Source organism: Eretmochelys imbricata, chromosome 2 (assembly GCF_965152235.1).
Source record: "Eretmochelys imbricata isolate rEreImb1 chromosome 2, rEreImb1.hap1, whole genome shotgun sequence".
NCBI classification, from domain to species: Eukaryota; Metazoa; Chordata; order Testudines; family Cheloniidae; genus Eretmochelys; species Eretmochelys imbricata.
Window position 1 is genome coordinate 135,471,914 of NC_135573.1, and position 288,358 is coordinate 135,760,271.

General features: G+C 43.2%; 2 protein-coding genes and 1 long non-coding RNA gene across 6 annotated transcripts; 2 read left to right on the top strand and 1 right to left on the bottom strand.

Annotated features, from left to right (window-relative positions):
* Positions 1 to 8,455: 8,455 nt before the first annotated feature.
* Positions 8,456 to 147,694, top strand: ANKH (ANKH inorganic pyrophosphate transport regulator). The gene is made up of 13 exons (XM_077810774.1): positions 8,456 to 8,599; positions 9,032 to 9,175; positions 87,566 to 87,782; positions 96,638 to 96,756; positions 97,430 to 97,513; positions 100,377 to 100,547; positions 101,244 to 101,378; positions 104,437 to 104,529; positions 112,224 to 112,319; positions 141,992 to 142,121; positions 143,227 to 143,350; positions 144,047 to 144,146; positions 146,530 to 147,694. Exons 1-13 carry the CDS (start codon positions 8,591 to 8,593, stop codon positions 146,644 to 146,646), a joined length of 1,539 nt encoding a protein of 512 aa, XP_077666900.1. The 5' UTR covers positions 8,456 to 8,590; the 3' UTR covers positions 146,647 to 147,694.
* Positions 147,695 to 168,422: 20,728 nt separating this feature from the next.
* On the bottom strand, positions 168,423 to 219,335 carry OTULIN (OTU deubiquitinase with linear linkage specificity). 4 transcript variants are annotated; one of them, XM_077810775.1, is made up of 9 exons: positions 219,163 to 219,335; positions 209,520 to 209,750; positions 196,620 to 196,955; positions 187,118 to 187,194; positions 186,040 to 186,134; positions 183,090 to 183,233; positions 176,294 to 176,419; positions 173,801 to 174,070; positions 168,423 to 171,459 (listed from the first exon to the last, which is right to left on the bottom strand). In XM_077810775.1, the coding sequence occupies exons 1-9, from the start codon at positions 219,177 to 219,179 to the stop codon at positions 171,265 to 171,267; spliced, it is 1,491 nt and encodes a 496-aa protein (XP_077666901.1). In that variant the 5' UTR covers positions 219,180 to 219,335; the 3' UTR covers positions 168,423 to 171,264. The 4 variants fall into 4 exon arrangements, with proteins under 4 accessions (XP_077666901.1, XP_077666904.1, XP_077666905.1 ...); XM_077810778.1 differs by lacking the exons at positions 209,520 to 209,750; positions 219,163 to 219,335 and adding exons at positions 198,232 to 198,266; positions 198,765 to 199,085; XM_077810779.1 differs by lacking the exons at positions 209,520 to 209,750; positions 219,163 to 219,335 and adding an exon at positions 198,765 to 199,085 and having other exon boundaries at positions 196,620 to 196,951.
* Positions 199,238 to 238,228, top strand: LOC144261341 (uncharacterized). The gene is made up of 6 exons (XR_013345230.1): positions 199,238 to 199,444; positions 199,823 to 200,876; positions 204,020 to 204,119; positions 219,477 to 219,540; positions 222,210 to 222,273; positions 236,386 to 238,228. It is a non-coding gene; the product is annotated as an uncharacterized LOC144261341 (long non-coding RNA).
* The last annotated feature ends 50,130 nt before the right edge of the window (positions 238,229 to 288,358 follow it).

Genomic DNA, 288,358 nt, shown 5'->3' on the forward strand with positions numbered 1-288,358 from the left:
CCCATCAGCATCTTCCATTGGCTATTTTAGGTAGCTCCATGCCTAGTATACTGGCTTAATCCACTTCAATGAACCCTTACCTCAGATCCTTGAGTCAGAGCAACTAAACTTGTGGTCAGAAAGACTAGGTCTCTAAAGCCCAGATCTGTGGCCTGTAGGCTTCTCATCTCTTCTCCTTTTCCTGTTTGGATAGCCAAGTCCGAAGGACAGATGCAGGGTGCCACTTAATTGCACTGGTTTGGCTGTGAGCTCCAGATTACCACTTAAAGGGGTAGTATACCCCACCACAAACAAATTCTGCATGAGCTTCTATGCCTTGAGTAGTGTACACAAGCTAGAAGAGGAGTAGAAACAACTCCATATATCCAACAAGCAGAAGAAATTAATGAGGTGAAGAAAAGGAGAAACAAATGTGGACAGAAGAACTTAATTGTTTATTTCATTATTTTATTATAGGAGGCACAGATAGCATTGCCCGTTAAAGTTGCCCAACACTTTACAATATGGGGCATTAATTAAATATTCGGAAATAAATTACAGCTGTAGGGATCCAAAGTCCACTCAAGTCAATAAATACGATCTGCTGAATGACTTTAAAGCCCTGATACTGCAAATGCTTACACATGTGAGCAGTTCTATTATGCTTAATAAAACTACTCGTAAGTTTTTGCAGGATTGAGCGTAACTGTTAGAGCTGGTAGAAGTAATTACTGCACCTCCAGATAACTAACACTAGGAGCTATGATACTAAGTTTTTAAATGCTATAACTTTGGGGTCTTTATTTTTGTGTGCAGGGTATGGGGTATTTGTTTTTCATAGGCAATGAAAGGGCATAATCCTCAAATATTAGTCAACCCAAAAATGTCAAACTGTAAATTTCAACCATGAATTACATATGAAAGGAAATGTAAAAAGGTACACCTTTTCTTACCTTTCTGCAACTCAAAAACAGCACAAAGATTTTTCCTAACATTTAAAAAATTCCCTCCAGACTGAAACCAAGCAAAGACAGTTTTACCTGGAAAGGAGATTTTTTTCTCTCCAGAAATAAATGCATATGTAAAAATAGGGACTTGTAATCAAAATCCTTATGTAACCTTACTTATACTGTAGGTTTTGCTTTCAGGATCATAAGCCTGTGGAAATACTTCACCTACTGTGGAAATGCAGACATTTCTGGGGTGAAACATGACTCCAATTAATAACACATAGCATAGCAATGAAACTCCAAAAACAATTTGATATGAGAGAATTAAGTAATGGGTGGTCTCTTTCAGGTAAATTCAGCCTTCTCCTCAAAGGCTGTGAAGCTTCCCTTGGAGGGAGAGGCAGGAGTGAGCAAGGAAAGAGACCTGTTATGTGGATCTTCCGATGATATATATCTATATTAGGGCTGTCAAGCGATTACAAAAATTAATTGTGATTAATTGCATGATTAAAAATATTAATCGCAATTAAATTCAATTTTTATATATTAATTTCAATTACCACACAGAATACAAAAGTGTACAGTGCTCACCTTATATTTATTTTTATTACAAATATTTGCACTGTAAAAAACAAAAAATTGTATTTTTCGATTCACCTCATACAAGTACTATAGTGCAGTCTCTTTATCATGAAAGTTGAACTTACAAATGTAGAATTATGTACAAAAAAAACTTCATTCAAAAATAAAACTATATAAAACTTTACGGCCTACAAGTCCACTCAGTCCTACTTCTTGGTCAGCCAATCGCTCAGACAAACAAGGTTGGTTACAATTTGTAGGCGATAATGCTGCCTGCTTCTCGTTTACAATGTTACCTGAAAGTGAGAACAGGCATTCAAATGGCACTGTTGTAGCTGGCATTGCAAGATATTTACGTGCCAGATGTGCTAAAGACTCATATGTCCCTTCATTCTTCAACCACCATTCCAGAGGACATGCTGCCATGCTGATGATTGGTTCTGCTTGATAACGATCCAAAGCAGTGCAGATTGATGCATGTTTATTTTCATCATCTGAGTCTGATGCCACTAGCAGAAGGTTGATTTTCTGTTTTGGTGGTTTAGGTTCTGTAGTTTCTGCATCAGCGTGTTGCTCTTTTAAGACTTCTAAAAGCATGCTCTACACCTCGTCCCTCTCAGATTTTGGATGGCACTTCAGATCCTTAAACCTTGGGTCGAGTGTTGTAGCTATTTTTAGAAATCTCACTTCGGTACCTTTGCGTTTTGTCAAAACTGCTGTGAAAGTGTTCTTAAAACGAACACGTGCTGGATCATCATCCAAGACTGCTATAACATGAAATATATGGCATAATGTGGGTAAAACAGAGCAGGAGACGTACAATTCTCCCCCCAAGGAGGACAGTCACAAATTTAATTGACCATCATCAGCATGGAAGCATGTCCTCTAGAATAGTGGCCGAAGCATGGAAGGGGCATAAGAATGTTTAGCATATCTGGCCTGTAAATACCTTGCAACGCCAGCTAGAAAAGTGCCATGCGAACGCCTGTTCTCACTTTCAGTTGACATTGGAAATAAGAAGCAAGCAGCAGTATCTCCCGTCAATGTAAACAAACTTGTTTGTCTTAGTGATTGGCAGAAGAAGAAGTAGGCCTGAGTGGACTTGTAGGCTTTAAAGTTTTACACTGTTTTGTTTTGAGTGCAGTTATGTAACCAAAAAAATCTGCATTTTTAAGTTACACTTTCACAATAAAGAGATTGCACTTCAGTACTTGTTTGAGGTGAATTGAAAAATACTATTTCTTTTGTTTATCATTTTTACGGTGCATATATTTGTAAACAAAAATAATAATATAAAGTGAGCACTGTTAACTTTGTATTCTGTGGTGTAATTGAAATCAATATTGAAAATGTAGAAAAATATCCAAAAATATTTAACAAATTCCAATTGGTATTCTATTGTTATAAGTGTGATTAATTTTTTTAATTGCAATTAATTTTTTGAGTTAATCGCATGAGTTAACTGCAATTAATTGACAGGCCTACTCGAAATACCTATATCTATATCTATCTATACATACACACGCACATATACCCTTCTTTAGAGGACCTGCACAATGACCCACAGAGGCCACTACAATATTTGGGCAGGATTTGTCTCCACATCTTCACTCAATCCACAGCCTGGGGAGAAGGAAAAGGTTTCCCCTCTCTGTACATCTTCCCAGTGGAATTTGCCTTGTGGTTAGCACCTCAGTCAGAATAGTACCATTTTCATTACTTGGCACTATATAGGTGTCAGAATGTGGTGGTGTAAATTCAAGGGCATATTTATGTCTCTACCCCAGCTCCTGCTTTTGTACTTGTTTCTTCTCATCCTCTCTTGCTTCAGACCTCAATGCTGTGAAGGCCAAGACTATAACAGGGTTAAAAAAAGAGCTAGATAAATTCATGGAGGATAGATCCATCAATGGCTATTAGCCAGGATGTGCAGGGGTGGTGTCCCTAGCCTCTATTTGCCAGAAGCTGTGAATGGGTGACAGGGAATGGAGCACTTGATGATTACCTGTTCTGTTCATTCCCTCTGGGGCACCTGGCATTGGCCACTGCCGGAAGACAGGATACTGGGCTAAGATGGAGCTTTGGTCTGACTCAGTATGGCCGTTCTTATGTTCTCTCCTGCTTTACCCCCATTACTTCAGCTCCCCCCTACCATACTGTGACATTGGAACCTGCCTGCAGGGGATGCAGTACCTTTATGGTTTTCCCACACGTCTTCCACCTCTAAGTCCTTGCCCACTGCCCCACCCCTGAATCCATCTTCCATTTGAATCCCTCTTCTTTCATTTCCTTTTAACCATCAACTCCTTTCTACATTTCCTCAGCTTGATCACACATCTTAATTTCCGTTGCTGCTTGACACTGAGAGCTGTCAGCATTTCTACAGGAAGTGGTATGGGAGAACCCCAAAGTAAGAGGATTCACACAATCTCTAAAAGTTTTTGAAAGTTCTTGTGAGTAGCAAAACATTTTAAAAGGTTTTGCTACATTCCTCCCTCCATCCCTCCCAAAAGAACAAAATCTTAGTTTTACAAGGATCTGGATTCTGAAAATCACAAGAGGTTCTAAACGCTATTAGATGATGAGGGTACATCTTCACTGCGAAGAAAATCCCACGGCACAAAGTCTGACAGCCTGGGTCAATTCACTTGGCCTTGTGGGGCTCGGACTGTGGGGCTAAAAGAAATGGTTACTTGCTGTAACTGTGGTTCTTCAAGATGTGATGGAGACGTGTATCCACTTAGGTGTGTGTGCACCTAGCATGCCAGAGAATTTTGCCTAGTAGTACCCATAGAGGAGTGGTGCTCATGCCTCATGGCCCTAGCCCCTCCCCTGGCTATAGGAAGTGGCGCCTCATATATCCCCCAGCCCTCAGGTCCTTCACACCGAACGCTAAGAGATGAAACTGCAATGTAGAAAGGATGAAGGGTGGCTGGTGGAATACATGTCTTTTTCACATCTCGAAGAACCACAGTACAATGAGTAACTGTTTCTTCTCTGAGTAGATGCAGCTGTGTATTCAACTTAGGTGACTCACAAGCAGTGTGGCTTAGGAAAGAATACAGGTAAGTATACCATCTGGTTCAAATGAAACTGAGAAACCACTTTAGACAAAAATGTGGGGTGTGGTAATAAAGTCACCTTGTTTTTGGAGAATTGTGTATAAGGAGGCCCTGCCATCAGAGCCTGCAACTCACACTCTCCTTGTGGACGTTATCACTACCAGAAACGCAGTTTTCTGACACAAGAGTAGAAAGGTGCTCAAACGGAGATCCCATCAGTGCTGCTAGGACCATGCTAAGGTTCCACAGAGGAACTGGCTCTCAGACCAGAGGATGTAGACAAAGAAACCCTTTTAAGAATCTTGCTACCGTGGGTTTGGAGAAGACTGACCTTCTCTGAATAGGGAGATGAAATGCCGATATCGCTGCCAGATGTACTTTCAGTGAACTAAGAACAACTCCCAACAACTAAGGTTGCAGCAGGTATTCCAAGATGTCCTGGATGGAAGCCAGCATTGGCTGAATTCCACAAGCCAGTGACCACATGGGTTGCTTTAGAGACCTTGAAGTAGTGCAGAGTCTCATCTGTTTTATCCTGAAACGGCACCTGGCCATCACAGGGCAGATCCTCAATGGACTACTGGATATCAGGAGCAATGCCTGAATTCTGCAGCCAGGAGGACCTCCTCATGGTCACTGTGGAGGCCATCACTCTGGCTGAAGTATCCAAGATATCCAGCGGGGACTGTAAAGAAGTTTTAGCCACCAAGCAGCAAATGTCTGAAATTCCTCTCTCGAGGTAACAGCAGCTAGTCTGTGAATTTAGACATAGACGTCCAGTTGACAAAGTCATACTTGGACAGCAGTGTCTGCTCATTAGTAATTTGTTTTTGCTAGGAAGAAGAAGTGTAAATCTTCCTACCCATCAGGTACATTCACTTAGAGTCCTTCGCCTTGGGACTGGACTTACACCTGCCCTGTAGGGCTCTATCATTCACCACAGTTACTGCCAAGGAATTTGAAGACAGATGGGAACAAAACCCCTCAAATCCCTGCATGGGAACAAAGCAGCACTTTTCTATGCGCTTAGCTGCAGGTGCTATCAAAGGCGGTATGCTCCAGAGGACCTTAGCAGGCTCAAAGTGTGCATCATTAATAGGGAGGGCGACTCTCACAGGGGCTGATGGTTAAGAGTATCCACTAACCTGTGTGTGTTCTCCTGCAGAAACTCTGCTTGAATACCCAGCGAAGCAGCCAGGCACCACAACAGGTCCTGGTATGGCTTGAAATCCTCCGATACCAAAGGAAAGGAAGAGCCCGACACTGCGGAATCATCTGGGGACAAGGATGAGGCAGTTAACTGTGCCAGAGCCAGATGCTGCTTGAGGCCCCTGGGGGCCAGAACCGGAGTCAACTCTATAGGTCTCTGACCTGTCTGGATGGTGCTGGGAAGAGGTTGGTGGGACCTGCTTCATCCCACATACCTGCATTCAACCCGTGCTGACTCATGCTCCTTTTGGAAAAGGAAGACAAGTCCCCATGGGACCTGGAGCAGTCTCGGTTAGTTTTACATGACCTTTTCCTAGGCACACTCAACAGGAAATTACTCCTCTGTGGAGAGGCAACACAGCAGGCTAGCCCCGGGGTTGGGGGAGGCCCTCCAAGTTGCTGCTTGGCTTGTACTGAGTGTGCTCAATAACATCTGCTGAAGCCACTGCCTTCCTCTGCCCCCCATTATTGGCAGGTACGGGGTGTCTTTGCCTCCGTCTCTTCAAAGAGGCACCAGCTCCAGCACGTGAAGCGGCAGCACGCTTAGAACCAGAGGATGATCTGCCATCTGACGAGGGCCTCAGTGCTGAAGCAGGCAGCATGGCCTGTTCAAGCAGGTGCTGTTTCAGATGAAGACCCCTCACCACCTGAGTCCATTCCATGAATGATCTGCACCTCAAACACTGCTCCATGATGGCGGCTTCACCTAGAGCAGCAAGCACAGCACATGGGGATCGTTATTGGTGATTCCCCCCGTCCACGACAGACAATGTTTAAACCCTGGTGAGGGAACACAAGCTGCAACTAACACTAAATCCTACTAACTCTGTACTAGTGGTACTAATAAACTATACACAACTCAAAAAAAGTCACTGAATAAAGGATTATGAGGTGGAAAACTACACAGAGCTGCAACTCCAGTCATGGGAGGTAAGAAGGAACTGAGGGAGGTCAGGGTCGAGCTGCTTCATTAGCCAAGGGAGGGGCTACAGCCATGAGGTGGGAGCACCGCCCCTCCATGGGTACTGCTAGGCAAAATTCTGCAATTCCAGAGCATGCACACATGTACTTGAAGAAGATATAGCAATGTATACATTCTCAGAGGCTGGAGCTCACACTCTGAGATCCTTCCCCAGTCACTGGCTTTCAGAACCTGGGCTCCAGCCCAAGACCAAATATTTACACTGCTATTTTTAGCTCTACAGTCTGCTCCATGAGCCCGATGCAACTGACCTGGGCTCTGAGATGTGGTGCCATGGGTTTTTACTTTGTAGTGTAGACATACCCTGGTTCTTCCACCTCTAGGGTAACACCCTCAATAGAAATTGGAAAGTCCAAGTGTCTTACATATATCAATTAAAAATTGAGAATTAAGTCCTGCTTTTCTCAGTGGTTAACTGCATTAGTCTTTATCTTCTAGAAACGAGCCAGGGTCCAACAGTGCTTCCAGTGAACAGATATTCCATTGCTTTCCATGTGAGCAGGCTTGGTCCTTCAGACTACAAGCAAATGGCACATTTTATTGTTCAGAAATTAAACTGACTTTGAAATATTAACACATCTTGGTCTCCATTTATTTATTATTTTATGTGGTTTATCAGAACAAAAACTCTGGGTCAGGCATTTCCTGACCCGTAATGACTAGCGAGATTAAGGACCGCCCCATTCACTACTTTGCCTCAGTTCTGTAAATCCTCCAGCCAGTCATTAACAGACAGGACGTGCCTTCTCCATCAGGCACTGCTTACATTCTACAGTATTCTACAACAATGGTCAAACGCACACGGTGAAGGCCTTATTAACATGCAATGCAAGTTTGGGATCCCACTTTTGAGAGGGGCCTGTGTAGACACGCAGCTTGCAGGCCAGCTCACTCTTTGACAGTTTTACAGTGGAACAAGAGAGGGAGGCGAGTGGGCAACTCACAGATGAAGTCCTGCTCCAAGCACTGTAAAGCTCCGCTTTTGCCTGAGACGTCACAAATCCTAAAACTAGGCCGGGGGTGGGGGAAAAGTTTACAGACTAGTGTTGGTACAATGCATGGAGGAACAGAATACTGTACACTTCTGCTGACTGTAACTCCATTATGTGGCAGTGCCCTGGAGCACGGCAGAGGGCTTTAACAGATGCCTGCTAGATGCAGACATGTATGTACACACAGAGATGCAGATATTGTACATGCACAATCACCATGGTTACATACCCATGAATGTGCACACCCCCAAAACCACAGCTACTGTACACAAACCGACACCTGCCCTGTACATACCATGTGCTCTGTGCTGTGAGCCTGTGTGTGGAAAGTATGTTTTGTGTATGTGTATCATGCCTATGTCCAGTGTGTATGTGCATACGTACAGCGTATGGAGGAGACTGCACACTTACACACACACACAGTCACTTGTACAGCCACACTCGCTGTGCACCTACGTGCGCACGCTTGTTCCCAGTCCCGCTGGGCAGGCACCGGCGGCCTCTCTCCCTCTCCCTCTCCTGGGCGGGCTGCAGCAGCTAGAGGTGCTGCTGTGCCCGGCGGACGGCGTTAGGAGGAGCAGCGAGATGCCGCCCTCTCCCCTCCTCTCCTGAAATGAGGCCGGGTGTGTGTCAAAACCCACGTGTTTGGCGAGGCAGACGCCGAGAGAGGAGACGTAGCTGGGCCGGGGCGCAGCGTCTCCCGCCTCAGCCCGCTTTCTGCACCACCGAGGCGGCCGCCAAGGAGCCCCAGCCGCCCTCCTGCGTCCCTCTCCTCCCACAGCCTGGGGAAGGAGACGGCGGCGGCGGCGAGACAGCCCGGCTCATCCTGCCCCCATGCCGGTGGTTGGTTTGTTTTTGTTCCCACCCCCGCTCCCATCCCCCTGCTGCCGGCTAGGCTAAGCCAGGGTACCTACCTCATTTTTGTGTGGGTGCCCTAGCTCCCATAATGGAAAACCCGCCCGCAGAAATTTCGGGTGGTGGTGGTGGTGGTGTCCCTCCTCTTTTCCCCCCCGGCAGCAGCGGCGGCGGCAGCAGCAGCAGGTCGTTGTTGTGTGGGAGGAGGGCAGCAGGGATGGACTTGATCTTTTGGATTTCTTGCTAAGACAGCGACGCACCGCGCAGAGCGAGCGGCGGAGGAGGAGAGAAGAGACCGCTTTGCTGCTGCTGCTCGCCCTACGTGCAGCGCCTCCCCCAGCCAAGCCAGAAGCTTGATTTTTAGGGGGCCTTTCTTTTCTCTCTCCTTTTCCTTCTTTCCCCATTCCTCCCCCCTTGCAGTGTCCCTGCTACGGCAGATGTGTTTGGGGTCCTCGCGCAGCTGGGACTATGGTGAAATTTCCAGCGCTCGCCAACTACTGGCCCCTGATCCGATTCTTGGTCCCTTTGGGCATCACCAATATAGCCATCGACTTCGGGGAGCAGGTAACTCGCCGGACGCCTTTTACCTTTTCTAGACATAGCCAAATGCAGCCATCCATCGCTGGGGCTAAGGGATAAATTACTGTGCAAGCTGCTGCTTTGCAAATGTGCCTTGTTAGGATCCCTATTGCTGACTGTTGACAAAACACCCTCTGTATTTATTAGTCTCTTCCCTGGGAGCCTAGGGTCACTGATGGCAATGTACAGATAGGCTGTATTTGATTGGCAAATGTGGACTTTTCTCTGCCAGAACATCCATAGGAGACTAAAATAGGCTGCACTGTGATCTATAGGTATCCCGAGAGGAATTTGCAGATAGCCGTTTGCAGAAAACAAACAACATTGCAGCTGCTTTGCCCAGTGCATCACAAAATTTTGCCTGAGTGCAGAATATCGATTGTCTCATTTATTTGGGGGTGTGGACTCTCTCTGTTTCTTTTTCATCTCATGGTTGCTTTTGGGTTTGAAGCCTCCCTGCTGTGGTTGTGTTTTGGAAAGATCTGTTTACTGCTTGTTTATTATTCATCAGACTTTTTTCTGCTTTCCACCATTAATGTTAAAACATGATCTGTTTTGAACTCTAGTTTGATGCATGTAGAAGGACATCTTTTTAGTGCACTCAAGGATTATGTAATTTGGGATTACATAAAGCATTTGTCTATATTTTAATTTAAAACTACTTTTCCAAAAACCCCACTGTACAGTATTTTTGCTTAATTTGTGGGAGAAAAGGGACTTTTAAAAATCCCCTATTGCAAAACATGTAGCAGGTTGGGCTGATGATTGAGAATATTTAAACAGACATTGATCATGGTTATAGAAATATACTAGAGAGATACTGCTAATTCCTGCTTGTTTGGGGCTTTGCTGGGGTGCAGTTATAACTATTGATTTTGTGGTGGTGTGAAGGGGCCTAATTCCCTCCCCCTCATACAGCCTGCTTTATCTTGTTCTTTTACCTCTCTCCATGTGGCGTCATTGAAAAGCTGGTGCTACTGCAACCTCTTAAGCACCCAGTGAACCATTTGTAAGCAGTAGTCCCTGCCACCTTATCAGTGAAGCACTGTGTTTAGGAAACTCTTACAAGATGCTGTGTAATGATATTGACAAAGGATGGATTAAATCAGTGGGGGAAAAAACAAACAAAAAATAGGGTAGCATTCTCTGCGTTAGTATAGACCGCAAGAGAGAATCTCTGAAATGTGAAGTGCTAAGCATTAATTGATAACAGTTTACTGAGCTGACTTTCTAACTCTATTTACCTTGAATACTCTTTGTACTGCTTTCTTTGTCATTTTTAATTCACAAATTCAGATGCCATGGTATGAGAACCTGAGAAGAGTAGCATAGAGAGCACTAGAATCTATTGCTAACGAACTTTGAAATGAATTAAGTCAATTGTGAACAAGTGTGCCCACTTCATCCTAATTAAAGTTCCTCAGTATTGTTGATTTAAAGCTCTTCTTTGCCTTGGACACCATCTAAAATAAGGCTCACTGTATTTCCTCATTTTTTATCACAGCCTATTTACTTGGCACAGTTTGCTGTGCCAGAAACATAACCACAAGTGTGCGGAAGCCCCATGCAACAAGTGCACTAGCTGAATGCCCCCTAACAACTTCCATCCTTGTGATAAGTTACTATTCTGTCAACAGACAATCTGGTTCCTTTTAGGCAATTCTTATACATAAAATCAGCATATGCACCTACTCCTGCATTCCTTACTCAGGCAAAGATATATTATATTCAATATATTAGTGAATTTGCCTGTGTAAAAAGTGCAAGATTGGGCACAATTCTATTACAGTGGAAAATAGATATAAGAATTAACTATTTGCCAAGCGGCAAAGAGTCCTGTAGCACCTTACATCCATCGGACGTATTGATTGGAGCATAAGCTTTCGTAGGTGAATACCCACTTCACCCATGAAAGCTTATGCTCCAATACGTCTGTTAGTCTATAAGGTGCCACAGGACTCTTTGCTGCTTTTACAGATACAGACTAACATGGCTACCCCTCTGATATTTGCCAAGATATTTCATTCTTACTCTTGTTTGTTTTTCTTCTACTTTTAAAAAAAAACTTTATTCTAAATATAAGCAATAAAAGATATTCAAAATATTTTGATATATACAATTTGTTCTTGTCTCACACAAGGGCAACTTACTCTACCAATCAGTTTTTCCATAAATCCCACTCTCTGCCTCCTGACATAAAAGAGAAAACCGGATAGAAGAAAATGAAGAAAAATGTGATTCAGAGGTACAAATACACAATTTGGCTTATACAAGTAGGGCGTGATTCATAGTCCATGCCAATCAGAAGAAAGCCTTGCATTGATTTCAGCGCTCTTTAGATCAGATCAGAACTTTCAACATTAACAAGTAAATCACAGAAGAGCTCCTTGAATGTTGAGTGTTCAGTACACTCTTGCCACCAACATCCCAAACCCCACTTACGCTGGGAAAATGAGTATTTGGAAAATGCACGTTAAAAATTATTTATGCAGCTTTTTTAAATGGTGCTGAAAATGGTGGTCTCACTGCCGTGGACAGGGTCGATCAAGTTCAACTCCCTTTGCAGCTAGATACCTGGTAGAATGTGCTTTTGGACACCATCACAGCATGGGATGCCCTTCCAGGGAGTTGGGCTAATCAGCTGCTTCCCAGCTGGTGGGACAGAAGGCCAACAAGCTGCTCACTTAAAGGGGGATTGCTGCAGGGAGCAGAGAGGTTCCTGCAGGAGAGTGTGAATCAGGAAAAGGATGAGGAAAGGGTGGAAGACTTGGCTGGGGATACCTCCTGAGTGATGTCTTCAGTGATGATTAACTGCATTTTAACAATAAGTGCATCCCTGATGAAAAAGGAATGAAATACTGACACTTGTGGGAGCTTCATTAATATACTGGCTGGTGAGTTGGTTTATCCCCTCACATGAGAGTGGGGAAACCGAGGCAAAAATGATGATTTTATTCTTTTGTTAGTAATTCTTATGCCCGAGCTTGTCCTATTTTTGATATGTCGTGTCTGCATTTTTGCCCCAATGGATGCTACGTGATTATCAGGCTAGTATTGTTGAGCAAAAATAGGCTTTCCAGAAGATAAAGATTTGATGAGCCAGTCGTCTGATCACTCCCTGCTGTGGTAATAATTTTAATAATAGGGCAAAATAAGAATAATTGCATACATAATAAAGGGTGTGCCAAGGGACAGCTCAGAAAAAGCTACAGTGCTTCCCCTTCTGCACTTATGCTTAAGAGAAGACTGCTAATATAAATCAGTCAAATTAGCATGAAGGGAAGTTATTCCCTATGGCTAATAATCTCTAAAAGAGGCACAGAAGAATTTGTAGGTCAGATATAAGATTACTGTATAAAAATTAGCCTAGTAATATACATTGGCTGAACAGATTGAGCAGTCATTGAAAGAATACTGTAGATCATAAGACTTTTGATACAGCTTCTCTATCTGTTGTTTCCATGAGTAGAAATATTATTTGGGAACACAGCTTTCAAAGCAGAGCCCTTTCAATAAAATGTAATGCCAGTTTTGTGAAATGTGAGGCAAGTGACTAGTTCTAAACTCTCTTTTTTGCTTAACAGAATTTTGTGGGATTTGAGATATTTTTATCATGTGGCTAAGTACAGGGAGGATTATACAGCTAAGAAGCTGCCACATCTTTTGTTTGTCCTCTGCTGTCACTAGATAATTATTTGGCAGGTGATTTAGGAGGGGACTAAAGAACTTTGTGAGAATTGTACATTGTGGAAAATTAACAATAAGGGGTATTAAGTATTTTCATAAGACTCAATGATTATGGGTGTACTATATGAACAGTATATTTTTAATTATAATTCTGTATTGTGTTTAGGATGTAAAAACATGTTACAGTAATATCAGAAGAGGAGTACTTGTGGCACCTTAGAGACTAACCAATTTATTTGAGCATGAGCTTTCGTGAGCTACAGCTCACTTCATCAGAGAGAACTAATCAACTCACCCCTTATAGTCTGTTCCAGAACCCATTAACCCCTATGAAGATATTTTCATTGACCTTAAGGACCTCATCCAGCATTCTTTAGATTTCAATCACAGTCTTGTCCCAAAAAGCAATCAGCTAATCTCATCTCAGTTTTGCCTACATCTGAGAAAAGTTTACATCTGAATTTTGTTTATACTAAACTGTAATATTGCAGTATGAATACAGAATGACTGAGAAGTGGAGAGAGGGGGAAATCACAATAATAGCTCTAACCCCTTTATTCCTATTTGCTCTGTTTTTATGCTGATTTAAATGTACTTAAAGAAAGCATAACATAAATGTTTCATTATGTTGAATAAGGTTTTGGGGGGCTTTTAAGAATGGATCCCAACAAATTTTGAACTCCCTCATTTTCTGCATCATGTATTATACCACTACATTTTGATGTAATAACACCATTATTATCACTTTTCATCCAGGGAGCTTCAAAGCACATCACATAGATAAGCATCATTATACTCATTTTACAAATGGAAGTGTTGCTAACTCATGATTTTTATCATGAGTATCACGATATTTGGTGTTTTATTTAAGGGCCCGGGTACTGGAGATCAGTGATTACCTGAAAATACCAGCGTCTGTTTGCTTTTTAAGTTTGTATTTCTTGTGGTTGCAGGAAAAAACCTTCAAAGGACACAAAAAACAGAAGGCAATCTCCCCCCCCCCCCAAAAAAAAAAAAAAAAAAAAAAGTATCATGATTTGTAAGCCACTTTTTTGGGACCTGACTGATTTCTTTGAAGATTTCAGGGTTGGCAATACTGGGGAAAATGAAGTACAGATGGGGTAATGTATTTGCTCAGGAATGCTCAGTAAGCCATTGGCAGAGCTAGGAATAGAATGTGGGTCTGACTTGTTGGTCAGCACTTTGCGCACTAAACCGCTTCTGAGGCGGCATTGATTATAGCAGTATTTTGGAAGAGTGTTCCCTGGTTGCCAACACCAGTTATCAATGTTGGGATTCCCTACTGTTGTCACGTTAGCACTGGTGTTAACTAACTTTGAGTCATAGAGTGCAAGGCTGGAAAGGACCATTAGATCATCTTGTAGTCTGACCTGCTGTGTATCACAGGCCTCCAATATCGCTCAGCGCCTGCACATTAAAGCCAACAACCAAAAGGAGACTAGACCAGTGGTTCTCAAAGCCGGCCCGCCGCTTGTCTAGGGAAAGCACCTGGCGGGCCGGACCAGTTTGTTTACCTGCCGCGTCCGCAGGTTTGGCCGATCACAGTTCCAACTGGCCGCGGTTCGCCGCTGCAGACCAATGGGGGCTGGGGGAAGGGCGGCCAGCACTTTCCTTGGCCTGCGCTGTTTCCTGCAGCCCCCATTGGCCTGGAGCAGCGAACCGCGGCCAGTGGGAGCCGTGATTGGCCAAACCTGCGGACGCGGCAGGTAAACAAACCGGTCTGGCCTGCCAGGGGCTTTCCCTGAACAAGCGGTGAACCGGCTTTGAGAACCACTGGTCTAGACTGTGATGTGCCACAGGCAGAGAATAAAACGAACCAAGGTGCACCAGTACTCAAGGCCCCTGCAGTGGCCTTATTTGCTACAAGTAAGGGTGTACGACACTGTTTTGAAAATGGTATCAGCAGCCAGTGCTACAGTAGGTCTCCCAATAATCAGCTGAAGCAATGTTATCAACCGTGTTTGTTTTATTTTCAACTGTCCATAGGATAAACATGGCCTGTGAGATCCATTACCAGCAATTCATTGGCAGTACACATATACACACGTGCGCACACATGCATGTGTTATGTTCAGTGGCATCTAGGCATTAGGCAAATTGAAACGAGGCAATGAAGGAGTCGAACTACTACTCTCTCATTGACTCTTTATTGTGCTTCAGTACTTCAGGGCTCTTGGGATAACCTCGTAATTTTATATATTACTTGGGGTACAAACAAGCGAGTTTCCATAAGAGCAATGAAGCATCAACATCCCTTGTTCTAAATTTGTTGGCTGCTGCTGTTTTAAGAGGCCTAATTTTATTTTAACAAGCTTCTCCTTGTAGTTAAAACCATTTTCTTTTCTTAAATGGTGACCAGAAAAACAGAACAAGTTGTGCATAAAATATTAAAGAGAATTACTGAGACTGGAGAGTTTATATTTCCAACTGCCACTATGGCATCTTTGCCAGGTTACATAATCTTTCTATGCCACAGTTCACTCATTTTTAAAAGAGTGCATAACACTTACCTATATCACAGGGCAGGCAGGAGAGCTAATAAATTTCAAAAATACTCGAGATGAAAGGTGTCATAAGAACAAAGTATTATGATTGACGTCAGAGGTCAAAGACTAACCTAGATTAGGTAGGCCTTTAATACCACATTAACACAAATGTGACACAAGCTCCCATTGTAATCAGTGTAGGCTATAACTATATACAATAACCACGATTCCATTATTAGTATTGTATCCTAGTGGAAATACCATTAGGTTTTTGAAAATATTGCATTGCTATGACAGTATTTAATGACAGATTTCCCCCCGTCACGTGTGTGCATAATTCCTGAACTAAAGGGACACTTTCAGGTAAATTTTAAGTCCAAACTTAGTTCAAGAAAACAAGTTTTTACAAAAGATTAAACAGAAATGTTTGATTTGTTTTTTATTAAGTTTCAGTGGAAACATTTTGACGGAATTACATTCCCCTGCAGGGTTTGTAACTCAAATATTACAACATTGCGTAAGTACAGGAGAAGCAAAATGTGAAGCTGACTAGAAACAATAGGGCAGTTTACTAGCCTAGATTGTCCAAGATGAGAAATCCAAGAAGTAAGAGCTAACCTGTAGCCACTAGGTGGAATGAGCAATGGGACAGCTTCCAGAACCCAGCCAGTCTCAAGATCTCCGCTTCAGCACTGACTCTGGGGCCTTTCTGCTGCCTGGCAGCATGGCTGCAATTTTTTCCCTCACCTTTTATATAAATTGTGGAATTCTCCTTCTGAGTCCCCATTAAGGCCAATGCCCTTTCAGCAGCAGTCTGTGGCTCAAATATTCAAATCTCAGTTTCTATTGGGAATATTGCCTAGCTCCCAATTTTGGATATGAGAATAAAGGTATTCAGGATCTTAGGGAAATAAGTTAGTGGTGTCAATTTAAAATGGCAACTCTTACCCTTCTTTTTCTTACCTGTATTCCCAATTCCCAGCAGCTTCTCTTGTCCTCTTGCCAATGTATCTTACTTAAGAAATTGAATTGGGATCCCCAGGCAGGCTATTTATTAGTCACCCCTCTGCTCTGTAGGCACAGCACAGATACTGTAGCACTGCTAAGCACTGAAGGAGAAGCAATGGTTTCATTTTAAAGTGACTGGAGCAGTTAGCAGCAGTGTTTCAAAGGCAAACCACCATCCCCTTTCCCAGCAAGGCTACAGTTTTCAGCTACAGGAGTGGTTGGCTGTGCTTAATGGCCTGAAGAGTAAACTGGTTTAGGGCTCTCAGCTCAACTTTTTTATTTAAAAATTAAGTTAGCAAGAGGCCATCCCCAACAGGTGAGGTTGCTGGATATTGTGGGAGTGGAAATGAAGGAAAGAGCCAGTTAACTATCACAGAACTAAAAGTGGGGAAAAAGAGAGGCGGCTAGAGGACAAAGGGTGTATATAGTTTTAGTTGCTGTTTCTTCCCTCTGCTTTTTTTTTTCTCTCCCCCCCCCCCCCATTACAGGTAATAGACGTGTGTGTGTGTGTGAGGGGGAGGGAGAGAGATGAGGTCTCACTCCTGCACTGTAGGGTACTTGGACATCACCAAAAAAGCCCAAAACAATTAGACAATCAGGGACACCAACCAGAATTCAATAGGAATTGATTGAGGTCTACAGTGTCTTCACATGGAGAGAGACCTTAAAACCAAAAAAAACCTCCAACAACAATGGAATTCAGTGTTGTATGGTGTAGGCACTTAGTCAGACCATATGTGCAGAAGGTGGTGTGTGCTTTTACAGTACTGCTGCTTAAGTAGAGTTGAAGGTTCTGCTTTCTTCTTGAGTTTAGTTACAGATAGATGCAACATAAGGCCACATTACAGACATTATCTCCTCTGCAGGAAGGCTAAAGAAGCAAGCTTTTTATTTTCGTAATTAGGTCAAGCCTAGTTGTAGGATTTTCATATTGAAGCTAGTGCCCTTTCACATAGCAAGTCTCTGAGTGCTACCTCCCCCCTTATAAATTAAAAACACTTTTTTATATATTTTACACCATTATAAATGCTGGAGGCAAAGCGGGATTTGGGGTGGAGGCTGACTGCTCGCGCCCCCCCCCCCCCATGTAATAACTTCGCGACTCCCTGCGGGGTCCTGACCCCCCAGTTTGAGAACCCCTGATCTACAGACATCACCACCAAGCGACTGAAGCCCTGATCAAAGGGGAGAGCCTGGCGGAAGGGCAACTAGCCAGCCTGTGTGAGAAGTATCTAAGTTCGTAAGGACACTGAAAGTTGTTAAGATCAGCTTAGAATGCTTTTTGCTTTTATTTTATTTGATCAAATCCGACTTGTTATGATTTGACTTATAATCACTTCAAATCTATCTTTCATAGTTAATAAATTTGTTTGTTTATTCTACCTGAAGCAGTGCGTTTGGTTAGAGACGCTACAGGAGAGATCTTACAGCAGTGCAACTGCATCAGTACAGCTGTGCCGCTGTAAGCTCACTAGTGTAGACATATCCTTTTAGAGTGTCACACTAATTTCAAGGTCTTACAGTTTAGTAGAAGTAGTTAACGCACATTCTAAAGGATCATTCAAGGTGAAGTTGTCCGTTAAGACCCCTGTAATCATGGGACAAAAAGGGGGGGAGGGGTTAGTGGGTTAGGGATTGTTGTAATAAGCCATAAGTCCAGTGTCTTTAGTAAGACCATGATTTTTAGTGATTTCTAGCAAAATTATGAATTTAAGCTCCCAGGCTTGTCTTTTGAAAAAAGTGTTCTACAGGTGTCCTCTGAGGTGAGGACTGATAGGTCAGATACAGAGTGATCGCTTTATGAAAAGTGTTCATCCACAGGTGATAAGGTGTTTTTGTCTCTTACCATTTTTCTTGTGTGTGTTCATTTGAGAGCATAGTGATTGTCTGGTTTCACCACATAGTTGTTGTTGGGACATTTAGTACACTGGATGAGGTATACCACATGTTGTGATACGCATGTGTAGGCTCAATAGATCATGAAACATGGTGTGTGTGTGTGTGTGTGTGTGGTGGGAGGGGGTGTTGATCATGGTAGCAGTGGAGATATGTCTGCAAGTTTTGCATCCGTTGTTCTAGCAGGATCTGGTGCCACTTTGAGTTGGCGTGTCCTGGTCTGTGGGGAGTTTGCTGCTGCTGAGCTTGACGAGATTGGGGGATTGTTTGAAGGCCAGAAGAGGGGGTTCAGGAAAGATTTCTTTCAGGATGAGGTCCCCATTGAGTGTAGGTTTTAGTTGTTTGATGATACCCCGTATGAGTTCTAGTGTGGGGTGGTAGGTGACAACTAGCAGTGTGCGGTCAGAGGGATTTTAGTTCTGTATTGAGGCAGATTCTCTCAGGGTATTTAAGTGGCCATTTCCATGATGAAGTCTACTTCTCTGGTGGAGTGTCTTGTTTGGTGAAGGCAGTTTTGAGTGTGTTAATGTGTATATCCCAGACTTGCTCCCCGGAGAACGTTCTGTGGTATTTCGGTGCATGGTGAAAGATAACAGATTTCTTGGAGTGTTTGGGGTGGTTACTGGGTCTGTGAAAGAAGGTCTAGTGATCCATGGGTTTCTTGTATATTGCCTGTAAGCTTCCATTGTTGAAGCTGATCATGGTGTCCAGGAAGTTGATGTTAGTGTGGGTGTGTTCCAGAGAGAGAGAGAGTATAATGGACAGGTGGTGGTTTGTTGAAGTTGTGGTGGAGAGAGTTTAAGTAGTCATCATTGATGTGTCACTGGCATATCATTGGTTACGTGGTACATTTGTCGAGAGAGTCGTCTTCACGGTGGCTGAAGCCCTGAGCCGCCCTCCCTGACTGGGCAGAAGCCCCTACCCCACCACCCCACTGCAAGACAGAGATCCCGCACTCTTCCCCCCGGCCCAAGTCTCGTGGGGAGAATGGGGGGGCGTGGGAGGCTCCGCAAGCCACACTTTCTAACTGTAAAAGAGTTGCATGCAGCTCGCAAGCCACAGTTTGGCCACCCGTTTCGTTTTGTTTTTGTTTGTTTGTAACCCACTAACCCCCCTTTATCCTATCCTATTGGGGTGTTAAAGGGCCACTTCACCTTGAATGGTCCCTTAGAATATGTGCTAACTACCTGTGCTAAACTATCTGTTCAACCTTTAGCTGTGACAGTCTAAGGGCACGTCCTCACTGGCAACGTTAAAGCGCTGCAGCGACCGTGCTTTCACGTGGCTTTTGTGGTCACGGCACCAGCACTGGGAGAGAGCTCTCCCAGCCCTCTAAAACCCCCACCCCCACCAGGGGAATAGCTCCCAGCGCTGGTGCACTGTCCACACTGGCACTTTACAGCGCTGCAAGTTTCAGCGCTGTAAAGTGCCAGTGTAGACGAGCTCTTAGTATCTTTCCAAGCCCTGAGAAAAAGCTGTGTAGCTTGAAAGCTTATCTCTCTAACCAATAGAAGTTGGTCCAATAGAAGATAGTACCCCACCCACCTTGTCACACTTCAAGAAGAAGATGGACAAATCAGAGAGAGTCTAAAGAAGATAAATAGAAATAATAAAATATTTAAATACCTGACCTATGAGACAAGGTTAAAAAGCTGGGCATGTTTAGTCTTGGGGGGGAAAAAGAAGACTGAGGGGGGACATGATAAATAGTTTTTATATATGTAAAATGTTTTTATAACGAGTATGGTGATCAGTGATTCTCCATGTTCACTGAATGTAGGACAAGAAGTAATGCGTTTAATTTGCAGCAAGGGAGATTTAGGTTGGATATTAGAAAAAGCTTTCTAACTACAAGGATAGTTAAGGCCTAGAATAGGCTTTCAAGGGAGGTTGTGGAATCTGTCACTGGTGGTTTTTAAGAGCAGGTTAGACAAACACCTGTCAGGGATGGTCTAGGTTTACTTGGTCCTGCTTCAGTATGGCAGGGCGAGGGGCTGGAAGGGACCTCATCTAGGATTCTAGTAGTAGGTAGGAGGTGGAATAATAAAAATGTAGAAAAGGTTAGGAGATAAAACACAGTATTATGAAACAAGCTTTAACCATCCTTATTCTTTGCAAATTTTAAGTCTGCCTTTTTTTCAAAAACATTTCTTGTGCTGATCTCTTTGGGGCTTATGATTGCAATAAGTCCATTTGCTTGGAAACATGCTTCAGAATGCATACTGGTCACACTGTTGTGTGATTGAGTTGACCAGTCATCACCCAAGATTGTTAAGACCTTATGTAATGTAGCATGTATGAAATGTGTGGTGTTCCATATTATGCTGGTGTCTCCGACAATATTTCTTGAAGAAAAGTGAGATAAAATGATGAGTCGGAGTCTGACAGACATGCACTTTCTCTGCTTTTGGATGTCTAAGTCTGATCATTTATTTAAGGGTTTTTAAAAAAAAATTATATAGATATGAGGGACTGTCATATCCCTGTATTTTTTACTTCTGCATTAGCGATTTTAATATCTGTCCTCCAATCAGTGCTTCAGAGATCCATAGGGCACAGGAGTAATTAGGAATGCATGTCTGCATTAACTATAACAGGAGTTAGGAGTCAGATGCTCAATTCACTACTTTGACAGAGCATTTCCTGGAATTTTACCTCATGTGACCAGCACTGAGACTTGGTAAAATCAAAGGTCTCTTATATATATTGTCCTGTTAGCAGAGATACAAATATCAGCCATGTATCAAGTAAGTCAGTGACATGCAGCAGCTATACTGCTATGTATGTATGTACCTTTATTGAACATACGGTATAGAACAGATAGCAGGTAACTATGAGTTACGGGGCTATAATCCCAAAGAAGGGTTCTGCTGCCAATATAAACCACAAGAGTGAAGCTTGAATGGTTTCAGTTGTCACTAGAAACTCTCTTGATGGAATTATATCCACATCACTCAAAACTTTTCAGATTTTGTATTATAATATATATAGATCTAAGCCACAGAAGTATGCTCTGTTCCCTCGCTCTGTTAGCACCCTCCCTTTCTTCCACTCTCCTCTGCCTTCTTTCTAACTACTCTGCTTTTCTCCACACTGCTGCTGCCTCCACTTTAATTATTTCTTCTCTCTTCTCAATCTTACATCAGTAGGACCTTCTCTCACTCCAGTAACCTGAAATCTGATCAGACAGACTTTATAATCCATCACACCTGTTAATTACATTGTTAGATGGACTGCAGTGTGTTTAACACAGCAAATCCTGTGACTGTGTGAAACAGGGATAGTCTTGTTTTAAGGAACAGAACTTGGAGTCAGATGTGAGTTCTAACTGGCTCTGTCCACTGACTTCCTGTGTGGCAAGTCATTTAGGCCCAGATCCTCAGAGGTATTTAGATATCTCATTACTATTGAAATCAGTAGGAATTAGATACCTGAATACACTTGAGAATCTGGATCTTGATCTCTGTTTATCTCAACCTTCTCATCTATAAAATAGTAATATGTCCCCACAGGCATGTTGTGAAACTTATTCACTGGTGTTTGTAAAACATGTTGTAATTTTGGATGGAAGGTGTTATATAGATGGAAAGTATTAAGAAGTATGAACCTAGAAGACATGTATTATACAAGAATTATTTCCTCAGTATCATAAATCCTTCTTTTTGTGTTTTCCTGATTGGGTCTCAAACAGAATTTTTTGGGAGCTAGTAACTTCAGGAAAATCTTATTTGCTCTATAAGAAAGCATTATTGCTAGGTGAAGCTGGAGTGTAGTGCCATTTCGAAATGTGCATTTACTCAACATATCACTTCTGCATCAGTTTCTCTCAATCTGTATTGAGCTCAGATTATTCTAAACCACTAATCAGAGTAGTTGCTAGCAATTGTGATTCTTGCAGAATTGGTTACAAGTACGATCGCTGGAAGAAAACCACTTTGCATTTTAGCATTCTTGCCTGTGATGTCATTAACATCAGGAAAAGGTTAGCTCTGTAATCACTTGCAACAGTGCACTGAACTTTGCTGTTTCTCTGTAATGTCCTCTCAGGTGTTGTTGGTAACTTCTTATGTTACAGTTCAAAGTGTGGGTGGTGGTGTTTTTTTTGTTTTGGTTTGGTGTTTGGTTTGGTTTGTTTTTTTTTTTGTTTTTTTTTGGTGTCAGTGTGCAACTAGGTCACCAGATTAGGTTTCCTTCTGCTTGTCTGATCCTCTACTGAGGTGAGATTCCCACAGGTGTGGTATTACATTTTGTTGCCATGTTTATGTTCTGCTGCCATGTTTTCAGATAACAAGAAAAAGCCTATAGAGACCTCAGGTAAAAAAGGAATTGCTTGGGGCTATACAGAGCAAAAAACCAAAGTCTCTCATGAACGCTAGTGTCTAACAGAGCAGTGTTTACCATTTCCTCAATCCTAGTGGTCTAATCCATGGAATTAATTTGGTTAGAATATTTCCATACATCTTTGTATCATCCTAGCTCAGTGCTTGTATGCTCATGGAAATATTGCTGACTAATTTGGGAGACACTTACTCCAGAATGAGTCAGGAACAATTCTGTATATAGACAAGCCCTCAGTTACAAAGACAGCTAAGTGTTTCATTGTATGTTATTGATGTCCACACCTTTTTAATTGAACAAATGAAGGGGACAAAGAAAATGTACTGGAGATGTAGAGTGGTTATTAAAAAAATACCTCTGTTCGCTGCATTGCGAAACCTAACGTAAATCATGTTTCTTTTTCTGTTTCTTTGTTTAGGGAAATAGTTCAGTGTTTCACATTTGGTGACAATGCAAATATTGGTGTATGTTGTGATCACTCTAGCCAAGAACTATGATTTATTTTTATTGTGAGATCACCTAAGGAGTCATTTCTAAGCACAATAAGTGGTTCAGCAACACTTGTCAAGTCTTGGGCTTTTAACTGGTGTACTTTGCAAATGTCTTCAGGTCAGGTGTTGGCTATTAAGAGGTGGGTTAATTTCTTGAATGAACTTATTAGGCATGTGTTTGGTCTCATTTATACCAGCCCTAGTCTGATATAAAGCATTACCTGCAGTAGAGTTACTCCTGACTTGCTTGGGCCTAAATAAGAGGAGGTTCACGCTTCAGGGGCCTGAGTTTATTTTTGGTTATACCGCTGCAATGGTGCAGTCAGGTTGTATTTGCAGAACTGAGGACAAAATTCAGCTGTAAATGGGAGTTCTGTCTCATTCTTACTACAACACATGTGAATTGCTCACTTCCCTGAAAATGTGGAATTTGTATTTCGGATTTATCAAACTCCCTTGCCAGTTTGTCTCCTGACCCCATCCAATTTACCCCACTTTCCTTCCTCTTCCTTATCTCCAGCTGCTGGATAGCATCTTCTTTTTGTAATCTAACCATCAGGGAGAAGCAGCCACTTTGTTTCTGTAATCCAAGCAAGCTGAGCTTGTTCTTGTGGGGATAGCCCTTATTCACTTTCCTTTTCATCCTGAAGATTTTTATCTCTGTAGCATATTGCTATGTTCCAAAAGTTTTGGAGACTTTTGATCTATAGTCTTTCAGCTGCAGAACTACAGGTTTTATTGCAGCTTGCCCCCTTGCCTATTTCCTCTAAGCGTCTACCAATTAAAAATGTTTAGCATGTTTGAAAGGAAAACTAACAGTAAGCAGATTTCAGGGCTTGAAATACATTTTTCAGTTCTCTTAAAACAGAGTATTTCCAGTTACTTAAAAGGAGAGATTATAAAAAATAAGAATAAATAGCTTGGATAAAAAGGGAACATGGTAACAGGCTGTAGGGATTTGAAGTTGTAATCATCGAGGAAAGGAAGAGGAGTGAGTTAGCATATCCTCCTGTACAATATCAACCTAGTTGTAAAGAGGTAGAATTTAAGAAGATAGAAAACTTTAGGCTAAAAAAAAATCAGAATAAATGTCCTAGCTCTGAGATGTACTGAATTATGATTAAGTCTCCCAAAGGAAAATGTGAGTAGTTCTATCTCTTGCATTACTTAAATCTAAAGTACACTCGTTGAAGAATCTTACATTACCAGGCATTAGATTATATGATCTAAACTGGTTACATTTTACCTAGCTGTAACTTCTGTGATTCAGTGAATCTAGGCATAATGTTAACTATGTACAGTACTGTATTTACTGCAAAGGAAATCAACAAGGTAGATCACAGAAGGACTAAGGGCTTGTACACGCGAACGTTTAGTTTGTGCCAAGCTGAGGTGTGAATCTACTCCACACTACCCTGCTGCACATTAAATGGCTGTGTGGACCCTGCTGATGCACACTAACGAAAGTTTGTTAGTGTGCTTTGATATACCCTGCTTTGAAATAGGAGTAGATTAAAACATTAATTGTGTCCATGATCATATGCATTGCGGACAGTCTTTAATTCAGTGATCACATCCTGTTTTTTCCACCAGACCCCTGCCTCACTCAGTGCACAAGATGGACCTCTGGGCATGATTCAAGATTGTGTGCTGAAGGAGGCTATTTTCTGTGAGTTCTCTGCCTCATTTGTTGCAGAAGATGGAAGGTATGTAGTGAATGAAGCAGGGGAGGACTTCAGGAAGAGAGGATGGTTTTATGGCTAAGCCAATCGGTTACTGCTAGAGTTACTTTGTGATACTGGTCAAGGCACTTAAACCAAACTTTTCACAGGTGTCTGGCCACTAACCTCAGGTTCCCATTCTGTTGGTCAGATCAACACTAATTTTCAGACATGGAAAAAAATAGCAAGTGACCATGTAATTAAAGACTTATTGTATATACATTCCTTGAAGACTTGGCTTTGCAACCTTAATTAAAAGAATATTAAGTCTTTTGTAGGTAATTACCTGTGGTTTAACCCCCCCCACCCCCCCGCCCCAAAAACCATAAATTTCATTGAAACATTGTTACTCACATAGCTTGCCAGCAGGTTACAACCTTTACAGTCGATCACACAGATGTCTGCCAATTGAGTTAGCGGAGTAACTGATAGCAGTAGTATGTTGTCATTCTCTGTAGACCAGCCACAAGAGTGGGATGAGACAGTTTGCCAACAGGTCTCTCATATGTTTTCTGATGGCAGAAGAACGTTGAGACTTAGGAATCTTGGATTCTATTTTAGATTCTGGAGGGGAGCGTTTTTCTAGTGGACAAAGATCCTTCTGCCACTGTCCCTTCCAGTCCAGTATCCCAGTTCCAATCTCCCCACAAGGATCCCTGCCCAGTTTTTCCCCCTCCACCAAAACTGGCTCCCCTCATTTATCCTGTCTGTCTGTTTCTCTCTCTCTCTCATATCCACCCACTCAGCCATACATTCAGTTCCTCATACACAAGCATCTTGTAAATTTGTTGAGTCCCAGAGGCACATAAGGGGAATGCCAGTCATACAGGATCAATGTACAGGTGAGGAGCCAAGTCCCTGCCATGCCCCTGTGCTGGATAGATTTGAACAGTTCATCCCTGCCCACACCATTTGGCTTGTTAAAAGGAAGGGCGTTCTGTTTACCATTTTCTAATGCAGATCCTCTTGGTTGCCTCAAGGGTGATTTTGTGGAAGAGATCCCCATTCACGGATCTGCCCTTCCCCAAGCCTCTTTGTGGGTCATCCTCCCCAGTAAAAATAATTTCAGTGACTCCCCTAGTTTCCAAGCTGCATTAGAGTGAACTTGATTCACATAATTGCTACAGTCACGAGGAAGACTCTGGTCCCTTTGTGTGTTGCAACAAATGCAGAAACACTGGAGATATGTGCCTGCAGATTTAGGGAGACCACGCCCTCATCTCGTGCTGTGTGTCTTTGGAAAGGGTTGTTTCACAACCCTAAACATAAGAAACTTTTTTCTCTTAACTGAAGACTTGGATCCTTTAGACACAGAAGTTACTCATCCAGGAAAAGCTTCCTAGTTGCCACAGATGAGTGCATTTTTAAAATACAGTTGCTAAAAATAATGTAAAATGTAAATATGTACAATATTTGGGAGTTGGAGGAAGAGAATGCCCTTATAGCATTGTTCCAAATTGGACAGTACTAGATGTTGCCGTTAGCAATCACACATTAGTTTACATTGGGATAGATACTAAGTGCGAAATTGTTAAGGGAAGAGGCCCAAAAGCTGTGTGTGAAACTTCTTAAACAATTGCAGGTACAGTTACAGCACATGTGCACATAAATGGCTAGTTAGGTATCCAACCCGTATCTGTGTGCAGACATGTCAGTTCCATGTGCAAATGTAGGCATCCTGCTACACACACACTTTTTTTGTGCATGGACCTCGGGCCTTCTCCTTTTGAAAATATGGCCTAAGGTCCATGCACAAAAATGTATGGATGAATTATGGTTGCACAGTTCTTTACATACTTGCTAGCAGTCATTTAACTTTAAACCTTTTATTTTAAGGCATGAAAGCATGACGACCTTTCATCATTCACAGTCTGAACCTTCTGAGGTACAGTCAATGGTATACGTGTTAGAACATGTTCCAGCATTGTAATAGGCTTAGAAAAAGACTACTTAGGAAAGGCTCTCTGGAACTAAAGAATAAATAGCATGGCTTTTCTATAAACTCTATAGAGATCAAGTGTTCCCTCATTAATAGGAATTGTATGAGAGATCACTACAAACAATCCACCTAATATTTTTTCATTGTATTCTTGAAGTCCACTAGAGCAGAGGAATTACATTAAGCAAGCTCGCTCTTTAGGTACAATTAAACACCTGCAGCTGGCCCAGGTCAGCTGACTTGGGCTCCTAGGGCTGTGGCTTGCTCCCAGGGCTGTAAGACTGCAGTGTAGACATTTGGGCTCGGGTTGGAGCCTGAGCTCTGGGACCCCACAAGGGGATGGGGGCTAGGGGGATGTGTGTGTGGCGGGTCAGCCCCAATGTCTGCACAACAGTTTTTTTGGCCCCACAAGCCCAAGTCATACCCAGAGTCTGACCCTGGCTGCTTGTCTGTTTGCAAAGCACCTAATATGTTGTGGGTGTGACTGTAAATATAAATGAATAATTAGCAAGGGAGGAGAACAATCTCTGCCTCGGGGTTCAGAGCTGTGAAATTGAGCTTGAGGGCAGGGAGTGTATTTGTGAAAGAGACCCAATAATTCAACAATCCTTATTTTAATTGGCACATGGTGGGGGTGGTCTGTTACTATCTGTGTATTAATAGAGGAAAGGAGTTGGGGGATTTTTGAGGAAGAAGGTGAGATTGAAAAGATGGAGACTCTAAGGAAAAATCTTGCTGAAGGCCAGTAAATTGTCTCTCTCAAATTTGTTAGCACAGAGCAACCTGAGCTTTCTACTGTAGTACAAAGAGTGGGATTAGCCCAAACAAGAGAGCTGCATACCCATCAATTTATCATCAATATATTTCTAAATAACTGACCAGAGTCTCCTCTCACTTTTGGTGGTGTAAATCAGAAGTAAGCAATGGAGTGATGACAGTGTAAAATCAGTTGAAGTGAGCAGGAAATCCAGCTCAATGTGACCAGTACCAAAAGGAATATTAAAGTCATACTAATCCAACATGCAATAAGAAATAATTTGTGTTGAACTGTAGAAGTGGGAGGGAATGGGAGAAGGCATAATTCACTAATCTGTGACCTTTTTCAAGTGCAGATAATGTTAACAGCTGCAGTTCAAAGGAAATTTTTATGTATTATATATAACATAAACATTTCCCGAAGAAATCTGCATTCATAGAATATCAGGGTTGGAAGAGACCTCAGGAGGTCATCTAGTCCAACCCCGTGCTCAAAGCAGGTCCAATCCCCAATTTTTGCCCCAGATCCCTAAGTGGCCCCCTCAAGGATTGAACTCACAACGCTGGGTTTAGCAGGCCAGTGCTCAAACCACCGAGCTATTCCTTCCCCACTTTGCCCCCCTTTCAGTAATTCGGAGTAGTGTGTGCTGCAGTAAGACATTTAAAAAATGAAGAGAAATTATTTAAAGGAGCAATAGTGATTGCAGAGAGAGTGGGGAATGGTTGGATTTCTGCTCCAGTAAGCCTACAGAATTTGGGACCATAAACACTGGTTGACAGAATTCTGGGGTGAGGGGAGAGGGATTGGTATGGTTTCTAGCAGAGATTAGTAACTGTTTTGCATTGAGCTGCTCTATTGCAGGCCTATGGGAGTTTGTTTCAAGAACCTTTCTCTCACCATCAGTAACTCATTTGTTCTCGATAAAGAACAATGTGTCTATCCTGTAACATTAATCTTCACTGAATGTCTTTATTTTTTGCTAGATAATGAGATTAAATAATCATTTACTCTTCTGTTAGAAATCACAAAACAAAGAGAAACTTTGTGGATGAAATAAATCCTACCATTGCGGAAGAGAGAAACCGGATATAAAAATAGGAAACGCCACACAATTCAAACTTTTTCTTGTATAAAATCCCTGGCTGGGAGTAGGTTGATACAGCACAACAATAATCAGGAGCGTGGCTTCCACTACAGGCTGCCAAATTGAACCCATATGGTTAAATCTTAATATAGCTAATCTTGTACTGTTTGTTTTGTTTTTTTTTTTTTGTTTTTGTTTTTTGTTTTGATACTTAAAATTGACAGTGTTGCATCTCTTAGTTTTGTCTTGGCTATGGAGCTTTGATTATGTTATGCTATCTAATATGAAGTCTGTTTTTGTACTGCTGTAGCTTTTTCTGGCACTGGACCGCTCCTAGGCATTTTAGCATAGACTGTCCTTCACTTCCTCTACCTTCCCTCATGATACAACAACTACCTGCACTTTTCTCCTATGTATTCTTTAACCTTAATTTTCCCCCTATTTTTCCCCAAAGGCATCTGCCATCACATGTTTCTTTCACGAGTGTTTGTGGGCAAACTGCATCCATCAAGCAATAAATAATTAATGGCTCCAACATTAAGGATGCACTGAGGTTATGTCTCCACTGCAGCTGGGAGCACGTTCCCCAGCGTGAGTAGACAGACATACATTAGCTCTGGTCAAGTTAGCACACTAACAAATAGCAGTGTAGCCATGGGTAGCACGGATGTCAACTTGGGCTAGCTGCCCAAGTACGTACCAAGGGGCTTCGGGCAGGTTCCTATGCAGCGACTAGCCCACGCTGCCACCCATGCTACCCCGGCGACATTGCTATTTTTAGTGCTAGCTTAACTAAATTTGCTGCATGTCGGTGTACTTGTGCTGGGAAGCATGCTTCCAGCTGCAGTATTGCTGTACCCTTTGCAAGGAATGGCCCTATTTAGGAGGTTCTAAATCCCTGATTCAGCAAAGCCTTTAAACACGCAGAATCAGAGACATGCAGGGCTGGAAGGGATCTTGAGAGGTCATCTAGTCAAAGCCCCTTGTACTGAAGGAGGGCCAAGTAAACCTAGACCATCCCTGACAGGTCTTTGTCCAACCGGTTGCTACAGGTTCTATAGCCTCCCTTAGAAGCCTTTTCCAGAGCTTAGCTACCGTTATAGTTAGGAAGTTTTTCCTATAATGTAACCTAAATATCTCTTGCTGCAGATTAAGCCCATTACTTCTTGACCTACCTTCAGTGGACATGGAGAACAATTGATCACTGTAACTCTTTACCATAGCCCTCAGCATATCAACCCCAGCCCCTGCCTGTCTTCTTTTCTCAAAACTAAACCTGCAGTTTAGTTTTGTTTTTTTAATCATTCCTGAAACTTGTTATCATTTTTGTTGGTCTCTGGACTATCTCTAGTTTGTCCACTTCTTTTCCTAAAGCATAGTGCCCAGAATTGGTACTCCATCTGAGGTCTCACCAATGCCAAGTAGAGTGGGATAATTATCTCCTGTGTCTGACACATGATACTCCTGTTAATACACCCCAGAATGATATTTACCCTTTTTTTGGCAACAAAATCATATTGTTGACTCTCATTCAATTTGTGGTCCACTATAGCCCCTGATCCTTTTCTGAAGTAAAAGCATCTAGCCAGTTATTCCCCATTTTGTATTTGTGCGTTTGATTTTTTTCCTTCCTAAGTGAAATATTTTCCACTTATCTTTTATTGAATTTCATCTTGTTGATTTCAGAGCAATTCTCCAATTTGTCAAGGTCATTTTGAATTCTAATCCTGCTCTCCAAAGTGCTTGCAACCCCTCCTAGGTTGGTGTCATCTACAGATGTTATAAGCATACTCTCCAGTCCTTATCTATGTCATTAATGAAAATATTGAATAGTATCGCACCCAAGACAGACCTCTGCAGGACCACACTAGATATAGCCTCCCAGTTTGACAGCAAGACATTGATAACTACTCTGAATACAGTCTTCCAGAAAGTTGTGCTCTCACCTTATAGTAATTTGATTTTAGACCACATTTCCCTAGTTTTATTATGAAACTTTCATGTGGGACTGTGTCAAAAGTCTTATTAAAATCAAAATATATTACATATACAGCTTCCTGGATATTTAATTTTAAATTCTGTTTGCAGTCAGTGGGTTTTAAGCACATGCTTGAGTTAAGTATTGAGACCGAGGACACAGTAGCCCCTCTTCCTCCTCCAGCTGAGGAAGCACTCACGCTTCCAGGAAACTAGCAGTGCCAACATCTTTCTTCTCCTTTCATATCTGATGGTTATGGACCATTCAGTTCAGATATGTCATGTTTTTACTAGCAGACATTGGCGGAGAGTTGGCAAAACATCAACACAAAGTACTGCGTCCCTGCCAGTAACCTATGGCTGTCTCAGATCTCCACCCTAGTTGCTTGTCTGGATTCTCATTCACCCAGATTCTGGGTAATGGAAGCAATTAAGGGTTTCTTCCACAGCTCTGCTGCCTGATGGCACATGGTAGGTGCCTGCTGTCTTGATTTGTTTTTCTGAGATATTGCAAATGAAGGTCAGAGTCATTACTCTCTCACTAAGTCTGAAAGCCAGTTCCTGGATCGAGATGGGAACAACATACCCTATATTCCTCACAATGCCTGATCATTTTACTATTTCTCTCTCCCATCCCAATAGCTGACCAAGGCTGTTTTTCTACTTGTAAGGTATGAGATAAAGATGTTGAAGCAAGGTGCCAAGTATCTAACCTGAATGAAATCTTTCTGATGTAAAGCTGTTCTGTTGTAGTGTATTCTTCTACAGTTTCAAAAGTTATCTAGTTAAGAGAGGTGGGGAAGGCAGATCAAAGTCATTTGTAGTTGTCCATAAAGTGAAAAGTGCTTCAGAGTCAATGAAGTAAATGTTGAATGTAGGATTCATTTCAGAAGTTTATCCCAGGGGGTCTAGTAAGCACAGTGAGTTAGTATGTCAGACTTTTACCTCTCGCAGCTTTAGTGCACATCTTGGAAATGTTTACATTTCCAAATGAGTTTGCTGGTCTCATCCTTGTCAATCTCAAAAATACCACATAATTTAGCTCAATTGAAATGATGTACTCAAGGGAGTAACTGCACTAGTAGGCATGTTTCAGGGCAAAGGTGAACTGCATTAGTAAAATTACACACACAGTGCCTGCCCAAATTAAACATGGATCTAGCCAGTGTTTGTCTATCACTTAATAACATCCAGGGGACAGTGTACTAACAACGAAAAAGGGTGGTCAAAGCCTTTGATTAGTTTAGGATTTTGGTCTGGGCCTCACACCCTTGAGTTGTGGGGCTGATATCCAAGGTATGATTAGGCCCAGAACTTACCACCCCACAATTAGAATAGCTAATTGTGAATAAAAAATATAAATTATGAATATAAGACTAAATCAAACCTAGGGTATTTATGATTTCAGAGTAGTGTGTGCTAGTGAATCACTGAACTCAGAAAATCATGACGTTTCTTGCCATTTGTAGCCATCCACCTGAAAATGTTGCTGGTGGCTGGGCACAGTGTTAAATATGCTAAGGGAAACACAGCCCAGTGAAATATTCAGCGTATGTCAGGTGTCACGCAGTCAGTCAGTGTGAGACCACATAACTCCCAAAACACCATCTCCTGCGCTAACCTCTCCCACGTTAGCAAATAAGGTCCACAAAAAAAAAAAGTAACTAGTATAAGGAAAAGATGTTTGGAACATTCAGCTATGAGGAAGTGTTAAAATTAAATCAGTTGAGCTAAGTGTGATAACGGCTTGTGAAGTGGGTAAGTTGGGTAGTGGTCGCAGAGTTCAGGTCCCAAGTTCCTGGGACAACCAAGGCTGGTGCATCTCCAGAGCAATTCCAATAGGGTTGTACTTTTGAGTGAGAAAATACCTTGTATGCTATGCCTGCCCCTTCCCCTTCACCCAAGCGGCTCAAGCTGACTGAAGAATTAGCTAAGGGAACCACATCCAGTCCCCCTTTCCAGGGCGGAGGTTACAATATGTGAGCTTTGAGGGAATAGAGAGAAAATGAAAATCCTGGAGTATGCTGGGGAAAGGGCGGAGGGGAGAGAGAGAGTGCATGAGCACAAGGCTTGGTATGGAAAGTTATTAGTGAAATGAAACTCCTTAGCTATATTACAGTTGGAAGTTGAGCATTTGTGCACAGATATAAGGAAAGTTAAAGCTCTCCTCCAGCATTTGCTGGCTCAGTTTAATCTTAAGAGACACTGTCAAATGGTGTAGGCACAAAGTTTGAAAAGCTGCTGTACACTGGTAGGGAATTTGAGTTTTGAAAACACTTTTTTAAAATATCATTGTCACCTGTATGTTTATTTTTAAATAGCACTTGCTTATGTGGGAACTACAGAAAAGCAACATTTGTGCTTGTAGAAAAGCAGCAGTTAACTAAGCCCGATTCCCAGAAACATGAGTTGTCCTGTCAGCCAGAGTTGTGGAGGCAAGCTCATTGCTTGTGCTGTGCTGACATTACTGCTGATGCTGGAGCTGGTAAACAAATAAAGCTCTGTTCATTTTATACTCAAACAGAGAGCGTGGGGGGCATGTGACAGAAGGGGGTTTGAGGATGGCAGCTATGGGGGTTGTTGAACAAAATAAGGACAAATTTAATTTAATCAGGAAATACAACTTGCTTGCAGGTTTCTAAGGCAGTGTTACCAACAATACAGTGTAAAAGAAAATACTGAAAGTGGATTTGACCATGCCCTTTTATCACTGTTCCTACAGTAGCTTATCTGTTCAGTTTTTGCTCTTTGTGCTAATGGTATATCAAAACCAGGTGTCAGCATTTGCTTTAGAGTTGCCACTGATCCTGGTTTGAGGACTGTCTTGGGAGGATATTTCATGTTCATTTTCTCTCTCCACTTTTCTGTTCTCGCTCTATCTGTAAAGCTTGGTATCTTCTTAATGGTTTGAAAATCCCTGTCACAGTATGTGTGGAAGTAAAACATTACAGCATCAAAGGAACTAAGAGACCTAGGCACCCAAATCCTATTTAAAATCAGTGGGAGGCAGACGCCCAGTTTGCCAGTGCTATGTTGAAAAATCTCAGTCCATATGTCTTATCACCTTTGTACTTCCTAGTCATGCTATCAGGCACCTCTGAACAGTCAGGTACCGATAATTCAGTACTGTTTGTTTTTAAAAAAACAAAACACCCCATCTTGTCAAAACACCTTCCCCCCACCCCCCCCAGTGCCCTTAGCTATGCCATGGGAAAAATGTCAGACTCCAGCTGCAATCAGCTCATGCCCCCGTGAAGCATGAGGATTGTTGACCTTTGTAATGTTTTATCAAAGCCGATTCTGTTCTTTTAAAAATAAAATGTCAGATCTGTTTGTTTCAAGTTCATATCTTCAATCCAATGCGTTCTGGAACCTTTCTGCGGGGTGGAAGTCTCCCTTTAAGATCTGCTTGTTGCTTTCCATTATTGGATAATACAACACTACTGCAGCCAACGTGGAGAAATGGTTGCAGATTTGTGGGGGTTATACTGAATGCTGTTCTTCCTTCAAGGGTGGTGATTTACTTTCTGGGGTAGATAATGATTTGTGTGTGACGTGATTCTAGTATGTGGAGATGTGGGCTTTTCTTTAAAAACTATATCACGTTATAGAATTTTACATTCATTGTCGGTTAGGCAGCACCTGTTAAGGGTTTGCAGTATCCCTATTAGCTAACCAGACTAAAGATTACCTTCTATAAAAGGTGTATGTTGCCTGTCATAATGCCTGTTATAATGGAAGAGGTTTCAACCCTTGCCCAAATGTAAGTGTATATTAGTATGAAATTACTGACTAGTCAGAAATTATTTTTATCAGGAAGCTGAAAGTAGTTTGTAAATGAAGGTCTCAGAAGTGAAAATAGAGACCCACGTCCACTTTCAAATATAATGGGAAGCAGGAGTACGTCACATATGTAGCACAGATTGTAGCTGCCTTCCACTTTGGCTCTCCTGCTGATCTAAACTTTCAACTATCTTTAATATCTGAGACCAACAAAAAACAAAAGCCCCAAAACAGAAAGAAGTGCACCTAAATCACGACCACATACAGTAGTTTAGTGCACTGACAGGAAACCACCTCTCCATAAACACAGAACTCACTTAACAACTGTACCACTGAAAAGAGCAAGAGCAGGAGATGTAGAAAAGGATAACTATCTTGTTACTGGAATCCAAGGAATGAGTCACTCCGGAGAAACCCAATAGCATTAATAGGAAAGTTGCAGATAACATTGTGAAAGATAAATGGAAGGCCTTTAAGAAAGAGGGCATGTATTTTCATCCCAACTCCTTTATCTACTGCTACATAGAAAGTCTGAGGTAAAAATCTCAAAATTGGAAAGGAGACATCGAGTCTTATGGTGCAAAGATTTGGCCCACCGTTTGGAACAAAAGGTGTGTATATATAGTCCATAGCATTTCTGTGCTTTCAGAACAAATACATAAATTATGTAAAAATCGAAATAAAACTAAAGTGCTTTGAATATGCCAATAAGCAAATCTCCATATACACCGACAATAAAAGAAAGGGGAAAAAAAAAAAGATTGAGAGGAACAAACGCAGGGCTATACTAGCCTTTGGACAGCAGTCTACTAGCCAGTCAGGCCAACATGAATTTAAGATACAGGACCAACATTTTTCAGCCACAGCTCTGACATGGTCTGCATTACAACATCTTAGTAATGTCAAATGCACTTCCTCGAGGAACCCTGCAGAACCTCATTAACTTCAATGGGAGCAGCAGAACCTGGTACTGTCCTTAATGGATACTGTTTTAATAGCCTCAAAAAGAAAAGGAGTACTTGTGGCACTTTAGACTAACCAGTTTATTTGAGCATAAGCTTTCGTGCGCTACAGCTCACTTCATCGGATACGTACAGTGGAAATAATAGCCTGATTTTTAAGTTGTAATTCATATGTATGTGGAGAAATCATTAATTAATTATTTTCAGTATAGTAACACCTAAAGGTTGTAATCATGGTCAGGGTACCATTGTGCTAGCCCCTATTGAGAATTCTTATCCAGAAGAAGTTGTCACTATAGACACTGTAGGAAGAAGACACTCTTATGTACAAACGGACTCCAATGAGAGGAGTGAGGAAGAACAAGTTTAAAAACGGATGAGGTCATATCTTTTACTTCACTCACCTTGTCTCTCTCATATCATGGGAGCAACATGGCTACAGTAACACTGCAAAACAACATGTTTAGAAATGGAGAGCCACATAGGAAGAATCTTCAAGGAAGGACCAAGAGCCTTTCTTTACTATATAAAAGAATCCCTTCCTTCCTGAGAGAGGAACGCAGACATTCAGGGAGAACAGATGGGCTCACTCCTGTGGAGCCTGCTGTGAACTGGGGGCAAAGATGCTGTCATGCAAGTAATTTTCAACCTGTGTAACTAGGCCCAGTCACGGGGTTAGGCTTCTAAATACGGTTATGACAACAAAATTTTGTATTCGTAACAGTTTGAGAATTAAGTCTAAGGGTTAACTAAACTTTTTCTTTGAGAGATTTTTGTCTTTGCTTCTGGCTCATTTTTCAATATACATGATATACCCTAAAATCTTCTGCATACCTACACATATATAATAAAGAGCAACAAATATACATCATCTTCAAAACCACCAGTCAAGCGAAGGGAGTAAAGTGTATTAGAACAGTTCCATAAGCTGTTTCAAAACTATAAAAATTGCAGTATGTTTCTGCATTTTTTGCTGGGGATGTGGGAAGTTTTAATGCAGTCCAAAAACAGATTACATAATTTCAAAAATGGTTATAACAATAGGTTGTATAATGGCTGTAGAGAAAAAATTGGACCAAGGACAGCATTATGTTTAGGAAAAAAGATTCAGATAACTAGAAAAAAAGTTTTGACAAGAAACATCCCTATGTGTATATACACAAATGTGCGGTACCACTCAAAGCAAAACAGTTCAGTTCCAATATATTCACTTGACTCATCCAAGACTGCATGCAGTTGATCGGAACTGATACTTATTCAGGACACAGAAAAGCTGTTTTCTTATATGGTCTCCAAGAAGCAAAGATATTCAGGGTACAGATTAAATAGTTTAGCAAATAGATCAACAAAATTAATACTTCCCCCAGCCTAAGAACACTTTTACCAGCTTTTTCATGCTTTACTTTAATATTCCACTATAAGCCTATATGTTGTTGTTCTTCACTACTAATAGCTGATTAAAATGTGGTAGTAAAGTTATGGAAGTTCATGGAAATACAGAGGTAAAGAACTGAATGTCATGGGAGAGATTCAGAGAGACAAGGTGGGTGAGGTAATATCTTTTATTAGACCAACTTCTGTTGGTGAGAAAAACAAGCTTTTGAGCCACACAGAGTTATTAAGCTTATCCTGGGACTGACAGAGCTACAACTACACTACATACAACAGTGGGAGAAGTTCGTAATGGAGGAATTTTCTAAATGCTGTAGACAAGTCCTGTTGGCTGTATTGAGGCTTGTAATCAGCAGCCATGCAAAGGAAATTAAAACCAATAGTAAAAGTTCTATAGCAAAATAAATAAGGAAAGAAGTGGAACTGCTAAAGTCTGAGGATGGGGTGGAGATTCAAGATAATCTAGGCATGGCCCAACACCTAAACATATTTTTTCCTCTGTTTTTTAAGAAGGGTAATGAGGATGTTGGGATAGTGGCAGGGTGGCTAATGGAACTGAGGATAGGGAAGTAAAAATTACCACATATGTGATGGAAGTCAAACTCAAACAGCTTAATGGGACCGGATCAGGGGTCCTGGGTAATCTCCATCCAAAAAGATAAAGGAACTGGCACATGGAATTGCAAGCCCAATAGCAAGGATTTTTAATGAATCTGTGAACTCAGGGGGTCATACCCTATGACTAGACAATTGTTAATATAGTACCTATTTTTAAGAAGGGGGGGGGGTCAGGGGGAGCATGATCCAGGAAACTACAGGCCTGTTAGTTTGACCTCCTTTATATGCAAGGTCTTGAGACAAATTTTGAAATAAAAGGTAGTCAAGGACAGAGGTAAAGGGTAATTGGAATAAAATACAAAATGGGTTTTACAAAAGGTAGATCTATTTCTTTGAGAAAATTACTGGGCTTTTTTGATAAAGGAAATGCAGTAGATGTAATCTACCTGGATTTTGGTAAGGCATTTGATACAGTTCCACATGAGAAATTATTAGTTAAATTGGAGAAAATGGGGATTACTATGAGAATTGAAAGGTGGATAAGGAACTGGTTTAAAGGGGAGACTGCAATGGAACATCCTGAAAGGTAAACTGTCAAGCTGGAGGGAGATTTTAGTGGAGTTCCTGAGGAATCAGTCTTGGGACCAGTTTTATTTAACATTTTTTTTATTCATGACCTTGACAGAAGAAGTGGAGGTGTGCTAATAAAGTGTGAGGATGACACAAAGTTGGGAGGTATTGCCAATATGGAGCAGGACCAGAATATCATACAAGAAGATATGGATGACCTTGAAAACTGGAGTAATAGAAATGGGATGAAATTTAATAGCGCAAACTGCAAGGACTTGTGCTTAAGGACTAACAACAAGAATTTTTGCTATAAGCTGGGGATTTATCAGTTGGAAGCGACAGAAGAAGAGGAAGACCTGGACTTATTGGTTGATCACAGGATGGCCATGAAAAAGGCTAATGCAATGCTAAGGTGTATCAGGTGATGTATTTCCCCTAGAGATAGGCAAGTTTTATTACAATTTATATAAGGCACTGGTGAGACCTCATCCGGAATACTGTATGCAATTCTGGCTCCCATGTTTAAGAAAGATGGATTGAAGCTGGAACAGGTGCAGAGAAGGGCTACTAGGATGATCAGAGGAAGGGAAAATCACCACCTTACAAGAGGAGACTCAAGGAGCTTAAAAAAAAAGCTGAGGGGAGATATGACTGCTCTCTATAAATACATCAGATGGATAAATACTAGGGAGGGAGAGGGGTTATTGAAGTTAAGCACCAATGTTGACACAAGAACAAATGGATATAAACTGGCCATCAACAAGTTTAGACTTTAAATCAGTGGTGGGCAGCCTGTGTGCCACGGGCCGCATGCGGCCCGTCAGGGTAAGCTGCTGGCGGGCCACCAGACTGTTTACATTTGCATGGCTGCCCACAGCTCCCAGTGGCCGCAGTTCGCTGCTCCCAGCCAATGGGAGCTGCAGGTTTCTAACAGAGGAATGAAGTTCTGGAACAGCTTTCCAAGGGAAGAGGTGGGGACAAAAAAACCTAACTGGCTTCAAGACTGAGCTTGATAAGTTTATGCTGGGGATGGTATGACGAGACTGCCTATAATGGCATGTAGCTGATCTGTGACTGCTAACAGCAAATATCCCCAGTGGCCTGTGATGGGATACTAGGTGGCGAGGGCTTCTTTCCCAGGTATCTGGCTGTTGGTTCTTGCCAAAATGCTCAGGGTCCAAGCGACTGCCATATTCGGGGTCAGGAAAGAATTTTTCCCTGGGTCAGATTGTTGGAGACCTTGGTGGGGTTTTTTGCCTTTCTCTGCAGAATGGGGCCTGGGTTATTTGCAGGTTTAAACTAGAGTAAATGGTGAATTCTCTGTAACTTAGTCTTTTAAATCATGATTTAAGGACTTCAGTAACTCAGCCAGAGGTTGGGGTCTGTTACAGGAGTGGGTGAGCATGGTTCTTTGACCTGCCATGTGCAGGAAGTCAGACTAAGTAACCATGTCCCTTCTGACCTTGGAGTCTGAGTCTGTGTTTGAAAGGGCTGAAGTGGGACGTAGAGCTGTACAGTACAAACAGCCGTGAAGACATGCATTCTGTTTCCTACAGAGATAAGAGTGCTGGTGAGAATGAGATTAGAAATGGTCAGCATACCTATCTGTAATGCAGCATGCGTTCCCCCAGCACCAACCTCCAGCTAGCAAGTGTGCATGAGATGGGGCCATGGCTCTACAATCTTGCTACTTGGCCAAACCCAGTTTGAAGTGCATATTACAACATGTTGACATGGCCTGATGCTTATTGCACTGTCCATCACCTATTCCTTGCTTCCTCTATTAGAGTACCACTGATCCTACTGAGCAGATCTGCTGCTGCAGTTTCATATTAATTGTCAATACTTCAATAACTAATGGCCATGTGTTCAGTGTCCTTAAGGATACAAAATGAATAAAGTTTCTGCCCTGAGGCATTTACAATATAAAAAACAGACAGAGAAGTCACAGCACATTGGGAAGGAATCTGTTGATTGTTTTTTTCTTTTAAAGTAGTAACTTGATATTCCAATAGCCTTTCATTGTTGTCCTCTAAGTCATGTGACATTTGTTCTGTAACATAATATGATGTCACATCAATCCCGACAACATCTGAAAAATTCACTTGCACCATGCCTGAAAGCCCTGCCAAATTTAATTGGGGACAGGTAACATGCTGAGGAATTTGAGAACAAGGGCATAGCCCTGAAGCTCCTTCCTTATGGAAATAGGTCCATTGGGATCAACAAGAATATTTGCCTAAAAAGCTGAACGATTGGGCCCTATGGCAGACATAGGTAGGATATAGATCGCTATATCTGAAAAAATTTGAGTACTGCAAACAAAAATGAACACATTCAATGCACTGTAGAATTTTATAGCAATTAAAATGAATTTAGCATTTTTAGTGTTTTCTTATGTCCATTTTAACTCCTCCATCTAATTTGCAGCTTTGTATTTTATGATGCAATCACTTGCCATTTTTCATGTTCTGTTTTGCTTTTTCACTGGGAAATAAATGTAAATACAGGAACTCAGACTACAGATTGTTATCTAGGGAGCGGATTCAGCAATAAAATTAATTTAATGCATTGATTTTTCCTGCCTTGACCTTTGGGTCACTTCAAGTTTAATCTGCAGATAGCATAATAAAGTCTTGCAAAACTTTAATAAGTGAACTCTAAAAGGCATATTGAAAATAAGAGATTTATAATTGTTAGTTGCATTGTAAATGTAAATATAATAATGTCTAGAAGCTTAATTACTTTTTTGGTAAAGAAATTTCACCTTGTGGTTCATTCAGCTCAGGGGGGTCATTTTTAAGCATCTAGTGAGATGGGTACTGCCCATTAGGACAGGATGGGTGCCAAATTCAGGTCAGTGTCTCTTTTTTTCTTTTTTTAAAAGCCACCCTTAAAAGTTTATTACTATTATTTGGCAGTAGTATTACCATATTGTTTCAGAGCCCTAGTCCTGGACCAGGACCCCATGGTGCTAGGTGCTGTACAAACACAGAATAAAAAGATGTGCCCCTGACCCAAAGAGCTTACAGTCTAAGTAACTTTCATTGGATACTACATATAAATAATGCACACATGGTATTGTAATTAGTAGTAGTAGTACAGTACCCTACAGGAGCCTCAGTCAGGACTGGAGATCCCATTTGTTCTGTGCAAAGAGCAAGTCAGACAGTGCCTCCCTCAAATTTGGAATAGCTCAAAGGAACATGAGGCCGAGAGCAATTATTGCTATTATAAACTAGCTCATTCAAACTAAAGAAAAAAATACAAAATAATGTAATTTTTATTCTTCTGAACACCAACCCAAGAAGTATCTACACCACCTAACCTTATTTAATTGTGTGCAATGTTTAATGCTGTACCTTTCAAAAGATCAAAATTTGAGCACCTATCTTGGATATGGGCTGCTTTTCTTTAGCCCTTTACCCACTGAAGGTATGATCAAATTGCATTTGAGTTAAAACAGTAGTCCTCAGGAATTAACAAACCAATGATTAGTGGTGTATTTTGTGTGGGTTACTATTACCGTCACATAATCATCAATTCAAATTTCATGAGTGGGAGGAAGGGAGAGTTTGTTTCAGGAGTAAGCGGCACAGTAATTCTGTCTTGTCTTGCTTCCTCTCCCCTCATATAACACTTGGCTGATAGTTAGAAAAACCTGATTTGTTTTTGTTTCTTTGGATTACCTCAATACCAGTTACCAGAGCAGGGTTATAAAATTTTACCGTATTATCTAGGTGCTTTGCAGGATTAACCTAATGATTTAAGCCCCAAGATTGGGTAATAACATGGATGTATTCTCATTTCATTTGTGATCTTTCCTAGACCCAATCTCAAAGGCACCACTAAATTTGAGGATAATGGTCATCTGTCTTGAAGGGGGGGGGGGACAGCACTCGAAATAGCAGTGCAAGAGGTATTACAATATTCAGATGGAACCCCAAGAATTGGAAACCTAGGCCTCGCTGTTTAAACACTGAATGGTTCCTCCCCTTTTGTCACCCACTTGGAAAGTCCATCGTTACCGCACATTGCCACCTTAGTCCAGGCCCGAATGGCTCTGCCCCTCTCTTGGTCAGTCCCAAGTGACCTTGCCTCTCTCCTCACCTTCCCCTATTCTTAAATGCCTTGTGGTTCTGTCCCTCTCCTCAGAGAGCCTTCATGCATTTGATAGTTTTCCCCAACTTGTAACCCCTTTGTCTTCCCTCTGGCACTGGCTGCTGATTTTAATCATTCATACTGACTGGAAAGAGGCTGCTTCTACAGTGCTCCCAGCTTTGAAGTTCTAGATGAGGACTGGAAGTGTGGTGCTTGCTCACTCCATGCCTGGCTCTAGCCAGTTGCTCTTAGTCTCTTTCATGGGCACTAAATTCCCCTCACAGACAATTGAAAAGAAAACATGAGAAGGAAGTGAAGGGTTAGCAGGTTTGGCATTTTGGAGGTAGGCATTGTAAAGAAGTGAGTTCCAAGTCCTGACAGATTTTCCATACATCTTTAGTGATTTGAGTAAACAGTGGATTAGACAAACATGCTGAGTTGCATAATACAGAGAGAGAACGAGCAAGAGAGAGATCGATCAATCCATTGCCTGTAAGATTGCCAGCTTGATTGTGAACTGAACTAAAGATATAGACTTTGTCATTTCAAAGTACAGCCCTTCTATAACTAACCTCTCCTTTCTCATCACCGAGCTCAGAAGGCCCTCATTAAATAGTTTTTTCTGATAGCACTGCTGTATTCTAAGTGGGGGGAGAAGATTTGTAAGGTGCAGAGCCTTGGAATAGGGAAATAGATGTTGTATGCAATGTTGTAATTAATTAAAGATCACGGGGCCTGATTCTTCTCTCCTCTTCACTGGGTAATTCCACTTACATCAACATTGTGACACTGTGTGAGGTGTGAGGAGACTGAAGCCCATTAGTAACTTTCCCAAATAATCTAATAACCATAAATATTACAAGTAGTTTAAATTAGACATAAACTAGATTAAACATGTAGGTCCAGATTTACCACCTTTACTCATGCAGAGTAGTACCTTACTCTGCAAATAGCCCTTTAATTTCTGTGGGAATACTCACAGGGTCAAGCCCCAACCCTGCGCTTGAATCCATGTGGCAGTCCCCTGTGGAGCTCCAGTGACTTTAGTGAGACTTCATGCAGGCGCAGAGATTCACCCATGCATCGTTTCAGGATCAGACCCAAAGATTCAACTCGGTGTGAGGTAAGAGTGGCAGAATCTGGTCTTTATATATATATGTATGTATGTCTACTAGAACTGTTTTTGCTCAGTTTAAAATTTCTCTAACATACTGAACAAGAAATATGTTAAACAACCAATATACACGATTCCATAGCTGTAGAGAAACCACACTGCCACATGAAGTGTACTCCTGTCCCACCATCTTCCCCTGCCATTCTCCTTCTCTTCCTCTTTTCTGCTTTCTCTTATGTTTGTGGTGTTTTTGTTGAACCTGGAATTGAATCATCCAGTAAGGGGGATCTCTCATTTACCCGTATGGCACCATGCACAGCTATGGTAAGCTTACCTATTGCCCTAAACTTCCTGGTTATTTATACCAATGCAAAGTGGGTGCAAACTATTATCAGTTCTGTAGTAGCATTTTACACCCTCTTTATAGTATTGCAAATAACTTTGCAGGGCAATGGGTAAGTTGAATCCTACATAGATAATACTGCGACTGACTCTTGAGATTCTTTACTTGAGGGGGGGAATTACAGCCTGTTAGTAATCTGTATTAATTTGTTCAATGCAGCATTTACAAGTAGATCCAAACTGTTACGACACCTTTATTGCCAAGTCCCCGGACAACTCAATTTCCATTCTAGACCACGTGAGTTTAACCTATGCTTCAACTGTAGTCAGGTCAAAACTTGGTTTAAAAAAAAAAAAAAACCTGCATGTTTGTTAACATTTAATTCCCCCCTCCCATGCCAGTACAGTTACAAAATCATTCTTACATTTTGGTTTAGAACTGCTGATATATCCAAGCCAAAATATTTCACAAATAAAAAAGACGTATACAAGTTAGTACTGGGAACAGCTTATTCAGGTAAAGATGAGATATAGCTATAAAATAGCCAGATTAGAAAAGGGTTATCAATATAGACTATGATAAAAAGGGCTAACTGAGTACTAACTGTGGCATTTTTAATTTGACCATTTAAATGGATTAGCCCTTTTCTGTCACTGATGTAGTTATATAGCCAGCAGAGGCCAAATTCAGCCCTTGTGTAGCTATTGACCTCAGTGGAGTTGCACCCACACAGAAAAGCTGGATTTGGCTTAACTTCTTGATATCACTGGTCCAAAATGTTTTTCTTACTTTGCTTTTATTTCCTAATACGTGAAATGTCTTGGATTAGAATTAAATATGCTACCCGCAACCTTAGTGACATTTCTTCTCAAGCCACTTCCTTTCCTTTCCGGTGTACATTTGGTTTGTTTTATTTGGCCTTTGTTTCCACAGGGCAGAGAGGGTTCTCAAAGTTAGCTTCTCTCTCTCAGCTCCTGTTGATCACTACAAAGAAGTTCTCAAGGAAAACCGGTTTCTGTGGCTCTACTTACAGTCTTTCAGGATATAGAAGCTGGGAATATTTGTTATAATTTTTGTGCCTGAATTAGGCTTTAATAAGATCTGCTTTTCAAGTGCAGGCAACATCACTGAATGCAGAATAGAGCTATGTGAATAACTGATATTTTTGATTCAGTGGCCGAACCGCCCCCCTCCCCCAATTTTTTCACTTTGTTTAGTTTTGGGGGGGGGGGGGGTTTAATTGAACTAAAATTTGAAATTAGAAAATTGAAAAATCAAAAAGTTTTTGTTTAGTAAATGTCAAAAGGTTTTGATTTCTTCAGATTCATTTTATTTTTTTTTATTTTTTGGGACCAAAATAATTCAGCAAATTCAACACAAGTTCACAAAATGTTTTAGTCAACCCCAGTCTGCATGTTTGGTCAAGAGGCTTAGCTCATACACACGCAGAACAGAACAGAGTCCCTGTTCCAAAGACCTAACCACAAGAACAGCTTGCCCCAAGTACAGAATATACTGTCAGTTTTCCCCATCTCCCATAACCACCAATAATCTAATCTCTCCATAGTCACTGCTCAGTTTGAGCGTCATCCTCCCACTTTTCCTCCTAGGGAACACTCAGCCTCCTGCTGGGAGACACCAAAAGGAGCTCTCAAGAGGATCTGAAGGTGGCTCTTGGGCATGTCTTTTCCTCGCACAGGGGAGGGAGAGTCCTATGCTTGTCTTAAAAGCAGGGGATCGGCAATCCACATGGCTCAAGCCTGCATCAGCCACCAAGATGTGCCAGCTTCAGCAATGGCACACAGCAGCTTCCCTATTTATCTCTTTAAATATAAAATGAAATTGAAATGATCCAGCTACATTGGAGATCCTGGCAATGGAGTTGGAACAGGAGGGACAAAAGAAAACTCACGCAATATCTGGCCAAAGGCGGTCTGCCAGGAGCTGTAAACATTAAAGTCTTACTAGAAGGGTGCACCTTTAAACATTAACAGAAAGCAGCATATCACAAGGAATGCATTAAGTAGGTTTAACCTATCTCATGCAGCAAACAGTGAGAAGTTAAGGATCGGTCATACATGTCACATCATTATGGATTCCGGAACTGACAGGTTTTGTGCTGTTCCCTTTTGGTTAAATTACAAAATGCAGTTGAAGCAATGTGCCAGTTGGCTAGGAGAGATCAGAAACACCCCCACTCCACCCCCATAAACCAGTATTGCTGTCTGCCTCAAATAAACAACTTGAGGCAACTTGTTTTAGCAGAATGGAATTGCCTAGGTAGCGCACCTCACCCAATACCATGTAGGGGAGGATGCTTGGAAGTGTCAAAGGAATTTAGGTTGCCAGCTGCTATTGAAAGTGAATGATAGTTGGATGGCTAAATTTCTAAGGCATTTTTGAAAATCTCATCCTTAGTTTAATTGGGGAAACACTGATTGGTTTAGAAACTTGAATATAGAACATCTTATTTGCCTTAGTAGTACAGTTTATGTATTTTATCAAGGTCTTTCAGTTTCCCTATCTATATAATAGGAATAATAACTGATATTCATGTCAGAAAAAATTTGGAGATCTACAGATAAATAGCACTGCATTAAAACTTACTAGGGAACATTTATTACACACCAGCAGGGTTCAGACAGACCAATTAATGTCCAGCACATTAGTGTGCTTTAGAAACACAGCCCTGTAGAGACACTTTATTCCACCATGTAGACAAGCCCTTATTTTATAAGGTTAGCTTTACAAAATATATAGGTTTTCAAATTATTGTAAAACTATGATTTTTAAATGAACCAACATTTGAACAGTAGGTTTACTTGTTTTTGTTTAATATTGTGCTGAAGATGGTTAGGCTACTTTTCAGAAATTTAGGATAATAGTTTGCACTTATTGATGCTCTCTCAAAGTACTTTGCAAACATCTTCAGTTTACAAGTGGGTTGAGTCCTGAAACAGAATATGATAACATTGAAACTGCCATACCGGATAACACCGGTGATCTGTCTAGTCTACTAGCCCGTTTTGACAGTAGCCAGTATCTGATACTTCAGAGGTGTATAATAGCATCTCTAGAGTGATAGTTATGGAATAGCTTGTGCATGGGAGAAGGCTCTTCCTAGCCCTTATCTTAGAGATTAGCCTCTACACTGAGGTTGAAGGTTTATATCCCTTATAGTTTTTATCGTATCTCACAACTGGGGGTGATGTTATTTGTGTAAATGTCTAATCCTTTTCTGAAACCCACGAAGCACCTGGCCTCAGTACAATTTTGTGGCAATGAGTACCTCATGTTATGTGTCTGGCTGAGAGAAAATTTGTTGCATTCCAATTTCATTTACTTTCCCCTTGTTCCTATGTTAAAACAGGCAGGAGCACCCAGCTTTCCCACCATCCCTTGGTTACTCTGTGTCCTTTCTAAACTAAGAAATCCCACTACTCTTTAATTCCTCCTCATATTGAGGAAACGTCAAGCCTCTAATCATTCTCAGGGCCTATTTCTTTTAAGTTGGGTGACCAAATTTGAACAGTGTTTCATCTGAGGCTCTTCTATCTATTTATACAATAGCAGTTTTTCAGTATTAACTTTCCATTATATGGTTTATTCATCCTCAAACTCTCAATCCACAAAGCGAACAAAATGTTAAGGAGTTGCACAAGTTTGTGGCTGACTTAAGAAAAAGATCCAAATCTTTCTACATCAGCTCATGTACATCACCTGCTAGCCCATGTTTTCTCCCATTAGACGACTCCATCCTTCAGCAAAACAACTACAGACATTTGAGTTACCTGTTGAGCTTTTCTTTTAACGTAGTGTGCTTCTCTCCACCCCCACTGAAAGTGTGTATGTGCACGCCTGTGTGTCTGTGCATATGATATGTCTTTGTGTACAATAGCTGTACGTCAGTTAGCCTGAATTTATGGGTGTATGTTTACCAGCTGTAAATCCACTCTTTGCTGCAACTTTTAATAGAATTGAGGGTGTTTTACAAGGGAAATGAAAAGTACAAGGAAAGAAAAGTATATATTTGAAGAAAAAGAAATTGTCCTATTTGTGACATGGGAGAATACACAATAGGTGCTACATTATATTTTGTGTACAGCCAATGTCCTTTAGGGGGACTTTTCTAAAGCACAAGTCCCATTGACTCCTCTACCCTCCAGGTCTTGCCCACATAAGAAAATTCCATGAGTTTAACTCAAGCTGCAATTTTAAATCACTTTAGTTACATGACCGCAAAAGCCTGTGTGGACACTTTTATTATGGTTTGTAGCCAGGGTTTATTTCCATTTAGCTTAAGTGGATTAAGAATCCGTTTACAATAAACCAGAATAACTCACTCTTAATCCAAAATAACAGTGTCCACACAGGGGTTTGCACTGCTTTACTCATCTGATTTGAATTAAACTGGTGCTATTTTCTAGAAGACACAAGACCTTGGCCATTCATTGGAGTACAGATCTCCTTGTTTCTTGCATAAGGTGCATCCTTTAATACATTTAATGTGCGTCTTGCTTTATCCAACAGCATTCGGTATTTGTATCAATAATGTAGGAGTACTCGGCCTCCGTTCTCATTAGTTCGGTTCTGCTATTCACAATTAACAGGCTTCTTTGGGCCATTGTTGTAATGCATGCAAAGTGCTTTAAAATGCTTGGATGTACGTGCAAGTATTATTAGAATGAATTCATAGTATACTGACTAGACATGCTAAGGGCTCAGGCACAATTAAGGACCCAAGTGTGCGGAGTTGCACTGAATGGGGTTAGTAGGCCAGCAGTGTGTTATATGGCTGGATGTACTATGCCTAGTGTAGGAGCGGGTATAATGTCTCTAGGAATGCTGCTGGCAACACAGCCTCCAGTGACTCTTGCTGCTACTTAGGAAAAGCCATAGCTTGCACTCGCTCACACCAGAGCCCTCCAGCATCAAATGTGTGCAATGAAGGCAGGACTGTGGCCACACCCTTATCTCACCCAGGGGTCAGTTAGTGGATGCCCTTAGTGTAGCCTGTGTTAAGCCCTGTGCGCTGAAACATTAAGGGCAACCAATGTGGGAAACAAGAATAGGTTCCCTCTGCACCTCCTCCCTCGCTCCCCACCGCATACTAAAATTTAGCCTCACAGAAATGCTGGACTTATGAAAAATTAATGATATGCCAGACTGACCTCAGGTGTTCAGTTTTAGTCAAGTGTCCTTCACAAAATAACCAGAACTAGTTATTTCCTGATGATCCATCTTTAGGTCTAAGCTTTTGTACAGTCTGAGCAGTTTATGTGGGAGGAGCAGTTGTTTTTTCATGATAAATTGTATTTCTCTTCCTGTGTAGGCTAAGCAGTTTTCTTCCTTTGCGTGTGTGGGGTGTTTTTGTTTTGTTTTGTTTTTTGCTGTGTCATGGCCCTCAGCTAGAGTTATGTTCAGGCACAATGCCAAATTCATGTTGTACTCTGCCCTGAGAGGAAAGTGGTGAAAACTACAATGGGGAGGATAACACACAGCACAACCGTGTGAATGGTAGCAACGAAGAATGGAACTATTTTCCCCCAAAATCCATAGTCTCCTTCCCATTGTATTTTCCCACAAGCCGCATTAGAAAGCGAAGCTTAGCAGCAGATCACTCTCTGCCTGTGCAGTTTCCCCTTTGACCTCTCACATCAGTAGCATGTTTCAGTGACTGATCTTTTAAAACTACCTTTCTTTTAAGTTTTGTGGCCACCCTTCCCCACTCAGTTGCTGTAACTGCAATAGGAGTCCAACCAAGAGAAGACACAAGCATAACATATGCAACTGTTGTTGTTAATTATTTGTATTACTGTAGCACCTAGGGGCCCTAGTCATGGGCCAGGACCCCCTGTTTGCTAGACACTCTTCTCTCCATTCGTTGAATAGAGGGGAGCCATAAATGTAAGGACTAGCCAGTAAGGCTTCAATTTTATGTCACGTTCCCACTCGTGCCCTGACATCCCCGCTGAAATTCCTCCAAGGCAGCTCCACTGGGTCAGGCCTACTTTGAAATTTAAGTGGGATCTAAGGCAGGAATGGAAAGAATCAGAGAATAGCTGCTTTCCCTTTTTATTCTATTGATATCACATTGGAAGTGCAACTGGGTAATAACACCTGCAGACCTCCCTGTTCTTCGGTTGCTACTGAAAAGCGGCACAGGGACAATAAGCATATGGCAGCACCACTTCATCAGAACTGGAACAGAAATGCCAATTAAAAAGATGTCTAAAATTTGTGCTATACAGCCAGTGTTGTTAAGCACAGGCATGTACTATGCAAGCATTCATTTGAGTATCATATGAACAAGTGGTGCAGATGGTCATATTGCTAAAGAGCTCAATACCACATCTGAAAGTGAGAGGAATGGATTTGATTGTAATAAGAGGCAGGTATTGTATATATGGACAATCAGTTCATGTTACTGCTTCTGGGCTCATTGCAACATAGCATGTTAATCATTAGTCAGTAATTTACAGTTTGTGTATGAAGAGATTGCTTTTTATAATGGTAACTTTGTTTTCAATATTATTTGGGTAATATTTTAGTTGTTCAGTATTCCATTCTCAAATCCCATCCCCTAGCTGCATTTCTCCAGAATTCTGCCTTCATGCCTCAGAGCAGTCAGGCAGTTTCTGAGCTTCTGCTACCTTGGGCCTCTTGCCCCTTATTGTCCAATTTCACTGAATGTTTGTGTTTCCAGGAGGTAACACTCCTTCCTTTTTCTTCAAACTATTAGGTGACTTTAACTGCTTGAGCTACTTATTGACCTGCTACAGTGGAGCATGCTCTTCCCTAGAAAGTAGGCAAGTAGAGGTCCAATGAGCTGAAGAATAGAACAACCAAAAAAGAGATGTACTAGCTTATGCCAGGGTCAGCCCTGAGTTGAGAGACTCAGCCGCTTTTTTGCCAGCAGACTACTTCAGTTCCTCCTCAAAGCACCAACCCTGACAGTACCACTTAACTTGGGGGGGGGCAGAATTCCCCCCTCCTTGAACTTCCCTCTCTAAGCAACTTTCCTACCTCAGTCTTGAGTGTTGCACATTATGGGAGGGCATTATTTCTACATCTGGAAAGGAAGACCTGGCAGGGATTTAGGGCCAGTGCTTTCATAAGAGCAGTCTGCTCTGACCCCAAACGTCCTGACCTTGAGTGCACCTCAGTTAAAAAGGTCTAACTGCTTTAGAAAATTAAGATCCGTAATACCAGCTCCTTGTATCTTGCTCTTTTCCTGTAAGAGAGATGAGGAGCTGGTAGTCAGAGCAACCATTGAGCAATCCAATCACTTAAAAAGCCAAAGCAGCAGGTTAACTACCCTGCCCTCCCTGAAAACAACACCCTCCTACCCCTTCCAGCTCTGAGGAAGGCCATTGATCCATGTTAGGGTCTATTAAATCTGACAAGAACACTCTGGGTAGGTTTTTCCATACAGAATTCTTTGAACCTATTCTGAGGAAGTTAATCAACAATCGAGGGCTCCAGAGCAAGCAGTCTGTGTTGCCCAAGGATAGGAGAATGTATTGTCCCTGAGCCTTCATTGGAGTCAATACATCTCTGAACACAGTGAAGCTTTTCTCGGAGTCACTAGCAACCAGTGCAACAGCTTAAGTTGCCAATTACGGTTTGTCCTTGGAAGAGAGACTCCTTGATTAAACCTAGTTGAGGGTTATGCAAAAGGCCCACAAGATCAAACTAGCTTTGATTTTCTTTTGTACCCAGCAGCATTGGAAAGTGGCAGTAAGACCCCTTATCCACCCCTTCACCAGAACTACTCCCCAAGGACTCATTATTTCCAGTCATTGGTGATCTCTGATTAACAGAGTGTGGCGTCTAGACAGATGTCCTCTCACAAGGCGGTTACTCAGACAAGGTACTGTTCGCACTTCAGGCCTCCAGAAGGGACTCCACAAGCCTAATCTACAAGAGCATTTGGACACAATTCAGACACTTTGTTCTGAGTGCCTATGTAGATCTGAACAAAACCAGAATAAAGAATATACTGAATTCCTTAAGAACATAAGAATGCTATACTGGGTCAGACAGTGGTCCATCTAGCCCCGAATCCTGTCTTCCAACAGCAGCCAATGCCGGATGCTTCAGAGGGAATGAACAAAATAGGGCAATTTCAAGCGATCCATCCCCTGTCCTCCAGTCTCAGCTTCTGGCAGTTGGAAGTTTAGAGACCCCCAGAGCATGATGATGTGTCCCTGGCCATCTTGGCTAATAGCCATTGATGGACCTATCATTCATGAACTTATCTAATAGGGATTTGAACCCACTCTGCCTTGTGTGAGAATGTACTTCCTTTTGTTTGTTTTAAACCTGTTGCTTATTCATTTCATTGGGTGACCCCTGGCTCTTGTGTTATGAGAAGGAGTAAACAACACTTCCTTATTCACTTTCTCCACACCGGTCATGATTTTATAGGCCTCTGCCATAGCCCCCCTTAGTCACCTCTTTTCTAGGCTGAACAGTCCCTGTCTTCCCCCCCCCCCTTCATATGGAAGGTGTTCCTTACCCCTAATCATTTGTGTTGTCACTCTGTCCTATTTCCAATTCTAATGCATCTTTTTCAAGATGGGGTGACCAAAACTGCACACAATATTCAAGGTGTGGGCATACCATGGAGTTAGGTAGTGACATTATGATATTTTCTGTTTTATTATCTATCCCTTTCCTAATGGTTCCTAACATTGTGTTAGATTTTTTTGACTGCCACTGCACATTGATCAGGTGTTTTCAGAGAACGATCCATGATGACTTCAAGATCTTTCTTGAGTGGTAACTGATAATTAAATCCCATTATTTTGTATGTATAGTTGGGATTATTTTTTCCAATGTGCATTTGTCAGGGTTCCTTCCCCACTCTGAACTCTAGGGTACAGATGTGGGGACCCACATGAAAGACCCCCAAAGCTTATTCTTACCGGCTTAGGTTAAAAACTTCCCCAAGGTACAAACTTTGCCTTGTCCTTGAACAGTATGCTGCCACCACCAAGTGTTTTAAACAAAGAACAGGGAAAGTGACGACTTGGAAACATCTTCTCCCCCCGCCACCCCAAAATATCCCCCCAAGCCCTACACACACCCTTTCCTGGGGAGGCTTGAGAATAATATCCTAACCAATTGGTTACGAAATCATCAAAGACCCAAACCCCTGGATCTTGGAACAATGGAAAAATCAGTCGGATTCTTAAAAGAAGGATTTTATTAAAAAAAAAAAAAGGTAAAAATCATCTTTGTAAAATCAGGATGGAAAATACTTTACAGGGTATTCAAATTCAAAACATAGAGGATCCCCCTCTGGGCAAAACCTTAAAGTTACAGAAAACAGGAATAAACCTCCCTCAACACAGAGAAAATTCACATAAAACAAAAGATAAACTAATCCGCCTTGCCTGGCTTACCTATACTGGTTGCAATATTGAAGACTTGGATTAGGATGGGTTGGAGAAGGTGGATTTCTGTCTGGCCTCTCTGTCCCAAGAGAGAACAACCCCGTAAGCAAAGAGCACAAAACAAAAGCCTTTTCCCCCCCACCCCCAAGATTTGAAAGTATCTTGTCCCCTTATTGGTCCTTTGGGTCAGGTGCCAGCCAGGTTAGCTGAGCTTCTTAACCCTTTACAGGTAACAGGATGTTGCCTCTGGCCAGGAGGGATTTTATAGCACTGTATACAGAAAGGTGGTTACCCTTCCCTTTATATTTATGACAGCATTACTTTGCACTCATCAACACGGAATTTCATCTTCCATTTTGTCACCCAGTCACCCAATTAAGTGACCCACATTGGTAAATAGGTTGAGAGCCAGGGTCTGGACAGTCATATTTTTAAGAACAACTCTCTTCTGTTTGGCTTAATTTGGATTGTCAATGGAAGGGGAGTTTTGTTCTTGAGACAACTTTTCTAATGTGAGCAATGGCTCCCCAGTCCCTAGTTGAGGAGCCATTGCCTTAAAGGCTTAAACAACCAGAAGGCAAATAAGAGCCATCACAGTATAAAAGTATTCATGATTTTTAAGTCAGTCTCCTGATCTTTTGAGGCCTACTCACGATTTTTAAATGCTTGAAGTTGACAATACTGTATCTTCACTGCAGTGCTCTCAAACTAACATGCTTTTCAGATTTCAGGGTTATAAAGCCACAAGTTTGAGTTCTTGTGTAATCCTGCTTCACTGATTTTCACTTTCTTTGAAAGAGAAAGTGAAAGAAAACTATTGCAAAACTATTTCATGCACTGTGAGCTTGTCTCTTAAGGGCTATATTTCCCCTCTCCCTTCCTCCAGCTTTCCTGTTACTATAGTTGCACAAAGAGCATAGGAAAACAGCAGCAAAGATCACGGTTTCAGCAGCATGTCCATCTGACATCAGGGACAGAAGTGTTTATAATTAAAGGTTAAAAGAATAAAATAATAGTTACCTGACATGCAAGGGCAGTTTCAATTGTTTTCAGTTCTGTTTCTTAAGCTTTGTAGCAAGTGCTTGTGCTGCATTTTCACACAGCCTCTTGTCAGTGCAATCCAACGAGTGCTGGCAAAAGGAGAAACTTGACTTAATTGTGACACTGTTGCCAGAAGGAAGTATAGGATTATCTGCTATGATTCACTGAGGGATGCTGCTGTCAAATTATAAATTGACATTTCCAAAGAGCACACAGAGATACTTGCAGAAGCTACATTGGTAAACAAATTTGAGAAGCTATTATCAATGTGTTGCTTGTTCCCATTTCAAGGTGAGTGAAATACAGTAACTCCTCGCTTAACGTTGTAGTTATGTTCCTGAAAAATGCTACTTTAAGTGAAACGATGTTAAACAAATCCCATTTCCCCATAAGAATTAATGTAAATAGGGGGGTTCCAGGGAAATTGTAAATAGGTTCCAGGGAACAAACACAAACATACCCACCCAGAGGGCAGGAGCAGCACATGGCAGTGGGCCGGGCAATAGATAGCCTGCTGGGCTGCTGCCACACAGGGAACGTAGGGTGGCTGCCCGTCTACCCTGGTTCCAAGCCCCCACCAGCTAGCTGCAATGGGCTGCTCTTCCTGCAAACAGTGAACAAGCAGGCGCCTGCCAAACAATGTTATAAGGGAGCATTGCACAACTTTGAACGAGCATGTTCCCTAATTGATCAGCAGCGTAACAATGAAACAACGTTAACGGGGACATCTTTAAGTGAGGAGTTACAGTAATAACTTGAGAAAACCATGTTATCCCCTGAACCTGCAGATATTTACGCACATCAGTCGAAGAAGCTGCTTATGTATGTAAAGCTTCTCAAATGTAGTAGTGTTTGCAGCCTGAACTCTCATCCAACGCATGCCCATAATGTAAATAAAAATCAAAAGTGCAATCAGTGTGCACCTTATGGAATCTCTAGCTTGTTTTATTACCCCTTGGCACCATCAGAAAAAAGATTGTGAATGCTTTAAAAATGAATACTCATATTTTATTAAACAATAGTTTGTATTGTCCCAATCAGCGACTGGAATTTGGTTGTCTTGGGAGTTGTCTAATCCCCAGTCCTTGCCCATGGCCTTCAGGTGTAATATCAGATTTTCTAGTCAGGTGCTGAGACTATTTAACAATAAGGAAATACATTGCCAAACAGTGTCATAGTATGCCTTTTTTGTCTTTGCACTGTAGCAACGATCTCTTTGAACTATTAATGTGCTGATGAATGCCTCAGTGATGAAAACTGTTGAATGAAGTTCATGATTCCCCAAATCATTATTCATCAGTTCATCCCATTTCTGCAAGGGATTTAAAAGATAGAAAGGCCATATTCAGTTTTTAATTGCTCTCAGAATATCACAGGCTTCTGTTCCATTCTGTAGACATGTACAAAATTTCAACCAGAGTCTCAGCAGTGAGACAGTCAGACACATACACACGTAATGCTGCCAGAAAGCACCACAAGACGCAAAACAAAAACCAGTAGACTTTGATTCATATTTTCTTCCCAGTAAAGGCTAATCAAAGACCATTAAAACTATGTATCCTTTCTGTCTGGGTCTGCTTGGCAAAAAAACAGAAAAATATAAGTGCCCCCATTTGCAGAAGCATAAGCATTTTGCCCAGTAAATTTTTAAATTTAGAAAATGTATTAACATACCACAGAGCCCTCAAAACAGATTTCAATTTACTCGTCCTAGATTTTGGTGGCAAAACATCCTGGCCACACAAACCAAGAGAGCATTCTGTGTGGAAAAGCTGGCTTCAGTAATTATTACTCACAAGTCTAAACAAAGTGATGGATTTTGTTTTCCATTTCAGTTCTCCTCTCCCTTCTAACCCCAAGAGGAAAGATTTCTTTTTTTTTCCCCCCCTTCTTCTAAAGTCAATTCCATGGTGGACGGATCCTGGCACTTATAGCAGTCCGTTGATGGAACACTGAGAAATATACTTGCAACTCACTTCTTCCAAACCAGCTGTTTCTCGGAAATGTTTAGGCCTGTGTGATTTCCTGAAGGAGGAAGATGAGGGAAAATGCGTTTAAAACAGTTTTTAGCATTATTTATAATTATTATTACCAGGAGCTCCTGTGTACTCATAGAAGTTAGTATTTTGGAGGTAACATTTTCAGAGACCCAGGGCAACAGGATCAGAGTCTGTCAGTGTTGCTTTGACACTCAGAAGCTTTTCTTACACGCTTAGCCCAGGGCTAGTGCATGGGCCATGCCAAAAGATGCATTTGTACCTGTTACTTTATCTGCAATATTTTTCTTCAGATTAGTCCATCCTCTAAATACTTAACTCAATTGTATGTAGCTTTTAAGTAATAAGTGCTGAGACAACTGATTATTTCAGTAATCAGTCATTTCGTTTTCCTTTTACTCCCACCACCTGCCTGCGTGTAGCCACCTATTGTCTCATCAGCCTTACAGTCTGTACTTTGGGCCAGGTACAGGGTGTTGGGGTGTGTTTGTATGTGTGGGTGTGTACCTTGCATAGCACAATGGTGCTCTAATCCCTGACTGGGGCTTCTGGGCACTACCAGAAATATGTAATAATAGTGGATGTTTTATTCTATGCCAGTTGCATGATGTGAGACGCTGGTGTTGAGAAAGGTCCTTTCATAGAAGACTCAGATGGCTCTGGACATATTCTTTGGAGTAACAAAGGAATTACCATGCTGCTTCAGTTCAGTGGGCCAGCCAGTTCAGAATCCTGTCTCTAGCACTGGCTGGTCCTACACATTTTCACTGAATTTTTGACACAGGAAATGCAACCATTTTCTAACAGCTTAGTATTGAAAAAGATGGATGCACATTCTAGGAAGTGTAGTTGACTAGTCTTCTTACCATCTCCATATTCAGAAGCATTCATGGTTTCATTCCCCACTGCCTTGCACCTACAGCTGTGCAATATAGGTGTAAAACACTAGCATTCTGATATGGTAGCATTTTACCTTCATTTTACAAGCTACAAGTGACTGTACAAGGTGCAAGTAAGTGGAGAATTAGGACCTGAAACTTCATAGTGCTGGTGACTGTAAAATCTCTTGTGTACCTCTCCAGTCTCCTCCCAGATAGGCATCAGCTGATTTGATTCCATGTGCTCTGACATGGTTTCTGTAAACTTTTCCTTTTTCTGAAGTCACACAGACCATTTGTACCTAAACCACTTGATGATGGCCCTTGATGATGGCCCTTTCATTAAGGCTGTTATGCCAATTCTTGGTCATGATGCCTCATCAGAAGTTGACCTACCACAATTGTGATAAGTGTTGGGCTTCTCATATCTTTAAACTATCTGCCACTTCACAGTTCTGCAGAAATGTTTCTCTAAGACAAGGGGTGACAATAGCCCTCTATTTTATATAATATTTTCATTTTGCTAGATTTGTGCATGTTAGGTACTTGGAAAGCCAACATAAAGAATATAGAATACGCATAGAAAAATCTATATCCCAAAGTACTATTTTATAAAAACAGAAAGTGTTGTATTCAGCATTCTGTAAGACAGGGCTGCCATTTTAAATGCAGATCCTTAGGAGATCTCACTTTTAAAAAGTATAACATCAGAGACTGAATACAGCTAAGTAAACGTCCAGGAGTTCCAATGACATCACAGATTTCTTGAATTTGTTGTGTAGTTACTTTGTCTTCAGTATTCCTTTGTGTGCACATGTAGTTCTTACAACCCTCAGCTACCTGTGTTGTATCCTTTCTCTACATATTCATACACATAAAGAATGGTAGCTGTGAGAAAACATTAATTTAACTGATGTTAAGGGAGATAGTTTGTAGAATCATTATAAGCCATAAAAAGCAAAACAGGCATAATGGAGGAGCAGAAATACCTTTAATTATATAGAAGACCACATTACTGCCAAGAGGGTATAATATGCAAGCATGTATAACATATGCAGAGAGGAGAAGTAGGGGAGAGACATATTTTTGTAGCTAGAGGGTAGACAGGTCACTAATCTAGTAGTGGAGGAAGAAACTATGTAATTGAGACCCTCCCACCTGTCTCTTAATGGGCTTCTTCTGAAAGGCTGTAATATTGCCCAGCCACTTGCTGTGTAGGCGTCAAGACCTCAAAAAAACAAAAAAGAGGAAGGTCTAACCACAGTGTGGAGAAAGACAGGCAGATCAACAACAGCTATAAAAAGAAAACCTGAAAAACAGAGTTGTAAAAATGTCTAGGTCCCAACAATGCTGAAACATGTTTGCACTGGCTGACCCAGCTGTTTTGTGGCAGTAGCTCAATGCTCAAGAGAGAAAGATAAACAATACCTTGGTTTATTGACAATCAGTTACTATGGAAGAAAACATGTGCGATTTGAAGGGCTTTGTCTTTCAGACTGGAATAGGGCTGAAGGGGGCAAGAAAATAACTGGCTTTAGTGTCTGTAAAAATGATGTCAGTGGAGAGACGATGGATAATGAACAGGGTATGGAACTTGCTTGATAATAGGAGAATGTTCTACTGAAATGGCAGTTTGGTGCAATTTTATGTTTTATGTTAGTCTGAAATTACAACTTCAGAATTTCTCTGACCTTATTTTTCTTGCTGCTGTTATAATGCACAGGTTTGATTGTTTACTTGTATATTGGTAAAGTATGTAACATCAGATTGCATTAAAATATTCATTCTAGATCTATACGCACAGTATTGTTCAAAGAGATCTAGAGTATCCTGGCATTTTCCTTAGCTGAAACTGGCAATCCTACTGACTTGGTGGCATTCCATGCTGCAATGTAAAATTGACTAGAAAATGAAAATTTCATGGAGGCTGAATAGAATACTCACAGTAGTTCACAGGGCTTTACTACCCCTTTGTTTGCCTTCCTAGTTACCACCACCATCATCACTGTTACCCAAGAAGGCATTCTGCTAGGATACTGGGACAGGAGAAGTTAGGAGCTGCTCAAAGCCATAACAAGCCATCCTTTTTCAGTCTGAGGTTCTCTATTATCTAATTTTCCAAACCTGCCCTATCTTGGGTTTTTTTGCTATCCACAAGACTCCCCCACCCTGTAGTATGTATACATTTTATTACCCTCCCCTGTAACAAGTCCTTCAACTACGTGAGTGTTGGTTTTTTTTAGGTACAGGTGAGAAAACAGAGAGGAGCTGAACATGCTTAATTGGTAGTGTTGACCAGCTTGAAGGACTGACTCATTTGTTATCAAATCCAATAAAATGTTAAGGCAGCAAAATTTTGTTCAGGTTGATGAGGCAAAAGTACTTACGAGACTGTGTGGATAGCATCAGCTAGATCATCATCTGTACTTGCACTAACTGGATTTGTCTTTCCCTTTTCACACTCCATTTATTTGCACCCACTTGTCCTCAAGGGAAACCATAATCCTTTTTCTGTGATCTATTATGTTGCCATGGAAATAACAGTAATAAACCTGGAATTTCTTAATTCTTTTTATGATCAGGTACTCCGGAAGCAGGAGAAAAGAAAAGGTTCCTTATTAAAGACACACTGTTAAGATGTCCACTAGCACCGTAGTAGTTGCACTTCCAGTGCAGACCTTATTTTGGGGTTCATGACTCAGGCTTGGTCAAGTCTTAAAAGTTAAATTGACATAGCCACATCAGTCATCATGGGTGATAGAAAAAAACACTCTAAAAAACCAACCTAACCCCCAGGGTAGATTCAGCTATGTCAATGGAAGAATGCTTCTGTCAAAATAGCTACTATTGTTCATGGAAGTGGTGTTCCTACACCGATGGGGAAAAATAATCCTTCCCATCAGGTAGACTGTATCTACACTACCAGCATAACTATGGCACCAGAGTTATACCACTATAGTTTCCCTAGTGAAGATACACCCTCAGCATCATAAATTTGCTCTTGGATGACAATTGGCATAGAAGCTCTCAGTCTGGGAGGAACAGGAGCCAATACAACTTGGTAAAGAAGTTCAAAATTGAAGTTCAAAATGGCACATTCCCGTTCTACTGTGTGTTTCAGTCATGCAAAGCTGTTTGAACCCTGTATCATTTTACACAGCATGCTGTAATGCAGAACAGATTTAACTGATTAATCACCCATGGGTGTTCCAAATCTGAGACAGAAAAATGTAATTCTGAACTTGAACCAAGTTTGCAGGTAATATAAATTACTACCATCTTTTGTCACAGTACTATAGAAATGTGAAATACATTACACACAAGAATCACTTTGAAATGCAGCCACCTCTGGGATGGAATATGGCCATTGTTGAACAGCCCCAAACTCTTAATTAAAACTTTGGGAAAAATTAAGGTAGGCAACCCAAATGGAAATATGTTCAGGATTCAGGGACTTGCCAAAAGCATCAAGGGATTTTGTCAGGACCATAAATGGTTATGACCTTGGTTTGATGTCTCCTTTGAAAGACAACTCTAGCAGTCACAGTGCCTTTTAAATGCCAGTACAGTTTCAAAGCCAAGCACACTATTTCTTGTAGCACCTTGACCTACTACTGATTGGACTTCACCTGTTTTTTTATGAGATGAGACAAGATCACACATCAAGATCTTACAGCTCTGGACATATTAGTGGCCTTTGGATCGAGATTCATGAAGTCAATGGAGTCTTCATTTGACTTCTGAGACCTTTGGATCATGCCTGAAGGTTGCACAAAACATCAATTAAAAAAACCCAACACTTTTGATTGTTGAAAAGGGTGCTTAAAAACAAAACAAAACTGGGGATTTAAAAAGTTTCGTGCGCTATTTTGTACATTTATGCCATCATCCACACAATACAGTACGTTTCTAATTTAACTACAGACATTGTTCTAGTTGCAGGATGAATTATGTAGTCCAAACAAGCTCAGTTTTAATGCTATACTAATTGCAAAAGTCTACTGGAGACTAAACTTTTGTTCTTTGGTATACCAAAGAACATTTGGAGCTTAACTAACTGGAATTATATCAAGAAACTCAAATTACAAGATTTTTCAGAAGATTTTGCCTTCCAACATATGATGATGAAATAAACTTTACAAAGTTCCTTACAAATGAAAGAATCACCTTGCTTTTCAAGCTCTTACCGTTTTGCTGTCCCTTGTAATCTCATCTCACAACACCAATTATGTAGCAAAAAGCATTGCGATTTATAATTTTAAAGCGTATTTAAATGTGCCTCTTTGTTTCATCTTACAGCAACTAGTTCTTTTCCAGAGGTGCTTCTGTCAGCATGATTGCATACTTAATGTTGCTTCAGTATCCCTTCATAGCATTTTCTACTAGTGCAGCATCTGCCTTTAGGTTGGAACGGCAGACGAGTGGTTTCCCAGTGCAAATGACAGTGGTGCCCTTGCTTGCACCAGACAGCTGAGAGCTAGTGACCTTCCTGTAATCCATTAGGGGGAAATCTATCCCCATTCATTTAGAGTTGACAGGCAGGTGTTGTCAGTGCTCCCTGAACTCCAGATTGTCTGGATCAGATGTGCTCGCTTCACCACCTAGTCTGTTAGGGCCCAGTCCTGCTCCCGTTGACTTCAGTTGTGTAGGATCAGGCTTTTATATAGTGTGTCGTATTTTAAAATTGTAATGTATGAAAAGAGTGAGGCAGACAGCACAACCAATCACCTGGGATTTAGGAGTCAGCTCAGGGTTTTAATGGCTCTTCCAGCATGTTCAATAATGGTGCAGATCTTTGTTCTCACACACACACACAAGCTCAGAGAGGGAAGGGAAGGCAGCTGTGCTGTGCTAGCCCAGGTGTGATGTGAGGTCAGATAAATACCACATTTGAAAGTGGGGGAAAATATTGACATGTCCTGTGTTGTTCATGTAACTAAGTTAATCATGCAACAGTGCTTCAGAATAGAGTTTGCATTTAATTTCATATGTCTGATTCTAGTTAACAGCTCTTTTCAGCTGTTAATCCTCAAGTTTCAGGAGAAGAGGTTTAACCTGCTCTGTGAAAGGCATCTGCTTTCTCAAAGATATCTTTACAGAAAGGAATAACGATTGGGTCCTGTGGGAAAAACATAATTAACACTGATTAATAAAAGGGATGCCTTTATTTTTCTTAAAGCTCTTTGATCAATAGCAGCAGCTTTGTAATTGACTGGAAAGAAGAATTTCTAATTTGAAAATAATTTAACGGGGTCTTTGTCATTTGCACAGTGTATCATTATACTTAATGGTGTGTTGGCATTCCAATCCTAAAGCTTGTTTGTGTTGGTAACATTTCTAAGGAATAATGGAATAACAGTACTTGCTCCAGTAAGGTTGCAGCGGGTTAACCATTATAAACCTAACTCTAAGCACCTAATCTAAAGTTCACAAATAAGTGGCCTCAACCCCGGTAGCATAGATCTGGGGCTAAAGTACCATTTTTCTTCCTAATTTGTAATCAGTCAAGCAGTTCCCCCAGTTATGACACCCAAAAAGTGAGATGTTGCAACACTAAATCCAATGTCCAAAGGGAACCCCAGACATTGGTGATTTACAGTGAGGTCTGAAGGTTAACAAAGGCTGAGTTTTCGTTCCATAGGAATCTAACTGGGTGCTCAAATAGGGGTGTGAAGCTGGTTGTTCTACTCCCACTTCTTACTACAAGTGGCTGAAAAATGAGTCAAGAAGTTGAAGAGTGTTTTGAGAATGTCCCTCTGTGGTAACTCCCCTTACTGACCCCCCCCAAAAGCCCAAACTAATGGTGCTTGGGTAGCCCCCAAAGAAACAGAAACCCTTGGGATTTGCATGTAATCTACTAGCACCAGTCTTTCCTGCAGGGGGGCTTCTGGAGCCTGACAAGCTTGAGGATTGACACTGTCAGGATCTTGTGAATAGTTTTCACAAGACTCAGTTTCCATAGCCGATTTCCATAACCCCCAAAATAGGCTCCTTTGGATTTGAGTCCAGACTGAAACCAAACACCAAAGAGGTTAGTTCAAATCCAGGGATTCCTATCTAAATACTTCTCACTCCTCTGAAATTTGGGATGATTTGGTAAGTTTTGTCCAAAATGTCTCAGGTAAATTCTCCCCTCAAAGGTTACACTGATCTCCCACTGACATCAGTGAGAACCCTGTCTCTGTATCCAAAAGCAATGAGCAAGTGCCCAATCATGCAAACCTTTTTTTCATTTGAATACAAGTTTGCAGAACTGGGTCCTTAAGGACCAGTCCTTACTTTATTTAAATCAATGGTGACTCTGGTTATATACTTCTAAGGGAGCAGGATCAGGCTGTAACTTGCTTCAGGGACAAAGACTTGCAGTCCTGCACCCCCCCCTCCCACCCCCACCACTTAGTCACGCCGCCCCAGAAGGAGCTACAGGAAACTGCTTCTCTGGGAAGAGCCTGTTCTTCAGTTAGGCATGTGAGTGGGGGCTTGCATGCAGCACCACCCTTTGGAGGTAGAGATAGGAGAGAGGCCATGCTTCTGCTTTGTATCCACCCATTTTGAGTGGTTAGGAGGGCTGGCAGGAAAACAAGAATTATTCCATATTGTGAAAGATTGGCCCTTAGTTCTCTGGAGTACCGACTGTCATGTTTGCACAGTGGCTATTGCAACGGGGCCCTGTCTTGTTGTGGCCTTTTTGTGCTACTGCTATGAATAATATTTCATATGTTTATATTGTGGTGTGGGCACGCCCCATTCCACTATTCTATAACGTCGTTTCAAACAACAGATTTTACATTTCCAAAAAACAAATACAAATTTTGATGATAGAAAAGGAGCACATGACCATATTGCTCTTATGAAGAGACAAAAGCATGAGGAAAATTAACAGATCTGTCCAGTCATGGGAACAGGATTTTAGTGACAACCTGACGATATCTCTGCAAATCCATGTTGTTGCAATGTCAAGACAGTGATGAAATTATGTCAAGGCTAGATTGTGGAGGCCAAAATATGATGATTGCAAGAGCTGAAACAGTGTAAGTGTGTGTTCTTGATACTGGGCCGCATTCTGTTCTCCGTTACAACAGCCACAATCAGTGGGCCAACTACAGTTTTATAACGGCGTAATTCAGGGGAAGAATTGGCCCACGTTGTTGGCAGAACAATGCAAAAATTAGATGAGATGCATGCAAAATAGTGTTACAAAAGAAAAAAAACCCCAAACATTTCTATTCAAGTAATGTTAAGTTTGAACTATGAACTGTGAAAAAGAAAATTCAGAGTCAAGGCTGCCACAGGATGACTCAAACCCATTGTGAATAGCTTCAGTGGTATAACTTGTCTTCTAAAGTTTCTGGATAATACTGCATGAAATGCTGAAGTAAACATAATAATTTGACCTTTAACGGGTGTGACTAGTTCTGTTTTGAGCACCCCCAGGACTGCACTTATTAGAGCCGAATTATTTTTTCAGGTGTTAGATCTCTGCTTTGATATTCTGTCTTTCTACACGTATATCTCTCCAACAGCAGTGGGATACCTGGTTATGTAATCAAAGTAGTATTTCACAGATGAGACCCATTGCATTGATTTTAATGGAAAGTTTAAACCTTGTAGTGTAGTGGTGAAGAGCTATGGTTTATGTAATATTGCCCAGTTTTCTAAATACCTGTGATAGAGAAGAATGCTGTTATGTATCAGCATGAGTTGTCCCTTTGACTTCTCTCTTAGGTGCCTGTCAAGCTCTCAGGGTGGAATCCCATAAGTCACCTCCACTTTTAGACTGGGTCACCCAGGTTACAGTACCCCTGTTTACTGGCCATGTTCTCATTCGGCCCAATTGGGCTTTGGTCCCTGCTATAGGCTTCCCTTTGGGACCTAAACCCAGTATGAAAGTGCAGTAACAGGACAGCTTGTTCAAAGCAAAAGTATTTATTTATCCATGGGAACGTAACCAGAGAAGAAAAGTGTTAAAATAACAAAATGGCCTGAATGCATATCCTCTTATGTCCTTCCTTGCATATCTTCAGCCCTTCCTTGCAACTTTATGTAGGTTCCCCTTGCTCAGGCATCCCTTAGATTGGGCTGGGTGAGATACGTTGCACCCCTGCAGCCTCTGCCTCTCTGCCTGACCCTCAGACAGTGTCTCTCCTGAGTTCAGACTGGTTTTGACACGTTTCTAAGACCTTTGTTTGTCCTGAGACACATGAACTTGGTCAATCCGCTGGGTCAGATGCAGACTTTTAACAGTGGATTCACTGTATTGTCCATTTGAGCATAACTAAATGAATTGCAGTTATTGCCTTTTTCTCTGGGTACATGTGGAGAGCTCCAGATGAAATTAACTCTTAATTGGGGCGGCTTTAGCATGGGTTCAGTTGCACCTACAGAAATCATGAAATCAAGGGTGAAAAGGACAGGCAAAACACACTTTTCCTGACTCATTGTGGAGGGGTGGCCCCAGATAGGTGGCGGTGAGGAGTAAGCCCTCCTTGCACTCACCCTGCAGCAGCAGCTTCTGTCCCATGGTTCTGGGCCCTGCTCCTCACTCCAGGCATGCAACCTGGTGTATGGGGTTTCAAGGCTAGCTACATCACAATGCCAGGAGCAGGGTCCAGCCCCGCAGGACAGGAGCCACCAGGACAGGGATGAATGCAGGGTGGACTTGCTCTTCAGCCCTCACGCCTCCCACTAGGATTAGGGTTGTGGTCATATGCTCAGGGTTTAGCTGATCGCCATATTTGGGGTCGGGAAGGAATTTTCCTCCAGGGCAGATTGGAAGAGGCCCTGGAGGTTTTTCGCGTTCCTCTGTAGCATAGGGCATGGGTCACTTGCTGGAGGATTCTCTGCTCCTTGAAGTCTTTAAACCACGATTTGAGGACTTCAATAGCTCAGACATAGGTGAGAGGTTTTTCGCAGGAGTGGCTGGGTGATATTCTGCAGCCTAGATGGTCATAATGATCCCTTCTGGCCTTAGTATCTATGAAACTGTGGTGCTAGCGGTGGAGGGGTAGGAGAAGGGAATGCCGCCACAGCAGTTTAGTATAGTGCACCCATTAAATAGGAAAGCTAATAGAAAGGCCCCTGCCCTTTCCACACTACTATATTAAACAAATCATATTCAAACTTTATCCACTGGATTAAGACACAGGAACAAGAAATTGGTTAGTCTCTAAGGTGTCACAAGTACTCCTTTTTGCGAATACAGACTAACACGGCTGCTTCTCCAAAATAAGTGTCCACAGATGAAGTAAATCAGGAATAATTTCATGTGTAGACAAGCCCTAAAAATAAAAATAAAAAAAGTATACAAAGACAAACATATTTGTTTACAGGGTGTTTAAAATTCAGAAATGCAAACTCTCTTCTATGTACTGGTATCTGTTCTGTCACCTTGATAACCCTTCCCTGCTGCAGCACAAACAGAATGGTTTGTGTTTCATTCACTTTAATCATAAAATAAGTGAAATCCATCTGGTTTATTGACTGATGTTTTATTCAAAGTTTAAAGTAATGTAGACCCTTTCATAAACATTCTGATTTGTAGTGCCCGCTGAAGGGCACTCCTTCCATGTTACCTGCTCTCACAGATTAAAGACTCCAATAAAGTAAATAACCCTTTATAAATTAGATACATCAGGCCAGATTGATTCCTGGATGGAGCTACATCAATTTAACATAGATGAATATGGCCTGTTTTCTCTGTCTTTTTGTGCCTCTCTGTTCAAATTTTTACCCAAAAACCAATTTCCAATCTATTAAATGAAGGAATAAATGTTGATTATAAAGAATGTATTGAGTAGGTTGTGCTCAAAGAAGATATGATTTGTGAAGAAATGGGGCTGTATTGATGTTAGGGTGGGGTGGGGGAAGAGGCAGAAAAGGACAAGATTTAGAAGAAGCCTAGTGATGTTAATTAGCTCAATCCTAAAGGAGAAAGTTGTACCTGTATCACTGATCAGTTATAATTCATGTATTTTTGTACGAGAAGTTACTGCTTGAATGTGTTGTACTAACATGGCTCTGTGGAGCTCTGAATGGTGATATTGATTTGTTTGGTGGTAACCAATTACTGATGGAGGTTGGTTTGGACAGTCAACAGTTGAGTAATTTAATAAGAAAGTTAATACAGTATTATTATGTATTGTAAGCCTGACACGTTTCTGCAATGTTTGTATTTAAGGGTGATGCAAGTCCAGCATGAGAGTCTAATTTATATATATTTATTCTAAGTTGATAAACCTGTAGCATTCCAAGCCGATTCCCTTCATTTTGGCTATTAACGTAATTTTAATAGACATTTCTCTGGCACTCACCACCCTCTTAGCCAAGTGCTCACGAACATTAATGGATTAAGCCTGACATCCTCCCAGAGATGTAAGAAAGTATTATTTTACTAGTGGTGAAACAGGGTCAGAGTAGTTAAGAGGCATGCCTACAGTCACAGAAGATGACAATAATAAAAAAAAATCTAGGACTTTTCATCCACAGATCGCAAAGCATTTTACAAGGAGATCAATATTCTGTTTCTCATTTTACATATAGGGAAATGGAGGCGCAGGGGTGATGAAATGACTTGCCCACAGTCACCCAGCAGGCCAGTGGCAGAGATGGGAATAGAATCCAGAAGCCCTGAGCTCAGTCCCCCCTGCACTAGCTGGTAGACAAGTTTCTAACTATAACAGACAAATCCAGGTATAAGAACTACTGAGTGCACTGTGCACGTATATACTACTAGTCTTGCAGCTGAGTCCTTACTAAGGCAAAACTCCATTAACCTATCATTAAGGACTCAGGGTGAGGCCTTTTGGAGTGCCTCTGCTTCTACCTTCTTCAGGGATGACAAAGACTGCTTTGGCTGTTTGTATCCCAGATTTCAAACATCACGACTTAATATAAACTGAAGCTTGTTCCCTGCAGGTTGCTTTGTTGTTAAGAGCCATCACAGGCTGTCAACGAAGTCAGGTGGAAGCATGCAGTTTGTGGTAGATTATTATGTTCACACTGCTTCAGAGAAATATGCGCATTTGTTCTATTAAGATGACACACAGCCAGTTACTAATACATCTGCTTACCCATCGTTAAAAATCTCTCCCTCTCATTATCTGTGTGCTCAGAGTTAGAATTGCCATCAACTCTTAACAACAGGCTCCGCAACTGATTCTTTCAGGGTTTTTTTAGATTTTCAGCCTCGTACCTTATGTTTGCTTGAGGATTTGCTTACTTTGTCCAGCAAAAGATACATTTTAATCTATTGATCATGTAGACAGAGCAATTTAATGAAGAGTTTACTAGGCAAAACTGCACAAAGCAGAACAGCCCAGTTTTTAAATCCTTGCAACTCTGATAGCATGACACTCATCTTGAATCTCTCCCTCTTAGTAAGGCTCTTGGCCTGAAGCCCAGAAGGAACTATTTAAGCGTTTGCGTATTAAAGCAGTCCTGAGATACACTTTAGTGACACGGAATTAGTATTCAAAGTCCAGTGCACTCCCCTGCATATGTGGGGGAGGGAGATCTATGGAGACGATAGAAGAGACAGCTTTAATTTCCTGCTCACTTTATGGAAATAGGTTGCTAAAAAATTCATTGAGCAGAGTGTAAAAATGGTTTGGGACCAGGGAAACAAATGACTGTAGGCTGATTCGCTGCACAATAAGGGCTTTCTATTTAATGAGCATACCTACCATTCTTTCACATGTATGTATGTTCTCTTCATGGATTTTATTATTACTTGAAATCCAAGATTCACTGAGACCAGGCATTTTGAGAGAGGAGCAGAGATAGGAGATAAGGAGATTTAATATGCTGTATTTAAAGTCAGTGACTCAGACACTGAATTATACTAGATAATGTTATCAGATTTGCTAGAGTGCTTAAATAATAGCTTTATTGCAGCTGCTCAGAATTCAGGCAGTGTTTTCCACTTATTTTAGCACTCTTGTGCTTAGATATAACAAAACAAAATGAGTTAATAAGATTTAACTATTCTATTTAGCAGCTGGGGGGTTTTAATAGGGGAACCATATAAATTTCACTGACGTTAAGTGTACATCACCACTTTTCAAAGGAGGGATCATTTTGGTTAATACAGTTATCTTTGCAGGAGAGCACAGAGAAAGCCAGGTTAAGAAAAGATGTAGTTATATACCAGTTACACACGTTGATTTAAACTCGGTGTATGCACAAGGCTGCAGGAGCACTGGGCTTAACAGATAACAGGTGGTGCTCTGTGGCTGAAGCTACTTGGGCAAATAGTATTGGAGAACATAACCTGTTTAGGAATTATTAGGTCAGCGCTTACAGCAGTCGGGTTAGTGGGGCAACCAGTCATCTGCAAATGTCTGTTTCTCCCTGGGGTTGGAATGGCTTAAACAATAGTAGCTTTTCAGTGCAGGTTTTGTGACCATGGAGAGAGATACATCTCAGATAAGATCATCAATAGTTTCACTGTCAATTACACTATGTTCTTCATCATAACCAAGAAAGGGTACGAAGTCACCAATGACTAGCAACCAGGCTCAGATTTGCCCCTCCTAGCACAGAGAAATGCATGTCGCAAGGCTTGCTACATCTCCAGCCGTGGGTGTTTTCACCCCTGCTGACACTTGAAGAGTCTACCTGTGGCTGATTTCGTTGACAGCCTGTGAAAGGTTTTTGTATGTGTGGGGGAAGGTTTTTGGGTGGAGGACATATACACCCCCCCCCACACACACACACACACACACTCTCCGTAGCCTGGTGGGTAGGGTACTGGCCTGGAATGTGAGAGACCCTGCTTTGGAGTGATCTGAATGAGAAAAGCACTGTTCTGAATCGGGCAGAGCAAGAACTTGAGCCTGGATCTCCCAGACCCTAGGCCAGTACACAAACCACCAGGCGAGCATGTGACTGAGATTCACAACCTTCTGGTTTTGCAAAAACACTTGAAAGGTTTTGTTTTTGTTCTGGTAAAGAATGCAAGCACTTTCTGAAACCTCAGAAGTTGCTGTGAAATGGGAATGTCCTCTGCTTAGCTCTAGCTCTGTCCCGGGAAAGCAGATTTAGGTTTGGGGAGGCTTCATATCTCTCCTGATAGCAAAGACGTTTGTGAGGATGCAATGTATCAGTTAGTGCCTGGCATTTTTGGGCCTTCCTTTCTCTCTCCCTCCTCCCCGTTCTAGAGCAGAGTGCAGATGGCCTGTTATCTTTAGCAAGGACTGCTTTGTTCCTGTATCTGTATAACGCACATTGAGAGCTAATGAAGAATCTTGCCTAACTTGAGTGTTAACACGTTTCTCCAATTTCCCTCTACTGTACCAGGATTGATTAGGATAGATCGTATAGTGTAAGTCTGCACCACAGAACAAGATGAGATTGAAGCGTGAGTAGGCACACCTTTGCTAGCTTTAATTTAGCTACCATAGTAAAAAGAGCAGTGAAGACGCAGCGGCATAGACCCCAGTGCGGGACAGCAAATCAGGAACATACCCAGGGTTCCCAGCAGGCTTGTATTGGGCAACTAGCCTGTGCTGAAGTTCACATCGCTCACTGCTACTGTTACCCACACTAGCTTGATTAAAACTAGCACAGGGATGCCTACCCACGCTGCAAGCGCCCCTTCATTTGCAGTGTAGACATACCCAGCCTCCTTACATTCCAAAATCACTTAGTATTTTAGCTACCTTTCCAACCACAATGAAAACCATTTGTTATAGTGGGGTCGTCAGATTCCCAATTGATGTTAGATGATCACACAGCAGCAGTAACCAGGTCAGCTAACCTCCCCACCCAGCATCAAATAAGGAGGTTTCTACCCTCTCTTGGATGTTCATGTGGCTACCATCATCCACCTCTTAGTCACCTGAAGATTAGACTTCTGCAGTTGTCCCTATGTAGTGCTATACTTGAAAAATCACCCCAGAAACTGAGGTTAGTATAAACAATGACAGATTGCTTGCTAAGTGATATATCTCACTGTGAGCATACTGTGTGGAGGATAAAATATTATTTTTGATTCACAAAGCCATATATGGCCTGGGACCTGTCCCTCAAAAATTGCCTCTTTCCCTTGCAGTACTGCCAGATGAGATCAGCAGAGGTATGTTTGAGTTGGAGCTCCCATGCTAAAGGAGAGGAAACTACTGGCAGAGTGTTGGGAAGGCCCTTAACATTGAAATCTGCCATTTCTTCTTCCCCTGCCCCACAACCCATTTGGTCCAAAATAGCCCAAATTTTTCAGATTTTGTAGCAAGGCCTTGAGCAATCATTTTAAGAGGGCAGAGGTTTGAGTGTACAGAGAGGGGAGGGAATTTTTGTTTCTATTTTATTGTTGGGATTAGAGATTTACAGCATTTAAGGGGGGAAATCCATTTTATTTGGCACTCTGCATTCATGCAGAGAGATGGTTGGTGGTGTCCTACTTAGCTTGATCGTATTTTTAGTCATCTAGTAAGGTGCCTACAGCCTGAAAAAGGTGTTTTTATGTTTATACATTGAAATTATACAATCTTGATCCATGCATTATCATAACTCAACAAGTGTAGCAGAAGCCCGGGGAGGCGGCCAGCACTGCCTGTTTTCATTGTGGTGAGAACAGTGCTAGAATGGATCATTACAGCAGCAGAAGATGACTTTCTGAAAATCAAACTGTGTTCATGACACATGCAATTTATTGCTGTTGATATCCTGGAAGCCTGGGGTTGTGGTGATTTGGCTTTAGGATTGTAGGGAGTGGGTTTATAGCAGAAAGGAAAGATTAAGAATCACAGTGTTTGGACTGACAAGGTTGTGCCTGGGGTTCTAGAATGGGGGAGTGGGTGTGTAAAATCCTAGTGTGGCTTCTTTAGTGAGTAAGCCTTCCGAAGGCAATCATTTTTGCAGGGATTGCTGTGACTTTGAGAAACTTTTCAGTAGCTTAACTATATACCAAGTGAAAAAACATTTTCTTGTGCATTAAGAGAATCTTATTTCTGGACTTCGTGCAATTGGATACTCAGGGAAAAGCTTAGCAAGGTTTTAAATAGAGACTAGGCAATTATATGAATAAGAATAGCACCTGCATTAACAGAGAGAAAAGTCAGAAAGAGTCTCAATCCTTATGGTTCAGGGCATAAAGAGATCAGAGTCTTGTGTCAGGAAGAAACTCCCTCGGAGAAACCATATAGGTTCAATTTGCTTGTTTTTGCTCCTTCCATTTAAACATGTGCATTAGGCCCAAATGAGAGGGAGGATAATAGATTAGCTAGACCATTGATATCTTCTGTTACAACAGTGTCTACAGTGCTTCAGTTTGTGCATCACAGATGGAAGTGCTTCCAGTGGAGTTTTGCATCAGGGTTATCAAAAGTCCCAGCAAGAAAGGCAATCACTCCTACAATCCAGAATTACCCTCAAATTTGATTCAGTCACTTAAGATGATACGAAGGATAAAAAATGGAAAGAGAAACAAGTACAAATGAAAGGATTTTCTTATTAATGTGCATTTTGGTTTGGTTGAAGTTTCCAGAGCTGGAAACACCAATTCTGTGTTTGTACGGGGAACATGGGTGACCTCTATTTCTTGTTTCAGAGCAGTTAAGACATGAGCTAATCTGGCAGCTCGACAGTTGCAGTCACAGTCACTCACACCTAACAAACTGCGCTTTGTGTGTCCGGTGGCATGCTGGAGGGAACAGCTGCTTACATGACCGATCTTAGCCACCACCCCCAACACCCCACAGAACAGCAGATAAAAATCAAAGACCTCAAAAACATTTACTCAACTCAAATTGGGCAAAACAGTGGAACATTTGCAGTGAGTCACAGCTGAGCCAGAGAAAGAAATCCTTTAAGAGCAGGTTAATGATAGCATAAAACTGAGTAATACTACTGCACAAGCTTAAAAGGAATTGCCCAGCTGTTATCCTGCATGTTCAGGGACATACAGGCGTGCTACAGATACTATAGAGTCCAGAGAGAATGAACATAGAAGTCTTAATGCATGGAGTTATTCTTGTTCAGTTCACTGTTCTTTTGGCATACAGTTATAGGTTTTAGTGTTGTAGCCTGTTCCCATTTGTTCCCCTTTTGGCAGAGAGTAGTACTGAGAAGAACAGAAGACCAGATTGCTTTGATCTTTTCTTTCTTGGCACGATGCAGCTTTATGATAAGTCAGGAATTTTGTATATTCACTCAGGGCGCTCATTATAGCTTATTTATACAGTGACAATTTCTTGCTATTGAATAATAGTAGAATAAATTAATATTTAAAAGCATTTTTTAAATGTTCTTCGGCCTTCATCATGAACATGTACATTACATAGATATAGACTCATTCTCTCTACATATTTTGTCTATCACGTACCCACAAAAACTGCTCAGTCAAGTGACTAATGAAACGCCATTTATCATGAATACACTGCAATTTACCAATTACAGCTTTAGCATGAACTTCAACCTGTGAGTTTGTTTGAATCGAAAAACTAATTCTGGCATTTCCCAACTCTTGAGTGATTTATTTTGAACGTTAACATTCTTTTAAGGTAGTTTTAGGAATATAAAACTTTAATACTTTTAAAGCAAACTGCCTTCCCCCCACAAATTCCATCATCTGAAGCCATATCCCACCACATAAGTCCGAGGGGTTGGGACCCCCGGGACCTTTAAAAACAGGTCAAATTATCAGCACGGTTTTCTACCATTTGAGCTAAGGGAGTAACTGGTAGCAGTAGTAGGCTGCTATCCTCCATGGAGTAATCATTAAATAGCCATATGACATATGTTTTGCCAGTAGCTTATATAGTTATTTGCTAGATGGCAGAGCTATGTGGGCAATCAGAAATTCTATTCCTGGCTGAGGAAGGGAGTTTGGGCAGTGGTCAGACAGCACAGATTCAACACATTGCTACACGGACTTTCAGAATATAAATGGTTAAGTCCCAGTGATTTCTACACTTCATTAGTTCATGTACCGTCTTCTTAAACACTTACGATGAAGCGAATGGATCAAACATCAAGCTCATATACCACAGTTGGGAACCCTGGGTTAAGAACTGATCTGCCATTTTAGAGACCTGAAGGCAGATTCTAGACCCCCACTACAGCTCCAGCAGCACAAAGTGAGTGGGAGCGCTACCATTCCAGTGATACCTCCCTAAGGGCTCCTCTCACTGCACAGCCTTGTCCTTATTTCTGTGTTAATGGGTGTGCGATAGCTCTGTCATCATGTGAATCGTGACATGCACAACTTCAGAGTGGGAAAGGAACTAAATCGTCTGGCTCACCATCCGGCCACCACGCTGTTGTCCCCTACAGTAAATATCCTAACACTTCCTCCAATCTAGCCTTACATACTTCAAATGAAGTATGGTTTGACCTTAGTGGGTCTATACCTTGGGTTCTTTCAGTCCCCCAGGATGCATGCCGCTGATTGCTTTGGGAGCCAGATTCCCAACTCAGCTGTACAGCTCTACATCTCTCCCTTGCTCCTGATCAGGAATGCAGATTTAGGTTTGTGTGATGCATGCTGAATATCTGAGGGTAGAATGTGACAGCCTCTCTTGACCTTTCATTCTTTGTTGCAGTGGCAAGGATGCTCCATCTTCATTGAATTCAATGCCAGCACTGCTGGCCTAATTATCCATAAGTCTCCTGGCTGCTACTGTCATCAGGATCAGCACATTTGCTTTTGAAGACTGGTTTTTGTGCAATTCTCCCAGGTTCCCCAGGGTCTGGTGGAATCTGTAAACTCTCTGGAATCATCTGCTATGTTGGATTTAGCCTCTTTCTTTAAACCTCCTACAGCACAAATCTGTCATAAGATTTGGAGGGTGGAAATGAATGGACTACACTGACAGCTAAAGAGAAGTCCTGCTCCTGGTCACAGACTAGCAGGCATTCCAAGTAAGGGGATGAGAGGAATCATGCAAGAGGGTTCATTCTTGCTTTTTATTTGCACTAGTTATGGTGAAGAGGAGAAATTATAAATTATTGATGGTATTCTATTCTTTTGGGCAGTCCCACAGGGCATACTAACCTTTTCCTCAGAGTCATATTTTGTTTATAGAATCATAGCATAGTAGGGCTGGAAGGGACTTCAAGAGGTCATCTAGTCCATCCCCCTGTGCTTCAGCAAGATAAAGTATAGCAGACCATCCCTAACCTGTTTTTAACAACCTCCAACAACAGGGATTCCACGACGTCCTTAGGTAAACTTTATGTAAGCAGCCCGTATAGACTGGTCAGATAAGTTAGCATACCCAAGTTTTTACTAGTGGCTTCACAAAATCTGACCTGGGGCTCAAATTTTTGTGCTAGAAAGAAGCAAGAGGGAGAAGTACTTCAGCTGTCACTTCAGAGATATTAGTAACTCTTCTTTCTGTCAGCCTATGATAATCTGAAGGGTACATGATTTCCACTATATTTTTATTTATTTCTCTCTTGACTGATGAAGTTTGTGGGGAAAAATATCATTTTATATAAAGATACAGGTATCCAAATTACACTCTTTGGCACTTCTTGATATTTTCATATAGTTCATAACAGTAGTGGGAAGCCTGCGGGCTGCATGCGGCCCATCAGGGTAATCCACTGGTGGGCCACTAGACAGTTTGTTTACATTTGCACGGCCGCCCACAGCTCTCAGTGTCCGCAGTTCACAGTTCCTGGCCAATGGGAGCTGCGGGAAGCGGCATGGGTTGCCCACCACTGCTTTATAACCTATATTCTTGTCTGTAAGACTAAGTACTTCTTATTTTTTAATATATATCTATATCTATATATCTATAAGTACTACCTCCATTACTTCAGTTATGAGGGTAGAGCAGTAGCTTTGTCTGCCATCTGCTTTGCTTCAGCTCTTTTAGATCATGTTCCTACCTGCCATTCTAAAAAAGTGTCCTTTTCATTCACATCTGGCTCAATAGTGACCAAGAGCTGATGCCTTCTGATGGCTATTACTTGATCTTAGTACAGTAGTTCACAGGGAACCCTACCACAGTTAAAAAGGTAGAGAATTAAATAGCCTCTCTCCCTAAAGGTGGCCATAGTTGGCCCGGGTTTAGGCAACAAGAGGAAGCTTGTGCTGCTCTTGCTCATGTTGAGCTTGGTCCTCCTCCTGCTAAAGTCAACAGGAAGGTTTTCTTTTGACTTGGACAGCCTGGTACTGAAGTCTAACACTTATACACAAAGGACCTGATCCAAATTCTGTTCATTTGGTACGGACCATTAGCAACTCTCATACTCCCAAGAAAAAAAAATACAATGTAATGCCACAAGAAGAATCACATGACTGAAACGTTGTCAAAATGTAGACAGTTGTGTTTATGTAATCAGAGTGAGTGTTACTGCTTTTTAAATCAATCCCCTATGCTTTTTGTGTGTTGCTGTGTATATTTTATATATCGCTGAGAGTAAAGGGTATGTTCTGTAGTCTTCTATAAGAAATCTGAAGGCCAACATTTAATTCAGTGTGTTTTTTCAAAGATCTGATCTTTGGGGCAGAGATTGTCATGTGTGTTCATATTGCACCTGGCACAATGAGCCATGATCCTGATTGGGATCTGACTGCTACTATAATATAATATAAATATAACTAACAATTAATGTTTCATTATGATTCTTATAAGTAAACAATCAGGCTACCTAAGGAAAGAACACCAGGAAATTTCCACTGGTGCATAACACAAACATCCCCTGTGGTTAACATATTTTACTGGATGCTGCAGAGTTGGTTTTAAATTAAGACTGATGTTCTTGTTACAAACAAATGCTTTTGAAATGCAAGTAATTTTCAGTCCCGTTTTCAGCAACAGAACAGGTGATGACAGAATAGGAGGGATTCCTGCTTTGCTGAGCTGATGATCTCTCTTCTTACCATATGATCTAGCTATATAGGTATTTATCTAACATGTTCATGGTTAGGATACAATACTAGTGGAGATGTAGCTGTACTAGTATCAGAGATTAAGAGTAAAGCAGATCAGTGATACGGCAGTAAATCTGGTCTTATTTTAATAAAAATCAGAGGGCCAGATTTCCTGAAAAACTACCTGCTGTGTGGTGTTCTGGCAATGTAGAGTGTGTCATGGCAGCAGCACAAAGCAAAGCAGCTAGAATGTACTAGTGAATCTGGTACAGAATGTACATGGTGACAAGACTTAGAGTGAAAACTCGGAACAATTATTGGAGAGGGAGAAGGGAGTGGAGGGTAGGGAGAGACCGTCCACTCTTTGTTTCCCCAGTTCTTCAACGAAGACTTCTGTTTCCCTCTCATGATTGAGGCTGGAGATGGGGGTGAGGGAGGGCTGTTGTCCTTGAGACATACACATGCTTAGCCAACCCACTCAGTTTCAGGCTTAGCTTTTGAGGTTTCCTTCAGGTGGCTAAACTGGCAAGACTGATCCAAAAAAACCCAGACACAATTCCAGTTTTCAAAGACTTGAATAAACCTATCAAATATAAGACATAAACAAAAGTAAATAAAACTGGTAACTGTTTTCACTGTTCTCATAACTCCCTGATCATCTTCATCCTGGAGGGCAGAATATGATATAGAGAAGATTGGAATTTGTTGAACAGCCATAGATTCAATTCTGACACAATCGTGAGTATTTGAGGTTAACCACACAGTAAATACATCTGAAGGAATACACTTAAGTTAGACCCAAGTTATTGAAATGTTATGCTTTAATGCTCAGGTGTTCGGCAATTTTTCTAAATATCCTTAAGACTGAGTGCAGAACATGTTCATCCTGATCATATGATTGTAGGTGAACTCCAGTATAAGATGTATTGCCTAGTTCTGGTAGCTGCTGGGTTCTCTCTGCTCCCCAAGACGCTTCTCCCCAAAGCTCCTTATTGGTTTCTAGGGCACTGTCTTTTTGCATGAAAGACTCTTGTGTTAGTACATTTTGCTGCAGGTGCCACTACACATGCACTGGAGATTTGATGAAGGTTACACCCAAGTTTCTTGGCAAGCTGAGGAAGCCAGTTAAAATGACCAGGGTTTTTTTACGTTTGTAAGGAGACTGAGCCCTACTAGTTGCTCTTTGGCACTGGAGACTTCTGAATGACACTATAAAAACCAAGACCTTGCTGGTTCTGTGTGTATATTAAAGACAGCATGGCACTTTTCATAAGAGAAGATGGGGGGTTGTGTTTGCATGTCCTTGGCCAAAGTTTCACCTCCTCAGCTAATGTCATACTGTGCAAGGGCTTGCTGATTCGCTCCACAGTGGACGTAACAGTATTTCAGTCGTGCTCTGGCTGAAAGATGCTGTGTGTGTAAATTAGGGTTAATATAGACCCAAACAAAATATCTCTCTCTTTCTCACTCACTCACACACGGGTTGCACTACAGCCTTGCACTATATTTGTGACATGATATTTTGTATAATGAGCATAGCGTGAAGAGGAGGATCAGTGAGGAGGGGATTTTCTTACTACTCATAATAAAAGTTTTTAAGGAAAAAAAACTGGAAACAAAGCATGTATTACCACTTGTGGAGAGGGAGAGTGACTGACTATCATTTTAAAAAAAATAACGAGGAGTCCTTGTGGCATCTTAGAGACTAACAGATTTATTTGGGTATAAGCTTTCGTGGGTTAGAACCCACTTCATCAGATGCATGGAGTAAAAATACAGGAGCAGGGAAATACATGAAAGGATGGGTGGGGGTTGCTTTACCAAGTGTGAGGTCAGTCTAACGAGATAAATCAATTATGCATCTGACGAAGTAGGCTCTAACCACAAAAGCTTATGCCCAAATAAATTTGTTAGTCTCTAAGGTGCCACAAGGACTCCTTGTTATTTTTGCTGATACAGACTAACATGGCTATCATTCATTACCTCCCAATTGCTAAGAATGAAATGGCATAGGAGGAACAGTTATAACTTGCATGTTTTAAAACACTTGCCAAAAGAGGGTCACTCACTTATTTCAACCAAATACATCTTATACCTACACTGTGTGCATTGTCTGGAAAGTAATATCCTCTAGATCAGGGATCAGCAATGTTTGGCACGCGGCCCGCCATTAAGCCCCCTGGTGGGCTGGGCCGGTTTGTTTACCTGCCGCGTCCGCAGGTTCAGCCGATCGTGGCTCGCACTGGCCGCGGTTCATTGCTCCAGGCCAATGGGGGCTGCGGGAAGCGGCAGACAGCACGTCCCTCGACCCACACAGCCCCCATTGGCCTGGAGCGGCAAACCGCGGCCAGGGGAGTCACGATCAGCCAAACCTCCGGATGCGGCAAGTAAACTAACTGACCCGGCCTGCCAGGGGGCTGACTCTGGTGGGCTGCGTGCCAAACGTTGCCAATCCTGCTCTAGATTGTATGAACCAGACCCTTAGCTGGTTCAAGGCAGTATAGCACTACTGATGTCAAAGGACCAACACTGATTTGTGCCAGCTGAGGGTCTGGCCCTAATTCGCTATTTGTAAAAGAAACCAAAATGCTAATGTCACCCCCACAGTACATCTAATCTTTTAGAAAGGTGATAAAATATTGGGACAGTATTCCTCCATGTGGCCCTCTGTCTGCACAACATGAAATCCAGGTAGTGCACACTGAGTGATATGCAAATCCAAGGAGAAGTAGAAGGGAGAGGGGGAAAATGCAGCTTTAATAAGCAAACTGCGAATGCAGAATGACACTAATAGTTGCCCACATGTTTCCTCTACATTTATGTTATCAGGTGTCCTAGTAGGAACCAAAAAATAGAGGAAGTTTTCCTTATAATTTTGCCGTTCATGTTTCTATAACTAAATCACTATTTCAGAGTAACAGCCGTGTTAGTCTGTATTCGCAAAAAGAAAAGGAGTACTTGTGGCACCTTAAAGACTAACCAATTTATTTGAGCATGAGCTTTTGTGAGCTACAGCTCACTTCATCGGATGCATACCGTGGAAACTGCAGCAGACTTTATATACACACAGAGATCATGAAACAATACCTCCTCCCACCCCACTGTCCTGCTGGTAATAGCTTATCTAAAGTGATCATCAAGTTGGGCCATTTCCAGCACAAATCCAGGTTTTCTCACCCTCCACCCCCCCACACACAAACTCACTCTCCTGCTGGTAATAGCCCATCCAAAGTGACAACTCTCTACACAATGTGCATGATAATCAAGGTGGGCCATTTCCTGCACAAATCCAGGTTCTCTCACCCCCTCACCCCCCTCCAAAAAACACACACACACAAACTCACTATCCTGCTGGTAATAGCTCATCCAAAGTGACCACTCTCCTTAAAATGTGCATGATAATCAAGGTGGGCCATTTCCAGCACAAATCCAGGTTTTCTCACCCCCCCCACCCCCATACACACACAAACTCACTATCCTGGTGGTAATAGCTCATCCAAAGTGACCACTCTCCCTACAATGTGCATGGTAATCAAGGTGGGCCATGTCCAGCACAAATCCAGGCTTTCTCACCCCCCCCCCCTTTTTTTTTTTCTTCCCCGGGGACACACACACAAACTCACTCTCCTGCTGGCAATAGCTCATCCAAACTGACCACTCTCCAAGTTTAAATCCAAGTTTAACCAGAACATCTGGGGGGGGGGGGAGGTAGGAGTTAAAAACAAGGGGAAATAGGCTACCTTGCATAATGACTTAGCCACTCCCAGTCTCTATTTAAGCCTAAATTAATAGTATCCAATTTGCAAATGAATTCCAATTCAGCAGTTTCTCGCTGGAGTCTGGATTTGAAGTTTTTTTGTTTTAAGATAGCGACCTTCATGTCTGTGATTGCGTGACCAGAGAGATTGAAGTGTTCTCCGACTGGTTTATGAATGTTATAATTCTTGACATCTGATTTGTGTCCATTTATTCGTTTACGTAGAGACTGTCCAGTTTGACCAATGTAAATGGCAGAGGGGCATTGCTGGCACATGATGGCATATATCACAGTGGTGGATGTGCAGGTGAACGAGCCTCTGATAGTGTGGCTGATGTTATTAGGCCCTGTGATGGTGTCCCCGAATAGATATGTGGGCACAGTTGGCAACGGGCTTTGTTGCAAGGATAAGTTCCTGGGTTAGTGGTTCTGTTGTGTGGTATGTGGTTGTTGGTGAGTATTTGCTTCAGGTTGCGGGGCTGTCTGTAGGCAAGGACTGGCCTGTCTCCCAAGATTTGTGAGAGTGTTGGGTCATCCTTCAGGATAGGTTGTAGATCCTTAATAATGCGTTGGAGGGGTTTTAGTTGGGGGCTGAAGGTGACAGCTAGTGGCGTTCTGTTATTTTCTTTGTTAGGCCTGTGGGGGTGGAGGGTGAGAAAACCTGGATTTGTGCTGGAAATGGCCCAACTTGATGATCACTTTAGATAAGCTATTACCAGCAGGACAGTGGGGTGGGAGGAGGTTTTGTTTCATGATCTCTGTGTGTGTGTATATAAAGTCTGCTGCAGTTTCCACGGTATGCGTCCGATGAAGTGAGCTGTAGCTCACGAAAGCTCATGCTCAAATAAATTGGTTAGTCTCTAAGGTGCCACAAGTACTCCTTTTCTTTTAAACCACTATTGTGGTTTAATGTTGTTTAACATATCTGACTGACAAAAGTGAATGAATTGTTTTAAATCAATATCTCAGTTCTTTCACACCAGTATCTGTCCTGTGTAACTTCACTGATTTCACATACATTTTTTTTACATAACATGGATTTTTAAGGCTGGATCAGTGTTGGACATGAATTGGTCGATAGCCTTAATCTCAACCATGTCAACAAAACTCAAGATTGTATAGACAGACCAACATCCATCAATGCTGCCTGGGATTTAACTTACTTTGGGGGGCCAAAGTTAGTTCACTCTGTTTATAATGAGATTAATGCAAAGTTACAATCTCATCAATATAAGCAACTGTTCTGTAAGCAAGGAGTAAAGTGAGTTATCAGCCAAGCCATGGACTAGTTCCAGAGTTATCAGTGTGCAATATATTTTACAGGCCTGAGAATTACATTTATTTTATAAGTAGAAATTTAATACACAACCCATTCAACAAGGATTGACTGTTCCCTGCAGACTGTTTACTGATACATTCAGTTCATCAGCCGTTGGTATGATTAGGCTATTGTCTGTCAAAAATCACGTAAATATGAAAAATATAATAGGCCAAGTTCATAGCTCGTATACCTCCATTTAAATGAGTGTTACAAGGGTTAATTCTGCCCCGTCTGTCTATTGCTCGCTTGAGGGACATGGTACTGTCATTTTCGCAATTAATAGACATTTGACAAAGATGTGTCAGACAGGTAATGTGAAATTATGACATTCTTCTGCTATCATATGCTATGTGCCATGTATCAGGTACAGATTCATTTTTGGTAAGAGTTATAATAAATAATGGTGTGCCCTTCTATAGCTCCTTCCCTCTGAGCAACTGAAAGTGCTTGACAAATGTTAAGTATGTAAGCTTCAGAATATCCCTGTGAGGTACAAGAATCACTTCACCCAACAAAATACAGCAGCTATTTGAACAGTTCCAACTAACATTAGGCACCCTTTTAGGAAGAACATATCCAATTGATGCTTCACGGAAAAAAATCAAGTGTAGAGTTTAATTAGTCAAGTTGAAATTTAGCTTGTACCTCAGGGTCAACAACTCTGCAGCTAAAAGGAGTGCCATGGGATCTTAAATTACAAGCGTGAGAGGAACTTGGTTTTATCATTTTTCCAGAAGACAGCAACCCCAACATCACAGTAGCTCCCAATATTTTACTGGGGCAAAGGTTCAGTAATGATGCAGGAGAGAAGAATGTCATCTGCTGAATTACCAGCACATCCACCAATGTGATATATGCCATCATTTGCCAGCAATGCCTCTCTGCCATGTACATTGGTCAAACTGGACAGTCTCTACGTAAAAGAATAAGTGGACACAAATCAGATGTCAAGAATTATAACATTCATAAACTAGTCGGAGAACACTTCAATCTCTCTGGTCACGCGATTACAGACATGAAGTTGCTATATTACAACAAAAAAACTTCAAATCCAGACTCCAGCGAGAAACTGTTGAATTGGAATTCATTTGCAAATTGGATACAATTAACTTAGGCTTGAGTAGAGACTGGGAGTGGCTAAGTCATTATGCAAGGTAACCTATTTCCCCTTGTTTTTTCCTACCCCCGACGTTCTTGTTAAACCCTGGATTTGTGCTGGAAATGGCCCACCTTGATTATCATACACATTGTAAGGAGAGTGGTCACTTTTAGATAAGCTATTACCAGCAGGAGAGTGGGGTGGGAGGAGGTATTTTTTCATGCTTTGTGTGCATATAAAAAGATCTTCTACACTTTCCACAGTATGCATCCGATGAAGTGAGCTGTAGTTCATGAAAGCTTATGCTCAAATAAATTGGTTAGGCTCTAAGGTGCCACAAGTACTCCTTTTCTTTTTGCGAATACAGACTAACACGGCTGTTACTCTGAAACCTGAATTACCAGCACCACTCCCTGAAGCATCTCTGTTTTCCTTGGAGGTGTTCCATCCAAATCTGGCAAGAAGAGATTTAAAAAATATACTAATTGACCAGTCATAAGCTAATGGAACAGTAACTGAATGATGCATGATTTGTCAACCCTACAATAAGGGCCTTTGGCCCAGATTTTAGAAGCATTTAGGCACTGCTCCATTCAGGGTGCAACTCCTAACTGACTTTGGAGCCAAATTCTCATTTTTCAAAAATGAGAAGTGCCTAAGTCAGTTTTGAAAATGAGATGTAGGCTTCCAAGTCAGTTAAGCATTACAATGCTGAGCAGAGCAAAGCCTAAATATCTTTGAAAAACTTATGTTTCATCTGACAAATAATGCTGATCTTTTTGGACACAGATTGTAACTTGGTTGGAACAAATATGGAACACAGATGCTGTTTGTTCAGTTTTGTCCAATGGTTTTGTGCGCACAAAGCATGTACACAAACTGCAGTCAGTGATACAACAAGAAGTGGAGAGTGTTCCTTGGTTTATGACTTTTTGAAAAGGTAATGTAATTGCAGGAAATTAAATTGGAAGATTACCAAGTGCTTCCAGTGTTTGGCACGTCATGGAACCCAGCAAACATTTTTATCTTTCAAATGATGCACAGAATAAGCTCTCCAAGTTTCTGGGTTTTCACATTGATTTAAGGATATCAAATATGACATGCAATCCACAGGGTTTGAAAGGGGTCATTGAATAGTTTGTCCATCCATCTCTGTAATGTGAAAATGGAAAAAGAAATTGCTGAGGCACATCAGTCAAAATGAGTGGTTTGTCTGGAGGAAGTTACTGAAACTAAGCAGCTAGTAGACAGTTACATTTATTGTAAGTTTTCTAAAGCGGTCTTCCACAGCAAAAACTTTTTCCAGTGCCTTGTTTATGGACATGACTGTTTCATGTCTAACCTTAGAGGGATTTCATCGTGTCAGCAAGCTGTTCCTCAGTAGGACAACTTAATGGCAACATTCCTCTAATAAAGTAGGGCTCCTTTACGCTACCTGGTGCACAGCGTGTGTAGTGGGGGGAATCCCATAGCAATTCAGGTGTGTTTCCTTAGTTGTAGTTTTGTTTCCACAGAAAATGTCTGAGCTCAGTCTTATATGATGGGGGAGCAGAGTCCCACTGTAGAGTCACTCACTCTTGTCCATTCCTAGTTATGTGGTAAATGGACACACAAAGTGATTATGGGCCAAATTCACTCCAAATTCAGTTGACTTCAGAGCTTCATCCAGGGTGAATTTTTGTACCCTATGTGTAATGAGCATTTTTCTGGGTCTGCTAGTTTCTTAGGCCATAGTTTTCTCGGAGATCATATTCTCGTTGGCATTTTATGGACCCATTTGGCTCAGATTGGATGGCTTTTTCCATCTAGGTAACCAGTGACAGGCATGGGTCTCAACTGAATGCACAGACTCTCAGATAAACTGCTACCCTGTCGGTGATAGATTCATTACCCTCCTGCATAGGCCTTGACAACAAGTAGTAGTCCTAACAGGATGGATGTGCCTGCTACCGTGAATTATGCCTAAAAATATATGCAGCTTTGTTTTCAAGTGACAGGATTCATTTAGGTTGCAGAGTGCCCTGAATGCTTTAGCTATTACTCTGAAAATTAGAACCACCAGACATAGTTTATTGCAAACAAAAGACAATGGGAGGGAAGAGAAGAATAAAAGTCAAATAATGCCCTTCAAAGAATGCAGTAGGCACCCTCTGTTGATTTCTATCTAAAAGTTGGAAATTTACCCTGTTACTAGCAGTGCTGGCAGAGGCATGGAAGGATCTGATTCTTGTTGAAGCGAAAGAAATTACTACCTTTGATAACCAGAACAATATACTTCACAAACATCATTTAAGCCTCCCACCAGCTCTGAAGGAGTATGTGGAAGAAGAGTATACTCACCACAGCTGTGCCTTCTTGTCATGAGCATGAGAGGAAAGACTTCATAAGTGAAAGCTTCAAATTTTGCAGAAGTTATTTACTCTCCATGCTCACCAGGGAAGGCTTGTCCCTAGCAGGTAGGATTATTTCAGGTCATGCCCCAAGTCAGAAAAATTGCACTATAGGTGTGTTGTCAGTAGGCTACCCATATGACCAATAAGTCCTGAACTGCATTAATCACATCCCATAGGTATCCTCAGTCCATTAAGGAGACCCTACCAGCACCAATGTCTGCTGTTGCCCTGATGGAGTTCAGTGATTAAGGTGCTTGCAAGAGATCTGCTTCATTCTGAGATTGGTTCCAACTGCACAGCACCATGCCCAGACTCTGTCTGGGAAGCTCAGCCCTTAAAGGCATAGCCCCTAATACCACTGTCCCATGTATAAGTGGCCAAGGTACAAGCTTAAAGCTCTGAAACAGTTTTAACATCCTTCCTTTTTTTATGCAGCTATTAGAGGGAATCATACAGGCTAAGGGCTTGACCCTTGTCATGGTGGATGGCTGCCACCAGTTTTTTCTACAGCATTCCTAAGTAGTAAGCAAATTATGTGCACAATGTTATGTACTCCTCCATGCCCAGGATGCCATCTTTTGGGGTTTTATTTACTCTGCAAGATTAGATATAACTTGCACCCATGTCAAGTGCAGCACTTGCATTATGCAGACCCAAGAAGAAGTTATGTGTAACAGTAGGAGGGAAGATCTTATGCATCTTACGCATGATGGGATAAGGTCATTGTCTGGGAGAAGAAGGACAAAGTAGAGCAAGAAGGCTGAAAAATATGGAACTTCATTTATCCTGTTTAGTGCATAGTGTAGTGCAAGAGACCGTTTTGATGGGCATCAGGTATGGAGAACTTGCGGCAGTTTTATGTCATACTGGAGACACCGATTTAGTCTTAACATCAGCAAGTGGCAGTGAAGCATCTTACAGAGATGGAAAAGGAAAAAAATATTAGAGGCTAAATGCTGCCCTCCAACATACAGAAACAACTGCTGTTGAAGCCAATGGGAGTTGCCTGCTTGTAGGTGCTTCACACAGAACTCTGATGTTGAAATGCTAAGACTGAACTTAGTTACATTACGATATTCAAATTTAGATATTTTACCTTCAAACAAAGCTCAGTGCCAGGGGTGGTACATAAGTGGTAGACACTACAGTTTTGGAGTCAGGGGAGACTTAAAAGATGTTCCTGATTGGTCAGTTCTTTGTGGACCTCTCAGTATGTCTCATCTGTGACCCATAAGAACTAAATTCATAAATTCTTATGAAATCAAGTCATCATTGCATCCTTTGTGCTTTTTGAGTCTAATCATATTTTCACAATTTACTGAGTACCTCAGGTGATTGATGGTATGGCAGTGAAGACAAAAACTGTGTCCTATTTAATCAACACATTTGAAATGTGCTTGCTCTGAGCTTTTCCTGAGTTCTGAGGAAAATGTTATGGCATTTTTCTCTTGGTTCAATTTAGATATGAAGATAATCTGTTAAATTATTTGGAGATTTGAGCAGGAGGACACTTTTTTTTTTTTTCCCCCTCAGTATCTGCAAGGTATTTGCTAGACTATTCAACATAAGAACAACTTGAAATATAGATATTTTGTGTTTCATTTTTATTTTTAATAAGCTGTGAGAATTTTGCTTAATCAAGGGGTGCAGGGTCTCAATCTTATTTTGAAACATGAAATTACATGGGAGGAAGACCAACATATTTGGCCACATGTACATTTGGCTATGTTTAATGAAAAACAACAGCATTGTGTAGAATCAGGTACCTACTCATAGTCAACATGACTATAGCACAACTCCTTTTACAGTGAAATGGACTTTAAGCCCCAAGTAATTTCAATGCATTATAATGGACCAGCTGCAGTTCCAGTTTTGTATCTTTGGATATGGGTAAAAATTTCACTCTCCCATACAAAAGGCAAACCTGGACTACATGTTTCTAAAGTCACACCTAAGTCCTCACATGGGACTTTTTGGTCTTCTGCACAGCGGTCAATTTCATATAGTAAAGTTGTTTAAAGTACTGCACTTCAGTATAAGGGGATTCCATTTGATAACTTTAGAAACAAATTACTAATGTTTTATTTCATGAAACACTTTATGTATTTAAATCCTCTGCAGTTTCTTACTGGCCATTGTAAATTGGAACACTTGGTATCTGTCTCACCGTGCATATGTACAATAGAGCTGTGCAACACAGTAAATTGAAGCCGTAGAGAGTGGGAAAAGTTTTCGTATGCACTTTGCCAGTATTTATTTTGATGTTTCAGTCACTTTATATTTCTGCATGCAGGATCCAAAGAATGTCAAGTCAATACAGATCAAAAGAGGTTATGACTTAACTTTTGGTAAACTGTTGGTTTCTATGGAAACAAACTGCATCATATTTTTTTTCCCAGACACTGTCTACATTTTGAAGTATTCTTTATGTATTTCAACAGGCCTTGAACAGGGGCATAGCAGCTGTTAAGGAAGATGCTGTGGAAATGCTGGCCAGCTACGGGCTGGCCTATTCCCTCATGAAGTTCTTCACAGGTCCAATGAGTGACTTCAAGAATGTGGGTCTGGTGTTTGTGAACAGCAAACGAGACAGGACCAAAGCAGTTTTGTGCATGGTTGTGGCTGGTGCGGTGGCTGCTGTATTTCATACCTTGATAGGTAAGCCTTTCTCACTGTTTACTTACTGGTTGAAATTGCTTCCCCATCCCATCCCATCCCCCAGAGCTGCTTAACCTGCAGCTCTCCTCACACCTAGAAATGAAAACCTAGGAGGAACTATGAGATTGTCTTGTGGCTGGAGTTCTGCTTAGACTACAAAATTTTACTGTTTTAGAATGGTAGATTCCATCTGTAGTTCTTGCTCGTGCACACCACTACTACCAGTGTGTGATTGCTCAACTTACTGCTGGCCTATTTCAACCGTGTTTGGCAGTAGCACAGTTGTCAGGCTGGACCCACATCATAGCACTGTCATACTGCTGTGCAGATGGGATTTGTCTGTGTAAATGGGTTTCACGGTTCTTTTCTGTAGCAGGCCATTCCAATGTGTTATAAGAAATGCTTTTTTTTTTTTTTTTCTTTCTTCAATTAGGACTTCTTAGGACCTTTGATAGATACTTACTTTGCCACCCACATCACAGTAGGAGCACCTTAGTATCTGTTCCCCCATGCCAGCCATTTCATAATGATAAACTGTGTAGTAAAAAGGATCAGACAGGCTGATTTAAAAATAACCGGCATTACCTTCTGTTAGCTGTAGTCAAAGCTTCATTGTCCATTTTTGGTGGATAGCTAAGCTCTTGCACCAGCTACTACAGACATCATGTCTTGCAAAACCCAGGAGCCACTGGCAAGCAAGACCAGGACCCTGACTGCACTATTGATCAGGGAGAATATACAAATAAACCTGGAGTTGGCTAGGAAGAAGTTAACAGTATTTGCAGATTTCTGCAAGACCCACCAAATGTGATACTGAACTGAGTATCAACCAGTATGATGGAATATTCAAGGCCGTGAAGGGTTAGTATCAGAGAACATTAGACCACAACCAAGAGCCTAGCAGAAATTGGACCTCATGTACCTTTAAGAGCTGTACCAGGCCTGGTGCCCCCAGACAACCTCCAACCCACTTCACAGAATGCAGACTGATGTAGCCCTTGTAACAAGGAAAATGATGAGGAGGAGACTGACCAGGAGGAAGAAAGTAAAGTCCCTGTAACAAGTATAGTGTTTGGTATTCCTTATATCTCTGTGCTGTCTGAGGGGAGTGATGGGGAAGGAATGCAGGGAGTGTGAATGGACTTGGGCACCCATGTGGGAGACTGCTGCTCTCTGGGAACTAGGCAGGTATTTGGTGGCAATATCTATCGCTGGATGTGGAGCTACAGAGGGTGGCCTGCACATGGGACCCATTGTTCATTGTCAGGCTGTCAGTTTCTCAACCACCACACACCCTGCAAGTCATCACACAGGCCCTGCCCTTGTACTTACTGTACTTGCATAAGAGCCTTATGGAAGAACAGATGTCCACTGATGTTATCTCCTGGCTTGGTGCCACCTTTTAATCATTCTTAGCAGCCCTATAACCCTTTAAACACACAGAAACAGGCACCCAGTGTTAAAGCACCTCGTGTTAAGACCATAGCCCCACATGTTAATTAAAAGGCTAATTTTACCCTTTGTTGTTGTTATGACAGTATGTAGGCAATGTGCTCATTGTCTGCAGTAGCCCTTTGCCAAGATCAGCCTGTCACTAGTTTAACAAGTTAAACCATCAATGAAATTAATTCATTGATCTCCCTGACATCCACAAGCCACCTCAATGTATGCGGGTGGCTCAGGATTTTGTACTGAAGGTTATAAGCAGTCAGTGTAGTAAATCCGTATTCATTTGCAAGATCTGCCATAAGGTTTCTTGGTTTGGATCTTTCCCCAGCCTTGACATGGTCTTTCAGTTGCCCACCTTGTCCAGTTTGTGTACCAGGTTGAACAGAGGGCAGTTTTACCAGCCGGGAAGAGTTCATTTTTCTGATCCATCTCATTTTGGTTTTAAGCCATATGGGTTCCTGCTGACTCACAGTATATGAGCCAGATTTCCAAGCTGAAGGCTATAGATTGATTGATTGCTTCTTAGGTATGTGTCGGGCTTTTGGTCAGAGATGGCTGTGGGTAGTCATTCCTGAACATGCTGGTTGAGTTACCCTAGGTTTGTTGAACTACAGAGCACTGCTGTGGTCTGAACCTCTTACGCCCAATGTTTCCATTTTATGAAGAGAAAAAAAAGTCTGTCTGTATGTCAGACCTTAAAGTCCTGAGTGAAGGGGCTTCACTCAATCTTCCAACTGTTCATGGTGGCAAAATGTAAAATATTTTAACAGGCATATGCCTGAAAATATGTGAGGACCACCACTGAGAGTGAACATGTTTTAAAACCTGCTTATCCCTTTGTGACCCACAGATGTACAACCTCCGGAGGGGGGGGGGGGGAGAACAGGAGGAGAAGGAGGAACCAAGTGACAGTCTGGCAGCTGGTCTTCAGCAGCTGTGAGATTGTCACATACCTCTTCCAGGAAGCAAAAGGCCCAGGATATTGATGCTCAAGAAATTAAAAAAAAATCTCTAGACTGCAGTGAGATTCTCTGATGTAGTCTGTAGGTGAAGAACAAGGGAGGATGACATGTTTGTCCTTCATGGAGTGTGAGACTCAACTATGGAAGAGCAAAATACCCAAGGGAACAAGAGAAGAGTCTTGTTCTTGGCTGAGAAGAGTCAGAGGGAAGAAGACAACAAGTGACTGTGGAGGAGGAAATGCCCAGTGGCAGCTATGATTGAGTCTACCAGCAACACTCAGGCAGAACTGATGAAGAGCAACACCCACTCCTTTACAATGCCAAACCAGACTGCTTCAACCCCATGACTCATACTTGCTTCTCCACCAGGATCTCCTTTCTAGCCCTTCACATTAGCCACAGGAATCCTCTATGTGGGTGTCTAACAGAGCCAAACAATCCAGACTCATGTCTGCAAGCTGTGTGTATCTTGTATTTACACCTCCCACACCCCCAATCACCATAGTATGAGAGCCTCACCAACAATTTTCATAACACACCCTGGGCAAGTAATATGAGGAATTGAGAAAGTCAGTGACTTGGCCAGGATCACCCAGGAAAATGATGTCAGAGGTGGGAATTGAAACCACATTTCCTTCCCACTTAAAGTCCCAGTCTAGTGCCTTAGCCACAAAACCATCCTTCCACTGGCCATTTCAGTTTAGAGCTAGACATTGAAATGTGTGCTTTGTTCCTTATCCTGTAATGTTTTGGGGTCAGCTTCCACCACTAGTTAATTGAAGTATAACTTTGTGGGAAGTCTGTTACATCTCCGGGCATAAACAAGCTGTGACTTACTTCTGAGTATTTTGTAGTAGCAGCATTGGGAAGGAACAGTGTGCTGTGAGGGAAGGAATATAATATAGCAGAGATCTCATTTATTGCATGCATACAAAAATTTGCTACATCTTACCAATATTAAACTTGTCAGAGAAAGGGATTCATTTATATTACAATTCTCCATTTTATCGGATGTTTGGCAGCTGTTCTGTACTAACTGGGACCTGTTTAATACTAGCCCCAGGATCAGTCATTCTGCATCTTTCTCTTTGCTGTAGACACAATAGCACAATTCATCACTTATCAGTAGAGCTCTGCAAATCTGCGGATATCTGTGTTTGCGGATCGGATGCCGATACAAATTTTGTATCCATGCAGGGCTCTACGTATCAGGGTTTCCTGTTTTGGTCCTGGCTGCCATTTAATTCACCCTTTCTCAGCAGGAGTTTCAAGATGCTGGAATAACACTCTGACCATTTCTTTTCAATTGAATATATATGTTACATTCGCCATTGCTGAAGTTCTAGGAATGACGGAAACCAGCAGTAGCTTTGGAGGTGCAGCTAAAGTCATAGTCCCTGTGACTAAGTAAACACTTCTGCATCCCCTTCCTCTTGAAAATGTACACTACCACCATTTTGCTCCTGGTGAGGCAGTAGATGAAGTGTCACTTGTCAGCTCCAACACAAAGCAGTTGGAACTTCAGCAGCCAGGCTGAATCCAGTAGACGCTCATAGCAATGCTATTCGTTTTCCACTGTGATTGCAGACACAGGCCCCTATCCTGCAAGCACCTGCACAGGTGAGTGGCTTTACATTTGTTAATAGTTCCCCTGGTCTCCATGGGACTAATCACATGCATAGTGACTCATGCATGAAGGATCAAGGGCCTGGTTTCCAGCTAACACGGTCAATGGTTGTTCGTGCCAAAAAATATAGTGTGTGAATGAAGGTTAACTGCGCCATTTTTGTGGTCAGTCAAGTTCTAAACATGCCCACCTGACTAGGTGATACCAAATGTTCTGCCATCTGTAGTGCAGAGGAGAGGGGGACACTGACCTGACCATGAGTCAGGTTATCCAGGTTCTTCTGACCTTAGTTTTCGTAGACATCTGGTGGGATTCTTGTTCTAATCACTATCATTAAAGTCATCATCATCTGTGCCTACTTTGCAGGGGGTGATAAGACAGAACTCCTTAAAAAGGGTATAATGCATTGACATCCTGAGGTGGATGTTGCTGTAGCAGTAGCTAACATTAACAATTTACATTTCTGCTAATTAACTTAGTCATTTTCTCCTCAGCAACATAGTCACAGAGCAGAGAAGGAATGGAGTGAGCCCAGACTCAAATTTGGTGTATTTTTTGGCCAGTTAAAACTAATCTTACTTTAAGATTGGAACAGCTATATTTGGAGTGTTATGAGGCATTAAGCTGTCTGAGAAATTATCATAAACATACAGGTAAGGGTAGCATAAAATCCCTCCTTTACCTGTAAGGTGTTAAGACGCTCAAATAACCTGGTTGGCGCCTGACCAAAAGGACCAATAAGAAAAGAAGATACTTTCAAATCTGGGTGGGGGGGGGGAGGTTTTGTTGTGCTCTCTCGAGACAGAGAGAGGGACCAGGCAGGAAAAAAACATCTCCTAAAACCTACCTGAAATAAGCATCTAAGATTACAAAAATTGTAAGTAAAGCAAGGAAATGCGTTAAATTATCTTTTGTTTTAGCTTGTGAATTTTCCCTATGCTAAGAGGAAGGTTTATTCCTGTTTTTGGAACTTTGAAGTTGAGCCTAGAGGGGAATCTTCTGTGTTTTAAATCTTTTTATTACCCTGTAAAATTACCTTCCATCCTGATTTTACAGAGGTGCTTCTTTTACTGTTTTTTTTATAATAAAGTTCTTCTTTTAAGAACGTGATTGATTTTAGTGTGCTAAAGATAAAGGGTCTGGTCTGTACTTTTATTAAAGCCAAATGGTTAGTATATTATTCTCAAGCCTCTCCAGGAAAGGGTGTGAAGGGGCTTGGAGGAATATTTTGCAGAAATAGAGACTCCAAGTGGCCCTTTTCCCTGGATGTTTGTCCAAGTCACTTGGTGGTGGCAGCAATACCGTCCAAGGACAAAGAAAGGATTTGTGCCTTGGGGAAGTTTTAACCTAAGCTGGTAGAAATAAGCTTAGGGGGTCTTTCATGCAGGTCCCCACATCTGTATCACCGAGTTCAGAGTTGGGAGGGAACGCTGACAGAAATCCTCAGGCATTTCCAGATTTTGAAGAGTTCAAGTAATACAGTGTTCCAACTTTGTTGCACATCTACCTGATGACAAGAAGCACAGTTTTTCATTTCACAAGTCTACAAGAACAGTTTATTTTTAAAATTGACATCGAAGTAGGAAGATGGACTATATCCAGAGAATTCATCATTTAATCCAAAGTCACCTGTGATATTTTTCCAATAGAGCTAATATTTACATGTGTGGCTTTGTCTGAACATCAACGCAAGCACCTCCTGGAAGGGTTCTTTTTGTTTCCTTCATGACACAAGAGCATCATGCAGGATAGTGGATGACCCCAGAACGACTAACAGTGGTGCCATTTATTTAAGACTCTGCTGTCATTAATACAGTTTATGCATGGGTCAGCCAAGCTCCAAGAGCGTATTCAGTTGTGCATTTGTTTCAGGGATGTCAAGTGTGTGGGCTACTGGTTGGAGTTTTATAGAAGCAACCATAGGGAAGATGTTCCATTTATATGCATGATATTCCACTAGTCAGATAAATCCAATAGTGGAAAATGCCTATCCTTATGACTCTGAACAGACTCATATAAGAAAGAGCCAAGCTAGAGTTTTTACTTAAATGCAAGCAGCAAGACCAAACTGTAAACATATGAAAGTGAATCTTGAGAAATTGTATGAGTTATCACAGGAGAACAAAACAGGCTGCTGTATTATTAATTTTTATATCGTTCTTCATAAGTACAGCTGACTTGCCAAGGTTACATTCTAATTCATCAGAGATTGCTTTATTCACATTTGAGAGAGACATGCCTGAATACTTACAAGTAAGTCTTACCCGAGAGCAGCCTGCTTATCCTCTAAGGATGAAAACCGCTTTTTAGCAACATCACCAAAAGAGTGTGTCACCTTTCACTTACATGTGGAAATCAGGTTAACTGTTTTAAAGCTAATGTTAAGCTTAGCTGTTATGATTTCAACAACGTCAAAAATTCAGTAGGTTTTTGTCTAACATCAAGGGATTTCAGTGCTTGTAAAACATGCCAGATTGAGAGCCCTGGAGAGTGAAGCGCTGTGTCCAGGGAATAGGTCCTTTTTGGGCAGAAGCTGTACAAGCCTCTCCATAGTGCCCTGCCAATGTGCTCCAACCATGTGTTGGAGGGAACATTTCCAGGAGTCAGGCTGGTTCCGTCTCAATGCTCATCCAGTCCTTGGCCTCTAATCGAGGTTTCTGTGACAGTGTGCTTTTTTTTTTTAATCCCTATATCTTTCAGAGCCAAAAAGGTTGCTCTACTGCCTGCTTTTATGGAGGTGGGGGGGGGGGAGGGGAGAGGGCTGAGAAAACGGAGAGCATCTCTGATGAATGCGCTCTCCATTCTCAGTTGCTCATGGAAGCCCCTCTACAAGAAGTGGGTTCACAGGACACAAAGGGTGCAAAGGGCAGGAAGGGACAGGGTCAAGAGGATATTTGTCCCTGTAAGGAACTTAACACCCTGTAGCTCCTGCGAGAGTGTTAGCTGTCTTACTACATGGTTTTAGTCCACAGAGTTGAGGCACAGGTGTGGATGGAACCTAACACAGACCTCACAGAATCTGAGCGTAATGAAATATGTTCTTCACGTCTCTTCCAAAGTTGCACGAGCTCATTCAAGTCCGTTTTTATTTTAGGGAACAGTCATGAGGTGCTGCTCTGCAATGAAAGCAACAGTGTTCAAAGAAATTGTAAAAATGTGTAGGTAGCACACACTGTTTACAAAGTATTGCGTGAAAAGTTAGGTGGACACACAAATATTTGTTTTTTTAAAATAGCCACAGCTGGTATCAGTTGATATGTGAAAATTATTGCAAAATGAATATTTTAAGAAAAGGAACTGAGGCGACCGCCAGGACTCAGGAAGTAAGGTTAGAGTTCCATTTTACAGTATGGTTCCCTGATACTATTCAAAAGGCAATTAAGCTGATTGTTTGGGAGTGACACTAAGTACAGCTTGGAGATTACTTGGGTGATCTGACAGTCTGCAAGCCTGGCCATAATATAGATAGCAGAAATTTAGTAAGGACTAGAAAACCAGTATAAAATGGAGGTTTTTATTTGTTTATCTTGCTTTGTGTTTTCCCAGCCTTCTGGTAGAAATATGTTGCCCCCCATTCCTGTTTCTATCATTAGATCTAGTTGTCATTACTTGCCCATCGTTTTAGAAGAGTGTTATAATGAGTAATAAACCTTTCTTTGAATCTCCTAACCTTGTGACTGTGTTATCACTCAGTAATTGCAAAACAATGCTGGACTCAGTTCCTCTGACTGGCCTCAAACATTGTTCTATATTACATATAACACTAGTGCCTTAAGCCCTTCAGCAAAACTGAGGTTTTGTGGCAGTGTAAGCAAATTCCCTACCTTCTTGAGTAACCTGCCAGTTCCATTAGGATAGCTGGTTTTAGGCTAGAACAAAGCTGGATGGGACCACCAGTATTAACACACATGGATCGGATAATATAAGCAAATGTATAAAGTATGTGACATGCTGCTAAGTATCTATGTATATCTTTTGTAATATAGTGAAGTGTGTCCAAACAAAATTGCAATAATAGCATGACTTGTCAACTTTAACGTTCTTTTAACAGTTTTTTAAAAATGAAAGGTTATACATCTTTATAGTGGTTTTTAATAGTTATTGGGATTTATTTTTCTTTTCACAACCTGTAATGTCAGGATCTAGTACTGAGGGTCCAGCTATATTGGCCTTATATGAAAAGGAAGTTGTCACATTCCTCTAAAATTGTGAAATTCAAAGCTACTTTAACTAACTTCTTAAAAATAGCTTTTACCTAAGGATGAACCAGGACTAGAAACAAGTGCATTGCCCACTGAAAAGCAGGAATTGCACAGTTTCCAGTAGCACAGATAATCTATTTCTAGCCTTGTGATATATTAGCCCTTAAACCATGGAAGGAAAGTGGCAGCCACCTGAGGCTGCCCCAGAGGTTTTGCAATGTTAAAACAAGTGTCGGTAGAAACGATTAGCAGACAAGGTAAACGGGAAGCCATCACATGGCCATAAATGCAGTTTGTTGCATGTCTTTATAAGTTATCGTGTGATTTCACTGTTTTGTACATGTTTTACAGGTAATATTATCGGTGTTATGATACTATGTGTTTTATAAACTTTTAAGAATACTTATAAGCTTATTCTCTAATATGTACCTGCAAAATACATTGAAAGGCTGTATTCGTAAGACACTACAAAAATCCCTGATTAGGAAGAGAAGGTGGGATTTTCAGAAGTGCCTAGAGCTTAGATGCTTAACACACACAGGTGCTTTTGAACATCCCAGCCAGAATCTGTCAGTTTAACCAAATTATTTTTTTGCTATTCTTTTATTTCTGCAGCATATAGCGATTTGGGGTATTATATTATTAACAAGCTGCACCATGTGGATGAATCAGTGGGAAGTAAAACTAGAAGGGCCTTCCTTTATCTTGCTGCCTTCCCTTTTATGGATGCCATGGTGAGTGTCTGGCTCAGAACTGAATTTTAATTGTCACTTCTCTCTGATGTTCCCACCTTATAAAACCCAACTATTTGACACGTATTTGGAGGTGCATTAACGGAGAGCTTGCCCACGCAAATAATTCCTCTGCTCTGTTAAAGATTTTGCAGATGATGCTACTAATGTATACCTGCACCCCAGTCACTTTCTCCAAATAACTAAGTATGAAAAGAAGTGGCATCAGTGAGTTACTTTTTAAAGGCAGGATTTTGTTGCAATATTCAGTATACCCATTGGCCAGTGAGATCAGAGCTACATTTTGTACACAGTGAAAGCTGGTGAATAAAAAGAAAACCTATTACTTGGATTTGTTAGAACTCTAACTCCACCCCTACACCAGGAATAAAGACTGCTTCTCATTACTGTATTCCCTTCTCAGCAGCTACTGTACAGTCATTTAAACCGATCCTTGCTCTCAGCCCTGGCAAAGAGTTAAAAGCTACAGTTTGTTCTCTGGGTTATTGGCCTAGATTTGTTCAGATTCACATGGGAGGCTGACTCAGATGTAGGAGAGTTTTTCATAAATGGTTTGTGTAAAGTTTAGCTGTAAGAAAGTAGCCAGGGTCTAAACCTGAACCTAATAGATGTATCCATGTTAGTCATTTTCTAAACAAAGTTCTGTCCTTTACAGGCTTGGACCCATGCTGGCATTCTGTTGAAACACAAACACAGTTTCCTTGTGGGATGTGCCTCCATCTCAGATGTCATAGCTCAGGTAATGACTCATCTCAACAACAGTTGTGCCTGCTGCACTATGGGCCAGATCATGGCCCACGATATGGAGCTCTATAGCTGTTCTAAACAAGCATTTGAGGTTTCCCCCGGCATGTCAAAACTTCTCACTGGCTTACAACCTGCTTTACACCTTCCTCCCAGCATGCTGGCAGAGGTGGGGTTGTACCTGGAGCGTGCTGTACTTTGGCAGTCCACACTGCATAGAGGCCCCTTGGTGGCAGTTGTAGCTGAGGCTGCTTTCGCTTCCACACAAGTCAGGTATCTCCAGGAATGGGGAACCAGGATAGCTTGGTTTAATGCAATGTCCCACTGCAGCTATGCCCTTCCTGAAAGGACAGGAGTTCAGTGAAACACAATGGCTACCACATGTTCCAGGATTAAGTACCTTTATACAAATTTAAGTAAAGATTTTAAGCTCTTTGGGGGAGGGACTGTCTTTTACCATATTTTGTAAAGCACCTAGCATAATAGGGCTGAAATCCTGAGTGGGGCCTCGAGACTATATGACAATAGAAATACATATTTGATTCCTCAGTTCTCCCTTCATCCCTCAGCTATGCACTTGTTGATTAACTTGGTGAAATTCCAGCCATACTGCAATAACATATGCTGTCTCCCAAGCGTGAGGACAGCTCAGCAAGCAATATTCTTGTTAAAGGCCCTGAATGTTTCATGTTGAAAACTGCAGTCAGAACTTAGCTGAACCACTTTCGTGCTGCAGTGCATTATTAGGAAGGGTCCTGCATTGTTTCAACTTCCATTACCTGAGTGATGTGTTAAACGTATGTCCCCTTCATTCTGCACTTTACTAGACATCCATTGTGGAAAGTCATTTAAATTCATGTTTGATATCAAGTACCAATATTGCAGTTCTCATTTTTAAAGCGCTTAAACTTTTACACAAATTTAGCTTCACAGCACCGGGTACCTAGGCCAGTCCTTGTCATCCTCATTTAGTGGTGAGGGAGGTGAAGGCAGAGACGGAGCATGTGACTCGTGCAAGGTCAGAGGGAATCAGAATTCAAGAGCTCTGGGCTCCGAATCCTTCATTCAGTTCTCTAGGTCACCTTCCCTCTATTAAGTAAAAACAATTGTATGTTGAAGGGTTAAACCTTGTGGTCTGTTACCCTATGATAGATACTCATTTTTGCACTGTATACCACGTAGAGCAAAATCTCTGCAATTAATATAAGTTAGAAGTAATTATAACAAGCTAACTTAATACCAAAGAAATCCACTTAATGGGTCTGACTCTCATCTCACTCTAGAGTGACCCTGAAAGTCAGTGGTATAAAATGGTGGTATGAAAACAGAATATAGCCTGCTAGGCCTCATTCTCCATGGTTTTGCATCTTGTCTAGTCATTCAGACCTGAACAAAGAGATTATAACACCACCATCTTAATCTGGCAGTGTTTTAGATACATACACTTTGCGCAAGGGCAAGTTGTCTAAACAAGGTGTAAGGCTATTGAAAATGAAGTCCACAATATCTCCTCTTTCCATAGCAGAATACGTATGGGACAAGAGCATTTCCAGAAGGGCAAAATCTCTGACCACTGGACTTCCCTGCATCAGTTGACACTAGCAAAGTGAACATAAGCAGTAGTAACACCTGTTTAATAAGAATTTTGTTACCCGTAGTCCTGAAGATGTGATTGATGGTTTTGGTCCTGAGCGTTTAATTCTTTCCTCTCTTGAGCACTTTCTGGATGAGCAACTTTATTGAAAAAATTTCCTATGTAGCATCCTAAATCAATTGTTTTGCAATCCTCCTATAAACAGCATTACCAGCCTTGTAAATACAGGTATTTTTTTTTTTTAAAGCAAGACATACATTAGGTGTAATCACTGTCTGCACACAATATAAAACCAGTGAGAGAAGGATGTATTTAGTACTACAGAACTATGTATTTAGTAAGCAAACCCAACACCATGTGTTCGTTCAGAACTCACTGTAGTCCCAGCCCCTGCCAATAGAGTCATTTTCAGTTCTTTCATTCACAGAACCCCACGTTAAGCAGGCTTCCCAATTTTCCCCATTGGAAACATCTGGAATTTAACTGGGATGCTTAGGCTCTGTGATAAATGTGAAAGAGTTAAAGTTATTATCGTAAATGCTAAAATCCAGGAAGTGTAATGGGGTTGATTCTCACCATAATCGGCTGTATTCCTGGGATTTGGTATTCAGTATTAAAGTTTACCAGTTAGAATTATGCCAAGACTGAGCCCTGGTAGTCCAAGAGAAAGCCCAGCTATCTTGCTTGAAGCCAGTGCAAAGTTAGAATTGAAATGGGATTTCCTTCTAACCATTGAGTTTTAAATACTGAAAAATCATATTTGACTTTCTTAAAGAGTCAAAGAAGTCAGTGTTGTTCTTTTTAATCTGACTTTCAAAAAAGAGACACTTAGAAATTGATATTGTAAGCATACCCACTATCAAAATGGGTCAACACCATGTGGAATTGGTTAGGCTGCTGGCCCCCTGGAACTTACTACCAACACCAAGAGTAAATACATGCAAACATACTCATCCTTGTGGTTGCCTGTCCTGCACCTGACCCCGTTACCAGTACTTTGTCCACCTATAGCCTGGTGTCAAATCTTGAATGTGAATTCTCTGGGACAAGGACTGTCTTTGTTCTACTCGTTTGTACAGCGCCTCCTGCAGTGGGGAGCTAATCCCTGACTAGGGCCTCTGGGCACTTCCACAATGTAGTCTGCATCAGTGTGGCAGTGTCAGAGATCGATTTGGTCTTGGGTACAACAGGAAATACTGGGCCCTTTATTTAAAATGGAAAACCCCTAACATGTCTACTTTTTTTTTCTTCTTTTCTCTTTTAGGTTGTTTTTGTAGCCATTCTGCTTCACAGTCACTTGGAATGCAAAGAGCCTCTCCTTATCCCAATCTTATCCTTGTACATGGGGGCACTGGTCCGATGTACCACCTTATGCCTGGGCTACTACAGGAATATACACGACATTATTCCTGACAGCAGTGGGCCTGAGATGGGGGTATGTCTTGATGCCTGGTAGGACTTACTGTGCAATCAGGTTAGCTAGTATTGATGAGGATTGTAAGCTCTCTGTCCCTCAGGAAAAAAAGCACATAACACTTAGTTTCAAACGTACCCTTGTGCATACCAATTCAATGACCATGTACATGGCAGCTAACCGACAGTCTCCTGTGTGAGAGCGGTACAGCGTATCCTTATGTCAGTACCTCTGTGGCTGTGCTAAGCATATTCCCGCAAATGTTATATTAGTATTTAGGATCATCAGCACAGCAAATGCTACAAGGATGACATTGGAAACTGACATTCTGAGAGATTCCTCCCTGTGCCAGGAAGCTGTGTGTCAGAACACCTCTTTTTCTTTTTTTTCCCTTGAATGTCTTGCAGTAATTCACAAATCCCTCAGTGCAGATCAATGCCTTTATAACCGGTTGCCAGGACAAATTATGCAAATACCTTGTACATCAATTATTCAGATCTAGTAGGGCTGTTAAGAATGCACAGCTACCTTTAATTCTGTATTGCTAATGTGGGAGATTGCATTTTCATGTGGCATTCCTCTCTTAGGCTCTGGCATGCTTTTGAATTTGGTGAGTCAGCTGATGGGTGGGAAAAGTGAGAAAAATCCTTTGGTTGTGCTTTTGGTTCTGCCCTGCCTATTTGTTTCAAAAGGGACTTTGTTTCTCTTACGCTTCAGGGAGATGCTACAATTAGGAAGATGCTGAGTTTTTGGTGGCCTTTGGCATTAATTTTGGCAACTCAGCGAATCAGTAGACCCATTGTCAACCTTTTTGTGTCCCGGGACCTGGGCGGCAGCTCTGCAGCCACAGAGGTATGTGAATCCCTGGGAAGCTGGGTGCCATTCTGTACTGAAATGTTTCATCGTTGTACTGCATTCCACACACAAAAGAAGTCTTCCTTGCTTACATTCGCTAAGGAAGCAGGGTGTTCGTTCCCATCCATATAAAGCACCTCCTGGTGTGTTTTCCCCTCATCTGTAGGAACAGGGGAAAGTGGTCTCAAATGCAAATGCTAAGTGTTCATTTTCCCCAGGATGCTAAAAGCAAGCAGAAGACATTGCCTAATTTCTGCCTCTTAACATGAAGCCTCTTGTCCTTTGGTCAGCCCTCTTGTCCCACTTACATCCCACTCTAAACAATGTCTTATCAAATGCATCATGGGACCACAGATTCCATTCAAGTATCCTGGGGTTTCAAGATTTGCATAGTGATGGGCAATGCAAACCCCAGAGCCTGGTGAATGCAGGATAGTTGTCTGGGGTCTCATTCCCCATTGTGTTGCCTCTTGCGTATTTATTTACAGCTGTGCAAAGCGATGTGATGCATTACCATCAGGACTTGTTAACTTTTTTGCAAGGTTGTAAGTGACTGTATGAGAGATAAGGCATGGAAGAATCAGGCCCCTAGCTGGGATGTGAGTGCGTGGGTTGTTTCACATACGCATACGTACATACCTGCCTACCTCTTGGGCACGTTCTAAACTGGTTACAGTAGGGTCCCAAAGGCGAGTTCTTGGGTCCGTTGTCCCAAAGATGTGTCCTGCTTAACATCTTGAAGGTACCAGTCCTTTTGTCTCTGTTAAGTGCTCACTTTCTGAAATACTCATCAGAGGTGCAATTCAAGCAGTCCACAGAGGCACTGGTTTCTTGTAACTACAACACAAAATCCTGTGCTTACAGAAACTGTGCATCTTTATATGGTCCTTCCCCCATTTAAATCACTGGGATTTTTGCCATTGATTTCAATGGGAGGAGGATTAGGGTTTTTTGTGATTTCCTTTCCTTTTTTTCAATAAGGGGGGAAAAAAACCTAGGAAACTAAATGCAGACTCCTACCTTTCTGAAATGTGAAGGATTTACAGAAAGTCCTAATGTTAAGGTTTTCACAGACATAGTAACATGGCCCTGTTGGACATATATATTGGTGGGATAAATCCCATGACTGGAATATTGGTATAGAGGGGTATAGGAAGGACGGCACGGGGGAGGGGGGTGGGAGGGAAAGGAATGAGGTATCGCTGTATACATCAAGAATATATATACGTTTTCTGAGATCCAGAAGGAGGTGAGAGGAAGACCATTGAAAGTTTCTGGGTGAAGATGAAAGGGGAAAAGAAACATGGATGATGTCATGGTAGGGGTCTACTATAGATGAAAATCGGAAGGAGAGGTGGATGTTATAAGGACAAGGAGGTGGATGTAATAAGGACAAGAAACAGATTCTATGTTCCTTGTGCACCCAGTGGGTTTTCCATGAAATCAAGTCATGCAGGATTAGCCCCATAAGCCTTTTCTGATTCCTCTTTTAGGAGACCAAAACACTGAGGATATGTCTACGCAGCAAAGGAAAACCTGCAGCTGGCCCATGTCAGCTGACTCAGGCTTGCGGGACTCGGGCTGCGGGGCTGTTTTCACTGCAGCGTAGGCTTCTGAGCTTGGACTGAAGCCTGAGCTCTGGGAACCTCCCACCTCACAGGGTCCTACAGCCTGAGCCCAGAAGTCTACACAGCGGTGAAACAGCCTCGCAGCCTGAACCCCATGAGCCCGAGTCAGCTGGCCCAGGCCATCTGCGGGTGTCTAATTGCTGTGAAGACAAACCCTGAGATAGCAGTAGTACAGACCAAAGAAGTATTTCTCTTCCACTAATGATCCATCCCCAACGGAGTCTAAATTTAGTTGAATCATAACAAGACAAGAAAGGCCTGATCCTGCAGACCCCATACAGTCAAACTCTTGGAGTGTGAATAGTGAAGTTATCAAGTTCTCAGGTGATTCACAGCACTGACACATATATTGGCTCTGTGGAAGAGGAAAGTTACAGAGACAGTTTGCTAGTTTCAAGTCAGCATTAGAAGGACCCTAAAGAGAATCTCCCTAAACTATCTTCCCATGTGAACCAAGATACATCAGTTGAGAAGGGTAGGACTGAAATGATGGACATGTTTACTGCCCCATCTTATCTGGGCCAGCAGTGGCCACATCAGTGTTTGGAAAATCTCACCAGCCTCCATGGGGGGGTGGGGAGGGGAAGGCAGTTTCAGTGTTTGAAAATGTTTCCTTGATGTATAATTTGACTTTTTCGTCAGGAAAGAAGAAAAAGTAAACAGCAGCAGCACAAAGCAATCTTAAAATCGGTTGAGATGTTAGGTTTTTTTGTATCGCATTTATGTAAATGGTACTTGCAAAAGTACTAGAGGACTTAGTTTTCTTAGATTTCAGGTAATGAGCTGAAACAATGATCTAGGATTATTTTTGTCTGATCTCAATTGGTTAGTACAGAAGTAGGCAGAGTTTTCTTCGTCTCTAGGGTCCCTCTAGCCCAAAACAGTCAATCTGGCATCCAAAGTGAGTCAGTCTGCAGGCTTTCAAATTACATTGCTGTAGTTCTTTTTAATTAAATAATTTTATGTTTCCACTGTTTTACTTATGAATTTATTAAAACAAAATTGTATGAAAAAGTTAAGATCATGGAATACAATTAATAGAAAAAGCAGTGTACTCTAGTGCAGGGTATTTAAGCCTCACTAGATCAAATAATCAACACGGCAGAAGGAATAAAGGGAAAAATCAACTGATTGACGAGCAAATAAACAGTTTAAAAATCTAAAATATAATCAGAGAGTACAATTGTGATGGTAAAACCTCACTGTTAAGTCATATAGCTTCATCCATGTTGAATTTTCCCTGAGTCTGAAATGCATCATAGAATAACTGTTTCTATGATTGTTTTCCTGATGTAATGATTGCCCTTTGGTTGCCTTTCTCTTGTTGCACTGAGGTCAATAGTAACTGAAAATGGATAAAAAAGTTAGTTTATTTATGCTGTCTGAAGATTTGAAGTGTAAGTATGTTCTCTTTTCTCCTGTTGTAGGCTGTGGCAATTCTGACAGCTACATACCCTGTGGGACACATGCCGTACGGCTGGTTGACAGAAATTAGAGCCGTGTATCCTGCTTTTGACAAGGTGAGTATTTGTGTTGTATGATGATACTAAATACTTTGTAGTCCTGTTTCACACTCATGGTAGTTCTAGACCCAATTTCCTTTGATATACACCACTATAAATTAAGGATAGTTAGCAGAAGGCAGAAGAGTTACACCAGTGTAAAAGGTGCGTAAGGGAAGAAGACTCATACACTAATCTCCTTATTTTCCATTCCTCCTTAACTGCGTGTGTGTGTGTGTATATGTATGTATATAAAACACGTAAGAATGACCATACTGAGTCACATCAATGGTCTGTCTAGCCCAGTATCATGTCTTCCAACAGCAGCCAGTGCTAGATGCTTCTAGCATTTCGAGGTTTAAGCACACCCAAATCATGGGATTGGATCCCTGACGGTCTTAATTTTTTTTAACCCAGTAATACTTTTGGCCTTCACAACATTGTGTGGCAATAACTTCCACAGGTTGACTGTGCGTTGTTTGATGTAAACCTGATGCCTATTAATTTCATTGGGTGTCCCCTGGTTCTTGTGTTATGTGAATGGATAAATAACACTTCCTTATTCACTTTCTTCATGCCATTCATGATTTTTAGACCTCTATCGTATCCCTCCTTTAGTCGTCTCTTTTCTAAAATGAACAGCCCCAGTCTTTTTAATCTCTCCTCATATGGAAGCCGTTCCATCCCCCTAATCATTTTTGTTGCCCTTCTCTGCCCCTTTTCCAATTCTAATACATCTTTTTTGAGATGGAGTGACCAGAACTGCATTCAGTATTCAAGGTGTGGGAGGTCCCATGGATTTATATAGTGGCATTGTGATATTTTCTGTTTTTTATAATCTCTCTATCTCTTAATGGTTCCTAACATTGTTAGCTTTTTTGACTGCTGCTGCATACTGAGTGGATGTGTTCAGAGAACTATCCATGATGACTCCAGATCTTTCTTGAATGGCAACAGCTAATTATAGCAGGGATTATTTTTTCCAATGTGTATTCCCGCAACCTGAAGCAAATACTCACCAACAACCACATACCACACAACAGAACCACTAACCCAGGAACTTATCCTTGCAACAAAGCCCGTTGCCAATTGTGCCCACATATCTATTCAGGGGACACCATCACAGGGCCTAATAACATCAGCCACACTATCAGAGGCTCGTTCACCTGCACATCCACCAATGTGATTTATGCCATCATGTGCCAGCAATGCCCCTCTGCCATGTACATTGGTCAAACTGGACAGTCTCTACGTAAAAGAATAAATGGACACAAATCAGATGTCAAGAATTATAACATTCATAAACCAGTCGGAGAACACTTCAATCTCTCTGGTCACGCAATCACAGACATGAAGGTCGCTATCTTAAAACAAAAAAACTTCAAATCCAGACTCCAGCGAGAAACTGCTGAATTGGAATTCATTTGCAAATTGGATACTATTAATTTAGGCTTAAATAGAGACTGGGAGTGGCTAAGTCATTATGCAAGGTAGCCTATTTCCTCTTGTTTTTTCCTACCCCCCCCCCCCCCCGATGTTCTGGTTTAACTTGGATTTAAACTTGGAGAGTGGCCAGTTTGGATGAGCTATTACCAGCAGGAGAGTGAGTTTGTGTGTGTATGGGGGTGGGTTTTTGGAGGGGGGTGAGGGAGTGAGAGAACCTGGATTTGTGCAGGAAATGGCCTAACTTCATTATCATGCACATTGTGTAAAGAGTTGTCACTTTGGATGGGCTATCACCAGCAGGAGAGTGAATTTGTGTGGGGGGGTGGAGGGTGAGAAAACCTGGATTTGTGCTGGAAATGGCTTTTAGATAAGCTATTACCAGCAGGACAGTGGGGTGGGAGGAGGTATTGTTTCATATTCTCTGTGTATATATAGAGTCTGCTGCAGTTTCCACGGTATGCATCTGATGAAGTGAGCTGTAGCTCACGAAAGCTCATGCTCAAATAAATTCGTTAGTCTCTAAGGTGCCACAAGTACTCCTTTTCTTTCTGCGAATACAGACTAACACGGCTGTTACTCTGAAACTTATCAACACTGAATTTCATCTGCCTTTTTTTTTCATCCAGTCACCCAATTTTGTGAGACTCCTTTGTAACTCTTCACAATCATCTTTGAACTTAACTACCTTGAGTAATTTTGTTTCATCTGCAAATTTTGCCACCTCAAGAGTGCACCCCCTATTCCACGTGTGTGTATTTATATTAGAGAGAAAGAGTGAGCGCGCACCGGGATGGCTCAGGCCATGTTGAATTAGTTGATTGATGTATTTTTGGTCCTCTATTTTTATTTTTTGTCTCTATAATGTATTTTTTAACATTTTGGACGATCCTAAACTCTGAATTAGCATTAGTTTTGCCTTTTTGTAATTTCAAGTATTTGTCTTATCTCTAGTTTTAATTTACCTCTCAATTTCCTGGGTTTGAGGTTCTGGGTGTTTTTTGTTTGTTTTGAATATAGATAACTGCCGTATTTGTAAAGTTTTTAAAAACTTCAGTGGTAGCTCCAGTTTAATTTAGCTATTTCCCTGATGAAGAACATCTTCATGAAATATCCAGCAGCTAAGGAACTCAAGTCTCATCTTCAAAGTTAGGCTGTTCTCTGGACACTACATTGTTTCCGCAGACTGGATTAGCTTAATTTGCTCATATTAAATGTCAAACAAAGGTTACTTCACAGGCTAAAACAAGCAGACATTCCATATATTATTTCTATACTATGGACTTAACCGATAAAGGTGAATGAGAATTTTCATGGGAGCTCAGCAAGTTACATAAGGACTCCAGGACTGCTCCTGGAATAGATTTGAGGAAACAGAACAAAAAAGCCCCTTGGTATTTTAGTCTGAATTACATTTTGCTCTGACTTGGCACTAGTAACAGCCTACATACCGACACCAACACTTAATTTACATGATGACAGGTAACCGCTATGATGATCAAAATCAGATACCCAACCCCTCCATTCCCCAACTGCTTATACACTCCTGAATTCCTTTGGTCCCAATCCTGGGTGAATAAACACTTTTGTGTGTGGAGGCATGTATGCACTTACACAGATGTAAGTAATCAAGCCCTATTTGGTTTTGTCCACCACACTTCCATCCAATTTTTAAAATAAGCAGTCAGTCACAATTGTTAACTTTGTTTATATGAGGACAAGACTCTCATGCCAACTAAAGTTCAATATGTAGACTTATGCAGGGACATCCTGCTGAATATAGACTAGAATATGAAAATAGGATAGCATCTTTGTTAGAGACACCTAATGGTACTCTGGATCAGCAACAACAAAATAAACAAACTGCAGACCAGAGTGGATTAGAACAAGGGTTGTGTAACTTGTTAACACTCAGTGCAGATATGGTGAAACTCATTGTTTCAGTGTACTGCGTGTGCAAATTACAATAATGAGAATATATGGAGTCTCCCCATACAAGGCCAAATCCTGGTTCCACTAAACTTGATAAGAGGCTTGCTATTGACTACAGTGGGACCAGGATTTGGGCAATAGTGAGCTTTCATTTTCTAAAAAAAAAACTTCACCATTCAATAATTTCATTAATGATTTGAACAGTCATAGGTGGAGTGGAAAATAGGCTTCTAAAATCTACAGAGGACACCAAGCTGGGAGGAGTTGTAAGTACTTTGGAGGACAGGATTAGTGTCCAAAAGGACCTTGACAAATTGGAGAATTGCTCTGAAATCAACAAGATGAAATTCAGGAAAAACCAATGCAAAGTATTACACTTAGGAAGGAAAAAATCAAATGCACAACTACAGAATGGGAAATAACTGCAAGAAAGAATCTGGGGTTTATAGTGTATCAAAACTGAATATGAGTCAATGTGATACAGTTGCAAAAAAGCCAAAAATACAATTCTTGGCTGCATTAACATGAGTGTTGAATGTCGGGTAAGGGAGGTAATTCTTTCTTTGTACGCAGAACTGGTGAGGCCTCAGCTGGAGTACAGTGACCAGTTTTGAGCACCACAACTTTAAGAAAGATGTGGACAAATTGGTGAGAATCCAGAGGAGAGCAACAAAAATAATAAAAAGTTTAGAAAGCTCAACCTATGGGAAAGGTTAAAAAAAATTCGGCATGTTTAATTTTGAGAAGAAAAGACTGAGTGGGGCTTGAGAACAGTCTTAAAATATGTTAAGGGATGTTGTTGAGAGAAGAATGATCAGTTGTTCTCCATGTCTACCTAGGGTAGGACAAGAAGTAATGGGCTTAATCTGCAGCAAAGGAGATTTAGGTTACAAATTAGGAAAAACTTTCTAACTATAAAGGTAGTCAAGTTCTGGAATAGGTTACCAAGGGAGATTGTGGAATCCCCATCTCATAAAAACAGCCCTACTGGGTCAGACCAAAGGTCCATCTAGTCCAGTATCGTGTTTTCCAACAGTGGCCAATGCCAGGTGCCCCAGAGGGAATGAACAGAACAGGCAATCATCAAGTGATCCATTCCCTGTCGCCCATTCCCAGCTTCTGGCAAACAGAGGTTAGGGACACCATCCCTTTCCCTCCTGGCTAATAGCCAATGAGGGATTTATTCTCCGTGAATTTAGCAAGGTCTTTTTTGAATCCTGTTATAGTCTTGGCCTTCACAACATCCTCTGGCAAAGAGTTCCACAGGTTGACTGGGTCACTGGAGGTTTTAAGAAGAGGTTAGACAAACACCTGTCGGAGATGGTCTAAATTCTCTTGGTCCTGTCTCAGTATGGGGTGCTGGATTAGATTACCTCTCAAGATATCTTCCAGCCCTACATTTTTATGATTCTATAACATTACTTTTATTTGATAACATCGAGAGTCAACAGTTCAAGTAGAAGCTAGTATGATTTGTCACAGCCAGCAGGTGGTATCATGTGGGGAAGGAGTTAGGATAGGAATCAAACAGGTATGATCTAATTGCAAAGTAAATCTAGGGTTGAGATTTACACTGTTGAAGAGCAAGGTGGCATGACAGAGGCTGGGTATAGAGGAGCCATTATGAAAAAAAAAACAAAAAAAAAACCCGTTCTCTGGCTGCGAATGCTTCAGCTATTGTTCTTGTTTGTTTTTTGGCTGTTATCACACACACATACACACACACACACACTCACTCTCTCTCTCTCTCTCTCTCTGTCTCTCTGTCTCTCTTCGGAAGGTCAAGAAAAATAATTGTTTTATTCCTGTTCATATTCATGCACCTGTTGGAAGCTATTGTTTCTTAAGATAAAGCTTTCTCCAATGAATCCAACCAGAACCTCTTATCATTCAGAATCCTTCTAAAAGCTCACCTGTAATTTTCAGACCTTTCAAATGGGTTGCAGCTGCTCTGTGTGTGAAGTGGACTATGTCACAAGGAAAGTGACTGACTCCAGTCTTGCAAGGAAAGGGACGCTATCCCTCCTGATGTCCCTCTTTGCAAGATTTCATGGAGCAGCTCTGGTTCAGCTTTTCTCCCTGGATCCCATTTATAAAAGAGACAACACTGAAATTGGAGATCAGATTCTGATCTATAGAAGAACTTGGTATTAGCTAAAATATGGAGCATCTAAGGTCTTGTCTACACAGAGCAGCAATATGCACTATGGGATATGATTTCTAAAGTCCACTAAATTAAGCTGTGCATTAAGTAGTCTGTGTACACACTGCTAGTGCCCATTAATGTTCTCTAGTGTACTTTAATGTAGTTCTGCCCTACTTGTAGAAGTGTAGACTTAAGAAAACCATGTTCAGAGATCCATCAGTGCTCAAACAGGACAGCTTATACTGTACAAAGCAACTTCAGATTTTTTTTTTTACTGGCATCTTCCATACGCACAAATTCAGAGTCATAGAATTTAATTCCAGAAGAGACCATCCAGTTCATCCAGCCTGACATCCTGTATAGCACAGGTGACCAGCACCTGCACACTAACCCAACAACAAAAATTAGACCAAAGTATTACAGCCCTTAGGAGCCTAGACTATTTTGTGTCACAGGCAGAGAATAGAAGGAACCAAGGTGCACCAATGCCTGAGGCCCTTGTAATGGCAGGGAAATTATTAGATGAAAGATACACAGATAGTCCTGGCAAGTGACTGACACCTTCATGGTACAGAGGAAGGTGGGAAAAGGGCACTGTCAGTCTGACCTGAGGGAAAATCCCTTCCTGGCCCGACATGTGGTGATCAGTTAGATCCTGAGCATGTGAGCAAGAACCAGCCACCCAAGCACTTGTGAGAGAGAGAATGCTCGGTGCCACCTCAGAGTCCTCGCCCTCCCTGTCCAATTCCCATCTCCAGCTGTGGCCATCTCCGACGCCTCAGAGGAAGCATACATTGGGGATGGGGAAGAAGGAATCCCTTCCTGATCCTTCCAGGTGGCCAGCTGAAATCCCAAAGCATGAGCTTTTAGGAACATGAGATATAAACTGGAAGTGAGCCCCATCACTGCTGCACTCTGCCCCCTACCATCAAAAGCAAACCCATCGTACAGTTGCACTCATTTTCATTTGCCCAGCTCTTCCTCAGGAGTTATGGGGGCAAACAACTATTGGGAGGCTGTTCCAGAGCATTACCCTTCTGATGCTTCGAAGTGGTTTTGTACAAATTGCCAATTTGTATCTGGGCACCAAAGTTGAGCATTCCAATACAGAATGGGGTTCCGTAAGTTATGTAATCACTTGTGAAAGTTCTGAGTTTGAGTTTTGTACAAAAGCTCGTGAAATAGTCAGTGTGCTTTTAATCTATCCCATATTCCTGTCTGACACTCCCCCGGATGGGTTTGCACAAATTCCGACTTCTCAGATTAGGTTTAGCAAGCTGTCCATACCAGGTGACTGCCAGTTTGATATTCTTCTGCTTGAACTACATCAAGGCTGAGTAAATATCGCACTGCATCAGAGTTCTTATCACTTCTGGTGCCTACCCATGTATCTTAAACAGCCAAGTAGTCACTCCAATAGATGACTCTGCAGCCACTGTTCTAGGCCCTGCTTCTGGGTTTCTGTGCTCCCCTGTCATGGCTCATTTAGGTAGTTTATCATAAGGATGTGTTCCCAGTCAGTAGTATGAAATCTTTAGCTTCATTTGTTGGTGTTAGGTGCTTTGGGGAACGAATGGGGGTTGTTTTTTTTAAGCACACCTGCCACTGCAATGTGAGTCCTTTTCAGAATGGACGATCTAGTTGTCTAATTACGTACAGTTCATCAAACTTAATTAGCAGCGCCAGGTGTTCCTAGATCTTCGTTTATATTAGTCACTCTCTGGCTAATTGGATCTGTATTGAGACGGGGTAGTTGCACTGCTGTGTATATGCTGTGCCACTTTGTGTTGATGTGGGGGCTGGGGATGAAGGGAAGATAACATTTTTCCTAGCTATGATCGCATCCTTACAAGCTTTAAGCAAAGACAGCCAACACCACACCAGTATCCTTTAGAAAGAATCGTTAAAATTTTTGAGCATTACTCAGGCATTACTGCTTGGCAGACTGAAGCAATTAGTAAACTCTGTGAGAGACCAGTTGAACAATGATTGTCAGTTCACATGGAAAAGTATTCTGTGGCTTGTGCAAGTGTCCTGTTTGGAAGCTAACTAAATTTAAAAAAAAAAAAAAAAAAAAGTAAGAACTGTGCACACGGAGAGTGAGATTCCCCCTATGACCCTGGTGCTGTCCGCTCCATAGCAGTCTGGAGCCATGTTAATGCTTGTTATCTTTCTCTCTCTCTCACCCTAGAATAACCCCAGCAATAAACTGGTGAACACCAGCAACACAGTCACAGCAACGCATATCAAGAAGTTCACTTTTGTCTGCATGGCTCTGTCGTTAACGGTAAGGAATCACTCGTCAACTCTTTTTAGTTTCAATCTAAAGCAAAAAATTACTGCACACGTGTGAAGCTGCAAACACCAAATTCAGATTACCAGAATCTTATCAACATACTTTTGGCATTATTCGCTTTGCCTATGAAGCTTATGGTAGTTTCATCTTCTAAAATAGCCTGTGTGGAAGTAACAGTGGGGCAGAGGGGTTCTGCTTCTTTTTGCTACTCTTCTCATATTTGTTTTGAGTAAATCAAGTGGGTAACTTACATGCCTTATATATTGCAACAAAAAGGTTTTGTTTTATTTCTTCATGTTTTATTGGCACAGCTATAGCACTCACCAATTTTTGTTTTGAAATAAGTCTGCAGAGATAGGGAAAGGACAAAGGTTCTGCATTTCTTCCAGAGAACAATCATTAGATTCTCATTCACCCAAGCTGGAATGTGAAACAGCTGATCCCCTGCACCCATAGTTTTAGCTTGAATAAGACTGAGGACCAAATTCTGGAATCTCTGATAGCCGTATTGATGAGATGTGAGCTCACCATGGCAAAGTAACTCAGTTTCACTAATTAATATACTTAGTTACTCTATCTTCGATGTACAATAAAAGATGAGCTCCCCTGGTTCAACATTTACTACTCAAACCCTGCATATTGGAAAAGATTTTTGTGGGGTATGAGGGCTCAGTGTTTTTCATTGTTGCACTTTTCCCTTATTGATCTGCATTTCCATTCAAGTTCTGCTTTAAGCTTTCTGTTACTTGTTGTCTTACTTAACAGTGGGCACTTTTTAAAAACGCAACAACTTGCAGTTTTTACATACAATATCATGGGATTTTTTTTTTTTTATCTGATTTGTGGATGCAAGTGATTTGTGCCCAAAGGTAATCAAGTTGTTTCATTGTCAGAATCCTACTATTGAAGGCTGCTGGTTGTTGTGCACACTAAGAACTGTACAACTGCAGCTGCAAAACTACAAATAGACTGTTTCTCAAAATTTAGCTCTTAAGGTGCATGGACAGTGATAAAATAGTAATAAAAATGGCACCAGTCAGCTGTGTCTCTATCTGCATATTCATGTGTGCTCCTATGAGTTTGTGGTTTGTGAATGTAGCAGAATGCTGAATCACTGAAGATATGCTGATAGCACTCTTTGGAGTCAGCAGCTGTTGCCTGGGTGACCCCTGTTTATTTACTGCTCACTGTTGAATTTTAAAGTGGAAAAATAATCACATGAGAGAGAGAGAGGATTTGAATTCAGGGTTTTGGTTTGTGTTACATCATGCCTTTCCACGGAGTAAATACTGATAGTAACATCACAGGCCTGTAACTTGACCCCCACCCCTCCTCCTTCCCCCTCCCAAACCCAAGCTAACTCAACTAGAAATGTCTCCAAATCTTGTCTTGGGGTTGGGCTTTGGCAGCTGAGCCTGTTCCAGACAAAGCTTTGCTTGATGAGTCTCTTAGCTTGTCTTCTGTAGAAGGGGAACTATTTTCTGAACCCACATCATCCCAGAAATGACCAGCATACCAGTGTGTAAAACATATCTTTTGTAAAACCATTCTTTCTGCACTTTTTCCTTCATCATATTTCGAGGACAATTCTCTTTCCTTATTTTGAAGAGGAAAATGGACTCCCAGCCAAGAGAGTAACACAACCTTCGACGCAGACTTCAGTATCAAAGCAAGTGGTGAAGAGGATGGTCATGGTAAATGCAACTACTGTATTGGCATATGATGAAGGAAGTGTTTACACTAATGCTCAGCGTACTCTTGGGCTTGTGCAACCATGCATGGGCATGATTGTTACTAGCAGGTTTGAAATACAAGCACACTCTCCCCGATGGGCACAGAAAGCCATGTTGTGCAACGTGCACGCTAGCTCAACAGTGTTACAGAAAACCTACAGGATTTCTCACAGAAAATCTTTGCCTACATGGAAAGGGATCTGCTACAGCTGTTTTTGGATGTTGCTGATGCTGGCTTGGCTTCAGCTGTGATGCAGGGAGTACCTAAAACTATACACACACTATACTCAGGTTTTACTGGCACCTTAGGTACCCTTTCTGTTCTTTGGAGGAATCAGCTTCTTTTGAACTCTCCTTTCAAAATGTCTGGGCATTCCAATTTGCAGTTAATTAACAGTGGATGCTACAATTTGTTCTGACTAAGAGGTCTTGGGCCAGTTGCTGGTTACACTCCTTGTTGTCTTTTGCCATCACAAGTTTCTAGGCTCCACCCTCTTGGCTGAAGCACACGTGACTTGACAATATGGGAAATAGTTTTATATAGAGCCAAGTCTTCCCTAGAGCCAATCGTTCCAGCACACTAACTTTTACTAATGGTTATTGTCACAGCATTTCTGTGAAGTAGGTAAGGTATTCTTTGCTTCATTTCACAGATGGCAAAACTGTGACCGAGAAGTGAAATGGCTCACTGAGTCAGTGGCCAAACTGGAATCAAAGCTCAGCAGTTTGTCTCCCAGATCTGTGCCCAGGCCACACTTCGGTCTCTCTCACAATTTAGGTGCAATGCTATTAAGAGTCTCTAAGTTATTACTCCAAACAGCTTGTTAGTGATGACAGGCTTTTGGCTTTGTTTGATTGGCCTCAGGTTGGCTGCTTCTCGGATCTCTTGTGTTGTGTCCCCTTTATTGCTCAGGGCTTTCTCTGGATATTCTTGCTCTAACTTCTCCCAAGTCCAAGGTGACACACTGTCCTGCAGCAAAGGCCCAGCAGGGAGCTAGACCCTCCTGCAGCGCTCTCTCTGACTCAGTGGAGTCACTTCTCAGGAATCCTTTCCTCTTCCCAGATTGCAGCACTTGTGTTTCAGCACTCAAGGCTTCATGTAAACTGATTATTTTCTTAACCGTCTTAAGCATTTTTCAGCTTACAAAGGTTCTGGTAAATCCTGAGCTTCTCGCATTACCAGCACCACCCTGCACAGAGCTATTTTTAATCTTCTGATTAGGCTTTTCTTTTATAGCTTTCCAGACTATTTTTACATGCTTGAACCTATCTCCCTCTACTCAGTTGGCACCATTTTTTCATAAGCTCATGTTAGGAAACCCATTTGTCTAGAAGTACCCAGAACAGTCCATTTCCATAGCTTTTCTTGACTGTTTTCATTTGTGCAGCATTGCCTAGGATCATTCACAAATAAACCCAACCAAAAAGTAGAACCATTAGTAGAGTGCATTTCCTAGTTAGTCCCTCTTGTCTGCCATACTATTTGCTGGGAAAGTCTGTCTATCCAGGGCTAAACTATAGAAAGCCAGCTTACAGGCCTGATTCAATTCAGGGGTTCGATCCTGCAAACTTGCACATAGGACTTTAGTAGGACTTAATGTGAAGAAAGTTATTTATATAGTTTTTAAGTATATTTGTATGTATTTAAGTAGTTGTAGGGTTGAACTCCAAATTTGCATCTGGTGCAGCCAATTCAAAGAGCTACAGTAGCTGTTCCTTTATCTGAGGAAGAGCTGTTTCCATCACCATTAGTAACTGCTCTGTTCTCCTGGACCATCCCTACTGCAATATATTGAGTCTAATGGGATCACTGTCCTTGGGGGCTCAGCATGTTAGCAGGTCTCCTTAGTGTCCAAACATGGAGGAAGAGGGGATATACCGTATATACTCGATCATAAGATGGTTCGTTTATAAGCCAACCCCCCTCTTCCCCCCCCCCCAAGATGGACAAGTAAAAATGGAAAATTTTTATGACCCATTCATAAGCTGACCCTATCATTCAGGGGTCAGCAAACTTTGGCTCCCGGGCCATCAGCATAAGCTGCTGGCGGGCTGAGCTGGTTTGTTTACCTCGAGCGTCCGCAGGCACAGAGGTAACCTAAGTAAACAAAGTGTCCTGGCGCACCAGCTGCTTACCCTGACGGGCCGGGACAGCAACTGGTGGGGAAATTTTGGGGGGGGGAGAAGCTGGGGGTCAGGGGAGTAACCCCTGTGACCACCCCCCACATGACCCCACCCCTAGCCCGGGATCCCCCCCCCCCCCCACTCCATCCCATCCCTTCCCATCTTATCTGGGGAGGGCCAGGGGAGGATGTCTCTGGCCTGGCTGGAGCTGCTCCGGCAGGCTGGGCAGTGCAGCTACATCGTGCTCCGGGGGGCCACACCGGGCGGCGCGGCTGCAGCATGTTCCAGCAGCCTGGGCTGGGTCGCATGGCCCCAGCGTGCTCCGGTGGGCGGGGCCGAGTGGTGCAGCTGCAGCCTGCCAGCCCTGGAGCTGCAGCTGCTTCGGAGGCTGGGGGGAGAGCAGGATGGCCAGAAGCGGAGAGACTCTTGCCCCTCCTCTTCCCTTCTGGCTCTGCTGGCTGTGCTGCCTCTCCTTGCCCCCTCTGTTGGGGGGAGGGGCTGTGTCCCACCTCTCCCTCTCTCTACCCATTCATAAACCGAACCCCTTCTCTGATGCTTCCCTTTTTTACTAAAAAAACATTTGGCTTATGAACAAGTATGTACGGTAGTTCTTCCCAGGCTGGCTGAACACAGATCAGTCAAGAAGGATATTTGACCATGCCACCTGAATGGGTCTTTCTCTGGTAGATTTGGAAAGGAACCCATCAGACAGGGAGATGGAGTGGTAATCCAGTAAGAAAGGAGGTTCCAAAGAGAATGCCCTGGGGGATCCCACGCTCCAGTGGTGGGGACCATGTGTCCAGTCACCGTGGTAGAGGGGAAATGGCAGGATTTCCCTAGATAGATCAGTATAATTAAGCCACTCCTCTGGTTATGTCAACACTGTTTGACTCCCTGAGGCAGAGCATCTTGCTGGAGATTTGCTGCATGGATTTGTTAAAGCTACTTGTGTAGTGAAACTGCAATTAATAATATTGTTTGGTGGAAGATGTCTGGGCATTTACATGTGTTTCACTAGAAGGTTTCCTTTGAGAAGCAGTTTCATTTAAAGGCTGTGGAGAACAGAAATAGATAAGAAACAGCTGTTGGATTTACCATAAATAAGAGAGCTTTTCTGATTAACCAGATTAATGAGACCTCTGATTAATGAGCCAGCTGCAGCTCCCTCCCAACAGTCCTATTTTTAGAGCTTGTGTGTATGAGAGGCCATTGAAACTCAGATATTTAAATGTCATGGGGGGGGCAGGGAGGGAGGGAAACAATTAGTTGAAGGATTTTTTTTAGTGCAGCTAAGCAATTGAGGGGCATTCTGATGTTAAGAAATTTTAACTAATTCAAGCTCCATTTTGAGAATGTGCTTTTATGTCCCATTTTCCTTTTTTTACTATTAGTCATAAGGCACTATGGGGACAAATGTTTTAAGCCGCTCTTGCACAGAGTATGGCTATTGTTCCTCATACAACTTCTGTTGATGGCATTGGGTACTCCTTGGTCTGCAGCTTCCCTGTTTCAGTCCTAGGCCAATTGTGAGGGGAGTGTAGGGCTAGACCACGATACTCATTTTCCACTTATAACCTAAGCACAAGTTGAACTCCCAAAAGTGAGGCCTGGTGCTTTCGTTCCACAAAGCCCTTATTTTAGGAAAGATCTGTTTCAGAATCAGGTATGTGCAGTACACGAGTTATAACCAAGCATTTTTTGAAGTACTAAAATGTTGTATTTCTTCTTTGTAAAGCTTCACCCTCCTCCCTTTTAGGGTGGCATACAAGATCTCTGTCCCTCATCCTTATTCTGTGCTTGGAAAGCTTGGCACTGCCCTTGTAATGAGCCAGTTATTAAAATGGCATAAGTAGACTGATATTAAACGAGCGCTTTTCTCAGAACAGCAGCGGCTTCAGTAGGGTCTGACACGCTCACTAGGGATTCAGCTTTCTCAGAAGTAGCCCGAAATGCAATAACAGGGCCAAATCCCTTGTTCTGCTTTTTTTGCATCATATCCCCATTTCCTAAGGGAGCTCATTTCTAACTAACATAGGCTTTTATTGTGGTGGTGTTACAAAGAAAGGAACAGAACCTGCAGTCTAAGTTAGTAAGTATGGTCTGTTTCAGAGTAGCAGCTGTGTTAGTCTGTATTCGCAAAAAGAAAAGGAGTACTTGTGGCACCTTAGAGACTAACCAGTTTATTTGAGCATAAGCTTTTGTGAGCTACAGCTCACTTCATTGGATGCATAAAGTGGAAAGTACAGTGAGGAGATTTTATATACACACAGACCATGAAAGAATATACATTGTAAGGAGAGTGATCAGTTAAGATGAGCTATTACCAGCAGGAGAGTGGGGTGGGGGGAGAGAAAACCTTTTGAAGTGATAATCAAGGTGGGCCATTTCCAGGAGTTAACAAGAATGTCTGAGGGACAGTGGGGCGGGGGGGGGGAAGGAGGAAGGAAGGAATAAACAAGGGGAAATAATTTCACTTAGTATAATGACTCAGCCACTCCCAGTCTCTCTTCAAGCCTAAGTTAATTGTTTCCAATCTGCAAATTAATTCCAGTTCAGCAGTCTCTTGTTGCAGTCTGTTTTCGAAGTTTTTTGTTGAAGGATAGTCACTCTGAGGTCAGAAATCGAGTGACCAGAGAGATTGAAGTGTTCTCCGACTGGTTTATGAATGTTATAATTCTTGACATCTGATTTGTGTCCATTTATTCTTTTACGTAGAGACTGTCCAGTTTGACCAATGTACATGGCAGAGGGGCATTGCTGGCACATGATGGCATATATCACATTGGTAGATGTGCAGGTGAATGAGCCTCTGATAGTGTGGCTGATGTTATTAGGCCCTATGATGGTGTCCCCTGAATAGATATGCGGGCACAGTTGGTAACGGGCTTTGTTGCAAGGATAGGTTCCTGGGTTAGTGGTTCTGTTGTGTGGTGTGTGGTTACTGGTGAGTATTTGCTTCAGGTTGGGGGGCTGTCTGTAGGCAAGGACTGGCCTGTCTCCCAAGATATGCGAGAGCGATGGGTCGTCCTTCAGGATAGGTTGTAGATCCTTGATAATGCGTTGGAGGGGTTTTAGTTGGGGGCTGAAGGTGACGGCTAGTGGAGTTCAGTTATTTTCTTTGTGGGGCCTGTCCTGTAGTAGGTGACTTCTGGGTACTCTTCTGGCTCTATCAATCTGTTTCTTCACTTCAGCAGGTGGGTATTGTAGTTGTAAGAATGCTTGATAGAGATCTTATAGGTGTTTCTCTCTGTCTGAGGGGTTGGAGCAAATGCGGTTGTATCGTAGAGCTTGGCTGTAGATAATGGATCATGTGGTGTGGTCTGGGTGAAAGCTGGAGGCATGTAGGTAGGAATAGCGGTCAGTAGTAATAAAATCTCCTCACTGTACTTTCCACTTTATGCATCCGATGAAGTGAGCTGTAGCTCACGAAAGCTTATGCTCAAATAAATTGGTTAGTCTCTAAGGTGCCACAAGTACTCCTTTTCTTTTTAAGTATGATCTGTTGGCATCTGAGGTCCGTGACTAACAGTGTTTAGTCATCTGCGGCTTAGCCCTCAGGCGTTCCAATTTGGTGATAGTTTCTTTTGGTGCATCGCTATTTGAATGAAATGGCCAGAGGGTTTGTTTTAGAAGGCAGAAGCTAATTGACTGCATCTGTTGCTGTCCTTCACGTAACATCTTTGGGGCCCCCAACTCTGCCCACAGGTACATATGTTCCAGTGCTATGCAAGTCAGTGAGTTTGCGTGCTGTGACTGACAGCAGAACTGGACCCTCTGTGCTTACTTTAGAAGGAGTGGGGAATAGCAGAAAAGTCTATAATTGGGCCAGTCCAATGGTCTGGTGGCAGCACAACATGCTACTACATGCAGGATCCAGGTTGAAAGGTGAGCTTTTTCCCTTCCTCAGCAAGGATCTGTCATTCAAGAGACCTGCCTCAGGCCTAGAGCCAAGTCCAGCCTTACTTGGCCAGAGAACAGTTGCTGCCACCGGAGCACAGAGGATGGTGCTGAGGGAGTAATAAAAGGAATCTCAAACTCTTTCATTAAAACTATCCCTGTTTCCTTCCTAGGTGGGCTGCCAACACTGTAAACAGCAGCAGTTACTGAATAGTTTGATTCAGGTCAGATACTCCTGCAAACTTAGTAACGTCCGCTCGGGTGGACAGGGTGCATTTAAGGATCCGGTTCCAAACTGTGAAGTGGGATGCTTGACTCCCATTAAAGCAGATTTGAGCAAGTCACACAACCTGAACACTAACCCTTAAGAAGAGATCCTGATTTCAGGTTCTCCGTCACACCATGTGTCACCACAGTTCACTTCCACTTACAGTGTTGGAAGCTTATTTTACAACACCTCAGGGTGTTGCTCTGTCTGAGAGAGAACGGATGCCAGGAGCACTGTGCAATCCCCATGGCTTTAAACTCTGTTTTGTTAGAAACAGCTTAAGCTGCAGAAAAGACCAGTGTTGTCATAGAAGTTAATTCAGTCTTGCTTTGCATTTTCTTCCTCTCCAGTGGGCACATTCCATGGCTGTGGACTCCAGGAAAAACAGGGGTTCTGTTGATAAGTGAGCTGGGTGTGTAAGAGGATAATTTAGCTGCAAACAGTCTCTATATTATAATTAATTGGCCATTCTTTTTAAGAAACAAAACTCATGTGTTCAGGATTGCCCCTTGATTTTCATTCCTTTCTGTACCTTGGCAAGATTTAAGGGCTGGACAGAGAAGATGGGCAATTCAAGCTGTGCACTAATTTGAGAGTATGTTTCACTTGGAGCTATTTCAGGTTTGCTCTTACATGCCAGAGGCATATCCATAAAAACCTTAAATGGGTTTTTCTTTGCGGTAAAACTGCCCCCAACTGTAAGATGAACTAAAAGGTTAACGTGTGACAAATAGAATCAGCCACCATTTTACAGTCCAGCTTGTTCATCTTATCTGCTGAAGATATTGCTGTCTGGCACAAAAGACTATAATGAAAGTTCTAAAATGACTCTGGAAAATTTTTTTGTTAATTATTATTCATTGTTGGTTATAGTAACTTTAAGCACATGATAAAAGAGAGCCCCCTAACATTTCCAGCCAGCTACCCCTCTACATTAATAAATAGATGCAGTCAATTAACTCTACATAATAAGGTTTTTTTTTGTCAATGAATTTCTTTGTTTTATTTAATGTTTTTATAAGAGTTAGCATTTTGGAGTTAGGCAGTGTTAGTTATCACATAAGCATGGAGTTGCACCACTACTGTGGCTAGTTAAAGCGGAAGGATGTTACTGGATTCCTGAGTAGTCTTCCCCACTCCTATTACTTTGGAGAATGGAATTGTAGCAGGGCAATTGTATATAAAGCAGTGGTAACATTCTCTGGCTAGTAACTTCTGTCTGGACAGTATCACTGTGAGACCTTTTCACAAACTTTGCTATTTACGGGTGACAGTCAGTTCTAGTATTAAAGCCTTGTCTTTGTTACCAAAAAAAAAAGTGTTAACTCAAGTTAGCTGACTCATGGTTAAATCCTAGTGAAGATAAGGCAGTTTGTCACTAGGATTTTATCTTGAGTCAGCTAACTTGAGTTAAGAACACCTTTTTTTTTTGTAGCGAAGACAAGACTTTACCAGATACTCAAGGATTGTCTACATGACCAGGTAGTTCAGACTACAGGGGTGATTAATTGCAGCATTCACTGTTTGAAGAGGACTAAATTAATACGAACCAGGGTACCTTTTCGAAGACTGGATTACTGAAGAAAATTTCTCACAGAATGAGAGGAACTGTGGCTTTTGTGCTCAGTAGTGCCTTTCTGTAGAGCACCCCCAAGCACTTTGAAGACCTTTATTTACCTTCATAGCACCTAGTAAGCCAGGCAAATATTGTATGTCTTGTGCATATGTGGCTCAGTTTATCCCGAGAGTGTAAATGATTGGCTCTGGGTCACACAAGTTACTGGCAGATATGGGTCTCTCTCACTCCCGTGACTGGAAATAGAAGACTTTTATTACAGAAATAAACAAACATTTTTTATTTCAATGGTGCCTTTGAGCTAGGAATTGCAGAGTGCATTACAGACATTAACTGATTAATTTCTCCATTAACTCCCTAAGTAGTAAGGGATATCGCTAGGGAGGACTTTACCAGCTCTTGAAATGCACCCACAGGCAAAGGGAACTCAATAGCCATTGTGCATATCTGCAGGTATTATGGACCAGATTCTGATTTTGTTTATACTGGTATAAATCCAAGACCAGAACTGGGACACATCCATACCAAAATCATATAGGGTGTCATTTCAAAGTATGTTTCTTTTGAAATATTTCAATGTAGCTCCAATAGCTATAGCTGGAGGACAGCTTTACAGCCCAACATCTCGCTACGGTAGATGAGCCTCTGCTTCATATCAACTCAAGCTCCCACTTAAATAGCATTACTTCATCAGCTGTTCAACTTATTGTGGGTTCCCTGACACTGCAGTAGTCCTGCTCCAGTGTTCTCTTTGCTCAGTCCAAAGCTATCACTTGCTTACTCACTCCAGAGACATTTAATTTACAGCTGATCTGAGCAAATTTGCTGTCAAGTCACCAATCCTGTAACATTCACCTGCCTATTATTGGGCACTAAAGGCTGCTCAATTCCCATATACCCATCTTTTGTCCAATTTGTGGTCAGGAGTTTAGGAAACATACCATGATATCGCTCATACCAGCCGACCTGTTAGCCTACTTGCTCAGATTTCTATGAATAAGATAGTCAGTGGAGCTATAGGTTCATGTCTGATATTTCCAGATGTTTAGACAAACCTATATCTTCCATCAGATCTGGCAAGGGTAGAGGGAGTTCTTTAAAACTCTATAGTAAGATATTTTGCTGTCTTGCTATGCATGTTTTACCCCCCCCCACTTACCATTAATTGAGATTCTATTTATTGTGTAGTGAAGAACCCTGAGGCACCCTTCAATTCATTCACAAAATACTTATCAGATGTAAGAGAGCAAAAGAGGTCCCATAGAGTGGAAGATCATAAGAGCAGTCTAAGAGAGTGGCTAGTTTCTCGTGGCTGCTCCGAAGCTGGTCTCCTGCACAGCTGTCTCTAGTGTCAGCCCCAGCATTTAAATTAGTTTTGCTGTTTCTCAGTTGGATTGTATCCAAGAACAGATTCACACAGAGACTGCGGTTTAGCATTAATGTGCATCTATATTTTGAACTAAAACATCTAACTTTCCAAAGCACTATGCAGCTTATAAGGTATATGCCTGTGGAAACCATACATCAAGGCATCATATTTCAAGCCTGAAGGACAGCAGATTCCAGTCAGAACCTGACAGCAAACCAAATTATGCCCTTAGCTACCCCTGAGCAACTCTGCTGAAGCCACTGGGGAAGCACAGGGGTAACTAAGGCTAGAATTTGACCCATAGTTAGGATAATTGTTCTTTGATTAAAAATATCATATAATCATTTTCCCCCTAAAGAGGATAAGCACAGCTCCCACCATCCTGTGTCCTGAAGTCAGCATTAGTATATGTCAGCTGTCAAAGAAATCCAAAAATAGAAATAACAATAGCTCCTACTTCCAACACATTCCAGTGAGGAGAGTGAATTGATTTCTGGGCATGTAGCTGATCAGGTTGTGGACATACTGACCCAAACTGAAGGTAGAGAGTGACTTGCAGGTCCTGACAGACCCAACAGAGTCAGAGGAACAAGAGCTCCATGGGGAGTCCTGACCCTCAGCCTATTTCACTTCCCCACTGGCTGGAACAAGCTTCTGCCTTCTCCCTAGCAGTTCCAATGCATCTGGGTACCACCAGGGCGGAAACTTAGAGAGCTAGAGTTTCCCTTCCCTTAATACAAACACCACCTCTTCCCCTGGAGTCCAGAAGTGGTCACTTAATCGCTGCAGCTATGCTGGGTTTGAGAGAGGGGGACAATGCCCACTTCAGTTGAAGCAAGAACAAGCCTAGGGTTAAATTGGTAGAGAGGCTTAAAAAAATTAAGGACAGCATTTTCAGAAGTGGCTGATGAGTTGATGCCTCAATTTTTTGGCACCTTACTTAGAGACTTGATTTACATTGGGTGCTGAACACCCACCCTCTAAAATTACAGCCCTTTTAAAGGTGACTCAAGTTGGCCACCCAGAAATCACTAGTCACTTTCAGGTGAAGATTTGTACTCCTGTGGGCAGCAGAGGGAAAAATTAATGTAGTAGATACTGAAGGGATAGCGAGGAGCAGAGGGAGGGTTACACAAAAGTTCTTTGAGCCACAGTGACAAATTCCTAAGCAAAGCAACTAAAGACAAAGATAAACAAGGAAGAAAGGAGAGCAGCAGAATACAGACCCTGGACTTCAGAAAAGCAGACTTTGACTCCCTCAGGGAACTGATGGGCAAGATCCCCTGGGAGAATAACATGAGGGGGAAAGGAGTCCAGGAGAGCTGGCTGTATTTTAAAGAATCCTTATTGAGGTTACAGGGACAAACCATCCCGATGTGTAGAAAGAATAGTAAATATGGCAGGCGACCAGCTTGGCTTAACAGTGAAATCCTTGCTGCTCTTAAATACAAAAAAGAAGCTTACAAGAAGTGAAAGATTGGACAAATAACCAGGGATGAGTATAAAAATATTGCTCGGGCTTGCAAGAGTGAAATCAAGAAGGCCAAATCATACCTGGAGTTGCAGCTAGCAAGAGATGTTAAGAGTAACAAGAAGGGTTTCTTCAGGTATGTTAGCAACAAGAAGAAAGTCAAGGAAAGTGTGGGCCCCTTACTGAATGAGGGAGGCAACCTAGTGACAGAGAATGTGGAAAAAGCTAATGTACTCAGTGCTTTTTTTGCCTGTGTCTTCACGAACAAGGTCAGCTCCCAGACTACTGCACTGGGCAGCACAGCATGGGGAGAAGGTGACCAGCCCTCTGTGGAGAAAGAAGTGGTTCGGGACTATTTAGAAAAGCTGGACGAGCACAAGTCCATGGGGCCAGATGTGTTGCATCCGAGAGTGCTAAAGGAGTTGGCGGATGTGATTGCAGAGCCATTGGCCATTATCTTTGAAAACTCATGGCGATCGGGGGAGGTCCCAGATGACTGGAAAAAGGCTAATGTAGTGCCCATCTTTAAAAAAGGGAAGGAGGAGGATCCTGGGAACTACAGGCCAGTCAGCCTCACCTCAGTCCCTGGAAAAATCATGGAGCAGGTCCTCAAGGAATCAATTCTGAAGCACTTAAAGGAGAGGAAAGTGATCAGGAACAGTCAGCATGGATTCACCAAGGGCAAGTCATGCCTGACTAATCTAATTGCCTTCTATGACGAGATAACTGGCTCTGTGGATGAAGGGAAAGCAGTGGACGTGTTGTTCCTTGACTTTAGCAAAGCTTTTGACACGGTCTCCCACAGTGTTGTTGCCAGCGAGTTAAAGAAGTATGGGCTGGATGAATGGACTATAAGGTGGATAGAAAGCTGGCTAGATTGTCGGGCTCAACGGGTAGTGATCAATGGCTCCATGTCTAGTTGGCAGCCGGTATCAAGTGGAGTGCCCCAGGGGTCGGTCCTGGGGCCGGTTTTGTTCAATATCTTCATAAATGATCTGGAGGATGGTGTGGATTGCACCCTCAGCAAGTTTGCAGATGACACTAAACTGGGAGGAGTGGTAGATACGCTGGAGGGTAGGATAGGATACAGAGGGACCTAGACAAATTGGAGGATTGGGCCAAAAGAAATCTGATGAGGTTCAACAAGGATAAGTGCAGGGTCCTGCACTTAGGACGGAAGAATCCAATGCACCGCTACAGACTAGGGACTGAATGGCTTGGCAGCAGTTCTGCAGAAAAGGACCTAGGGGTGACAGTGGACGAGAAGTTGGATATGAGTCAACAGTGTGCCCTTGTTGCCAAGAAGGCCAATGGCATTTTGGGATGTATAAGTAGGGGCATTGCCAGCAGATTGAGGGACGTGATCTTCCCCTCTATTCGACATTGGTGAAGCCTCATCTGGAGTACTGTGTCCAGTTTTGGGCCCCACACCACAAGAAGGATGTGGAAAAATTGGAAAGAGTCCAGCAGAGGGCAACAAAAATTATTAGGGGACTGGAACACATGACTTATGAGGAGAGGCTGAGGGAACTGGGGATGTTTAGTCTTCAGAAGAGAAGAATGAGGGGGGATTTGATAGCTGCTTTCAACTACCTGAAAGGGGGTTCCAAAGAGGATGGCTCTAGACTGTTCTCAGTGGTAGCAGATGACAGAACAAGGAGTAATGGTCTCCAGTTGCAGTGGGGGAGATTTAGGTTGGATATTAGGAAAAACTTTTTCACTAGGAGGGTGGTGAAACACTGGAATGCGTTACCTAGGGAGGTGGTGGAATCTCCTTCCCTAGAAGTTTTTAAGGTCAGGCTTGACAAAGCCCTGGCTTGGATGATTTAGTCGGGGATCGGTCCTGCTTTGAGCAGGGGGTTGGACTAGGTGACCTCGTGAGGTCCCTTCCAACCCTGATATTCTATGATTCTATGATAAACAAGTATTAAGATAGAAGTTTTTACACCAAGGATGGTGATGTTCTGGAATACCGTGTGAAGAGCAGTGATTGTGTGCGTTGGCTTCGTGGGGACAGCCTCCTTCCAAGTCATGAGGTGCCTTACTTTTTAATACCTCAACATTTTCATGCCATGTGACTTTTTGGGAATACGTGCAATGATGATTTCACTAACCACACGCGTCTAGGAGACAGGTCATCAAGTGTGGCGTCTAATAGATCTTTGCCATCTCTACAGTCTGATTCTATATAAGCAGCATTTAGTTTTTATAATTCATGTATCAGATGACATGACTCATTGGGTACAGAACATTAAGCAAATATGGTTTGGTATTTTAACATCACCTGCTGGCATTCCAGGTACTTTGTATTCTTTATACAAGAAGGGCTGGAATGCATTGTGCAGTCTGATTTAACGTTCATTAAAGTAGGATAAATAGGTTAACACTAGTATAAAAATTAGCAGGAAAAATTACAGCGTACTTTGTGCAGGAATATTACTTCATAATAGTTAGATTATCCATTTCTGTGTTTCTGCTAATGCTTAATATTCTCAGATATACAGAATGGATAAATCTTGAAAAATCAAATTCTAAATACAGAAGCAGAGAGGTAAAGAGATTTTTTTAAATGGCAACACTATCACTGACATACTGAGATGTTTGTTGAATAAAAGTGACCTGGGAGATGAGCCAGATTTGCAACATTATGGTTCCAGCCTGTTATTTTCACTGATGAAGGATTATTTGAAAGTCAGTTCCTTTAAATGGATTACACTCCTGCAATTAAAGCAAGCTTTTATATGATTTTTATTTATTTTATTGTTTAAGAAAAAAGCCTGGAGTTTGACTCAAAGGAGTGTGATTTCTGGTGTATGTTTAGAAATGCCTGCATAGTTGTTTTGAGTATGCACTGTTCAGAGTAGAGAAATAATTGAAATGCCCTTCTTCAGAAGGTCACAGAACATAACAAGGGTTTTTGTTTTGTTTTTTTAAATATTACTTTCCAGCCCCATTATCACTTCTACACCAATGTTCTACCACAGCATGGTTCCTTTTCTTTATAATCTGTTTTCCAGTGCTTCATCCAGTCTAGCTTTATTCGTTTCAAGCAATGTTTCTTCCTCAGCTAACTGTGGGACGCTCCTGTAAGTTTCACCTTTACAAAGTTAGCCATGATATTCAGTATGTTTTCCTTTCTTCGTATTTGAAAAGAATTACACCACCTTGTACCACCTTAAACAGTTTCCCTCTCCCCAGGAAGTGCTGAAGATCTTCAAAATTGGAATAGCCACATGTGTTTCAGTCAGGAGTAGGCAATACTTGCTTCCTGTGTCTACTTTGTCTGCTCCTAGTATCAAGTAGGTGAAGTCTGGCTGAGTTAGAAACTGGGTGAGAAGAACAATGCAATACTGTTAATTCCTAAGGATCCAAATACTCTGTTTAGTCTCTGTACCACTGCTATCCAGTTGGGTTGCATTGCAGAAATATTTTCCCACACGTTTAAAGAAGCGAAATGAAGGGAGGTGTGCATGGGATAAGCTGTGTTGCCAATACCTATAACGTCCAATGAGAGACATAGAGCAGTCAAAAGGTCAAACCTCAACTGCATACATGGTGAACTGATACATTTCACTTTGTGAAGATATTTTACACATTCCCTTTACCTTTCATTTTTTTCCTTTAATGAATCATTCTCAATTATTTAGTCCATCATAGGCAATAACTAGGGATTTATCCAAATCATGGCTCTATAGCTAAAAATGTACAGATGGATTACAATGCAATTGATTATGGGCAAGAGGTCAAAATTAATAGGGAAGGCACAGATACGGAATATTTACTTCAGCCAACTCATCACTTCTCACCGAACACCCAAACCAATCTGCTCAGCTTGCCTATAACCTGACTCTACCTCCTGACAAACCCAACCACTCTCTCTAACAAGCAACATTACAAAGGCAGAGAAATGAACTTAAAAATAATATGGGTCAACTCTGTTTTTTTGGCATCTTACTTCAGGCAGGGCCTTAGTCAGAACCTCGTTATGCCAAGGAGATGCTAAGTTATACATTATAACTGGAACTTGCATCTTCCTGGCATAATTCATTTGTTTCACGACCAGGCCTTGACTGCCAGGGCAAGCTCTGTGATCTCACTGACCTACTTTTTGAAACATTCTGTCAACTCCAGGAAGGGTCCAGTTCTAGAACGGTACAACACCCCTGCAGAGGCTCAGCTTGTTTTCCCCATGTTATTTTCCTCTCCTGTGCTGAACAGAATAGCAGTTTTGAAAATGATGTGTTGCTAAACTTATTCAGTCAAACAAGGCTTCTCCCTTCACCACCCCTTCTTGGTTTTGTTTTTAGTTCTTACTGTAGTTAAATATTAACTGCTATCAGGTTTCCAAATGCCATCTCAAACACAGATCTCCTGCCTGGTCAATAAGAGGTTTGACCAACAATGGTGGACTTGCCAAAATCCTAATATCAGAGAGCTGATGGTTTTGTGCCATCCATGACACTCTACTGACCCTTTGTCTGTGAACAAGGAGATTCTGTTTTGTCCAGAGAGGTGAAGATTGAGGTCTCATTGTCTGATTCTGCACAAAAAGGATCCATTATGTGTGAGTGAGTACAACAAGAGGGAAATGGAGGATCAGACATTTTCATTGTAGCATATATCTGCTCAAACACCTTAATTGTGAAGGGTGACACTGGAGTAAATCCCAAATGTTACTGCTGGGCTGATTTGAAGGTTGTAGTTAGAATACTTAGAACACTTCAGGAGCACTGTGAGCTACAGTTTCAGTGACTAAATTCTGAAATTGAGAGCTTTCAAAGAGATCTCATGTCCACCACCTTCAGCTTATTCAAGCTTTTATAAGAAGAGCCTGGATAAGCTTCACCTTTTTTAAAAAAAACTAAACAAAAAAAACCCAACCCACACACAGCATTCATGCGTGTCTCCAACACATTAGTGAACCAGCCCAGGAGTAATCACAAGGCTTAAGTATATTCAGTAGTAATTGCATGGGAAGAACATGCAGTAGCATCATTTTTGACCATGCTAATGCTAACAGAAATAAAGTTACTGTACAGCGGCTGGACCCAGCTTTAGTTTTGCCAGTGATCTTCCTCTTATGTAGCAGTGCGATATGAGCAAAGTCAGAGAAGAAGAAGAAGCTATGAACATGAAAACCACTACTTTGGAAGGAAAAAGTGATGCCACATAGAGCATTCCTGCATTGTTTGGTTTCCCCCTACTGCTTGAAAACTTTTGTATTTGACAGTTATTTTTTTTCTTAACCCATCACTTAGTGAAGAGAGATTCTAAGACTGCTCAGATATATGGGCAAACTTTTTGCAGGGCAGGGAAATTATCCATTGATACAAAATATTGACTTCATGACTGTTCACGATATTGTACATGGACATAGACACACTAGCATCTTATTCTGGTCTTTCTGTTGTAAACATGCATGTTTCTTGACTTATTCTACATATTTCTTATATGGCCTAAGGTACCAATATTCTGCCCCATCTCAAATGGGGTAATACATATAAGGCATATTTCAAAACATAACACGAGATTGGGGGGAACCATTTTCCCTTCTGTTGTCCATAGAAATGACTGACCCATAAAGTAGTGGACTGCCTTAAAAAAAAAAAAAAAAACTCTTCTAAATATGTAAAAGCCCTTAATGTAGGGCTTTGGTTTGAGATCTTCTTGAACCTCTTCCTGATGGGTATTTCTGCTGGGATACCACCACCACATTTCATGTCAGCAGCCCTTGATGTGATAGCTCCTAGAGTTCAGAAAGTATTGGCCCGTGGCAATATACAAAATCATTTTTCAGTTTTGCTAAATTAGTGCTACTGTTATCTTCATATTTAGAGTCCTTTCCCTTACAAGAAGTCATGCATGACAATTGCTTATAAAATGGTGGTTATTAACCTATTTATTAGCGGTGATTGCACAGTACCATGAACACTTTAGCAGGCAGTAGGGAATATTTTTTACTATTGGTGTAACTGTAGAGCTATGCTTAAGGTTCCATCAGTGTTCCTAATTACAGGATGAAAATGGAATCAGAGTATCTGGCTTAATGACAGCAAATATGAGTAATGTTGCAGTATTAAAGGTGCATTATTGCTCACCATTGTTTGACTTAGATTGAAACTGCAAGTAAAAACTACTTATTTCTTTCCACTTTAAGATAGGCATTTATAAGATATACACCATATTACCACCACATTGGCATCTGAAAGAGGCTTAAAGTTTCAAAGGTCATTGAAGCTGGCTGCTTCACACTGGCTATTATAGCTGACAAAAATATAGAGAGATTCTCTAAGATTACAGTGCTCTCCAGACATCTTGCATAGATGGATATCAGACAAAGGGTCAAATTCAGATCTTCATACTTATGCAACTTAGAGCAAGACACACATTTGAGTGACTGACAGACTCTGCAACTAGAACAACCTTTTTTAAAAAAAGTCACACCTACTCTCTACTTCAGCCTCTCTTTCATGTGTGATGTCAACTTCTCGAAAGGGGATGGAGTGACTTGCAATTTATTTTATGTGAAAGAGAGACCACTTAGTTATCCAGCCAATAGGAAACTGGCTGAATATTATTTTACATCACTTATGGCTAAGTCAGTAATCCAAACAAAATATAAAACTAAAGGACATCTTGTGGATTTGTTGCATTCCTTAGATGACTTTGGGTCCTTAACCTATTTTTAGTTATATGTGATTGGATTATTCTATACAAGTGTAGAGAGAGACTGTACAAGAGAATACCTATACTTGACAGCTTCATCTTGAGATCACTCCAGACTTTCCCCAAATGTATCAAGTACAATTCGCCTCCACTGTTATTAGAAGGCTACGCCCATTAAACAACTACGTTTCTGGGTCATGACAGATATTATCCTCTTTGTCAGGCCCTAATTTTTAAAATGAGCATCAGAATCTGAACTGTAGCCTAAATAAACAATAGGCTAAATTTGCCAGACACGAAACTCTGGTAATCTAAGTCGCCTTTTGATGGCTCTTTCCTAATGAAATAATAAGACATTAGGCTCCATTGATGCACTGGAAAGACCATAACAATGATGTGCTAAGTGATGGAGTGCACGTACCGTCTTTTGTTGTTTTGGCTTGTGCTCTGAGTTGGAAAACATGAATGACATTGGGTCATGCCAGTGTTTGAGAAATGATGAGTCATGTTGCAGCTTTGTCAGCTGGTTGGGGGGTTTTCTGATTGGAGATTACATTATAGCCCAATCTACTTGTCCTTTGCCATTTCCTGGAAAAGTCTTGTGTTTATCCATAGATGTACAAAAGCTACCTATACACATGGCAGTTATCTTGGTTAACTTTTCACTATAATTTATTACTTAATGGGTCTCTCAGGACAAATAACACCTACTGGCGCACACTAAGTACATTAGAATAGTTTCAAGGTGTGGTATCTAGAAAATGAAATGTTCTGTGTGCTAGAAATTGTTGAAAACCAGTGAGTTCACTCATCCAAGTTCTCAAATGAAATCTCAGCAACATTTTTGTACTGGAGTTGTTTAATACATTGGTGGTTAAATTCAAGGTCAAATGCATTTACTGTATCTGAGAGAAGGGATTGAGTAGTTTGAGTGAGCACTTGTATTTTGAGACTTTCTCTGCTGTAAGGAGGGGTGGGGTGGGAGTGGGGGAGAGACCAGCTGCTGCAAGCTCAGTGGCAGCAGAGAGGTAGGCTTCTTCAGGGTGAGAGGCTGCTCTACTCCCTACAGGGGAAATAACCAAAATGGAGTGCCTGCTTAGGGGAAGGACTGACACACAACCCCCTCCCCCCCACACACACACGCATCCAGCGAGGGGGCAGGGAAAGGGTATTCCCCTTTGTTTTGTGTTTGTAAATTTGTTTCTTTTTGTTTTGTGGAAGAGGACTCCTTGGGCCTGATAAATAAACAGTGGGGAAGACAAACACTGTCCAGAGTGTGGCTGACTTACCTCAGGTCCTGCAGCCACTAGAGAGGGAAGTGCTAAGTCTGGAGGGACAGAGGAGGTGCCTTGCCACACTTGATGTCAGGAATGGGTTTGTTGGCACAGTGAACCATCTTGGGGCAAGGTATATCACCCTCAAAGTGGATTACATAGTGAGGGCACTGGTGGAAGCCACGGCAGCACAACAAGACGCTACCTGGGTACAGATGGCCACCCAACGGGAGTTGGTACAGCTACGGCAGGAAATGAATCAACTGCTGATGAGCCAGGCAGCCCAGGATCAAGCAACCCTGCAGGAGGTCTTGAACCAACTGAAGGCCTCTGACACATGGCCATGATGGGACACGATTTCTAAGGGGCCACAGTTACCTACAAAAGATAACTATGGAAGGTGACATGGAGGCATACCTTCTCACCTTTGAAAGAATGGCCCTATGTAAAGCCTGGCCCCGAGACCAGTGGGCCAGCATCTTCACTTCTTTCCTGTGTGGAGAGGCCCAGAAGGCCTACTACGACATGGCAATGGAAGCTGCTACAGATTACTCCCAGTTGAAGGCTGAAATCCTGGCAAGGTCCAGGATGACGACAACTATAAGGGCCCAGGGGTTCCATGTGTAAAGGTACCGGGATGGCAAAGCACTGAGGTCACAACTCTTTGACTTGATGCATCTATTGCGGAAGTGAGTGTGCCCCGAGATCCACTGAACAGAGAGGATTATAGAAGTCTTAGTGTTGGACAGGTTCATGAGAGGACTACCACCAGACCTATGAGGATGGGTAAGCCAATGTGACCCCTCCTCTTATGATTTAGTTGCCCTCGTAGACAGGCAGTTGGTGGTCCAAGAAAGTTTCTTGGCCATTAAGTCCTCCCCATCCCCCAATTTCCCAAAGGCCCAGACTTCTGAAAGGTTGGGCAGAACTATATTGCAGAGGAAGGACGCTGAAGAGCAACCTGAGGCTGCGAAGGGGCTTGGGGAACTGGGGAGAGGGTCATGGGGTAAGACTCAATAGCCAAAAAATAGTGGAATGCCCTGAGCGGGATATAGGTGTTATGTCTGTCGGGAACTAGGGCATATAGCAGCCCAATGTCCTAACGTTGAGGAGCCCGTGCAGTGCAACCTGGGTTATCATGAAGATCCATGTGGCTTGATCAACCTTGTGGGAGTCATGATGAACTCACATAGATATACGCAGCCAGTTAGGATGAATGGCATAGAGACCATTCCATTAGTGGACTCTGGAAACTAGTGGGGTGGAACCAGCTTTCTCAGGCCAAATGCACAGGAATAACCTGTGTACATGTGGCTGTCAATTACTGTCCGACCATCTCTGTACGAATTGAGGTTCAGGGGAACACTATCAGGGTGATGGCAGGGGTGATCCCTAAGCACCCATATCTGGTCCTCGTAGGATGAGATTTCACAAGGTTTGAAAACCTGCTCCTGGTGGATGAGTCAGAGGAGCGTAGTGATTCCGGGATTGATAATCAGGCCCCAGTAGATAGCCCTCTCCCAGTTTCTCTGAATTAGCCCAGGACTTTTCTCTGCAACTGGGAAGCCCTGGAAAGCTAGGTGAGAAAGGAGGAAGGACAAAAGATTGGGGATCAGGATCTTGGCCCAGAACCAAAGGGCCGCGCTCATAGGTAAGCAGTCTTGTCCAACAAGTGAAGGAGGAGTGACTCAGATAGTTGACGAGCCAGAAGCTAGACCCCATTCCGCTGAGACCAATCCTGGAAGTGCAACAGAAATAGGTCCCCTTGAACTTGAATATATTGGGCTATCATTTAAGAATTTTGGGCAGAACCAAGCCAATGATCCACTACACCACAATATTAGAAAGAAATAGTTGTGGTGAATGGGGTCCCAGTGGAGGGGAAAACAAAAAGCCCAGGGTCATACTTCATGATAAAAAGGGACCTATTATATAGAGTAGTCCAAATACAAGACCAAGAAGTGGAGCAGCTCCTGGTACCTCGAAGACACCAGAGGGCACTGTTGGACCTAGCCCATTGTCATTTGTTCAGAGGACATCTAGGGGTAGATAATACCCTCGATCAAATCCTACAGAAGTTCTTTTGGCCAGGAGTTTATATGGAGATCTGACAATATTGTACCTGCTGCCCAGAATGCCAATTACATGGCTCACAACCGCTCTTGAGGGCCCCTTTAGTACCTCTACCAATTATCTGAGCATAAGCTTTCGTGAGCTACAGCTCACTTCATCGGATGCATTCTGTGGAAAATACAGAAGATGTTTTTATACACACAAACACAAAAAAATGGGTGTTTATCACTACAAAAGGTTTTCTCTCCCCCCCCCCCCCCCACCCACTCTCCTGGATTTGTGCTGGAAATGGCCCACCTTGATTATCATACACATTGTAAGGAGAGTGATCACTTTAGATAAGCTATTACCAGCAGGAGAGTAGGGTGGGGGGGTAGAGGGAGAGAAAACCTTTTGTAGTGATAAACTCCCATTTTTTTCATGGTTTGTGTGTATAAAAACATCTTTTGTATTTTCTACAGTATGCATCCGATGAAGTGAGTTGTAGCTCACGAAAGCTTATGCTCAAATAAATTGGTTAGTCTGTAACCTGTCACAAGAACTCCTTTTCTTTTTGCGAATACAGACTAACGTGGCTGTTACTCTGAAATCTACCAATTATTGAAGTTGTGTTCAAGAGGGTAGCCGTAGACCTGATAGACCCACTGGAGAAGGTGGCCTGGGGCCATCAGAGTGTGCTGCTTGTTCTGGACTATGCCACCCAATACTCAGAACCCATACCCCTACGAAACTCAATGTCCAAGATGATAGTGAAGGAGTTGATTCAAATTTTCTCTAGGGTTGGGGTACCCAAAGAGATCTTGATGGAGCAAGAAACCCCCTTTTTGTCAGAATTGATGAAAGACGTGCAGTGCTCCACATACGGGCCCTATGAACCTCAGTCTACCATCCACAGACTGACCGCCTCGTCGAACACTTTAATAGGACGCTGAAGAACATGATATGGAAATTGGTGAGCCAGAATGGAAAAATTGGAATACCTTACTGTCTTACCTGATGTTTGCTATAAGGGAGGTTCTCCAAACTTCTACTGGGTTTTCCCCCTTTGATCTGCTGTATGGTCACCAGCCCCGTGGTCTACTGGACATGGCCAAGGAAGCCTAGAAAGAACAGCCAAACCAGGGAGGAACATGTGATGCAGATGCAGAACTGAATAGCCCAAGTCACCTCCACAGAGCGAGAAAACCTGGAAATAGCACAAGAGACCTATTATAATTGCTGAGCAAAGGTTCAGAAATTTCAGATGGAAGATCGGGTTGTGGTGGTAGTGTCCACAGCTGAAAGCAAGCTCCTGGCCATATGAAGTAGTAGAAGCCATCGGGTAAGTTGACTATAAAATTCAACAGCCCAAACACCAGAAACAGGAGCAGATCTACCGTGTCTACCTATTGAAGCTCTGGCAAGACAGAGAAGCCAACAACAGGACAACGCCCCGCAGCAAGGGGGCAAGGAAAGGTATTCCCCTTTGTTTTGAGTTTCTAACTCTGTCTTTTTGTTTGGAGGAGGAGTACTCCTTGGGTTGCCTCCCTTGGCAATATTGGTAAATAGAGGGTGGAACACAAGCACTGTCCAGAGTGGGGCTGATTTTACTCCAGCCCACCACTGCCAGAGGGTGAAGTGCTAAGTCTGGCAAGACGAGGAGCTACCTTGCCACAATACCTATGATAAGGTAACAAAACTCAAGCTGGTGCTTAAATTCCACAAACAAAGGCCTTACTCCAATACCACTAAGCTCTCAGCCTCAGCAAGTTTCACCCTGTGCTTAGTGATTCACAGCATCCCCTACTGAATACACATATTACACTGAATGGCAGTCACCACACACATTTATAAGGATCTCTGCCTAATAAAGACATGGTCAGATAAAGACACGTACCACAGTTGTTGTAATAGAAACGTTACACATACACACTTTCCCCAATGGCCTACAATGATGCAAGTTTCCAGTTGTTGTTTAAAATGTAAAGCTCCACAGGGAAGGGACTATTTTCCTCTGTGTTCTGCATGTCGTTTGGCATGCTGTGGGCATGTAGCAAATATAATAAACATTAGCTTTGTTTTTGCAAAGCTAAAAATCCAGGAAGCCAGCCTGCGTGGTAGGGCATAATTATTAGAGAAGTTTAAGTTCTTTAGATCTTTACTGCTTTCGACCCTCATCCTGCAAACACTTAAGACGATGCTTAAATATACTACTCTGAATAGTCGATTTTAACTTTTCCTCCATGAATTGATTTAAATTGAACTTCTTACAGTAGTTATGTAAGCATGCCCCTAAGTGTATGCAGCATAGGGCTTCTAGTCCTGATCCTCATTATAGTCAACAGCAAAACTTTCATTAACTTCAATGGGAGCAAAACTGGACCCTGAGCACAGTAGTTTTGACTAATCTACAGTAATTCTGGAACTAAAGAAAAAAAAAAAAAGATTTTCTCCTCTTAGCCATATTAGGCTACCATTTGAAACACTTTCAGAGAAAGAACGAGATGTTCTTTAATGTATAGTAGCATATACTTTGTCCTGGTAATATGCCAGTGTTGCTGTTCAGTACAGCGTAGGGAATGATGTACCACTCTTGCAGGAATGGCATTATGCTGTGCAGTCCAGTAGCTGACACTGATGTGCAATACAAGAATGATCAAATTCTTTCTTTATAATTTGCTAAATCTGTGAAAGTAGTTTTCCTTTGATGTCTTAGATGTGTTTCTGAGCTCTTGAACCAGGACACCGCATTGAAATTACAGTCAGGATGTCACTTTTGAATACAAAGATGACAGATTTCCCAAATGATTAAAAAATGTATGACAGAAAAATCCCTGTTTCATTTAGAAAGTGGAAATTGCTCTTTATATCTTTGGGGAATTACACTGTTATAAATTTTTGAAGGTGTCAGGTTTACCCTACAGCGTTTGCTTAATTTTTCACAGAATACTGCAGTTTTAGCTAGAAGTTACACTGCTATTAAAATTACAGCTTTTGTCATTCTCAAAACGTAGGTGGTTTTAAAATATGTTCTCTTTAACCATGAAAGTAGATAAATTGCTTGCCATGAGTAGTGTTTCTGATTAAAAGAGAACTTTTACTGGAAAAAATGGATTGAATTTATTTCAGTCTCTTATCACTTCATACTTTATTTGTTTATTACACATAATAAAATTACTGTAATTTTGAAAGGAACATTAAAGAAAAAGTTAGAATTTTGACTTCCATTATCTATGTATGTTCTCTGTAGTTCAGTCCCTGGTTTTCTAATAGCAAGGTCATCTTCAAGGTGACCAGCTATCTGTGCAGAAAAGTGCATTGAAGTTAGTGCAATTAAAACTTCACTGTTCAAACTTTGACTTTTCAAAGATAAATAACAATTCACTTTACGGCTATTTCACTTCAGTGTGGGTGTCTGAGCACGGGCAATAAAATGAAAGGTTTGATTTGTGCTTGTGTTTGCCCTAAGTTATTTTCTCCATTAGGCTTTATAGGTAAGTCAATCAGAAAGCTCTCCTGCATAGCAACTTTATGCTGTTTCTCAAAAACTGTACAGTATGCCCATCACAGCACTTTCGCTAATAATGACGACCACAGTGCAGGAATTCATACGGTCACTATGCAGCTATTAGTATCTGTACTGTGCAGTGCAAACCAGCTTAGGCATTGGGACACTGAGCAACACAATGCCCAACTTTTAGGCACCTAGAAAATCACAGAAACACTGCGATCCTCAAAGCCTGAGTTACGCACTTAAGCTCCCTTTACAGTGAATGGGGAGAGAGGTGCATTAGAATGCCATCCACAAAAGCCAGAATGCTAGGTGGGGAGTTGCTTAAGTTAGCCAGAGGGAGATGCTGATGAGAGGGATTTGTCCTACCCCACCAATTCACAGAGTTTAATGCCTAAGTCCAGGCTGCAGGAAGGCAGAGCTGGAAACCCTCTCCTGGAGTCAGGTGACTTAAGCACCTAAGTTGTTTTTTGTGAGAATGAAACACCTGCCTCACTCCACACAAAACAGCCTGAAGATCGGTGGTGATGCCTATCTTATAACTCTTAGCCCAGTAGTTAAGAGTATTCACCTGGGAGGTAAGACACATAGGTTCAATTTCTCCCTCTGCCTGAGGAGAAAAGGATATCAGAATATCCCATAGGTCAGTGGTTAGAGCACTCTCTTGCCAGAGTGGAGTCCCCTGTTCAAATCCTTTCTTCCCCTCAGGCAGAGGTGGGTAATTGAACCTGCATCCCAGGTGAGTGCTCTAACCACTGGTCTAAAAGTTATAAGGCTACTACCCCACTCCAAGATTGTGAATGGGCCCCAATCCAGTAGGCAGCCGCTAAGCATGCCTACTGGATCAGGTCCCACAGGTGAGATAAGTGTTTGCCTGCCTATCTTCCTCTGGTTAGTGGATTACTCTGGGAGGGAGACAAGCCTCTGGACTATTAGAGTGAGGCAGCAATGCACATGCTCAGAGGCAGAAACTTAGGCACCTAGGAAATTTTTACTCTGAAAATTTAGGCTCAGAGTTTAGGTGCTTACAGTGTTTGGCAGGAGTTTTGTGAATCACAGTAGAGCCTAAAACTTGAATTTAGCTGCCTAAATCCCAAATTTAGGCACCGAAGTCTGAGGTTTAGGCTGCTTAAATTAATCCCACCCTGAGTTCCTGTCCATGAGAAGAAGAAATAAAGCTAACTCAGCAGACTGAAGTAAGTGGTTTTGTTCACGCCTTTAAGCTGTCAGGAAGATGCCTCTGCATGTAGCACAGGGTCAAGTGACTTATTTGTAGAGCCCTGCGTGGGTACAAAATTCATATCCTATCTGTGGAAGTAAATTTTGTATCTGTGCAGGGCTCTATTTACTTGGTGTTGTCAATAAAAGAGTGTCTGTTTGCATGTTAATTAGAAAAGACAATCACTGGTACGCAACTAGAGAACAAGGGTGAAATACTGGCCCCATAAAAGTCAACGGGAGTTTGACGGTTGACTTCAATGACGCAAGAGTTTCACTGCAAATATATGGAAGAACATGTGGGTCATATAACTGGAGAACTGCTAAGGGCCATAAAATCGCACCATAGATTAAAAAAGAGTCAATTAGACACTGAGGGCATCATCAGATTCTGATTTATTGAAAAGTAAATTCAGTTCTGTTGTCTTGCAGTCTGACAGACTGGCATGCTTTAAGGCTTCTAGTTATGGTTTGTTTTATTTATGATCACTCTTTCTCAGCATCCCTTTTCTTGCGGAAGATGAAAAATAACTAACTTTATTTTTAACAACAAAAACAAATTAAATTACAAGGTGTGAGGAACATGCCAGAGTTAAACAATGGTGTGAACATCAGGGCTGCTGTCCCTACGTCTGGAGAAAGTGCCCTGAGATCTTTAAAATGTCACCAGTAAGGACTTTCGTTTTGTATCTCATCCCAAAGATGGAACAGCTAACTGCACAGAGTTCCCACCACTGCGCTGGGGCAATGGTTTAATGCTTGCTGAGAGGGAAGAGCATTATGTATTGAGCCACCACACCACTTCTTAAAACATGGTGCATTTTCTTTAACATTTTCCGTTCAAATCCGGACTAACCATAAAAGTTCTTAAATGATAATATCTGACAAGTTCACCGTACGAGGCATTATGGCTGCCAGGCTACCATGGCTTTCCAACATGCATTGATGCTTTGTACAGGATAAAAGCAGACACATTTCTATACCTTTTAAAGTACTGGTATCAGCAGCAGTAAAGTTAAATCTTTCTTGGAGGCAATTTCAAATCTAAGCTATTCAAATCTGTGTTTATGTGCTTCTGAACATTGGCACTCTGTCTACTGTAGACTCAAGTTCTTAAATCATGCTTGATCATCCTAATGTATGTAACAAGCTGCAGACAGACACTATAGGAATGCTATGTGCTGGGGGTTCTTGAGCTGTCTTAGGGGTTACTACCATTATACTGATGGCAGCGTCTCTGTGTATACAACTGTTCGGCTACTCCTAAGTGACTGTTGTGAGTGCCTGTACATCTGTATGTGTTTGTGGGCAAACTCAGAAGACATGCACTATTTTTATACTCTTTACTGCTGTATTTGGAATGGAGGAAGGAGATAGGTGCAGTACAATAATATTTGGCATTTCTACAGCTTTTAAAGTTCTGTAGCATCCAGGGATCTCACAACAGGTTATAAACATTAATGAATTAAGCCCCACCCACCCCCAACTCCTGTAGTTAAAGGAGGAGGTAGCTAGGAATTTACTGCATTCAGATACTTAAGAGCCACTTGACATCGTATCCATCAGGAGGGTTATATGAATGCAGTCCTCAAAACAAAAGAACATAATTCCTCAGTGTCTTCAGGAAGAACTTGTGATAGTGTTTTCTTTTCCGAGGCTGCTGTTTTGATTTATTTCAGGGAAGGTCAGAAAGTTTTCAAGATCTGAATCTATTTTCTTTTTGTTACTCTGCTTTATGCTTTGTGGTAAAAGCATTTGGGTGTTCAGAGCCATTAAGCACCCACAACTTGGTTTGAAGTCAGTGGGAGCTGTAAATGTTCAGCACTTCACCAAGTACAGGGATTGTTCTGACTCGTGGTAAGGGGAAAGATTCCTTGGATGACCTCTCACAACCTTTTCTCCCCGATTTCTACTTAGTTTAGCATCTGGCTAGCCCTTTACATGTGAAGAAGCCAGGAATTCTAGAATCCAAATATTGTAAAGTTACATTGTATTAAATTTTCCTGTGCATCCATGATTAATTTATGACTGATTCATAACCTGCTGGATCTTGGTATTTGCCTGGTGTACTATTTCTTTCTTTGGCTTATATGTGAAGAGGCAGTAATGTAGGCTAGTAGTTAAAGGAGGTAGCTAGGAGTCAGAACTGGCAAGTTCTGGGTTATCAATTCTTCATGTGATCTTGAGCAGATTACTTAACCTTCCTGTATCTCAGTTTACCCATCTGTACCAATAATATATGCCAGTCTTACAGGGATGAGGCTTAATTCATTAATGTTTATAACCTGCTCTGAGATCCGTGGATACTACAGATCTTTGAATGCTGTAGAAATGCCAAATATTATTGTACTGCACCTATCACTTTCCTCCATTTAATACAGGAAATACTTGCATGATCAGTTAAGCCTGTAGATTAGTAGCTGGACTCCTGTCTCTCTCCTTCTCCTTCCTTGCTTTGCTATGCAAACTCTTCCTAATTTTGTTTATGTGGTTCTCTTTTCCAGCTCTGTTTTTTGATGTTTTGGACTCCGAATGCATCAGAGAAGATTTTAGTTGACATAATTGGAGTCGATTTTGCCTTTGCAGAACTGTGTGTCATTCCTTTGCGCATCTTCTCCTTTTTCCCAGTTCCAGGTAAAAATACAGACCAGTTGACACTAGGGCTGAATGTGGCTCAAGGTATAAATGTCGTATAAATTGAAAACAACCAAAGTAAAACTTAGCACAGCTTTTCAAGAGTCAGCTTGAGTCAGCTGTTGGTAGATGGAGACAAATTTAGCATACATACATTTCTTAAATGGACTCAGTGGGAAAACTAAAAGCTGACCTGTATCTGTTATAGGTGCCTGAGAATGTGCACTGTGTGTTTCTGCCCAACTGTAATTAACTGTGTGTTTGTACAACATCTTGGACAACTACACAATATCAACACATCTTGATACTGAACAGGGCCTACAAGTCCTACTGCTATGCAAACAATAAAACGGAATGCTCTCCTTCATATTATATGGATGTTTATTACACTACTAGCCAAAATATTTCCCTCAAATATTAAAATGCTGATGTAAATATTATAACCTACATGTGTTACTGCTACATTGTATAGAGTCTTAGATATTCTTTGTATGGATCAATATATATCTAAGAGCACAGCTCTGTAAGGATTATAGTCTCCAAACATGAAGTTCTGTTTCAGGAAGTCTGTTCCCCACTTGACACATCTAGGTATCCTTTCTTCCTGACCTTAAAAGGGGTTATGCATTTTTAATGAGGAGAATGCACCTACCATATGGAAGAGGTGTTTAAGATGTATTTGTATTATTGTCACACACACATTTTTATTTTGTTTTTTATTTTAATGGAGTCAAACTATCTTCTTGTGAAATGTTTTTGGCAGGCCAGTTTCACACAGAGGGAAGTTTGCTGTACCTCAGACTGCTTTTTGCACAATTAAAAGCACTAAAACAATTCTGGACTTCCAGTCTAGTTTGCAGTTAAGGCAGTTTCACTGTAGGCAAAGCAACTGTAAACAAGGCCATGGTGTTCGTATTTTTTTATGCTAAACTCTAAATAAATAGTATTTATAATAATACCTCGCTCTTCAATAGCGCTTTTCACCAGTAGCTCGAAAAGCACTTTACAAAGGAGGTCTGTATCATTATTAACATGAAAAAATTCTCTCTCTTCCTTCATTTTCTACTACATATTTTGATTGTTTTTTCTTCCTTTTTTCTGACAGTCACAGTTAGAGCACACTTGACTGGCTGGCTCATGACACTGAAGAAGACATTTGTATTGGCACCCAGCTCAGTGCTGCGCATCATCGTCCTCATCACTAGTCTCATTGTGCTGCCTTACTTAGGGTAAGTTACTCCACTCACCACGACTCTAATGGAGTCACTCTCCTTTCACTTAATAGCTGCCCTTATTTAACTCTTTGTGTCTCCACCAAAGGCAGAGACTAAAATAAAACCAAAATAGTTTCAAACTCCTGTAAATGATCACTTCCAAAGTTCCAGCCACCTCCTGTCTCTAGCTAGGCATGTAACTATTAGCCCTTGTTGAAAATTCTACAGCTGTTAAGAGAGATGAAACCAATACCCACGGGATGCTATGAAAACTTATCAGAATTACACAGAAATTACTTACTTTTCTGAAAAATCTATGCAATAGGTATATAGGGAATGGTATCTTTTTTCTGTAGACTTCTTTTTTTAAAAAAACTGTTATTGTCTACAGCAGAGCTATCATTCTCAATTAAATTCTATATTTAGCTTGTCTTGGGGCAGAATTTGATTCATAATGGGTTTCCTCTTGTTTTCAGGCAATAACAGATTATAGTAAAAAATGAAACTATTTAGGAAGCAAATGTTACGGTAATATATCAGTTATTCTCTCTACCAGTGTCTGGATTTTTTCTCCCAGAAAATATTAAATACCTGCCCCATTAGGCCTTGTGTAGAAATTGTTCATTAAAATACATTAGTTCAATATTTTACTGAAAGTGTAATTTTATATATTTTTTTTAAATCCTACCTTTTCTTTTTTGTTATTCTCAGAGTCCATGGAGCCACCCTAGGAGTAGGATCACTTCTAGCTGGTTTTGTAGGAGAATCTACCATGGTTGCAATAGCGGCTTGCTACGTCTGTCGGAAACAGGTAGGAAACTGGTTGTGTAGAATCCAGTGACCAGGACAAACATGGATAACTACTTCTGTAAGGTGACAAGTTGTGTAGAAAACACAATTTTTGAGTAAAGGCCATGTGGAAGGTGGGCAAAAAAGTGCTGGCTTTATTTTTTATCCTGAATAAAATATTCACTTAACTGGATGGAGATGGGTTTTCTCCTCCACCGACACAAACACACACACGTTCAAAGTACAGGCTTGAATTTGCAAAAGTTTTAAGCAAGTGAGAAACTTTACTCATGTGGAGAATTCATGCATCTCTCAGTGGCCTCAGTCCTACATACCCTTATGCTTAACTTAACTCACATGGCTAGTTCCATTGATTTCAGTGAGGACTCAAATGAAAAAAGTTATGCATAGGTAGGAGGAGTGTTTGCAGGATCAGGGCCAAAGGGAATCCCCATGTGAGTATGGTTTCTCACGTGCATAAGTGAGTCTGCAGGATTGAACCCTTACAGATACGTTTTCAGGGTATGCACAAGGTATTTGATACATAACTCCTGTTAGAAGTAGTACAGCATCAATCATCTAATTAGCTAAACACAGTTGTGGTCGGAGAGTGTAGAGAAAAGAATCCTTGCTGCTTTTTCTTTTTTTTTAATTTAGAATTTTCCATTACAGGCAAAAAATCAAAAAGCCCTGCACGTTTTTACCACTTTTGCTTTTATCAACAATTATGAAATCAGAACCTATCTAAAAGCTTTTGAACTACAAGCTCATTGATAGAAGTTAAGAACAGGTTGAGGCACATCAGCAGAGCAGAGAAATTCACACTTCCTTAGCCCATGCTGTACTCTACACATGCGTAAATAGAGAACTTTGTCTCTCTGTTGTAATTAATCTTTTCTTTGCTCACTAAAAATAGTAAGAAAAATCTTCTATCCCAAGCTATTCTTGGCTTGTAGTTTCACAACAAATTTCTGTTTACACTAATATTTGTATGATGTGCATGGTATAATTGTCACATCTCCTCCAGTATTTTTGACCTCCACAATTTTCAGATGAAGTACTTTATTTTTGTAGTATAATGAAGTGGTAACAACTGGATGATCACATTTGCCTGACAGGTATAACTATTACAAGTCCAATGAATCTGAAATGATCTCTTCACCGGCCAATGTGGTAATGGCACAACCAACAGTAGTTTTGCGTGTCAGTTTATTTTCAGCTAAAAGATTAAATCTAGGTAAAATGTTTGAAAGCCACAAACCAGTTTTCTGTATACACCGCCCTCGTAATCTTGCTCTATTAATATGCCTGATTCAGCTGAATCAGTGATATCAGTGGGTTTTGGAGGGGAGTTTTACAACTGTTTTCAATAAGGACTGGGCAGCCTGCTGAGAAACAGATAATAAGGAACAGATGCTTCAACTTGTTTTGTATTGGGGCTGAGGGCATCTTAGGTTTTACTCATCCAAAACATCCTGCATGAATCATATGACTGTCTTGAAAAGACAAGTATCAGAGGGGTAGCCGTGTTAGTCTGTATCCACAAAAACAACGAGGAGTCCGGTAGCACCTTAAAGACTAACAGATTTTTTTGGACATAAGCTTTTGTGGGTAAAAAACCCACGTCTTCAGATGCAACAGACAGACATTAAGCCACATGTGCTCAACAGCAGAATGTTGGGAACACAAGTGGCCTGCCTCATACTGACAGTGGCTTCTCCTATCAGTAGTGAGCAGAGAGCTTGGGTCAACAGGTAAACACACTACACGGGAATTGGTCTTTGCTTTTGTCACTTTCTCATAGACAATACTAACTAAGTGTTCTGAACTAGGACACAGGAATTCTAGGTTCTGTTCCCAGCTGTGCCTTTGATTTTGTGAGCTTGGGCCAAGTGACTTAACTTCCTAGTGCCTTAGTTTTCCTCTATGTAAATATATGTGTGGTGGAGCCTTGGTCAAATGCCCCTTCCCCCTCTTCTCGAAAAGGAATATCACCTTCTGTCTTTGAGAAGAATGTTACTGTACTAGTGAACATCACTATTTTTACCTCTTGTGCTCCTGACTTGTGACATTTTGGAATTTAGAACCGCACCTTTCACTTTCTGTACATAGTGTTTTCCCTCCAGTTACCCTGAAGCACTTGCCTCACGACACCCCTCTGAGACAGAGGCAACAATAATACCTGTGTTTCAGAGGACAAAATGGACCCATGGGGATGTTAAAGGAAGTTTTTAAATTAACATGACAAATCAGTAGCATACCACGAGTGGAAGCCAGGAATGTTGCATTCTAAATATTAGACCACATTCCTTCTGATAAGGCCTGCCATTTGTAGGAGTGAGCTGATGCACAATGAACAATATAGATGGTCATGTGCTTATGAATACAACCTCTTTTCGACCTAGAAAAAGAAGCGGAACGAAAATGAGACTGCTACGGAAGGCGAAGACTCAGTAATGACTGACATGCCACAGATAGAAGAAATGACAGACATCGTAGAAATGAGAGAAGAGAATGAATAATAAACAGGACATGATTGTTCTCTACAGGGACACATAGAATGACACTTCAGCATCTTTTCTTCTCTCATCCTTTTTTTTTTGGTTTTATTTTTGTAATAAAGAGGCCTTGATTTAAAAGGCTTCAGATAAATTCTCTAGCATACTGAGTATGCTCACACTAATGAGGGACCTAAACGAAGGTCTTTGCTTTTGCTTGTTTTTGTTTTCTCGCTCCATGCAAACACAAAAGATATGGCTGCATCACACAAAAGGGCATTTTCCTCAATATGCATCCGTCTTCTTTGGGCAATCTGCATTTGTCAACCAAAGCCCTGCTGTGTGTCTCTGTGCCCTTGACTCTGCTGCCGTCCTTTCTTCCCTCTTTCTTTTTTTTCCTTTTTGTTGTTGAGAATTTTAAAAAAACAACCTTTGAAAATGCAGCTTTATTTTACTCGCTTGACAATGATTTCGCTATCTAAACAAATGTACCACGGTGGGCCATTATGTTTGTTTTCACTTGTCATTTGCTGTTATGCTGTATATTGTTACAAAACAAGGTAGGAAGGCATGAGCCCCAGTGAGCAAATGGTACATAAAAATAATAAAAGGGATGCGAGAAATACAGGACAAGAATGCTATTTAGCCTTTATTAAGAAGTTATCTGAGATGCAAGATTTTTCAAAAATTGTACGCATTTAAGAAAGAAGTTTTATAGAACATTGGTGCCAAGTCCTACACATAGTTTCCTTGTGACCAGTTTCCGTTCTCCTTTCCTGAAGAGGGTACAGCAGTTGGTAGAGTGGTGCAGTTGCATCTAAGGGTATGTTTACACTGCAATAAAACACCCAGGGTTGGTCTGTGTTAGGCTCCTGGGGTTCGGACTGTGGGGCTATAAAATTTTAGTGTAGATGTTGGGGCTGGAGCCCAGACTCTGGAACCCAAGCTGGAATGTCTAGATTGCAATTTTGTAGCCCCTCAGCCCAAGCCCTGCAAGCCCAGTCACCTGACACAGCCAGTTGTGGGTGATTTATTGCAACGTAGACATACCCAAGATTCTTTTCTAAGGGAAGAAAAGCTTTACCAAAGTTCTGGTCCACTGGTCTGACATAAGTTCTATGTATAATTAGTTTTTACACTACAGTTTGCTATACAATTATTTCTACAATCTTTGTTCAAAAACACACATATAACTTAAAGTACACCATGGCATAGTCCTTTAATACATATAGCCCTATTAAATATATAGGGATATTGCTTTAACCTGTTTCCCTATAAAAGTAAATCAAAATCAGTATGGGAGAAGTTTGAGTGCCTGCCAGGACGCTGAAGTCCTATGTTAGGGATCCAATTCTACAATTCTTGCTCACACTGAGTAGCCCTTGTGAGAATCGTTCCATGGGAATGAACTGCTCACCACATGAGTAAGTGTTGTACAGTGTGAACAAGATAGGCACTGTTAGGTTTAAGTGCGGCTTAAATAGCACAGAGGGCCTTCACATGAGTGATGTGTATTACAATGAATTTCATCCTATATGATGCATCCTTAAATTATGAATTTTAAATCTTATTTAGTAAAGTATATTTTTGTAAGTTTTAGAAGTGAATTATTATTTAATTATGGACAAATTCAGTTTCTAGATTACTTACCAGGTAGTCCTTACACTTCAAAGAACTGATCAACTCTAAAAACTTATTTTAAACGTTCTATCAATATGTGTATATATACATACATGTGTATAAATATATATATTGTATATTGTGTAATTTATTTTAGGCTACAGTACACTTCCTATTTTTCCAAGTTCCTTAAAAATGTCTCTGATACAATATGTTTGCTCATGTATTGGTTATACCAGTAGTGAAACGTATTGTATCAGTGACCATTGCATCTTATTTCCAAAGTTTGTACTGTTTATTATATGTACAAATGTATTAAGATAAAAAATGAAATTTTGAATGAGTTGCAAAAATCAGTCCATTGCTATTGAAAACAGTGCCACAGGAGGGTGAAATGAAATCCATATGGTTTCAGTGCTATCTGGAGGTTTTTCCCACTATTCCTTACAGTAAAAGAAATAAACTCGGACAAATCAACTTTGTGCAGGATGAATACTGTGCACACATAAAAATTCATGAGTACAGACTCACACGGCCAGGTGTATATACCCTGTATATAGATTGATGTAGACCATAGTGACCAGTTCAAGGTCTTCTCTATTGCCATAATTTTGCTTTCTCTAGTACAGCTGTGTTCAAATTCTCAACATGCAGTTTTTCTGGCAAAAGCAGAGCTAAACTGAGAAAATATTTTATTGTAATGTTTCTTCTGGTACATAACTAGAAATTTAAGCAGCAGTGTTTTTGAATATTTGTGGGCGTTAAATATTTATGTAGTTTAAAATTCTACAAAAACAAGAAAGTAAAAATTAAAAAAAATCTAATATTTAAATGCTGAAGCTTTCTGTTTAGCTAGAAGTTTTAGCATATGGCAAATGCCAAATTCTTGGTGACACAATTGGAAGTGTTAAGCTAGTGTAGCAACTCAGATGAAATTTCAATTTGTGGAGAATAAATGTTTAATACTCCTTGTATATTGAATCTATAAAAATAATCCATGATCAAGGAACAGCAGGGTTTGAGCAAGATTTCAGATGTTCTCTTATAGCCCTAGCTGTGGCTAGTGGAACAGATTCTGTTTAATCCCATTTCCAGTGTGTTGTGCATTTCCTTAAATTGCGTTTTTGCAGTAACAGACATGTTTCGACACTAGATGGTTTAAGTTAGAACTTCATGAGACAATGGGATACCTAGTCTGTACTGCAGTGAACATGTATTAGTTGTACGTGCACCTACATGAGGTTTATGAAAAACACACACTTCTGCCACACTTTTTGGCATTAATGGGTAAAATTTTCAAAAGTCCGTTAGGCACCAAAGTCTCATTGAAAGTCAGTAGTGCTTTAAATCATTTAGGCACCTTTGAAAGTTTTACCCAATACCTTTTCCTTTGTAAAAGGACTTTTCTGAATTCCCCTATGCATGGTTATCTCATTATTAGTACGCTATCACTGTGGCAAACATTAAGTTATCCCCTTGAAGGTTTCACTGTAAAGAACCAGGGTACAATATTTTCATGAGTGAACCTGCAGGGGGATACTAATATTTGTTGGAAATTACTAAATTATGGAAATTAAACTATTATACAAGAGGAACAAAATTGATTTGTATTCTGCAGCTCATGTGTAAGACCAAGTGTGAACATGCATTACATGACTGAAAACGAGACGAGTGCTGATGACCGATGATTTTTAGAGATGTGTGGATATTAAATATATACACAGGGTTATGCTACTTCGTTTGAGCCCTTCCTTTACAGACTCTCTGATACTGAAGGAACATTTGTTACTGCCTGAAGCAGCTTTCTCAGTCTTACCGAACAATGGGCTTGATGGAGAAGGCTCTAGGTTTCCTGGCAAGTGCGGGACCGGGCACCATGTGGTCCCCAGTAGACAGCTCAGCTTCCTCTTTTCTTGCACAGATGTGCATGGAAAGATCAATAAGCTGTCTGCTTGATAGCTAGAGCTCCACACACAGGGTCATAGGACTGGGGGAATAACAGAGGATTATGGGTTTTCTTTTCAGCTTGAGTTCATTTATTTTGCTGTCTTATATTTTCCTTTGAGGAACAGATCTTGCTGTCTGCCTCAGTATTATTTTCTGCTTAGTCATGGCAGCATCTTACTGACACAAAAGGGGTCTAAAATAGGCAGCTGGTTGATGAAGCTAGGCGTGCATAGCAAGCCATGATGCATGAAAAGAAATGTTTGTGTTTAAGGTTATTCATTAAAATTCAACATTTTTAAGGGTGGTTTCTGTTATTTAAACAGTGTAGTGAGATTGCTTTGATTTCTGCTTTGTTAGAGACTTGTGATCCAGTACTTAGAAATGTCCTGTCATTGGCAATAGGAGGCAATTTAAGCTGGCTAGCACTGTTTAGGCCAGAATGTACTATTGGATCATTGGCTGGCCTTGCCCTTGATTTGGTCGACAAGAATCAGTCACCTATTCTCTCTGCTATCAGTAGGCTACAAAATTCTCTATTCATTTAAAGGCAGTTTGCAGAGATTTGGGAATTATAAAATGAAAGGGTCAGTTCTGTGTCCAGTTACAGGTTTTGTGACAGATTAAACACAGCTGTGGATAATCAGTGGGGTTACCAGATAGCAACTGAAAAAACAGGACGGGGGGCAAGGGGTAATAGGCACCTATATAAGAAAAAAGTCCCAAAAAATGGGACTGTCCCTTTAAAAACTGGACAACTGGTCAATCTAATTATCAGCGTTTAATTTACAGTTTAATCAGCAATGGGCAGAAACTCAAAAACCTCTTTATATTATTTACATTTGTTACCAGGGTGAAGTTAGTGTGTGTGTGTGTGTGTGTGATATATATATATAAAACTCCATGAACACCATAGTATTAATATTAGATGGACTTTCAGGCAGTTTTTAAGAAGTGTTCTAAATAAGTATATTGAATGACCTTCTGCTGGAGAAACCAGTCCTGTAGACGGAGCCTGCCAGGTTACTAGGCTGAAGGGGAATGAAAAATCGTTCTATGGGAATCCAGTCAGAGGCTGAGGGAGAGCGAGAACTACATGAGGTGGACAGCCAATCAAAGGTTCAAAGGGGGCCCAAGCTGTTTTCTGAGGGTTGCCATTTTTGCTCTGCGAGCAGTAGAGAGGTGCTCGAGGAGGGAAGCTTCAGTGAAAGAAAACCTTGGCCAGGACCATTACTTCTTCAGTATTCAGAGTGACTACAGAACTACTGGCTGGTGCTGGGAACTGGGAATATTTATTGGAATTTTTGTTTTAATAGCAGGGAGAAAATATTCTTTAAAAAGGGGATTGAGCCATAGCGTTTGGTGAGAACAGGGCTGAAGCACTGCAAAGTGCTACTCAGGCAGAATCATGCTAGTACAGCAGTTGCCATTAAAGCCTTTACAGTTTGCAAGTAAAGAGTGTTACATAATTATCCCTTTGCAAGGAGTTAGCTTTACATGGGTTAGGGAATGCCATGTTAATGTTCATTAAGAAAAAGGCAAAAAACTGTAATGATTTTAAGTGATTATTCTACTGCAATGGATCATGGGCATTTCCCACATCCCAAAATTAGCCTAGCATCACATCTCACACTACGCTAGTGGTATTTATCTTTACCATTTTCCACAAATGTTACTTTGTTTTTAAAATCATGCTGTTACCACCACAACGACAGATCAATAAATAATGTCACACCTCTGCAAATCCCCATTGACAAGAGTTTCCACTACCCATCACTGTACATGTGGTACAATACCAATATTTTTGGGTCTTACTCTTCTCCTGTCCATATGGAATAGAGGCTCATACGTGTCTTTTGGGAGCTGTGACATGATTCAGTTATACATGAAGATGGTCATCACAATTGTGACACAGTTATTGTCACTCACAGGGAAAACACAAATATGCTAGGTGACAACACTATTGTTCTTTCTGTCTAAACTACAACTGAACTGTAGGGAAGAGGGAGGGAACGGATGGCTCAGTGATTGAATGTAGCTTTCTGATAGTTTGTGGGTGAGCCGTGTAAAAATGAGTTTGGAGCGCTGAGTCCAGTTTTCTCAGTAACTAGGCGCCCATGTCACTATAACCATCATCCCAGTTGGCAGTAATTAGTACCCTCTCAGTAAAGAGGCCAGAGACTCAGTGGGCCATGACTGCCGAGTGCTCTCATTCTACAGTGGTGATCAGAGTAGAGGTATGTTGGCAGAGTAGTACAGAGTGAACTGAAGTTTTGCTGGCTGTTGTCTCTCTTCTGTAGTTAAAGCATGATCTTCAGTCTCCACTGTGATCAAGCTCAACATTTCATAATCACCAAGAAATGCATGGGCAAAATGTAAGACGCATACTAGTGCTTTCTATATGCTTTTACAGTCTTTGAAACCCTTCAGGGAAAATACTCCTCTTTAGCAATACAAGACCTTGTCAGAGTAAGTTATCGGCTTAACTCAGTCTTTTATGTTTATTAGTAGTGTCTCACCAATTTCTCTGTTTCTTGTTTGTCATCTTCAGTTTCTTCCCTTCCCTAGTTTGAAGGCTCCTGTTAAGGAAAGCCATCAAACAAAGAGAGCCTAAGCCAAGAAAGAAAATATAGTCCTTGTGGTGACTAATGTCTAGTAGTGCAATGATTAAAAAGTTTAAACTAAAAATTGATCCAGAAAAGAACTTACTTTAATGTGCTGTGTTGGGAAAGAGGACAAAGAAATAAGTGCAGGGAGAGAGAGATTTGAAAAGTGAATATTCATCTTCGAAGTATTAGTCCAGATTCATTACTTTCGTCTGACGGTGTTTTGCTGTTCTAATGATGCAAAGCAGCGCTAAACCTGGTTTACCCCGCAAGTTTAAACTTTACATCACCAGAGTACTTTTAAAAGCACATTTCTGAAAACGTTCCCTTGTGACACAGGGCATAACAGCACACTTAGGCCTTGTCTACAGTTTTTTTTGGGGGGGAGGGCGGGGAGGAGAATAATGTAGCTGAAGTTGATGTACTTAAATCTAGTCACTGCAGTGAGTCAACTGCTGACACTCCACCGTCGACTCCAGTACTCCACCAGCATGAGAGATGCAGGCAGAGTCGACGGGAGAGCAGTCTGGAGTTGATTTATTGCATCTAGACTAGACGGGATAAATTGACCCCCCCCCTGCTGGATCAATCACTGTCTGGCGGATAGTATAGGAAGACCTATAGAAAATCTGGGGGGAAACCTTGTTTTCACAAGCATGCTTGTCATTTTCTTTTCCCTTTTCAATTTTCCCCTGCCACAATATAGATGCCACTACTTGTGGGAGGGTGGGGGAAATAGATCAGGTACCAAAGACAACTAAAAATATTAGGAGGCGCCTTATTTTATAGTTGGAATAATAACCACTTTACCCACAACTCAGCAAGCACAAGAAAGAAAAGCTTGGCAGTTCTTTTGGAAATACTATCACTTCAAACTAGAATGATCCTGGGGGGTGGGGGTTAGAGGTGTGTATGTGTGCGTATGGGAGAGAGATTGATACCATATCACTATCACTGAACTAAAGTGCTAATGTAATTATGGTGGAGCCTCTGAGTAAGGCTAAAGAATTGAGGGGGTTTTCCTAAGCCATAGTGAAATGATGGAGAGGCTACTGTTGATAATTTTAATATTTTCTTAGCCGTTACCCATTTGTTCCTCATTTGCAGGTAGATCAAAAAGGTGATCATACATATGCCTTTTTATAGGTGGCATCTGATTACATATTAGTGTAGATCAACAAGCTTTTATATATACAATTAGTCACTGTTTTTAAGTAATATAGTCAAAAGTGCACTTTGCTTAAACTCAGACTTGACCTAAGCTTGCTGCAATATATTGTATATTACTGTATTGCAAACGCACAAGATGACTAGGACCTCAGCCTCTATTTTTAAACTGGGAAGAGTAAAGAAATCATAGAAGGTGGGTGGTGTTTTATTTCCCCACTGCTACATTAGTAAAGTTTTGATCTGTCAGTTTCCTTGTTGGTGTTTAATTTGAGATCAAATCTAGGAATTTGCAACCTAAGGTATTTCCTGCTTGATAACTGGGGCCTATGGATGCTCCGCTGATGACCGGTGTCTGTGTGGTTTGGGCTGGTGTACTCCCCAGAATCTGTCCTCTGAAAAGGTTAGGAACTCCTCTCAAGCAGGACTTGGGGCAGGAAGTCACTGTAGAACAATGCTTAAGAGCTGTAACTTCTCCCCTGCCTGCTTCAGGCCTTACCTTCCCCTTGCAATCTGATAAGAGGTCCTCAATGGAGGATGTAGGGAAAATCTTGCCTCTTTTAAACAGGGATCTCAGTCTAGCAATTGGGCTTGTGCCTATCCAGCCCCTCATATTGCTCCTGTTTCTGGCAGAGCATCAGAGGAGCATGCACAGCCCCAGTATCTAGAATCCCAACGTCAGGCTAAAATTAAACTCTAAATTCTGTGGGGTTTTTTTACAGCTTCCTAAGCTCTTAGAGTATTCTTGCTGTCTCAGTCTTAGGCAGGATGTTTCTAGGAGCTCCTAAGGCATGAAGGAGCTATGCTACCCTTTGAAAGTGTACAGAATATATGTGCCCATACTCCCCAGGCCAGTGCAGAAGGACCCTCCCTTATTGTTCCCTTTCAGGGTGTCTAATTTCACTGTGGGCACTAGACAGACAACCACAAGCTGTATGGGCCCAGAACACAAGGCAGAAGTTACAGCTGCCTCTTTGGCTCTGGACAAGAAAGAAGGAAGCACATTCCACCCTGTGTCCTCTCTCCATTCCTTATGCACTAGCCCCTACTTAGCCCTAACATTGAAATTTAAAAGAAGTGGGGCAGGGAGGGCTGAGACCTAAAGGTGGACATGGAGGGAGAGTGGCACTCTAATTTCACAACAGGGAACAAGTATTGACAGGGTCTGTCAAGATTGGTTCCACAAAAGTGTCCTGTGGAAAATGACTCACAATAAATATCAGTTTCAGTGAAGAGCTTAAGGCAGGTTTGGCCAAATTTTGTGATGTCAAGGGCTGCTGCTGTCTAAAATAGTAATGGAGATACAGCACCCCTCTGAGGCAGGGGAATCTGAGGCGAGATTCGTGAGTGGTACTTGCATATTACACCACCAACATTCTTGTGTTCTAATTGTGCCTTTGAATTCTCAAAAATTGACTTTTTAGCTTAATGGCAGCTTCATCACAGTAAATATTTTAAAAACAGTAGTGGCCCCCCCAAGGGTGTTACGATGAACTTCTCCCTGAAGCATGATGCGGAACATGCCTGCTCACAGAAGAGGAGTAGGGACACTTGTACAGTTTCTGTGCTTGGAGCACCTTTGCAAAGCAGGGGTTTTGCCAACAGAGTGACAAAATGGGAAAAGGCAAGGCTGGCAGCTGGCCATACTTTAGGGGATGCAACACTATGAATGTGACCCAGTTCAATTCACTTAACATATCTCTAGGGAAAGAGCTCAATTTTTACAATTCTGCAGCAGGATAGAAAGAAGGCTAAAGCTGACAAAACCAGATACCACTAGAAGTCTTTCAGGGCCAGGTACTTGGCTTGCCACGTACAAAGTGGTATTATTAGAGAATGACCACCCATCACTACTTAAACAAGTCAATTTTCCAAAGACTTCAAGTCAGAGCACCATTTGGAAACATGGTACAGGGATCCTAAAATTTGAAAAACTTACCTCATGCATCATTTTTGTCACATTTGTAGAAATCCAGGTGATTTCTCTTAAAACAAAAAACATTGGATTCTATAATCTGTACATATGCTGTAGCTGTCAGTTTGGTTTTTTAGTAAACACACTATTTGTTTTGCTTTGACTCTGGTGGTTAAAGAAAACCATCAAGGTAAAAATAAGTTTGTACAGCCTTTGATTATTAAGTGACTGTTAAAGTCAGCATAAAGTATATATTGTATTAAAATTGAGTGCTGTTTATGTATTTAACATAGATGTATGTTTTTGCATTGTTAAAGAAATGATCTATGCTTTCCTCTTTTTTGGATTTATGCTCCAAGATTGTCAAATAGCTTTCATACTCTAATTTTACTTTGAGTAAAGTTCAAACAATTTGCTTATGATTCCGCTTCTTTTTAAATTTCTTCATCTGTTACTTCCTCTGATGTCAGGGTCAAGCAAGTAAAATATCCTCTCTATTGGAGATGTTAACTCAGAGACACTTACAATTGCTTTCTAGGTAGGTGTGATCCTGCCAGATGCAAATACCTAATTTGAAGTCAATGAGCACCTAAAGCACTGCACAGACCTCAGAAAAGCTTTCAAGATCAGCTGTGTACCCTCACAAAGCCCTGCAAAGTTACAAACGTGAAACCATATGGGACAACTTAATTATTTTGTTCACCCCAAAGATAAAATCTCCTTCCTTAGAAGTTTTTAAGGTCAGACTTGACAAAGCCCTGGCTGGGATGATTTATTTGGGGATTGGTCCTGCTTTGAGCAGGGGGTTGGACTAGATGACCTCCTGAGGTCCCTTCCAACCCTGATATTCTATGAAAACCATTTTTCCTCCTGTTAAAAAGTCAACTTATAAAAAATAGCCCACCCTCCTTCTTCCCTTCCTATCAGGGCCAGCTCAATGGCTTTGAAGAGATGCTGTGGCTGTTGACCGCACCCATCTGACAAACCACCAGAAGAATTCTTCCAAAGCGGTGAAAACATACTTTAACTAGCAATGTTTTGCTAATAATTTCCAATAGCATCTCACTTAAGTTCAATTATTGTGGAGTTTCAAGTCACCATAAATACAAAGTGTGAACCACCCACTAAGCCAACAGGGAGGCTCAGTAGAGAGTCATCCTCTGAGTTAGATGTCAAGTCTCCAGCGAAGTATCCCACCCACATTACTCAAAGCACATAAGTTACCATTTTTCTGCACAATACTTCTACCAAGCCTCCATGTGGCACAGTAGAGGACAATGATTTAGAAGGTGAAAGGGCCTTATAAGGTCCTCCTTTGGAGACTGTTCGCTGGAACACTCTCCTCTCACAGAAGGCATCTGTCAGTGCCTGCAGATTCCAGGCCACACTTTGCACAGCTTTTTGCACTTCTGACGCTAACACTCTCCATGCCCAGAATGTGAGAATCACTCTTGGATGGTGGGTTTTGTTCCTTTTTAGAATAGTTTTGCCTGAAGTCCTATGGGCCTCCAATTCGCAGCATCACATCCATGTTGCAATGGAGGATTATTATATTTTCTTACACATTTATGCTAAGGAACAATGCTGAAGTGCTTTAAATTGCAGAGTGTAGCTTAGGTTATTTTGGAGGCTTTTGAACTTCTACAGCACACAACATTTCATGTGCATGTTCCAGGCGAGAACAAAATGAAAACAGTACTATTTCTTGAGATTTGTAAAAAGATATGTTGACTTTGGGTATAAAAGTTGGTACTGCAAGTACTACACAAGCCAGTTTCAACTGAGTCCTTCTACAGGTCCTTCTAGATTAGAGGTTCAAACAGTGCCAAGGTGAAGACAGGCAGAATCAGGTTAATCTCCATGATATCCTATTTTCTCAGGTGAAATCTTGAGTTTGACTGACCTCTGGAATCGGATTATGTGATGCTCAGAATAAGGAAGTGATTATATATTGAGGATACTACTTAGGGCTGAGAGTTACATCAAGAAGGCTGAAGTGTTTAAATGCTTGTTTTGCTTCAGTCTTCACTAAACATGTTAATGGTAACCAGATACACAACACAATATTAACAACAAAAGGAGGGAGGGAGGGAGGGAGGGAGGGAAAGGAATGCAAGCCAAAAATAGGGAAAGTACATGTGAAAGTATAGTTAGATATGTTAAATGTATTCAAGTCAGCAGGGCCTGATGAAATTCACCTTCGGATATTTAAGGAACTAGCTGAAGCAATCTCAGTACCATTAGCAATTATCTTTGAGAACTCATGGAGGATGGATGACCTCCCAGAGGACTGGAGAAGGGCAAACATAGTACCTATCTTTGAAAGGGGGAACAAAGAAGACCTGGGGAATTCCAGTCTGCCTAACTTCAATACCTGGAAAGATAATGGAACTAATTATTAAACAATGTTAGCACTTAGAGGATAATAGGTTTATAAGGAATAGCCAGCATGTATTTGTCAAGAACAAACCAAACTAATTTCCTTCTTTGACAGAGTGTTACTGGCCTAGTGGATAGTGGGAAAGCAGTAGACATGATTATTTTGATTTTAGTATGGCTTTTGAGATAGTCCCACGTGATATTCTCATAAGCAAACTAGGAAAATGCCATCTAGATGAAATTACTATAAGGTGGGTGCACAACTGATTCAAAGACTATACTCCAAGATGAGTAATCAATGGTTCACTATCAAACAGAGGACATAGCTAATGGAGCCCCACAAGGGTCAGTCCTGGGTCCAGTACTATTCAATATTTTCATTAATGACTTGGATAAATGAGTGGAGAGTGTGCTTATTAAATTTTCAGACGACGCAAAGTTGAGTGGGGTTGCAAGCACTTTGGAGGATGGGATTAGAAATCAAAAGGACCTTGACAGATTTGGTCTGAATTCAAGAAGATGAAATTCAGTCAAGGTAAGTGTAGAGTACTTCACATAGAAAGGAAAAATCAAATGCACAACTACAAAGTGGGGAATAACTGGCTAGGTGGTAGCACTGCGGACAAGGCTCTGGGGGTAATTGGGATCACAAATTGAATGAGTCAACTAAGTGAGACAGTTGCAAAAAAGGCTATCATCATTCTGGGGTGTATTAACAGGAATGTTGTATATAAGACATGGGAGATAATTGTCCCCCTCCACTCAGTACTGTTCTGGCTTCAGCTGGAGGAGTGTGTGCAATTCTGCATGCCAGACCAGGAAAGATGTGGACAAATTGGAGAGAGTACAGAGTAGAGCAACAAAAACAATAAAAGGTTTAGAAAACCAGATCTATGGAGAAAGGTTAGAAAGACTGGGCAGGTTTAGTTTTGAGAAAACAGGACACAGGGTGGATATATGGGGGTAGGGTGGAGGAGACACCAGATAGTCTCTAAATATGTTGATGGCTTTTATAAAGAGGATGGTGGGCACTGACAGTAGGACAAGTAGTAACGGGCTTAATCTGTAGCAAAGGAGATTTCAATTTGATATTAGGAACCTGCTAACCACAGTAAAAGCTGTTTTATCTGGCATGTTGGGTAAATGGGGGGGTGCCAGTAAGTGAAAAATGCCAGTTAACTAAGAGAGTTTGGGGGGGTGCAAGGGCCCAGACTCTGGGAGGGAGTTTGGGTGTGGGAGGGGGCTCAGGACAGTGGCTTGGGGCACAGGAGGGTGAGCGGGGTGCCAACTCAGGGGGCCACTCACCTCAGGAGGCTCTCTGCAAGCAGCCACTTGTCCCACTACTCCTAAGCGGAGGTGCAGCAGCCAGCTCTGCACATTGACTCTGCCCACAGGCGCACCCCCACCCCCTCAGCTCCCATTGGCCATGGTTCCCAGCCAATGGGAGCTGCATTGCTAGCGCTCAGGGTGGAGCAGGACAGGGGCAGCACGCAGAGCCGCCTGCCATGCCATCGCCTAGGAGCGGCCGGGACAGGTCACCGCTTGTGGGGAGCTGCCCGAGATGAGCAGCCCCCCAAGCCAGCACCCCGTGCCCCAAGCTGCTTCTGCCCCACACCAACCGGACTATAAACTGGAATTTCAATGAACATCAGAAATGCTGGTTTATACAGCTTTCTGGATGGTGAAGTTCCAGATAAAACAGCTTTTACTGTATACAGGTAATTAAACTCTGGAACATCCTACCAAGAGAGGTTGTGGAATCCCCATAATTGGAGGTCTCAAAGAATACCTGTCAGGGATGGTCTAGGTTTACTCAGTCCTGCCTCACCGCAGGGGGCTGGACTTGACCTCTTTAAGTCCCTGCCAGCCCTACATTTCTATGATCTTCCAGAAACTGAATCCTGTATTAAATTGAAGACCATCCTGGAGGAATTAGAGCATGGCTGGTGTTCCTGTTTCCCATGTCCCTGTTTCTTGCAATAAATCATTTGCTCTTACACATTGTTGTGCTGTAGAATCATTTCTGGAAGACACTGATGATCTAGTGACTTGAATGACTGGATTCTGCTAGGATTTACCTCAAGTTTCTACACTGATAGATTTGAGAAGTCAAGACTGGGGTGTAACATGACAGAATAAGTCCAGTCTCAGGTTTGGGTATGGCAATCTCTGCTGTGTCAGGGAAACCAGGGGAAGGGGGATTAAATTCTCTGAAGAATAATGTTACTTTATCTCACTCATGTGTGTTTTTGCTTTGGTTTTTAAACTCATGAATTCAAGGCATTGAAAGATGTTAAGAACCATGGTGTGTGTAACAAGTTCTTACCTCTCAGGACTCTGCTGCTTCAGTTTCCCTACGGCTTTGCATCTGTCTAGGCCTTTCTCCCAGGCTGCTAGGCCATTGTAGGGGTCTTCAGTGAGTCACAGCACTGAGGTGGAAATTCACCCTTTCCCGAATGTAAAATAATGGAAATTCAAACAAACAGTCTTTCACCTCATACTCTCTTCAGAGCACAGCTCTGCCTCTATGGGTCTGTTCTCTTCAATGGAGGCTTTAGCCCTTCTGTTGGCCTGGACCCTCCTGGGCTCCAAACACCAACAAGATAACCACACCATCTCCTGAGGCAGTAGCATAGGGGGACCTATGCCTACCCTCTGTTATAGGTAGATTGCCCCACCTTAACTTCCCACTTTGCCCTGACTTTGTTTCCCTGGGCCATTTCCTATGCCACCTTTACATACCTTCCTCAGTCTATAAATACCTCCTCAATCTTCACCTGTATCCCAAGCCAAGACTCCTCAGTGGCCCTTTCTCAGCTGTTTTCTAAGTGGACAGCTGATTCCCAGTACTCCTTTCCCTAGCACACTAATGTTGAACAACTCCTCACACCTTCCTTCTCTCTGGAGTCACTCCCTTCTCTTAACTGAGCTACTGGCTTCCCTTATATAATCCTACTAGCTACATGACTCTTCTTGCTCACCTGATCCCTGCTGGGGCTACATTTCCCAACATGCTCCTGCTGAAACAGATAAGCCCAGTAATATCTGGGTAGCAGCAGCAACTCTCTTAAAGGAGCTGTCACCTGTGTGGTTGAGCAGGCTGAATACCAACAGTACTGACAACCTCTTATCCCATGGGGAAATAGTCTGCACATCTTGCTTAATTGGTTTCACATACTCTGAAAACTCCCTAGCCACACCCATCAGAAGGGGAAGACACACTGTTTTCCTGCTCCTTTTTTGCTCACCTCATATGGGTTGACTTCTCTTTTGTCTGAGGCAGCTTCCATTTGCATCAGCACTGCCCATTGGACCTTCAGGAGTGTAGGTGGGGAACGGCTTCATGCTCTGCCTTAGCAGATACAAACTAAATTCAACTGAGCCTTTTAAAAAATCATTCCCATCCTCCTCACTGGGGGGAGCAGAGTTAGTTACTAGCCTCCTCCACAGGGAGTCAAGGATCCATTTTAGAATAGGCCTGGGGAAGCTGCCACCCCTCTTCTGTTTGGGGAGATGTGCTCTGGCTAGGAGGGGTGACATGCTTGAGGAACAGAGGAGGGTATTTTGAATGCTTAGCTTCAGTTAGATTCAGACCCTTCCTTCCCTGCGTCTTCCATGACAACAAAAATATCAGGCTGTGGTAAAGCAGAAGACAACAACTGTGCCTCTTTACCTCCGAGAGCCTTCTCCTGGCCTAGCAAGGGTTTGTGGGAACATGTCGAAGGCACTTGCAGAAAAATTAAGGATTATCCTTTAATGTACCACCCCTCTTTTCAACACCACGAGCTAACCCACGCCAGGATTGTTCTCTTACAAGCTGTTTCGCTGCCGGCTCTCCTGCTCACACCGATGTCAACAGCTGGACAGAAGCAGTTGTTCTATCAAGTCCTGCTTGGCTATACACCATGAAAAGGAGAGTATGCTCCTTTGGTCCAGTCATACCCACTTCTGACCCAGTCGCCTAACGTCAGAGACAGGAAGCAGAGGAGCTTCCAGAGCTAACACAAAGCCAGCAAGGAGGAATTTCTCACTCTCAGAGTCCCCTTCAACTCAACCACCTCATTCACTGGAGCAAACACTCAAATTTAGCACTTCAGAATCAGGGCCTAAATGCTATGCCAATGCTGGGAAGTGGAGTCCGCTGCAGAAGAGAAATCCCAGAAAAGGCTAAAGGCGGGGGGGGGGGGGGGGGGGGGAGGGGACAAAATTCAGGCTCTCACATGGCCCTCAACCTTGACTGTATTATCAAAATAGCAGACACTTGCTGCAGATTTTTTTTTTTTTTTTTTTTTTTTTTAAAACGACTGCTCTTTGCCTTCTACACTAAACCATGTTTTATAGCAAAAAGGAAAATGTTCAGAAACAGAGGAAGGGCTGAGTTCTGCAGTTCTTACTCAGGCAAACCCTCTTCCCCCCCCGAGCTACAGTGGGCAGAATTGTGTCAAATAAAGGCTCTGGCACTGGACCTAAAGCAGGCGTTATTTACATTTAATTTTAACGTGTTCTTTTAAAGAACAGCAGATTTACATCGTAACAATTGGAAAAGCAGCATACCAGGAGGGACCACTGTGATCATCCAGTGACACCTCATGTATAACACAGGCCATAGCACTTCCCCAGCATAATTGCTCGAACACATCTTTTAGAAAAACACCCAATCTTAACTGAAAAATGGTCAGTGATGGAGAATCCACCACGACCCTAGGTAATTTGATCCAATAGTTAATTACCCTGTTAAAACTTTATGCCTTATTTCCAGTGTCAATTTGTCTAGCTTCAACTTCCAGCCATAGAAGCGCGTTACACCTTCCTCCCCTAGACTGACGAGGCCATTAATTATATATTTGTTCCCCATGTAGCTACATATCGACTGCAATCCAGCTCAATACATCAAGCTCCTGGAGTCTATCACTCTAAGACATGTTTTCTAATTCTTTCATCATTCTTGTGGCTCTTCTCTGAACCCTCTGCAATTTATCAAGAGCCTTCTTGAATTGTGGGCACCAGAACTGGACAGCACATTCCAGCCGCAGTCGCACCAGTGCCAAACAGAGAAGTAAAACATCCTCGCTACTGAAGATTCCCAACCCAGGATCACATCAGCTCTTTTGGCCACAGCATCACAATGGAATCTATGAACAAACAGGGCAAAATAAAGCTCTAAAACTTTCCATACTCTCTCTTGCCTACAGCGACATCTGCTGGCAATCAGTAAAAGCTAACTTTCTGACGAGCTTGTACCTACTCCCTCATTCCGTCTCCTTTGCAAAGCCAAAGTTAATGGTTTTTGTGCAGCTCTCCATAGACTGAGGGTGGGAGGTAGAGGGGAACAATCTTTTTTCCTCCCCCAATGCCCCACTTGCAGGGTAGAGTATAAGTGACAGTGTCCTTATGCAGTAGCTGCTGCAGTCTATCCTATTGTTCAGTGCAGTATGGGGGTTTGGGCAGTGCTTGGTGTCTGTGAGGGAGGGGGTGAGCCTCAAGATGCAGCAACCCACCACCCCCAAAAATAAACCATTTAAAAATTGAGCCAGGTCACTTTAAACAGTGTTACCAAGCTACTGCTGGCAGATTCTGAGAGAACCCCAACCCCAATTTTCAGAGTACTTGAAGCACTTTGTTTCAGACAGAGGACCTGCACAGTCCTACATGCCCTGTATCCCCTCAGGCTTCCATACGTAGCAGAACTACAAGAGTTGCTCTGCACTTCAGACCTTCCTTATCTGCCCAGGGTGCAGGGAGCAAGACGGTCTTAATCACTGATAACTGAAATCTTGACCTAAATCACTCACCGACGTAAAATATGAGTGAAAAAGTCCTAGACCACAAGGAACCTTAATTGGCCAGTTTTAGTCCCCTTTCTTCCCCTCAAAGCAATATATTTGAATCAAAGCAAACAAAAACAGACTGGAAATCCTGGAGTTACGCTATTTGAATGTTTAAGTAGTAGTAAAGGTCATTCATAAGTGAGCATTTTCAGTGGAAATGAAGCACAAAAAGGAAGCTGTTCTGAACATTGAGTTCAGGCATTTAGGCAACCTTTGACTCCATACCATTATTCCTTAATAATACACTCTGAGCAAATGTAGCGGAGCATCACTTATCTTAATAATTTTAACTGTTTTACTAATACACACACTGAGTCAGAGTGTAACAGATTGTTTTAGCTAATTCACTAAACTAATGTCAGATCCGAACTCACGCTGAACAAGTCTTAGGTTTTTGGGTCAGGAATGGTTTTTTCAGACTAATATTTTCCATCTAATCTGGGAAAGAGACGTAGACAAGGCAAAAATATACTGCCAGTGGTTTTTGCAATCTTGCAAGTATGTCCATCTCACGCAAGAACATAGTTAAAAACTGAGTGACAAGAAACTGTCCATAATACTAACAAGTTTATATTTATGGGCATTCAGAATTAGGTAAAACAGGCACTTCGTGCCCATCCTACTGAACACCGCCACCTAGAAAAGGTTAATCTCACATTTCACATGAATAAGATTGGTGGTTCACTCATGATATTAAAAGAAAAATCATATATCCCATCTTCATGCTCTGAATCTTGTTAAGGTTGGATGGGGTCTTGAGAAATGTAGGTACTGTTCTCAACTGACACATTAACGAAGTATCTCAGACAAGTCACCCTCTTTGTAAGGGGAAAACACACTTACATGCCTCATGGATGTGTGCGGTTAACTTCATTAACATTTGCATGATGCTCAAGTTCTATGACGAATGCCACAGGGGGGAAAAAACAAACCAAATCCTCCTCCCCCCCCAAAAAACCTATAAATTATCATTTTTGTGCCCTTCATCACTCCAATATGGTATAATTTGTACCATACTTGCACAGGACAAGATGTCCCAAGCCATATATGTGATTGGGCCTCTGACAGACAGGTGAGCTTGCTCAGGATTAGGCCCAGATTGGAAACTAGGCGGTTGTCTCATACTCTACTGTGGGCCAAGCAGTAGAGAGTGTGCACAGAAAGACTGAATACCCCCTACACACCATGGGGGCCTCTGTGAGAAGCAGAGGAAAGAGGGCATGGCAGGGGGTTAGCTAATGGAGTCACACACACAAATATACAAGGGCCAAACTGTCTGTCTGGTGGAGCAGAACACCATAACCACTGTTCCCCTCCCCGATAACCCACAAGCCCTGGAGCACATCAGCTCCATTACGCTTTTCCTTTTACTCAAGATTTTTCATTTTAGACTTTGGCCAACAGTGATAAAACCCAATGAAAGAAAACAAACAAGGAGTAAGACACAAAATGAAGCACTCAGGAGTGACGGGTGTTGAATTATAACGTGACCACGTTCCCATTAAACTGTATCCCTCACAGCTAGCAGTTCAATGGCCCATAATGTACACAGGTTTTCTTGCCATCCTACCAGCTTACTTTACCTTACTGGATCATGAGCAACAAAGCACTGGTCACCGGGGCCATTGCTTCTCCTCAGCTCCAAAGCATATGCTGCCACGCCCAGTCTCAGTCAGGGTTTATTTCACAACAGATGTTAACAACAAACAGAACAGAATCCTTGGCCCCAGGCTTCAGTGCCATCCCTCCCAGGAGTCTCTAGCACTCCAGCATCCGGCAGTCAGCCAGCTGTTCCCCTTCCTGGAGCAGCAATCACAGGGCTGCTTCACTGAGCCCCCAGCTCCTTGCTCTAGGGACCCACCACAGGGGCTAGCTCTATTCCACTGTAGCTTTCCCTCCGCAGCCTGTCTCAGTCTTTCCTCTCTCCAGATACCTATGAACCGCCCTTCATAGGCCCAGATGTAGCCCAGCCCTCTTCAATTAGCCGGATTGGGCTCACCTGCTCCAGTCCAGGAGCACTAGGTCTATCCACAGGGACCAGATACCTTATGACAACTAGTAACTCATGAGCAAGCTGGCAGGTATGAGCCCCTTTGACATCTGTCATGTGGGGAGGGAACCTGACAAGTCTCTCTCTAGCTTTTTAGAGGTCTAATAGCGAAAGCTTTTCCACCTTAGCTTTTGGGGGGGGGGGGGGAGGTCAGGAAAATCCCCTTATTTATTTCCCAAGTTACGTCTCTTCTGTCTCTGAGAAGCCATGTTTAATGGAAACCTGCTTAAAGCTGGTTAGATTTAGAGGACAATCAAACATTTCTTCATTCAATGACAAGCTCCTAGATTATACTCAACCTAAACCTATGGTATCACAAGAAATGGGCACACTCATACAACAGATCTAAAATGGGGTTTAGCCTCCTTAATATAACAAAAGGATGAAAATGAAATAATTCATTCGCTGCACACAAAAGTGCCAGTTATGCTCTCGAGATACCATGCCGTGACGCCGTCACAGCTGGTACCCATTGTAGAGTGCTGGGATGGTCGGACAATCAATAGTGTTCCAAAATTTAAACATCACCCACCTACATTTTCTCTCTTTTATTAAACACTTTATGCACTGCAGAGCTGATCTGTTACCTTTGTGCTCTATTGACAAATATATATTTCAGTGTTTTCAGAAGCACCTAGAAATAAATATTCAAATCAATGCATATTTTCACTGACTAAAATGGGAGCAGAATCAGGCCAATATATATTTTTATTCAGCACCCAGAAGTGGGCTAGCTGCTTCAAGTAAAAGACAGACATGGTCCCACCAGTGAAAAGTTTATAATTTTTCAGGTTTCAGAGTGGTAGCCGTGTTAGTCTGTATTGGGGGAAAAAAATAAATAAATAAAAAAGGGAGTACTTGTGGCACCTTAGAGACTAACAAATTTTTTTAGGCATAAGCTTTCGTGAGCTACAGCTCACTTCATCGGATTCATACAGTGGAAAATACAGTAGGAAGATTGTATATATTATACACACACACACACACAGAATATGAAAAAATGGGTGTTGCCATACCAACTGTAACAAGACCAGCAACCACACAACAAAAACACTAACCCAGGAACCTATCCTTGCAACAAGGCCCGTTGCCAACTCTGTCCACATATCTATTCAGGGGACACCGTCATAGGGCCTAATCACATCAACCACACTATCAAAGGCTCATTCACCTGCACATCTAACAATGTGATATATGCCATGTGCCAGCAATGCCCCTCTGCCATGTACATGGGGCAAACTGGACAGTCTCTACGTAAAAGAATAAATGGACATAAATCAGACGTCAAGAATTATAACATTCATAAACCAGTTGAAGAACACTTCGATCTCTCTGGTCACTCAATTTCACTAAAAGTCGCAATTCTCCAACAAAAAAAACTTCAGAAACAAACAGACTCCAATGAGAAACTGCAGAACTGGAATTAATTTGCAAACTGGACACCATTAAATTAGGCTTGAATAAAGACTGGGAGCGGATGGGTCATTACACAAAGTAAAAACTATTTCCCCATGCTAATTTTTCCCCTACTGTTACTCACACCTCCTTGTGAGCTGTTTGAAATGGGACATTTTGATTATCGCTACAAAAGTTTTTTTTCTCCTGCTGATAATAGCCCACCTTAATTGATTGGTCTCATTACAGTTGGTATGGCAACACCCATTTTTTCATGTTCTCTGTGTACATAAAATCTTCCTACTGTATTTTCCACTGCATGCATCCAATGAAGTGGGTTTTAGCCCACGAAAGCTTATGCCCAAATAAATTTGCTAGTCTCTAAGGTGCTATAATTTTTCAGTTACACATAACACAAGACAGGCAACAAGTAGTTAGAGGGGAGAAATGCACAGACTATGTGGGAACAACAAAAATCAGACACCTGACTGCAAAGTTCTCATCTCTACCACCTAGGTGGTCCAATACTACAGTAATGGGAGTCATGTAAGTACCTAGCTAGGTAACTGGATAACGAGCTAAGGTATCTGCTATATCTTCCAACTCATTCCAGTTTCAGTGTTTTGACTGTTGCCACCTATGGGCCCAACCCTGCAATCTTCACTCAGAGCAGCTGTTGCTGTCATAGGTAAGCGCTCACTGAAGAATACTCAAGGGCACAAGAGTAACTGGATCACACCACCACTCTCCTTCTCCATCCACTATCTCAGTTTCTTCATTTGTTGTCTCCATTGAGGTGGCATCCACCACACTTGTTCAGCTAAGTATAGGAGAAAATATAAGGGTCTGAAAGCAAATTGTCCACTCTGGAGCACCAGATAAAGGAAACACTGCAGTCAATATTAAAATTTAATATATTTGAAATAGATGTTTAGTTGAACATATGTATACAATGTAGCTGAAAACAGAGTTTTTTGCATTAAAATATTTTCATGAGTGTAACATGCAAGGCCGTTTCTATTCTCTGAATATCCTGAAGTGTCCTGTTCCCACTGATGTCAGTCGTAGTTTTGCCACTGACCTCTACAGAAGCAAATTCCAAGTTTTTAGCAGTATTCAGGCTTCCACCATATTCTATGGATAACAATTATGCAAGTCTTTTGGGCTTGATGCCACAACCCTCACTTGCACATGTTGCCCTACAAGCACCAGGACTGCTCACATAAGTAAGGACTGCAAGTCTGCACCCTAAATATACCTGCACATTGCACAACTCAAAAAAACCCATGGATTTTTTAAAGTGTTTTGTTTAGGCTCATACATTTTAGTCTCAAGTACAATAACCCTTCTTAAAAGCAAAAAGACACCAACGTTCAAGATAGAAAATTAATCAGAAAAAACTGCTTATGTACTATTTTTCCATTAAAGTCCAGGTGAAGTGAAACAACTAATGTAAACTTTTAATTTGTAAGTGTCTTCTCCTTTTCCTTTGCTATCGGTAACATCTCTGGCAATTTCTTGGTTATTCACATGCCACTAGTAAGTTGACAGAAACTGCAACGAGCCTTAAACCCTGCATTTGATCTCAACATATTCTTTATCACAACGTTTGTTATGCTCTGCCCTTGCAGCTTCCAGGAACCTTTAACACAAAACATCATGCTAATAATTTTCCATAGGGTAGATATAACAAAAAGATAGAGCCATTACTTATTGTTAGGGTGTGAGATCTAAGTGTGGTCAATACATACTGTATGCTCTAGTAAGCACACTACACTCAGAATATCCAGAAGCCTGCAAATACTACATGGAAAAAACACAGTAACTACTTCAGACACTAGTTAAGAACTAGGGGTCAAATTCTGCCTCCCTTTATGCAGGTGAAAAATCAGGAATAACTGACAGCAGAAGTTGGCCCTCACCATTTAAAATGAAAAAACTTAAATCCCATGTAAATTGAGGAATTATCATCAGGCTGTTTTCAAAAAGCAGTTGTTATGGACTAAATATGCAAGAGAAGTTTAGAAGATAGTTCAAACGGAACAGCACAATCCAATTTTCCATATTGCTGTGTTTTTTAGTATACCTTTAAATAAAATGACCCTAACAGGTCCAATCCTATTGGACAAAAAGTGCGTCGTAGAAGAGGACAGACACTCAACTACCACTGTCTGGTTTGCATGCCATTTAAAGTCATTTTTACTCCTATTCTGATTATTTGCATGCCACATTTCAGATTTAAACCAATTCATATGGCTACGATAGAAAATCCTGAAACTATGACCACATTGCAGAGCACTGCTGCATTACTATTCCAATTTATTTTTTCAGAACACTTGTGAAAGGTGCCAGATTGAAAGCCCTGAAGAATTGCTGGCCCACAGGAAAACCAGAGGCAGCAGTAGGGCTAGATTCACATTGCATGCTCATTTGGCTCAACCCCAGCCAGGTTTCTAGTGCAATCTCCAGATCCATTCAAATCCTTAGCCTCTCCACTGAGACTTCCCATAAATATGCCAATTATGAGAACAGCTTTTGTGATATGGGCATGTGTTCACTAGGAACTGGATTGACACTAGTTTATTTCACATACTCTCCCAAAATGCCATCACATGTTAATGGCTTTCAGACAATACACAGCTGAGGAGGATCTAAACTGCTGACCTCCAGGCAAACTACTCTGTAACCCAAATCAAGTCTCTTTGCCATGCCCTTTCAGGGGAAAATTATTATTTTTTTCCATCATACCTACTCCCTAGTTTACACATTTTATATTCTATTATACATAATCCATTTAAGAGATTTGTTCCAGAGAGTACCATGAAAATTCATTTACACCAAGCAACAGAGACCAACTTTATTTTCTAGTCAGGTATTCTTTAAAGGGAGGTTGTGTGTGGGGTTTACAGACCCCACACAAAGGCTAAGGGAGTGAAGGAGAGGTACAGGGCCCATCGGGCCCCGCCTCTCAGCAGCTTCAGAACATGCTCCAAAAGGAGGGCCTGCTTAAAAGGGGACTCTGACAGTCAAGCAGGAGAAGAGTGAAGGAGAGGCGGTCTGCATGGAGGGAGCCAGTTTGCAGCTTCTGGGACAGAGCAAACCACAGGAGAAGGGTTTCGACTGTGGGTAAGACCTAACTGGGAGGCTGGGGGCTTGACCCTTTTCCCTCCCCTGCTCCCTGACAAGGGAGAATATCTGGACACTGAGAAGTGAGCTACCCGTTTGCTATCTGAACTGCTGAGACTTATGGGGAAACTCTCTGCTGGGAGGGGGCAGAGTGCTGCAATCATCCTCCAAAATAAAGAGAGAGAACGGGGATGTAGGAAGTGGCTCAGAGGAAACTGGTCTGGGTTTTATCAGCAAGAGACGCTCCTCTCCCCTTTCCCTTGGGTTGGGATCTGGTGGAGAGGGAGGACCCAGGTCTCTCTACCTTCTCCCCACCAGGGAATGACAGACCCTAACTCAGCCACCATGCCCATGGACCATCCAAGCAAGGCCATCTCAGGACTTTGGGGACTGCTGAGTCATGGCATGCCCACTAGGCCTGCTAGCCCCAAGTCAGCCCACTACAAAGATCCTATTTGGAATTTCAGTTCAATCCTTTGAAACTCGAGATCCAAAGTACTGTAGGTTTCACCGTGTAAATCTCATCATGACTTTATTTCAAAATAGTGTTGGAAATTTAACATCCAGGTGAGACTTGGATATCAAATTTATAAATCTGCCAAAATCTCTTGTTTACAAACTAGTCTCTTCACACATTCTGACTGGAATATTATAATGTCTGTCATCTTCAGTTATAAGAGTCACCACAGGCCAGTCCTCCTCTGGGTCATTGGGATAAAGTGTGATGAATTCATCAGTGCTGTATTTATACAATCGATAAACTCTGATGGTGTACTGCAGAGCATATGCAAGAAGAAACATTTCCACCTAGGTTGAAAGAAAAAAAATCAATTAGAATGTAATGCATAATACTAATGTGTATTTTTCCAGGCACGTTATTCTGTACAAGAGGACCCTTAAAATGGAGAATGAAGCTCAGATACTGAGATTCCCTTGCATGAGGAAATTCGCTGAAATCCCATCCTCAGGGTGCAAATACACAACCATTTCACACTGTGTACTCATTACACAGTATAGCCCAAATTTTTAATCTCAAGTGCTTAAGGCAGTGAAGTAGTTTGTTCAAATGTTTGAAAATCAAGACACTTCATTTCAAAATGAAAGCTATGTGCTCAAGGCTTTTGAAAGAAATAATGCCACTTATTTCAGTGCTTAAGGTACTTAGCTTTAAGCATTCCTGATAGAAAATTGTGGACCTATACCTGTATCATTTCCTGAACAGAGGCTACCAACCACTGAATGCTCCTTTACTCCACTGAGACAGACAGGAGTCAGTCCAAGTGCACTAGATGTTCAGAATTCAGTCTAAGACACGTAACTACAATGGGGTCAGATAGATTTGACTCCCCTTGGACAAAGCCTGAAGACTTACATTTAAAAAACAAACTGTTCAAAGCACTTTGATATACATTTGCTTTAGTATAACTAAAGCAGCACTTAATACCTGCTATAATTTTTTAAACTTACACGTAAGAACTGTAAGACAGTGAGGGGGAACCTCTGCTTGATGCTGCTCGTGCTGTAGAAGTTGGATTATTTCAGGACTTTAGTTTCTAGTGCTACACATGTTAAAAGCAGTAACACTCTCTTTATAAAAGAAACAGAATTTTAAAAAATGAGAATGCATATGCACTCAGAATCCATGTCCCTACTCGTCTTTAGATAGTTTAATGTCCCTCAAAGGAGGGAAACGAGGACACGACTGCAGAAATAGCTGGAATAGAGTTGAATTGTGCCTTTAAGGCACAGCGGTAAAAGCTAAGGCATGGTACTTCCCCAGGAAGAACATGAGCGTTGCACCACCACCACACTTGAAGGTACGGCGGGCATCCACTCACATCTGCACCCAGCCAATTCTTCCAGTTGAAGCAAGGCTGATGGTAATGTGTGTATGCATGCAGGTTAGGACCATTGCCCCCGCCCCATTTCGTAGAGACTAGCACTGTCAGCAGCATTAGCCTCTGTAGTCCTTGTGCTCAGCAAGTACAAGAACCTTATTAGGCCTGTTGCCTGCATGGATGTGAGGTAGCAAGGAAGGGTTTCCCCCAGTCCTTCCCACCTGTCTTGTGAACTCATACAGGGCCAGGCATAACCTGTTCTAGTCATAACTTATCAGAACAGTCTCATTGATCTCAATAGGATGAGTCATTGAGTAAAGTTCAACTCCATGTGAGTAAGGGTGACGAAGCTGGACCCCAAGAAAAGCCAACAAGTTAAAGGCAGGTGATAACCGACTTTACTTGAAAAAGGTAGAACTAAGCACCTAGTCAATGAGAGTTTAGTACAAAAACTTAAATGGGAACAGGATCCGGCCCTTAGCTATTCTTGATTAACAAATGCACAGTTGAGCACTGCACTTAGGATTTTTATCCTGCAACTACACTTCTGAGGGTAGTTACACTGATTTAAGGAATCTGGTCTTTTGAGATCAGGCTCCCTGATGGTTTTTTAAATATTTGTACTACCTTTCACACCAATATCTTCATTAACCAGTTTGTGCTCTATACATTAAGTCATGGTTCACTTAGGTAGCTGCAATTCCTCAAGGATGAATTATGCCGTTTTTCAGGTAATCAAGACCAGTAAAAATGTTTATCAGTCAGACAATGGATTTATTATGCAGTTCTTGTTTCATATATGTTTGCCTTATGTAATTAATTCAGTACTGCTAGCTTTTCATATATTACGATTATATTTTATGTATTTTATATATACACTCACACACCCCTTTATTTTGACATTTAAATAACATTTTAAATAATTAAGAGTAGTGGCCTTTTCTGAATAATCGTTCAAGACATTAATCTAATTCTTCATTTACTTTACTAAAAAACCTATATGTAAAAAAAATGAGCAAAATTTCTTCTCCAGGAGTTATATGCTCCAGAAAACAGGGGTTTACAATTACAAGCACAGACCCTTAACTAGACCACCATTAACGAGTATGGCTATTATTCCATTTACTGAGCAGCTACCCTTTTACAAGCATCAAACCACATCAAACTTAAAGCTGCTACAGCTCTGCTGATTTCCCAAAGCATTTCAGAAAGTGTTTTCGTGCTGATTAGTTCTGCTTCTACCACAACATGAAAGTCCTAGACACTAGAAAACTGCCCGTATACTAGAATGCATAAATAGCTCTCCTTACTTGCTCAAGGCCTCCAGTGTGACCTATTTGATTCAAGTGATTATTCATTAGCTGACTAGGGTTGCTGGATGTATCCCGGGCAAACAGTAGCCATGAGAACACTGGTACTTTCTTTCCTTTTTTATCATCGTCATATAATTCGATAGCTGTGTTCAGCATCAAAAATTTCACAGCTTCATAGAGACTGTACTCCTCCTCTTCATTTGTAAACAATTCGTCACAAGCTGTTTGTCTCTCTGTGGGACTTTTCATTTCACTCATACTCTCCCACTATAAAAGAAAACAGGATCATCAAGGTAAGTGACAGCATATCATTCATAATTGCAAAAGGAAAGAAGGACTTTTTCAAGTGTAGATTGCCACATTTTCAGCACAGCTACTTTGAATTAAATGTATAAAGGGCTCTCATACACTTTTTTTTTTTTACTTAAAAAAAATAAAATCCATTTATTTTAAATCCTCCCATAGCTGTAGCTGCTGCCTTTTTCCTGTAGCAACAAGTATCTGATGAGGCCGAGATCAACAGAAAGAAAAGGAAAGGGGAAAAAGTAATGGGGTGGAGAGACAGATTCTGACAGAAGAGAGGCAGTAACCTTTTCATTGGCTGTAACAGTACCTATAATTTTCATATTCTCCCTGCATCTCAAATACCTACAGTGCTTTAGCTATTTAGCTCCTACTGCATATAACCAAACATTAGAATTTGACGTAGTAAATCTGTGCCTATTTAAAATGTTTAAAATAAAATTGTAAACATATGCACACAAAAGACATGAATAATGGAACCAATAAAACAAACATTCTACTAAGCCAGGGGTTCTCAAATTGTGGGTCGGGACCCTAAAGTGGGTTGCTACCCCATTTTAATGGGGTCGCCAGGGCTGGCTTAGATTTGCTGGGGCTTGGTGACGAAGATGAAGCCTGAGCCCTGCCGTCTGGTGACAAAGGTGAAGCCCAAGGGCTTCAGCCCTGGGCAGTAGGACTCAGGTTACATGCCCCTTGCCTGGAGTGGAAGCCCCTGGGCTTCGGTCCCCCAACCCAGGACAGTGGCACTTGGGCTTTGGGCCCCCCAACCCGGGGCAGCAAACTCAGGCTTCAGTCCCCACTCCTAGGGTCATGTAGTAATTTTTGTTGTCAGAAGGGTGTCACGGTGCAATGAAGTTTGGCTACCGTTGATTCCATGCTGTAATAAGAAAACAAATCAAATGCTAATCTATAAAGAGTACAACATTTGGGAAATGTTAGATAACAAATGATAAATGCTGTAACAGCTATATGTACATACATAAACATACACAAACGATAAGGGGAGTAAAGGATCATTTTGCTGTGTAAAGATTCAGTCATTCTATCACTGCTTGCAGCCATCCACCACCCCACTAAGAGCATTTGTCCAATAGGGAACACACCTCTGCTCTCACTAAGGATGTATGGTAAACATGAACCAAAATAGTGAGAGTGAACCTAGAACTATGTATTTCTAGTAATAAAATTTTATGTTGACAACAGACTAGTCTATGGATCAGCTAATTCAAGAAGGGAAAAGAAAGTTCCCACAAATTAGGAAACATAAGAAGATTCATTAAAATGTCACACTGTAGTGGTGAAGTATAGTTCCTCACACCCTTCTGGTATCTTATATTTATATAGCACCTTTCATCCCTAAGGCTTCTAAAAACACTTTACATGGCACTACATAAATGCAGGAAATCCCTTCACCCCTGGGACTGGGAACAGCAGCTAGGTGGCATGCCAGTAGATCGCCCAACAGCAATAGTGAGGGGGTAGATGGAGGTCTGTCCTAGCACTCTGGTCCAATATTTTCCAACTCCTTAGAAACAAGGGATTTTTCATGCCCATGAAGACTAGAAATGTCCTCCGTTTGTAAGGTCTCATCCAGAAAGCACACAGCTCTTCCCCAGATGAGCACTCTTCCTTGGAACGCAATTATCTACCTAAGTAGGGTGAAAGGCTGAATCACCCTCACAGGAGTGTTACACTACCAAGTAGTGCCATATAATATGAATTGTGGCACTAGGTCAGTGCAACACTTACTGTGTTGCAGTCATCCAACCCACAGTCTCAAGCTGCTTCCTTCATTATGTGTGTGTTATGTTAATCATAACATGAAGGTTTTATCAGTTCCATAACTGTATGGCAGGAATATCCTGGCAAAACTGCTCCGGGAATAGGTTAAAGGCTTCCCACTTTTCTTGTGCCTTTAGGCAAAGAAATACTATCCCTTAACATGGAAGTGGTGAAATCTAAGATTTAAATATTAACTTAATACTAAAGAATTCTAAATTCCATTTTCTATTCTTAGAAGTTTTCTGTGGCCTTTAATTAGTGTCATAAATTCTAGATATGTTAAGTAATTAGTTACCCTTCCTAGAATAATAATTTTATTCTGTTAGGATTTAGGTTGAATTGGTGGAGAGCTAAACATACTTATTTGTAACTCACTAAGGAAAGTGAACATATAATTTATCCAACCTTCTTCCTTAGAAGTATTAAGTAGTCTTTAATTTCGTCACTTAGTTCTCCCATCTTCCTGCCCAGTTTCTGTCTTAGCTGCCACTGTTTGATCCAATCGTATCTGCTCAGCAGCTTTTCTGGAAGCTACAAAGTTGAGAAAGAAAAACGAGCAACTTATTAAGTCAAATCTTGGAAGTAAAATTGTCAAATTGTGGTATTTTCCTGAAGATATTGCTACATATTGCTGCTTACAATGGTACCCTCTTATATTCTTCAAAAAAGCGGTCGTGTACAAAAAGTATACGCCACCATTTTTTGCCCCTTTTTTAAAAAAGAACGAGCTTGTTGCATCTCTTGTTGGACAATAGATGGAATTAAATCAGCAGCTGGGAGATTAGCCCGTTATCAGGCCACGAGCCAGCCACAGATCCTTTCCAATGGCACAAATTTAATTAAAGCTCAGGTGAATGGTAACAGTCACCAACTGCTGGTGGTTTGAGGGACTGTGTGAAATTAATATTGGTTCAGTTCCACATTAAAAATATATATATACACACACACACCCCCCCCCAGACCAGCCAAGGACTGAATGGCGGATGAGGACTCTGCTAGTGGCGTAACACCCACCACTAAAAACAGACCACTTAGGCCACCTAAATAAAGCTAAGGTAAGGCCAAGGGTTCCCCCCCATATTATGAATACTTTGTAGTCTTCAATATTCTTGAAGGAAGGCAAAAAGTTTTAGAAAATTGCAATACTGTAATTAACTCTTGCCTTCTATTTACCCTTTTATTTTGGCCTACATGCCCAACCTGCACTTAAGGGGTTTCTTAAAACCTTATAATCAGCTTATAATCAGCACAGCTTATGCTCACGCTGAAGGACAGTCAAAGATCTGCACCAATCGTGAACTGTCAAATACTAATGAGCTGAAATAATATAGTATTCAAAATTTGGTCCTAAATCAGTTTTAAAGTGGCTTGAGAAAATAGTCTGAAGAAATACATATTCAACCCAAAGTGTCTAGTGTAACTGAACTCTAGAAGCAGTTAACATATGATCAAAGAAAGGCAGACTTGGTTTAAGATTTTCCTTGAAAGAAAAGAAAGGGATAACTTAGGAGATGCTAGCATCCACATCTGCATAGATCCTGATTTCTTAAAAATGTAAATTTTACCGTAACAGCATAGAAGGATGATCTACTCACCTTGTAGTTACTTGAGTTCTTCAATATGTGCATGGACACCAGGGAGCTCCCATAGGGTCAAAAGAAGAACCCAAGGGGCTGTGCAGATCCAGAGGGACAGCTGGTGCACAGACAATCCAGGAAGTTTTTGGAGAGTGTTGGGGACAACTTCCTGGTGCTAGTGCTGGAGGAACCAAGTAGGGGCCGTGCTCCTCTTGTTCTGCTGCTCACAAACAAGGAAGAATTGCTAGGGGAAGTAGAAGTGGCTGGCAACCTGGGTAGCAGTGACCATGAGATGGTTTGAGTTCAAGATCCTGACAAAAGGAAGGAAGGAGAGCACCACAATACAGACCCTGGACTTCAGAAAATCAGACTGACTCCCTCAGGGAACTCATGGGCAGGATCCCCCGAGAGGCTAACATGAGCAGAAAAGGAGTCCAGGAGAGCTGGCTGTATTTTAAAGAAGCCTTGTTGAAGGCGCAGGAACAAACCATCCAGATGTGCAGAAATAGCAGCAAATATGGCAGGCGACCACCTTGGCTTAACAGAGAAATCTTTGGTGAGCTTAAACAAAAAGGAAGCTTACAAGAAGTGGAAACTTGGACAGATGACTAGGGAGGAGTATAAGAATATTGCTAGAGCATGCAGGGGTGTAATCAGGAAGGCCAAGGCACGACTGGAGTTGCAGCTAGTAAGGGATGTGAAGGGTAACAAGAAGGGTTTCTACAGGTATGTTAGCAACAGAAGGTGGTCAGGGAAAGTGTGAGACCCTCACTGAATGGGGGAGGCAACCTAGTGACAGATGTGGAAAAAGCTGAAGTAATCAATGCTTTTTTTGCCTCTGTCTTCACAGAGGAGGTCAGCTCCCAGACTGTTGCACTGGGCAGCCCAGTATGGCAAGGCGGTGAGCAGCCCTCAGTGGTGAAAGAACAGGTTAAGGACTATTTAGAGAAATTGGACATGCACAATTCCATGGGGCCGGATGCAATGCATCCGAAAGTGCAGATGGAGTTGGTTGATGTGATTGCAAACCATTGGCCATTATCTCTGAAAGTTCTTGGCAATCAGGGGAGGTCAGGGACAACTGGAAAAATACAAATAGTGCCCATCTTTAAAAAAAAGGGAAGAAGGAGAATACAGAGAACAGACCGGTCAGTCTTAACTCAGTTCCTGGAAAAATCATGGAGCAGGTCCTCAAGGAATCCATTTTGAAGCACTTGGAGGAGAGGAAGGAGATCAGGAACAGTCAACATGGATTCACCAAGGGCAAGTCATGCCTGACCAACCCGATTGCCTTCTATGATGAGATAACTGGCTCTGTGGATATAGGAAAAGCGGTGGACTCCTATTCTGATCATTTGCATGCCACATTTCAGATTTAAACAGACATGATAAATCGTATCTAAAGCTTTGCTAAAGTCAAGGTCTCCCACAGTATTCTTGCCAGCAAGTTAAAGTATGGATTGGATGAATGGACCTGTTCAACAGATCAACGGCTCAATGTCTAGTTGGCAGCCGGTATCAAGCGGAGTGCCCCAGGGGTCTGTCCTGGAGCTGGTTTTATTCAACATCTTTATTAATGATCTGGATGATGGGATGGATTGCACCCTCGGCAAGTTCGTGGAAGACACTAAGCTGGAGGATAGGGATAGGGTCCAGAGCAGGGGTGGGCAAACTACGGCCCAGATCCAGCCTGCAAGCTGTTTTAAGCTGGCCCACGAGCTCCAGCACCACGTGGCTCCCGAAAGCTGTGGCATGGTCCCACTCTGGGATGCAGGGTCAGAAGCTGCAGTATGTGGCTCCCGGAAGCAGCTGCATGGCCCCGGGGTGCAGGGTCAGGAGCTGCTCCATGCGTAGGATCCGGAGAAGGGACATGCCCCTGCTTCCGGGAGCTGCTTGATGTAAGTGCCATTTGAAGCCTGCCCCTGAGTTTCTCCCCACGCCCCAACCCCTTGCCCTGTTTCCCCTCCCACTCTCCAAACCCCTCGATCCCAGCACGGAGCACCCTCCTATACCCCAAACTCCTCATCCCCAGGCCCGCACCAACTAGAGCCCTCACCCCAACCCCAATTTTGTGAGCATTCATGGCCTGCCATACAATTTCTATTCCCCGATGTGGCCCTCAGGCCACAAAGTTTGCCTGCCCCAGTCCAGAGTGACCTAGACAAACTGGAGGATTGGGCTAAAAGAACTCTGATGAGGTTCAACAAGGACAAGTGCAGAGTCCTGCAGAAAAGGACCTGGGGATTACAGTGGACGAGAAGCTGGACAGGAGTCAACAGTGTGCCCTTGCTGCCAAGAAGGCTAATGGCACATTGAGCTGCATTAGTAGGAGCATTGCCAGCAGCTCAAGGGAAGTGACTATTCCCCGCTATTCGGTTCTGGTGAGGCCACATCTGGAGTATTGCGTCCCCGTTCTCCCCCCGCACACACACACACACACACACACACACACACTACAGAAGGGATGTGGACAAATTTGAGAGAGTCCAGCAGAGGGCAATGAAAATGATGGCACACATGACTTATGAGGAGAGGCTTAGGGAACTGGGCTTATTTAGTCTGCAGAAGAGAAGAGTGAGGGGGAATTTGATAGCAGCCTTCAACTACCTGAAGCGGGGTTCCAAAGAGGATGGAGCTAATTGTTCTCAGTGGTGGCTGATGACAGAACAAGGAGTAATGGTCTCAAGTTGCAGTGCGAGAGGTCTAGGTTGGATATTAGGAAAAAAACTTTCACAAGGAGGATGGTGAAGCACGGGAATGGGTTACTTCGGGAGGTGGTGGAATCTCCATCCTTAGAGGTTTTTAAGGCCCAGCTTGACAAAGCCCTGGCTGGGATGATTTAGTTGGAGTTGGTCCTGCTTTGAGCAGGACGTTGGACTAGATGATCTCCTGAGATCTCTTCCAGTCCTAATCTTCTATGGATTCTAGAAGATCCTGTCAAAATGCCGGTTTCAAGGATAGCAGTGGCTGGGAAGGGAAAAACGACTGACCCTGTCTACCCTTTGTGTGTCCTCTGATGCTTGCATGGCAGTTTGTACGGTCACTGATGATAAAAGGCAGGGCTAGTCATCTGAACTGCAGCTTATTGGTTTCCTCTTGACTCCAGATGCATAAATACCAAGCAATCGCAGTGGACTCAGGATTCTTTCAACAGTTAGAGAGTGTTATCCATCGTAGCATTGAAGAAAATGATGGTCTCAAATAGAGGGTCCTCCACTGTCAGTTCAGACTCAAGAATTTCGAAAGAGAGCCACGGTAAGTTTCATTATTACAGCAGTCACCAGGGATCTCACTGCCACATCCACTACATCTTGGGCAGTCTGACGTGACAATCTCATTACTAGATTTCCTTTGTCAAACAGGATCCAGATCCAGGGCCCGAAACTGGTCTTTAGTGTCCTAAGGCACCTTATCAGTGAACCCAGACAGCAGGTCATAGATTGCAAAAATCATACTTTACCATCAGAGCTTGTCAATTTGAGACTCAGAATTTCAGAGGCCAAGAAATATACCTTTATCCCAAACAGACCAGGCTTCTCTCTCACATGGGCAGTGGGTTACCCCTAGAAACTATTTTTAAGAAGTCCCTTGTATTGTACTGTTGCTGCAGATGTATATCGGTAGCAGTATTGCTGTCAGAAGTTACAAAACAGCTTTTCAGCAGAAGTACACAGACAGTTATCACATTTGGGAAGTTTTAAAACTGGATTTAAGCAAAGGGATTAAAGCTTTGTCGTCTCAAAAGTAGTAGAGAATTAGGGCACTGAGCCTTTCCATACCAAAACAGTTCTGCGATTAAAATATACGAACTATGACTGTACAATAAAGGAAACAAAATATCCATTTACTACTTACAAGTGCATTTGGCATTACAATAAAAACTCAAGGTAAAGTATAAGTAACATTCAGAACATGTAAGAGTTCCTCAATTGCCCTTTTTAAGGGTACTTTCAACTTGTCTTATTAATGAAGTACCTGAAGCAATCAGAATGTTTCACGATAGCATTGTAATAAGAGCACTGTTCAACTGCCAAATACTTTGGCTTGGCTTGATTTAGAGCATATGATAATTTTGACCAAACTCCGTAGACAATGAAAAACATATCTGTCATGGGTTCTGAACCTTGTGTATTAGACAGAATCTGCACAGCTACTAATAGCAAACCCTTCTTTTTTGAAAAGCGAAATTTACTGCTGGTGAAGCAACAGAATGCAAGTACCAAAAGCTGAAACAGCCTAGTTATCCAGAAAAGTAGTACAGGAACGTTTTTGACATAAGCTTCATCATACTACCAATGCACCTCCAACTTGATGCAGGGAAGAGAACAGAGCTATAGGTGTATGAAGGAGTTACTGAACTCAATATCTTTCCCTTAATACCAAAAGATTAAATTTATTGTTCCTCTTAGAAACCTTAATCTCAAGGTATTTATTCACAAACTGTTGAAGTTGCACTGAAGACTAATTCAATAGAAATCTCAAATATTTAATTGAAATTAAGGCATATTAATTCTTTTGAATATTGTCAAACACAATAAATTCCATATAGTGACTTTTATGTTATATAAAATAAAGGAACCAAGAATAGTAGTTGAGGATGGATGGCCCTGTGGTCAAATAACTGGGCTGTGACTAAGGAGACTTGGGTTCAGTGCCCAGCTCTAAGATCCCTTTATATCTCTCTCTGCTTCAATTTCCCACCCCCATCTTTAAAACTGGATTAATAGTTGTGACAGATATTGCAACTCCATGCAGTATCTGCAGGGACCACTGTATTAAATTGATGAATGGTTTATATGTGAATATGCTACTCTATGGGAGAGGGTTACCACAGCTCCTCTAGGAACTAAAAACAGTGTGCATGTGCGGTGGAAGTGTGATTAAGGCACATCACTGAGACTACAACTCTAGAGATGTACGACTCCCTGGGGAGACTGGTTCAAACTGAGTTTTCCAGAGCCTCAAACAAAGTGACTTTGGTATAAAAAGCTGAGTTTTGAACTGACAGAGTGCCTTCCTTACGATCCAGCAAATGAATCTGAGCTTTTGTCCAAGGGGTCTGCTATCCTGATGAAGGGTTGGAAGGACGTTGTCCTACTAGGCCCATAAGACAGAGGGGCTATTTCTGGTATGTTTATTGATAAGCATGTAGGAACTTTTGTAGGTATTCTGTGACCCAAGAATAAATCTGCCTGCTGAGAAAGAGCTGTGTGGTAACTTGTAAATGCTGGCAGGTCACTGTTCATAGCCCTTGGAGAGAAAGAAAAGCCATGTTGCTGGCCTAGAGGAAGGCTGGCTTGCTGGGGATATCACACATACAGCAGGCAGCTCTGTAGCCTTAAAAAAAACACTATCAGAAGGAAGTAGGACAAGGGTCCCTACCCAGAGACATGTGATGGCTGGAGACCTGAGCCCTGCCTGATCACGCCTGGAATCAATGACAGAAAAGGAATAGAGGTGCAGTTATCTCTGAATAGTACACCTTGATTTCACCAGAATGTTGTGATGATAGCTTCATCAGTGTTTTGCGTTGCTCATGCAATACAGTAATGAGGCCACAACATTGCGCAACAGAGAAAAAGTGTTAGTTCTTACTTATCAGGAGATATAAGTTTGAAGCATACCAACGTTAAGTCCTCATTCTGAAGCCAGTCAGGAAGTTCAGAAGTTTGGCTCAGTGCCTGGAACAACGTTGCTCTGAGAGCACAATAGTTATCACCTCGCACTCTCCTTATAGAGGTAAACTTCTGAGAAACTGCTTCATATCCCTGTATAAGAATACAAAATAAACTGCAATAACCCTATGCATAAAATACATCAAACCCTCATTAGTCCTGACATAATTGCTCAAATTACATGCTCAAATTACAGATCTAGTTAACAGTCAACAGCATTTGGCCCAATATTCCACACAGAAAGCTCAAATGCCTTTATTTGATAAATCTAATAGGAATAGAAGCTATAAAAAAAAAATGCAACGACCCACAGTAGCTGAAGTGAGAAACCAAACCAATCATTAAAAGGAGGAGTTTATTAGAAGGTTCAGGGAATTGCCAAAGTGACTTAAGGAGCACAATTCACAGACTTTCAAGGAGATCTGTGCTCCTGAGTCTCTCAGGCACTTTTGAAAATTCTGCCTATTGTACGTTTTGGACCAAAGGACATTACTAAAGATGCTGGCTGGACCATGTGAAATATCAGCATCAGAACTGGCCCGTTAATTAAAACGTGTAGAATGTTCCTGAATGAGCCGCTTACAACCTGCAGGTGTTCTCCTCACTGCAGAGTTGGGGCTCTCTGGCAGGTAAGTGTGGAGATACGTGCATGGACACGGCTTGAGGCACATTTCTATGTAAATATAGAGGACTCCAGTTTTATAACAGCATTACATTAACAAAATTGTTAATTTTACATGTTGAAAAATTAGATTCTTCAACAATCATACAAAAATTGAGAGCTAATGAACGATAGCAAGCAAATAAAAGATCTTCATTTTCCCCCTCATTTTTTTTTAATCATACTCTTTGTTCAGCTAGCCTCACTCCACCCAAAACCCCCTTTGTTAGCTGCCTCCGCCGCCTCCTCCTCCCCCCCATCCACCAAAGTATAAACTTTTATTGGGGAGGGGTGGATGGGAGGACTGCAAAAGAGAGACTGTATATCTAGTAATGTTCTTGCCAAGACAAAACACACTACATAAGCCAAAAATATGATGCAGGAAGGTTGTCCCACTGGCACAAGACACCCTGCATAACAGTGCTGAGAACTATGGCAATGGGTGCTTTAGAACTATACGCACACTGATTGAAAAGAAAAAACCTTGAATGGCCCTAAGCAGACTTTTTATTTGTTGAAATTGGCAGATACATACAAAAATCATACAATCCTCTGGTAAATGCAGCAGACAGTGTTTTGACACCCAGTTGCACAAGTATGACAAAAAACAGCCTTGCTTTAGTTCAGCTGTTACTAAGCAAAATTGCCATAGAGGTGTGTCTTGTTTACACCGTACCTCACCACACACTTGTTTATTTAATGCCTGCTTCTATTATTGTATATTTATTTAATACTGCGTGGATTTCTGCTCCAGTACCAGAGTTTGTTTTAGGATATGCTTAAGAGAGATCATTTTAATGATAAAAAACATGTTCTTAGAGTTTTTTCGATGAGTACTGCCAGTCACTCTGTTGCAGTGCACGCTACCAATGCACTCACCAGCAGAACAAGGGAAGTTACCCTGAGGCATGATACTTTACAATCAATTCTGCCCTCATTTTCTGTTTTCTTGGTCAGGCCTGAACTGAAGCCCAGCAACACTACACACTTCATTCAAAGGGTCAAATTCTGCTCTCATATCTTGCAGCAAGTTGCAAGAATAGAATCTGGCCTAATGACACTTAAAGCCCACTGCAAAGTAATAAGTACTCATGGTCAATAAAAAGGCTTTTAAAAGTTATTTTAAAAACAGCAAAAACTGCTTAGGACTCCAAACAAACAGAACATTTAGATTTAAGATTTTAAAAATAAATCAAATTTAAAACAAAAGCGCTCTGTTCTTTAAGTTCTTATTCTATTCTCAACTCCACCGACTGAGCATCTTTCAGCAGTTCATTAAGCAACAAGACCAATATTTGTCACGTGTGGTTCATTCTCTTTTATTCTCCCTCCAGCAAAGAAGTGTGTGCATTTGAAGTGTTCTGGTAAGTTTCTCCCCATCTAAAAGACATACATTACTTGTTCATATTGAGAAAGCAAGGCCAAAGAACTAAGACTAAGCTGAAGATCAGTTCCTCCTTTGCTTATGTAAGAGGACCGTAAGTCTAGATTCTGTATTTTCTGTACTACAGTCAATGGCATTTACAGCTAAAGCAAAGTTTTGCCTTTATTTCTCTCATCAGCTCTCAGAGAGGAGATTTATCTTTGAACTTAAGTAAAAAGTCTCTCTCATTTAAAGGGAAAAAATTGTATTTTATAAATCTCCTTGTGTATTCTGTTAATGATTTTGCAAACTATTTAGCAATCAAAACAGATATTCCAAGAACTAGTTAGTTAAAAAAAAAATCAGAAAAAATTATGATTTTTAAATTTTCCCATTCTAGATCTACCTGAAAATAAATAAATAAATAAAAACCCAGCAGTTTTTCAAGAGAATTAAAGGCTCAGGTTAAAGTCTCAAACTTTTCTTTTTCGAAGTTATCATTTCTGGTCATCCACCCAGCCACAGTTGCTTTCAAACTGCAAAGAAAGTGTTGGCAGCCATTTGTTATAGCAGATAGAGGGTTTAAAATTGGTGGGAAGGAGTCATCTCAATGACCTGGTACCACTAACATCTTCATGACAGAGGGTATCAAAGTGCCTTTGTAGAAATAAAACCTTAATAAACGAAGCCTCTCAAAACTCTGTCACCACCCTCACCAGGTAAAGAAATTTAATAATTAAACTATTGTGAACAGCACATAGTTCATACTTGTAAGCCAAATCAACATAAAAGAATCATGCACTGAGTAAGTGTTTCCACAATATGGGCCTATGTTAGCAAAAAGTTACAAAAAACCTTCGGGGGCGGGGTCATACCTTTTTCATACGTTTTGCCACCGCTGTATTGCCTCTCCATTCTTTCTGGCAGTACTCTATGATATCCATTTCAGGTGCAACACTGAGTTTATTTTCTGCCAAGATTGATCACACATAATATACATTAAATTAAGGAGAAGTAAAAAACAGAGCTACACAATGAAGTGGTTGTACTTTATTCATCAATACAAACAAAAATAAAACCAGTGCTAATCAAAGAAATTGGTGTAGCACAGCTCATAGCTAATGATAAAAAAATAGTATCCTCTGTTAGTATCAGAAAAAAAAATGCTCAGGAAAGCTGAGAGAAAGCAAAAATTATGGTGTGATCCAGCAAGGAAGAGACCCCAGCAACTCCCCCTTCTCCTCCCCGCCCCTAGGAAGGGGAAGGGGAAAAAAAAAAAAAAAGCGTGAGAAGAAAAGGGGAGACCAGTAAACTCTCTCCATCCCACAGCAGCCAGACAGAATGAAAGGAGAGCTTCCCTCCCTCCCCTCAAAAAGTAAAGAGACAGAGGTGCAAGAACCCCACCCACATTTATCAAACACTTACTAGCCAAGTATGGTAGGAGAAGTTTATTTCTCCAGGGAGGGCTGAGAAACACAGCCGTTCCTGGAAATCCCACAAACTTCCATTCCAAGTAGTTGGTAGTGGTGTGCTAGCAGTGAAGAACACAGGCCACAGCTCCCAGCTGGGGGAACTTTCATATTGCCTATTAGCTAGTAGCGTTTGATAAATTTTTCAAGCCCTGTTACACATGTACAAGCACAACACACAATAGTCATCCATCATCAACTCTTTCAATTGGGTGTGAGGAAATTTTGAGAGTGAAAGAGAAAAATTACAGGTCCGATCGTAAAAGTCCGATCGTAGCCAAAGTGATTTTCTATTACATAGTTTTCACTGGATGAAAATGTGCCTTGTGTTCAACTGTGAGCAGTAACCGCCATCACATTTACACACAGATACAGTTGAGCACAAGCTCTTTGCGGATGAAGGCAACAAAGCTAGAAGTGTCATTATAACAATAAGCTATTCTACTGTATGTGTGTAATGCCATATACTAAAGTTCAAATGTACCTGAGGAGCCTGTCTCACAAACAGGTAATACTTTTTCTCTCTCTATTTCTTCTGCATCACGGTACATGTCCTCCTCACTGAAATAACATTGATACACACTTCATGTAACACCACAGATCTTGTTGGCATTGACATTTACTCCATTTACCACTGGATGTAGTACTTTAAATCATTCTCAAAAATATTACTAGAAAATTCAACGTTTTAAGATTATCTACATTTATTATGCATTTTTAAAGGAAATAAATTCTTAATTATGTGGTGAATGCTTCTGCTTTCCCCCCGCCCCCAAAAAGAGAGAGATAGATCATTCTCAGTTCCAGGACATCCATGCCAGTAATAGATTACTGCCTCCTGCCCTAACATGTGCTCTGCTGGTGATGTGAACCCCACTGGAGACAGCACAGAATGGTAAAATAAGTCCCCTTTTTATTTTGTAATTATTTTTACAATATTGGCCAACTCTAGCTATGTTTAAAAGGCCTTACTGTTATTTATCGTGTGATACACAAGTACTGTAAAAGATATATAAATTAAAAATACAATACTTACCGTAACCCTATGCATAGGCTCTAACTGGGATTGAATGGCAGTAAAAAGCATGCTAAGGTGTCATACTGAGTAGGAGCCAGTAATCCATGATTGATTTGGATGTCATGAACTTGAAAGACAAAAGCATGTCTTAAATACTGATGTATTGCATATTCCTCTAGCCCTGATTCTGCCAGGCATTCAGCATATAATTACATAATAATCTGACCGTAACACAATCTCAGCCTTACAAAATTTCATGAATATTTACCATCAAGCATGTTATCGACTCATTTGCTCTTTACTAGAACGGAAAAAAATACTTTTACTCACACTTCAAAATCTTAGCACTCCCTCCCTCCCCCCCCGCTTTCCAGGAGGAAGAAAAAAATTTTACAAAACTGCTATGTATTAGTCTCTACTAGCAATTATTCTAGTCTATGCTTCTACGTACTATTAATTAGCATCCAGTACAGTGCCCACAATATGCTTGGTGTTGTTCAAACAGAAACAAAAGTAGTGTCCTGCCCCAAAGAGCTTACACCCTGAAGACAAGACAGACAGCTGAAGGGTAGAGGGAAAAGATAAACAAATGGATTGATGTGGTCAGGTGGTAACTGGATATGTTCTGTTAAAGTTTTAAGAATATGGATGTGTTATTTACAGCCTTAATAACATGGTTATTTATAGCTCTTGATTTCTTTTATTCAAGTCTATGCCCACTTATCTTACAAAAAACTAACTACAATTTCTGAAATTATTTGCAGAAATACCTTCATGGCTTAACTCATTAGTCCTCTCCACACCAGTCTGAACATGCTAACCACAACTGTGCTTAAAAGATCAGGGTTTTAGGACAGTTTCCATGATTATTGTGGGGAGGAATCTTTTTCATCTGAAAACAGTAAAGCTATAAACAGCCTGTTGCATAATTATAAGCTTTGTTTTCAGAAAAACACTGCTCTCCACTAGTCAGAAAAAAAAGTTAGACACAGCTGTGGCCAAACATAGTTGAGGCTAGCAAACTCATCTACAGAGCAGAAGACCTACAACAGTTTCAATTTAGACTTTACTAAGGCTTAAAACTGAATGACTGGAAGTCTGCATAGCTAAATATAATTTCATTTCCAAGTTGACACATCTGTGTTTATGAATTTTATCTGTATTACGTATAAAGAAGGACTCAACCAAGATTCTTCAAGGAGGCTCAAACAACCTTGGAAGACACCAAATGGTTAGCATCACAACATTATCTCAATATTAACTGCTTTTACATAGTCTTATTTAACTATTTATACTCAGAGCCATAAGTCTCCTTCCTGAAGATTCAAGCAATAGCATAAATAGATTATAAATAGACAGAATTGTTCCTCTGTGACAAATCTTGATAAGACTGAGTTGTCTTAAGGGGAAAAGCTGTTAATGACATAAAATAGATCCTCATTAAAGATTATATATTTGAGAGTACACTCTCCACCAGCTGAAATTTAGGAACCTGAAAAACAGATTTCTGTACATGCCAAGATATTATGAAACATTTCTAACAAATATCATAGACAGGCTCCTTTTTTCAGTATACTAGCTCAAAGGTGGTCAGACAGCCTTACTAATTCCACAAGAGTAATCCACAGTTAACAGGCACAATGGCTTTAAATAGTATTTCATCAAACATCTGTAACTAGACATATTAAAGTTTCACAGCACCTTTTGATCTTAGGTGATGACAGCAAAGCTCGAACACATTTTCTGTAAAGTTCTCTTTGGAAACACACTCTATTATAGGGAAGCCTAATATTGACCTATATATGTCGGTTACCAAACTCTTTCCATTATAAGAGAGATACTTGCAAGTTCCCACTCCCCCTCACCACAAGTCTGCCCCAAGGAGAAAACTGAGGCCAGATAAGTCCCATTTCTTCGACCTTGAAAATTCTGTTCATTTCTGTTCAGTGTGGCTGACATATAAACTTTGAGTCACCGTTTTCCTTTTGGAAGGAAGGTATGTTATCATTGAACATAATACATTTTTTTTTAAAACCTTTTTTGTTTAAAAAAAATCTAGTAAATTACATGTAAGAAAACTACACTAAAAGAAGGCTATTTAGGATGCAAAGTTGACCACTTGAAATTCTGACATTTCATAGACTGGCAGAACTGGAAGAGACCTTGAGAGGTCATTTAGTCCAGTCCCCTGCACTCATGGCAGGATTAATTATCTAGACCAGAGGTGGGCAAACTACAGCCTACGGACCACATCCAGCCCACGGGAATGTCCTGCCTGGCCCCTGAGCCCCCGGCCCCTCCCCCATTATTCCCCCTCCCATGCTGCTATGCCACCGTGGGGGCAGCGCAGCTGCGAGCTATTGCTGCTCTGAGTGGCATGGTAAGGGGGTGGCACGCAGACACAGCGGTGACAAGGTTAGGTAGCGGGTCCTGGGGGGCAGTCAGGGGACAGGGAGCGGTTGGATGGGGCGGAGGTTCTGGGGCAGTCAGGGAACAGGGGGTTGGATAGGGCATGGGAGTCCCGGGGGGCCTGTCAGGGGGGCGGGGGTGTGGATAGGTCAGGGCAGTCAGGGTACAGGGAGCAGAGGGGGTTGGATAGGGGGTGGAATCCCAGGGGAGGGGGCAGTCAGGAGACGGGAGGGGACAAAGCCTTCCCTACCCAGCCCTCCATACAGTTTCACACCCCGATGTGGCCCTTGGGCCAAAAAGTTTGCCCACCCCGATCTAGACCATTCTTGACAGGTGCTTGTCTAACCAGTTCTTAAAAATCTCCCATGATGGAGATTCCACAACCTCCCTAGACAATTTATTCCAGTGCTTAACCACACTGACAGTTAGGAAGTTTTTCCTAATGTCCAACCTAAACCTCCCTTGCTGCAATTTAAGCCCATTGCTTCTTGTCCTATCCTCAGAGATTAAAAAAACTATTTTTCTGCCTCTTCCTTTTAAGAACCTTTTACATACTTGAAAACTGTTATGTCCCCTCTCAGTCTTCTCTTTTCCAGACTAAACAAACCCAATTTTTTCAAATCTTTCCTCTTAGGTCATGTTTTCTAGACCTTTAGTCATTTCTGTTGCTCTTCTCTGGACTCTCTCCGATTTGTCAATAGCCTTCCTGAAATGTGGTGCCTAGAACTGGACACGATACTCCAGGTGAGGCCTAATCAGAGCAGAGTAGAGCAGAAGAATTATTTCTTACAACACTTCTTCTAATACATCCCAGAATGATGTTCACCTTTTTTGCAACAGCATTACACTGTTGACTCATTTAGCTTGTGGTCCACTATGACCCCCAGCTCCCTTTCCACAGTACTCCTTCCAAGGCAATCATTTCCCATTTTTTATGTGTGCAGCTGATTGCTCCTTCCTAAGTCGAGTACTTTGCATTTGTCCTTATTGAATTTCATCCCATTTACTTAACACCATTTCTCCAATTTGTCCAGATCATTTTGAATTTTAATCCTATCCTCTAAAGCACTTGGAACCCCTCCCAGCTTGGTACCGTCCGCAAACTTTATAAGTGTACTCTGTATGCGATTATTTAAATCACTGATGAAGATATTGAACAGAACCGGACCCAGAACTGATCCCTGTAGGACCCCACTCGTTATGCCCTTGCAGCATGACTGTAAACCACTGATAACTACGCTCCAAGAATGATTTTCCGACCAGTTTTGCACCCACCTTATAGTAGCTCCATTTAGGTGGGATTTCCCTAGTTTATTGATGACAAGGTCATGTGAGAGTATTAAAAACTTTAGTAAAGTCAAGATATACCACATCTAACGCTTCCCCCCTACACACAAAGCTTGCTACCCTGTCAAAGAAAGCAATCAGGTTGGTTTGACACGATTTGTTTTTGACAAAGCCATGCTGACTGTTACTTATCACCTTATTATCTTCTAGATGTTTGCAAACTGATTGCTTAATTATCTGCACCCGGAAAGAAGTTAAGTTGACTGGTCTGTAATTCCCTGGGTTGTCCTTATTTCCCTTTTTATAGATGGGCACTATATTTGCCCTTTTTCAGTCTTCTGGAATCTCTCCCCTCTTCCATGACTTCTCAAAGATAATTGTTAGTGGCTCAGATATCTCCTTAGTCAGCTCCTTGAGTATTTCATCAGGCCCTGGTGACTTGAAAACATCTAATTTGTCCAAGTAATTTTTAACTTATTCTTTCCCTATTTTAGCCTCTTCTGATCCTACCTCATTTTCACTGGCATTCACTATGCAAGACGTCCAATCACCACCAACCTTCTTGGTGAAAACTGAAACAAGAAAATAATGAAGCACTTCTGCCATTTCCAACCTTTCAATTGCTATGCAACCTTAATTCCGCTTTCCTGTGCGTATACATTAGGATAACTCCTTAGTTACATGATCACATGCTATTTTTTCAATTTAGTGCACAGGATGAATGGAACTCAGGGTTACATGGTGAATGAGATTGTAAGTTCTCTGCCTCATCTGTTGCAGAAGCTCGGAGGTGCGTAGTGAATGAGATAGTGGACTGAAGGAAGAAAAAGGATAGTTTTATGGTTAAGTCCGATGAACACCAGAACTCGTTTGTATCCCTGCTTCCATCAGAGTTTCTATGTGATGCTGAGCAAGTCACTTAAACCGAAGTGTTTCCAGGTAATCGCGCGTTCCAAAATTTCCCAGGTGCCCAATTTTAATCATCCGGGGCCTGATTTGCAGGAGTGCTAAGCACTCACAAACAACCGCAGATGAAGTAAATGGGAGCTGCAGATGTTTAGCATCTCTGTCAGTAAGGCAGTGTGGTCTGGAAAAATGAACAGCGTTTAAGGCCAGAAGAAACCAATGGATCATCTGCCTCCTGCATATCACAAGACACCGACATCACCCTGCATCCATCCACACATTAACTGAAATTAGCCCAAAGTATTACACTCTCAGGAGACTACACTATTGTGCACCACGGGCAAAGAACAGGAGGGACTGAGGTGCACCATAGACCTAAGCACCCCACAAGAGCAGGGAAATGATTAAGTGAAATATACCTAGATGATCTTGGCAGGTGATGGCACCTACACGCTGCAGGAGAAGGTGAAACACCCCCGCCCCCTTTAGGTTTCCCCAATCTGACATAGGGGAAAATTCCATCCCGATTCCACATATGACAATCGGATCCCGAGCATGTGAGCAAGAACTAGCCAGACAGAGAGAATGCTTGGTGCCACCTCAAAGCACTGGTCCACCCCACCCAGTGTCCCATTTCTCCAGCTGTGGCCATCTTTTATCCTTCAAAAGGACCAAAAAAAAAAAAAAAAAAGCCACCCACCCACCCACCATAATACATTGTGGGGTGAGCGGGAGGATCCCTTCCTGACCCCTGCTGGTGGACAGCTGAAACCCTGAAGCATGAGCTTTTAGGAACATGAGACATAAACCAGAAGCGAGCCTCAGGGCTGCTGAGCTCTGTCCCCTACCATTACAACCAACCTTGTCACACAATCGCACTCATAAATTTGTCCTGCTGTCTCAAGTTGTTTTTCCCCACAACTCCTATTGGTGAGAAGTCCCGAGTACTTATCCTGGTTCTGCCACTCATTCATTGTGTGGCCTCAGGCAAATCTCTCAGTGTTTCCATCAGCAAAATGGTGATAACGCTCTGACCTCTCAGTGGAGATCAATTCATTAATGTTTGTGACATACTCTGATATTATGGGAATGAGTGCCCTACAAAAGACCAGGAGGAAATGAATAACTCTGTATTCGCAGCAGACTTTGGATGGTGTTCAGTAAATAGATATGGGATCACTAAGAGTTATAAGAATAAAAATATTGGACAGCTACCTCATTCTCTTACCACTATCCAATCTGTGCACTGAATGAAGCAGAGGGTCCTATGGAAAAAAAATGCACTGGAACACAAGATTTAATGAACTGCCTGTATACAAAAGAACAAGGAAGGTGAACTGAAGTTAAACGAGCAACCTAACTTCTGACACTTCTAAGTTTCCAGTGTTCGACTTAGTCTAAATAACGTTGTTTTTTCCAATAGTTCATTGATTCCAGGGCAAGATAATATCCAGTTCTTTTAGGATATTGCCCCACTTTCTGCTTGCAGGGTGTCAGCAAAATGGCTGTGAGCAGCACTTGCTTTAAAATTTTGAGTGAAAAACACTCTCAAGTTGAGTGTACAAAAAAAGGTTGCACTCACTGCAATTTCTGTGTGTATCTGGGTCAAAGGAAGAGACAGAAATTTCTTCTCAAAACAGGTGCCATTAGAAAACTTGAGAATACAATGGGCATAAAGGAAGATGACCTGAATAGAACAAGAAACCTTAACAGGTTGTAAGTAAAACTTCTACTTTAAATTCAAACAAACATTAATAGTAATTCTTAAATAGTAGCACTTTCATGAAGCAGATTTTGTTCTTTTGGATACCATCTTTCTTCCTGACTTTTTTACAAGATCTTTAAAAGGGGGAGAAAGAGCTGCATGTTGTACACCCAAGGATACATATATCTGGGGTTATTTTTAGGAATCTTAATAGATGAAATAACAGAAGTGCAAAGAGGAGAAATGGTAAGGATGAGACTACCATGAACTAGGGCAGACCAAGAATTTTCAGTGCGACCAGAGAAAGAAAAAATGAACAAAAAAAACAACCAAACCCTCCAAAGGAGGGAGGAACAATGGCCCAATTCTGCTAACAATTATTAATATGACTAGTCTCCATTTACTTCAAACAGGACTACTACACAAAGAAACATTACCAGGACTGAGACCACAGGATTCAAAATACTGTATGAAGCGTCAGGGGGGTGGGTGGAGCTCCTGTTTTATTGCATTTTTACTACAGTTAATTACCATTTTCATTTTACTTTTTTAAAATGAGATCTTATTAAGGGAGGATTATGTAAATCCTTTTTAATGCTGGTGATGATTAAATGTATTATTCATAATACTGATAAGTCCAGATACTCAACTGCATAAATTATATGGAAGCACAAAAGCCTTTATTACACAGCAACAGCTAATTTCAAAAATTAAAATAAATGAAAAAATAGACTTCATGAAGTCTATGAAATCTATCTATGAGAAAACAGAAAATCTATTTATGTGGTGGAAGTTTCAAATACACAAAATTGGAATACTTGTTTAAGGGGATTAATTACTTAAATGGCAAGTTTGTGAAAACATGAAATAAGTAACATTTTCAAGCCCATGGTCATATTTATTCACTTTTCTCAACTAAAATTAAAAGTAACGCTTTTTGATGAGTACCTTAGAAAACACCATGAGGAAATGAATAATTTTGTACTCACTGTTCACATTGGATGGTGTTTAGTAAATAAGGCATGGGTCATAGAATAATGAGGATAAAGCACTTCCTTGCTCTACCATTTTATCAATCTATACTAAGGAAAAGGAGCAGCCACATTTATTTTCTTTTCACTTTCCACTGTTTATAATACCCATTTCAAACATGAACAGGTTCATTTCCCTAAAGATTCCCACAGCCCTCCCCCTTTGAGGACACCTGTTTCTCTTTATGGACCCTTTGCAGCAAATCCTCACTCAGACAAGTAGTCCCCAACTTAATCTTACTTCTCACGCAAGTAAGAGATCACAGATTTGGGCCTGACACACATTATTTATACACATACATACATGAGGGAGAGGGAGATTATATATGGATATATATTAGATATATATATAAAAGAGAGAGTTGAGATTATTTCTGATCCTGCTCTCGCTTCAGTAAGGGCTTGTCTACACTTAAAACGCCAGAGCAGCACAGCTACACTGCTGCAGTTATGCCCCTGCTGCACTTCAGTGTAGACACTACCCATGCCAACAGGAGGGATTCGCCCACTGGTGTAGGTAATCCACCTCCCGAGAGGCCGTAGCAAGGTCTAACAGATCTAATAGTGTCAATGCAAGGACTCAGGTTGGCTCAACTACACCACGCAGGGGTGTGGATTTTATCTTATGCCAACCTAATTTGCTAGTGTACACCGGGCCTTACAGTTTTGCCTTTGTTGAGGAAAGCAAAATGTGCGTTCTTCACATACCAGCATTCCTCTATATCAGTGGTTCCCAAACTTGTTCCGCCGCTTCCAGCGGCTCCCATTAGCTTGGAGCAGCAAACCGCGGCCACTGGGAGCCGCGATCGGCTGAACCTGTGGCCGTAGCAGGTAAACAAACCGGCCCAGTCCGCCAGGGGCTTTCCCCGCCCAAGCAGCAGAACAAGTTTGGGAACCACGGCTCTATATTTAAGTAAAACCTTTCTTTAAAAGGTCAGGGTCAACAGATCAAAACTCTAGAAATACACAGGGTTGGAAAAGTTCTGGGAATAAAACTAGTTAGTTAAACTAATCCTGAAGATACAGCAGAGGGTGCTCACAAAATGATCAGCTAGTTCCCGTCCCGCCATCTGTCCACCTCCCTATTTTTTCTTAATTTGTCTTTTTAAAGATTGCAGACGATGTTTAAACACATCTACTCTTGTAGTCCTTGCAGACAGAACTTCCACAGAGTTCAAAATATCAGAGCACACAACATTCTTTCAAAGCAGATGCTAAGAATTTTAAGATAATAAAATATATTCCTATCCCCAGTAGTTAGCCATGCCCTTAGAAGTAAGTGTTTATAAAATTGGCCCCTTGACTTACAGTACCACCTTGTATTCCTACAATTCTCAAGGCCCTGTATCCAGCCTAAAGGTCTACAAAGCTCATCAGTACCTCTTCTAGACTGGCCAAAGGGGACTGCTATGGAGTACCAAGAGATCCATCTACCCACAGGTTACTGAGATGCAGCCAAATCCCTTCAACTCAGGAAGTGAAAGATTCAAGCTAAGTGTCATGCAGCAACACTTATTACCTACATGCAACTACTAATTTCTTTGGCATTTATGCCTATTTTACTTACATTAATATTACAAACAGAAATTAAAGTACCTGATTTTACAGAAAAGTTTCGATAAAAACTCACTCGTCTACAGATGACTCCTTTGCTGAAGAACTACTTGACACCGACAGCTTTACTTCACAGTTTTTATGAGAATCGTGGCTGGTCAGGGATGCCTTCAGGTCATGTGCCTGAGCAGCTTTTCCATGTCCTGAATGAGCATGTTCTTTTTTGGTTTCTAACGCAGGTTTCTCTTTCTGGTCACCAGCTGCACTTGCTGAAGAAGGTTCATCACTGGGAATATATTTTTCCTTTTCATGTCTAGTCAAATTTATCATTGCAGTATCTTTCTTCTGTGTTTCTTCTGCACTAGCCGAAGGGCCAGTGGACTTGCTTGTCTTTCGCTGAAACATACCCTGGCTTTGAAATACATAAATATGTAAGGTACATTCATGAGGATGAAGGAGTATATTTTTGCCAAAGGTACAATATTTTGACACAAAATATCTCCTGGTTGTTCTCAGTGTAAGATTAATGGATCATGTTTTCAGCATACAAAGCTGAAACAGTTTATCAGAAAATTTGGATATGAAGATGTATTTGATCATCTAGCCAGCGCAGGATTCTTAGCTACAGTGTCTATTTTCTAACATGGTAGTTCTCAAACTTTTTCATTCTACAGACTACTGCTCAAGCTAAGACTTGAGAGTAGACTCTAAAACTACTGCTCTCTCAAACACCTGCCCTTTCAAATACGAAGTATTCCCTAAAAGGCCACTGGGATTAACCAATAGTCATGCACAAGTATAAGAATCACTATTTGATTGCTTTATCCATTCCAGTTTTAAGTTACTCCAGACAAGGGACTTCTATAGATAGCAGAGAAAAATGTATATGTATCAGAAATAAAAAACAAACCCAGAAATCATTTCTACTATTGTAAAGTATATTTACAATAAATACACATGAACTGCACCTCTTTTCTGACATTCTATCCTTATATCCTGCTACACTTCTCCCTGCTTTATACATTGTACCTATTGTTCCCTTTATCTTTTGCTTTTATCACTCCTACCATTTGGCAATCTCTCAAATTATTGAGTCCTGAGTCCAACTCCTGCAAGGCATTTCTGAAAATCTACATATTCTGCTAAACCTGATAAACAGACACCATTTTATTCTAATGTTTCAATATTCTAAGTATTTTACCTCTCCATACCTTTAGATTGTGAACTCTTTGCGGGAATGGATAATAACTATTGAAGTGCCATTTACATTTTTGGTTCTACATAAAAGAACACTGTGAAATCTGATCAGCTTAAAAAATGTAATTAAAAGTTTCAGATACCAGATTTTCCCTGGACTCCACTGTCAATTTTTTGGTCTCCCAATCTGTAAAAAATGTTTCTCTCTCTCTAATGTTATTTGAAGACCACAAATAGGGCAAACTGAATATAGAGCAACAGTGAAATTGACTACGTACAAACTATACCAGATAGAAAAATATCTGTATCCACTTTATTATTTCAGTTATGGTAATCTTCAGCATCACTTACATCTTTTAATAGCAGCAGGTAAAATACGTACAGACACGTTTTAAGTTTGTCTCCATTAAAAAAAAAAAGAAGTTTTTTACTTCTTTGATATCCTTAAAACATCCTTCTCCTGTTTTCATTTTTACCCTTCAGACACTTACCCATGGGTAGGACGCTCTGCTCCTATTAGTTGACTCTTAATAAGGGAACAAAAAGGTAGACTGGCTAAATCACATGACTTCAATTATTAAACTAAGATTAAGCAACTAAAATGGGTGTGGTGAGGATTAATTGATGTTTGTAACCTACCTGAAAATGTTAAAGGCCAAGATTTATAATTATACGAAAATACCCAAATACAATATTCTAGTTGATTTATACTCTAAATCTACTTCCAGTAGAACAGAACCTTTATACAATTTCTAAAGCTTTCCAACAAGGTTAATGCACAACGTTACACCTTTTAAATCACCCAATTCTATGTACTGTATCCGTTCAAACCTAGTATTTATTTATAGAATAATCAATCCTGACATAGAAAAGGAGTAGACAGATGCCAAAGAACACCCAATAAATGAAACAGTCTCAGCTAATAGCCTTCCCGTGTGACTTTAAATATAGGCACAAAACCCAGAAAGTGTTTTCAGAAACCGCCCGCCCTGGCCTGACACCGCGCAGCTCGGGCGGGACTCACCGTGCTGGGAGCCCGCCGCGCTCTTCGTTACTCAGCCTGGATCTCTTGGTGCTGCCTGGGAAGCCGAAGTCACGCCGGGCTCACGGCAAGGTGGCCGCTAAGCACGGGCCTCTTCTCCGCGCGGCTGTTCGGATCCTCATGCAGCCACCGCGCCGGCTCCAGCAGCAGCTGCTGGCTCCGGCTCCCCCGCCCGCGCGGAGCCGCTCCCCTGCCGAGAAGCAGCCCGGGGCGCCTGCTTGTTGAAAGTTGCTCTAAATGTCACAAAGTTGGGCGTCTGGGGGGCTAGGACGCCAGCTCCCGCTGCTTTATTTTGGGCTGGGAGTGAGCTTCCGCCGGAAGTGTTTGCTTCTTATTCTGCCCCATGCAGGTTCCGGGGCGGCCGCGGAGGCGGTATGTGCTACTCAGCTTCCCGGGTTCACCAGTCGCCTCCCTTGGACTCCAGGGCGACGACTGGTGAACCCGGGAAGCTGAGTAGCACATACCGCCTCCAGCCGCCCCGGAACCTGCAGGCTGCATAGAACAAGCTCAGCATTTGCACTCCCTAGCTGTGTGGGGGGCTCTGAAGTCTGAACTTCAAGCTGCAGTCACCCAAAACAGCTGGTGTAGCTGTTCCCCGGGCAGTCTGTGACTGGGAGGAGCAGGAGGGAGTGGAGGCACGGAGGGGTGCAGTCCCAGGCCAAGTAAGTATGGGGGGAGGTGGTGAAACCCGGCTGGCTAAGGGGAGCCACAGCCCCACCCCCCCCGAGTGGGATGTTACAGCCCGGAAAAGGTGCACAGGAAGCCCACTGAGCTTGCAGGGTGGATGCTGCATTGCAAGTCCCACTCCTCTACCCCTTTATTATTTCTACCACTAGTTTTGCTGCATACAACATTGTTACACATTACACTTACTAAAATAATACATGTGTGCGTGTTTACATTACTAAAAAAATTATGGAATTTGTATAAATATCCCCACTTCCCTCCCTCTGAAATGGGTTGGGCTTGTTTTGAAAGGCAGAGCCATTTTTATTTTTTTTGAGACTTGTCAAGAAATACTCCTCTGCTCATTTCCACAGGTGTCTGATCTGAGCTTGCATGTCAGAGAGCTCTGCAACACGTAAAGAGTTACCGAAACAGGAACATTAGTGTCGATCGTTAAACCTCGAAGGATTTTTATCAGTAAACTTGAGTCAATGCTGATTTCACCGTACATGCACAGACCAACAGAAAAACATTTCCAGCAATAATAATCAAAATGTACAGCTAGGCAATGTAAGAAAAACACTGCTTGAGAACTGCTCAGAGTTGATCACTAAATAATTATTGCCTCACATGCATACACAATTTCCTGCAAGTGTGAAAACAACAAGAAACAACAGTGCTTTAAAAAGACCATGGCTATTATCTGCCAAGCTCACAGACGAGTAAGCTATTGCAAGTCCCACTCCTCTACCATTCCGGCCCAGAGAGCAGCAGTGGCAGGTGAACAGCCCTGGTGCCAGCCAGGCCCAGAGGGGCTTTGCCTCCACTGGGGTGGTGGAACCGGCTCAGCTACATTCACCATCACACAGTGACCTGCTCAGACCAGCCCAGGCCGGGGACAGAGTGGGGGAGCTCCCTCAACACAGGGCCTACCCTCATCCGTTTCCTCAGCCCCCTGCCTCACGTCAGCAGACAGGGGAGAGGGGGGGTCTTGATGTCAGGCCTGTGGTCCTCATGCTACAACAGCGCCCTGTTACCAGTTGCCATGACAGCCCCACGACACACACGGACCTCTGCAGCCAGGGGTGCTCCCAGCTCAGACCGGCCGCCCCATGCGACAGCCATGGCACGAGGCGGACAAAGAACAGAGCCAGCAGCCGAGGGGTTAAACTGCAGCGCTCCCTCATCCAGTGCAAACACATTGCACGTGACGTCCCTCCCCCCTTTTGTTCTTACACGGCTTCCAAAGCTTTTTGGCAAGAACTCTGACTGCCCATGTGACATCACAATCCACAGCTTTGCTGATACGGAGCATGCTCAGTAACACGCACTGAAGCCACCCAGTGCCCTCACATGGGCAGAGTTAGGCCGCACTCCCTGCTGTGCGGCCAGGGTGGAGGACAGGGCCAGGGTGGACTGACTGTACAGGTGGGTCAGGGGGCAGCATCAGGAACTCATTAGCATTGGTTTGGCAGGGGACACAGTGCTGACCTAACCTAGTCTGCCTTTTTGTGAAACTATCGTGCCTTATCTCCACTATGTTTTTACAGAGGGAAAGCTAATGCATGTTCATTACTCCACAGTAAAAACATTTTCTTAGCAGTGAGGAGACACACTATGCTGACTCAGAGGTGTTTAATGCACCAGTATTGTTCATGGCTTGACAACTCTGACACTGATTGTGGGGAGAACATACTCAAAAGTATTTGCACCTGAATGTCTGCAGTGTGTGTGTGCGCACGTGCATTTCCCCCCCTCAATTTCCCTTATTCCCTTCCCTTTACTTACTAAAGGCTCATCTACATAGACATGCTAAAGCTGTGAAGTTAATACCCAAGCAGGCCTGTCATAAATATAAAGGGAAGGGTAAACACCTTTAAAATCCCTCCTGGCCAGAGGAAAAACCCTTTCACCTGTAAAAGGTTAAGAAGCTGGGATAACCTCACTGGCACCTGACCAAAAATGACCAATGAGGAGACAAGATACTTTCAAAGCGGGGGGAGAAACAGAAAAGGAATGGAGTCTTAGAACTTAGTAAGTAATCTAGCTAGATATGCGTTAGATTCGGTTTGTTTAAATGGCTGATAAAATAAGCTATGCAGAATGGAATGTATATTCCTGTTTTTGTGTCTTTTTGTAACTTAAAGTTTTGCCTAGAGGGATTCTCTGTTTTGCATCTAATTACCCTGTAAGGTATTTACCATCCTGATTTTACAGAGGTGATTCTTTTTACTTTTTCTTCAATTAAAATTCTTCTTTGAAGAACCTGATTGCTTCTTCATTGTTCTTAAGAGCCAAGGGTTTGGGTCTGTGTTCACCTATGCAAATTGGTGAGGATTTTTATCAAGCCTTCCCCAGGAAAGGGGGTGTAGGGTTTGGGGAGGATTTGGGGGGGAAAGACGTTTCCAGGCGGGCTCTTTCCCTGTTATATATTTGTTAGACGCTTGGTGGCGGCAGCAATAAAGTCCAAGGGCAAAAGGTAAAATAGTTTGTACCTTGGGGAAGTTTTAACCTAAGCTAGTAAAAATAAGCTTAGGGAGTTTTTCATGCAGGTCCCCACATCTGTACCCTAGAGTTCAGAGTGGGGAAGGAACCTTGACAAGGCCAGAGCCCTGGCCCGCCTGCCACAGCTGCCCCGAGCTCTGGGCCACCGCCTGGCCCGAACAGGCCCTGGCCTGCCCACCACAGCCGCTCCGGGCTGCTGGCTGGCCCAAGCTGACCTGAGCCACAGCCTGCTGGCCAGCCTGAGCTGACCTGAGCACTGGCCCGCCAGATGACCCCAGCCTCCCCAAGTCCTGGGCAAGCCCTGAGCTCTCGCACACTTCGCGGGGGGGAGGTGGAGCAAGGTCGGGAAGAGCAGCACGGGCAGGGCCACGGGGGAAGAACAGAAAGTGGGAGCGGGGCCTTGGGGCGGGCCTTATTCTAGGCATCCAGACGCCTATCTCCCACCAAATCCCCAGAGCGACTCACCAATCAGGGCAGATAGGCCGGCAAATGCCTATTTTGTGGGTTAGGCCCAATCTGGTAGGAGTGCTCAGGGGCTGCCTACGAGATGGGGTTTCATTCAAAGCCTGGCCAGAGAAGGAGATGGGGTGGTTGTGCCATTGCTCACCTTATAACCTTTAGCATAGCGATTAGAGCACCCACCTGGATGTGGGAGACTCCAAGTGCAACTCCCTCCTTGGCAGAGGGAGAGAGAGGATTTGAACAGTGGTCTCCCACATCTCAGGTGAGTTCTCCAACCACTGGGCTAAAACTTACAAGGAAGGCACTACCACCAGCACCTCCTCCAGCTGCTTAGCACCTGCCTAGCTCATTCTGACACAAAACAGCTTAGCGCCTAAGACGCCTGAGTCCAGGAGAGTGGTACCCAGCTGCGGATAGCTCGCATGGATAGGTGCCTCCTTGCAGTCCCAACTTCTGTGAGAGGGGCAAGGCTTGGGACACGTGCCGCTCACTGGCATCTCCCATTGGCTACATTGGGGAAATACAGCTAGTGAGCTGCCTTTTGTGAATCACGTTCTTAGAAGACAATTTGTCCCCATTCATTATATAGGGAGCACAGGCACCTAACTCAGCTTTTGTGAATTGCAGTGTTGTTCCTGTGATTTTTTAGCTAGACACTTAAAAATTAGGTGTTGTGATGCTCAGCATCACAATGCCTAAGTCCCGGTATGAATCTAGCCCTTATGCCCTTTCCTCACTGCTAAAAAGGGTGATTTTTTTTTTAACCTCAAAGTAACTAAGGTACGTGAGCTATTCTGAGGTAAAAACACAGTGAGGTCAAGGCACTTCAGTTTTAGCAGCGAGGAAAAGGCCTGAGACAATATCTCTGAAATAAGATCAGAGGGAAGTGTGCTTATGTGTGCAGAACTGCAAATTTTATGTTGAAAACTAGTTGTTCAATATGTGTAACAGTGAGAAAGGGGGAAGTCTGTATAAGGAACAAAGGTAATTTTTCTGCCTAATAGCTTGTGTTTAAAAAGTATACATAGTATTCCAAATACTGTTTACAATGTGTTATGCTGTTTTCAATGTTTTGTGTCTGTTAAGTGTTTGTTTAATATAGAAATTGTTTGGCCTAATCTATACAGGAAAGACACTAATAAAGAATATCATCTCCATTCAGGGTTTTATATATAATAGTCCTGAGGTTTAGCTCTGTAGAATGCATTTCCAAACTGCAAAAATACCTTTCTTTATTTGTGTCTAAATTTAAAATAGAGATTTCACAATGGTAGCAATTTGTGCCTGGAGTGCCCCCATCCTTGTGTCTCTAACCTCTGTTTGCCAGAAGCTGGGAGTGGACAAGGGCTGGATCACTCCATGATTGCCTGTTCGTTCCCTCTGAAGCATCTGGCATTGGCCATTGTCAGAAGACAGGATACTGGGCTAGATGGACCATTGGTCTGACCCAGCATGACCGTTCTTATATTGTTAGCCAGACTACAAATTATGACAGGGCGGCAAAAACCAGTACCTAGAGATCAGTAACTACTATCTGGAGCAAATTGTGCTGGGAGCAGTTTGAAAACAATACACCAACATCACCCCTTGCCTGTTATCTACAGTGTCCCTGCATCAGACGTGCAACTTCAGAAGCAACCCCAACATCAAAGAAAGTGATTGCAGAAGATGCACATTATCTCACTCCTGAACCACAAGTATACAGTAAGCCTCTTCTTCTATCATGCTCAGCTGTTGATGCATGCGTGAAAAATGTCTCTTTTCCCTTCCTCCACTTCTCCTATAGCAAATGTGCAGAATGCCTAGTGTTAAATTAATATCGCCTTAGCTCACTCCCATGTCCTGCCTTCAGCACATGCATGCTGACAATGGCCATTTCCTCCTCCTCCCCGCCCACTCCAGTGATATCATCAGCCCTGCTAAGATGCTGCTAGGCAGCCCAGAAGGAGCTGGGCCATACCAATTTCACAGGTGGGTAGTGAAGAAAGAGATAGGACTTGCGGGCATTATAGAAGTCAGGAGGGAGCAGGTAGGTGGGATATAGAAGCTTGGGCAGGGATGGAGGCAGTGGGGTGCCATATGCAGCTTCCCATGGGCTCAGGGTACGCAGAAGAAGGGGAAACCATGTTGAGTCACTCACACACTTGTCACACATGCACACAGGCAAACAGAGTTACTCCTGGGGGAATTCTGCGCCAAAAAATTAAAAATTCTGCACACAATATTTTAAAATTCTTCACATTTTATTTGTCAAAATAACACTACATAATCACACCAGTTTCAATTATTTTGGCAATTTATTTCAAAATATCTGTCAGCAAGTATGTCTGTAACAATACAGACACACCCAAAAATTCCCCCAGGAATAGAGTGTTAAAGAAACCCCTATGACAGCCCAGTTCCTGTTTCTCTGCCACACTCCAGAGCCCAGCAAGGGGGCCAGATGCCCACAACCCCCCCACCCCCTGAGCCCAGTAGGGGGGCCAGACACCCACAAGCCCTCCACCCCCAGAGCCCAGCCAGGGTTCCCCCCCAGCCAACACACCCAAACCTCCTCTCCCCCAGAGACCAGTCATGGGGGCCCCCTGCTCAGATACCTGAACCCCCTTCCCCCAGAGATCCAGAGGGAGAAACAGCCTGATGCTTGGTCCCAGGCTTGCATGGAGTTTCCTGCGCGCTGCCATCTCCTTCCGTCGGAGTGCTGGGAACTGCAGCTGCCAGGAACCCTCTAGCTCCCTCCCCCTCCCCCGGCCTTGTCTTCTATGTGTGAGCTGGGCTCTGCTGGGTCCAGCAGCCTCTAGTGGCGGCCAGCAGCACTGCAGCCCATTTCTGTGGGGGGGAATGAAATTCTGTGTGCACGTTAATTTCTGCAAAATTCTGCATTGCGCAATGGCGCAGAATTCCCCCAGGAGTGCAGAGCGCAGGGGTAGGAGAAAACAAGAGTGCTCTGAATAAAGGAAAATGAGAAAGGACTAGAATGAGAGCCTGTCTGGGTAACACAGAGCCTGATATGTCTGGGAGAAACAATTCAAGCCAGACCTGGGATGCAGCAGGGGGTAGGGAGGCAGATGAACACTTGTAGTGCTATGCAAATGCAAGCCTGGGCTGCAGTACATAACGGCAGAATGGCATAACAAAGGAACTGCCCCTCTCCACTGCGCAGTGCACATGTTCAGTTTTAGGCAATTTCTGAGGAAGATACACAGAAATGGAAAGGGACTACAGAAGCAGTCCAAATTAACAAGAATTTATCGGAGACATGAAAAAAAGAGTGAAATAGCTAAATGTACATATCTTTTATCATTGGGAGACATGAATAGTTAGCAGGTATTTGAATGGGGTGTGCCTGAAAAGGAAAGAGAAATTAAATCTAAGATAAAAGCAGAGGAAGCAACTCGATATAATAAGAGGAAATTATGAAAAGCCTATATAGGTTGAAAAAAATTAGTGATAGTAATTCCTTTGACACCTATGACTGAAAGAAGATAAATTGAAATAACTAATACTCTGAAAAGATTATAGAAAGCCCATGCTATTATTTCCATAAGAAATTGCTATAGTAATGTCCATAGTAATATAGTAATGGAGGTTACGTAGAAAAAAAATCAGCCTTTACCGGAAAGTGAAATGTTAAGGAAATCACTTTTTCAGTGACATCACCAGTGATTTCTAATAGTCTAAAACAGTGTTTCTCAAATGCGGCCACCAGCGGCTTTTCTTGCAGCCACAGTCTCCTGGGCAGTGATGAAAGGGAGGGGGAAGAGGGCAAAGTAGCACCCCCTCCTCCTCCCCAGTGCTCCTGGATGCATCGCCTTGGTGTTGGTTGCTGGAGCCAACAGCAGGGGTTGGGCCCTGCTCTCTTCTGGAGTCACCTGGGGCACACTGCTGTAGGAGCAGGCAGCCTGTGAGTTCCCTACTGGCTCAGGGGCAGTAGAGCTCAGGCTTTCAGCTTCACCCCAGGCATGATGGGGTGGCAGGCTCTGGCCGCAGGGCTTTGGGCTCCAGCCCTGGGCTCTGACTGCGCAGAGGCAGGCCCCAGGCTCTGGCCCACGGGTCTCAAACATGTGGGCCGCATGCAGCCCACAGAGTTATTTGCTGCGGCCCGCCCAGCTCCCCGTCCCCCCTCGCGCCCCCAGTGTGCCGCATCCCCGCTCCTCTGCCAACCTCCAGGCGCTTTCCACCACCAAACAGCTGTTTGGCAGCGCTTAACGCTTTCCAGGAGGGAGGAGGCAGGGCAGGGGTGGGGATTTGGGGAAGGGGTTGGAATAGCGGTAGAGAGGGGGCGGAGTTGGGGTGGGGACTTTGGGGAAAGGGTGGGAAGAGGCGGGGCAGGGGTGGGGCCTCATGGAAGGGGTGGAATGGGGGCGGGGGGCTTTTGTATCTTTATATGAAAAGTTGTCAGTAATGCAGCCCTCGGGCCAATGTATTAGTCCTCACGTGGCCCTCATGGTGATTTGAGTTTGTGATCCCTGCTCTGGCCGCAGGGCTTCAGTCTCCAGCCCCCCCATTGCCTATCCTCTGCCCCGATCTCCTCTGGCCCCCACTGCCTTCCATGACCCTCCATCCAGGGCTTAATTTGAACCCAGGCTTGCCAGGGCTGAGTAAATCTGCTGTGAAGTGATACTTGTATGTTTGTTAATATCACTTTTCACAACAGACTTACTAGCTCGCAATAAGTAAGTTACAATGATTTGGTTTTCCTAAAGCTAATTAAGTATTTTAGGAAAAAGTGTGAGAGCGACCACCAGCAAGAGTTGATGGCCGCACTCTGACGCCACCAAAACATTTGTCCTGAGAACCCTGAAAGGAGTTAATGCCTATGTACAGTCCAATACTCTTTTCTATAGCAATGTAGAATTAATCTGGGCAAAAACATGCTGAAGAAATCTAGGGGAAATAAACACTAAAATATAGGGAGAAAATAATCAGAGGAGGAAAAGGATTAAACTAAATAACGTTTTCACTTTAGAGCAAATTGTTTCAAATGTTTTGAGATGAGCTATCCATTCATAAGTATAGTACTTCAAGAATTTCTTCTGCTAAGACAATGAGAACATTGCACAAGGACTGTATAATATAAAACCGAAAACACTAATGACCACACGAAAGCTCATGCTCAAATAAATTGGTTAGTCTCTAAGGTGCCACAAGTACTCCTTTTCTTTTTGCGAATACAGACTAACACGGCTGTTACTCTGAAACCACTCATAACATTACAAACAAAAGACACACGAACGAAGGTCATAAATAGAAAAAAAAAGACTAATAAAATAAATACTTTTTGGAACTACAAATACAAGTCAGGATTATGCTCAAAATTTTTTTGAATACAGTCAGGGTCTACACTGTTAAATAGAGAAGAAAAATTATGACAAAATTAAGACATCAGTGTGAATAGACAAAAAGTGAGAAATGTAAGTTTTGAGAGAAAAACTAAAAAAACCCCACCATTTTGATCAGATTTGCCATGGGATATGAAACCTTTCATTTATAGATCCCCAGTTCAAACGCAGCCAACCTTTGTAGTGACCGAAACCTGATGGCTACTCTGTGTCCTATATAAAGTGAAAAAAGAAAAGGAGTACTTGTGGCACCTTAGAGACTAACCAATTTATTTGAGCATGAGCTTTCGTGAGCTACAGCTCACTTCATCAGATACATACCGTGGAAACTGCAGCAGACTTTATATATACACAGAGAATATGAAACAATACCTCCTCCCACCCCACTGTCCTGCTGGTAATAGCTTATCTAAAGTAATCGTCAGGTTAGGCCATTTCCAGCACAAATCCAGGTTTTCTCACCCTCCACCCCCCCACACAAATTCACTCTCCTGCTGGTGATAGCCCATCCAAAGTGACAACTCTTTACACAGTGTGCATGATAATGAAGTTAGGCCATTTCCTGCACAAATCCAGGTTCTCTCACTCCCTCACCCCCCTCCAAAAACCCACCCCCATACACACACAGACTCACTCTCCTGCTGGTAATAGCTCGTCCAAACTGGCCACTCTCGGGTGGGAGGAGGTATTGTTTCATATTCTCTGTGTATATATAAAGTCTGCTGCAGTTTCCACGGTATGTATCTGATGAAGTGAGCTGTAGCTCACGAAAGCTCATGCTCAAATAAATTGGTTAGTCTCTAAGGTGCCACAAGTACTCCTTTTCTTTTTGCGAATACAGACTAACACGGCTGTTACTCTGAAACCTATATAAAGTGAGTTAATGGACTTAGTCTAGTTCCTAATGAACTGGTGCTTGCATCATAAAAACTATCACAATTAGGATCCTCATTGGCAATTTAAGATGAGAGGCCAAGAATCAAAGGGTCAGATAGAGCATTATTCTCAGTACTAGAGCTGGACCACTTAGTTCACTAGGATTGAAGTGTGTAGCAGGGATGCTGAAGCAATTTTTATAGTGGGGTGCTGAGAGCCATTGAACCAAACTGTAAACCCTGGATATAATGGGTTATATCCATTATTATTATCCAGCAACACCCCTAACATCCCTACTTCCAACACCTATGGTGGGGGCAACACTGGTAAATCTACATTTGCACAGCCATTGTTCCGGCTATATGAGTTCTATGTACAGATCTATTTTAAATCCTATTCCTTTCACAAGCATCAAATTCACAAGCACTCACAAAGTTGAAAACTGGTGGTAGAAAGGAATAAAGACTTTTGCCTTCATGCAGTATCTTTTTCCCTCAAAGGGATACAATTTTTCTAGATAATATAGGTGAGAAGAAAAAGAGGAGTAAATACTTATACAATAGTTTGAAAATGTTCTCATATAGAAAAAGAGAAAAGAACTTCAATAACTAGAGAATGGGTATACATCTAGCACACAGTAGCATTTAACACATATGTAGCTCACAATTTTTAAAGAGGAGGACACTTGTATAAGGATATCTGAAGTCAAAGTGATCTGGGATGGCACTATCCTCTGTAAAATAGTAATGTGCTTATCTGTCTAGACAAATACAGGGTGCTGGGTTATTTTTTAATATTCATTTTTAAAAATGCTTTGAATATACTGAGACATTCAAACAGAAGGCAATGCCATCAGAAACATATAAAATAAAACCCAAAACATTACCTTAATTTGTCAGAGTCTTCAGAAATGTTACCATCTTGCTTTTCCTGGATTAAATCTCTGTTTGCTTCCCCTTTGCATGATTGTAGATTGCTCTCCTGTGGAACTTCTTGGTTTGAACAACTGTTTGACCTAGTCCTCTGTTTTAACGTGGGTTTCTGTTCACCATTCGCTACTTCTGGGTTACTCTTTCTCTGGCAGCCATCCCAACTTCGCCAAGTGTTTCCCATGTTTCTATAAATAACATTTATATTTCAATGCCATTAGAATTATCGAAGTCAACATCTTCTAAGATTTTAATTATTTTCTTAAGACGTAGTCTTTATTGCCATTCTATTACCAGCATTTTAACAGTAACACACATGTAGGAGTACAGGCTAAGTTGTTGACAGCTGTCCAAATGTAATATTGAGTATCTCATTAATAAGTAGGGTTTTAAAATCTGCAGGATGATGCAAGCTAGGTAATTCTTCTTACTTGTAAAAGAGAAGAATATACTTTTTTTTTTTTACACTAGTAATATATTGCTATATTGTCACTGATAGAATCTACTATATTGAGACCTGGTTACCATGAAAGATTGTATCTGCAAATTTTTTGCTCATTCTTTATGGAATTATCCCCACATGACACCCAGGCCTACACAAGGCACTGACTGTGTTTAATTGACTCAAGTTATTCCTTCACAAATTCTGAAATGTAAGTCAATCTAATGCTGTTAGTGGTTGCATTGATTAGACTGCCATACACTACTGTTGTGAACATGCCACATATACAATTAGGGTTGCCAACCCTCCAGGATTGGCTGGGAGTCTCCCGGAAGTGGCATCAATCTCCTGGTGACTACTGAAAGCAATCCAGGAGTTTTTAATAGGATATTTTAAGAAAATGACATTATGTCATGTTGGGGGGAAAAAAAGCTCCTGAAATAGCTTCAGTCAGAGTTGGCAACCCTATACACAATGTGTGCGGTAATCTTTTTCACTTGCTAGTTATCTCATTAACTAGCACACCAAAGATCTGAACAATCGCCATTTGGCAATTCGGTGTTTATTACTGGTCACAGAACACTATTAGAACAGATATTTATGATAGCACTATTCTTGTACAAATTCATCATGTCTGCAATAACTGAATAATAAACCAAATATACTATTTCATTTACCCTTAAAGTGGAATGAATAAATGCAAAAAACACTCCTAAAAAAACCATGCAGAACAAATAAAAAAGGAAAGAATAAAATCGTTTAAAACTAAATGTATGGAAATGTAATTCCACATTTGGAGTTGTCATCTCATAGATAATTAAGCACAGTATCCATTCATTTTGTTAAGCAACTTTCATGAAAGTTTGGATCCTGGTTCCTGGGAAGCCAGCCAGCTCTGCAACAGACTGAAATCTACTTTATTAGATAGAAAAGGAACTTTTAAAGAGTAGGCCCTAGTTCGTGTTTTATGATTTTGTTTTGTATTATAATCATTTGTTTCCATCATTCTCTGTTGTTCCTAGTAGAATCTCTATTCGTTCTTAAATAAACCTTCTTTCACTGAATTAGAAGGGCTGTGTAGTTTAAATGAACGGTGGTTAAAGGTAAAACTAGAGAACACTGCTCTTTTGGGTGCAGAGGATCTCTGGGATTTCTGAGAGTGGCCAATTTCAGGGAAAAATCAAATGCACAACTACAAAATGGAGAATAACTGGCTAGGTGGTAACACTGCTGAAAAGGATTTCAGATTTACAGTGGATAACAAATTGAATATGAGTCAACAATGTGATGCAAGCTGCGAAAAAAGTCTAATATTGTGGGGTGTATTAACAAGAGTGCCACACGTAAGATGTGGGAGGTAATTGTTCTGCTCCATTCAGCACTGGTGAGGCCTTAACTGGAGTATTGGGTCCAGTTCTGGGCACCACACTTTAGAAAACATGGAAAACTGGAGAGAGTCCAGAGGGTAGCAACAAAAATGATAAAAGCTTTAGAAAACCTGACCAAAGAGGAAAGATTTAAAAAACTGGGCATGTTTATTCTTGAGAAAAGAAGACTGACAGGGGGACTTGATAACAGTCTCCACATATGTTAAGGGATGCTGTAAAAACAATGAGAATCAATTATTCTCTGTGTCCATTGAAGGTAGGACAAGAAGCAATGGGCTTTATCTGCAGCAAGGGAGATTTAGGTTACATATTAGGAAAACTTTCTAATGATAAGGGTAACGAAGCTCTGTAATAGACTTCCAAGAGAGGTTGTGGAATCCTCATCATTGGAGGTTTTTAAGAACAGGTTAGACAAACGTCTGTCAGGGATGATCTAGGTTTATTTGGTTCTGCCTCAGCCTAGAGGATTGGGCTTGATGACCTCTGGAGGTCCCTTTCAGCCCTACGTTTTTTCTAGGATTCCACCATTTACAGCTGAATGGGAGTCTGCCCCCCCACCCCCCATACTGGCGGATGATTTGGCCTTGGTAATAATATATGCCTTTGTTACCTCCCAACTGGACTACAGCACCATAGCCTATTTTGGCATAAAACAGTAGCCCAGCTGTAGCTCACGAAAGCTCATGCTCAAATAAATTGGTTAGTCTCTAAGGTGCCACAAGGACTCCTTTTCTTTTTGCGAATACAGACTAACACGGCTGTTACTCTGAAACTAATACTGTGTGCAAACTTCAAAGATATCTTCAAATCACTACATTGGCTAGCCAAATAATATCCTATCTAGTTGAAGATTTCAGCACTTACCTTCAAAATGCTTAAGGATTTGGGTCTACAATGCCTAAAAAAATCATCTAAAACACCAGGAGGAGGACCATTATAACCTTGCTCCTCTGATGCAATGCAACTGTGTACTGGAAAAATAATTATTTTATGCAGGATACACCTTTCTTGGAGGCTAATCCAAGACTGGAATGAATACTGGCAGAATCTATGAACTATTTTAAGCTTCACCATCTTCCATTCCAAGTGCAAGGCACACTTGTTCGACCTTGTCGTCACTAATAAAAGTACATACCACAGCATACATTAAAAAAAGAAAATCCACACACAATTAGGAAGAGGAAGAGAGAAAGAAGAAATCAGTGATATGAGAACTGAAATAAATACTGTGGTAATACATTTTTGCCCAAGTGCTCGCAGCTGCTTAAATCTTGGTTTTCTAGCTAACTGGTACAGCTGTAGGGAAGCACGATACTTTATCTCAGAGATCTTGACTGTCTCAACTCAAGCTTTATATACATACAGTGCCACTGACATGCAGACAGCTGATGGGTGAAAGGCAGCAGCCAACACTAGACATTTTTGTGGGGAGAGCTCAGTTTTGGTCAATGACCTACAGACAAGCCATTTCTCTTGTGAACATTTCCATGGAAGCTTGAATATCTATGCAGAATAGACAGAATGAATTGGGTGTTAGTTGCAATGTCTCATTTGATTTTAGTAAAAGTTAAGGAAGAGGGATTGGCTCACACACTCATCGAATGGCTTTAGCACCATTTTGAAGTTTAAGAAATTTACACATGCAATGCTACACAATGTAAAATTCAACAGAATACTGTGGCTAATTTTGTAGCTCTGATGCTCTCTCATAAACAAAATAAAACCACAATAGCTTCAGTGAGTCAGCATCCTGTACTTGTCAGTTTCTGCTTAGTGGACACACAGGCCTGAGCTTTCATTTAAAATGACACCCAGCAAAGAAACTAGTAGATCGGATTATTTAATTTTACCTTATTTAATCCATCTCACGGCTTGTCAGATTTTTTTCTTCCTCATTGAACTGGCTCCTGTACACTACTTAAAAGTTGCTTTAAAGTCTTGTGGAGCACAGTTTGAAGCTCCAGGAGTGACTAATTCTGCTTATGACTTCTGGGGAATGCCCTTGAGAGAAAATAGATGGGAAATACCCACCAACGGATACAAAGTGTACAATACAAGATACATTATATGTTTTTGTGATTTATACAAACTTTTTTTCCCTTTTTATTTTTCAGTTTGACAGAATTTGCAGATCTGTTTCCAGAAAGATTTGCCTTCCACTTTTTGTGCTAAAGATATATAGTACTTTCTACCCACACTGACAATTTGCTATTTAATATTCTGAACTTCCTTGGTGGAAATTATGGATGGGCAATGGAATGTGAAAGAGTGGACATTTCTCACCATGGAATAGTTTAAACAATTACAATAATCTATCTTTATGGGCGACAGGGGATGGATAACTTGATGATTACCTGTTCTGCTCATTCCCTCTGGGGCACCTGGCCTTGGCCACTGTTGGAAGACAGGATACTGAGCTAGATGGACCTTTGGTCTGACCCAACATGGCTGTTCTTATGTTCTTGTAGGAGGAATTTGATAATGCAGTTCTAGGAGCTCTAAGTAATCTAACCCTAAGTTCTCCACCCTGCCTGCTTGGTATTAGCATCTAACCTAGCAGGCTGTACATCTTCAGGATTTCACTTAACATGGTTCAGACTGTGCCCATCAGTAGTTCGCCAGACTTCTCTGATCCTCCATTTTTTGCCTCTCTCAGTGCAGTGAGGTTACTTCTGCTGCTCCTGCCGTCAAAAAAGCCTTCCTGTGTCTCTCTCCTTCATCATCTTGCAATCATTTCACACCTTAGCTACAAGTATCTGTTTTCCCTTGCTATATACTATGCAAATTCTTTCCCCCGCTATTATTTATTATTCTAAAGTGGGATCATTTATGAAAATTCTATAAAGTGCTTTGTGATCAAATTTGTATGGCAGATGTTCTACCAATTATAAATGTGTAATTACTTATTTTATATATGGTAGAGTTTACCTAATTCCTTCTCTAAAGAGATGAAATTAGTCTTCTCTGCCCCCACATAAACTAAACCTCCCCAAAAAATTTCATTTTGGCTTCAAAGTCCAAATCAGTGGGTGGCCACAGACTGTGTTTTCCCTGGTTGGGTCCTTCTTGTCATATCTATGGTCCCCAAACCATGGCTAGTGCAACCGCAATGACCTAGTGTGTGTGTGTGTGTGTGTGTGTGTTATATTGCAGCTGGATTGCATATTTCGGCAAATTTGATAGCTATGCTTTTTGGGCGGCTCTGGCATCCTTCAGGCTTATTGGCAGCTGCATGCTGAGAGATGAGTTACAGCCTGTGTTAGAGGAGTGGGTGGAATAAATGTCTCTTTCTCCCTACGGCCTCTTCACATATTATTCCCACAGAAGACCATACCTGGCCAGGATTCTCATGCTCTGAAAGAAGAGGGTAAGAACTGGACAGATAAAGAGAGCATGTTGACTACTGTTATAATCTAAACAAAATGAAAATCTGAAAAACTGATCACTTCTGCTCATGGGAAGTATTCTCAAAAATACAACATGCTATCCAGTGATCCTGGACACTACCACCTCCCTCTCTTCAGGAACTTTCAGTTCAAGCCCTCTTCACCCCTGTGTTAAATATAACACGTTTCAAGCTTCCCCCAGAGGACCGCAAAAAATTTCCATTTAACACAAAACCAGGAGGAGAAGCAAACATAGAAATGAAGAAATAATAAATAGAAGATTGGTTGGTATTAAATGTGAAATTGCTACAATGAGGGAGAGGAAATAAAAATAGATAGAAACAGAGAACATAACCAAGCAGATGCCCCGTTCATGTCATTGAAGTAAGGATGGTTTGTTTTTAACCTGCTGTAATGTTACTTTTCATGCTCCCTACAGGGAGGGTTTAGAATTGAGGTTAGGAAGAGAATTAATCCATGAGAAAATCACTGTCTTAAGTAGCAGTCCACAATAGGCAAATGTGCACTCAATGTGCAAATGAGATGCCTGATCATGTTCCTGAGTTAGGCCTGAGGATTTCACATTTTGCCCAGGAGAAATGTCAGCTACCCCTGTACCACTTGTTAATTTTAGTTCCAGTCTTAGAATAAAAAGTCTTCTACCACCGAACACATACATAGGCAGAGCACTCCTCCACCATTGTGCTGTAACCTGGAGGGAAGCCCCTCAAGGGACAAGGTAATTCAGTCTTCTTTACCATTAAATCACTGGCCTCTGCTGAGACTGGTAACTGTGAGGGTAGTTTTTGGTGATAGGGATACTGGTCTTCTAGAATTGTAACAACGCCAAACTTAATTTACACAAGAAACATCAAATAGCTGTCAATCTGGGCTGAATCTGCAGCAATCGAGGCCTCAGTAAAACTCCTTACCATCCATCCCTCTCTCTCATAAAGCTTTCAAAGTATCAAAGATCAAATACAAGACAAGTTTTCATTTAGTGACGGATGAGACCGTTTTCTCTGTTGCTCCCTTGCATAGTGTGTGGAAAGTTACCTAATGCCATTAAATAACAAATAAATACTACCAGTACACAATTGATTATCTGACACTTTGTGATCCTAGGAACACTTAAATTAAGCTTTCTTTAATCAATTTTTTTATTAATGTAAATGTTTATTTTCTGTAACTTAAAAAAATTATGAAGTTTAAAATAGCATTACAAAGCCCCATCTCAAACAATAACAAGGGCTCCCTCAATCAGATTCTCAGGTAACAGTGTGAGGAGGAGTGTTAAGAAAAAGTGACTGAATTTTTTAAAAAGATGTTAATTACCTATGCAAAAGTCTATAACCATAATTACATTTCAAGTGTCAGTTCAATACAGGAATAGCTATCAAGGTGGAGATTCAACTTCTGTAAATGTCTAGATTACATAATATATAGGGACAGACTTTTAAAAAACTGCTTAATAAAGTCAGAACATAAAATACAGAAACAACGTAATGCCAAATTCAAACCAAGTCTCTAATCAACAACATGATAAGGTTCATTTTCAATGGACCAAAGCTTAGTCTATCAAGATCATGCAAGAAGTCTTAAAAAAAGCAAACAACAAAGAGCATCACTAATAATGAAGCAAGCCAGTTGATATTTTCTGCTCTTCAACATGGATATCTTCACTTTATCCAAGATAATAGTCACAAGATATGTTACACTGTGTTTCCAAGCCAATATGGAACACTAAAAAGAAATACAACGCCTGCAGTCACTGTGGATACAGGGCACAGAAAAACCTCTCCCTTCCAGTTGGCAAGTTAGTCAGTTCAGTTGCCACCATCTGTGTGCATCTATTGCAAAAAAAGAAGTGTCAACCTTCTTCTGGGACAAATATTTTTAAAAAGCCATAGGATTTAAACATCCCTGCACCCAATGATATTCAGCGACCCACATGTTAGATTGTCCACTGGATCAGCATGCATCATGGGGGGAAAGGGAGAGACGGGACAGAGAAATCCAGAGATCCAACTAAAAAGGAAATAAACCACATGGTCACTAGCCCCTGGCATTACTACTGATTAAGGAAACATGCACTTTGGTCATCACTTTCTATCTTGTCAAACTCAGATAGAACATGTCTCACAGTATACCAAGCAGACAGTAAAATCAGGTTAGGTTTAGAAAACATACCCTTCATGTCCACCCATGTTAACCCTTGCTCTCATCAAGCAAACAGCTAATGGCATCTTGAGTTCAGGACCCAGATGGTCCATGAGGTCATCATCCCCATTGGTCCCAGACCCACAGTCACTACGTCTCAGGAACATTAAGGAAGGTAGCTGCAAAGTGACTAACGGGGGGGGGGGGGGAGGCTGTGAGGACTGGAAGGATGATAGTGGCTGCTGGGAAATCCCCACACCCACAGCCCTCAGCAGCCTGCTCAGAATGTGCTAGGTTTGCTCATAGAACACTGTGCTCCCCAACTCCAGAGACTAAAATGATCACTTTGCAGCACCTTCAAAGCATAGGGTTCCCTCTGCTGTTAGCATTTGTATTCACTGTGGGACTTCATTCAGATGACTCACAGATGTGCCCAGAGCCTTTCATAGATGCCACCTCAGTCCCAGGTGCATTCTTCCTAGTGGCTGCTTGGTTCTTCTCAGAAGGCTGCTTGATGACACGTCAGGCTCCCACTTAGAAGCAAGCCAAAGCCTCAGCCACAGACAAAATATCGTCAATCACTAATTCTATACTTAAGGGAACTTTTCAAAGATTTAGAGGCAGTATTTGATAACCTCTCTATGAAAGAACAGGACCTGCTGAGCTGCTGGGACTTTATATATTAGAAGGGATTCTTCTAATGGGACTAGTGACCTAACCATATATTGTAAAATCTCTGGTCAGCAGCTCAATTCCCTATGAAAGGGAGCACGTGAGAAATGGCAATGCTAACAGCTAACACAGAGGGAGGCAGAACAAGGACACACAGTTATCCATCACACAGCAACCAGATTAACAAGGCTCAGTGTGCTAACAAACAGCTTTGCTCATGCAAGAGGCATACATTATATTCTTACAAGTGACCTGCTTTCCCCTCGCCAGGGCACACTCCTTCATGGAAGCAGATTTTTGAAGGTGAGCTCTGCCAATCATCACCATAGATCAAGAACCTTACCACCTGTGAGAATGGGTGGTGTCTGCACCCCACGGCTGGGGAGTCAAAGGAGTGCCAGCAAGGCTGGCCTGCAAGGCCAAAACTCCCCAAAACTACACCCACAACCAACACCAATCCGAAACAAAACAAAAAAACCCAAACCTTACATCAAACAAAGAGAAAGCAGCAACAGCTGCACCACTCAGTTCCAGCCTCACTCCCGAACAGACCCACAATCACTTGCAGGAGAGAGAGTGAAACTAGAAATAGCCCGATAAAAAGCCATGGTTAGCATTAATTGATACTAAAACAGAAGAAGAGCTCTCAGCACTGTTCCCTCTAAGCTGTGCGCATGTGCGCCCGCACACAGATCCTAAACCCCGTGCACACGGCGAAACACCAAGCGCATAAAAATTTGCACAGAAATTTTTTGCGCACACGGCCAGTCAAAAATTAGAGGGAACACTGACCCTCAGAGGGAAATACAGACCCCCCCCCCACCACCACCACCACCAAAAAAGAAAAGATGCACAGGTCTCTTCAATAATTACTTCTCATCTACTTCCCTTGATCTCTCTTTAAATCCACTGTTTCCTTCAAAAAACTGGCAGATAAGAGTCTTTAGTAAAATATTTCGTAGACAGTCTTGGCTCCTTATCCTGAGGGTATAGTAAATTTGGAATTAAAAATAAAACCACCTTGGCATCATAATAAATATTTGCTTGGTTTAATCCCTCCCAAAATGTCTTCATTTGCACAGACAAGGGACTGCAGCTCCAAACACAGACCCTCATTATTAGGCTATCCAATCTATTTCTTAATAGTTGAGACTAAAATTGTTTGCTTTTTAGAAGTATAAAATTCTCCCTTATACTTAAATCAAACTGCTGCAGAGAGTTAGCTGCTAGCTGACTCCGATTTATTTATCTCTCTGCTCCCATCCTGGGTAATTTTGTCACACTTCCTTCTTCCTGACTCCAACCTGATTCTCAGACCAAAACGGTTGCAGATCATAGAATAGAACAGCAGGGACCTCAAGGTCATCTAGTCCAACCCCCTGCTCAAAGCAGGACCAATCCCCAATTTTTGCCCCAGATCCCTAAATGGCCCCCTCAAGGATTGAACTCACAACCCTCCGTTTAGCAGACCAATGCTCAAATCACTGAGCTATCCTTCCCCCCTTTTTGAGCTCTTCCCTTCTAGAGAATTAAAACAGAGGCCGTTTTGTACCTTATTTGGTTTTCCATCGGCCTTCCTTGCTGTTCAGGCTTGCGATTACCTCCATTTTTCAACCTAGATCACCATGTCAGTTATAAACAGGAACATATCTTTCTTCACGCTTTGTCTTGTCTGGGTGCTTCAGATTCCTACCAGTTTCGATACAGTCGCTTTCACTTTCGCTTTTTCATCGCCTGCGAGGGGACATACTTCAACGCCTGCCCATGTAATTATCTTTGACGTGACGTGGGGGGTTGTTGTTGTGAACGCCTCTCATCAGTACAATACATGCCAAAAATAACTAGTTAAACCTTTGCTTATTACAGCCACGCACAGATCACACACCCGCCGCCACCACGTGTTGCAGACACCCTGCTTCCCACTGACAAGGTACGCTTCAAGGGGATAAGTAAATCCCCATCTACCGCACTTCACTAGCCTTACCAAACGCGCACGGGTATTTTAGAAAAGGCTGATAAGGTATACCAACTTAGTCACTCTATTTAATTTAATTGACTGATGGTAAAAATACTGAAAAGACAAGCTCAAGTCGACTATTGTAATCTTCCAGACAGGAATCCATTTGGCCCAAAGTGTTTGTGGTGTGCTTGTTTATACTTTAGGTTATGTATTTCTCCTAGAATTTGCTCTACATTAAACATTTAAAAATACATGCTTGTTATATGTCTAGTTTTTAATTGGTTTAGTAGTTGAACCTTTATTTTGTTATGTAAAACACATCTTGTCACTCATCAAATCTAAGGTATTACTAGGTAGGTTTAATGCAAAGATATTTTCTCTGTCTGTATGAACTAATTTACAAATCAAACTGATTTTCTTACACAACGTGTACTTTTGGCAGAGAGACTTTCCTGCCTCTGTCCCACAACCATTCGTGCCTTCCCCCAAAACCTTGCTAAGCACCATAGCCTTTCAGCTGGAATTTCAAAAGGGGATAATTTTTAAACACTTCCTGTGCCAAAGTTAAATGTTTCACTGAGAGATTATAGAAAATGCAATTGCCCAAGGAAGAGTGAGTGTGTTAAACTGCAAGACTAGATTAAAACACTGAAGTGTGAAATAGAAGTCATCTTGACTATGTTTTTACATATACTAGCGCTCATGCAAGGAAGTTATTACCCATGCATGACTCACATAACCTCTAGTCTGAAGGCTTTGAAGTAGGGTGACCATATTTTCTAAAGTAAAAACGGGTCAGCCGGGGCTCGCCTGAGCCACCACACACGCCCACAGGACTCGCAAGAGCCACCATCCCCCCACCGCCCAGGGCTGGGGCTGAGCTCCCCCCCGAGCTCTGCGCCCCATGCCGCCTGTGGCCAGGTTGACACACCCCTCCCGGAGCTCCACGCTGCCTGCAAAGAGAAATTTGTATAGTGGGGATGCTGAGAGCGCCAATGAAAACTGTAAACAATGGAAACCACTTAAAGCCAGGGGGCACCTATGCCCCACACCCCTAGTTCCAGCACCTATACCCTCCCAAGCTCTGCGCTGCCTCGGGCTGAGCCTCCCCCTCCTCCCCCCCGAGCTGTGTGCCCCATGCCACCCACAGCTGGGGCTTGGGCTGAGCACCGGAGCCCTGTGCTGCCTGCGGCTGGGGTGACCCCCCCCCGAGCTCCATGCCCCACACTGCCCGCTGCAGTGGCTGGAGCTGGGACTGATACCCTCCCCTCAAGTTCCACGCCGCGTGAGGTTGGGGCTGATCCCCCCCCAAACTCTATGCCGACCGCGGCTGGGGCTGACCCCCGCGAGGACTGGGGCTGAGCCCCATGCTACCTGGGGCTGCGACTGACCCCCAAGCCCTGCTGCCCAGCACCTCTCATCACCACCTCCTAATGTTCCTCCATGCCCCCCCTGGTGGAGGCGCCCCCTACTTTTTTGGTAAACTGGGCATTTTTTGTTGTTGTTTTTGCCAACTGATCAGTTTTGACAAATGCCCTTTTTTGTAAAAAAAAAAAAAGAGGAAGAAAAGAAAAGTCGCGAGGGCAGGGACAGAGCTTAAAAAGGGGACTGTCCCGGCCAGAACAGGACGTACAGTCATCCTACTTTGAAAGGAGTTGGGAAGGAATTTTCCCAGCTAGGATGTGGCCTGGCTGAGGAAAGGAGGAAGGAGCGGGAACTTGGCTTAGCTCTGAGAGGCGGGGAGCAGTGGTCACAGCCAGAAGTTGGGGACAAGAGTAGTTCTAGACAAAGGCTAGTGTGTGGAGATTTGCTGCTCACTAACTTTGCCCATCCAACCCTAATGGCAGTTGCCACAGAATATTTAATGTTATGCCCCATCCCTGAGCACTGGTAGGGGCGGGGGAGTGGTGGTAGTGGCAATCACAAGCTGGAGAAGAGCCAGAGAAAGCCTCTCTGCCCTGTGGAGATTGGGGACATCATAGAGTAACAAAGCCTGGAGGCTTCCTGAGCAGCAGAGGAAAGGGATGAGCACTTTGGGGAGCGATACTTCAGTGGTTTGAGCATTGGCCTGCTAAACCCAGGGTTGAGAGTTCAATCCTTGAGGAGGCCATTTAGGGATCTGGGGCAAAAATTGGGATTGGTCCTGCTTTGAGCAGGGGGTTGGACTAGATGACCTCCTGAGGTCCCTTCCAACCCTGATATTCTATGATTTCAGCCTCTGAAGGAAGGCAGCCTATTTCACAGAGAGAGGGGTGAATCCCTATGGTCTGAGGCCTCATTGGACCCAGGGTTTCCCCACACTTGCTAGTTAGTTCAGCAGAGTGCTGAGGGTACTGCCCTGTCTTGCTTCCTGCCCAAACTTTTAGGCTGTTAAGGAGATTTGGGCAGGTGGTGCTTTGTCCCCTATATTGCCCCTTACTTCACGAGCATGATCCTTTGTACATTAAGGAGGATGATCACCTGGCAGTTTCTTGCAGTTGCCAGGTGCAGCTGTCCCAGCATCCTCTGGGATTCACTGTGGTTTCTGTGGGAGTCAGATATGCTGAGTCCTTCAACAAGCAGCCCACCGGATGAGAAGACTGAGGGTGTCCCAGTCCTAAAAGGGGTTTTCGAGTCATAGGCCTTTCTTTTCTCTCCAGTCTCTAGGTCAGCCAACAAAAGTATGGGATCTCCACCTTCTGGAGACAGCAGCGCTGGAGCTATGTAAGCTGGCAAGCCTATTAAATACAGGGTGGGGGATTACATAGCTGAAAGTGTTTTGTCCATTGTCTTCATCTGCTGGCAGGGAGGATCTATCCCCAAGTATCTGGACTGGCACAGAGGATTCAAAGAGAAATAAATAGTAAGCTTTAAGCTTTGAAATCTGCCCACAAGCTGAACTGCTGCATAGGATATGACTGTCAGGCTACTGCCAATGTGGACCACAGCATAACTGTTACACCAAAAAAGAATCTCTAATCTGGAAGATGTGGGTAGTGATTGTGATTGCAACAAGATAGGGAAAAATGAAAGAATCCAATATCCTTTATCAGCCCTTGCCAGGCCCACTCTGAGCACCATCACTACACGCTCTGTTCACTGTGAAATTCAACACACAAGTCAATGCAGTTTGGTTCTTCCCGAAGATATCCTATTAAGCCCGCATAAACAGTTTCTGTGCTCCTAAGTACTTCCTCATTTCCTTAGTGACTCTAGTGAAGCAGAACAGGTACATTACTCTGCCTCAAACTGGAAACCAAAGGATGTGACCAGGGGGCACCACACAACAGGCAAAATTCAAATGTCAAATAAGGGCTTCTAATTGACTAATGTTCTTAGCCCAGAGTGCACCCAAAAATTAATTTTTGCAGATTTTCCACTTTAGTGACCCCCTAGACACAAAGTTGCCACAGGGACCCTTCGTGTAACTGATTTCTGCATAGGTGGGGCCCATCACTTGTAAATTCCAAGAAACAAATGATACCTACAACAGGTGCAAAACCATGATAAAACTCAATATGCAGTTTGCTTTTTAAAGGAGGAGGCACTTTATTTAAGAAAAGCATGGGGAGAATGAAAAATTAGGATAAATATGTTACAGATGACAAATGGAACCAGTAATGACAAACAAACACACCAGAACCACCACTCAGGAAGTATAGTTAATATGCCCAGATCCCTGCACTACTTGGTTGTGTGGGTGCGGGCACAATGCACCTCCTCTACCCAGATTTCCTTTCATCAGCTTCTCTCCCCATCTTCCAACACTTACCGTTGTTTAAAATGGAGACAAAGGAGTAGCCTCATGTCCTTCTTGACCCACCCATGGACTGTGGAGCCAAGAGAGGAAAGGGGTGGAGGGCAGCAAACCAGGGTCATGGCCTGACCACTTTTAAGCAGGTACATGGAAAACAGAGTTGTCACCCCAGCTGGTTTCTGACTGGCCTGGCCAGTTTTTCTACTCTCTTGTCAGCTACCTGTCAAGAGATGTAATCTCATGGGGAGGGGATTTGGCTGCAGGTGAGAGCGGAAGAGGAAGGTCAGGTGGGAAAGGGGCAAATCTATGGCCTCCTCCACTTTAAATGGCACTCTGAAGCCCCTGGACCCACCCACCCTTTCCATGGGTCCTCTAGCAAAGAGAGACGGCTTATACAAGTCTCTACTCCAGCATCATTTAGAGCAGATGTTCCCAAACTGTTTGGGATTGCATTATCAGCAGATGGGGTCACAGTGATCCTTAGCGTGCGGAGGATGCCATTTTGCTCTACACAGCATGACCTCGCACATATGGTGCATCCTCCGCACAGTGTGACTTAGTACGTATGAGGTCACACTGTGTGGAGGATGCCATTTCGTGCTACAAAATGGTATCCTTCGTGCAGCGTGATCTCACACTTATGGCGCATGTGAGATCACGCTGTGCATAGGATGCCATTTTGCTCTTCAAAATGGCAGCCTCCACGCTGTCTCGGATTCTGGCAGCAAATGATTAAAATGGGGTTGTGCCAGCAAAAAGTTTGGGAACTCCGATTTAGAGCCAGGGATGAGGTGACTAGAAATCTGGGTTATACCACCTTCTCCCTAGGAAGCTGGGAAAGATCACACTAGGTGTCCATATGAATGCCCAGCTATGGCAACTTGGATATTGGAGGTTCCATATTTCCCCTGTAACTTAACCATTAGCACCTTCTAAAATCCCACATATTCCTGAGCTGGCCCGACCTGCAAACAAAATAATTATCCAAATACCATGCAGCATGATGTAACCCTTTTTTCCAAATTAAGGCCCATTCCATAAAGTTATGAATTTCATAAAGACAGCACAGGAAACCAAACAGGCTTAATTCCCTTACTAAGCTTCCTACATGAAAGACTGATAATGTGTATTTCACCTTTACTGAATTTGGTCCGATCTCTTGCTTCCTGAACCAGCACCTAAACCCTTGGCCATCTTTTGGAATACAGTCTATTGGTTGACTTATTTCTTCATATAAGGAGTGTGTTAATTTCTGTGAGGTATCCTCTTCTGCTCACTACCTTTGTCAAACTCCAGGTATCAAGTCTGGATCCAGATATAGCACTGGGCTTTGAAAGTGAGTATCAGGACACGTAGGTGAATGAAGACAGACACGGATAGATTTAAGTGGCAGCAGCCTCCAGCTTTATTGAAGTAACACTGGGGAAGGGTGCTAAAAGATCATAGATTTTCAAAATGAGGTTTTCACAGTTAGCTATGCGCTACACAAACTAAGTATACTGTGGATAATATACACAGGGCCATTAACTTTAACTATATGCTCATTTTCTGCTTTCAAGCACTGTTAAGCAGACTGTAAATTGTGGAAAGAACTATTCATTCTGACTGCTGAATATACAGAAATACTGCTTCATTTCGGTGATGAAATAGTAATGAATTGTTGCCAGTATCTGGAATGCTCTGCTACAATTCATAGCACTCCTTTACAAAATTGAGTAACTTATCAATATGGTGAAGTTCAAAGGTTAAAGGATGTAATGCAGAAAGAAACAATTTAAGAACATAAGAATGGCCATACTGGGTCAGACCAAAGGTCCATCCAGCCCCGTATCCTGTCTACTGACAGTGGCCAATGCCAAGTGCCCCAGAAAGAGTGAATCTAACAGGTAATGATCAAGTGATCTCTTTCCTGCCATCCGTCTCCAACCTCTGACAAACAGAGGCTAGGGACACCATTCCTTACCCATCCTGGCTAATAGCCATTAATGGACTTAACCTCCATGAATTTATCCAGTTCTCTTTTAAACCCGCTTACAGTCCTAGCCTTCACAATCTCCTCAGGCAAGGAGTTCCACAGGTTGACTGTGCGGTGAGTGAAGAAGAACTTCCTTTTATTTGTTTTAAACCTGCTATCCATTAATTTCATTTGGTGGCCCCTAGTTCTTATATTATGGGAACAAGTAAATAACTTTTCCTTATTCACTTTCTCTACACCACTCATGATTTTATATACCTCTATCGTATCCCCCTTAGTCTCCTCTTTTCCAAGCTGAAAAGTCCTAGCCTCTTTAATCTCTCCTCATATGGGACCCGTTCCAAACCCCTAATCATTTTAGTTGCCCTTTTCTGAACCTTTTCTAATGCCAGTATATCTTTTTTAAGATGAGGGGACCACATATGTACGCAGTATTCAAGATGTGGGTGTACCATGGATTTATATAAGGGCAATAAGATATTCGCCATCTTATTCTCTATCCCTTTTTTTAATGATTCCTAACATCCCTTTTGCTTTTTTGACTGCCACTGCACACTGCGTGGACGTCTACAGAGAACTATCCATGATGAGTCCCAAGATCTTTCTCCTGATTAGTTGTAGCTAAATTAGCCCCCATCATATTGTATGTATAGCTGGAGTTATTTTTCCAATGCGCATTACTTTACATTTATCCACATTAAACTTCTTTTTGAAGTTCTTCACAGTCTGCTTTGGTCTTAACTATCTTGAGCAGTTTAGTATCATCTTCAAACTTTGCCACCTCACTGTTTACCTCTTTCTCCAGATCATTTATGAATAAGTTGAATAGGATTGGCCCTAGGACTGATCCTTGGGGAACACCACTAGTTACCCCTCTCCATTCTGAAAATTTACCATTTATTCCTACCCTTTGTTCCCTGTCTTTTAACCAGTTCTCAATCCATGAAAGGATCTTTCCTCTTATCCCATGACAACTTAATTTACATAAGAGCCTTTGGTGAGGGACCTTGTCAAAGGCTTTCTGGAAATCTAAGTACACTATGTCCACTGGATCCCCCTTGTCCACATGTTTGTTGACCCCCTCAAAAAACTCTAACAGATTAGTAAGACATGATTTTCCTTTATAGAAACCATGTTGACTTTTGCGCAACAATTTATGTTCTTCTATGTGTCTGACAATTTTATTCTTTACTATTGTTTCAACTAATTTACCCGGTACTGACATTAGACATACCGGTCTGTAATTGCCAGGATCACCTCTAGAGCTCTTCTTAAATATTGGTGTTACATTAGCTATCTTCCAGTCATTGGGTACAGTAGCTGATTTAAAGGACAGGTTACAAACCATAGTTAATAGTTCCACAATTTCACATTTCAGAACTCTTGGGTGAATGCCATCTGGTCCCAGTGACTTGTTACTGTTAAGTTTCTCAATTCATTCCAAAACCTCCTCTAGTGACACTTCGATCTGTGACAATTCCTCAGATTTGTAACCTACAAAAGACAGCTCAGGTTTGGTAATCTCCTTAACATCCTCAGCTGTGAAGACTGAAGCAAAGACTTCATTTAGTTTCTCTGCAATGACTTCATCATCTTTAAGTGCTCCTTTTGTATCTCGATCGTTCAGGGGCCCCACTGGTTGTTTAGCAGGCTTCCTACTTCTGATGTACTTTAAAAACATTTTATTACCACCTTTTGAGTTTTTGGCTAGCTGTTCTTCAAACTCCTTTTTGGCTTTTCTTATTACACTTTTACATTTAATTTGGCAGTGTTTATGCTCCTTTCTATTTACCTCATGAGGATCTGACTTCCACTTTTAAAAAGATGCCTTTTTATCTCTCACTGCTTCTTTTACATGGTTGTTAAGCCACGGTGGCTCTTTTTTAGTTCTTTTACTGTGTTTTTTAATTTGGGGTATACATTTAAGTTGAGCCTCTATTATGGTGTCTTTGAAAAGTGTCCATGCAGCTTGCAGGGATTTCACTCTAGTCACTGTACCTTTTAATTTCTGTTTAACTAACCTCCTCATTTTTGCATAGTTCCCCTTTCTGAAATTAAATGCCACAGTGTTGGGCTGTTGAGGTGTTCTTCCCACCACAGGAATGTTAAATGTTATTATATTATGGTCACTATTTCCAAGCGGTCCTGTTATAGTTACCTCTTGCACCAGATCCTGAGCTCCACTCAGGACTAGATCAAGAGTTGCCTCTCCCCTTGTGGGTTCCTGTACCAGCTGCTCCAAGAAGCAGTCATTTAAAGTATCGAGAAATTTTGTTTCTGCATTTCGACCTGAGGTGACATGTACCCAGTCAATATGGGGATAATTGAAATCCCCCACTAATATTGAGTTTTTTTATTTTGATAGCCTCTCTAATCTCCATTAGCATTTCGTCGTCACTATCACTGTCCTGGTCAGGTGGTCGATAATAGATCCCTACTGTTATATTCTTATTAGAGCATGGAATTACTATCCATAGAGATTCTATGGAACATGTGGATTCATTTAAGATTTTTATTTCATTTGATTCTACATTTTCTTTCACATATAGTGCCATTCCACCCCCCTACCCCCCACCATGACCTGTTTTGTCCTTCCGATATATTTTGTACCCCGGAATGATTGTGTCCCATTGATTGTCCTCAGTCCACCAGGTTTCTGTGATGCCTATTATATCCATATCCTCCTTTAACATGAGGCACTCTAGTTCACCCATCTTATTATTTAGACTTCTAGCATTTGTGTACAAGCACTTTAAAAACTTGCCACTGTTTACGTGGTAAATTAACTTGTTACTTTTTGGATGTGTCAGATTCTTTATGTGAATGTTTCTCGTCTCATCTGGCCCATACTTTATCCTCTTCCATCCTCTCCTCCTGACTAAAACCTAGAGAATCTCTATCAATAGACTCTCCTCTAAGAGAAGTCTCTGTCTGATCCATGTGCTCCTCTGCAGCAATCGGCTTTCCCCCATCTCTTAGTTTAAAAACTGCTCTGCAACCTTTTTAATGTTAAGTGCCAGCAGCCTGGATCCACTTTGGTTTAAGTAGAGCCCATCCTTCCTGTATAGGCTCCCCCTATCCCAAAAGTTTCCCCAGTTCCTAATAAATCCAAAACGTCGTCTCATCCACGCATTGAGACTCTGAAGCTCTGCCTGCCTACCTGGCCCTGCACGTGCAACTGGAAGCATTTCTGAGAATGCCACCATAGAGGTCCTGGATTTCAGTCTCTTTCCTATTGCCCTTGTTTAATGCATCTGTTGAAATAAAGCAGAAAATGGTATAATCTCTGGACAGATATTGAATAATCCTCTGTATGGATTTTGGTGCCAAACCATGTTTATCCAGTGACTTTGCTTTTGTTTCTGCACTGTACATGTTTCGAGTGGTTGGAAAACCATTCCACAGTTGGGATGAGAGCTTGTTCCACAATCAAAGGAATTATTGCTCAAATGATGCCTCACTGCATGGTACACAGCAGTCATTTCTGCTGCTGTTATGGCTGCCTCTTCCTTTCAAGCTCAAGAAAATATTCGCTTTTTTCTTTTTTAAAAAACCTGCCAATTTGTTTTTCTTATATGCAGCCCCAGAATCACAGGTTTTGACATCTTTGCCACTGTGAATACTGGAGAATTCCTGTAGAACCTTCTGGACAGGAGGCCTTCAGGCGATTATTTTGGGCTTGCGTAATCTACAGATATTTTCCCTCCCTAACTCTTCTATATCTACACATTCCCGTCACTTTATTCCTCTAACTATTGTGAAACTGCTATTGGTGTCTGGCATTTCTGACTGAGTTACACAAAGCTTGTAATTGATGGATTTAAAAAACACAAAACTATATACTTTCTTATCTCATACCATATTCTGGCATTCTGTTTGTGAAACCACTGCCTCAGGCCCTTTGGAAGCAATTCACCACAGTGCATGCCCTCTGACCCTGGGCCCCCTCTAGATCCCCTACATTTTCTCTGCAGGTCCTTCTCCTGTTACTCTTGACTCAGAGCATTAGGCCCAAACTCTCTCAACTTCCCTGATCTATCTGAATAGATGAGTTCTGCTGGGCCCCCTTCACTGTCTGGGGCTCTCCACAGAGCTCTCCCCTAACCCCTGGTGTCATCTCTCTGACAGAGCAGGTTCCCTTTTATAAGCCTGCCCCAAATAAAAATGGCTGGCCGTGCAGGGGGCAAATGTCAGATGCAGGTCACCTCCCTTTGGAGGTGTGCCAGCCAGCCACCTTTGCACCTTGGGAGCAGGAGTGCTGGAAGTTCCCTAGAAGTGTGGGGCCATCAGCGCCTGGACCATGGGCCCTCCCCACATCTGCCCCTTCCCTCCCCTTAAGAGAGAGAAATGGGGGCAGAGGAGGCGGAGAGGAGCAATTGGTGGAAAGGGCCTCAGGGAAGAGGCGGAGTGAGGGTGGGGCCTCGGGGAAGAGTGGGGGCAGAGTCACAGGGGTTGGGTTGGAGCATTGGCGGGGCCTTGGGGGGGAACAGCAGAGCAGGGGCATGGTCACAGTCTGGGTGCTGGTGGCCCCGCACTTCAAGGAGCTTCTGGCACTCCTGGGAGTAGCCTCTTCAAACAAAAGACTCATGTGCCACCTCTGCCATGCTGCCTGGTCAGCAGACCCAACCACTGGCCCAACCCCTTTTCCTGGGAAGTGGATAACTAGGTACAGCGGAGACTGAACCCACATACCCTTAAAAGGGACAGTCCACTCTGTGACAGATGGTATTGGAGTAGACTGGAGGAAGATTGTTGTTGGCTTCTCATACACTGAATTGTTTTCACGTGTGTGTACACCATGTGAATGGAGTCCTATCTGCAGTGAATGAGGCCCTCCTGCACCTCAGCAGAGCAGGAGAAGCCATTTGTAAGACCCATGTCCTAGACAGCCAGATTCAGAGGCAGTCTGAATATAGGATCTTGCCATTCCTCTGTAGCAGATCTTGACATGAAGGTAGAAGAGGTTGGCTGGTCAGTTCCAGTAATTCTGTGAACCAGAATTGCCTGGCCTCTGTTGGCACTATCACCCTGGCCAGGCGGTATGATTTTGTTGAGTACATGTGGAATTAACTGAATGGGTGGAGAGGCACACAGGAATCCTCTGCTCCCGTGTAGGAACAGAAGCTGTCAAGCATCCTTTGCCCACTCCTGCTCTGTAGCAATACAGAGAAGGCACTTGATATTGGTGCTGGTGGAAGGATGACACCATATGTTGAATATCACTTACTAATATGAATCACTGCCTGAGTTTTACTTTAAAATCTTCTCTCTTGTTCCTGGCTTCATTCTTGTAACTAGCCACTGACACTGGGATGGGAAAGAACTTCTTCACAGTTATGTCCCTTTCCTTTATTGTAGCTAATGAGCACCACTTGTATTGGTGGAAACCAGAGGCCCGCTACCCTCCAATGCATTCAAATCAAATTTCAGGACCACTTATCTTCTCAAAATTCACTTTCCTTGCTCTGCCTGACAGACTTTTTCTAGTAATTATTGAAAAGACAGCATGTACCTGTTAACACACAAGGATGTGATAAATTAATCAATCATTTTAAAATATAAGTTAAACACTATAGTTTTAAAGTATTAATACAGAAGGAATATTGATTGCTAAGAAAAAGTTAATAAAAACAGAGTACTAATTGCAGACGTTTCTCTGTATGTAATAAACCAAATGCTCTCTCATACTTGTTCTAAATACTGACTTAGAAATACAAATAACAGTAATGAAGTAGCATTACTAGCAGCTTACCTTCCTTTTTGCTGTATTGACAACACAACTCAAGTACGCGTCCATTACCTATATCAGATTATGAAAACCAAAGCAATTGAACATTTTAAATTTCTGAAATTAATCATTTCAGTCACCATCCTCGTTTACTGTTATTATAATATATCTTATCATCCAGCCAGTTTGTTGACCCACAGCATGAAGATTCATACAAGTTGAATTGTCTCACGTTTGCCTCCAGTCTGCCTTTAACTTGGTGGGATTGCATACATTTCACTAGAAAAGAAGTAAAATGCATTTCTTTGTTGATGTTCATAAATTAAAAACATACCATGCCACATAATTCTGATCAAATTTCCAAATATTATTAAGACATTACATCAACTTATCAAGAACTTACCTTTCTGATACCATGTCTTCTCTTCCAAATATGCCATAACCATATCTTTACGTTTGCTAGAACTGTTGCTTGTAACTTCGCATCCATACAGTCCATCTCTTCAACCTCTCAGTTTGACCCCATGCTCTCATCGGGGTTCAAAGATGCATGAGCACATTTTTTTAATAACTTCTGGGAGTATTGTTGTCTCATTACCACCCACACCACTTTCTGTTTCAATGTCTTCGTCTGATGCTTCATTTCCTGTACATATTACTGGTGTCTTTTTTAAAGGGTTTTGATTTGTAGATACTGTGCATTGATCATAATCTCTTCCCTGATAAGATTTCTCATTTAATCATTAATCCATATTAGGTATTTTGTATATCCTCTGTAAGTGGGTTGCAGCTGTCCTCCATTTCTTGTTATTGTTCTTGAATTGAGTAACATAATATGGTCCCCAGAGTCGAATTTTATTTTTCCATATCTAGAAATGTTTCTTTGACAATATTCTTTTTGCTGTTTGTCTTTTGTTCTGGAGTTGCTGTTTACAGCCATTCGACTGTCAGTGTCCATTTTTTATTACAGGGTAGTGCAATACTACTGGTGTATCTGGTTATCTGGACCCCAGAACATTTCTGACTGTGTCAAGAAATGGAAACCGGTTTGTGTTCTGTAACTGAACAACAACAAATTAACTTGTATTAAAGCTACTAGTGATTTAAGACACATACCAAGTAATAGGATGAAAATTCCTCTGGAAACCTGGCTTCTGAGCCATATCTAAGACGAAGGGGTGCTGTTTTTGTTGACATCTAATGTTTCAATCGCAAACAAAAGAAAAGGAGGACTTGTGGCACCTTAGAGACTAACCAATTTATTTGAGCATCAGCTTTTGTGAGCTACAGCTCACTTCATCGGATGCTGTAGCTCACAAAAGCTTATGCTCAAATAAATTGGTTAGTCTCTACGGTGCCCCAAGTACTCCTTTTCTTTTTGCGAATACAGACTAACACGGCTGCTACTCTGAAACCAAACAAAATAAAGTTAGTCCAAAAATTCATCCTAGTCCTCTTGGTTAGCCATCTGCTTTAACACTCTAAACATTGAAGGATAACTCAGTTTGTTAAAACAAGTACTTAAGAAAATGTCTGGAGCTATCTGCTTGATATAGACTCTGCAAAATGTTAAGTGGAAGCACCGCACATTTTATATTGCTAGGACTAATTTCTGTTTTAGATTTCAGAAGATAGTAACATTTTCAGTGGAATAATTCAATTTGAAAGATTTGCTCACAATATTCAATTTATGACACAGTCCCCTTTACTTACTGTTGGGATTCCCTCCAAGACCTCTTTCCACTTGGTTTCCCCAAGAACTCAATTCAAGTCCAGACTTCGTCACTCAGATATTTTTTATTTGGCACACACCAATGCTACACTGAGTTGATCAGACTCAAACTCAGGAGGGTGGATGCAGGGTATATCACAGCCCTAAAGTTACACAGGAACTCTCTTTTTATAAAAAGAAAAGGAGTACTTGTGGCACCTTAGAGACTAACCAATTTATTTGAGCATGAGCTTTCGTGAGCTACAGCTCACTTCATCAGCTGTAGCTCACGAAAGCTCATGCTCAAATAAATTGGTTAGTCTCTAAGGTGCCACAAGTACTCCTTTTCTTTTTGCAAATACAGACTAACACGGCTGTTACTCTGAAACCTCTCTTTTTATATACATTTACACATCCCATTGCATTTATTATGAATTGCATCATACATTTTTGGAATGGTTTGGTTTCTTTGCAGCATGCTCTGTCCACGTGCTGTCCATGTTCCTCTTTACCCCATCTTGATAGTCTTAACTTATTTTGTCTTGTTTCTAGTTCATAGTAAATAGTTCGGGTGCTCTCCCTCTTATCTTAGCTGGCTCAGACACACTGTCTTTTTAGACTACTGACCTATTTACTTCTCTTATTTAGCACAAATGTCCTGTTTTCAGCCTAATAATTCGTTTACCTCCCAAATCCTATTTCCACAAAATAAGGCCTCTCACCATGTGTTAATTACTCATGTCAGGCTAGGCCTCAGCTACACTTTCCACGAGTACTTTTAAAATATTTTCCCTAAAATTACCTTTGGTATGGGGTTGTGAAGCTATGTTCTATCTTCAGTGCTTCACACAGGGAAAGCTGGGGGGAAAAACATGTTCAATAAACTTTCCTTCTAATGTATGTATTTATGTTATGCATAATTATAATGATTTGTCTAATGTGAATCATTACCTAATTATTGAACTTGGAACCATGATCTGTGTATATCCCGTCTGGACATGCAGGTCACTATATAACTTCACAGACCTTCCTTGCCACATCATGTACTTCCTTGTTTCTAATTGAAAATGCTTTCACTCATCTTGTAAAATTAGTAGCAATATATACTAGTACCCTTTCTCTGTTGCTCTGAATGGTCTGATTAAGTCCATTCCAACCAATTCCCATGGTTTAATGATGTATGTGCATTAATATAGAGTAGAATTACAATTTGAATTCTTCCAAGGATCTTTTTTATAAGGTAACGTAGTGAGCAAAGAGAACAAAGTGATTTTTGCAATAGTTAGCCCTTTTTCAAAAGTACATAACATAGGTATAAGGCTAGTCAACAACCCCACAATTTACATCTTCCATAGATTCACAGAAAGATAGGGCTGGAAAGGACCTTAAAAAAAGCATCAAATCCAACCCCCTGTTCTGAGGCAGGACCAAGTAAATCTGACAGGTGTTTGTCCAACCTGTTTTTAAAAACCTTTAATGATGGGGGTTCCACAACCTCCCTTCAAAGCATATTCCAGAGCTTAAGGACCCTTATAGTTAAAAAGTTGATCCTAATATCTAACCCAAATCTCCCTTGCTGCAGATTAAGCTTATAACTTCTTTTCCCACCTTCAGTGGACATGGCGAACAAGTGATCACCGTCCTCTTTATAACAACCTTTCACTTATCTGAAGACTTATCAGATTCCCTTCAGTCTTCTTTTCTCAAGACTAAATGTGCTCCATGTTTTAACCTTTCCTCCATAGGTCAGGTTTTCTAAACCTTTTACCATTTTTGTTGCTCTTCTCTGGACTTGCAATAATTTGTCCACATTTTTCCTAAAGTGCAGTGCCCAGAATTGGACACAGTATTCCAGCTGAGGCCTCAACAGTGTGGGGTAGAGCAGGATAAATACCTCCCATGTCCTATATACAACACTCCCATTAACACACTCCAGAATGATAGTAGCTTGTTTGCAACTAGATTACATGGTTAACGCCTATTCAGTTTGTGATCCACTATAACCCCCAGATCCTTTCAGCAGTACTACCACCTAGCCAGTTATTCCCCATTTTGTAGTTATGCATTTGATTTTTCCTTCCTAAGTGAAGTACTGTGCACTTATCTTTATTGAATTTCATCTTGTTAAATTCAGACCAATTCTCCAGTTTATCAGTCCTGATCATTTCAAATTGTAACACCATCCTCCAAAGTCCTTACAACCCCTTCCAGCTTGAGGTCATCTGCAAATTTTATAAGCACACTCTCTACTCCATCATCCATCTGATGAATGAAAATATTGAATAGTACTGGATCCAGGACTGACAAGAGCACCTGCTTGTTACTGAGACAACACAATTCCACAATGAGTTCTATTGAATTCTGAATGAATGTGCTGGGCCAGCGTAGTGAGCAATGGAAATCATTGTGGCACTGAGTTGTCTCAGTAGCAAGGGTGTTGACTTGTTACTGACAATTAGATGCTTTACTCTGTTGCAATAATAAATATATGGTTAGCCTGGTTACTGTTTACATGTTTTCTGAGTTGTTTTTAAGGAAAAAATTCATACTGCCTATCATGTTGCTGTAGTTTGCAATCAAAACATTCATAATGCTTTGTGAATGAGGTCATAACCACATTTGTTAATTAATATAGGTAGGAGACATGTACAAGTTTAAAATGCACCTTAATACATTGCAAGATGATATCTAGATGAAATTATTTTCTTCCTTTCTGATAATGCAAACCACTCGTGTCCTAGTTTTGAAAAGCACATGCAACATCATCAACATACATGTTTGAAAAAATAATGGCAAGGAGGGAGAGCTTACATTTTCACATCTAATGTATAAACGTAGTTCCTTTCTGAATTAATTTTAAGTGGAATCTAAATTAAAATTAAATATTTGAGAATTTTGTTTTAGTTACAATATCCACTCTTTGATGTCATTTGTCATTCCAAGCCAGTCATAACTTGAATTCATAGATTCATAGATATTTAGGTCAGAAGGGACCATTATGATCGTCTAGTCTGACCTCCTGCACAATGCAGGCCACAGAATCTCACCCACCCACTCCTGTAACAAACTTCTCACCTATGTCTGAGCTACTGAAGTCCTCAAATCGTGGTTTAAAGACTTGGAGGTGCAGAGAATCCTCCAGCAAGTGACCTGTGCCCCACGCTGCAGAGGAAGGCGAAAACCCCCCAGGGCCTCTGCCCATCTGCCCTGGAGGAAAATTCCTTCCCGACCCCAAATATGGCAATCAGTCTTGTTTTGAATATTCCACTACTGTTGGGAGAAAAGTTTTATTTTGCTGTTATATCCTTTACACCATCTTGGATCCCTTTAACAACAACAGGGAATCCATACTTGTTGCCCTTCTTCCTCAGCCCCTGTTACGCCTTTGGCGCCCTTTTTGCCCTAAGGCGGGAAACTGGGTAGATCACCTGATCGGTAATCTGCCCAGCAACTGTATGTTATAAAAGGGCCAGCACGTCTGGCAGACGGGGCTGCCCATCTTAGATGGACAGCAGCAGTGGCAGGAGCACATGCTGCTTCCGAGAGGCAGAGTGCTACTGCTTACCCTGGAGGGTTGACATCAGTACCACGCATAGGGTTGTAGGGAGTGTTTCTTACCTGCATGCAAGAACAAGCCATCATCTGCCGTTCTGATCCTGCCTCAGGCATCCACCCACGATGATGCAGGGAAGAAGATCTGCAAGAAAAACAAGACCGAGCTTCCATCAGCCTGTGCCTGAGGTCCTGCCCTCCACCTGCCTTACCATCCGGATCGGGACTGGAGCCAGCCCTGTCATGCACCGATGCCAGGGATAAAGCTTCAGGATATGGATTTGTCCTCCATGTCCTACCCGGAATCAGGCTTTGGAAGGGAGCCAAGCCCTTTTTGTCACAGCCGGTGGCCCTTTTATATTCGGTTCCCTTGTTTTCTCAGTTATAATTTGGGAGTCCTTATAGTTACCTACCTGTTACTTACCTGAGTGTGACAGACCCAGAGCAGTGAGGTACAGGAGTCTGGTAGAAGGCAAATATATTGGCCACTGGATGAACAGTTTTCTGTTCCCTGAGTGACCAGAGCAGGGGCTGCGCTAGAGCAATCAAGAACCTGCTAGAACCAATTAAGACAGGCAAGCTAATTAAAACACCTGGCGCCAATTAAGAACATACTAGACTCAGTTATGGCAGGCAGACTAATCATGACACCTGGTTTAAGAAGGACCTCCCATCAGTTAGGGGAGGGTGTGCAAGGAGCAGGGAGTGAGAAGGCATGCTGCTGGAGGATGGAGGAGTACAAGCGTGATCAGGCTTCAGGAGGAAGATCCTGCAGTGAGGGTAAAGAAGGTGTCGGGAGGAGGCCATGGGGAAGTAGCCCAGGGAGTTGTAGCTGTCATTCAGCTGTTACAAGAAGACACTGTAGACAGTTGCAATCCACAGGGCCCTGGGCTGGAACCCGGAGTAGAGGGCGGGCCTGGGTTCCCCCCATTCCCCTCAACTCCCTATTGGAGACAAGAGGAGGTGACCTGTACTGTGGGTCCCACCAGAGGGGAAGGTCCCTGGCCTATCCCGCCACCCAGTAGGTGGGTCAGCAGAGACTGCAGGGATTGTTCTCCTCCCTTTCCCCATGCTGGCCAGTGATGAGGTTAGCTGAGTGAACGGCAGGTTTGAGCCACTAGCAAAAGTGGCCAAACTGAGGGCGGCCGTGAATCTCTGAGGCAAGCAAATACGTCAATAAGCGCAGGACCTACCAAGGCAGAGGAGGAACTTTGTCACATGAATTAGTCTTACCCTTATTCCAATCAACCTGTTCTTGTTTTGCACCCTATCCGTTATCAGTTTTTCCTCTGGGGGAAGTAAGACCCTGATGATAGACTTGGGAGGGAGGAGACGTTCCTGAGACTTGTCCTCTGGCCAAGTATAAAATCCAGTCAACACTACGTACACCTATTGAACTGTCATGGTACATTTGGAACAGTTCTAAGGCTTCCTTTTTGGTGTACACAACTTTCAACTTTTTACCTTAAGGAAAAGTTCCCTTTCTGCTACCCACAAAAGATTAAGATGTAATGATGACATATATTATTGCAGTTTAAAAATATTACTTAGTTTTAAGAGATTATGTACATAAGAAGTTATACATCCATATAAGCCTTAAGGGCTTGATTATTAAGACTAAAACCTTATCGTGTGGATTGTGCTCCTAATTCCACTGATGTTAATTTTACAATGCCAGATAACTTCAGTGGTTAATGAACAGGCCCATCATCTATATGCTGAAGTTTTAATTATATTTTGCAATTGAAACAATTAAAAATTATGTCTCGCCTTCCAATGAAAGTCAGCGGAATATTGACGCAAACTAAGGTTCTGTTTTTTATTCATGATTTCAAAATGTATGTTATTCTTTTTGTATTGCAAAGCCTGCACAGTTCGATCCTCAACAGATTTCCCTAAGTATTTGTCACAGAAGATATTTCACGTATTATTGACATATTTTGATAATTGCAAAGATAGAATATCTATACACATAGTAAGCAGACTCTTTTCAGACACGTGATCATAATAAGGCACACTGAACAATACAGTATTCACAGGGCATGCCAATGCTACCAAAGGGATATTAGAGCTATGTTCCTAAATGAAAATAAAGTGTTATTTGAATTAATGAGCTCACATATGAAATTACCAAAGTGCACAAATAATTACTGGGAGCATGAAATGTAACAGCACAAAGACAGTAAGAAATGTTAAAAAAAAAATCATAGTGTAACTTGTCAAAACCACAGAGTATGATGTAAATCAGTAGAATCTGCAAAAAAGAAGTTTAGAGCAGACATACAGGATAATATCATGACAAGAAAAGGCAGGAAATATCTTTAAAAAGAAAAAATGGCTGGAGGGTTTTTTTATTCCTTCAGCAGTCATGCAAGTTAAACCTGATGTAATCGTGGGTGCAAGTGTAACTTTCTGGGAACTGAGGAGTTAACATTGATAGGTGCACAGACTGTTTACAGAAAAGTTATGTATGTATAGCAATTAGGAAACACTCCCTTTTTCCTGCACTTTAGCTTAACTCTTTGCTGAAAGACAGGCGAGAGTTCTTTATTTCCAGAAATAAGTCAGGGCTATTATATGGGGATACCCTAAATTACTGTGTTAACAGTTCCAAGTGAGCTTCAGAGAGTGATCACTCTGGGCAAGGTCCACAGTACCAACTTTTGACAGTATTATAATGTCAAGGGTGTGATTTTTTTTATGACACTTTAATACCAGCAAACCCTTTCTAGTGTAGACTATGCCTCAGTTTCTTAGTAAACAGCTTGCATCTCAGCTCAGTGTGCACCAAGGGTGACCACCCAGTAAATGTGAATGATCAGGATGAGGGTGGGGGTAATAGGCACTGATATAAGGCAAAGCCCTGAATATCGAGACTGTCCCTATAAATTGGGACATCTGGTCACCTGTGTGCATTGGTGGGATTCAAGGTCTCTGGTTGGGGGTGAAGGTTTAGGTCACCTCCAGAGGTGGGGGAAGGGATTGTCCTATTGTTTCACAGTTGTTAAATTCTCCTAAGCTTCTCATCCCCATTTTGGCTGAGTGGTTTGTTCCCATCCCCTTGCGTAATATTCTTTGCTATAAATCGGTGGAACACCCCTGTGTGTGTACCTGGGTTTTGTATCAGGAGCTGCCAGACCCACGTAAGCAAAGGGACAAATGCCGGCCCCGGAGAGTAATAGGTGCAGGCTCACTACCTTAGGAGATCAACCAGCAGAGATGGGGGTGCGGGGGTTGGCACAACATTCAATTATGAATCCTGCAACCAGGATATCTGAAGGTGAGCGATCCAATATCCTGCGTGGTCAGCCCACTGATATAAAAGAATATGAAGCATGACCAGGATCAGCCCAGGCAGGCGAGGAATGAAGCAATATTATGCAGAAGGGATTTATTCACCGAAAGGGTTTGGCAGATATACATACCGAGCCATACACCGAACCCTGCAGAGACCAAATTCTAACATCTATAATTGCACCAGAACTGGAGGCAGTGGACGTGGTGAAACTTTAACAGTACGGTGACCCCAGTTTACCTTGTAAATCCACTCTGCGTTCGCTGATTATATGCGCCACATGTGTTTTGTTAACCTCTAACATCTTACCAACACGGGTCTGTGATCCCCTCTTCAACCGCTTCCTACATGTAAAAAGAGAAGGGGGGAGGAAGGGGGTGTGTGTTGGGAGGGGAACGGTAGAGGGCAAAGTGGATAAGTTTGAACACTGTGCAGTGCAAAACAAAGAGCTTTTCTGAAAAATAACCAGTTTATTCAACTCATAACAAACACTGGTAAAAGTTTTGTCCTTGCTGTTTTAAAGGAACCAATTGTGGCGACCATGACAGAATGTCGAGGGAAGGGAAACATGCTTTTAAAGAATCCCTGCAAACTTTGGAATTCTGAATGCAATGACATGAAATGGAACATATACAGGTCACCTTCAAATGCCCCTTGATAACCTTCAGTTATGGGGGGGAGCGGGAAAACAGAAATACACAGACTGCCCAAAACAATCACTGCATGACAAAGGCACCATGGTGACTGCAGCTGGAGCTGGGTTGCCAGGTCTCAGGGCTCCTGGCCCCTGTGGCTGCAGCCAGAGCTCTGGACACCAGCCTTGGGGTTTCCACCCCCCACCCTACTCCTGCCACAGCTCTGGATGCCCCGATTCAGGGCTTCCACCAGGTGGCTGCAGCTGGGGCTTGGGGTTTCCACTCTGCAGCTCCACCTGGGGCTCAGGGCACCCAGCTAGGGGCTTCTGCCCCCCTGCAGATTTTGTCAGGGTCCCTGTGTTAATCTGCCAAGGGACTAGCAGCTAGGAGCCACCAGCTGAGGCACTCCCAGCAGCTGCGACCCACCTCCTCTAGCTTCAGGAAAGTTGGTGGCTGCTGCCTTCAAAGCCCAGCACAGAAGTGAGAGTGGCAGTCTGTGACCCCCCCGCCCCCCAGAACAACTTTCAAACAACCCCCCCGCCATTATTCAATTTTGGGTCAGGACCCCCACCGTTACACCATGAAATTTTAGATGTAAATATCTGAACCCATGAAATTGACTAATTAAAAAACCCCATGGCCTTGAAATGGACCAAAATGGTCTGTGCATTTGATAAGGCCCTAGTTATAGGTTTTTATACTGTGCTAATCACTATAGTATCTGAGCACCTTCCAATAGCGCATTAAGCAACGTGACCACACATCTGTCATGTTGTGGAAGTGTCTTTTTGAAAAACAGAAAATACTTGTGGCTATCACTTTATATGAGAAAAGGTTGTTTTCTTCAGTGTTGATTGGACGATTGCGGGTTTGAAGGGCAGACTCGGCTCTCAGACCCAACAGGGTTGAACACTCAGCATATAGGGACAGTTGATATAAGCAGTGCTTGTAGCACAGCCAACAATCCAGAATCTTGCTAAAGTTCTAAGTTCTGCATATTGATCACCCACACAGAGAGAAGCAACACGAAAATCATTCCGGTTGCAAAGTCAAGCACTCAGAAGTTGGGAAATGCCAGACACAAGGCGGCCACTGCAGCAGGTGACTTTAACAGTCCAGTCACGCAAATCATCCCACCAGGTTTCAATAATACCAACTCTATCAAATGTAGTTATCAATGAGAACGTTTAGTTCCTCCTGCTTCTTACCCAGTCTCCTAGCAATGGTGCATAAACAATTCAGTTTCTTCTCTTCACATTTCTTTACCACCTCGAGTCAATATCTTCCCAACACCCTGAGTTAGAACCCCATTTGACAGCTTAGTACCCTCCCTTTGTACTGTTAGAGGAATGTCCTCCTAGCTGCGTCACTAGTCTCCAAACCGTGAGATTATCCCCCACTTCGGAGATGCAGCCTGCCCCACTGGTACAGCCCCTCTCTCACTGGAAGGTGCCACTACGGCCCTGAGGCTGCAGTACAACCCTGGAGCAGCTTAGCTCCACTCCCCGGCTTGTGGTGGAGGAACCCATTCCCTGAGAGTTTCTGTGAGCCAAGCCCTGCGAGGATGGGGGAGGGAAGGTTGGCTCATCACAGGCTCAATACACTCTGAAAGGGGCATAAGAGAGCAATGCTGATGAATGATATTTGGCCATCACCCCACAACAGTGCTAACAGCATTCTGAGGTTGAGTGTCATGCATGCTGTGTACAGTACACCATAGCATTTCACTGAGAGCAAGGATGGGTTATCTGTAGCCAGGGAGAAATTCACAGGGTCAGACGCTTCCCTCCATTTGCAGTGTAAGGAGAGAAAGACAACGACTGCATCTGCAGTAGCACGGGATTGCTGGCATTGCAGCATGCTCTGTAACGGGACTCTCCACTCACCGCTCGTCAGGCACCTCGCCCTGGCCGTTCTGGTGAATTTCCCTCCCCGCTGCCAGCCATCCAAACTGCAGTTGCTGAGATGATCTTCCTCTCCTGGTACTGTCTTCCCCACTTTCCCAAGTCTGGCTCTGGCTGCCCTTTTTCCATGTCCAGTTTGGACTTCTTCTTATCTCCAAAGCTCCCTATGCAAACATCTCCCTGTGTAAAAATATCTCCACCTCAGTCATCTGCTCCTCCCCTCCCACTCCCACCTTACAAACCCTTCTTCCTGCAGCATCCTGCTGCTACTGGGAAGGACCCAGCAACCTCTGCTCAGGCTCCCCTTTCTATTCATTCCATCAGACTCACCCGGTACCTCTCCTACACTCCTAGAGTGACCCCTTTAGCTTGAGTGAGAGGGGCTTGTGCTGACGGACCCTGGTTCAATCCACACCAATGCCCATGGTGTCTGTATGTGGCCAGGGTTTTACTTACCTATCATTGTAGGTTGTTCAGCCCATTCCCAGCCATCTGTGGTATATCTTTTGCTTCTTGCCATCTCTGTGATGTCGGTCCTTCATCTGTACAAGGACACGGCATATCGAGGCCAATCCAGCAGCTCCCATCCGGTCTTCACCTCCATGATAGGCAGGGCACCCCAGCCTGACCACAGAAAGACAGGGTGGTGTTCTTCAGGGGAACCTGCTGGAACTCCAGTGTCCCCTGCTCCACCTCACCCCCACACACTAAGGGTTTTCAGAAGATAATGCTAATCTCAGCTAAACAAAGCAGCTAAAATGAGGTCAGTGTGGGTGGATTTACTGAATAGACTGGTTCTAAGAGAAGAGGAGATTCCTTCTCTGCTCTCATGAGATTCCCATAGGAAAAGTATCTGATGACAGGTTGGTGACAATACAAGCCCTCAGCCCCTGGAAAGGCAGGAAATCAGGACTCTGGGAGTTAAGGATTGTCTCTGTCCTGCTGGAGGGAACAGAGCTGGAGACCAGAAAGGGCACTGGTGTAATTGTATGAAAGACAGTGACCTCTACCTGTGAAGGTGGCTGAAGCTTCTTGCAGGCAATAGAGTCCAGGATCCTTACACCTCCTTTGACGTTGCTTTTCGTAGGAATAAAATCAACACAGTACAATGAGAATGTCTGAGTGCCAGGGCTGGGATCCAGGGATAAGGGATGCTCTCCGTCAGGAACCTGATCTTTGTCCCAAGAGCCATCCTCATAGACTCATAGATATTAAGGTCAGAAGGGACCATTATGATCATCTAGTCTGACCTCCTGCACAACAAAGGCCACAGAATCTCACCACAGAGTACCCACTCCTGCTATAAACCTCTCACCTACGTCTGAGCTATTGAAGTCCTCAAATCATGGTTTAAAGACTTCAATGTGCAGAGAATCCTCCAGCAAGTGACCCGTGCCCCATGCTGCAGAGGAAGGCGAAAAACCACCAGGGCCTCTTCCAATCTGCCCTGGAGGAAAATTCCTTCCCGACCCCAAATATGGCAATCAGCTGAACCCTGAGCATGTGGGCAAGATCCACCAGCCAGATACCCAGGAAAGAGTTCCCTGTAGTTACTCAGCTCCCTCCTGCACAGCTGCACCCTGGGCCACCTCCATGATGGCCCAGAAGGTGCATCGGGGCCTGCTCAGGGAGCTGGTGTCTTCCTCCTTCCACCACTTGGCCTGGCCACAAGCTGCTTCCCCGCCAGCGGGGACAGAGGGGCTGCTCTCCTCTTGGGGAAGCCGGTAGCTGCTTCTCACTGGCTCTAGAGTCAGCTGCACAGCCTTCTTCTGCAGCATCTGCCTGAGCCTCTCCATCCTGGAACTGAGTGGGGAGCAGCCATGAGTCTGGGGTCAAGGCAGCCTCTCACTAATGGGCCTGCCTACTCCATCCCCACCTCCCCTCCACCTAACTGCACGCCCCACCACGGGGCACAGGGACTGCAATCTACACACACTGGCAGCAGCTCACAGCACAGGCTGCTCCCAAAGCTCCCCCTCCCTACTGAGGCACTGTGACACAGGGGGAGTCTCATCCTTTCAGAGCAGTGGGGTTTACAGTCTGTTTGGACAAGCAGCTCCCTCCTCCCGCCCAGGCCACACGCCCTCCCTGGCTAGAGAAAGACCAGAACCCGGGAAGGAGTCTGAGTTTGCCCTGGGAACTTGTCCCCAGCTAAACTTCACAAGGTTCCAATCATATGAGGCATGAGTCCCCCTCAGTTCCCACAGAGTTCAGTGGGAAAGTGGGTGTTCAACAGCTGGCAGGGTCTGATCCTCCAGAGACTCCTACAAGGGAAGGACTGGGAGCCCTATTGCTGGGCTATTTCCACCATGCTGGAGATGGCTCTGGAGAACACACTGCAAGAAACATGCTGCCCAGGCCCAGAGCAAAGGGCTGTAGGGGGCTGTGTTAGCAAATCTAGTCTCACCGGGAGGAGATCCCCCCTCCTCCTCCCACCATTTCTGCCTCTCCCCAAGCAGAACAGGGAAGCCTCTGAGGAAATGCTACCTGCCACTCACTAGGTCTAGATGGCGCAGTGCTGGGTGGCAGATGCTCAGAGTTGATCTGTTCCTGGCCCTCTTCCTCACTTTCCCGCACCAAGGTGGGCTGAAAAGGGAGCTGCACAATGCCCTGCCAGCAGGGAGACCGACAGTGGCTGTGAAAACAAAATCATGTTTTATTGCCAAATGATGGATAAATTCAGGCTAGCAGCCGGGGTCCAGAACACTGACATACTGTGTGACGCCTCCCATCTCAACGTCTCCTAGCACACCTCACACACATTCCTGAAGCCTGACAAGCCAAGGGCTGTACAGAACTCCACTGACTCCACTGACAGAAAACTGACAGAAAACTGTGGCCTGGGCAGGGGAAGCCACTGCCTCAGGGTCACACTGGGAGTCAGTGACAGAGCCAGGGGTGGAGCCCAGGAGCCCTGTGTCCAGGCCCCTACACTAACCACTAGAGGAACGTTCTTTTCCAGAGCTGGTAATTGCAAGCAGGACCCTGTTCCCAGTCTCCCTGGCTCTGAGAGGGAGTGTGACTGGCTGGAGAGACTGAGGCAGGGGATTGGGGGTCAGGACTCCTGGCTTTCATTGGCCATTTTCCTATTGACTTATGGGACCTTGGCAAGCCATTCCCCCTCTCTGTGTTTCAGTCCCCAGCAGTAAAATGAGGATCTAATACTTACTCACTATTGTAAAGTGCTGAGATATACCCAGGAAAAGTCGTTCTGTAAGTGCTATGCAGCACTGGACCCTCATCGGTCAGATCCAAATTCCTAGAGTTTAGATCTGGGCTTTTAGTTCAATCCTGTACAGAGTGAGGAGACCAGCCCTAGACCTTGGATTGAGGATCAGCCCTTCTTGGGATGGGAATTGAGCTATGAAGCTTTTCTGTCCCTCGCCAGGTGGATTAACAATAGAGGGTTTTTAAAATATGAACTGGGTTTTTCAAATTAAACTCACCATGGGTTTTTTCGTTAAAAATAAACCTGCTTCAAATTCAGTTTGAATTTGACAATCTATGTTAAGGCCTAAATTTGTTATCATCTCTTAAAATAATTTCAAGAGAATAGAAAGAAATCCATCTTAAGTAGTACATGTTTACTGCCAAGTTTTAAGGAGAGTCAAACGACTGAAGCACCCGGAACCAGAGTTCGTGGAAGTGCTAGAACAGCTTTAGACAGCAGTAGCCCTTCCTGTGAAAGTGCAGAAGGAATAGTTTCTTCCTTTCAGTTTATTCATCTAGTTCAGTTCAATGACTAGTTAATGGAATTTGAAAAGAACACTGGGAGTTGACAAAGAAGGCAAACTTGTTTGCTTCCTTCAATCTAGGAATAAACACTAGGTGTGAGGGGATGAGATCTACCCATTGAAAAATCTGGAAGAACTTGGTGACCAGAATGTATCAATTCAGTTCACTAACTACAGCTAATATTTCCTTTCTTGAAGAAATCGGGTAGTTTTAAATGCAAAACATTTTTGATGAATGTTTTTTTCTTATGCTTCTCTTTCTGGCTCGGCCACAGCGTTGCTGTGTAAACACCTCTTGCTCTTTACCTCAGTTTCACCACCTCTGTTCGGGATAGAGACACTTCTCTAACTCCTAGCAGTAGTGCGATTTGAGTAGGTCATGAGTGTTAGACACCTTTGGGCTCCAAAGGACAACGGGTGATTTATCAAGAATCCCTGATGATTTCCTGCTTCTCCCCCATCCAGAGCCAATATCACATCTTTGGGTTTTGAAATTCTCAGCACCCCTCAGTCTCCTGCTGCCTTCAATTGTTCCTCAGATTTAGAGGCTTGGATGCTAGCAGGACTGGAATTTGTTACTGGTTTCCTGTCTGTGTCTAGTCAATGAGGGTCTCAGTCTGGTCTCCTAAATTCAGAATCCCAGAAGTAGACATCTGGGTGGATTGATTTAAATCATTGATTTTAATCATGTTTTGCATTTGTACTTTTTAGTTATTTTCCTCATGATAGGTTGATTCTCATGAGTTGAGAATCATTAAAAAATGTTGATTTGCAACTAAATATAGTCTTCACACTAAATTTGGTGCTTTTGCTTTTGCTAACCATGATGGTAAAGTATATCTATGTACATTTATGTAAGCAGTTATGTGGCTTAATTTACATTTCTTGTGTCTAATTTTTACATTTTAATTATGTTGGAAAATGGCAAACGATGCATTTATTTCCAAGACTATGATGGATTTTTTACTTATGAATTGTCCACGCACTATTTCGATGAAAATTCAAATGCACTTAAAAATGCACAAAAACAGCATTTTCAATTGGTTTATTAATTGAACAAAACTACCTTAAATGTGCTGGATACATAAGAACAAAAAAATTTACCGAAACATATTTTTCATTTAAAACTAACTGATTTAAGGAAGTATCTGCAGTTCTGGAAATGAACTGATTGTATCTGGTCATCGTGTCTCTCAGATTTTAGAACTAATAGGTCTGACCCCCTCACGTCTAGTATTTATTTATAGACTGGAAGAGGAAAACAAGCTTTCCTTCTTTTTCCACTCCCAGTCAGTTTCTGAAATTCGAATGAAATTGTTATTGAACTGAACTAGCTGAATCAACTTAAATTAAAAAAAATATTCTTTCTCTGCCTGCAGAAGAGGCTACTGCTGTCAAAAGCTGGCTTACCATTTCAGTAAACTCTGGTTCCAGCCAAAGATTGCCATGAGTTCAGTGGTTTGATTACCATTAAAACTTGGCAACAACCATGGACTTGTCAATATTTATTACTTAATTTAAATGACTTTACGAAGCTATTGCAAGTTTAGGCATTAACATGGGTTGTCATAATTTCAAATTTAATCTCCAATAGATTTGTTTTTCAAAAAATAAACCTGTTTTTAATTTAAATAAAAATAATCCAATTTAACTTTTAAAAAATCCCTTTTTGGGTTTCTTGGTTTTGAAACAACCATTGATTTTTATTCACCTTGATTTTAGGAGAACTACTACATTCATGAGAATCATAAACTGCTCATATGCCATTGAAGGAGAGAAGGCAGCAAAAGTCATCATATCAATAATTTGTTATGAATTATTGACTCAGTCTTAAAAGAGACTAACTAGAGGGTTGGACACTTGTTTGTTTATGTAGGGCCAGTTTCTACCTCTGAACCAGTAGCAATTGCACTGGATAATGCTGTAAAACCTACATTTTATTGTCAAATCGTCTAAGCCATTCCTCTTCTGCTCTTCTTGGTTTATAAGTTTCAGATCAACAAAATCTTCCCTTTGACAGTCAGTCACTGCCCATGGGGCTCTGCAGGCAGAGTAGCCTGAGCAGTAACATTGTGACATCCAAGGTAATTCAGCCACCCATCACTCACTCGCTCCAATAACCCTGACCTTAAATCCTAACCCTACGGCCTCTGCCTTGGTCATCTCTCCTATTGAAACCTGCAGGATCATTTGCTGATTCCTTTTCACCAATGGGGTTTAATGATGCAAATCATCTGCACAGGATTAGCATTGACTGGCTAAGTTAACTCTGATGTCACAATGTGCCTCTACCTGCAGCACCAACTCAATGGGCACAGTGTGGAGATCAGGCTTTCCTGGTGGTAGTGGTTCACAGTTGTCACTAAAATCAACAAGAAGAAAATCAAGTGACTTCAAGTGAGCTCTAGCTCACGAAAGCTTATGCTCAAATAAACTGGTTAGTCTCTAAGGTGTCACAAGTCCTCCTTTTCTTTTTGCGGATACTGACTAACACGGCTGCTACTCTGAAATAGAATCAACAAGGTTCTTTCCACCAATGCCTAGAAATTCCCTGAAATTTTGGAATCAATACGATGTAGTCTTCAAAAATTACCGCATTACAGACTGACAAAGAAATGCCATTGAATTGTGCTTTAGACCTCACTGCTCTCAGCCAACAATGACTTGAATCTCCTCCCTTTTAACTCAGTAATAACCCCCAGCTCACCCAATCAGCATGGAGACTCTCAGGGACTGGAGGCTGAGCATTCTCAACAGATGGCCAGAAGACAGCACTAGTCATGACAGGAGATCACTCTGGTGGAGATCTCTGTCAGTGCACTATTCCACCCCGCCTCTTTGTGAGGGCCTCCTACAATGACAGCTGGAGAACAGCCCCACCTGCCTCAGGAAGAAGAGCAGCAGAGAGAAATGGAACAAGAGAAGAGAAAAGAAAAGACATGAGGAAGGGTGGAAAAGAGAAGCAAAAAATGGACAAATTCCAAACGCCTCAGTGAGTCATAGATTTCAAGGTCAGAAAGATCCACTCTGACCATCTAGTCTGTATAACATGGGCCATAGAACTTCCCTCAAAATAATTCCTGTTTGAATTAGAGCGCACATCTAAGAAAAACAGCTAATCTTGATTTTAAAAATGCTAGTTGTGGAGGATCCATCACAACCCTGGATTAATTACTTCAAACCCTGACTGTTAAAAATGTTTGCCTTATTTCCAGTCTGAATTTGTCTAGCTTCAACTCGCAGCCATTGGATCTTGTTATACCTTTGTCTGCTCATGTGAAGAGCCCATTAGTAAATAGTTGTTCTCTTATGCTCATCGTCCTTTAACCCTCTCTTTGTTAAGCGAAATAGATTGAGCTCCTTGAATCTATCTTTATAAGGCATGTTTTCTAATCCTTTAATCTTTCTTGTGGCTCTTCTCTGAACCCTCTCAAATTAATCAGCACCTGTCTCAAATTGTGGACACCAGAACTGGACACAATATTCCAGTAGTGGTCGCACCAGTGCCCAGTACAGAGATACAGAACCTCTCTACTTCTACCGGAGATTCCGCTATGGATGGGTCCCAGGGTCGCATTTGCCCTTTTGGCCAAAGTGTCTCAGTGGGAGCTCATGGTCAGTTGATTATCCACCATGACCCCAAGTCTTTTTCAGGGTCACTATTTCCCATGATAGAGTCCCCCTCTTGTACATATAGCCTATATTTTTTGTTCCTAAAGGGAAACTTTACATTTGGACATATTAAAATATATGTTATTTGCTTGTGCTCCGGTAACTAAGCAATCAAGATGGCTCCATATGAGTGACATGTCCTCTTCATTATTTACCACTCCCCCAATCTTTCTGTCATCGGCAGATTTTACAGTGATGATTGTATATTTCCTTCCAAGTCACTGATCAAAAGTTTAGGTAGTATACATCCAAGAACCAATCCCTGCAGGACCCTACTAGAAAGACACCCGCTTGATAATGATTCCTTATTTAAAATTACATTTTCAGACCTATTAGGTAGCCCATTATTCAGGGGCGGAGTCCGAGTTGGGACATTTTTCTGACAACTTTACTTGTGTTTTCCGAACCTAGAACTCGGCTGGCAACATATGGATCAGGCTGAATTGGTTCCAACCATCACAGAGAATCTTACCTTCTACACAGGAGATGTCTGCTTTCTGCAAAATCAACACCAAAAGGAGAAACACTTCCAAAGAAGCTTCTCCTTAGCACTCAGGTGCGTGAACACAAATCCTCTCTTAGTCCTCTAGGAGAGACTGCGAGAAGGAGGCTTGCTGCAGCAAGGCTACAGGGGTCTCCCAGGTTCCCCCAGCCCTGCATCCCTGTCCTGCCTGGCTGATGTCAAGGGAGCTCTGTGAGGTCACAGCCTCCTCACCACCTCTGCCCAATAGGCTGAGTTCCTGCCAAAGGCCCTTGTGAAGTCACTGCCACACCCACCTCTCCCTTGCAGGGCTGATGTCTGCTCCTGGACAGCCCAGTAGGATGTTTGAGCTGCTCCCCAGATCACCCCACATGTTCATTATTGATTCTGGGCAGCAAATAGGCTACCCAGAGTCTGTTCCTCACCCCACACTGAGTTTTTCATAGATTCATAGATTTTCTTTTAGGCCATTAGATCTCCTAATGAGGCCTCTATTTCACAAACCATGAAATTTCACACCCTTACCCCCATATTAAGCCCAATAGCTTGTGTTTCACTGAAACACACCTTCGAAAAAGGCAGCCAAGTGTGATGTGAGGCCAACAGGAAACAGAGAATCCACCTCTTCCCTAGGTAATTTCTTCCACTCATTAGTCTCCCTCACTCCTAGATTAGGACTGGGCATTTGCTGTATTCAGATGTGTTGTTTGAATGGGCTGACTTGTCCTCATCATTATTTACCACGACACGAATCTTTGTGCCCCCTGCAGACGTTACCGGCTGTGATGTGATATTGACTTCCAAATGGTTGGTGTAAATGCTGAAGACAGTTAGTGGCTGAGAGTCTGTTCACCCCCCGCCGTCCCCCAGGCACCACACACCCACTCCCCCCTATAGTACAGGAAAAGGGCATCCAGCCCTCCTCTCATATGGTTTCAAAAACACGCTTAGCAGCAGTTATGAACCACGCATGGGGGTCCCCTGTTAACAAACACACTTCACATCTAGCGTGTCAACAGGCTGCAGTTCTATGCATCTGAGTTTCCCACCTTCTAAACTGGTATGATAAACCCACCTTGATGATCTTCATTTAAAATTGGGGAGACTGTATGGCACAGGGAAATGAAGTGACTTGCTTGTGGTCACACAGTGATTGAATGGAAAAGCCTGGATGAGAACAATGTATTTGTTCTGGTTCCCAGACCAGGCCCTGGTCCCTTGTGTTCCTTGCCTCTCTGGTGTAAAATTCAGGAAGCATCTTACTGGATGCTTTTCCTTCTTCTCCATTTCGCTTAGCTCCACATCCCCAGCGAGGAAGGATTTTTTGTTACCCAGCTGGCTCTAACATATGTGGTTATTGTCACAGACTGACAATGGTGGACATTTATCAGACTGCACCAATCGGACCCAACCTCTGGATCCAGCTCTGTGGATCTTTTCGGGGGGTGGGGGTTGGGTAGGGTTTGCTGATTGTTCCATAGGGAGGAAGTCCTGTTGGGAGGGCAGGGGAGCAGAGAGATGGGGGAGAAAGCAATAGGGTGTGTGTCTGGAGGTCCAGACAGAAGGGCTGCACCAAGCAGGCCCTCACAGATTGAAGTAGCGGAGAACCTGCCTGAAGCCTGGGAGGGACAGAGCTGGGGATCAGGGACACCCCAGGACAGGAGCCAGGAGGAGCACTGCGCTAGGGTGGATTCGCATGAGAAGGACAAATCGGAGCTGGATCAAGTATCAGTGCTGCCCGGAGCTGTATGGGGCCGTGAGTATTGGGGCTTGTGACTTTGCATTGGGAATCAGGAGGGAGGCTGTTCGCTAGTTAAGTGGGGAGGTTGTCGCGTATCGCTCTGTGTGGCTTTGCAGAGAGCAGCAGAAGACGACACTGGAGGGGTTTGTTGGGGAAACTTTACTGGCGCCAAAGACGACCAGGCACACCCAAGACTCACCACTGGACAGGAACTTTGCCCAGGACTCCTGAACTCTGTGTGCAGACACATTGCTCGGTGTCAGCCCTTTCAGAGTGTGGTACCACTGGGCCTGTAGGGCCTTGTGTTGAATGTAACCCTGTTTTACTGCTTCCCCTATCTTTGCCCCTGTTGTTTTTCTCCTCTAAATATCTGTTTCCCTTTCCTGTAGGCATTGTACTCTTCCAATGTGTGTGTGTGTTCACTCTATTGGAAGAGAAGGTTAAAGGACTAGGGAGGCAAGTATCAACCCTGCGCTGCATCAGAGAACATGAAGATTTTCTGGATAGAAGTCTGTTTGGTGCTTGAAGCACAATATGCTGAAGAATCAAAGAGTGCAGTGCAGAACGGGGGAGAATATTGGCAGCATGTGACCTCCAGAAGAAGAAAGAGGAGAACCTATGTACCCCCAATGCAGATGGAGGTGCAAAACCGTTTTCAGGCTCTCTGCACAGCAAATGCAAAAAAGCAAACACAATATGGGTTGCATAAAGAGAGGCATACCATGCAAGTCATAGGAGATGATGGTACTGCTCTACTCAGCGCTGGTTAGGGCTCAGCTGGAGTACTGTGTCCAATTTTGGTCACTGCTGTATGAAAAGGATGTAGAGAAACTGGAAAGGATCCAGAGGCGAGTGACAAAAATGATCAAAGGTGTGGAATGTAAGTCATATGAGCAAAGGCTGGATGAATTGGGTATGTTTAGATTGGAAAAGAGGGAAATGATAGCAATCTTCAAATACTTGAAAGGCTTTCACAAGGAAGATAGAGAAAAATTGTTCTCTTGCCACAAAGAGGGAAGGACAAGAGGCAATGGGTTCAAACTATAGCATAGCAGATTTAGATTAAATCTCCAGAAATACTTCATAACTAAGATTTTATCAATGATGATTGTATATTTGCTTCCAAATCACTGATCAAAATGTTAAATAGCATTAGCGCCAAGGATCCTACTAGAAAGATACTTGCCTGAGAACGATTCCTCCTTTACAATTACATTTTGAGACCTATTAGGTAGCCCATTACTAAGGGGAAGAATCCTAGGCGGGACATTTTTCTGCCCATTTACCTTTTGTTTTCCGAGCCTAGAGCTCGGCTGGCAATGCATGGAGAAGACTGAAGAAGTTCCAACTCTCACTGAGAATCTTACCTTCTACACAGGAGATGTCTGCTTTCTCTAAAATCAACACAGGAAGGTGAAAACTCCCAAAGAAGCTCCTTCTTAGCACTCAGGTGCGTGAACACAAATCCTCTCTTGGTCCTCAAGGAGAGACCGTGAGGAGGAGGATTGCTTCAGCAAGGCTACAGGGGTCTCCGAGGTTCCCCCTGACCTGCACCCCTGTACTGCATGTCTGATGTCAAGGGAGCTCTGTGAGGTCACAGCCTCCTCACCACCTCTGCCCAATAGGCTGAATTCCTGCCAAAGGCCCTTGTGAAGTCACTGCCACACCCACCTCTCCTTTGCAGGGCTGATGTCTGCCCCTGGACAGCGAGGTTGGATGTTTGAGCTGCTCCCCCGATCACCCCACTTGCTCACTCTTGATTTTGGGGAACAAGCAGGCTTTCCAGTAAAACAGCAGAGTGTGTTCCTCATCCCGCACTGAGTTTTTCATAGATTTGTAGGCCATTAGATCTCCTAATCCAGCCTCTATTTCACAAGTCATGAAATTTCAGACACTTGCCCCATATTAAGCTCAATTCCTTGTGTTTCACTGAAACCCACCTTCCAGAAAGACAACCAGTTGTGACGTGAGGCCATCAGGAAACAGAGACTCCACCTCTTCCCTTGGTAATTTGTTCCATTGGTTTGTCTCCGTCACTGTCAAAAATTCTTGCCTCACTTCTAATTTGAATTTCTCTTTCTTCAGCTGACAGCCGTTGCTTCTTGTTGTGCCTTTCTTGGCTAGATTGAAGAGCATTTTGGTACTCATTATTTTCTCTCCATGAAAGGAGTTCTATACCGAAATAAAGTCATCTCTCAACCTACTTCTATAGCTAGGCTCCTACCAATTATAAAGGACAGTGAAATTAGCCCTGCCCTGTGAAATCCCATCTTCCCGTGCCGGCTTGGAGCATCCCGCTAGTCCGCTGGGCTGGGGACAGGACAAGATTTTCCTCTGCACAATTGCTCTCGGTGGGGCTATCAGACTCACCTGTAGACGCAGCGTATTAGTGAGGTTGGTACACCCTCAGATCTGTGCTGCAGCAGCCCCGGAGTTGGGCTCAGGGCTTTGGCCCTGGCAGCTTCTGCCCAGGCATGGGGATTCTGCCCCCACCCGCCCCTGTTCCGGCCAGGGCTCTGGGTGCCCAGGCTCAGGGCTTCTGGCCCCTGAGGCTGCAGCCAGGGTTTGGGGCACCCAGACTCATGTCTTGAGCTCCCGAAAACTCCAGCCAGGTGCCCGGGCTTGGGGCTTCTGCCTCCCCCCTACACACACACACTCCTGCCAGGGATCTGGGCACCTGGGCTCAGGGCTTCTGCCCGGCAGCTGCAGTGGCGGCTCGAGGCTTCAGCCCCCACGGCTGGAGCCACAACTTGAGGCACTCAGGCTCAGGGCTGCTGCTCCGCAGCTGCAGCGGGGACTGGGGTGCCAGGCTTGAGGCTTCCACCCTCCAATTCTCTCCTGCCAGGGCTCTGGCTGCCCAGGCTCGGGGCTTACTCCCCCTGTGGCTCCTGCTGGGGCTCAGGTGCCTATTTTTCTGGGGCCCCTGAAATTGGCCGGGGCCCCTTCAGTAATCTGCCAGGGAACCAGTAGCTAGGAGCCCCAGCTGAGGTGCTCCCACCAGCTGGGACCCACCTCCACATCCGGGAGCCTCCTCTCGCTTCAGGAAGGTTAGTGGCTGCTGCCTTCAGAGTCCAGCACTGAAGGCAGCACAGAAGTGAGGGGGGAAATGCTGTGACAACTCCCCCAAACAACTTTTGACCTCCCCGCATTATCCCATTTTGAGTCAGGACTCCCATGGTTTCAGCACTGTGAAATTTCAGATGTAAACATCTGAAATGGTGAAATTGACTAATTTAAAAACCCTCTGCCCGTGAAATTGACCAAAATGCTCCGTGAATTTGGTAGGGCCCTAGTTATTATGGATGCCCTAGCAGCTTTGCACTCCCAGTTCACCTGAAAGACCATTGACAATTCATGCTACATGAGAAATTTCCTAGAATAAACTACCAGGATTGGGAAAAAATGAGGGAAATCAACCAAAGCCTAAGCTAGGATGGAGAGCATTCATCCAAGCAGTGTTTCAACCCCTCCCCTCCCACCTCTCTGCCTGCCGTGAAATGGGGGGATACAGAGGGGCATGGATTTCTGTCTGTGAACTTTCTAAAGACTAGGAGTACTTGTGGCACCTTAGAGACGAACACATTTATTTAGTCTCTAAGGTGCCACAAGTCATCCTTTTCTTTTTGCGAATACAGACCAACACGGCTGCTACTCTGGAACCTTTCTAAAGACTGTAGGCTTTAGCACCAACCACACAGCCCAGACTCTGAATTCTTGAAAAAACATCCATTTTGGATTGTGCACAGCAGAGGGTGCTTGAAGGGGAGGGGAAGGTGGAGGAGGGAGGGTGAGGGGACAGGCTGGGCAAATGGCATGGCGTCTGCACTATACCACAGACACACACACAACGATGCATGGAATATTATCCAGGACAGTAAATTATTTGGCCTGAGTCCTGAGTTTTGAAAGTAGAATTTATCCAGGAAAAAAATCAGGGTGGGGGGTAGGAGAGTTGCAGTTCCCAGCCTGGACTTCCAGTCTCTGGCCAGGTGCATCCCCCTCTTTAGGGTTTTCACCGGTGTCTTCTCCAAACTGCTCCTTCTGATATAATTCGATGGCCACGTCCTGGCCTTCAGGGTCATTTGCAGGATCTTCATTGTTCCCAGCTGCAGCACCCCCCTCGTTATCCTGTCTGATAATGAGCCCGCTATGGTTCAGCAGAATGGCATGTGTCATGATAGGCCCTCTGCTGAGAGCCCTCGATGTAGGGATAATGCTCCCTTTTTCTTTTTCCTTAAGTTCTTTCCCTTGTTTCCTATGAGTTGCCCTGTGTAACCGTTGGTTGTCCTATGATATCTATTCTGCCTCGTAACAGAGCGAGAGAGAGACCCCACCCTTTTTGGTGCCACGTGCCGCCCAGGAAGTGGGCTGTGTGCAGAAAGTCAGTTGGCTGTCAATGGACTGGCAGTTGGCTGACAGTTCGTTGCTCGCGGCTCAGGAACAGCTTGGGCGGAGCAATCAAGGTGCTGCTGTCTATTCCACCACTTCAGAGACAGAGGAGGTCCTTGAATTGTCCCTACCCACGCACACTGCCCGTTATAGCGGTGCATACCGCACTCACGCTGCCCAGCGGGGGTAATTTGCTCGAACTCTTGAAGATGAGCGGCAGAGGAGGAGAGAGACGCACCTTGTGAAGGGATCTAACCTTTCCCCCCCACTCTTCTCTTTCTCTCCTCTTTTATTCCTGCCACTATCATTTGCTTGTTTGGGACTTGGCAACTGCCAAACTTATTATCTTTGTTATTAAGGTGTCAGGTAATAAATGTTATCTGATTTGTGTTATTTACCTGTCAGTTTTGATTTTAAATACACCCGGTGACAGATACAGAGAGTTCGATCCTGTAAAAAGGGGTAGGATTTGAGGCCTAGGTTTCATTACTTCCCTGAATTTTACAGATTTTAAGAGACCTGTCTGTAAGACTGACAGCGCCCAATCTAGATCTGAATAGGAAGGGCACGTGCAAGGTGCATTTGCTGACTTTTTATTGGAGTCCTGGACCTTCTGATGCTGCTTCAAATGTTTCATTCTCTCTCAGCACTGAACAGCAGAATGCTCCGTGTCCAACTCTGCCAGCCGTTGGCTCTGCGACATACAGCTGTGTAGTGCTGCTGCTCTGAGAGAAACTGTGGTCACAGCTAGAATCCTGCCACCTACTGATGGCAATGTTGGTGTGTTCCTCCCACCGACTAGCTGCTCACAGGGTGGTGAGCATTTTAAGCTACTGGGAGTTTGTAGGCTGCAGCATGTGACTTCTGGTGCACACAGGGGGAGTGGGAAGATAACAGACAGGTCAGGAAGATATGGGTACAGGGAACGGTGGGAATTGCAGTGGAGGACTATTCCGACTCGAAACCGGGAAACCACACCGTCACAACATTCACACTGCAAAGTGGGTAGATATGGGGGTGGGCCCACTGCAAAGATGTGGGTCTTTGCAGTCCAGCTGTCCTGGGCCCCAAAGAAAAAGTTTCACAGCCTGCTTTTTCAAGTGATGTGCTCTCTAAGATGAGAAAGCCACTCCTGTGCCAGGAGCCCCAGAACACTGATCAAAACCTAACGGCTCTCAGGAATGTTGAGGACTTGGAGCGGGGATTGAGGTCAGGTGTTTATTGTTTTGCACAGATGTGTAACTCTTGTGCTGTCTAAGACCTTGGCTACACTTGCGAGTTACAGCGCAATAAAGGAGCCCCGGGCGCACTAGCTCACTCCCCGTCCACACTGGCAAGGCACGTAGAGCCCTCTGACTCTGCGGCTACAGCGCTGCTGGTACGCCACCTCGGCGAGTGGAATAGTGTTTGCTGCGCCCCCGCCGGAGCGCCGCAGCACCAGTGTGGATGCCCTGATCCTATAGTGCGCTCTGATCGGCCTCCAGAAGTGTCCCACAATGCCTGTGCTAGCCACTCTGGTCATCACTTTGAACTCTACTGCCCTGCCCTCAGGTGACCAACCGTCAGACCCGCCATTTAAATTCTCTGGGAATTTTGAAAAATCCCTTCCCGTTTGCTCAGCCAGGCGTGGAGTGCTATCAGCGAATCCTTCCAGGTGATCATGCCTCCACGCGCCAGGCGAGCCCCAGTATGGAGCAATGGCAAGTTGCTGGACCTCATCAGTGTTTGAGAGGAGGAAACTGTCCCATCCCAGCTGCACTCCAGCTGTAGGAATTACGATACCTTCGGGCAGATATCAAGGGACATGATGGAAAGGGGCCATGACCGGGATGCACTGCAGTGCAGGATTAAAATGAAGGTGCTGCAGAATGCCTACCACAAAGCCCGCGAGGCAAACCGCCACTCCGGTGCTGCCCCTGTGACCTGCCGTTTCTACGAAGAGCTGGATGCGATACTTGGGGGTGACCCCACCTCCACTCCGGGGACCACCATGGACACTTCAGAGCCCACTGCAACAAGGCAGGAGGAGGGGGAGGAGGAGGAGAAGCAAAGCGGGAGTAAGAGTGCTGAGGCGGAGGAAGACACCCCGGAATCCCTGCATGCATGCAGCCAGGAGCTGTTCTCAAGCCAGGAGGAAGGTAGCCAGTCGCCTTTACAGATGAAACCTTGAGATCTCAGCCGTCCGTATTATCACCGACCGAAAGACTCCAAAGAATCAGAAAGAGGCCACGTAGAAGCAAGGAAGACATGTTGCATGAAGTAATGCAGCATTCAAGTAATGAAAATCAAAAGTGCAGGAGTGGCAGGAGAGTGAAAGGAGGGTCCGCCAGCAGAATGCGGATCGCCGGCACCAAAGCCCGGACCGGCTGCTAAGCATCATTCAATACAGGCGCTCGTAGCAATGCAGCCGGAGCACTACCGCGCCTGCCCCCACCCCCACAGCCCTTGTCCCAAAACTCTTTCCCTTGTGCTCCCATGTCACCTCCAACCCACTTTCCCCAACATCCGGGTTCTTACCGCCACCAGCTGCCTCCAACACCTGGAGCTTCACCACTCAGTCCTGAAAACTACGACCCTTACCCACTGCACTCAACCCCCATCACCATGCAGTATAGCCATCCTGAAGTGCAGCACTCATTGCACAGCACTCCAGACAGGACATACGCAAATCTGTGATTGTACCGTTCCCCACCCCCTTGCCCTTTCTGTTTCCCAAGCAGTTGTGTCTCTTTTCAATAAATGGGTTTTTTGGCTTTGAAAACATTCTTTATTATTTCATAAAGTAAAAGATACCTTAGCCCAGGAAAGCAACAGGCACTGCAAGTCAGCGTCTCAAACACAGATTCCAACTAACATTGGAACCACTGCACTTCACTCCCATGCAGGGCATCAAACATTACCGGTGGCTTTCAACCTCACATTGTCCTCTCAAGGCATCCCTAATCCTTGCAGCCCCGCGCTGGGCCCCTCTAATAGCCCTGCTCTCTGGCTGTTCAAATTCAGCTTCCAAGTGTTGAACCTCCGAGTTCCATGCTTGAGTGAATCTTTCATCCTTCCCTTCACAAATGTTAGGGAGGGTACAGCACGCGGATATAACTGCTGGGATGCTGTCATTGGCCAGGTCCAGCTTTCCATACAGAGAGCACCAGCGGACCTTTAAAGGGCCAAAAGCACACCCCACAGTCATTCTGCACCGGCTCAGCCTGTTGTTGAACCGCTCCTTGCTGCTGTCAAGGCTCCTTGTGTAGGGTTTCATGAGCCATGGCATGAAAGGGTAAGCGGGGTCTCCAAGGATCACAATGGTCATTTCAACTTCCCCTGTGGTGATCTTCTGGTCTGGGAAAAAAGTCCCAGCTTGCAGCTTCCTGAACAGGCCAGTGTTGTGACAGATGCATGCATCAGGCACCTTTCCGGGCCAGTCTGCCTTAATGTCAATGAAACGCCCATGGTGATCCACAAGCTCCCAGAGAACCATTGAGAAATATCCCTTCCAATTAACATACTCGGAGACTAGGTGGGCTGGTGCCAGAATTGGAATATGCGTGCCATCTATCTCCTCTCCGCAGTTAGGGAAACCCATTTGTTCAAAGCCAGTCACAATGTCATGCACGTTATCCAGAGTCACGGTTCTTCTGAGTAGGATCTGACTAATGGCCCTGCAAACTTGCATCAACACGATTCCAACGGTCGACTTCCCCACTCCAAATTGGTTAGCGACTGATCAGTAGCCGTCTGGAGTTGCCAGCTTCCAGATTGCAACAGCCACCTGCTTCTCCACCATCAGGGCAGCTCTCAATCTCACGTCCTTGCACCACAGGGTGGGGGTGAGCTCCTCACAGAGTCCCATGGAAGTGGCTTTTCTCATCCGAAAGTTCTGCAGCCACTGCTCATCATCCCAGACTTGCATGACGATGTGATCCCACCACTCACTGCTTGTTTCCTGAGCCCAAAAGCAGCGTTCCATGGTGGTGAGCATGTCCATGAATGCCACAAGCAAACTCATGTCTAATACATTCCTTGAGTCGATATCATCATCGGAGCCCTCACTGTCACTTTGGATCATGAGGAATAACTGGACTGCCAAACATGATTTGCTGGCGAGACTTGTCAGCATACTCCTCAGCAGTTCGGGCTTGTCAAGTTTCCTTCCCCACTCTGAACTCTAGGGTACAGATGTGGGGACCTGCATGAAAACCCCCTATGCTTATTTTTACCAGCTTAGGTTAAAACTTCCCCAAGGTACAAACTATTTTACCTTTTGCCCTTGGACTTTATTGCTGCCACCACCAAGCATCTAACAAATATACAACAGGGAAAGAGCCCGCTTGGAAACATCTTTCCCCCACAAATCCTCCCCAAACCCTACATCCCCTTTCCTGGGGAAGGCTTGATAAAAATCCTCACCAATTTGCAAGGTGAACACAGACTCAAACCCTTGGCTCTGAAGAACAATGAAAAAGCAATCAGGTTCTTAAAAGAAGAATTTTAATTGAAGAAAAAGTAAAAGAATCACCTCTGTAAAATCAGGATGGTAAATACCTTACAGGGTAATCAAATTCAAAACATAGAGAATCCCTCTAGGCAAAACCTTAAGTTACAAAAAGACACAAAACCAGGAATATACATACCATTCAGCACAGCTTATTTTATCAGCCATTTAAACAAAACAGAATCTAACGCATATCTAGCTAGATTACTTACTAAGTTCTAAGACTCCATTCCTTTTCTGTTCCTGGCAAAACAACACACAGACAGAGAGAACCTTTGTTTCTCCCCCCCTCCAGCTTTGAAAGTATCTCGTCTCCTCATTGGTCACTTTGGTCAGGTGCCAGCGAGGTTATTCTAGCTTCTTAAACCCTTTACAGGTGAAAGAGTTTTCCTCTGTCCAGGAGGGATTTTAAAGGTGTTTACCCTTCCCTTTATATTTATGACAGGGTTCCATTCCCGCAGACCGAAAGGGAAGACCGAGCGCGCAGTACAAAAAACACTGAAAGATGGCGCCAAATGTGGACGGAAGCAAAGGGAATGCTGGGATGCAAACCGATGCATCATGGGGTGTTGGGACAGGACCCAGAATGCCCCACACTCCCCACCCCCTTCCCACAAGCCACAGCGCCAGAATGGGAAGAGGTGCTCTGCAGGATAGCTGCCCATAATGCACTATTCTCAATGCCTCTGCAAGTGACACAAATGTGGCCACGCCAGTGCGCTTGCAGCTATCAGTGTGGACAGACTGCAGTGCTTTCCCCACTGTGCTTTACGAAGGTGGGTTTAACTCACAGCGCTCTACATCTGCAAGTGTAGCCATGCCCTAAGAGTAAAGCGTGTATGTTTAAGAAGTTACTTTGCAAATCCTGTGGTTCTTCGCTTTAACTGCTCTGTGGTCCTTGAGGGGCTAAACTGAAAAGAGAAGTAAACAGAGATGAAGGGGGAATCTGGGAAAATGTGGAAAGTGCCTGGAGAGCCTTGGGATGTCCCAGCACTGGCTTTAGGTGCAGTCTCAAAGACAGACAGTCCCAGTTGTCCCCCTCCCATCTCCTCATCTGGTCTGTCTCTCTCCAGCATCCTGGCCTCCTGTACCAATCTAACTCCGCAGGCTCCTCACCCATTCGCAATCTCCAGCCCCAGCTCCTGCTTTCAATCTCTTTGCCCAGCCAGGCCCAGTTCTCCAGAATCCCAGCTCTTCATCAGATCCATCTGCCATTCCCCCTCACCTCCTTTCTGCTCATGGTATATGGAGGTACCAATGACATAGGGAAGGATAGGAGAGAGGTCTTGGAGGCCAAAGTTAGGTTGCTGGGGAAGAGATTGAAGTCCAGGACCTCCATGATAGCTCTCCCTGAAATGCTGTCAGTTCCACAAGCAGGGCCAGCTAGACAGGTAGAACTGCAGGTTCTCAATGCATGGGTGAGACAATGATGGAGGGAGGAGAAATTTAGATTTATTAGGAATTGAGGAATCTTTTGGGAAAGGGGGAGCCTAAACAGGAAGGATGGGCTCCGCCTAAACCAAAGTGGAACCACATTGCTGGCACTTAAAATTAAAAACGTGGTAGAGTAATTTTTAAACTAAGGGCTGGGGAAAGCTGACATATATGGAGGAGCATGTGGTTAGAACAGAGACATCTCTTAGGGGAGGATCTATTAATGGAGATTCTTTGTGTTCTAGTAAGGAGGAGAAGATGGACGATAAAATATTGCTAGGATTGGATGAGAAACAATCAAATGAAAAAGAGTCCCATTCATTTACATCACAAAATGGCAGACAGCTGAAAAGTAACAATTTTAAGTGCTTATATACAAATGGTAGAAGTCTAAATAATAAGACTGCTGAACTAGCGTGCCTCATATTAAATGAGGATATTGATACAGTAGATATCACAGAAACTTGGTGGAATGAGGATAATCAATGGGACACAGTAATACCAGGCTACAAAATATATCGGAAGGACAGAACAGGCCGTGCTGGTGGGGGAGTGGCACTATGTGTGAAAGAAAAAATAGAATCAAATGAAGCAAAAAGCTTAAATGAACCAAACTGTACCATACAATCTCTATGGATAGTTATTCTATGCTTGAACAATAAGAATATAGCGGTGGGGATATACTACAGACCACCTAACCAGGATGGTGATAGTGACCGTGAAATGCTCAGGGAGATTAAAAAGGCTACAAAAATAAAAAACTCAATAATAATGGGGCATTTCAACTATACTGACAGGATACATGTCACCACAGGACTGGATGCAGAGAGAGTTTCTTGATACCTTAAATGACTGCTTCTTGGAGCAGCTAGTCTTGGAACCCACAAAAAGAGAGGCAATTCTTGATTTAGTCCTAAGTGGAGCACAGGATCTGGTCCAAAAGGTGAATATAGCTGAACCGCTTGGTAATAGTGGCAATAATATAATTAGATTTAACATCCTCGTTGCAGGGAAAACACCACAGCAGCCCAACAGAATAGCACTTAATTTTGGAAAGGGGAACTACACAAAAATGAGGAAGTTAGTTAAACAGAAATTAAAAGGTACAGTGCCAAAAGTGAAATCCCTGCAAGCTGCATGGAAACTTTTTAAAACCCCATAATAGAGGCTCAACTTAAACGTATACCCCAAATTAAAAAACATAGTAAGAGAACCAGAAACATGCCACCGTGGCTAAACAACAAAGTAAAAGAAGCAGCGAGAGGCAAAAAGGCACCCTTTAAAAAGTGGAAGTTAAATCCTAGGGAGGAAAATAGAAAGGAGCATAAACTCTGGCAAATGAAGTGTAACACTATAATGAGGAAGACCAAGAAAGAATTTGAAGAACAGCTAGCCAAAGACTCAAAAAGTAACAGCCATTTTTTTTAAAGTACATCAGAAGCAGGAAGTCTGCTAAACCACTAATGGGGCCATGGACAACCGAGATGCAAAAGGAGCACTCAAGGACCATAAGGCCATTGCAGAGAAATGAAATTAATTCTTTGTATCGGTCTTCATGGCTAAGGATGTGCAGGAGATTCCCAAACCTGAGCCATTCTTTTTAGGTGACATATCTGAGGAACTCTCCCAGATTGAGATGTCATTAGAGGAGGTTTTGGAACAAATTGATAAATTATACTGTAATAAGTCACCAGGACCAGATGTTATTCACCCAAGAGTTCTGAAGGAACTCAAATGTGAAATTACAGAACTACTAACTGTGGGAGATAAATCATCTTCTGTACCAGATGACTGGAGGATAGCTAATGTGATGCCAATTTTTAAAAAAGCTCCAGAGGTGATCCTGGCAATTACAGGTTGGGAAGCCAAACTTCAGTACCAGGCAAACTGGTTGAAACTACAGTAAAGAACAGAATTATCAGATACATAGATGAACATGATTTGTTGTGGAAGAGTCAACATGTTTTTTGTAAAGGGAAATCATGCCTCATCAATCTACTAGTGTTCTCTGAGGGGGTCAACAAGCATGTGGACAAGGGTGATCCAGTGGATATAGCGTACTTAGATTTTCAGAAAGTCTTGGACAAGGACCCTCACCAAAGGCTCTTAAGCAAAGTTAGCTGTTATGGGATAAGAGGGAAGGTCCTTTCATGGATCAGTAATTGGTAAAAAGATAGGAAACAAAGGATAGGAATAAATGGTCAGTTTTCAGAACGGAGAGAGGGAAATAGCGGTGTCCCCCAGGGGTCTGTTCTGGGACCAGTCCTATTCAACATATTCATAAATGATCTGGAAAAAAAGGGTAAACAGTGAGGTGGCAAAATTCGCAGTTGATACAAAACTACTCAAGAAAGTTAAGACCAAAGCAGACTGTGAAGAGCAACAAAGCGATCTCACCAAACTGGGTGACTGGGCTACAAAAATGGCAGATGAAATTCAGTGTTGATAAATGCAAAGTAATGCACTTTAGAAAACATAATCCCAACTCTACATATAAAATGAGGGGGTCTAAATTAGCTGTTACCACTCAAGAGAGAGATCTTGGAGTCATTGTGGATAGTTCTCTGAAAACATCCACTCAATGTTCAGCGGCACTCAAAAAAGAGAACAGAATGTTGGGAACCGTTAAGAAGTGGCTAGATAATAAGACAGAACATAACATATTGCCTCTATATAAATCTATGTTACACTCACATCTTGAATACTGCGTGCAGATGTGGTCACCCCATCTCAAAAATATATATATTGGAATTGGAAAAGGCACTGAAAAGGGCAACAAAAATGATTAAGGGTATGCAAGAGCTTCCATATGAGGAGCAATTAATAACACTGGGACTTTTCAGCTGTGAAAATAGATGCCTAAAGGGGGCTATGATGGAGGTCAATAAAATCATGACTGGTGTGGAGAAAGTAAAGAAGGAAGTGTAATTTACTCTCTCATAACACGGGAACTAGGGGTCACTGCCTGAAATTAAAAGGCAGAAGGTTTAAAACAAACAAAAGGACGTATTTCTTCACACCATGCACAGTCAACCTGTGGAACTCTTTGCCAGAGGGAATGTTATGAAGGTCAAGACTATAACAGGGTTCAAAAAAGGACTGGATAAATTCATGGAGGATAGGTCTACCAATGGCTATTAGCCAGGATTGGCAGGGATGGTGTCCCTAGTCTCTGTTTGCCAGAAGCTGGAAATGGGCAGCAGAGGATGGATCACTTGATGATTACCTGTTCTGTTCATTTCCTCTGAAGCACTTGGCATTGGCCATTGTCCAAAGATAGGCTACTGGGCTAGATCAACCTTTGGTCTGACCCACTATGGTCGTTCTTATGTTCTTCCACCCACCCCACTGGTTCTCACTCCTCTCTGCTCTCTGGCTGCAAGTCTCCTTGCTCACTCAGGTCTACTCTCCGCCCTCCCCTCAACTCCAAATGCCAGTTTCTTTCACCTCCTGCCAGCTTCCAGCATCCCTTAGGCTTTTTCTCCCAACCTACTCACCCCTGTCCCCTAGTCTCTGCATTTGAATCTAGTACTTCCTTGTCCGGGCCCAGTGGGATGGGGGAGGTGGGTAATTGAGAGCACAGGAGAGACAGGCTCTCTGCTCTCAGTTCAGGTACCTGGACCCAGCACAGACCGCAGCAGCTGAGAGCTGCAATTGTAGGGAAAGTCCTTCTCAGCCCCAGGCTGGAGCATGCCAGTGCAGACACAATTGCCAGGGGGAATGGAGCTGCTAACCTCAAAGAAGTCTCTATTGGGTCTGTGTGAACTCTGACTTTTCAAAGACTTCTCATTTGGTCAATTTAGGTAGATTTTCGGAGACAGCAAAAGGCGCATCCCTGGCACAAAGGCCACCTCCTTGGGAAATTTCAAGTCCCTGCTCCAAAGCCTGGGGGCACTAGAGCTTTTCAAAGAAAATGTCATCAGAAGTGTTCAGCATTGGTAAGCACTGTCTACATAGACTAAGGCCAGAAGGGACCACTGTGGTCATCTTGTCCCCGCCTATAACAGACCCATAACATCTGGCCTAGCCTCATTCTCACTAAAGCTGAATGACTTTGACTAAATGTTTCAGGAAATATTCAGCCTCAAGGCAGACACCCAGCATGGGAAATTTCAGCCCAGCCAGTTACAGTTTGACAACGTTATAAGCAACTGAAAACAAAGGCGTATCGTGGGAAGCCCTGGGCAACCTTAATAACAGGCAGTGTTGGCAGCACCCCCTATAATGTGAGGCACTCACAGCTGGGCTGGAGCAATGGGATGTCAGTCAGGGCCAGCAAAGGTCAGGATGTCAGAAATCCTCCTGATTTGAATTCACACGCCAGAAATCTTCTTTGCAGCTCTCCACAGCCCCTCCCCGACTTCAAAAACAACTTTTGACAACTAGCTCCAGGGTCTGACCCCTCCAGGTGCTTGGCTCAAAGGGCTGAGCAGGCCAATCCCCATGGGGTGCAATGGAAGTCGGGGCGCTGAACACCTGCCATGACTCGGCCTTTGGTATGTCATACAGCCAGTCGGTGGAAACCATACCACACTCTGCCAGTTCAGCCCGGCCACAAGCAGGGGTGACCCCTGTTACCTGCTCGTGGATTGGCCACTGCTTACACCTGGGCTGAAGTTGTTCTTTTATGTTAGCTCTGTTTTCTTTGTACCAGCTTGTGCCATCAGATTTTTTGCTGCCTGCCCAAGGTAAATAAGATGCGAGAGCAGAATCATGTCCAGAGTCCAAAAAACAGCAATTAATCCAGAAAGAATAAATTAATTATAAAATGCTGTTAATACCTGGAGTGACCCCACCAGGAAGCCAAATAGCCTGAAGACAAACCACGGAGGAGGTACTTTAGGAATGATTCTTTAGAGTTGGTATTCTAAAGGCTGGTGCCGGTGTCAGGAAGGGCAGGGCGAGTCACTTCTCTCCACAACCTGCCTAAACACCCACTGTAACCCCTTTGGGGTTTAGAGAGCATGGCCCCTTTAAATCTTTTCCCGGGGGACAGGGAGTTGATTGTTCTATGAGGAGAAAGTCCTGTTGGGAGGGCAGGGGAGCGGGGAGGGGGGAAGAGCACGACAGGGTATTTAAGCCCTCCTGCTGGTGTCCCAACTTTTTGTTAAAAACGGGCAAATTGTCACGTATTTTCTGTCTCCCCCCAGTCGGTACTGGTGGGTCCCGCTGCTGGCTGGATCCCTGCTTGCCAGCCGCCTGCCCACCAGCGTTGAGTGGGGGGACCCAGTGGCTGACAATGGGGATGGGTGTGCAAAGCTGGTGGCAGGGTGTTCCCCCTCTCGCTGTCCTCTCCCTGCTTTGCCCCTTCACCTTGACCCCAGCCCCACAGCTCCTCCATATCTGCACCAGCGGGGAGTGTCCCGCTCCCAGCACTGTGCGGAGAACCAGCCCCTGGTCGGAGTGCTCAGCTCACCAACAGCCGGGCCAGCAGGCTACTTCTTTCCCCTACTGCCTCTGGCTGGGCTGGCCCCGCAGGAAAGCTCAAGACCCTCGGCTTGGGGTGTTGGCCAGGAGGAGCCAAGCCCTGCATGTGCCAAAGCCCCAGGCAGCCGTGGCACAGGGAAGCCTTTCTGCCCCTCAGCTAAGCTCTGGAGCGGCGGCCGGGGGAGAGAAGCGATTTCCAGCCTGTTTGCATCCTGACCCTGCAGACTCCACAGCAGTCCCCCGGACAGAGGCCTAGCACCCTCTGCACCCACCCGCACCCCGGAGCACAGGGTTTGGTCCGTCCCCTAGGCACCCTCCCCTGCTGAGCAACCTCACTGGCCAGGTTCACTCAAGCCCCTGCAGTCAGGTTCCCTGGGCACAATGCATCCGTAGGGCTTAACCCCTTCCTGCTTGTACTGTAGCCAGGGGCCAGGAGGCAGCTGGGTTATATCGGTGGCCAGCAGCAGCCTGGAGGTGTTAGCTGCCTTTCGACACCGTGTGGGCAGGAAGGAGCAAGGTGCTTCCAGCCACGGGCAGGGGGAGAGGGGGAAGAGATGAGCTCTGCAAAGCTCATCTCTGCTATGGCTGGAAGCAGCTCCCATCCCTTCCCTCCTGCACAGTGTGGAAAGGGTGTTGCTGGCCACATTCTGGTGTGAACCCTGGCAGAAATCTGGGGTGGGGGGGCATGTGAACTTGTGTTCCACCCCCCCCACACACACACACAGGTTGCCTTTGGAAGATGTGGTACCAGGTACCAGGAGAGGCGGGTCCGGCCTGGGGCCCAGCCAGGCATGGAGGGCGGAGAGCGCCAGGCAGGGAGGGTCAAGCCTCTCGGTCAACCTGTCACCCCCTGTGTCAGAGAGGTGCACAGGAGTGTGTGTGTGTCACCTCCTCCATGTGAACGCTAAAGCCTAAAAGATAAGAAGGGAAATAAAAGGAATCCAACTACTCAGTGTTTCTGTTTAACAGGGGCTCAGTCAACTTGATGTTAATGTTAACATTTGTATTGCATTGTTCTGATTGATTGCAGCTGAACTTGCTTGAATATGAGTAATTTTACCAGGTGTCCCATATTCAGCATAGGGAAATATGGTCACCCTAAATAAGAGGGAGGCTGTTAGCTTGTTACGTGGGGAGGCTGTCACTCTGTGTGGCTTTGCAGAGAGTGACAGAAGAGGGCACCAGAGAGGTTCGTTGAGGAAACTTTACTGGCACTGAACACAACCTGGAGCACCCAAGACTCACCACTGGACTGGAACTTTGCTCAAGACTCCTGAACTCTGTATGTAGACACATTACTCGGTGTCAGCCCTTTCAGACTGTGCTACCACTGGGCCTGTGGGGCCTTGTGTTGAATGTTTTTGACCGTTCCCCCTAGCTTTCCCCCTATTGGTTTTCTCCTTTCATCCCTCTCTAAATAAATATTTCCCTTTCCTGTATTCAATGTACTCTTCTGGTTCACACTGGGGACAGGTGTCTCTGGGGTGGAAGGGGCTTTCCCTGATGCATTCCTGCACGTGCCTTTTCTTGGCCAGAGCTACCTGCAGAGCAGACTCTATGTTGGCCACGAGGGCGCTAAAGTTACACAACAAAAACAGGAGAGAAATTTCTCTCTAAAGATCAAAAAATAACAAAGAAGGAAGAACCCAGAACCACTGGAACTACAAGCAAAAGGCTAGAAATCCCCTTGAAAAGGAACTAACGATGAGTTTATATAAAGCAGGAGGGGCAGGGTAGTTGGTGGTTGAAGGCAGGAGGGCACTGTCTGTCCCTTATTTCTCTGATGCTCCCACCCACCTGGGAACTATTCTTAAACATTTACAAATATTCCTTTTCTCTCTCTTGGTGCTTCTGAGTGCACACCAGAAGCACTTCAACTCAGAAATGGGCATCTGGCTGAAACACCTTTTGGGTAAATCAATAAATCAGACATTGTTCTTCAGTGGAGGGAAGGGATCTTCTTATTGAGCATGAGAGACTATTACTGGTATTGAAAAGGCTGCACATTTGCTTCATTTACTTCAAGGAGCAACATGCCCTCTATCTGGCCACTACCCGACATTTAGTTATACGCAGGACTAAGCTCTTATAATGACAAGCACGGTGTGACTGGCCCCTTTAAAAAGAAGCTGTGCCCAGTGCCACTGTGACTGAACCTGCTGCCCAACTGGTCTTAAAGGAAGACACCTGAGGAAGTGGTGGCAGAGAGTTAGAGCCTCCTACAGATGAGTTTGATACACCAGGGGAACAAAACTTCAGCCAGGTAGGGCTGGAAATGGCCTCCTAAAAAGAACAAGGGGCCAGGAAGAAAAGAAACTTTGGCTTTCTTCCTTGATGGCTGCTAGCCTATGTAGGTTTTTATACCATGCTAATCACCAGAGTGTCTGAGCACCTTCCAGTAGTGCATTAAGGACCGTAACCACACGTGTGTCGAGTTGGGGTAGTGCCTTCTTTAAAAATAGAAAATACTTGTAGCTATCCATTTATATGAGAAAAGGTTGCTTTCTTCAGTGTTGATTGGACGATTGCGGGTTTGAAGAAGGAAGGGGAGACTTGCTCTCAGACCCAGCAGGGTTGAACACTCAGCATATAGGGACAAAAAGAAAAGGAGTACTTGTGGCACCTTAGAGACTAACCAATTTATTTTAGCATGAGCTTTCGTGAGCTACAGCTCACTTCATCAGATACATACCATGGAAACTGCAGCAGACTTTATATATACACAGAGAATATGAAACAATACCTCCTCCCACCCCACTGTCCTGCTGGTAATAGCTTATCTAAAGTAATCGTCAGGTTAGGCCATTTCCAGCACAAAACCTGTATTTGTGCTGGAAATGGCCTAACCTGACGATTACTTTAGATAAGCTATTACCAGCAGGACAGTGGGGTGGGAGGAGGTATTGTTTCATATTCTCTGTGTATATATAAAGTCTGCTGCAGTTTCCACGGTATGTATCTGATGAAGTGAGCTGTAGCTCACGAAAGCTCATGCTAAAATAAATTGGTTAGTCTCTAAGGTGCCACAAGTACTCCTTTTCTTTTTGCGAATACAGACTAACACGGCTGTTACTCTGAAACCTGTCATATAGGGACAGTTGATATAAGCAGTGCTTGTAGCACAGCCAACAATCCAGAATCTTGCTAAAGTTCTAAGTTCTGCATATTGATCACCCACACAGAGAGAAGCAACACGAAAATCATTCCGGTTGCAAAGTCAAGCACTCAAAAGTTGGGAAATGCCAGACAGAAGGCGGCCACTGCAGCAGGTGACTTTAACAGTCCAGTCATGCAAATCATCCCACCAGGTTTCAATAATACCAACTCTATCAAATGTAGTTATTAATGAGAAGGTTTAGTTCCTCCTGCTTCACACCCAGTCTCCTAGCAATGGTGCATAAACAATTCAGTTTCTTCTCTTCACATTTCTTTACCACTTCTAGTCAATATCTTCCCAACACCCTGAGTTAGAACCCCATATGACAACTTAGTACCCTCCCTTTGTACTGTTAGAGGAATGTCCTCCCAGCTGCGTCACTAGTCTCCAAACCGTGAGATTATCCCCCACTTCGGAGATGCAGCCTGCCCCATTGGTACAGCCCCTCTCTCACTGGAAGGTGCCACTACAGCCCTGAGGCTGCAGTACAACCCTGGACCAGCTTAGCTCCACTCCTCGGCTTGTGGTGGAGGAACCCATTCCCTGAGACTTTCTGTGAGCCAAGCCCTGCGGGGATGGGGGAGGGGAGGTTGGCTCATCACAGGCTCAATACACTCTGAAAGGGGCCTAAGAGAGCAATGCTGATGAATGATATTTGGCCATCACCCCTGTCATAAATATAAAGGGAAGGGTAAACCCCTTTAAAATCCCTCCTGGCCAGAGGAAAAATCCTCTCACCTGTAAAGGGTTAAGAAGCTAAAGGTAACCTCGCTGGCCCCTGACCAAAATGACCAATGAGGAGACAAGATACTTTCAAAAGCTGGGAGGAGGGAGAGAAACAAAGGGTCTGTGTCTGTCGGTATGCTGCTTTTGCCGGGGATAGAACAGGAATGGAGTCTTAGAACTTTTAGTAAGTAATCTAGCTAGGTATGTGTTAGATTATGATTTCTTTAAATGGCTGAGAAAAGAACTGTGCTGAATAGAAAGACTATTCCTGTCTGTGTGTCTTTTTTGTAAATTAAGGTTTTGCCTAGAGGGATTCTCTATGTTTTGAATCTAATTACCCTGTAAGGTATCTACCATCCTGATTTTACAGAGGTGATTCTTTTACTTCTATTTACTTCTATTTCTATTAAAAGTCTTCTTGTAAGAAAACTGAATGCTTTTTCATGGTTCTCAGATCCAAGGGTTTGGGTCTGTGGTTACCTATGCAAATTGGTGAGGATTTTTACCAAACCTTTCCCAGGAAGTGGGGTGCTATGGTTAGGAGGATTTGGGGGGGAAAGACGTGTCCAAACTACGTTTCCCAGTAAACCCAGTTAGAGTTTGGTGGTGGCAGTGGATATTCCAAGGGCAAAGGATAAAATTAATTTGTACCTTGGGGAAGTTTTAACCTAAGCTAGTAAAAGTAAGCTTAGGAGGTTTTCATGCAGGTCCCCACATCTGTACCCTAGAGTTCAGAGTGGGGGAGGAACCTTGACAACCCCACAACAGTGCTAACAGCATTCTGAGGTTGAGTGTCATCCATGCTGTGTACAGTACACCATAGCATTTCACTGAGAGCAAGGATGGGTTATCTGTAGCCAGGGAGAAATTCACAGGGTCATACACTTCCCTCCATTGGCAGTGTAGGGGAAGAAAGACAACAACTCTGCATCTGCAGTGGCACGGGATTGCTGGCTTTGCAGCATGCTCTGTAACGGGACTCTCCACTCACCGCTAGTCAGGCACCTTGCCCTGGCCGTTCTGGTGAATCATGTTCTGGTGAATTTACCTCCCACCTGCCAGCCATCCAAACTGCAGCTGCTGAGATGATCTTCCTCTCCTGGTGCTGTCTTCCCCACTTTCCCAAGTCTGGCTCTGGCTGACCTTTTTCCATGTCCAGTTTGGACTTGTCCTTCTTACCTCCAAAGCTCCCTATGCAAACATCTCCCTGTGTAAAAATATCTCCACCTCAGTCATCTGCTCCTCCCCTCCCACTCCCACCTTACAAACCCTTCTTCCTGCAGCATCCTGCTGCTACTGGGAAGGACCCAGCAACCTCCGCTCAGGCTCCCCTTTCTATTCATTCCATCAGACTCACCCGGTACCTCTCCTACACTCCTAGAGTAACCCCTTTAGCTTGAGTGAGAGGGGCTTGTGCTGATGGACCCTGGTTCAATCCACACCAATGCCTGTGGTGTCTGTATGTGGCCAGGGTTTTACTTACCTATCATTGTAGGTTGTTCAGCCCATTCCCAGCCATTTGTGGTACATCTTTTGCTTCTTGCCATCTCTGTGATGTCGGTCCTTCATCTGTACAAGGACACGGCATATCAAGGCCAATCCAGCAGCTCCCATCCGGTCTTCACCTCCATGAGAGACAGCGCATCCCAGCCTGACCACAGAAAGACAGGGTGGTGTTCTTCAGGGGAACCTGCTGGAGCTCCAGTCTCCCCTGATCCACCTCACCCCCACACACTAAGGGTTTTCAGAAGATACTGCTAATCTCAGCTAAACAAAGCAGCTAAAATGAGGTCAGTGTGGGTGGACTTACTGAATAGACTGGTTCTAAGAGAAGAGGAGATTCCTTCTCTGCTCTCATGAGATTCCCATAGGAAAAGTATCTGATGACAGGGTGGGGACAATACAAGCCCTCAGCCCCTGAAAAGGCAGGAAATCAGGACTCTGGGAGTTAAGGCTTGTCTCTGTCCTGCTGGAGGGAGCAGAGCTGGAGACCATGGAGGGCCCTGGTGTAATTGTATTAAAGACAGTGACCTCTAGCTGTGAAGGTGGCTGAAGCTTCTTGCAAGCAATAGAGTCCAGGATCCTTACGCCTCCTTTGGCGATGCTTTTCCTAGGAATAAAATCAACACAGTACAATGAGAATAACGTCTGAGTCCCAGGGCTGGGATCCAGGGATAAGGGCTGCTCTCAGCCAGGCTGCATAGCAGGAACTGGATCTTTGTCCCAAGAGCTGCAATCACCCAGATGAGTGAGTAGTTCCTACCTCTGTGAGGGGGGTGTGGTTTTCCGGCTAAGCATCACTGAGAGCCAGCTCCTCTCAGTTTGACACGATACGGTCATTGCTCCCCAAGCTGGGCCAGCTGCAGGCTGCATTGATGTAGGAGGCATGGACAGATCCCAAAGCCTGGAAGACAGAGAAGGGAGGAAGCCCCTGCTCATTTACCGTTCAAGGAAGGGAGAGGAGAATGAAGGGGGGAAGTGAAGCTGCCCTGTGGGGAGGGCACTAGAGTAGAACCCAGTCCCGTTCCCAGATCCACCCCATGTTTGTAGGTGTGACCTTAGAGAGGTCCATCACCTTCATTCCCTGTCTGTAAAATAGAGATAATAGTTTCTTATGGATTTGGTCAGTGCAAGACCCTTGGTGCCTCCTTTCAGTAAATGGTTTCCCTAGCGAGACAGACTGGCCTGGCCTGTTATCGGCAGTCCGCATACTATTTGAAGACCTTTCTAGGGTCCTCGATTGCCCCCTGAGTTCTTCTTGAATGTGATAGATTCGTTGAACCATATTGCTAGCCAGGAATTTCGGAGAGGCCATTGCTAGTGTACGATGAAATCAGGGGGAAATCTATAGTTAGCAAAAAAAAAAAAAAAGGTGTTATTGGCAAATTTGGAGCTGATCTGTCCTTTCAGCTGAAGGTACACAGTCACAGGAGGATGAAGCATGCCATCTTGGTTAGTTGTTCTATGATAATCAGTTCCACCACATGGCCATTTGATTCAGGGAGTTCTACAACGAAATCCCTGGCAATGGCTGCCCATGGCTGGGGCAGGGTCTCCAGAGGCATGAGGTGCCAAGAATTTTGGTGTGTGGTGCCTTAGTAAGAGCTCAGAAGTCACTAGTCAACATGTCTGAATTTCAGCCCACATCCGGCACCACCAAATGAAGCAGGAGGTTAGGCAGGAGATTTTGAAGCACCCAAAGTGCCCTGTTGGGAGGTGTCCTGTTTCAGATGTAGGACCTTCAGCGGGGGACATCCTGGCAGAACATACAGGCAGTCCTCAGTAAATGTTATTGGGTCCCACATGGAATGTTGGTTCTCATTCCCCGGGCAGCAGGTCATCCTAGGAAGCTGATTTAATAAGCATGATTGAGGTATGGCAACATTAAGCACGTTGCGGGGCTTGAGGAGGAAGGGCTGTTCCTGACTAGCTTTCTCCCTTCTTGGTTATATTCTCCATTAGGGGATAAGGTCATTCTTAGTTCCAGTTGGGCAGTTAAGTAATCTTGAAATTGAAGCAGGAAAAGAATATGGTCTAGCTGAATTGTCCCTGATTCAGTGCTTTGGCTTTGAGCAGACACTGGAGGCTTTTGTGTACAACCTTGTGCTGGGTATCGAGGCCCCTTCAGCTACTCACACCAATTTTCAAATAAGGATATAATCAGAACCTACTAATTATCAAGGGACTCCTATAGTTTTTGTCTGTGGGGTGAGCCTCCAGGAGCGGTATGCACAGGGGTGCAGCAGGTGCTGGGAGCCATGCCCCAGAGAGCATGGCCCCGATTGATATATTACATGTGTCAACTTCTATGATGAATACTCCAGTTGGATTGGGGTGCGCCAGAACAGGTGCAGCGGTGAAGGCAATTTTGAGCTGTTTGAGGGCTTGTTGGGCCTTGGGTGACCAAACAAATTGGACAGTCTTGTGGAGGAGAGCTATCATGGGGGTTATTTCTTCTGAGAACCCTGGGCTGAAGCAGCAGTAAAATTGGTGAAGCCTAGGAAACACTGCTCTTTTTGAGTACTTCAAGCTTCCTCCCAGTTGTGGATGGCTTTCACCTTATTTGCATCAATCTTAATGCCTTCTGGGAAGAGGATGTACCCCAAAAATTCCATGGAGAGTTGGCTAGAGGTACACTTTTCCAATTTTGTATAGAGACCATGCTGCCGCAACCTCTCTGGGGTCTGTTGTGGGGCACAGGCTGCTCTGGGTTCTCCAAAAAGAGAAGTATGTCATCTAAATAGATGACAATGTATTGATCCAGAATGTCCCCAAATACATCACTGATGAAGTGTTGCAAGGTCAATCCAAATGGCATTACCAGACAATTAAAGTGTCTATAAAATGTATTGAAATCTCTCTTCCATTTGTCCACCGCCCAAATAAGTGTTAGATTGTAAGTCCTTGGAAGTCTACTCTGATGAATGCCCATACAGGTTTCATGTGATCCAAGAATTCTGGGATTAAGGATAGGGGATACTTTCACTTTGTTCAGGGGCTGGTATTCTACAGAGAGGCATAGAGTCCCTCCTTTCTTTTTTCCAAAGAGGGACAGGGCCTCTGTGGGAAATGCTTCATAGTAAATAAACTCTTTGGATCCGTTTTCATGATTTTACACAGGGAGAGCCACTAGTTCTGGTTCGGACATTGCATAAATACAGCCAAAGGCAACTTTCGGGCAAGATTTAGGTCAATAGGGCAGTCATAGTCTTGGTGCAGAGGTAATGTCTCCTCCTTTCTTTCAAAGATGTCCACATAATCCTGGTATTTATCAGGAATGTCGGGTGTCAGAGTCAAGAATGGTGGAGTAGGTCTAGGGGCAGAGGCTGGTTAAGGAAACCCCTACATTTTCAGTCACCTCCACTGAGCCATTTTGGCAGGGGCAACACAGGGCCAGGCTCAGGTAGCAAGGCCTTGAGTCACACCTGGTATCCCCATTTACATACAGGCCACTTACTTCTGGAAAGCCTGCTTTTCTGCAAACAGTCGCACCACCTGATGTCACATGTTGCATCTGATAATTAGGTCTAGTGGTTGGAGCTGAGATCACAGCTAGACATAGGATTGCACCTAGGCTAAGAGTGGTGCTAGAATCAAGATCCAGGAAGACGCCGGAGATGATGATGTGATCAGAGTCTGTAGACAAACCAGAATCAGAACTGGAGCCAGAGTCCAAGTGCAGGCCAAGGGTCGAAGCCGGGTGATCAGAGTCCAAAGTTAAGCCAAGTCGATATCAAGCCAGAGTCCAGATTCAGGCGGAAGGTTGAAGCCGGGTAGTCAGAGTCCGAGGGCTTGGGGAGGATCAAGAGGAGGAGGAAAGGCTGAAGCGGGTCAGTTGTGGGGCTGGAGCAAGGCTAGAATACGACAAGGATAACGCTGAGCCAGAGTTGGTAGCCAACGTCGAGAGCCAAGGGTCACGCCGAAGTCAGCAGCAAGAGACTGGAGACGAGGGTCAAGACAGTCAATAGCCGGGAACTGGAGGGTAGGGCAGGGCGGTGCATGCAGGCAGAAACCAGGAATAACATGGGGACTGTCTCAGCAGCAGGGCAAGCTCTGCCTTGTTGTTCTGATGACTTGAGGGTACTCCCAGGAACTGCCCACCCGATGCCCTAGACACCTGGGTTCAAGTCCCAAGCATCCTTATCTGGGGACTCTCTTCTGAGGAATTAAAGAAGGAGAGCAGGATGACAAAGATGTCTCTGTCCTTGGGCTGGGATCCAGGCCAAGGGGAGCTCCCACCAAGGCGATGTGTCACAGCCTCCTCACCATCCCTTGCTCCTGTTCATTTCACACTCAGAGATGCCCTAGCAGGAGGGAAGAATAAAAGGCAGAAAGTGAAGCTGCCCCTGGGGGGATGGCACAAGCCTGGGACCCAGTCCAGTTCCCAGATCTACACCCAGGATTGTGAGACCAGGCACCACAGCCCTTCCTCCGTGTCTTTGTCCCCACCTGTCAGATGGGGAGGATCCTTCACTTCCCAGGGTGCTTGGGGGGAGTTTCATTCCTGGCTGGGAAGAGTTCAGATACAATGTGGGTGGATTGGGCCCCTGGTGCAGGATGGATCGGACATTCACTAGCTCAAAGGTGACACAGGCCAGGGGAACCTCTGAGCAGTGAGCACAGGGGAGGGGTTCCACATCAGGCCACCACTCCCAGACTGCAGTGGTTATTGATGATAAACCATGGTTCTAGCGATGTTCTCATTTGTAGTTGTCCTGGGCTGGGCCAGCCCCATGGTGCTGAAAGCCTGATGCTTCATAAAGGCCTCTGGGCATGGGGCAGGAGGGGCGGGGAGGGCATGTGGTGAGAGGGAGGTGGCGTTCTAGGTTTGGCTCCCTGAGGGCAGATTCCTCCTGTGGCCCCTTGGCATGGAGGAGGGACTGAGGGGCCCCGCCACAGCAGCCCCGGGTCAGGAATTGTTTCAGATGTGACACTAGGCCATTCCCCCTGCTCTAATGCAGAGCTTGCAGAGCTCCACTGGGGGACATGGGCCTAACATGCAGGCCCTTCTGTATCAGGCTGGGCAGGGAGAAGGGGCGATGACAGAGAGGCCAAGGCCAAGAAAAAGAGGGTGGGGAGAACCTCATGCCCCAGACAAAGGGGATTTGGCAGCAGAGGGAAGGCCCCCCACTCCCCACCCAGAAGGAAGAGGGTTTCACTCAGTGCTGTCACCTCTATCTCCGCTCCCACTAGCCCCTCTCCCCCATGTATAGTGAGACAGAGCAGTACCTGCAGCAGGGAGTGTGAGCTGCTGGACGTGTGAGGTGGGGGCCCTTTAAGGGTGTCCCATGGGGCAAAGCGCATGCAGTGCCTTGGGCACCTGGCACAAACACAGGATGTAAAATAGGTGGGCCCTCACTTTGTCTGTAATATCCTCCTCCTGCAAGGGAACAAGGATTAGTCAGAGATTCAGACACTCCTGGCAACAAAGGGTAATAACGGCACCTGGAGCCAGCTAAATTTCCACCCAGCTCCTCGCCACATCTGAGGGATGGATTCTCCCACCCAACCCCCGAGATGAAGTCTTGTCTCCTCTCTAGTGACCTCCAATCCCTCTCCCGCAATTGCAGAATGAACTCCTTCCCCATTCCTCTCAGTCTCCGCATTAGAGCTGTTCTACCTCCAAACCCATCTGGGGAATGAACTCAGCTCTCCAGCATCCTCTCAACCAGCCCCTACCCCTCCAGCTATGGGTTTGGAAGGCTTCTGGCAGCAGGGAAGTTGGGTGAGAGGAAGTTGACATCTTTCCCCAAGTGACCCCTGGTCCTTACGGTGAAGCCGTGGACGGTAGCTCTGGTGAATGGGCCACATGGGTGGCTTCTGATGACTGAATCCTCCAGTTCTCCCAGAGGAGGTCCAGCCTGGCCAGCAGCAGGGCAAACTTTCCCCAGCCCATGTGCTCCAGCCCAGCCTGGTTAGGAAGGTCATGCCTGACTAATCTAACCGCCTTCTATGATGAGATTACTGGTTCTGTGGATGAAGGGAAAGCAGTGGATGTATTGTATCTTGACTTTAGCAAAGCTTTTGACACGGACTCCCACAGTATTCTTGTCAGCAAGTTAAGGAAGTATGGGCCGGATGAATGCAGTATAAGGTGGGTAGAAAGTTGGCTAGATTGTCAGGCTCAACGGGTAGTGATCAATGGCTCCATGTCTAGTTGGCAGCCGGTGTCGAGTGGAGTGCCCCAGGGGTCGGTCCTGGGGCCAGTTTTGTTCAATATCTTCATAAATGATCTGGAGGATGGTGTGGATTGCACTCTCAGCAAATTTGCGGATGATACTAAACTGGGAGGAGTGGTTGATACGCTGGAGGGCAGGGATAGGATACAGAGGGACCTAGACAAATTGGAGGATTGGGCCAAAAGAAATCTGATGAGGTTCAATAAGGATAAGTGCAGGGTCCTGCACTTAGGACGGAAGAACCCAATGCACAGCTACAGACTAGGGACCGAATGGCTAGGCAGCAGTTCTGCGGAAAAGGACCTAGGGGTGACAGTGGACGAGAAGCTGGATATGAGCCAGCAGTGTGCCCTGGTTGCCAAGAAGGCCAATGGCATTTTGGGATGTATAAGTGGGGGCATAGCAAGCAGATCGAGGGACGTAATCGTCCCCCTCTATTCGACATTGGTGAGGCCTCATCTGGAGTACTGTGTCCAGTTTTGGGCCCCACACTACAAGAAGGATGTGGATAAATTGGAGAGAGTCCAGCGAAGGGCAACAAAAATGATTAGGGGTCTGGAACACATGGGTTATGAGGAGAGGCTGAGGGAACTGGGATTGTTTAGTCTGCAGAAGAAAAGAATGAGGGGGGATTTGATAGCTGCTTTCAACTACCTGAGAGGTAGTTCCAGAGAGGATGGTTCTAGACTATTCTCAGTGGTGGAAGAGGACAGGACAAGGAGTAATGGTCTCAAGTTGCAGTGGGGGAGGTTTAGGTTGGATATTAGGAAAAACTTTTTCACTAGGAGGGTGGTGAAACACTGGAATGCGTTGCCTAGGGAGGTGGTGGAATCTCCTTCCTTAGAAGTTTTTAAGGTCAGGCTTGACAAAGCCCTGGCTGGGATGATTTAATTGGGTATGGGTCCTGCTTTTGAGCAGGGGGTTGGACTAGATGACCTCCTGAGGTCCCTTCCAACCCTGATATTCTATGATTCTATGATTCATGGCACTTTCAATCCCTGGGCTCCAAGGCTGCCAGTGATGGGGCAGCTCTGGATGGTGGTTCAGATGACGTAGACACTAGACCACTAGGAACTGGCCTGAGACCCTGAGGGGAAGAAAGGCTCATAGAGGTCATAAGGGGCACTAGCACGAGCAATGGCAGCGTGTCCTGTTGATGTGATGCCTGTTATGAAATAGCCTTGCTGGAGAGCTGGGTCTGAACTGCTTTGATCTGCTCAGGGGACAAGCTGGTGCCTAACAATGGCACCTGCTGTGACTCATTCGTCTTCTTGCTCCCAGGTCAGCAAATGGGGATGGGATGGCAGTGACCTTCTGTGGACTGGAGGTGAAAGGCCCTGGGTCCCTCCCAAAAGCTAGATTAATCCTTCTCTGGTTACCTCGTCCCCTATCAGCTGGCCGCCTTCCCCCATGATGGAGAAAGCTAGGACGAGCCCAGCCTGGCTGACATGTAGCCGGGGGTTGTGGATGGCCAGCACAGCCACCTGCAAGAAGGATCTTCTCTGCCCTTCTGAGAAGATCCCTCCAAAGACCTAAAACCAACAGCACGAGCGCCATTGGCAATTGCCCAGAACCAGGCTCCAAATCCAGCTAGTGGCTCATGTGGAGAGTCGGAGTCCTGCTGCAGCCAAGCCAGCTAATTCCCCACGAGGACCTTTGGGGTCCCATGGCCCAGGGAACCCCCTTCAGTAAGAGGTTGCAGGCACTGAGGCCTCTCATTGCTCTTTCTGGAGCAGGATTCAATGCAGGTGCCATGACATGCTGGGAATGCGTCCATGTGCATGAGCCTGGCACGCTCTGGAACGTAGCTCACAAAGACCACACAGGACTCTCTACTGCGTCCAGCAGCGATATCTCCTGGAGCTCACATGCCAGAGGTATGGGCCTTTCAGAACTGCCTCCGTTCCCCACTCCCCACCCCACTGACATTTCCATGAGCCTTACGTATGGTGAAGTAATTCAGCCCAGGGTAGGAGCTCAGTGTCTCTGACCCAAGTCCCAGGGCAGGCGCAGATACTGCTTCCTGACTCATGATGGTGCTAAGCAAACTCCACACCCTTCTTGTTCTTCCACAGGGTGCAGGGAATCCAACAAGGTTCTGGTCACGCAATAGCTGGGTGTATCCTTCCCAACTCACTGACCCAGTGGCTCCCATCTCGGATACTCAGGTGTCAGCCAGGGAGTCACTGAGCGAAGCCGGATCCCTCGAGATACAATCCGCCATTAACTCAAGGTCCTAGAGGTTTCCTGTTATGCCACTTATCAATGGATCCACGTAACACACACAAACCATGGCCGTTAGCAAAGCTCCAACCCAGGATCCTCAGCCTCTTGCAGCTGAACACTGTCAGCTGGAAATAAGGAGTAGGCTCTGGCCCTGTATCCAGGACACAGCCACTGCAGGGAGACACAGCTCCACATTTGAGCTGCTGCAATGCACCAGCTGAGAGTCCTTACCTCCCCGACCTTGGCCATATTCCTGTAACCAAGGCGCTTGGTGTTCTCGAGGCCCTCCCGGCACCACAGCTCCTTGGCTTCTCTGACGTTCAGCCCTTGGAGAGAAAGACACGCAGGTTTGTGAGGTTTGCCATTCTGGTTTCAGTGCCTGTCTCCTTCTGTTCCCATTGCTTCCTTTTATATATATATATACCTTCCCTTTATATTTATGACAGCATCTAATGCTGAGAACCCCCCACTCCCACTGTAGTCAAGATCTGGCCCTAGGTCACCAACTGGTGACATCCTACAAGTTTTGTGTGCGTCCCCTGTAGTCCCTGCTCCTGCCCCTGACTTCCCTATGGGCTCTTTCCCTCCATGTGTTTCAATAGCTCCATTCCTGTCCCCTCACCAGCTGGCAGCCCCATGGATGGACTGATTTTCCTGCGGGGGGCGGGGGAAGAGCTGGGCTCTGAGATAAAACAGCCAATTTCCCTGGCACTTTCACACTCATCTCCCTGATTCAGGGAGCAGGGAAGAGAAATAATCAGCATCTACGCTGAGGTCCATCTCAGAGGAGGGGGCTTCTTTCTATAGGCTCCCATTGCCCAGCAAAATGAGTCTCAAATGAGGGACCTCGTTTCTATTGGGGTCCCTCTGCCCAGCTCCAGTTGGTCTAAAAGGAGAGGCCTTAGTTCTATAGGAGTCCCAATGTCCATCTGCAGGTAGTCTCTGAGGATTCATTTCTATAAGGTGCCATTGCCCAGTTGGGTTTCTTACCCCTCTTCTGCAGCAGTAGCTGGTAGAGCCAGTATATCCCACCCCTGGTTTGTCGGCTGATGTCATCTGGTGGGTAAGTGATATACAGACCCAGCTGTGCCACAAGGTAGCCCACCTTGGGGAAGTCAGATGAGCTCTGATGGAAGGAGGAGGAGAGGGGAATCCATCAACATTCTACCTTCAGCTCTCCATCTGCCCTGGGCCAGGAGTCTCTCTCCTCCCACTCCATCTGTAGGAGGGGCTGGGGGAGAGGAGCTACAGCTAGAGATCTCATTCTCTCTGCCCCCAGGGGAGCTTGGAATAAAGGGACCAGGGAAAGGGCCCTCTATGAGGATTCTCTCCTCAGCTGCTCCAGAATGACAAGGGCCCTGAGGCCAAGCATGAATCTGCCAGCCAGTGGGCTCTGGAGCACAGTCCCTTACAGACCCAGGGGGAAAAACTTAGCCAGGAGATGAGGGACGTGCCTCAAGCATAGTTGAATCTCAGTTCTGACTCTGGCTCCACACAGGAGCCATCAAAATCTCGAACCCCTGCAGCTGCAAATCCCACAGCCTGTCAGAGCCAGCCCTGCCTCTGCAGGATGCCGGGGTCAAAGGTCACTTACATCAACTCCAGGGAGGCAAGCAGTGAATTGCCACAGGGCAGTGATACTCCGTATGGCCCTGGCTCTCTCTTGCTTCTCTCTGGAGTGTATCCAGAAATTGACATGCTGTGGGAGAAGGAGGCAGGTGAGGGTCAGGAGGCAGGTGCACGTGCTCTACAAATGAGCTTGTCGTCCTCCCCATGGGGCTGAGACATTGTGCTCAGGGTGGAAGAGCTGACTGGCTGATTGCAGAACTTTAAAAGGGACTTCTTGCAATCAGGACGCTGCCCAGGTCCTGCTGGGCACAGGCTGTCATTGTCTCTCTAGCTGGGGAAAATGTTAGGCCTGGGGCTGGTCCATCCTCTCTGTACCTGATCCATGAACAGCACATCAGGATCAAGGCACATGCCCTGGCCCCTCCCCAGACGCAAAGGCCTTGGTGGGATGGAGGGAGTGGCCGTGAGGACAATCCCTTTGGGAACTGCAGTGTCCATATCAGAAGAGCTGATTCCCTGAGGATCCTCCTGTACTCAGGGTCTTCCTAGAAAGGAGCCAGTGACTTTTCTTAGAGGCTCATGTCCTGGATCTCACAGGACTTTCAGTCTCTCAGTCCCCCAGACCCTGCCACTGTGCTCACCTCCAAGAGGTGCTCCAGCTTGTCCATGGTGGGGGTTTCTGTCAGCAGGCTCCTCAGCATGACATCCACGCTGTCTGTATAGGCCTTGGGCAGAGCCTGCAAGAGGAGGGAACATCCGTCCGTTATGGGATCTGGGGCTATGCTGGTCAGGGGATGATTAGAAGGGTTCTCTGGGGAGCCCTGGCAAGACCCCAAAGACACATCCTGGCCTCTCCCATTCAAATCACCCCAGGGACACTTAGCAAGAGTTCATGGCCGGATGCCAGCTGGCTCTTCAATCCTTGCCCTTAGCAGTTCTCTGCAGAGGGCCAGGGACCTAGCAGGGTATGGAACAGCCAAACTGCAATGGATGGGAGCAAGGCGCCTGGACAGAGTCCAGGCAGCAAAGCACAGAATGAGGAAGGAAGGAGAGGATCTGCCAAGGGCGGGTAACACTATCCCCTCTGGAGGGAAGGGGCGCTCTCTGCCATTTTGTTAACCCCCAGGCCTGTTCCCAGCTCTGCTCACCCCTCCCCTATTTTCGCAGCTCCACCAAACTAAGGGAGTAGGGACCACAGGACTGCTCCTACAACAGAGAAGTAGGATGGTGACCTACCCGGAAGGGAACAGTGTCCTTCCCTGGGCGCATGGTAAAAACACTGCACAGGACAGCTCGCAGGAGGGCTGATTCCAGCTCCAGGTCCAGTTTGCTGGCAGGAAAGAGGAGCCTCGATTCGACTTTGCAGCACCAGAGTGGCGCTGGCATCACCATGGACATGAAACATGAGGGAAATAGGCACCGGCCAGCAAAAACGGAAATGGAGGTGCCAACGAGACTAGTGATCAGGCTGAAGTCACAGAGCCAGACACTGGCAGGGCTGAAACAGGGCCCGTTCCCCTGATCTCACCCTGGACCCTGCTGCCCCTATTATATGTCCCCTGCCCCGATGATCCTCTCCCTAAGGCCACTGTAATATTACTAGAGTGAAATGAATTACCCAGCCTGGAAAGAGTGAACGTTCCCGCCTCCTTGGCCGGAGGATGTGAACAGCCACAACTGGAGGGGGAGTGGGAGGATCTGTGACTCCTGGGTTAGGGCAGCTGGACAGGAGGGTCCTGGTACCTGAGGTGGCAAACTGCAGCCATAGAGCTCGAGAGGATGGAGCTTAGCTCAGACTGCAGGGGAACGTCTTCAATCAGCTCTTGGGAGACCCAAAGAAGACAAAAGCAGCGGATGAGATCCTGGCCCCACTAACCCACAGGCACTTCCCAGAGAGGAGGCTGCCAGTATAACCCTGTCCCCAGCCCAGCCAATCCAGCTGGGCCCCCACATTCCTTCCACTTTTCAAACTTACTCCCTCCCTCTCCAGCTGGGACCACCCAATTCTTTCCTCCCCTCAGCCGCCCCTCCGGCCCTACAATTCCCCACTGCCAGCTCTGTGTCTGTGACAGAATTTCCCCTTCCCCTGCTCCCCAATCCTCAGCCCCAAGAATCCCTGTCCTCTGCTGCCCCCTCCAGCCCCACCATCTCCCAGAACTGGCCCAGGGGAGGCCTCTCTTAGTCCCATGTCTAACTCCCTCCCCCCGGGGTCTCACTCACCGCAATGCTCTCCACAAGGGACGCTTTGGAGCAGTGTGGCTGCAGGGTGTCCTGCCCCTGCTTTTGTGCAGGGAAGCACAAAGTGGGGATAGCGTGTAGGAAGCGGAGCTGCTTGCCCCTGTCCTGCACAGATGAGGAGTGGCATTGGGGGAGAGAGAGAGCCTGTTAGGTAGGGACCTCCCCACTCCACCCAAACCGGCTCCAGGGCCCAGGGCCTCCTTTGGGTTGGACAGGAAAAGCCCAGAATCACAGTGTCCTCCTGCAAGGCAGGGCTTCTAACTGAGACAATGGATGTGGGGAGAGGAGACCCTGGCCTGCGTGGGACAAACACCCTCTCTTCGGGGTCACAGATAATGGGGGTTATGGATAGACTCGATTGTACCTCATCTCTGCCCTGGCAATGCTGCTGGATGACCCTGATGGCAGCTTCCTCTGGGGACACGTCTTCCTCTTCCTCCTCAACCTCCAGCCGGACACTGGGGCTCCCTGCACCAGGCAGAGGAGCACAGAGGGTGACTCCTGCTGCTGCCGAGGGGAAGGACAGGGTGCAGTGGAGAGAGAAAGCTTAATGTGCCCCCCTCCTCTGTAAGGAACCCCAGGGCAGAAAGGGCCTCACCCTGCCCTTCCCAGAGATGCCCTCAGCCCCATCAGCTTCAGGGCCCCATGGCAGTCAGGCCACCCCAGCAAAATCATCAGAGGTCCGGGAGGCTGGAGTGCCCCCAACTCCGCCAAGAATGCCCTGCACCGGGCATGGCTATGCCAGTCCCACTAGTGTCAGCAGGGCTCACGTGGCTGAGACCTGACGCCTTTCTGAATCAATGGGCACACGGTGTTACTAGCCCCCCGGCCCCAGTCATTCTCCCTTTCCCTTGGGTCTCCCCTCACCAGTACTGTGGGAGCCTCCAGCCTCAAGGCTCTCACACTCCTCGGAGGTGCTGCTGGCCCCTTGGGAGTAGGTGGAGCTGCTGGTGCTGGAGCAGGGGTTGCCCCATCTCCTGTTTTAGGCAGGGTGGGGACTCTTTAGTGGCCAGGCAGGGGCATGGCTCCTGCTGGGCCCTGGCGCTGGGCTCCTGGCTCCTCTGCTTCCTGGAGAGGAAGCCCCAGAGCTGCCTTGCCCAGCTCCCACCCTGTCCTGGCTCCCTCCTGCAGAGCCGCATCCTGGACCACCTCCATTTTGGCCCCGAAGGTGTCTCAGGGCCTGCTCTGGGAGCTGGTGTCTTCCTCCTCCAGAAAGCCAGGCACGTCCACCACTTGGCCTGGCAACAAGCTGCTTCCCCGCCAGCGGGGACAGAGGGGCCGCTCTCCTCTTGGGGAAGCCAGTAGCTGCTTCCCACTGGCTCTGGAGCCTTCTTCCCAGCATCTGCTTCAGCCTCTTCATCCTGGAACCGAATGGGGAGCAGCCGTGAGTCTGGGGTCAAGGCAGCTTCTCACTAATGGGCCTGTCTGCTCCGCCCCCACCTCTCCTCCACCGAGGCAACTCCCCCTCACTGCATGCCCCACCACAGGGCTCAGGGAATGCAATCTACACACACTGGCAGCAGCTTACAGCACAGGCTGCTCCCAAAGCTCCCCCTCCCCACTGAGGCACTGTGACACAGGGGGAGTCTCATCCTTTCAGAGCATTGGGGTTTTCAGTCTGTTTGGACAAGCAGCTCCCTCCTCCTGCCCAGGCCACATGCCCTCCCTGGCTAGAGAAAGACCAGAACCCGGGAAGGAGTCTGAGTTTGCCCTGGGAAGTCGTCCCCAGCTAAACTTCACAAGGTTCCAATCATATGAGGCATGAGTCCCCCCCAATTTCCACTGAGTTCAGTGGGAAAGTGGGTGTTCAGCAGCTGGCAGGGTCTGACCCTCCAGAGACTCCTACAAGGGAAGGGCTGGGAGCCCTATTGCTGGGCTATTTCCACCATGCTGGAGATGGCTCTGGAGAACACCCTGCAAGAAACACACTGCCCAGGCCCAGAGCAAAGGGCTGCAGGGGGCTGTGTTAGCAAATCTAGTCTCACCGGGAGGAGATCCCCCCTCCTCCTCCCACCATTTCTGCCTCTCCCCAAGCAGAACAGGGAAGCCTCTGAGGAAATGCTACCTGACACTCACTAGGTCTAGATGGCGCAGTGCTGGGTGGCAGATGCTCAGGGTTGGTCTGTTCCTGGCCCTCTTCCTCGTTTTCCCGCACCAAGGTGGGCTGAAAAGGGAGCTGCACAATGCCCTGCCAGCAGGGAGACCAACAGTGGCTGTGAAAACAAAATCATCTTTTATTGCCAAGGTTAAACTCAGGCTAGCGGCGGGGGGTCCAGAACTCTGACATACTGCGGGCAGGACGCCTCCCATCTCAAGGTCTCCTAGCACCTCACACATATTCCTGAAGCCTGACAAGCCAAGGGCTGTAGGGGAGGGACTCCAACCGCCCTCATAGAAAACTGTGGCCTGGGCAGGGGAAGCCACTGCCTCAGGGTCACACTGGGAGTCAGTGACAGAGCCAGGGATGGAGCCCAGGACCCCTGTGTCCAGGCCCCTACACTAACCACTGGAGGAACGTTCTTTTCCAGAGCTGGCAATTGCAAGCAGGACCCTGTTCCCAGTCTCGCTGGCTCTGAGAGGGAGTGTGACCGGCTGGAGAGACTGAGGCAGGGGATTGGGGGTCAGGACTCCTGGCTTTCAGTGGCCATTTTCCTATTGACTTATGGGACCTCGGGCAAGCCATTCCCCCTCTCTGTGTTTCAGTCCCCAGCAGTAAAATGAGGATCGAATACTTACTCACTATTGTAAAGTGCTGAGATTTACCCAGGAAAAGTCATTCTGTAAGTGTTTTGAAACAACCATTCATTTTAATCACCTTGATTGTAGGAGAACTACTGCATTCACGAGAATCAGAAACCTGCTCATATTCCATTAAAGAACTGAAGGCAGCAAAATTCATCATATCACCAATTTCTTATGAATTATTTACTCATTCTTGAAAGAATGTTGGATGCTTTTTTTGTTATGTAGGCCCAGTTCCCACTATTGAACCAGTACCAATTACACTGGATAATGCCACAAAACCTATATTTTATTGTCAAATCATGTAAGCCATTCCTCTTCTCCTCTTCTTGTTTTATAAGTTTCAGATCAACAAAATCCCCCCCTTGACAGTCACTGCCCGTGTGGCGCTGCAGGCAGAGTTGCCTGAGCAGGCTACATTGTGACATCAGGGGTAACTCAGCCACGCATCACTCATTTCACTCCAATAACCCTGAGCATAAACCCTAAACCTGCTACCTGTCTTGGTCATCTCTCCCATTGAAACCTGCGGAATCATTTGCTGCCTC

Excerpts from the sequence above, each read along its gene's own strand:
- OTULIN (XM_077810775.1), bottom strand. Across the intron at positions 196,956-209,519 it reads GAAGACTCTGACAAATTAAG|CCAGGGTATGTTTCAGCGAA; the intron begins GTAATGTTTTGG and ends TGTATTTCAAAG. Across the intron at positions 174,071-176,293 it reads TAATACTTCTAAGGAAGAAG|TGGGAGAGTATGAGTGAAAT; the intron begins GTTGGATAAATT and ends TTTCTTTTATAG.
- ANKH (XM_077810774.1), top strand. Across the intron at positions 9,176-87,565 it reads CCATCGACTTCGGGGAGCAG|GCCTTGAACAGGGGCATAGC; the intron begins GTAACTCGCCGG and ends GTATTTCAACAG. Across the intron at positions 100,548-101,243 it reads GCAGTGGGCCTGAGATGGGG|GGAGATGCTACAATTAGGAA; the intron begins GTATGTCTTGAT and ends CTTACGCTTCAG.